At 40.6% G+C, this 288,358-nt stretch overlaps 2 protein-coding genes across 2 annotated transcripts; both read right to left on the bottom strand.

Moving 5' to 3' along the window:
* Positions 1-45,822: 45,822 nt before the first annotated feature.
* On the bottom strand, positions 45,823-75,775 carry MTNR1A (melatonin receptor 1A; the record flags this gene model as incomplete). Its single annotated transcript, XM_080797610.1, has 2 exons — positions 45,823-46,691; positions 75,550-75,775. 2 exons carry the CDS (start codon positions 75,773-75,775, stop codon positions 45,823-45,825), a joined length of 1,095 nt encoding a protein of 364 aa, XP_080653736.1.
* Positions 75,776-92,476: 16,701 nt separating this feature from the next.
* Positions 92,477-209,516, bottom strand: FAT1 (FAT atypical cadherin 1; the record flags this gene model as incomplete). Its single annotated transcript, XM_080795075.1, has 26 exons — positions 92,477-93,926; positions 99,245-99,382; positions 100,242-100,873; positions 102,360-102,470; positions 102,584-102,737; positions 104,216-104,678; positions 105,306-105,463; positions 107,178-107,309; positions 107,445-108,246; positions 108,693-108,890; positions 109,457-109,600; positions 111,770-111,907; positions 112,160-112,374; positions 113,967-114,356; positions 115,371-115,604; positions 116,435-116,588; positions 119,037-119,233; positions 119,812-123,879; positions 129,114-129,324; positions 129,450-129,725; positions 133,835-133,974; positions 136,152-136,362; positions 136,712-137,041; positions 140,127-140,188; positions 169,101-169,415; positions 206,252-209,516. The coding sequence occupies 26 exons, from the start codon at positions 209,514-209,516 to the stop codon at positions 93,298-93,300; spliced, it is 13,767 nt and encodes a 4,588-aa protein (XP_080651201.1). The 3' UTR covers positions 92,477-93,297.
* Between the last annotated feature and the right edge of the window lie 78,842 nt (positions 209,517-288,358).

The raw sequence follows: 288,358 nt of genomic DNA, 5'->3' as shown, positions 1-288,358 counted from the left end.
AACAAGAAAATAAAAGCTTTAAATGACACCCTGGACCAGACGGACTTCACAGATATATTCAGAACATTCCATCCCAAAGCAACAGAATATGTATTCTTCTCTAGTGCACATGGAATGTCCTCCAGAATAGATCATATCCTGGACCACAAATCAGGTCTCAGCTGGTAGCAAAATATTGAAATTATTTCCTACATACTTTCAGACCACAATGCTTTGAAACTCAAACTCAGTCACAAGAGGAAAGTTGAAAGAACTCAAATACATAGAGGCTAAAGAGCATCCTACTAAAGAAAGAGCACATCAACTAGGAAATTAGAGAAGGATTTTAAAAATTCAAGGAAACAAATAAAAAGTAAAGCAACAGTTCAAAATCTTTGGGACACAGCAAAGGTGGTCCTCAGAGCAAAGTATATAGCAACACAAGTATTTCTTAAGAAACAAGAAAGGTCTCAAATACACAACCTAATCCTATACCTAAAGGAGCTGGAGAAAGAACAGCAAAGAAAGCCTAAACGCAACAGGAGAAGAGAAATAATAAAGATCAGAACAGAAATCAATGAAATAGAAACCAAAAGAACAGTAGAACAGATCAACCAAACTGGAAGCTGGTTCTTTGAAAGAATTAATAAGATTGATAAACCCCTGGCCAGACTTATCAAAAAGAAAAGAGAAAGCACCCAAATAAATAAAATTATGAATGAAAGAGGAGAGATCACAATCAACACCAAAGAAATACAAACAATTATAAGAACATGTTATGAGCAACTAGATGCCAACAAACTAGACAATCTGGAAGAAATAGATGCATTCCTAGACTCATATAAACTACCAAACTGAACCAGGAAAACAAAGAAAACCTGAACAGACCCATAACCAGCAAAAAATTGGAACAGTGATCAAAAATCTTTCAACAGACAAGAACCCAGGGCTAGATAGCTTCCTAGGGGATTATTAACAAACATTTAAAGAATTAATACCTATTCTTCTGAAACTGTTACAAAAAACAGAAATGGAAAGAAAACTTCCAAACCCATTTTATGAGGCCAGCATTACCTTGATCCCAAAACCAGACAAAGTCCCCATCAAAAAGAATTACAGACCAATATCCCTGATAAACATGGATGCAAGAATTCTCACCAAAATACTAGCTAATAGGATCCAACAGGACATTAAAAGGATTATTCACCATGACCAAGTTGGATTTACTGGGCTGCAAGTTTGGTTCAACATCCACAAATCAATCAATGTGATACATTACATTAATAAAAGAAAGGACAAGAACCATATGGCACTCTCAATAGGATGCAGAAAAACATTTGACAAAGTACAGCATCCTTTCTTGATTAAAACTCTTTACAGTGTGGGGATAGAGGGTACATACCTCAATATCCTAAAAGCCATCTATGAAAAACCCACAGCGAATATCATTCTCAATGAGGAAAAACTGAGAGCTTTTCCTCTAAGATGGCAGGGATGTCCACTATCACCACTGTTGTTCAACATAGTGCTGGAAGTCCTAGCCTCAGCAATCAGACAACAAAAAGAAATAGAAGGCATCCGAATTGGGAAAGAGGAAATCAAACTCTCACTTTTGCTGATGATATGAAACTTTATGTGGAAAACCCAAAAGGTTCCACACCACAACTGCTAAAACTCATACAGGAATTCAGTAAAGTGGCAGGATATAAAATAAATGCACAGAAATCAGTCACATTTCCATACACCAACAACAAGACAGAAGAAAGGGAAATTAAAGAATCAATCCCATTTACAATTACACCAAAAATCGTAAGATACCTAAGAATAAATCTAACAAAGAGGCAAAGAATCTGTACTCAGAAACTATAGAATACTCATGATAGAAATTGAGGAAGACACAAAGAAATGGAAAAACATTCCATGCTCATGGATTAGAAGAACAAATATTGTCAAAATGTGTATGCTACCTAGAGTAATCGACACATTTATACGCAATTTGTATCAAAATACCATCAACTTTTTTCAAAGAAATGGAAAAATAATCCTAAAATTTGTATGGAACCAGAAAAGACCCCAAATAGCCAGAGGAATGTTGAAAAAGAAAACCAAAACTGGCAGCATCACAATTCGGGACTTCAAGCTCTATTACAAAGCTGAAATCATCAAGACAGTGTTGTACTGACATAAAAACAGACACATATATCAATGGAACAGAATAAAGAGCCCAGAAATGGACCCTCAACTCTATGGTCAACTAATCTGCAACAAAGCAGGAAAGAATGTCCAATGGAAAAAAGACAGTCTCTTCAACAAATGGTGTTGGGAAAATTGGACAGCCACATGGAGAATTATGAAACTGGACCATTTCCTTACACCACACACAAAAATAGACTCAAAATGGATGAAAGACCTAATTGAGACAGGAATGCATCAAAATCCTTGAGGAGAACACAGGCAGCAACCTCTCTGACCTTGGCCACAGCAACTTCTTGCTAAACACATCTCCAAAGTCAAGGGACACAAAGGAAAAAATGAACTGTTGGGACTTCATCAACATAAAAACCTTATTGCACAGCAAAGGAAAGGGTCGACAAAACCAAAACACAGCCAACAGAATGGGAGAAGATATTTGTGAATGACATAGCAGATAAAGGGCTAGTATCCCAAAATCTATAAAGAACTTAACAAACTCAACACCCAGAGAACAAACAATCCAATGAAGAAATGGGCAGAAGACATGAATAGACATTTATGCAAGGAAGACATCAAAATGGCCAACAGACATGACAAAGTGCTCACCATCACTCAGCATCAGGGAAATACAAACCATAATCTCAATGAGATACCACCTCACACCCGTCAGAATGGTTAAAATTAACAAGTCAGGAAACAACAGATGTTGGCAAGGTTGCAGAGAAAGGGGAACCCTCCTACACTGTTGGTGGGAATGCAAACTGGTGAAGCCACTCTGGAAAATAGTATAGAAGTTCCTCAGAAAGTTGAAAATAGAACTACTGTATGACCCAGCAATTGCACTACTGGGTATTTACCCCAAAGATATAAATGTAGTGATCCAAAGGGACACATGCACCCCAATGTTTATAACAGCAATGTCCACAGTAGCCAAACTATGGAAAGAGTCTAGATGTCCATCGACAGATGGATAGAGAAGATGCTGTACATATACGTCCAATAGAATATTATGCAGCCATAAAAAATGAAATCTTGCCTTTTGCAACGATGTGGTGGAAGTAGAGGATAGTATGTTCAACGAAATAAGTCAATCAGAGGAAGACAATCATTATATGATCTTGCTGATGTGTGGAACTTGAGAAACAGGCAGGGGTTTATGGGGGAAGAGAGGAAAAAATGAAATGGGATGAAACCAGAGAGGGAGACAAACCATAAGGAACTCTTAATCTCAAGAAACAAAATGAGGGTTGCTGGAGTCGAAGGGCTGGGAGGGAGAGGTGACTGGGTGATGGACATTGGGGAGGGTATATGCTATGGTGAGCACTATGAATTTTGTAAGACTGATGGATAACAGACCTGAACCACTGAAACAAATAATACATTCTATCTTAATAAAAAATTTAAAAAAAAGAAAAGTTTTTCTATTCCTTCACTTTCAGTCTATATGTACCTTAGCTCTATAGTGAGTCTCCTATAGGCAACATATAGCTGGGTCTTGTCTGTTTGAATTGATTCAGTCACCCTGTGTCTTTTGATAGGAACAGGTATGTTTTTATTGCCATTTTGTTCATTGTTTTGGGGTTTTGTTTTGTTTTAGTTCTTTTCTGTTCCTTCTTGTTCTCTTTCCTTGTGACTGATGACTTTCTTTAGTGTCATGCTTGACTACCTTTCTATTTATTTTCTTTGAGTCTTTCATAGGTTTTTGGCTTGTGGTTACCAAGAAGTTCATATACAACATCCTAACATATAGCATTCTGTATTAAGTTGATGGTCGCTTAAGTTTGAACATATTCTAGAAGAATGTCATTTTTATTCCTTTCTCTAAGTTCTATGTGTACATTGTCATCTTTTATATATTTTTATTTTGTGAGTGCTCTTAACTAATTTTTGTAGATGAAATTGATTTTATGACTTTTGCATTTTAACCTCCATACTGGTTTTATAAACAATTGTCCTACCTTTACTGTGTGTTTGCTTTTTTTTTTTTTAACCTGTGACATTTTTTCCTTTTATAATTTTTCTTACTGTAATTATGGCCTCTTTTGTTCCACTCAGTAAAGTCCTTTTAACATTTCCTGTAAGACTGGTTTAGTGGTGATAAACTCATTTAACTTTTGTTTAGCTGGGAAACTTTTTAACTGTACTTCAATTTTAAATGACAACCTTGCTGGATAAGGTATTGTCAATTGTAGATTTCTTCTTTTTAACGCAGTAAATATATCATTCTGCTGTCTTCTGGCCTCCAAATTTTCTGAAAAATCAGCTAATAACCTTATGGGGTTTCCCATCTATGTTAATAGTTGCTTCTCTCTTGTTGCTTTTAAAATTCTCTATTTTTAATCTTTGACATTTTAATCATTATGTCCATGATGTGGACCTCCTTAAGCTCATCTTGTTTGGAACTCTTGTGTTTTCTGAAACTGGATGTCTGTTTCCTTCTCCTAGATGACTGAAGTTTCAGCTACTATTTCTTCAAATTAGTTTTCTGCCCCCTTTTCTTTTCTCCTTAAGGAATCCTTGTAATGCAAATGTTTGTTTGGTTGATTTTGTCCAAGAGATCCCTTATCCTACCCTCATTATTTTAAATTCTTTTTTTCTTTTTGCTTTCAGCTGGGTTGCTTTCCATTACCCTGTCTTTCAGATCACTGATCTATTCTTTTGTATCCCCTAATCTGCTGTTGATTCCTTCCAGAGTATTTTTCATTCAGTTATAGTATTCTTCAAGTCTGATTGGTTCTCTTTTTTGTATCTCCTACTTCTTTATTGAAGTTTTCATTGAATTCATCCACTCTTCTCTCCAACTCTGTGAGCATCTTTAGGACTATTACTTTGGACTCTTTATTTGGCATATTCCTTACTCCATTTCATTTAGTTATTTTCCTGAGGTTTTGTTTTGTCCTGTTCTTTGATTTGTAGCATATTTATTTGTTATTTCTTTCATACTTCCCTCATTTTGCTTGGCTTTCTATGTTTGTTTCTAGGACTTAGCCAGAATAGCTACTTCTCCTAAACTTGAAGGAATAGTCTTAAGTATGGTCCTTCCCTGTGTGGACTATGTGTGCCTGGTGACCTTGGCTGACTTGTCTGGAATGGGCTGGCAGAGTACTTCATCCATGCTGGTTGGATGGCCAGAATTGAAATGGGCATAGGCCAGGGTGTTCCCAGGGTTCTCCACACAGCAAGTACCCTGGCAACTGGGTACAAGATGAAGTCGGTACAAGCTGACAGATTCTGGGGTTCTCTATGCTGAGAGTACCCTGGCACGACCAGGATGTGGGTACAGTCCAGGGGTTTCTGGGATGCTCCACACAGGGGTGTTCTGGCAGGGCATTTGTTGCTGTGGGAGGCACAGGCTTAGAGGTTCCAGGGCACTCTGTGCTGGGAGCCCTGGCAAGTCATCTGGAACTGAGTGGTGTAAGCCTGGTGTTTTCTGGGATGCTTTTGACTGTGTCATCTTAGCAAGATGGCTGGAGTTGTAATGAGTGCCGACCAGAGGTACTCAGTATGCATGTGCTGGGGCCACCTTTATGGGATGTCTAGAGCTCGTATGGGGTTAGGGTTCTGGAGCTTACCAAGACAGTAAGCTAGCTAGGACAGCTGGACCCTGTCCCCATCTGCACTATCACAGTGAATGTGGAAAATAAATCGTGGTGTTTGCTGGTGCCTCTGACACAAAGCAAGCTCTGGCATCTCCCCTGCTCTTTGGTGGAGTTCTAGGGCTGGATCTTTTATATTCTGTTTATCTTTTAAAACCATGGATTTTTTTTTTCTGTGTCCCTGCAGAGGTGAATCTGTTCATGACCCTCCATTACTCTCCCTCCCCATTGTAGTTCACAATGTTGGAAGTGGAGGTTCCCTTTGTTGCTATGTCTCTCTCTTACCATTTTCTCTCTGTGTGGTCTCTCTATCTGCTGTAGTGCAGAAGCCGTTCAGTTAGCCCTCAGTTCCTTTTTAGGAGGAATTGCTCTATAAACAGGTATAGATTTGGTGTGTCTATTTAATAGGTGAGTTCAGAGTCTTCCTATGTTGTCATCTTGGACCCTTCCTCTCCCAGTTTGCCTCTTTTTTGCGTCTCTTTTCTTCTGGTTCACACTAGAAGTGGAGATTCTGATTCACAAGCTAGATCTAGAGAGGATGTACTGGCTATAATTTTTGATTAAGCAAAACATAACCAGAAAAGTATTTTAGTTTCTACTCTTAAATTGTTTTTCTCAAACATATCAATACATTTTTTGGTTAAAGGATGCTATGGTAAAAATAATTCACTAACTATACAACTATATACTTTATAAAATCATTTTAGTTAGGGATACATAAGTAATACATAAGGAAACCTACTAGGATCTGTTATTTTTTGTTTTTTGTTTTCCAATTGCAGAACACTTCTGCCACCAAGTATGTGGGATTTTTTTTGCATTCCAACAGCTAATTTTTTTATCTCTGTACACCAACTGGGAATTTAATGTTTCAATTCAATTTTGACACTTTGTACCTGGAGTTAGGACAGATCACACAGTTTAAGAGCTCTGACCCACAAGACTTCCCCTACTTCACATATCCATTACAAGTCATGGGTTTCTCATACTTCTGACTACCAGCTATAAATTCGGGGTTCCCTCATGCCCATCATCCATTTCAATAATTTGCTAGAATTGCTGACAGGACTTAGGAACACAATTGATTACTATCACCAGTTTATTATAAAGTACACTTCTCAGGAACAGCCAAATGAAAAAAATTCATAGGGCAAGATATTGAGGGGGAGGGGCAGGGGTGTATGCATACAGATTTTCTTGCCTTCTCTGGATATGGCACACTCCCAGGATTTCCATGAGTTCACTTACCTGAAGACTTATTGTTGAATGTTTTTTATGGAAGTTTTATTACAATTGAAATTTCATTTCAATGATTAAGTCATTGACCATTGGTTGGAGGCTAGGGCTGAAATTTTTAATCCTTTAATCACACACTTGGTTCCTCTGGCAACCAGCTCCATTCTGAAGCTATCTAGGGGCCCATCAATGTCACCTCATTAGTATAAACTCAAGTCTCATTGAAAGGGTTGTTACACATAACAAAAGATACTCCTCTCACTCCTACCACGTAGGAAATTCTAAGGGTTTTAGGTGCTTTGTGCCAGGAGCTGGGGATGAAGACCAAGTATTTATTTTTTTATTATACCACTATATTTTAAACTAGTGAAGCTCAACCTATTCCCTTTAAAAAGTAGCAAACTGTAGAAGAATCTCTCAGATTCACCACTTACACCAAGCACCGATTCCCATGGTGGCTAGGGAGGTTGACAGGTCCATTTGGGCCGCCTTCAGTCTCCTGCAGGTATTAATCTCAAGAGCACCCCCCAGTAAACTTCCTGTACCCAGATACCTGTCTTTCCAAAGAATCTGTTGTGTATCTGGGTCCAAACTACTAAGTATAAAAATTAGTGAAGAGCAGTACATTGCTAAACTGAAGCATCTTTCAAATAAATGAGACTAAGGTGATAAACCCGAAAATGATTTTGTAATTGTCCTTAGAGTATGCATCCATTTTCTCCTTGTGATTTCATTTTCCATGTACAACATGTAACGGGTCCTCATTAATTAATTAGGAAGTGGAAAAACACCACTGCGCTAACACCAGGTGTTATTTTCATGGCCTCATGTGTCTTGCTCTCTTCCTCATTACTCTCTTCTCCTTAATGGTCTCCAGATGTTCATTTGACTAAGGTATGTGTTCTTTTTCCTCAGGGCCAAGTATTTCCAAGTTGCCTTTTAGATGTGTCTCATATGCATAAATGTTGAGTGCATATCAATATTAAAGTTAGAAGAACAGATAATATGACTGTTCCTATCATTTCATCTTTCCAAAGCTAACTTCATTTAACAGCAAACATTACTGGTCTCATAAGGTCTAGAAACAGTATATTGAATAAATAGCTTTTCTACATACCATGAACCATGGTAATAATACAAAATTATGACTAACCACTGGGAAAAATGAGAACTTAGTATAGAAAATAACAGGATATTTGAGAAAACATATGTAACTTTCTAGGCAAAAAAAAAAAAATACTAATAATGAAATATTTCCAACTAGAGGGTTAAAAAAATTACTTGATATTTGGCCTTATTAACTGAATTATAATTTATGAAAAAACAGAATCCAAATAAAAAGGTAATTCTAGAGATACTTCTTGAATCTCTGACTACCTTAAATGTAATACAGTGAGAACTGGAAATGAACTCTTTTACTGCATACTGTAGGTTAAGCTTAGTGAGGAACAACTTGGCCATGTGTTAAACAGTGAATGGAACCAGAACCACTGAGGAGTCTTAATATCCCAGAAAGACAGTGCCACCTACGAAGTATAGCTGCAGAAAGAAAGAAGGGAAAAAAAGAAAGAAAAAAAAAGAAGGAGTAGAGGGAAAAAAAGTTAAGAGAGAGAGGTGTAGAATAGAATTTGAATCTGATCAAGGTCCTAGATCTAGTTACTGATGGTAGAGGAAAATGACCACAGAGGAATATAATCAATAAAATCGAGAACTGAGGAATGCTACAGAATAAATCACTGGGTTTCTTCAACAAATGGTAAGAAAAAAGAGGGAAGGAAAACTCTTACAGATTATAGCTTTTTTAATTCAGTTCATATTATTACAGTTTTTTTAAAACTGTTACAGATTAAAGGGACTTGATACGTATCACGCACATGTGATATGTGGATCTTGTTTAGACCTTGATGCAAATAAACCAGATATAAAGCAAACATTTATAAGAACTGAAAAAATGTGAACCCTAACCAGATATTTGATTATATTAACATTATTATTGATTTTAGATATGCTAATAAAATTGCATTCATATTAATCCTTATGTTTTAGGAATATACACTGGCATATTTGTTAATAAATAATAACATATCTAGAATTTCCTCTTTAATAATTCAGGGGTGGGGGAGGAGTAAGGAAGAAATAGATGAAAGGGTGATCTCAGGATGGTAACTGTTGAAGCTGGGTGGTGGGTATATGGGAGTACATAAGAATATTCTTTCTTCAAAATTCCATGATGAATAGTTTTTTAAAACCTCTACAGGAATTAAAACAAACTAAAAGTTTTAGTTATAGTGAATTAAATAATTGAAGTCACATATAAAAATAGTCAGTTTTGGAATCTATGTATCTGACAAAATTTAAGGAAATTTAGAAATTGAATATAATTAACATTTAAATACATTCTTTTCTAATCTAGAATAATATTTAAAATCATTTTCTTACTGTGTTTTTCTAACCTAAGATGCTAATGAAAGCATTTTTTATGGTGTTTTTTATTGTTGTACTGTTATCCACCAGTAGAGGGAGTAAAAATTCACCTATAACAGTTCAAATCCCAAAAAGAAAATCAGAGAATGATAGGATTAAACAGGAATTTAAATGATGTAATTTTATAAATTAATCTGAGATCATACAGGTGAAGCAAATTTGTAGCAGTTACATGGCTGGTTAGGAGTGGGACCAGATGAAGAGTTTAAATCTCCTGGCTTCCAGGCCAAAGCTAACTTTCACTACAACTAAGTCTTATCCGTTGAATGAATACAATATTTCCTTCTTAGCCTGTGAGGTAGTCATTTGAAATGTTTCAGAAAGTCAATCTTAGTTTCTTATAAATAAAGTTGATGTAGTAGTCTCAAAGACGGGCTTTTTCTTTTCTATTTTAGTGTGTTCTGTACGTGTAATAATCAAACAAACAAGGCCATGCCAGGGAATTGATTGTAAGTAAACGTTGCTATTTGCTTACCAGTATGTGCTATACCTTTCCTACATTTGCAATATGCTGTTAGACCAATTTTTGTGTTTCTGATTAAATGTGCAAAGTGAAGGAAAATAATTACAGAAACCTTTTCAGCTCACTGAGATAATTTTTTAATCATAAATATAGAGGCAGATATTTATGTCCAGTCTGCACTTTATATTTAATCATACTTTTTTCTTTTTTTAATTGTACTTTTTTTTCTAAACCATGTAAGATTATCTGAAAATGCTTCTTCATGAAAAATTTTTAAATATTTAAAGGATCCAACTCACCTTATTAAATACATGGGAGGTGCTTGTCTAAGCACATTTTGGGGCCAAATAGTAAGAATGGTGGTAAAATTCCTGACCCTGAAACAAAATGTAGATCTAATCATCCATTAAAAGCTAATATCCAACCCTTCCATTCTTGGAACTGCTTCCCTGCTATGGCAACTACTGCTCAGGCCAGTTGTAGCATATTACTTCATGTTTAGGCTGTCAATGAGCCATTTTCCCCACGATGAAAAGTGTAGACATTAGCGGTGTGATTGGATGTCAAAACTAAGGTGTGTGTTAATAGTTCCTGAAGCACTGTCTGAATAAATTCACCATAATCTTAACGTACGCACTAAATAGATAAAACATTCTTTAAAAATGGAACGTATCTATTATTTTTCCTCTCAAAACAAGAAAACTTCAAACACTTCCCACTCATTTAAGATGATTTTGTATCTAGCTATGCTGAAATAATTGATGGCAAATTCCCAAATAGGGGAATGTTAATGTTCCTAACGTTAGTTGACCACATTAATATACTGAGCAACTAAGTGTGAATTTTTTTTATAAATGATTTTTTAAAAAGATTTTATTTATTTGACAGACAGAGATCACAAGTAGGCAGAGAGGCAGGCAGAGAGGGGTTGGGGTGGGGAGCAGGCTCCCTGCTGAACAGAGAGCCCGATGTGGGGCTCGATCCCAGGATTCTGAGATCATGACCTGAGCTGAAGGCAGAGGCTTAACCCACTGAGCCACCCTGGCAACCTCTAAGTGTGAATGTTAACAAAAGCCAAATTAATAGCTAAAGGGAGACAAACTTTCTCTTTGGGTCTTTTGAAAACACAAAAAAATATTCATGGAATAATTAAATTATTATACATGTGTAATTTTAACACATAAGGAATGATAATACCAAAATAGACTATAAATCAATGTTAAATTAAATTCATATTTAATTTAATTAATATTTCTGGGGCATCTGGGTGGCTCAGTCAGTTAAGTTGACTTTTGGGCTGTGAGATGGAGATCCACATGGGCTCTGCACTCAGCAGGAAGTCTGCATGAGATTCTCTCCCTCTTCTCTGCTTGCTTTCCCCCTGCTTGCTCTCCCTTGCTCTCACTCCATCTGTTTCTCAAATAAATAAATAAATCTTTCCTAAAAAATGTTCGTATTTCAAAAAAAAGTTCGCATTCCCGTGTAGAACATGAAATCCATTTAAAATACTTTATTATTGGGGCACCTGGGTGGCTCAGTTGGTTAAGCGTCTGCCTTCAGGTCAGGTCATGACCTCAGGGTCCTGGGATCAGGCCCTGTGTCAGGCTCCCTGCTCAGTGGGGAGTCTCCCTCTCCCTCTGTCCTTTCCCCTGCACATGCACACACTCTGTCTCTCAAATAGATAAATAAAATCTTTAAAAAATAAAATGCTTTATTATTTATTTATTTTAAAACATACATTTTAAAATGTATTTTGGATTTTACAAATTTTCTGAAAATGAATTTCAATGATTTTCTGAAACTGAAATGTTAGTTCGATGGTAATATGAACACAGTCCTACATAGATACTACCAGAAGCAAAGTTGTCTTAATTCACTTCAAGAACAATTAACATCATTATCAGTAATCTGTGCTAAACCTAAAGAACACCTTTAAACCAAACAGAACTAAACATTCTTTGATAATAGCAGAATGTTTATCTTCTACTTAATTGGATTATAATTCTCTTTCACTCGATAGAATTCTGATATCCTGCTTGAGTCCTAAAAATGGCCTGGCTTATTAAGCAATGGTGGGCATTTTGCCTGTAGCATCAGAATACTGTTTGAAATTTGGAGTCTCCCCCAAAATCTAGAGTAGAGAGAGGGAAAGAGTTAGGACAATTGATATTTTACTACTGGAGGTTAGAAAAAAAAAAAAAAAGGCATATTCATAGGGCTACCTGAGAAAATTGTAGCAAAGGAAGAGTATCAAAAAAAAAAAGGAAAGAAAGAGAGAGAGAGAAAGGAAGAAAGATGAAAGAAAGAAAAGCAGCCCAGAAAGTCTTGATTACTAGGGTTGAAAGATAAAATTCCAACTCCTTTATTTTTTAATACTCATAGTTTTACTTCCCACCTTCCACTAAGCAAAAGCAAAACCTGACAAGTTCCTTGGGCGCAGGACTGTTTATCCATATCTATAACTCTGTCTTTCTTTCCACAATTTCTATACCTGAACTGGGCGGACAGACCTGCTTTGTGTTCATTCTCATTTCTATTTCCTCTCCTTTTCCTGGCGCTCACAGGAATAAGAAGTGCTATTTTAGCCTCCAAGCCTGTGCTAGGTATTCTAATCCATTTTGAGTTTATTTTTTTATTTTTTTTAAATTTATTTATTTGTTAGAGAGAGAGAGAGCGAGCACAGGTCGACAGAGTGGTGGGCAGAGGCAGAGGGAGAAGCAGGCTCCCCACGGAGCAAGGAGCCCGATATGGGACTCGATCCCAGGACGCTTAACGCAGCCGCTTAACCAACTGAGCCACCCAGGCATCCTGAGTTTATTTTTATGTATGGTGAGAGAAAGTGGTACATTTTCATTCTTTTGCGTGTGACTGTCCAGTTTTCCCAGCACCATTTGTTGAAGAGACTGGGCTCTTCCATTCTATGTTCTTGATAATTTGGTCATACATTAATTGATCACATAAGTGTTGGTTTATTTCTAGGTTCCACTGATCTCTCTATTTTTATGCTGATAACATACCATTTTGATTACTGTAGCTTTGTAATAGCATTTGATGGCTTGAAATCAGGAAGTGTGATGTCTCCAGATTTGTTCTTTCTCAAGATGGTTTTTGTCCCATGCTGGGTATTCTGATCCATACTTTGGTAGTTATTAGGTGCTAGCTCAAAAATAAATGAATTATACTTAAATTCTCTCCTGCTAATTTTTTCATAGACATGGTTTTCTTGGTAAGAAAGACTGAGGGAAGGAAGGCAAGAGTTGTACTGTAAGCTTCACTTCAGAGTTCCTGGAATCCAGTAGACCCCAGTGCACCAGTAAAAGCCACATAATAGCTACATCTAGTCTACGAGAGAGTAGAGATGTGAAAGATGGTTGGGAAGCACCACTGTCGGCGAGTTCTTAGCTTTAGGGTGTCAAATGAGAAAATTAGAACAGTTTGGTCATGAGTTTTGATATCATTTTTTAAAAGATTTTATTTATTTACTTGAGAGAGAGCGTGGGAACAGGAGCAGAGGGAGAGGGATGAGCAGATTCCTCGCTGAGTGCAGAACTTGACATGGGGCGCGGTCTCATGACCTGAGCCAAAAATCAAGAGTTGGACCCTTAACTGACTGAGCCACCCAGGCACCCAAGTTCTGCGGTCTTTTATTCCATGGGAACACAATCCATGGAAAGAGAGCACTCTTCCCAAGGGATTTTGGCGAAGAAAAGCTTTTGTAGAAGCTTTAGAAATGGGAATGAAGAAACAGGGCATGATTGGCTGGAGTTGCATATCTGACCTTATTTAGAAAGATCAAGGAACAGGGAAGTGAATATAGAGCTCAGCATTGGCTTGGAGTTTGGGAATTGGTTGACCAGATAGAATGTTGCTGAGTGGAGTTTTTACAGAAACACAAAATTTCAGTTTGCTCACATGGCACCCTGCCAACAGGAGCAACTCCATCTTGAATCTAGAAATTTGTTTCCACCAGGGGCTAAAAGATTTTTTTAAAAGGAAGGCAGATATTTTAAAGAGAGCACACACAATGGAGAGCAACCATGCTGGTCACCCTTAGGGTTAGGTTAAACCTCTGAGCAGCTGTTTCCTCTGTAGGTCCATGCAAGCCTGTTCCTCCATTAGGAATGGCAAAGAAAGGCAATAGGATGAGGGAGAAGGGCAGAGACCTAGTAAGCACCCCACGGGCACCTGAGTGGCTCTTCCCTCCCTAGCTGACACTGAGCCAACATAACTCCATCAAGTCACAGGAGGGCTCAGAGGATCGTACAGAATCCACTCCTGTATGCATTTCTTCCATATTTTGTGGAAAGCTAAGCACCACCCTCTGTATTAGGATATAAGTATCCCTATTATCATTCCTTTATCTCCTGACAGTGACTTTTCTAACATCAGGGATTAAATAAACAATCTTCCCAACTGACTGACAGGGGCATCCAACCAGCAAGAGATTTTCCAAAAAGACTGAGGGAGGCAGAGCTGGCAGGAGGTGAATGTGTGAGAAGTAGGGGTGAGAGAGATAACGAGAGGGAACAAAGCATAGCTGTGGGCTTTCTCAAAATGTCCTCCACCTGACAGAATTGTGTCTCCCAGTTCCTGCAACCTGAGCTAAGCCTGAGCAGGATTATTTTTTTCTTTTTTCTTTTTTTTAAATTTCATTTTATTTTTTCAGTGTTCTAAGATTCATTGTTTGTGCACCACACCCAGTGCTCTATTCAATCTGTACCCTCCTTAATACCCACCACCAGGTTCTCCCACCATCCCCCCACTCCCCTCCCCTCCAAAACCCTCAGTTTGTTTTTCAGAGTCCACAGTCTCTCATGCTTTGTCTCCCCCTCCGATTTACTCCAATTCACTTTTCCTTTCTTTCTCCTAATGTCCTTCATGTTATTCCTTATGCTCCACAAGTAAATGAAACCTTATGATAATTGACTTTCTCTGCTTGACTTATTTCACTCAGCATAATCTCTTCCAGTCCCGTCCATGTCAATACGAAAGTTCAGTTTTCATCTTTTCTGATGGAGGCATAATATTCCATTGTATATATGGACCATATCCTCTTTATTCATTTGTCTGTTGAAGGGCATCTTGGCTCTTTCCACAGTTTGGCGACCGTGGCCATTGCTGCTATGAACATTGGGGTACATATGGCCCTTCTTTTCACTATATCTGTATCTTTGGGGTAAATACCCAGTAGTGCAATTGCTGGGTCATAGAGTAGCTTTATTTTAACGGGAGCCAAGGTTACTGTCACTTCCTAGAATGGTTTTGTGGCTCCCCCACCAACTCTAAGGCTATGCTGAACTCCCAGAAAGCATTCATCTGAGGAAGTGACTTACCTTTGGAGTTAAAACATGAGTGTTACCTGTGTCTGAAAAATTGCATTGCCAGAGAGAGATGAAAGAAAAGAGTGACAGAATTGTGACAACTTTCTTGAGCAGAAAATCTTGAGGAAAGGGAAAGCGATTTATGGAAGCTGTTATGAAGGGTTTTCTGTGTTCCTCTGTGAGAACCACATGCTGCTCTCCATTATTCCTCCAGGCTTCTGGAGTCACACTGATAATGCTTTGAATGCAGCGCCATGTAGAGACAAGTCACCAGGAAGCAGCATTATATAGATGAAATCACATTTAGAACCCCTCAGCTTTGCAGATCAATGGCCACCTTCACAGAGGAGGTGAGCAACATGACCTGCAGGGGGTCCACGTGTGCTGGCCCCTTTGTCACTCACACCTCACAGTGGGAACAACTGGACGCCAGTCCCCTCCAGCAACTGGGATTTCTGCCAATCTAGTAAAATCCAGCAAGGGCATGGGGTTCACCAAGGTCTCCTGGGACCTACATGCAAACTGGAAATGGCCAGGAGAGGCTTCCAGTGGGCTATGGGAGGTGAGAAAAGCAAAGATTCACATGCTTTCTAAGTAAAAGCAAGAAATCAGGATTTCTTTGATTTCCCACCAGTTTTCTATTCTAAAATAGAATAAAAGAGGACACTGATATATTAATTTTGCACCTCTCCCCTTTTCAAATGAAATAAAGAATATAAGGAAAGTCAGGGAACCACTCAAGACCTTTTAGCAAGTGAGGGTGGAGGGTCAACTACAAAGAAAGCAAATGAGACACAAAGTGTTAATTTTTGCCAAAACCATAAACAACCTTCCTATACCTCAGACCAAAGAGAAATTCTGTTTTCAGCATTGCCTCCCTGCAGGAAAGTTAGCTTTGGCTGGATTGAGTGAACAGAGAGAACATGGGGTCGAAAATTGATTGAACAGGAGCATGGTATCCAGAACAAAGAGAGTGTCCACAGGACTCACAGGCAGTGTGTGCTCAGGATCCCTAGAGGGGCTCTGGGCTCTCCGCGGGTGGTGATTTGGACAACTCACTTCTAAAAGTTGCTTTGAATTTTCAGCACAACTAAGATTAAAGAAAATATATATTTTTTAAATCCAAAGCACTGCTATGTACAGACATCCTTGTACAAATCAAAGATAACACGTTATTGCCAGCTATGGTTTATTCTAGGACAACAAGATTGGTTCAGCCTTTACGTGATGAACGTAGTTTGGCACATCATCCTAAGAAAAGATAAATCACATGATCTAAACAGATGCACAGATATAATTTGACACAATTCAAATCCATTTGTAATGAAAACTGTCAGTAAGTTAGAATGGAAGGGAACTGCTGACCTAATAAAAAGTCATTCATGAAGAGCTTCCCCCTTTCTCTTTAAGAGTGAAAGCTTGAATACTTTCCCTCCAAGAACAGGGACAGGACAGGAAGGTCGACTCCCTCACTTCTAGTTCATGGTGTATTTAAAGTCCTAACCAGCAAAAAGGGCAAGAGAGAGAGAAAAAAAGAAAGGGCATTCAGATTTGAAGAAATACAAACCTATGCTTATTACAATTGTTTACATTAATATTCCAAATAATTTTTAAATGTGATTGAAATAAGGGCATTTAGTAAACTTGCACAATCAAGATCAATATAAATCAAAAGTCTTTCTGATAGTGAATAACTAAAAATTCAAATAAAAAATACCATCTATACTAAAAATAAGTGTAATGTATAAATCTAACAAAATAAGTGCAAAATTGACACTAAAGATATAAAATGTTTTTTATTATTATTGAAGTATAGTTGACATACAATGGTATATTAGTTACAAGTGCACTGTGTATCAATTCCATAATTCTATACATTATCCAACGTCACCATGATAAGTGTGGTTAACATCTATCATCATATAACATTATTACAGTGTTATTAACTATATTTCCTATGCTGTACTTTTTATCTATGTAACTTATTCATTTTATTGGGAAAAGTTTTCAATTAGCAATAATCGCGCCTCGGATAAACCTCATTGGCTACGATACTGCCACTGCGCAAAGCTAACTTATTCATTTTATAACTGGAGTTTTTACCTCTTAATACCCTTTATCTATTTCACCCATCTACCCCACCTACCTCCCCTCTGGAAACCACCAGTTTGTTCTCTGTGTTTAAGAGTCTGTTTAGCTGTTCTTCATTTTTTGTTTTGTTTTGTTTTGTTTTTTAGATTCCACATAGAAGTGAAATATATAGTTTTTCTTTCTCTGACTTATTTCACTTAGTATAATACCCTTTAGGTCCATCCATGTTGTTGCAAATGGCAAGATCTTACTCTGTTTTATGGATGAACAATATTCTGTTGTATTTATATATATAACTTTGCTTTTTTATCCATTTATCTATTGGTGGACACTTAGGTTGCTTCCATACCTTGGCTATTATAAATAGTGCAACAATAAATCCTGTATATATCTTTTGAAATTAATGGTTTGGGTTTTTTTGGGTAAGTACCCAGTAGTGAAATTACCAGTTCATATGGTATTTTTATTTTAATTTTTTGAGAAACTTCTATACTGTTTTCCACAAGAGTTTTACCAGTTTACTTCCCTACCAACAGTGCATGAGGATTTCCCCTTTCTCCACATCCCTGCCAACACTTGTTATTTCTTGTCCTGTCTTTTTTATATTAGCCATTCTGACAGGTATGAAGTGATATCTCATTGTGCTTTTGATTTGCATTTCCCTGGGGATGAGTGATGTAAAGTATCTTGTCGTATGTGTGTTGGCCGTTTGCATGTCTTTCTTGGAAAAATGTCTATTCAGGTCCTCTGCCCATTTTAATCAGATTGTTTCTTTGGTGTTGATTTGTGTAAGTTCCTTTAATATTTTAGGTATTTAATCCATTATTGGATATATCACTTGAAAATATTTTCTCCCATTCCAGTGGTTGCCTTCTGTTGTTTTCGTGTAGCGTTACTAGTTTTATTTTTTTATTGTTTCTCTTGATTGAGGAGACATATCCACGAATACGTTGCTAAGGTCATTGTCTAAGTGATTACTGCCCTAGTTTTCTTTTAGGAGTTTTATGATTTGAGGTTTCACATTTAGCTCTTTAACCCATTTTGAGTTTATGCTGTGCATGGTGTAGAAAGTGGTCCAGTTTTATTCTTTTAAATGTAGCTGTTCTGTTTTCCCTGTACCACTTGTTGAAGAGACTGTCTTTTCCCAATTGCATATTCTTGCCTCCTTTGTTGTAGATTAATCAACCATATAAGTGTGGACTAATTTCTGGACTCACTATCCCGTTGAATTGATTTATATGTCTGTTTTTGTGCCAGTACCATACTGTTTTGATTACTATAGCTTTCTAGTAATCTTGAAATGTGGGTGTCTGATACCTCCAACTTTGTTGTTCTTTCTCAAGACAGCTTTGGCCATTCAAGGTCTTTTGCTGTTCCATATAAATTTTAGGATTATTTTTTCTACTCCTGTGAAAAATGCTGTTGACATTTTGATAAGGATCACATTAACTCTATGGATATTTTGATCAGTACAGACATTTTAATGATATTAATTCTTCAAGTTAATGAGCATGGGATATCTTTCTATTTGTATTGTCTTCAGTTTTTTTCATCAATGTCTTTTTCAGAGTATAAGCCTTTCACCTCCTTGTTTAAATTTATTCCTAGGTACTTTTTTTTGGGTGCAATTATAAATAAGATTATTCTTTTAATTCTTTTGCTACTTCATTAATAGGGTATAGAAATGCAACAGACTTCTGTATATTAATTTTTTTTTAAGATTTTATTTATTTATTTATTTAACAGACAGAGATCACAAGTAAGCAGAGAGGAAGAAGCAGGCTCCCTGCTGAGCAGAAAGCCCGATGCGGGGCTTGATCCCAGGACCCTGGGATCATGACCTGTGCCGTAGGCAGAGGCTTTAACCCACTGAGCCACCCAGGCGCCCCTTAATTTTGTAACCTACAGTTTTACTGAATTTATTTATTAGTTTTAACAGTTTTTTTGTAGAGTCTTTTTTCTATATATAGTATCAGGTTATCTGCAAATAATGACAGTTTTATTTCTTCCTTACCAATTTGGATGCATTTTATTTCTTTGTGTTTTCTAATTGCTGCAGCTAGGATTTGCATTAACAAGTAGAATGAAAGTGGTGAAAGAGGACATCCTTATTGTACAACTGATCTTAGAGGGAAAACTTTGAGTTTTTCACCATTGAGTATCTTGTTAGCTGTGCATTTTCATACATGATCTTTGTTAGGTTGAGCTATGTTCCCTCTACATCTACTTTGTTGAGCGTTCTTGTCATGAACAAATTTTGAATTTTGTCAAGTGCTTTTTCTATATCTATTGAGATGATCATATGGTTTTTATCCTTCCTCTGGTTAATGTGATATATCATGTTATCGATGTGCAAATATTGAATCCTTCCTGCATCCCTGAAATAAATACAACTTGTTTATGGTGAATGATACTTTTAATGTATTGAACTCAGTTTGCTAGTATTTTATGGACATTTTTTGAATTTATATTCTTCAGTAATATTGGCCTGTAGTTTTCTTTTTTGTAGTCTTTATCTGGTTTTGGTATCAGGGTAGTGCTGGTCTTGTAGAATGAATTTGGAAGTTTTTCTTCTTCTTCTACTTTTGGGAAAGTTTGAAAATAGGTATTAACTTTTCTTTAAATGTTCGGTAGAATTCGTCTGGTCATTTGGTAGAAGCCATCTGGTCCTGGACTTTCGTTGTTTGTGAGTTTTTGGATTACAAGTTTAATTTCATTAGTATTAATCAGTCTGGTCAATTTTCCATTTCTTCCACATTTTCTTTTGGAAGATTGTCTGTTTCTAGGAATTTGTCCATTTCTTCTAAGTTATCCCATTTCTTGGGCTTATATTTTTCTCTTATAATCTCTTGTATTTCTGTGGTGCTGGTCGTTATTTCTTCTCCTTCATTTCTAATTTTATTTGAGTTCCCTTTTTTTTTTTTTTCCATGATGAGGCTGGCTAAAGATTTATCGATTTTGGTTATCTTTTCAAAGAACTAGCTCCTGGTTCCTTTGATCTAATCTACTGTTTTGTTTAGTCTATTTTATTTCTATCCACTCTAATCATTATTTTCTTCTTCTAGTTTTGAGCTTTGTTCTTCTTTTTCTAACTTCTTTAGGGGTATGGTTGGGTGGTTTATTTGAGATTTTTGGTTTTTGGTATAGGCCTGTATCCCTACAAACTTCCCTCTTAGAACTGCCTTTGCTCTGTCCCCAAAAGTTTGGACCAAGGCATTTTCATTTAATTTGTCTCCATGTATTTTTTCCTATGTATTTTTAAATTTCCTATTTGATTATTTTGTTGGTACATTGATTCTTCAGTAGCATGTTAATTAGTCCCCATACGTTTGTGGGGTTTTTTCCAATTTTTTTCTTGTAGTTGATATCTAGTTTTATATTATTGTTGGAAAAGATGCTTGTTCGATATAATTTCAATCTTCTTTAATTTTTTTGTGACCTAACTTGAGTTCTGGAGAATGTTCCATGTTCACTTGAAAAGAACGTGAGTTCAGCTCTTTTTAGATGGAATGTTCTGAAAATATACTAAGTCCATCTGGCCTAATGTGTTTCCTTATTAATTTTATGCCTGGATGATCTACCTAATGATGGAAATAGGGTGTTAAACTCCCCTACTATTATTGTATTACTATCAGTCTCTCCCTTTTTATCCCTTTATCTGTTAATATTTGTTCAATGTATTTAGGTACTCTTATGTTGTGTGCATAGATACTTAAAGTTGTCATATCTTCTTGTTGGGTTGTTCTCTTTGTCATTATATAGTACCCTTTTTTGTCTCTTATGATATTCTTTGTTTTAAAGTCTATTTTGTGTAATAAAAGTATTGCTACCCTAGCTTTTTTTTTTTTCACCTCCTTTTGTATGGTAAACATTTTTCCATCCCTTCACTATCAGTCTGTCTTTTTAGGTCTGGATTGAGTATCTTGTAGGCAGCATATCAATGGGTCTTGTGGTGGTGGTGGTTTTTTAAACCTATTTCATAACCTGGTAACTTTTGATTGGAGCAATTAGTTCATTTACATTTAAAGTAATTGTTGATGGAGGTATGTGCTTACTGCCATGTTGTTACTTGTTTTATGGTTGTTTTGTAATTCTTCTCTGTTCCTTCCTTGTTCTCTTGCTCTTATTCCTTATGGTTTGATGTTTTTCTTTAGTGTTATGCTTGGATTCCTTTGTGTATCTATTACAGATTTTTGACTTGTAGTCACCATTGGATTTGTATATAACATCTTATGTATATAGTAGTCTATGGTAAGTTGATGGTTCCGTAAGTTCAAACACAGTCTGAAAGTACTAAGTTTTTACTCCCCCCCCCCATTTTATGTACATGATGTCATGTTTTAAATCTTTTTATTTTGTGTATCCCTTGACTAATTTTTATCAATATAATAGATTTTACTACCTTTGTGTTTTAACCTCCATACTGACTTTATAAGTAATTAATCTACTATCTTTGCTATATGTTTGCTTTTATCTTGGAAATTTTTTCCTTTCATACTTTTGGTTGTTTTCTTTGCATGTAAAGAATTTAACATGTATTATAAGGGTGGTTTTGTGATGATGAACTCCTTTAACTTTTGTTTGTCTGAAAATTTCTTTACCTCCCCATTCTATTATGAATGATAATCTTGCCAGGTAGAGTGTATTGTTATTTGAAGGGTTTCCTTTCAGCACTTTGAATATTTCATACCACTCCTTCTCATTTGCAGTTTCTGTTGAAAAATCAGCTGATCGTCTTACGAAGTTTTCCCTTTATGTAACTGTTTTCTTTTTTTCCTCCTGATTTTAAAATTAACTTCTTTTCAAGACATTCTGCCATTTTAGTTATTTTATGTCTTGATGTGGACCTCTTTGCATTCATCTTGTTAAGTAATTCTTTGTGTTTCCTGGACATGGCTGTCTGTTTCTTTCCCTATCTTGGAGAATTTTATAGCTATTGTTTCTTTAAATAACTTTTCTGGCCCCTCTCTGTCTGTTCTCTTACTGAGACCCCTTTAAGTTGAATATTATGCTTGCTGATGTCACAGAGTTTCTCTAACCTCTTTTCTTTTTTTATTAGTATTTGTTTGTTTAGCTCTTCAGCTTGACTGCTTTCCATTACCCTGTCTTCCAGATGGCTAATTCATTCTTCTTTATTCTCTAATCTGCTATTGATTTCCTATAGTATATTTTTCATTTCAGTTTTTTAAATTCCTCAACTCTAGTTCTTTTTTATATTTTCTATCTCTTTGTTGAAATTCTCACTGTTTCCATCCACTCTTTTCTCAAGCCCAGTGAATATCTTGATGATCATTACTTTGAATTCTGTATTAGGCACAATGCTTTTATCCATTTCATTTAGCTCTTTCACTATAATTTTATCTTGCTTTTTCATTTGGACCATATTCCTTTGTCTCCTTATTTTCTGTTTGTTTCTATGTATTAGATAGGTCAGCTACATTTTCTGCTGTTAAAACTAGTGGCCTTGTGTAGAAGAGGTCGTGCAGTGCCCTGTAGTGTAATCTCCCCTGGTCCCTGGAACCAGCTACCCTAGGGGAGTTCCCCTGTGAGCAGCATGCACCTCCTATTGTGGCTGAGCCACGATTGCCTTCAGCCCAGCTGACTATGATGACCTGATTCACCTGCTGTGGACATACCAGGCAGGGTTTGCTCCCAACACTATTGAGGCATGGCTGTGGCTGTGGCTGTTGAAGCTCATTGGTAGGCAGAGCCAATAATCAGCTTTGCTGACTGCAGTTTACCTCTCTGCCATGGCTGCAGGGCATGGAGGGCAGAGCTTACTTCCTGTGCAGCTAGCCAGAAAGGCCTGCTGGAGGAACTACTGGCATGCTGGTGTGAGGGTTTGTCTTCCCCACCTCCCCCACATAGGAGATACTTTCGACTGGTTCCTGCCAGGGCTCCCTACGAGATGTGGTGAAGCAGGAGCCACTTTGGAGGGACACCTGTCCAGGTTGGGTGGAGTGGGTCCACAGGGAAATGCCAGGACAGAGCATGTGATGCTAGCAAGGTAGGTGGAGAGTCTTAGCATCTGCTCCATCAAGCTTCCAGTCATCTAGGTAGGGAGAGAGAAAAAGAAATGGTATCTTCCCAGTCTTTTGTTCTCAGAGAAGTCTCTGACAGATCCTTGCCCTTCCAGCACGTGTTCGAGGATTAGTAAATAAATCTCCTCCACATATACACTGGGTGCTTTTCAAACCACTGCTTTTGTGCTGTGTCTCAGGCTGAGTTATTTAGTATTCTGGCTTTTTAAGGGTGGGTACTCAATTTCCTATTACCCTGTTGTTCTCCCAGAGCTAAGTCTCACTGTTTTTCAAAGCCAGACATGATGAAGACTCTGGTACAGGACACCAGTTCTAGGAGTATATAGCCTGGGGTCTAATCCTCTTCCCCATGCTTATGGTATCCCTCCCATTTATGGTTAGTCACTCTGTGCTTTTGGTTCCCAACTACCTCTGCCAATCTTACCCCTTTCATTGTGGCCTAATCTATGATGAGCTCTGGAAGGTCTACTCTGCTAGTCTTCAGATCTTTTTCAGAATTAGTTGTATAGATGTACCTCTTTTCTCCATGTGTCTGTGGGACAAGGTAAGCTCAGGACATTCCCACTCTGCCATCCTGCCTTAGTTTCACCATTATAAAACATTTTTGGTTGAAAATAAAGTAGACATAAATAAATGAAGAGCAATAGTATACTATGAATAAGAGGACTCAGTATTGTTAAACTTCTAATTCTCAAGTCAATCTATAAGTTGAATTGCAAATCCAGTCAAAATCTCAAGTAGGATTTTTTTTGGCTAGAAAATAGCAGGGGCGCCTGGGTGGCTCAGCGGGTTAAGCCTCTGCCTTGGCTCAGGTCATATCCCAGGGTCCTGGGATTGAGCCCCATATCAGTCTCTCTGCTAAGCAGGAAGCCTGCTTCTCCCTCTCTCTCTGCCTCTCTGCCTACTTCTGCCTACTTGTGATTTCTCTCTCTGTCAAAGAAATAAATAAATAATTTTTAAAAATTAAAAAAAAAAAAAGAAAATAGCAAACTGATCTAAAATTGATATAATCCTTATTTTGTGACATATCCAAAATGGAACTCAAAATGAATAATAGATCTAAATGTAATACCTAAAATTATAACCTTTGGAAGAAAATGTAAGAAAAGTCTCTGTGACTTATGTGAAGCCCATTGGAATGTAAAATAATGATAATTTTGGAAAACAGTTTAGGCAGTTTATTTAAGTAAAAAAAAAAAATTCCTATTTAAGTCAACTGTTCTTTTCCTGGGTGTTTCTATTCAAAGGAGCAAATAATTATATGTTTTATTACATTTAATATTATATATGCTGTATGTTTGCACTCTAGAATACAATTAAAGAGCAGAGAGGATATATAACAAAAATCAAAGATTGGCTATTTAGCACAAGAGGTCTTGCTTTCTGCCTGTCTCAGCTTTGACATAACTTCCTCACTAAGCTTAGACATTTCTAGCTTTTGATTTTAAGTGAGAGGCTTTCATCTCTAAAACAGGGCTCCACCTTATTCATTTTTACATTTTACATTTTACATTTTTACATTTTTACATATTCAGAAATGTATTTTATCCCAGAATTCTTCCAAGGAGGAAATATGAAGAGGTGGGGGACCTTGGGTGGTGATTTGGTTATGAGGTAGAGATCCCTCAGATTCATGCCCTTGTAAAAACATATAAAAGAACTTGAATTTTGTCTTTTTCTCTGCTGGCTAAAAAAATGTATTCCCGTTATTATGGCCTTGTAACAAATTATACCAAAACTCGAATGGTAAAATATGACAACAGGAATTTAGGTCAGATTTTTAGAGAGGACAAAGCTAGAATGGCTTGTCTTTGTTCCATGGTGTTTGTGGGTTCATCTGGAAGACACACAGGCTGGGGGCTGGAAACTTCCAAAGGCTCTTTATTCACATGTCTGGAGATTGATGCTGGGGGCCTAGTTGGGCTCCATTTGAGACTTTCCAAATGATCTCTCCACACAGTCTAGTTTGGATTTCCTCGCAACATGGTGGTGGGGTTCTCAGGATCAAGTTGAGAGAGTGTGAGAGAAAGATGGTATCATTACTTTTGTCAAAACAGTTGCAAAATCTTGGTCAGAGGAAGGAAAATAGACTGTTTCTTTTTCTTTAACTTCCCTTCACCTATCCACCCCTACCCCCCAATCCCCGGTAATCACCGGTTCCTTTTTCTCAGTATTTATGAGTCTATTTCTATTTGTTTGTTTTGGTTTGGTTTTTAGATTGCACATATAAGTGAAATCATTTGAAATTTGTCTTTCTCTGCTTGACTTACTCCACTTACCAAAATGCCCTCTAGGTCCATTAATGTTGTTGCGAATGGCATGATCTCATTCTTTTTAGAGATAACATTCCATTGTATATATATACACCACATCTTTAACTATTCTTCTATCAGTGGACACTTGGGCTGCTTCCAGATCTTCGCCATTGTAAATAATGCAGCAATATACATGGACATGTATCTTTTTGAATTAGTGTTTTCATTTTCTTTGGGTAACTAGCCAGTTGGGGAATTACTGGGTTATATGGTTTTTCTATTTTTAATTTTTTAAAGAAGCTCCATATTGTTTTCCATAGGCTACACCAATTGGTATCCTACCAACAGCCCATGAGGGTTCCCGTTCTCCACATCCTCACCAACAATTATTATTTCTTATCTTTTTAACGGTTAGCTATTCTAACCACTGTGAGGTAATAGCTCGTTGTGGTTTTGATTTGCATTTCCCTAATGACAGTGATGTTGAGCATCTTTTCATCTCCTTTGATTATCTGTATGTCTTCTTTGGAAAAATATCTATTCAGGTCCTCTGCCCATTTTTAAATCAGATTATTGTTATTGGTGTTGAGTTGTATGAATTCTTCATACATTTTGGGTATTAACCCCTTATAAGATATATCATTTGCAAATATCTTCTCTCATTTAGTGGATTGCCTTTTTGTTTCTTTTTTCTTTTCTTTTCTTTTTTCTTTTCTTTTTTTTTTTTTTTTTTTTTGGTTTATTGTTTCCTTTACTGTGTAGAAGCTTTTTAGTTTGATGTAGTAGGTTCTGCCTCTTAATGGGAATGAAAAAATTATGAAAGAACATGTAGGACTAGAATTCTTACTGTGATTTTTTTTGGGAAAATGCAACCTTACACATAATCCATTAACCAAGAGGATAGATAAAGACATTCGGGGACATGCAGGAATTTTGAAGGTTTAGCACAAATAGATATTCTCTAAAACATAATTTCAAAAAATCATTCATAGCAAAATACATGAATTAGGTCTAAGGAAAAAGAAGTTGGACGTTTAAAAGAAGGGGGAAGGTAAGTTTAAAAAAACAGTAAATGTACAGTAATGTCTAAATAACTGTTAAAACCAATAATCTGCAACTAAAATTCCAGATGATTTTAATGTAAACATGTTAGAGTTTTCCTTGATTGTTTTAACACTAATTTCAGATACTTATGGGAAAATAACATTAAACTATATGTTAGAAAATATAAGAGTGACTACTGGACAAACAACACAGCATCATAATACAACAATAACAGGAGAAGCAATGAAAATTGAATTAATCCGAATCAGTTAGAAAGGGATTTGGGGAGTGGAAACAAACATGATCACCCTGCTTGGAACATTGCTGCAGAAGCCATGCCATCTGTCAAGTAAGGTCTATGGGGACCCGCAGAGGTTCCTGAGCTGTGTTCAGCAGTGATAGTGGTGACAGGAAATACAGTCAGGAGGCTGGGTTTCTACACCACATACACAGTCTTCAGAATTCACAGGAATTACATTTGAAAGGTGCCCTGGCTGGCAGTGAAATAGCCTATTGACTACCCATAATATCATCACTGTGTTTATTGTCATTTGGATTTTAAGAAGAAATGCCATCCCTGAAAACCAGAAAACCAGGGGGAAAACACAACCAATTTCTGAAGACTATTATGAGAATGAGATGATGTCTAATTCACATAAGGAACGCATCGTGCTCAGAGAAGGAATATAATAAAAATACGCAAATTGTAGGGAAGAAAAGAAACAGGGTAAGTCAAAGGCATGGCAGAACAAGCTCAGATACTGGAGTGCTAATAATTTTAACATTGTTTACCTAAAATAACCTTACCTGTCTCCTGGGCTTTATGTTTAGGGTTTAACAACAAAAGACCATTTAGGTAGCTTTCTTTTTTCAAAGGTATCTAATTTTCTTTTTTCAGTTAGATTATTTATGGTCAATTTACTTTATTTCATAAAGGGCCCAGACTGCCTCTTGAAATTTAAGCTGTAGAAATAACTGCAGCTGGGTATTTTGATAAAGGACTGACTTTGAAAGCACTTAGGAAGTAAACCATATTGATTATTATGGGAAAATGTCCTGTTTGATATATATCCCAGAGAAAGCCAGGCTGACATTACTGTATTATGTTCTTTTAGAGAATGGCATAAGTTGAATTCCACAGAAAGAAAGGGAGAAAGGAAGAAAGAATATGTGACTATAAGGTGATAAACTTTTAACATTTCCTTTTGAGAACTATGTGCAGACCTCTATTAACCTGTAACCATCCACCTCATCTTCTCTCCTAACTCCCCATGTGAGCTATTCCAGGCTTTTTGCTGACCCACTATCCCATCAGCATATCACTAAGGCTCATCAGGCTCTCTTTTCCTCCTGAATTCTCTCCTAGTCCAGCTTATTCTTCAAGGACTAGTAAAAGCCTATCTCCTATATGAGTTTTTCCAGACCACTCAGGCTTTCTAACAATAAGGGACACTTGGCAAGCGCACTCATTTTGCATTTGTATGAATTTGCTAGGGCTTCCCTAACAAATAACACAAGCTGAGTGGCTTACACAACAGAAATTTATTTTCTCACAGCTCTGGAAGCTGGAAGTCCAAGAGTTAAGTGTCAGCAGGGTTGATATTATTCTGAAGCCTCTCTCATTGGCTTGCAGATGACCACCTTCTCACTGTGTCTCCATATAGCCTTCCCACTGTATGTCTGTGTTTTAATCTCCTTTTCTTAAGGACACCTAATCATATTGGATTGGGTCTCCCTCCCCCAACAACCCTCTTTTACCTTAATTATCTCTCTAAAGGCACTATCTCCAAATAAAGTTGCATTCTGAGATATCAGGGGTTAGGGCTCCAACATAACGAATTAGGGGAGACACAATTCAGCCCATAACAGTTCTTCACGACACCTTGCCATTTCACTGTGCTGTTTTGTGTGGCTCCTAAATGTTTGTTTTCTGTATGATCCTTAAGAAGATGCAAAGCTTGAAGGACTAATATCAAACATTTGTTTCATTTTACCGTTGGCAGCACTTTGCAGTAAGAAATGGACATCAGTGTTTTTGGAAAGAATGGTTGGAGTTTTGGCTAGTTCCAAATTATTCCTTCAAATACTTGTCAGCTTTGGTGATACTCTTCTTCTGTATTAATGTTGCCCCCTTTAGACCATTACTGACTCTGTGGGTGAGAATCATAGAATGGTGGAGGGGTGGGGAGGTAGCCAGAGCTTTATCTGGAGGATGCAGGAATGAAAGAGGACAGTGCACTCATAGAGTAAAGATGAACGTGTTTAGAACGGGTATATTTTTTGGTAGTGAAATCAGACTCACCAGTAATTATGTTCTCAATTAATTTTATCCTATCATATTCCCAAAAGTATCTAAAGAAGCTACCAAAGACAGCCAAGTTAATTTCTTAGAATGGAATTCCAAGATCTACAGGAGGTCTTTTTTAAGGTAAAGCTTTAAATGTTTATTTTTATTGTTTTTCTATAGTTTATTTCTGTTGGAAACTGAGGCCAGGAGACTTTAAGCAAAACCTTAACAATATTCTGTGGCTTATATAGTAGGGTTTGGGTGATGAGGGCCACTTAGATAGGTCAGGAGCTAAGAAAATTTGGTGGTAGGTGTTCTTACCACTCTCTTGGTCCCATTTTTCCATCTGACAAATTCCTATTCATTCTTCAGTCATCCAAAACCTTTAGTGCACCTCTGTGTGGATTGTAGTTTATTTAAAATCTGCAGCCCTTAGCAGATTATGAAATTCCAAGGGCAAGAACAGTCTTACTCATGGTCAAATGAACACAGCGGAATGATGGGACTCTGAAAAGGGTCAATGGATCAGTAAAAATAATTGATTAATGGTAGACTGCATGCTAGGGCAGAGCATCTCAACTGCTTAATCAGTTGCTGAATTATTTAAAATATAGAACCCTTTCCTTTTAGTTACTTGGACATATTTCTAGGTAATCTTAGATTGAGATCCCATTCTATCTAATAAAATATACTTCTTTCGATTTCATATTATATTTACTACTAATGCCACTAAATATTTTATTAATATTCCAAGAAAAGTTCAGTGCCTTTATACACCACCTTGTCACCTACGGGTCCTTCTCTCAAAGTGTGTAGAAGAATGCCTTCCTGTGGATCCTGCAGATACTCCAATTTTCCTGCAGAATAGGGGCAGGGACTCAGGAGTGTGACTGCTTAGTTTCCATCCCTGCCCCCATCACTTACTAGTTGTATGCCTCTGGTAAAATTACTTACACTTTCTGGCTCTCAACTTTTTCACATGTAAAATGAGGATAAAAATAGCCATCCATGCCTCTTAGATTTGCTGTGAGAATTAAGTGGCAGTAGACGGGACAGAGGCACCACTTTATAAGGTGATTATTTAAAATGCCTGGTACTCAGCAAGTCATACCAATCGTTTTGAGTGATTGGCTGTTTTGTCAGGGACCTTTTACATAGATGATAATCTATGTATACCCAAGCCTTAAGACTTTAGGCATCAGTTCCTCCTTGTTCCATGCCCAAAGAAGCCCTAACACTCTTTCTTCCCCAGAATCAGCTCTTGAGACCCTAAATTAAGTTGGACACCCACTCTACAAGTTCTCATTTCCTCATTCAGTATCCTTGTTTCCTATCCTGCTCTCTTTCCTTCTTATCTTCGTGGTTGTCTTGTTATGGAGCCTAGGAAGCCTTCTAGGATACAAAGGAGGTGTGAGGGGTGGGAAATAGGATAAAGATAAGAGCAGGGAAGTTTGCTTCAAAGTCCAGGAATTGCCAGGGGTCTCTTTAAGGCATTGCTCTTGCTTTTGATTCTCCCAGACTTAGGCCTGGGGTCTTACATCTATATTTTAACACTTCTTCTATATTAACCTGCCAAGAGACTCCTATCTGGATGATTTTTAAGGTAGAGCAGAGTCACCATTTTATGTCAAATCTCTAAAGGTATTTATCCTTACTTTTTTAAAAGGAGCTTTATTGGGTGGTGATGGTGGGGGGTGTGTGTGTGTGTGTGTGTGTGTGTGTGTGTGTGTGTAAATGGAATATTACACAGCCATAAAAAGGATGAGATCTTGCCACTGTGACAATATGGATGGATCTAGAAGGCATTATGCTAAGTGAAATCAGTCAGAGAAAGACAAATACTATGATTTCACTTAAATGTGGATCTTAAAAAAAACAACAAAGGAATAAACAAACAAAAAGCAGAATCAGTCCTATAAAAATAGAGCACAAACTGATGGTTGCTGGTCTGTGGGGGTGAGATGTACAAAAAGGGTGACAGGGAGTAGGAGATATAGGAATATAGTTATAGGAATATATGGTTATAGGAATAACTTAGAGGAATAAGTTACAGGAATGAAAGGCAGGGCATAGAGAATATAACTGATGATACTGTAGTAGCATCATATGGTGACAGATGGTAGCTACACTGTAGAGAGCATAGCGTAACACAGAGTTATTGAATCACTGAATTGTACGCTATTGTACATCTGAAACTCATATAACGTTGTATGTCAACTATATTCAAATTTTTAAAACATACTGAAAAGAAAAGGAGCTTTAGAACCTGGGACCTTGGAGGGGCCAACCAGTGCTAACTGAATAAATAATGGCCTATTTAATTAAAATAATAATTAAATTAAATTAATAAAAATTAATTTAATAAAATTAAAAAATAATAATGAAATTAAAATAATTTCATACAACATAAGTTCATTTAGATTTAAAATTTTTTAAGAAATAGTTTTTATAAAGAGAAAAATTGACTCAACATTTCCTAGCAGAAAAAAAATGCTTATATATTTTCAGTCCAGAAGAAAACATGATTTAAGTGCTAAAAACAATAATAATGATCCTTCATATATGAACCCTTTATAGTTTCAAGATGTTTTTTCATAGTTGCCCAAAATAACATTGAACACTCCTTACACAGACAAGGCAGCCATCACTCTTGACATTTTGCAGATGACACAACTCTAGCTTAAGTTTACAGAGAATTATATCCCAGGTCCTCTGACTCCTGATCCAGTGCTCTTTCCAATAAATCATACTCAAGTGAGAGAAAAAATGGAGTAAGATCAAGAAAAATCTCATTAATGGCATCACTCCCCTCAAAGGTGAGATCCTTAGAACCCAATATGTAAGTAGTCTACTGGCACACAGATGAGAAAGGGCTCTTCAGAAGGTCTTGAAAGAAACACCTTCCATTACACAGTTTCCTCCCACCTTAAAAAAACACAGGCTTCTAGTGACAATCATATCGTTGAAACATCTACCCTACTCCAATTGTCCATGGAAATTATAAGGTCATTAATGAACATTGTGAATATTATCAGAGATTGCTCGAGTTGCAAAGTAAGAAATCATGATGGGCTGCTTTGGGGGATGGTGGGGGGACTCTTTATGAAGAGTCATTATTTCAACAGAGTCTTTTCAGATAATACAAGACTTTAAAAGCCATGTGCGCTCATATTGGTGGGGGGAAAAAACCCAGATGAATAACAATCTAGGAAGAATGCAAGACAAGAAAATTTTCCTTTCTAAGAATTATTGATATATTTAAGAGCATCTTAGCTTTTAAATTAGGAAGTACAAAAATGTGTGATGTGGTTTAAAAAAAAATTATCTTTTGGAAACATCTTTATCTTTGCAACTAATGGAGCCTTTCTGAATATGGCCAGAGATGTATGTACTCAGACTTTTTATGTCATTTAATGTTTTTAAGCTGACTTTTAAAATAAACATAATAATCATATTGAGTTCAAAACCACAAATTCAGCAAAACCAGCCGAAACATGAATCGTGCATAACCAACCTAGATGCTAGAGATATAGAAGCAAATAAGATACTCTCTTTCCCTTCCTGGAATTTGCAGGATTTTAGAAAGAAGGCAGAAATAGAATAAGAAATTGGTGTCACTGATATTGGAGCTTGGTTAACAACCTGGAGAGTACAGGCTGCTATGGAAATCAAGGACGATTTCACAAGGAATAATGTCTAAGCTGAGAAACCCCCCTCCCCACAGGAGGGGTCTGATGACCTTTTGAAAACTGGTGACTTTCCTGTGATTATTCTTAATCTTAGCCCTTTATTTTCTTCCAGCTGTTAACAGTGTGTACTGGAAAGAGCAGGTGGGCAGGGGACAGGTCAGGAGATGGCATGGGCATGATGAGAAGCTATTTAATCAGGGTGAGGGATCCTGTACTTCACTTCCTTAAGATCAAGTACTTAGCCTGGTTTAAACAAATTTGGATACAGTTCTTTTTAAATATTGACATAGCTCTGTTTCTAAGAGCGTTTGTTTGTTTGTTGGAGTTATCCCTCTCTCCATACATTTGTAGAAATCAGTACACTCTATTAACAGTTTTGGTAGAAATGGGTCAGGGGGTTTTGATCGGTTTTGTCTCCAAAATAAGACATTTTTCACAGTTGTATGCCAAGGTAACACCGCTAAAACAAGGGGGTTTAATCTGCTGTCTTAACATAGCACAGTGACCTCTAACCTCTACGCAGAATGTCTTTACAAGCACCAAAAGAAGTTTCACAGTGAGTAATCAAAGAATCTACTCTTGGAAAATAGCCATTAATTTAGTTAGCATATTTTTAAAAATCAAGACTACAGGGGGTCTATACCATTTCTCCTTGCTCTATGATTTGTCTGGTATTTTAAGCATATCTAGGAATATTTTTTCCTCACAAAATTTTTTTTAAATTTTTAATGTTTTATTTTTTATTGTAGAAAAGTATAAAATTTTCCTTCTGAACCATTTTTAAGTATACAGTTGAGTGTTAAGTACGTTCACCTTGTCATGCCATTATTCTCCAGAACTTTCTGTCTGGCAAAACTGAAACTCTGTACCCATCCAGCAACTCCCTATTGCTCCTCCCTCACCCACTGCCAACTACCCTTCTGCTTTCTGTCTCTCTGAATTTGACTACTGTAGGTAGTTGTATAACTGGAATCCTATAATACTTATCTTTTTATGTCTGGCTCCTTTCACTTAGCTTAATGTCCTCAAGATTCATCGATGTTATAGCATGAGTCAGAATATCCTTCCTTCTTAAGGCTAAATTGCCGTTCCATTGTAGGTATAGAACACATTTTGTTTATCCATTCAAATGGATACTGGATTGCTTCCACCTTTTGGCTACTGTGAATAATGCTGTTGTGAACATGGGCATTTAATTATTTAGGACACCTACCCCAAAGTGGAATTGCTAGATCATATGGTAATTCTATTTTTAATTTTTTGAGGAACCACCGAACTGTTTTCCATTGCAAAATTTCCAAATAAAACTGTCAGTGAAAGTAGAGTTAATAAAAAGTATATGTATGTACATATTATATGCACAACTCTTTTTAATAATTCTATGGTCTCTAAATTATTCTGGAGGAATAATTAAATAAATTATATAAGACCTAAGCGATCATGTCTTTAGGGGGCACAGTCATTGAAGCAAATCTTATTTGAAAACAAAACAAAACAGAGTATATGGATTCCAAGAACGCTAAGATTCTCATGCAGATGAGTGGAACAGCAAAGGTGCCTGTTTGCTACACTGGGGGATTATACATGAGTGGGTTTCCTGGGAGATGGAGATTGGTGTGCAGGAAATCTTAAAGAAGTACAGTTAGAATCAATACCTCTGGGTAAATGAAAGAAGCAGTAATGTGCACTGAATTAAATTGCAGTGACATCACAACAAAGGCCTCGAACAACCCCGCGGATGGGGGTTGGATCCGTGACAGGCCTTTTGAATTGTCTCAAGTTGGCCGAAGCGACCCAGCCTCTGTACTCCAGCAGTCATAGGACTTGGGCTGTTCTTCGGGAAGAAAGCGTAATGACGGGTGAGGCACCTCTCCTTAGTCTATGGCATGGGCCCAAGAGAAAATCTGCTGAGAAGTGTTGGATGCTACACTGTAGTCTCCTGATGGCAAGGCTGCTGGGCCCACCTGACCTTAGGACTCAGTGAATCTCAGTTCTTGATGAGCAGTTCTGGGGGCCTTGTCTCTGGATGTTCCATGGCTCCATCGTTACTGGGGATTAGCACCATGCCAGGAGCTCTTTTGCAAAAAGTATATAGTTTTGCCCTGGAGATAGCATGGATATGCTCCAGACCTCAGGGGTCTAAATTGTAATTATCCTCCTGGGGCTGCCATAAACTACACACACACACACACACACACACACACACACACAGCTGTTTTTTCCACACCTGCAGTACTTCTGCCGTGGTGTCTGTCAGGTTGTATGACCCTCCCAGCCTGGACCTGCTGGACAGCCATTTTCTGCTCTGGAAACCACACCGAGCTGGCAGGCTTGTTTATCAGCTTGTGCGTGGGGTAGAGTAGAGTTCCCAAGTATAAAGTGAGCTGTCTCCAGAAGTTGGAGTTGTGTTTTCTTCTTAGTGGTGAGAATTGCAAAGTGTAAATGTGGCTTGTATTATTGAGGGGATGTCCCAGCATGTATCAGACCACTGGACCACTAAAACCTTCCCTTCTGTGGTCCTCTGGAGCATGTGGCTCTTGTCCCATGACCCAGTGTGCTTGCCGTTTTGTGCTTACTTGGTCCAATTAACGTAATACATCAACAGAGAAGATTTAGTAGACAGACGTGATGTTCTGTAGGATGTCCAAGTGATCCCAACCACCTAGACTATATTATGGGAGGGAGGGGAGATGATCCCTGGTTAACGCAACCTGTAAAACAGTTAATGCAAACTGTTTCTGGTCCTTTTTTATAGTAGGAATGGGGAAGATTGCATTGATTAGTTTAGTGGCGACTGACCAGGTACCTGAGCCATGTCACTCTGTTCCAACATGAGCACAGCTGGTTCACTGAGCTACAACTAGAGTTTGTGGTAGTCCATTGTCATCTCTTTGAACCTGGCTGGCTTTTTGAAGGGTCTGGCTGGTGAGTTTAGGAATACATTGTGCATTTCCTGCATCCTTTAGGTTTTTAAGGCTGGCTCTAATTTCTACTTTCTCCAGAGAGTTCCTGACTTAAGAGGATTCAACCTAAGATTTCTTGACTTTACAGGGGGGTTAAAATATTCAGTAGAAACTGTACTTCAATCTTTTGATCTTTACCCAGGCTCCCAACATGCCGTACAATCCTCACTCACGATGCTGAACAGCTGCTGTGAGCTGTGACTCCCAGTCAGCCACCCAGTCACAAGAGTCAACAACCAATGTCCGTACAACCATTCTACACCAATACAATCATTCTATTTTTTACTGTCAGTACAGTACTCAATAAATTACATGAGTTATTCAATACTTGATTATAAATAGACTTTTGTGAGATGATTTTGCCTGACAGCAGGCTAATGTAAGTGTTCTGAGCACGCCAAAGTTGGCTCTGCACTTACTATGCCTGACCTACTGACATCACAGATCACATGTTCAGTAGTAGGTATAGTAAATGCATTTTGGACTTGCTATTTTTTCAACTTATGGATTTTTTTGGATGTAACTCCATTGTAAGTTGAGGAGGATCTGTATTGTTTTGAATTAGTATTTTGGCTTAGGGGAGGAGGGTCATGGACTGTTTCAGAGTCTTCTGTTTTTCTTTTCCCACTATGCTAGCTCTTCTCACTGACCAAGGGACCAATGTTGGGTTTCTTGCAATTACAGAGTCTATCCATTCCAGGTGTATGAGCAGAACAGAAAGAAAGGACCACTTGGTGCCCTCCCCTATATGTTCACTCTAAGATGGAGCACTTACGACCCTCTGATGACACATATAAATGTCAGCTAGGACCCTGTATCCAGTTCTCCAAATGTCTGTATATTTCCTTTTCCCCAGTGCACCACTGAGGAAGTAAATAATTACGGGTCCCTTTGGGAAAAGAGTGGCAGAATCATTGCCATATGTATTTGCCAAGGTGTTTCATGTTTGCTCCTCCTGAGAATCAGAATCTCCTTTAGTCAGTGGGTTCAGAATCTGCGCATTGTAGTGTGGAAATTGAACATGGCTTTTTGTTGAGGCAGCTCCCCTTCATCCATCTTTAATTTCTTTTGATGTATAGATTGGCCAATACCTTAGGTCATTTTAAACAAATCCATTTGTTACAAGTGGTTGATAAATCTCTTAAGTCTCTCTTAATATTTAGGTTCACCCATACATTTTTTTTTTCTTTCAGTTACTTGCTAGAAATGGTATTTTCTTCTGTAAATTTTAGCGTAGTGTGAATTTTGCTGATTGCCTCCTGTGATGTTAGTATGTGCACCTGTTCCCTATAATTCCTGATAATTTCCAGTTACATCAGATTCACTTTTGAGTTTTAGAAGACAAGACTACTTCATAGGTGATATTGTGTACTTTATTTAGTTGTCTCTTTATGATGTTAGCTGCTGTACTACCTACTAATTATGTGTTACCATGCCCTTCCCATGACATGGCAAGCCCTTCGGAGAACAAATACAGTAGTATTCATCACTTTACCCCTACTATCTAGCATGGTTTCTCAAATACAATAGGTGCCCAATATTTCCTAAGTGTTTAGTGAATCTAGGAGCTCACAGTTCTGTTCAGCTCTAACTTTTTGTAGATCATTGGCAAGACAGTTAATTTTTAATGAATCTCATTTTCATTGTCTATAAAATGAAAGAATTGATTTAAACCTGGCCTCTAAGTTTCCTTCAATAATTATGTGAAATGGTCAAGAATATAAACTACCTTGCCCCACCAAAGGTTGTAAGAAGAAATAAAGGAACCCAGCCCATGCACACATACTAAGAAATACTGTTTTTCTGGTTTTCTCTTTTTAAAAAAAGCTTTTTACAGGAGTACATTTGCTAAGTAGTGCAACAAATTTGGAATAGAATATAATTTGTTGGTTGCATCTATCAAGCTGGGCCAAATAACATTCAATTAAATTAATCCCTTCTGTGGTGGGTAAGAATATACAAATACATGATCTGTGAACACATATGAATTAACAGTTTCACCGATGTATTCTGTTGCTTTTTTTGTTTCTCTCCACCATTTATTTCTACTCTAATCTTTATTAATTTCTTTCCTTCTGCTGGTCTTAGGTTCATTTGTTGTTCTTTTTCTAGCTCCTTTAGGTGCAAGGTTAGGTTGTTTGAGACTTTTCTTGCTTCTCGAGATAGGCCTGTATTACTAGTATACACTTGCCTATTAGAAACACTTTTACTGCATCCCAGAGGTTTTGAAATGTTGTGTTTTCATTTTCACTTTTTTCCATATACTTTTTAATTTCTTCTTTGATTTCCTCATTGACCCATTCATTGTTCAGTAGCACGTTATTTAACCCATGTATTTGTGGTCTCTACAGAATTTTTTCCTGTGAATGACTTCTTATTTCATAATTTTGTGGTCAGAAAAGATGTATTGTATAACTTGATCTTCTTGCATTCATTGACCTTTGCTTTTTGGGCTAATATATGACCTATTTTGGAAAATGTTCTATGTGCTTCTGGAAAGAATGCGCATTCTGCTGTTTTAGGATGGAATGCTCTGAATGTGTCTGTTAAATCCATCCATTTCAGTGTGCCATTCAAAGCCATCATTTCCTGGTTGATGTTCTGTTTGGATGATCTATCTACTGTTTGTTGATGTAATGATGTAGACGATGTAAGTGGGAGTGTTAAAGTTCCCTACTCTTATTGTGGTATTATCAATTAGTTCCTTTGGGTTTTTATTAACCATTGTATGCATCTAGGTGCTATTGTGTTGGGTATATAAATATTTATAATCATTATATATTCTTGTTGGATTGTCCTCTTTATTATTGTATAGTGTTCTTTGTCTCTTCTTACAGTCTTTGTTTCAAGGTGTATTTTGTCCAATATAAGTATTGCTACTCTGGCTTTCTTTCGACATCATTTGCATGACAGATGTTTCTCCATCCTTTCACTTTCAATCTGTAGTTGTCTTCAGGTCTAAAATGTGTCTTTTATATGCAGCATATAGATGGGTCTTACTTTATTATCATTCTTCAACCCTATGTCTTTTGATGGGAGTGTTTCATCCCTTTACATTCAAAGTAACTGTTGATAAATATGTACTTATTGCCATTTTCTTACTTGTTTTGTGGTTGTTTCTGAAGATTTTCTCTGATCCTTTCTTATCTTCCTCTCTTTCATGTTTTGTTGATTTTCTTGATTTATATATCTGGATTTCTTTCTCTTTATTCTACATAAATTTATTAGTGGGTTTGAAAGATGCTTACCATCTGTTTGTGTATAACCTCTTCTGCATATAACAGTCTATAGTAAGTTGATGGTGATTCAAGTTTGAGCCCATTCCTCCCTTCTCTCCTCCTCACATTTTAGGTATATGTCATCATATTTTATATCCTTTTTGGTGAGTTCCTTGACTAACTTTTACAGAAAAATTCATTTTTACTGCTTTTGTGTTCCCTATATTTATACTGTCACTTTTGGTCTCTCCTTTCCATTCAGAGCCCTATTTAATATTTCTTGCAGAGTTGGTTTAGTGCCCACAAACTCCTTTATCTTTTGTTTGGGAAACTATCTCTCCTTCTATTCTGAATGATTGCCTTCCTGGATAGAGTATTCTTGGCTATCGAGTCCTCCCACTCAGCATTTTTAATATATCACAGCACTGTCTTCTGGCTTGCCTAATTTCTGTTGAAAAATCTCCTGCTAGCCTTATGGGTTTTCCCTTGTAAGTTAAGGACTTCTTTCCCTTGTGTTAAGGAGTTCTTTTGCTGCTTTTAAATTTTTTTCTTTTTCACTGTATTTATAAATTTAATTACAATATGTTTTGTTGTCTGTCTGCTTTTATTGTTTTTGTTGATTGGTCTCTGTTCCTCCTGGATCTGGATGTCTGTTTCCTTCCACAGAGTAGGTAAGTTTTTAGTTATTTATTTCTTTGAATAAGTTTTCTGTCTCTCTCTTCTCTCTCTTCTTCTGGGACTCCTATACAGTGTAAGTTACTACATTTGATGGAGTCATTGAGTTCCCTAAGTCTATTCTCATTTTAAATAATTCTTCTTTCTCTTTTTGTTCCACTAATTACTTTCCATTACTCTGTCTTCTAAGTCACTAATTAGTTCCTCCGCTTCTTCCATCCTGCTGTCCATTCTATCAAGTTGTGTTTCTCATTTCACTTAGTGTATCCGTTGTCTCTACTATGTTACTAATTATCTATTTTAAAGGTCTCACTCATGTCTGCCGCTCTTTCCTCAAGTCCAGTGAGTATCCTCATGATCATTGTTTTAATGTCTTTATATATCAGGCATGTCCTTATATCTGTTCTGCTTAGATCTCTGGCCATGGCCTTGTCCTGTTCATTTAGGATAAACTTCTCTGTCTCCTCATTTTGTCTGCCTCTCTGTGTCTGTTTCTCTATGTTAAGAAAGTCAGTTGTGTCTTCTGCTCTTGAAAGTGGTAACTTTATGAAGAGGAGGTCCTAGTGTGCCCTGCAGTGCAGTGTCCCCTGTTCGCCACACTCTGGCCCTTCAAGAACATACTCTGTGTATGTTCTTTACATCGTGCTATTGTGTCTGGGTCACTTTTCCTTACTGTGCAGTTGTCTGCACTGACTCTCTGCCTGTCGTGGGCTGAGCTTGCTCTCCATTAGGGGACCCAAGCAGATGAGCTCTTGGGGGGCATGATAGTGGAGAACTTGGGAGCAGGGCAGTTAGTGTTAGCAAAATGCTGCTGGGCCATTATTCCTATGCCAGGTTCCTGGTGGCTGGTGGTTGCATGCCAGTGCAGCCAGGGGCATGCAGCTGAGCATAATATGATGGTTTGGCTCATATTTAACTGTTTTGAATTATCTAAACATTTATTCTCTAGCTCAGTGGTCACAGAGTCAGTGAGGATATTATAGCTTCTTGGCACCAATACTTGAGTCCTTAGAGATGGGTTGAACTCATTTTGGAAACAGAAAGTTCAATTCATTTTTCTGTTCCAAACAAAACTATTTTTCTACCCTATGTTAATTAAACCAGATATATTTGCATCACTCATAGAAAGTCACAGTTCTATCAGAAATTAGAGCACCTGATGAGCACAAGAAAAGATAGGATTGGTATCTAATATTTAAAAGCAACAATAATCAATTGGTTTTGAAGTGGGCATATTAACCATAGACTTTCTGTCACCAAAACACAGAAATGTGTCCTTGTAATAAACTGCTCCCTAGGGTCAGAGCATTATTACTAACAAGGTAGCACAACATCTAAATAATCTTTTATTCTTTAAAGCTGTGTACACTCTTCGTACTTTAAAAATCACCAACATTAAAGATAACACTAAAAACAGCCTATTGGCCAAAACACGCAATATGCACAAGTACACACAGACATCCATACATGAAAGTGTCCTCCCAAGTTAAACTCCCTAATGGTAAAAAATACTGCTAAGTAAATGCTTCTATTAATTTAAGATTTCTATTCTAGAGATAGTAAATATTATAAACATGATTAAGGCTTATGGATATATATATATTTTTTTATTTGACAGACAGAGACCGCAAGTAGGCAGAGAGGCAGGCAGAGAGAGAGGAGGAAGCAGGCTCCCCACCGGGCAGAGAGCCTGATGTGGGGCTCGATCCCAGGACCCTGGAATCATGACCTGAGCCGAAGGCAGAGGCTTTAACCCACGGAGCCACCCAGGCACCCCTGATTAAGGCTTATGATTCTAACATCATTGTATGTTCCTTTATTATTGATGTCCCATGGTTGAATTTAAATTTCTCTCTGCCACTTTAAAACAAGGTGATGCACACGTGACTCTATTATCCTTTGGTGGTAGACAAGCATGAGTTGACCCCATATCCAGTTAGAACATGTTCCAATGGGGCACCTGGATGGCTCATTCATTAAGTGTCTGCCTTCAGCTTAGGTCATGATCTCAGGGTCCTGGGATCAACCCTCTCATTGAGCTTCCTGCTGGGTGGGAAGCCTGCTTCTCCCTCTCCCCCTCTTCCTGCTTGTGTTCCCTCTCTTGCTGTGTCTCTCTCTGTCAAATAAATAAAATCTTAAAAAAAAAAAAAAAGAGACTATGTCCCCAGCCTTTTAAGAATTTGGCACAGCTAAGATCATACTTCTCTAAACATTATAATTACTGGACAATCTCCTGGTACCCATTTAGTATGTTACTGAATTTTTACCCTGTTTGTTATTGTTACATTATATGTACACTAAGATTTTGGTTAAATGTCCCACCATTTTGGCCTTTTCCTATATCTTACAAATCGAGTTTACATTCAGAGTTTGGTGTTCCAAAGACCTCAGCTAAAATAAGAACTCACTTATCAGCAACATAAATATTGAATATGATTAAAATCACTTTCTTTTCTTCTCTGGATTTTCACCAACACACAGTTTTAGGAGATTTACAGAAGTTGTGATCAATATGTGCCATTGTGGAGAACATAACACTTTTTGTACTGTACAAGATAATTTTTTAATGGAGATTATTTTTTAAGTGTCAAAGTAGGGAAAAGTAAAAAGTGGGGAAAGATAAATTATAAAAATTATTTTTAAAAAGAAAATACTGCTTATGCTCAGGCAATTCTTAAATATAATAATTTAGTAATTTAAACTGACTAGAAATATACCTATTTTATTCCAAATATGTTTTCTTATTCACAGTGAAATATTTAATGATGCATCAGAGACAGTCCAAAAAATGGTCAAAATTAGTATTCATTACATAACATTGAGGATGAATTTGTTTACGCAATGAGCAATTATGGATTTAATATCCAAGATTGATTATCCCTCATATTACTCCAGAATATTTAAAATAGGGTAGTTCTGCTTTGTGAGACAAAAAGTCATGTTTATACATGGAAATGATTCAAACATAAACATTTGGAAAGGAAATATACAATAGACAAACTAAAATTATTCCTCCCCCAATCTATTATTAGTTTTAAACAAATAAAATCACATTTTATGTGATTATGTAGCTTACATAATAAAGTATAGGCAGTATGTTCCAAACTAATCTGTTCCAACAGGTATAAAACATAAAATAACATATATTTAAAAGTGACATTATCTGGTGGCAAAAAAAAAAAAAAAAATCCTACATGATTTAAATTTTTCTTAAAAGAATACAATTGAGGCAGTCCTTCCAGTGGTAATATTCAAACGTTTTACTTAAATTAGGATGGTCAAATTCTTTGGTCTCTCCACTTCAACTGGATATTAGCGTAGGGACTTAAATTGCATAATGCTAACAATTGCATAGAATTCTAGCAATTGATTTTGGAAAAGACAATGATAAATGTTTTGCTATTCTTATTCCAAATCAAATGGCCTTGCGTAGATTTTGCCTATCCAGAATTTCAGATTTCCACTGAGTGCTTTGGAAAGAAAGGCGTTTCCCCCGATGTTATCATAGGTACTGTTTGCAGCCTTACAAAGCCTCCAGCCTATGCAGTGAAATCTAAGATACAGGCAAGTACAGATGTTCATAAAATTTGTAAAGGTGCCACTCAATATGTTATTTCTTTTCATTTCTTTCAAGATTGTATTTATTTATTTGACAGAGATCACAAGCATGCAGAACAGCAGGCAGAGAGAGAGGAGGGGAAGCAGGCTCCCTGCTAAGGAAAGCCCAATGTTGGGCTTGATCCCAGGATCCTGGGGTCATGACCTGAGCCAAAGGCAGAGGCTTAACCCACTGAGCCACCCAGGTGCCCCTATTTCTTCTCATTTCTAACCCTCACATCACCACTAGCACTCTGATAGACAGAGGGAAGGCTAAAAAATGATTACATTGGTAAATAAATAACTCTGATAAATTAAAGAGGTTTAATTTAACAGAGGTTTATAGCTGATTAACACAACACAGCAAATGTCATTGAATTTGTTTCCTTGAATAAGGCAGCACATGTTCGACCATGTTACCCACATACCAATTTGTACTAAGCAATGGTCATTTGACAAATAGTAATCTCATAGCCTTGAAAGAGTTAATATTCCATGGTACAAAACAGTTTGTCCACTGGAAAACCAGGTACAACTGATTACATATTTGAATTTGGGAAGGGAAAAAAACATATTTACCTAAGGACTTCCTACTTATTAATATTATAGTGAGGAAGCCAGCGATAATATGTTGAATGTTTATAAAACTTCTACAGTGATACTCTATTAGAGGAAATCTGAGAGTTTGTCTTTGGTCTTCATGAGTTGCTTTTTCATTGTCAATATTTTAACTAGATAGTATTCTGATATAGGGAAGAACAACATTTCAAGACTTTAAGTTACATATCTGATTTTAAGGTAAGATACTCTACTTGGCAGACAATTTTTAAAGGGCAGAGTTTCTATTAAGTATTTTCGCTATTGTATAAATTAAACAAAATTCTATAAAGAGCAAAGGAATATACAGTTAGCAACATAGTAGTTTATCCCCAGCATCAAAATAAAAGTATCCTGGGGCGCCTGGGTGGCTCAGTCAGTTAAGCGGCTGCCTTCAGCTCGGGTCATGATCTCGGGATCCTGGGATCGAGCCCCATATCCAGCTCCCTGCTCTGCGGAGAGCCTGCTTCTCCCTCTCATCTACCTGCCACTCTGCCTACTTGTGCTCTCTCTCTCTCTGACAAATAAAATCTTAAAATAAGTAAATAAATAAATAAAAGTATCCTGCATTTTAAAAAGTTTAGGTTAACATGGTAAATTTTTTAAGGTTCAGTTATCTGAAATTTGGAACATAGTTTTAAAAATTATCTGTACTATTTAGTGTTGGTTCTGACTAGAACATTTACACATAAATGACTTGATGGGCAAAGTTTTAGAGATAACTTACACACACACGCACGCGCACACATGCAGACCTTCCTCCCAGCCACAAACCATAATTTACTGTTTCCCAAATATGCTTGATGAAAACAGTTATCAGAGGAACCTTGTAAAACATATGGTAGAACTTTCCAAGGAGATTCTGATCATCTAGATATAGAGATATTCACAAATATATCCAGCTTACTTTCTACCTTGTATATATAGCTGCAAATCACCAACTCTTTCTACTCTGTAGTAGTTTTGTTGAAGAACTTGAAAACACAAGAAAACATGGCTCTAATTTCCTGCAAAGCATTCCAGTAACAAACTTGACAGTGGTCCTAAATAGCTTTTTGGAGTAAACCAGAGCCATAATTTCTGAAACCATAGTTTATGTGTGCACTTTTTCTTCTCCTAGACTTTTAGGATTATTAGGGCAATCAAATACTGAAATGAATTATTAAAGAATATTGCCTTGAAATATCTATAAAAGAAAAAGTATCTGGGTTACTTGCCCCACTAGATTATCAAGGACACATTCAGCATTGTATATAAGGATCTACAGCTCTTTGATTCTTTTAACCAAACTGATTAGATGACTTCATAAATTAACAGTTCACTTCAAAATGGTTTGTCAGTAACACAAATAATAATGATCTTCAGTGACAAAATAATAAAGCCAATGTCTAATAAAGTCAAATAGAGTTTTATGTTTCGCTATTGTTTTCAAATACTACGGTTATTGACATCCAAACAAGAGTTCCGTCATATACTTAGCTCTTTATCTAGTTGAACGTGCAACTTTTAGTATTAGTAGAGACCACATTCATGATCCTGACTGTAGTTACCCAATGCTACCGACTCCCAACTGAAAACTTTGTTATGGTTGTTGCTGTTATGTCAAGGTGTTCCCTGATTTATTTTCAGCCTTTCACTGTGTAAAGAATCAATCATCCCACTTTTCTCTTTTTGTTCCATTTGCTTGTTTATAACTATTATACATCATTTGTTTTCCAATGAGAAATCCTCAAAAAGTGGAGGAAAAAGCAATTCCTTTGGGATATTCATTTGCAATAAAAGTCTGCACACTCTTTCTCTACTTGAATACATTTAGCAGTTTTAATTAAAATTACCACCCCACCCTTGTCCCTGAATCGCATTCTCAAATTAACGTGTAGCTCTCTGTATGTTCTGAATTTCTTTTCATAAGCAGAATTAGAGACTTATTCAAAAGGCTGATAGCATATGAGCTCATAAACTAGAGGCAACCTCTTAGAAGTGTGTGTTTTCTCAACTATGCTGTGTTTCTAGGCATCTGTCAAGAAGGAAGCAAACGTGAAAATGAGTAAGACTTGGGCAGTGTGTATATCTTGCCAGTGGTGCTTTGTCTTTTAAACAGAGTCCACTTTTATTAGCTTATTGTTGGTCATTAATGGAGAGGGTTTGCACTTAACCCTATGTGCTGCATCATTCGAAATATCCACAAAGAATATTCTGGCTGTACACAGTGAAACTATAATCCTTCTGTATTCCTTTCTGAAATTTTGGTTCAGTAGCCCATATATGATTGCATTGAGGCAACTGTTGAAATATGCCATGTAGTAACTGGCCACAAAGAGCCACTCTGGTATCCGGGGCCCCATGCTGGCAGGGTCTGAAGCCACAGCAAGACCAATAAAGTTGAGAGGAGCCCAGCAAATGGCAAAAAGGACAAAAACCACAAACATGGTGACAAAATTCCTGAAGTCCTGTGGTTTCATTTTGGGTTTATTGTTGGGTTTCACCCTCTGTCTGACCTGAAGAACCAGGATCCATATTCTTAGGTAACAGAAGATGACTATAGTCATGGGAACTATGAAATGGAAAACCACCACAGCTATGGTGTATGCTGAACTGATAGACTGTGCAAAGGTGCAGGAGTAGACCCTTGGATCATATTGCAGGGTTCCGGTACGCAAGTTGGGCATGACCGCCACAAGTGTCAGCGTCCATATCAGGAACACGTAGCAGAGGGAATTCTTGTTACTGTACAGCTTGTCATACTTGAGACTATGGCAGATGTAGCAGTAACGGTTAACGGCAATTCCAGTGATATTGAAGACGGAGCCAATGACACTGAGGCCCATCAGGAAACCACTGATTTGGCAGTGCAGGTAGCCCAGGTTCCATCCGTTGTTAAATATAGATGTCAGCACCAAGGGGTAGGGGTAAACAGCCACCACCAGGTCTGCAACTGCAAGGCTCACCACGAATATATTTCCTAAAAGAGAAAGGTTTAGAAAGTACAGGTTACCCCCAGTTTTATATGCATTGAATTGGTTTTCTTTCACAGTTCTTATTTTTCTAAAGAGCTGTTTCTGCAACCCCATTAACCTGGCATCACAGCGACACCCATATTATAACTGAAATGGAAACCACTTTCATCAGGAAGCAAGCCCACTGTTGCCCTTGTCAAGTCAATTCCACTGTTCGCAAATTCCCGCATTCCCAAGACAAGGCTTATTTCATGTTCAAAACTGTTATTTTTCAAACTGTTTGGTTGCTGTTCTTGGACAGCAGTGAACCCTTGACCCTTGGTATAATAGTTAAGAAAAAAAGGTTTTTTTCATCAACTGTCTGGGTTAGAATATTGGCTTCACCCCCTCTTAGCTGTCTAACTGGGACAAGTTATATTATCTCACCAAATGTCAGTTTCCTCTTCTGTAAGATGGGGATAATGATAGTACCCTCTTCATGAGGCTATGATGAGGTCAAGTTGAGGCATTCCACATCAAATGCTGAGCAGTGTCTGTGATATGTGTTCAATGAATGTTGTTGGTGTTCTATAGTACTCTCACCTCAATCTAAAGGAAAAGGTAGAAATACTTCCAGATTTCATAGAGAACCTAAAGTATAAAAATTAAACCCTAAATATTTTCTATGTTAATATAATAACTCAACACATTTGAAAGCATAAAAACAAGGAACTCTAGTCAAATTTTGTAAGATCTCTGCAAGGATGTTCTTTGCTTTTGCAGCTCATTTGCCTTTGTTTCTTACTATTCCTTCTGCCTTCAATGGCTCTTCTCTCTTAATTTTTAAAATGCTACCCATTTTCCCAAATCCATCTTAAATGGAAATGCTCCAAGCCTTTACTTATTTGCCCAACTACAGGAAGACCTTCCTCCTTTGTAGGCTTCTAAATCACTTTATTTTATCACATTTAGTTGAGAGTAAGTTGTAATACATTCAATAAAACCTTATTAACTGCATTTAATAGGTACTGGCTAAACAGGAAGGAACAGCCAGGGATCCTATGATCCTCAAACTTAGAAAAACAAAATTAAAAGAGAGAGAAAGAAGTATAAGAGTATGTGTAGAAAAAGAGGCAGCAAGGAATGGGTGAGCTAGAAGAAGCAGGGAAGAACGTTCCAGGTGGAGAAACTATATATTTTGCCTTTTATTATATTTATTTGTAAACTTAAGTTTTCCTTTATTTCTATACCATAGTGCCCTAAGAGTGTGTCCTCCTTGTAATAGGATCTTGAATAGTAGTTCCCAGTTGAGACTTTTGCTCAACTGCTTGATGACAGATATTACAAAGTGATCTCCCAATATCTGAAATAAAACAGCCTTTGTATTTGAGGTTCCTATTTAATTAATTTTATTCCCTATCCCTCCAAAAATTGCAAAGAAGTGAAGTAAAAGAACAGCTTTGGCTAAAAAAAGGGAAGTTTTTGTCATAGAGGTAGGAATTTCAGATAAATTGCTGTAAAAACAATTTCTTTGAAAACTGGTTACATGAGTCCAAATTAAAGCAATAAAAACAAATTTATTTTTCCCCAAAGAACAATTTCAATCACCAGTGAAATATTTAAATTCCAAAGTGGGCTTGTTTTAATGAATTTTTAACTCAAAATGCATAATACTTTAAAAATATGTATAATATATGAAATTCAGCTACAAATTACCATCAGAGCAGCCCATTTTTACCCACAACATCACGATGACAAACTGACATAAATAGTTATTTTTAAAGAGCTTAAGTATAAGATAATAAACAATGTCCTAGATTTCTTTCATAGCTTTAATCCTCTGCTCCATTTAGTTTATAGCAATTATGCTTCTTTTTGTTCAAGTCATTACATTAATTAAATCATTAGTTTAGTTTTCTTTGAACTAATCCCCTTTTACAAGTGTCAGGAGAAAGAAAAATTAAGCCATAGACTGTACACAGACGTGGCTATCAGGTAGCTCAGCTGGAAGCTTTGTCATATCTGCTAGGGGTGTGTGTGTGTGTGGTGTGTGTGTGTGAGAGAGAGAGAGAGAGAGAGAGAGATGGGGAGGAAGAGGAGTGATAACAGTAATTAAATAACTTCATCCTGATTGTACACATTATAAGATCATCTCTTCCATCTCAGCTCTACATACCTCCAGAGAGACAGTGATCTATCCTTTTTGCAGACACCCGACACTCCCTACAACCAGCACAGCAGTGCATTCTGAAACTTAAAATAATTCCTGTTAATGGCTAGCAAATTGCTTTTCTGTTGGACTTACTTCCACTCCTTACTGCAGAGCAATTATGGACTCCTAGGATGTTAAGATCGAGAGGAATATTAGGAATATGGGTGATCACACAGGATAATTCCCACTTTTTAGACATGTGGAAAACAAACAGAGTTAATTTGGATGAAGTCATACAATTAATGCCAAGACAACAACAGTGCTGTTTATTTGTTATCGTTGCTCAGTGCATTCCCCTAAGGACGTTCCCCTAAGGCCAGAAATATGGGAGTACTGGGTACTGGGCCCTCGGGCCAGGCTTAGTGCTTCTTCAGGCACAATTCTAAAGAACCATCTTAGAATCAGAATGAGCGGAAGGGAAGGCAGTTCGAGGTCTCTCTACTGGTAACAAGAAGAACAGCCAACAGCCTTAAATAAGACCTTAAATTGTAAGGGAAATATGGCACAGATATGAATAAAATCAGTAACCAGACAACTGAAAAGTTGCCTCATCTAAACTGCTTACGTCAGAAGCACTTCCCTCTGGGAATGGCCAAAGCAAGGTGCCATTGCTTTTCTATTTATGTGTTTCTCTTCTTCTCACCATCTTCCCACACCTCAAGCTCTGAACTCCACAAGGGCAGTGCCCGTCTGAGATGTCTTTCTTCCCCTCCAGTAAGACCTGGCATCGAGTTATATCTCTAAACAAAATACAGAGTGCATTTATGTTGTATGGACTAAGCTGAAAGGACGTTTGAACGCAGGGTTCCAGGGTCATGTTCCCCAGTAGAGACGAGCTGTGCGAGATGTCAGAGGCCGAAGTGAATCTCCGCAGCCGGAAGCTCAGCGCACAGCCCCAGGCACAGTGGCGGCTCGGGCTCTTTGACTCCTGTAGGCTGGCCTGCAGTGATGGGGGGCAGGGAGGCTTGGGGGAGTGTGGCGTGCCCACAGCTCCTGCTCTGTCTCCGAGCTCCACACTGGCTCGGGGAAACTGAGAGACTGACAGGAGTTCCGTTCATCCTCCTGGGTTCTGGTCCTTCCTCCAAGGTTCTCCTTGCTTTCCCTCTTGACACCCATCTTTTCAGCTGCCTTATCTATGGACTTGAGACTTGTGATGGTTAATTTTATGTGTCAACATGACCAGGTGGTGGGGTGCTCAGAGAGTTGGCTAAAAATTACTTCTAGGTGTGTCTAGGAGTGTGTTTCCAGAGGAAATTAGCATTTGAATAGGCCTTGTAAAGTCGATGTCCTCTTCCTTGTGGGTGGGCATTATCCAACTCAGTAAGGGATCAAATAAAACAAAAAAATTGAAGGAAAGAGGAACTCACTCTCTCTGCCTGACTACTTGGGTTGGATACCAGTCTTTTCAGCCTGAGGTCTGGGACTGACACCATAGGTGCTCCTGGTCCCCAGGTCCTTGGACTCAGACCAGGATTACACCAGCTATCCTGGGTCTCTGACTTGTGCATGGTAGACTGGGGAACTTCTCAGCCTCCATAGTCAAGTGAGCCAATTCTTCATAATAAACATAGTAAGTCCCTTTTATATAGATATAAATATATAGGATATTATAGAATATATAAATATAATAGGTATATTAATATACTAATAGAATATATGACTCTGAATAGAATATATACTAATACACTAATAGAATATCTATATTCTATTCTCTCTGTATATGTTCTATTGTATGTATACTGCTAGTTATAGAACATGCTATTCTCTGAATGGAATATATACTAATATATTAATAGAATATAGATATACTCTTTGAGTTGTATTTCTCAGAAGACCCCTGGTTGATTCAAGGCCCCAGCACCAGACACAGAAGCAATAGCTTCAACTGAACTGTTTAATCAACTCCCATAATTGCTCTACTGATTTTGTTTCTCAAAATGATTAAACCCTGACTGATAGAGAATTTGGTACTAGAAGTAGACCAAGAACCTTAAAGAGGGTTTCTCTGTTAACTGGGTTAACTGGATTTGGTTCTCTAATAATACTGGTGGTTCATGGCATGCAGTGGAAAAAAAGTTACTTAAATTATCACCTCTACGCAACTTCTAAGGTGAAGAATAATTGGTGCATTGCCCTCCTGCCACTAAATACACACACACACACACACACACACACACACACACACATAATTTTGACATGTTACACCAATCCATTTACCAAGTAACCCAAAAAGCAGGCAGTTTTGACTGGAGCCCAGCACAAGAAAATACTCAAAAGCTGTTCTACCATTTAACTCATCTGATCCAATGGTGTTTGAATTGTTTGTGGCAGATCTAGAGGATATAAGGCTCCTTTAACAGACCTATAACTACAGACCCTTGGGATTTTGTAACATATCTTGGTTATCCTGTGTAGACTAGAATTCTCCTTTTGAGAAACGGATTTTGACTTGCTACTCAGGCTTAGCAGCATCTGAAAACTTAACCATGGGCCACCAAGTGTTGGTGTGATCTGAAAAATCTCTTATGGACTATGTATCGTCTGTCCCACTAGATCATAAAATTGGCATGCACAGCATCAGATACAAGTGGTGTAGACATATCTGGCTCAAGTAGGTATTGAGGGCACAAGAAATTGCATGAGCAAGTGTCCTAGATGGCCCACACTCCTGCCTCATTGCCTTCTTGCTCACAACCTGCACCTGTGGCCTCATGAAGATTCCCTTTTGGTCAGCTAATAAGGAAGAAAAAAGAAAACTTCTTGTATGCTTTATAGATGGGTTTTCATGAGAGGCTCTTGCTGTCCAAAATTGGATGTTGTAGCACTACAGGCCAAATCCAGGGGCAAGGATGAAGGAAAATCCTCCTAGTGCAAAGAACTTCGAGCAGAACTTCAAAGTGGTTGTTCATTTTGCCTAGACAGAGAGATGGTCACAGCTACATGTTTACAGTGATTCGCGGGCAGTGGCTGATGATACAGCTAGACAATCAGTGATTGGAAGGAACAGGTTTAGAAAACTGGTAACACAGGAACCTGGAGAAGGGGTAGGAGCACACACCTCTTGGAATGGGCACTGAGTATGAAGATACTTGTGCCCCTACAAACACTCACCAAAAACAATCTCAGCAGAAGAGGGTTTGTTCTTATTTTGTTTCATTTTGTTAGCAGAAGAGGTTCTTAATGACACAGCCTGTGGACATTAATCTTTCCTTGGCCATCACTGTCCCTGACAACAAGCTCAAAAAGTTATCATGCACCAGAAATAGAAGTTACAAATGGGCCCAGCCACATAGACTACTACTCATGAAAATGATCTGGTTATAGTCACTGCTGTCCTCCTGAATGCCCAAACTGTCAAGAACAGAGACCAACACTGATATCCTGCCATTCCCCGGAAATATCAGCCAGACGATGGTGGTAGATTGACTGCATTGGACCACTTCTGTCATCAAAGGTGGGGTACTTTGTTCTCAGTGGAATAGAAGCATATTCTGGGTATGGATTTGCCTTTCCTACCCTTAGTTATTCACCAATCAGATATCCATAGAATTCCAAAGTGACTTTGTCTTTGTTTATGATAAAAACCTTGCTTCTGACTGAGTAACTCAGTTTGTAGCAAAGGAAGCAAGGCATTGTGGTAGAATGGCTTATGAAGGTTTAGTTTCAGCATCAGCTGAATGAGCATAGGGTCATGTCACCCAGGGTGTAGTATGTGTTACACACCAAGGACTGGATTCATAGATCAGAAAATCAAGTGTGGAAATGGTCGTTTTTCCTCTCAGAATTATCCTAGTGACACTCTAGCAAAGCATTTGCTTCCTCTCTCCACAACTAGGTTCTGTCATTCTAAAGTCTTGGTTTCCAAGAGAGGAATGTTCTCTACCAAGAGATATAATAGTGGTTTCCTTAAACTGGAAGTTGAGACTGCCACCTGGCTACTTTGGACTCCTCATTCCAGGAAATCCATAGACAGTGGGGTCACTGTCCCAAGTGAGGTGACTGATGCTGATTATCAAGGGAAAATTGGGTTGTGACTACACAGTAGGAGCAAGGATGGATATGTTTGCAATGCAGGAGCTCCCTCCCCTGGAGTGCCTTGGTACCACCATGCCCTGTGATAAAACCCAATGGAAGGGGTGCCTGGGTGGCTCAGTGGGTTAAGCCTCTCCTTTCGGCTCAGGTCATGATCTCAGGGTCCTGGGGTCGAGCCCCGCATCAGGCTCTTTGCTCAGCGGGCAGCCTGCTTCCCCCGTGTTTTTGCCTGCCTCTCTGCCTACTTGTGATTGCTCTCTGTCAAATGAATAAATTTTAAAAATCTTAAAAAAAAAAAAAAAAGGAAAATGAAGCATCCCAATTCAAGCAGGAATGCCAATGTGCTGGAGCCTTAGGAAGGAAGGTTTGAGTCACCTGGACAGGCAAGAAATCTATCTCCCCATATAACATTATACAAAATTTGGGCCTTGAGTTTGTCTTCATCAACGTGTTTCTGTGGCTCTAGCTATCTTGTTCCTAATTTGGTAACAGTCGAATCTGTGTGATGATTTCACCTGAGGAGAATTCATTTCCTTGTGTGGACTCCCCTCAGAACTCTGGCTGGGGGTGCCCATTACCATGACAAGCTGGTCTCTGGGTTATTTCTCCCATCCTGTCTGTGTCATAGGCCTTTGAGTAGATGCTACCAGTACCTTTTCCAAGTACCTTCTGCCAGGCTGGTGCACTTACTCCTGAATTTTGGTGAGTGTTGGGTGCTTCCTTCTACTCACAGCTCCCTCCTCCAGGGAATTGCCCTCGGTTAAGTAGACAATGAGTGAAGAGTTGACAGTGGAGTATAAAAGCCCAGCCCCTTTGCCTTCAGCGGTTGCAACTTTGTGGTTGGATTTATACCTAGAGTCCCTGGCTTGTTGGATCTCGCCAAGTCTAGGCTTCACCTGAGATCCCATCCTTGCTTGACGCTTCCTCTGCCCTAGGCAGCTTCTCTTGTCCATTATAGGTTCCTCCTGAGAGCACTCCCTCAATAAAGCATGAGTAGCGAACCTGCCTGCTCCCTCTCGGATTCTGTTTGTAGGCAACCTCACGTGGACCTTCAGCTCTGTGATGGGGTTAGGTGGTTTTCTAAAGTCAGCCTCTTCTTAGAAAAAAAAAAAAAAAAGAAGAAGAAGAAGAAGAATTACTTACTATGCTATCTGACAGGAAAAAAACAAACAAACTAGCCATGTTGGGTTGAAATTCCAGACTTAAATCCTTTTTGATCTTGCTCTTTATTCTTTTCATCCTTGCTATGTGTATGTATGCTTCCAACATCAAAACAACATGAGACTCTGTGCATGTGCACAGAAGTCTGTCTCCCTCTAAGACCTCTAGAGGTCCAGGACTCTGAAAGCACAGTACCCAGCACATAGTAGGTGCTCAGGAACAGTTTGCTGAATGAACTAATGTACCTGTAAGTCTCTATACTCCACTCACACAAAGGTAGAAGTTAGTTGCTTTTTTGTTCTTATTTGCCAGGATGTTGGTTCTTCAACAAGCCAGTATTCATTCCTTCTTTCATTTTAGCCTGGACTTGAACTTGGAAAGCAAGATTAGAGACCTACTGAATTATTGTTCATGATTAAAAAAATAAAATCCTGGGATGCCTGGGTGGCTCAGTTGGTTAAGGGTCTGACTCTTGATTTCCAATCAGGTCATGATCTCAGTCATGAAATTGAGCCCTGCGTCAGGCTCCACACTGAGCGTGGAGCCTGCTTGGGATTCTCTCTCTCCCCGTCTTTCTCTGCTTCTCCTTCCACCCCACTTATGCATGCTCTCTCTCTCTTAAAAAAAAAAAAAATAGTAACAAAATAAATAAAATCCTGACTGTACCTGAACTGTGCCTAACATCAAACAGATAAAGATCAGTTTGAACAGAAAAAACTTTGGCTAGTCTTGAAAACATTTTTCATGTGTTTTACATAGCAAATCCACAGACTCGGATCTAAAAAAATTTTAGCTTAAAGAAGAATCTATTTATTTTGTACATCAGGACTCACAGGCAATGTCTTACATTCTTAAATTTCAAAGGACTATATTTGAGAAACTTGTCTTTGCAGATTGTTAGAGGCAATGCGGACCTTAAGTTTAGAAACCAACATATCTGCATTCAGATCCTGGCTCTGACACCTGTTAAATGACCTTGGGTAAGTCATAGCTCCCCAGAGACTTCATCTCTTAATATGTAATAAATCAAGATAATAAGGACCATGGTGAGAATTTGAGAGTACGTGGAACACCTCTGGCTTTGGATAAATACTCATTCCTTCTCTTCTGCCATGACGGAAAGCGCATGTCAGGTTTCACAGAAGGCTCCTCCCCTGGTCAGATAGCCCTTGCTGAGGCAACATGTCTGCAGGCAAGGACTCCTCCGCTAATCCTTGTCATCTTCCAGAGCTCTCCTTTGGCAAATAAGCCTCCTTCTGTCCTCCTGTCCTTCTGGCTATCAGCCCTTTCCTCTCCCTTCAAACAATCAGACAGGGCTGTCCCTCTGTTTCCTTCCCACCTATTTTAAATTCACCTTCCTGTAACATCTGGGTTCTACCCACACCACATTGCTGAAACTTCTGTCTGGTCATCGGTGGCATTCTTGCTGAGCCTTCTCTCAGCCTTCATCCTCCTTAAAGTCCTGAAACATAATATCCTGTGCATGTAACACCTGTCCACATACTCCCACCTTGTGTGAATAGTGGAAGATACTATCCTGTGGTACCTGACCACATCTAGGAACCTCGCTCTGTTGCCTCCTTCAACCCACTTGCCTCCTTGGCTCTTTGGTCTCTGTCTCACTTTGTCTTCCCTGTCCTACTCTTTAGCTTGGCTTAGCGGTGACTCCCTAATACTGTAAACATAGTTGGCTGATGTGTTGTCTTGACTGTTCTGGTACTGTAGCATGTATGCAATTAAAGAGACTAAGAAAACTTCAGTATATAAGAAACTAACACACATAACCCTCTCGCTCTAGTCCAGTTTTCAATCAATTTTTAAAAATGTGAAATCCTGCCAGGAATTCTCATTTTCTAAATCTGGTTACTCTTTTCTCATAAGGGTGGTTTAGGGGGATGTCTGTAATATGTAACCATCCACATGGCAGCCAGATTGATTCAGCCTTTCATCTGTAAGCTAAACACAAACTTCTGTTGTCATAGGGAGTTTGGGAAGATGGCAGAGTAGGAGGACCCTGAGCTCACCCTGCACCATGTTTGCAACTAGATACCATCCACATCCAAGTCAGTAAACCAGAGAGCGACCTCGAGACTGGCAGGACAAACTCCACAGCTAAAGATGGAGAAGCTGCATCTGAAAGGTGATAAAGGTCAGAAAGGCAGAGAGAGGCTACCTGCAGGAGGGAAGGAGCTGCACGTATGCAGAGGGCAGAGAAATGGGCCCTTGTGACAGGGAGCTCACATGGGGAAACCTAATCTCCATAAGGTTTGGTTTTAAAACCAAAGGGGTTGAAAATCATGAGTTTGTAAAACCAGTGAGACTTGGAGCCTGGGGCTTAAAAGTCACCTGACTCAGCACTGGGTGAGCCAGGAGGGCAAGTGATAACCAGGTGGCTGCCCTTAAAGAGACAGCAGCCCGTATGGAGAGGCAAAGTAACAACAGCAGCTTATGCAACACTGGAGGCAAACGGGAGACAGCTCTGTTCATAATGATTTTGGAGCATGTTGGGGGATGTCTTTGAAAACAAAGGAGCTGGAAGTTGCCATTTTCCTCCCTTGCCCACCAGCATAAACACAGAGTCTCTATCCAGCCAAGTTACCATTCAGAATAGTTCAGAATGTTCCCCAGGCAAACAAAAGCTCAAGACCACTGAACCGGTCCTGCATGAAGTATTAAAGGGTACTCTTTTAATGGAAAGGAGAGACCCAAAGTAATTATGTAAAGGTAGGAAACACAAAAGCAGTAAAAAAAGAATATTTCTGTAAAAAATCAGTCAAGAAACAATAATGTATACCTAAAATGTGGGGAGGAGAGGAGAAACAAATAAGTTCAAACTTAAATGACCATCAACTTAATATGGACTGTTATATGTGGAGGAGGTTATATACAAACCTAATGGTAACCATCTATCAAAAACCACTAATAAATATGCAATGAATAGAAGTAATCCAAATGCATCATTGAAGAAAATCAGCAAAACATAAAAGAGAGGAAGACAAGAAAGGAGCAGAGAAAATCTTCAGAAACAACCCCAAAACAAATAATAACATGGCAATAAATACATATCTACCAATGATTACTTTGCATGTAAATGGACTAAACACTCCTGTCAAAGGAGAGTGACAGAGTCACAGAATGGATAAAAAGAAAAACAATAACCATCTACATGCTGCCTATAAAAGACTTATTATAGACCTAAAGACACCTGCAGATTGAAAGTGAGGGGATAGAGAAACATCTATCAAGCAAATGGATACCAAAAGAAAGCCAGAGTAACAATACTTATATTGGACAAAATAGACTTTAAAGCAAAGACTTTCAGAAGAGAAAAAGAAGGAAACTATATAATAATAAAGAGGATAGACCAACAAGAAATGACAATTGTAAACATTTATGCACCCAACATAGAAGCACCTAAATACATAAAACAGTTAATGACAGACATCTAGGAATTAATCAGTAATAATACAATAATAGTAGGGGACTTTAACACCCTGTTTACATCAATGGACAGATCATCTAAACAGCATCAACAAGGAAATGGGTTTGGATGACACGCAGGGACAGATATGGATTTAGCAGTTATATTCAGAACATTCATCCTAAAACAGCAGAATACACATTCTTTTCAAGTGCGCATGGAACATTCTCCAAAATGGATCACATATTAGACCACAAAAGTAGTCTCACCAAATTCAAGAAGATCCAAGTCATACCATGCATCTTTTCTGACTGACCACAACGCAATGGAACTAGAAGTCAACCACCAGAAAAAATCCGGATAGACCACAAATGCATAGAGGTTAAATAACATGCTACTAAACAATGAATGGGTAACCTGGAAATAAAAGAAGAAATAAGAAAATACATGGAAACAAATGAAAATGAAAACGCAATGATCCAAAACCTCTGGGATGGAGCACATGCTGTTCTATGAGGGAAGTTGATAGCAATAGAAGTCCACCACAAGAAGCAAGAAAAATCACCAATAAACAACCTAACCTTGCACCTAAAGAAGATAGAAAAGAACAAACAAAACCTAAAGCCAGCAGAAGGAATGAAATAATAAAGACTAGAGTAGAAATCAAAGATACAGAAACAAACAAACAAACAAACAAAATACAGAAAAGATCAATGAAACCAAAAGATGGTTCTTTGAGAAATCAATAAAATTGATGTACCTCTAGCCAGACTTACCAAGAAAAACAGAGAGAGGACTCAAGGAAATAAAATCACAAATGAGAGAAGAGAAATAACAATCAACATGACAGACAATCACAAGAGAATATTCTGAAAAACTATATGCCAACAAATTGGACAACCTGGAAGAAATGGATAAATTCCTAGAAACATATAAACTCCTAAAACTGAAACAGGAAGAAATAGAAAATTTAAACAGACTGATACCCAGCAAAGAAATTGAGCTAGTAATAAAAAAAACTCCCCAAAAAACATAAGTCCAGGACCAGATGGCTTCATAGGCATATTCTATCAAACATTTAAAGAACAGTTCATACCTATTCCTATACTATTCTCCCCCCCCCCAAAAAAAAAGAAAGAAAAGGAAGGAAAACCTCCAACTTCTTTCTATGGGACCAGCATTGCTTTGATACCAAAACCAGATAAAGACACTACTAAGAAAGAAAACTATAGGCCAGTATCCATAATGAACATAGGTGTAAAAATTCTCCATAAAATACTAGTAAACTGAATCCAGTAGTACATTTAAAAAAAAAAAAACATCCACCACAATCAAGTGGAATTTATTCTTGGATTGCAAGGGTAGTTCAACATTCACAAATCAAACAACCTGATACATCCCATCAACAGGTAAAATGATAAGAACCATATGAGCATTACATTCGATGCAGAAAAATCACATGAGAAAGTTCAACATCAATTCATGATTAAAAAAAAAAAACCCTCAATGAAATAGGTTTAGAGAGAATACACCACAAGATGATAAAGTCCATCTATGAAAAACCCACAGTTAACATCATCCTTAATGGGGAAAAAGTGAGAGCTTTCCCCCTAAAGTCAGGAACAAGACAAGGATGTCCACTCTCACTTTTGTTCAACATGGTACCAGAAGTCCTAGCCACAGAAATCAGACAACAAAAAGAAATAAAAGGAACCTAGATTTAAAAAAAAAAAAAAAAAAGGAACCTAGATTGGTAAAGAAGAAGTAAAACATTCACTATTTCCAGATGACGTGATACTCTGCTTTAGAAATAAAAATATATTCACCCATCTGAATTCTACCCAAATACTAAATAACAAAGAATAGAGTTTCCCAGAATGTCATATTTAAAGCACAATGAACTTTAAGTTTAGCAGTCCTGTAATCCTTACAGTATTAGTAGTGTCCTAAATTAAAAAGTAAGGAAATTAAGCAAGTAATTTGCCCAAGGTCACACCCATTGGATGACAGAGCCAGAATTTTATACCAGGTCCATTGGTTCCAGAGCCCACACTATTCAAAGGGAACATATCACTCCCAAAACTTGAGTCTGTAATAGAACTAATTTTCTACAGATAGGAATGCTTTATATATAAAGTGTTGTATATAAAATAACTTTGTATATGTATTGTATTTATATGTATTGTATTTTATAACCAATATAAAACATAACCTGTTTTGTAAATAGGCTTTAAAAAAAATACTTATGTGGTAAGGGGCACCTGTGTGGCTCAGTCGTTTAAGCAACCAACTCTTGATTTTGGCTCAGGTCATGATCTCAGGGTTGTGAGATCAAGCCCTGTGTTGGGCTCCACTCTCAGAGGGGAGTCTGCTTAAATTTCTCTCTCCCTCTGCCTACCCCCAAAATAAATAAATAAATCTTAAAAAAAAAAAAAACAAAAACCAGTTTGTGTTGTAAAAGAATATAATACCTATACACATGGTCCAAAAATGAAAATAGCTCAAGATATTCCAAACACAAATATAAGAAATAATTAAAGGTAAACTAATAGGATGAATTAAATAACAAAGGTATACATGAAATTAAAATTATTTTTTAAAAATTTTTATTTAATTGACACACAGAGAGAGATCACTAGTAGGCAGAGAGGCAGGCGGCAGGGGTGGGCATGGGGTGGGGAAGCAGGCTCCCTGCTGAGCCAGAGAGCCCTATGCAGGGCTCGAACCCAGGACCCTGAGATCATGATCTGAGCCGAAGGCAGAGGCTTGACCCACTGAACCACCCAGGCGCCCCTTAAAATTATTTTTTAATTGGAAAATAAAACTCTTAAAAGTAAAAATTAAAATTTAAGCCAAATCTTAAAATAAGAATGAATTAGCTGGAATAGTGTTTGTCTTGCCACAGAACTCTGTCTCAGGCTCCAAAATCATACTAGACCTGGCACAGAGGAGATATCCAACAGACATTAAAAAAAAAAAAGAAGAGAAAGGAATTAATGCATGAAGGATAAAAGCACATTATCCTTTTCAAGATCACATAAGAAAAGAGTTTTATATTTTGAAGTGTGTTAAGAAAATTATAAAAGATATTTATCATCTTCCATTTAATAACTATGTGAGAAAATGTTTTAAAACTGAAATTAGCAGGCTGGTTGTCAAACCTCCAAGTGGTATTTTTCCAGGCTGAATTACTTCCTTCACAAGATACAAAGCCAATGTATTATTTGCCAGTAGCTATGCTTTGTCTCCATTATTGACAATTTTTTTGAAGTTCTCTCCTTGATTCTGCCCCATGTGTGAAGTAGCTTTCATATTTCCCTATTTTTTTTTTTACCTATTCTTTCACCTGATGTTAATACTAACATTTTATTTATGTATTTTATTTTTTTAAAGATTTTATTTATTTAACACACAGAGAAAGATCACAAGTAGTCAGAGAGGAAGGCACTGGGTGGGGGGGAGCAGGTTCCCTGCTGAGCAGAGAGCCTCGTGCGGAGCTTGATCCCAGGACCCTGAGATCATGACCTGAGTCAAAGGCAGATGCTCAACTGACTGAGCCACCCAGGCACCCCTCTTCATATATTTAAATTTGAATTTAAGCTACACTACAAATAACTTATTTTAAAATTATGTTATGTTAGTCCCCATAGTTTTTGATGCAGTATTCCAAGATTCACTGTTTGTGTATAACACCCAGTGCTCCATTCAATATGTGCCCTCCTTAATATCCATCACTGGGCTAACCAATCTCCCCCACCCCCCTCCCTTCTAAAACCCTCAGTTTGTTTCCCAGAGTCCATAGTCTCTCATGGTTCATCTCCTCCTCTGATTTCTCCCCCTTCATTTTTCCCTTCATTCTCTTAATGTCCTCCATGCTATTCCTTCTGTTCCATTAGTAAGTAAAACCACATGATAATTGACTTTCTCTGCTTGACTTATTTCACTCAGTATAATCTCCTTCAGTTCCATCCATGTTGATACAAATGCTAGGTATTCATCCTTTCTGATGACTGATTGTCATCAGTCATATGTATATATGGACTACATCTTCTTTATCCATTCATCTGTTGAAGGGTATCTCTGTTATTTGCACAGTATGGCTATTGTGGACATTGCTGCTATGAACCTTGGGGTGAATTTAGCCCTTCTTTTCACTACTCTATATCTTTGGGGTAAATACCCAGTAGTCCAATTGCAGGGTCATAGGGTCGCTCTCTTTTTAACTTCTTAAGGAATCTCCACACTGTTTTCCAAAGTGGCTGCACCAACTTGCATTCCCACCCACAGTGTAAAAGGGTTCTCCTTTCTCCACATCCTCTCCAACGTATGTTGTTTCTACCCTTGTCCATTTTTGCCATTCTAACTGGTGTAAGGTGGTAATCTCAGTGTGGTTTTGATTTGAATGTCCCTGATAGCTAATGATGATGAACATTTTTCCATGTGTCTGTTAGCCATTTGTATGTCTTCTTTGGAGAAGTGTCTTCACTTCCATTTTTTGACTCGATTATTTGTTTTTTTGGGTGTTGAGTTTGAGAAGTTCTTTATAGATCTTGGATATCAGCAAATATCTTCTCCCATTCCATGGGTTACCTCTTTGTTTTGTTGACTGTTTCCTTTGTTGTGCAGAAACTTCTTAAATTATTTCAATTTTTTTCATTTTTAATTGAAGTATAGTTGACATACAGTATTAGTTTCAGGCGCACAATGCAGTGATTCAGTTTTCACATATATCACAAAATGCTCACCAGGGTAAGTGTAGTTACCATCTGTAAGGCAGTGTCTTTTAAAACAACTCATGAGTACTTCATCTACCAACCAAGTTTTCAAATATATCTTGAAAAATTTTTCTGCTAAATAAGCATGTTTGTAGTCTTAAACCTTTGTATGCCATGTCTTATTTTTATTTGAAAAGAAAAGAATTTTAAGTGCCGTGATTGAAAGTAATCTCTTTGAAAGCAGGATCCATGTTTTACACAAGCTTAGTACGTTGTCTTGTATTTTGACAAACCAACAATAATTTGCTGACAATTTATATTCCATCTTATACTGTAGGTATACAATAAATATTTATTTAAATAAATATTCAACCAGTAAGCTCCAAAAGCACTCCAAGATCAAAGCAGGTAAGCATCCTTTTAAGCCAGAAGCTCCACAACTCAAATTCAACCTAAGTGGCCTGAAAAAATATTCAGCATGAAGATTTATTTGTTTTTCTTTTTCTTTTCACTTTTTCTAAGACTGCCTTCAATGTGATTGCCAAAGCGGGATAGCTCTGTAGAAGAATAAATCTTAGAGCACCTCAGCCAGAAAATCCAGAATTTTATTCCCCAATTGTAGCATCATTGAATTTCACTGAAATTTCTTGAGATGTCACATAGAGCTGTCACGTGTCAGATCAACTTGGTTAGGCAACCTATTTGAAAGGTGAGAAACTTAGGATGCTGTTTAAGGAAGTATCTTTAGACTCCTTAGGAGAGTCTAAAGTGGATGATAGGACAATGGATGATACTGGTGATACCATTTCTGAGCATGAACAACTGCCTCCTGAAAAGCAATTAATTGGGGCACCTGGGTGGCTGAGTCACTTGAGAGTTGGACTCTTGATTTCGGCTCAGGTCATGACCTCAGGGTCCTGGGATCGAGCCCTGTGTCAGGCTCCACACTCAGTGGGGCGTCTACTTGAGATTCTCTCCCCCCCCCGCCCCTCCCCCTGCCTGCTCACACATGCTCTCTCCCTCCCTTTCTCTAAATAAATAAATCTTTAAAAAAATAAAATAAAATCAGTTAATTGCCTCTGGTAGCTTAGAAAATCCTGAGAGTGTGTTTCATTTTTAGAAAATAGGGCATTTCTGCAAGCTAGGCAACTTAAAACTCCTTAGGAAAAGGAAGGAAAGTCAAGCTACCTTATAAAGACCTTAGTATTCACCTCAAATATTCCAATTATCCTTTTTTTTAAGGCTGCTGATAAAGAATGAGCAGAACAAGGTCCAGAGACTATAGATTTGAAATGATTTCCAAACCAGATATTTTTCAAAAGAGGTATTTTTTTTCAGTGGGAAGTGTAGCTGACACACAATGTTACATTAATTTCTGGTGTACAATATAGTGATTCAGCAGCTGTGTAAGTGATGCTGTGTTCACCGCAAGTGTAGCTCCCATTTCTCCCCATACACTGTTACAGTACCACTGACTACACTCCCTATGCTGTACCTTTCATTCCCGTGATCTATTCATTCCATAACTGGACTCCTGTACCTCTCACTCCCCTTAGCCATTTTGCCCATCCCCCATCCCCGTCCTCTCTGACAACCACCAGTTCTCTGTATTTATGGGTCTTTTCTGTTTTGTTTTGTTTAGATTCCACATAAGTGAAATCATATGATATTTGTCTTTAACTTATTCACTTAGCATAATATCCCCTAGGTCCACCTGTGTTGTCACAAGTGTCAAAATCTCATTCTTTTTTATGACTAATATTGCATTGTGTGTGTGTTTGTGTGTGTGTGTGTGTGTGTGTGTGTGTGTATCCAGATACACTACATATTCTTTATCCATGTATTTGTCAATGGACGCTTAGGTTGTTTCCACATCTCAGCTGTTGTAAATAATGCTGCAGTGAATATGGGGCATATATCTTTTCAGCTTGGTGTTTTTTGTTTCCTTTGGATAAATATTCTAGAAGTGGAATTGCTAGATCTTAGGATAGTTCTATTTTAAAGTTTCTGAGGAACATCCACACTGTTTTCCATAGTGGCTGCACCAGCTTACATTCCCACCAGCAGTGCACAAGGGTCCCCTTTTCTCCACATCCTTGCCAATACTTGTTATTCCTTCTTTTTGATAATAGCCATCCTAACAGGTGTGAGGTGATAGCTCGTTGTGGTTTTGATTTGCATTTTCCTGATGATGAGCGATGTTGAATATCTTTTCATGTGTCTTTTGGCCATCTGGATGTCTTCTTTGGAAAAATGTGTGTTCAGTCCGATCTTCTGTCCATTTTGTATTCAGATTGTTTTTTTATGTTGAGTTGTATAAGTTCTTTATATTTTTTGGATATTAACTCCTTTTTGGATGTATCATCTGCAAATAACTTCTTGCATTTGGTAGGTTGACTTGTAGATTTGTTGATGGTTTCCTTTTATGTGCAAAACTTTCTTATTTTGATATAGTCTCAATATTTCATTTTTGCTTTTGTTTCCTTTGCCTGAGGAGACAGTCCTAGAAAATGTTACCAAATGGCGAATATTAGAGAAATGACTGCCTGTGTTCTCGTCTAGGATTTTTATGGTTTCAGGTCTCACATTTAGGTCTCTAGTCCATTTTGAGTTTATTTTTGTATATGGTCTAAGAAAGTGGCCCAGTTTCATTCTTTTGCATGTAGCTCTCCAGTTTCCCAGCACCGTTTATTGGAGAGACTATCTTTTCTCCACTGTATATTCTTGCCTCCTTCGTCATAAATTAATTGATCATATAAGTGTGGGTTTATTTCTGAGCTCTCTATTCTGTTCCATTGATTTATGTGTCTATACTTTTCTGATTATTACAGCTATGTATTATATCTTGAAATCTGGGATTGTGATACTTCTAGCTTTGTTCTTTCTCAAGATTGCTTTGGCTTTCGGGACCTTTTGTGGTTCCATACATATTTCAGGATTATTTATTCTTATCTTGTGAAAAATACTATGGTGTTTTGCTAAGGATTGCATTGAATCTGTAGATTACCTTGGGTAGTATGGACAGCTTAGCAATATGAATCATGAGCATGGAATATCTTTCCATTTGTGTCACCTTCAACTTCTTTAATCAATATTTTACAGTTCTTGAAGTGTATTTCTTTCATCTCAGCTAAGTTTATTCCCAAGTATTTATTCTTTTTGGTGCAATTGTAACTAGACTTGTTTTTAATTCAGATATTTTTGGATATTTTCAAATCAGATATTTTTAAAAACAGAGCCATCAGATGTTAGTAAGAACTAAATACAGGAGGTTTAATTTAGAACATTTTATCTTTGGTTAACTTTCAGAATTAACAAAAGAAAAGTGATTTTGATAAGCTCCATCTTATCTGTGATTAATTTAATGCTAAAAACTGCTACTTCCTTATGAGATGAATCCTGGAGGATCCAAAGATCAGATCCAAATTTAGTCATGTAGCCCTCCAAATGAGTGATGTGTTTAGGAGTCTTAATCCACTGTCATGAGGTTTTGAAGCAATTCTGAGGATTGCTTTGGCAAATTTGGCTGAAATTTAGAGTTCATTAATAATATACTACACAGACCAGAAAAAAGGTCATGAAATTTTAAACTGTGGCTAAGAATGCAAGGGGGAAAAGTCAATAAAATGTCTTTAAAAATAAAAAATTGCCTGAATCAGGGGCGCCTGGGTGGCTCAGTGGGTTAAAGCCTCTGCCTTCAGCTCAGGTCATGGTCCCAGGGTCATGGGATCGAGCCCCACAACAGGCTCTCTGCTCATGCAGGGAGCCTGCTTCCTTCTCTCTCTCTGCCTGCCTCTCTGCTTACTTGTGATCTCTGTCAAATAAATAAATAAAATCTTAAAAAAAATTGCCTGAATCAATAATTTCGAATCCCAGAAAGAACTACAGGAGGAAAATGTCAACAGTACTGACAAGAACTCTGTCAGATTGAGGATTATATTAAACATTGATTTTGTTAGCTTGAAATCATTTTCCAAGTCTGTACATACAGTCAGGTCATAACTTTTTGAATGTCAACGTACTTGTCTGAGAAAGTTCTTGTAGCTTCCAGAGCTGATTCATTTTAAATTAGAGAACAGCTTGGATATTGAAATGATCAGCCTCTCAAAGGTTGGATATTAAAACAGTCTTGAGTCGCAGTTCTACTTGCTGTGGAGAGAAAATGTTTGTTATGAAAGGGAAAATTGTGACATCAGAGAATTTGTGTAATTTCCATAATGCTGCAAAAGATATTTAGATCCTAAATCTTTGGTTTCTGACTGATTTCACTTCTTACTGTTAATATTGTCCATTTACTTAAAAAAATTAAAAAATAACATAAGAGCTACTAATTATAGAATATATTAATAATAACATTATAATGCCATTATTTCTGTAGTATTTTACCACTTCCAAGTGATTGGTTGAAGGACAGGTGGATGGATGGGCAAAATCTTAATCTATCCTCCTAGCAACCCTGTGAGACGGGTACTCCACTGGACAGATGGAGAAACTAAGGCTTGGAGAGACTGAGTAACTAGACCCCACACATAGCACAAATAAAGGTATTGCAGATATGAAAGACTCATCCTGGGCTGATTTTAATTCCTGTGCTCCTTCCACCGCCACACTGGGTGGGTCCCTGGAATAAGAAGTACTGATCATTTATCTGTGAATTTGGGGTTTTAGTTTTTTTAATATACCTAAAGAGGTTTTTTAAGGATAAATAAAACAAAATGTTGGGAAAGTGCTTTGAAAACTGAGAATTGCCCTATGTGCATAAATACAAAGCACTAAACATTCCGAACAGGAAGTTATTTTTCTGCTTCATCTACAGAAATCAGATCAAAATAGCTGTCTGTGAAAAGTAAACCACAGACTACAATTTCACCAATTTCCTACTTTAGTTTTCTCAAGCTTGAGAATGTTTCAGACACAAATCAATAAATTTTTAAATAAAATTATAGGGTTGAAAAACTAAATTCCTTTAATAATTAGGGTTAGGTTGATAAGGATGCTATAAAATACTCATAATTTCAAGTGGAAATGTTCACCAAAAGATGACCAGGTTTTGTAAAATCAGTTATGGATGGACCAGAACAATAAAAAAAAGACTTAAGTTTTATCAAAAAAAGTTTAAGATTTTCAATCATTACAGCAGAGTGGATTGTTGGGGGAATATTGTCTGTTTCAATTGCCCATGTCCCAGAAGTTAGACTTTTTTTTTTAATTTTAATTTTAATTTTTTTAAAGATTTTATTTATTTGACAGACAGAGATCACAAGCAGGCAGAGAGGCAGGCAGGGAGAGAAGGAAGCAGGCTCCCCGCTGAGCAGAGAGCCCGATGCGGGGCTCAATCCCATCCCAGGACCCTGGGACCACGACCTGAGCCGAAGGCAGAGGCTTTAACCCACTAAGCCACCCAGGCGCCCTAAAGTTAGACCTTTGTTACAATTCTATTTACCTTATAGCTGATGTCCATGGATATTAAGTGAATCACAGGAAAACATCACTTTAAGTAAGAAGAGACTATAGGATGCAAAATGAATCTTTATGGAGAAAGATTTCTGAAAAGATAAACTGCCTCAGTAGGATTGTCCAAAATGCATTTTCTTTTTCTTTTGAGACTTGGGCAATTAGTGCATATACAGATATTTTGTTTTGTTTTATGTTTTTGGATGTAATGATCCCACAGAGCACTGGTTTTGAAATCACCAGTAAATCCTGTAACTAGCCACCTTTTGGACCTGGATAGAGACATCATGAGTTGATTTTGCAGGAGACATTGTCTGATTCTTTAATTTATAATGTGGTAAAGGGCTTATCTTCCATCCACTTTTGAACATGTAAGTGAGAGTGATGTGCTCACTCATGTGAACCCCCCTGTTCTTTAGATGTGTGTTACCACAAATGGAATGGCCAAGCTGGCTGCCAATTTAGGCTGTTCCTCCTGAGTGGTTACATTTTGAAGGGGTCACTGCAGACAGACCTAGAAGAATCTGACCCCAGGAACGCTCCGTGAGGAGGACTGTTCACTCGCGCACACCACACGTTAGCTCATCATCCGTGTCCCCAGCTCATCCTACCCAAACACACAAGAACCTGCCTAAGTCCCAGAGGACCAACCCATTGTTTCTGTGTAGTTCTCTTCCAAGAAGGGAGCAAGGGAGAGATCTATATGGGAAATTTCTAAAACTTGTGTACATGTCTTAGGAAATAAAACAGGGAAACCAGATGTCATACAGAGGTCTTTTTCTCTAGCAGATATACGACAAGTGACCCAGGTAGTTTAGGACAAGTGAGGCACACTTGTTTCCTAGGCCCTGCTAGGACACCGTTTCCTAGCTCTGTGGTGTCTGAAATCACCGCATGTGTCTGTCATTGTACCCACAGCTCTTATACTTCACAGGGAGTTTACTAACCCTGTAAACACAAGGATACCAGAATCAAAAAGGACTCACAGATTTTGTCCAACCCCATCATTTTACTGATGTGAAAGCAGTGCAGGGAAATTGGGGGATGATTTAGCTACAATTGTAAATCCATTCTGTAAAGAAAACCTAGGGTTCAGTTCCTGGAACTGTTCTCTTTGTAAGCTCCTCCTGGGCTCCCCTGTGGGATCTGATACGTTTGTCCCCAACACGGGAACACTCGACTGTGTGTGCATGCATGTACTTACACTTGTTTCCACCCCACCTCTGATGCTAAACCTACCGCTGTCATCATGACTTGCCCCTGAGCTCTGTCCCAACTTTTCTAAGTTAGGAAAGGAAACTTCCATCTGTCCCTTCCACACCACTCTTCCCCATTCCCACAGGATCCCAAGAGGGTCAGAACTTAGAACCTGCTTTCAGGAACTCGTGAATGTCAGATGACCCAGCAGTCTGGAGGACTATTTCAGCTGTGTTGTTGGTCTGAATGATTTTGTGGGCCAGCCCTGAAGCCAAATATCATATCATATATTCTTTTAAAACATTTATAAGTGAACTTCTAGAATATGTTTAAGTTCAGGACTGTCTTTTTTGCTGATGCACAACAGAGCCAGGAAATAGATACACATGTGACTTCTACTAAGGGATCAAACCTAATGATGGTGATTAAAAGGTACTGAAGAACAGGGAGTAAGAAATAACAGGGAAGAAAAAGAGAGAAGAAAGAAAGAGAGCAAAGAGAAAATGAAAGCCAGGAGACAGTGAACAGAATGGCCAAGGGCTCAGTCAAGGTAGCTAGGTCCCCTTCACTGGGACCCCACCTGGAGTACTGGTGGACTGATGGTGAGAGTGGCCACAGGTCACGGAGAAGGCAGTGAGCCTCAGCCTTCAGTATCTGAGCAAGGACTACAGAGAGAGAAAGAGCCAAGTTCAGTACAGACAACTATCTGCTTATGGAAAGTAATGGAGGAAAATGGACATTGGTGGTTTTCCGTACTTAGGCTAGGCATATGTTCTAGTTCAAGTGGTGAATAATAATAATACTGCCATCTATCAACAGCCTCATTTCATTTCTCTGAAGTGATGTCACATGTATATACATAAGGAGAAATACATTAAGCAGGATCTTTGTTTTATGCACTCGACTGTGTGTCTTTTGCCTCGGTTTAAAAAGTCTTTTTTCAGTAGGCTTGCATGCCTGAGACTGTAAGCATCTTAAAAACAGGCCTGGGGCATCCCGGGTTGAAACTCAGATCTCTGAGCCCTGAGTCCATGGCTTTTTGCAGCTTCTCTGAGTAGAAATGCAGAATGGAGAGAGAGAACACTCAGTGTAGACCTGAAGGAAACAAGTGCAAGCGTTCTTGCAGCCAACAAGAGTTACACTCAAGCCTGTGATGCAGAGCTGATGCTCCAGTCGTATAGCCATTCTGGGGAACTTCCTGATTTAAAAATAATAATAAACCCCTTTAGGCAGGTATCTTCCTAAAATCTTATGGCCCTGTTCTTTTTTTTTTTTTTTTAAAGATTTTATTCATTCATTTGACAGAGAGAAATCACAAGTAGGCAGAGAGGCAGGCAAAGAGAGAGCGAGAAGCAGGCCGCCCGCTGAACAGAGAGCCCGATGCAGGGCTCGATCCCATGAGATCATGACCTGAGCCGAAGGCAGAGGCTTAACCCGCTGAGCCACCCAGGCGCCCCCTATGGCCCTGTTCTTAAACAGAACACAGTGGATGTGACTGGACCTTTCCTTGAATGCTCAGGATCACGATTAATAAATACATTATTGGACTACTTGTTTTCAGGAGCAGTTAACGGTGAGCAGTTATTTGCTTTATGACTTGCCTCCCAAAGATTGTGCTTGTTTAGTTTTTCTTTTCTTTTTTTAAGATTTTATTTATTTATTTGACAGACGGAGATCACAAGTAGGCAGAGAAGAAGGCAGAGAGAGGTGGGGGAGGCAGGCTCCCTGCTGAGCAGAGAGCCTGATGCAGGGCTTGATTCCAGGACCCTGGGATCATGACCTGAGCCGAAGGCAGAGGCTTAACCCACTGAGCCACCCAGGCACCCCTGTGCTTGTTTAGTTTTTCAGACCAGCTTTTATTGAGTTTATTTCAACCCATGCTGTTTGCCGCATGTACTGTTCCTTTAAATGTATCAGTTATCCTCCTAATTTATGACATAGTCTGGACACTAACCTCTCTCTGTACGGTACTTGAAAAACAAATCAGCTCTGGGAGAAAGCCTGTTATTTTTGGTTATTTTCATTTTTATTTATTGGCTATAGTCTAGATAGGTTTGATTGCCAAATAACTGAATTTTGAATACGCAAGATATGACCATACTCTTGCTTAATTTTTTAAGTAAAAGTTTTCGTTAAGCATGATGTATATAGAAAAAAGTACACAGATCATAAGTCTACAGTTCAGTTGTTTTAAACAGATTTCAACCAAAGAAAATGTTCTTTGGAAATGTCTGGGTGGCTCGGTCAGTTAAGCATCTGACTCTTGATTTTGGTTCAGGTCATGATCTCAGGGTCCTGGTATGGGGGCCAAGGCCCAGCCTGACTTCAGGCTCCATGCTCAGTGGAGAATCTGCTTGAGATTCTCTCTTTCCCTCTTCCTCTGCCCTCCCCCCACCCCCCCCCACATGCACTCTGGCCCTCTAAATTAAAGTTGTTTTGGGGACAACTGTGTGGCTCAGTCGGTTAAGCATTTGCCTTCAGCTCATGTCATGATCCCAGGGTCCTTGCTCAGCGGGGAGCCTGCTTCTCCCTCTGCCTTCTTCTCCCCCTGCTTGTGTTCTCTCTCTCTGATAAATAAAATCCTAAAAAAAAAAAAAAAGTTGTTTTTAACATAGCTTTGTTAGATATACCTAGAAAAAAGAGGACATAACATTACCTACTTTGTCCTTTTCAAAGTACGCATCATTTTCCATATGCAAAGTATCCTTTCCCATATGAGTGAGGCTAAGAAATAGATATTTTCTGTATTTAACAGATGTGTAAAATAGAGGTTAGATAACTGATTTCTCAGATCACAGAGTAGAGAGCAAGGAGAGTAATCCTGGTGTGTCAGTGCAGGAATCTGCCCATTACTATTGCAATGAAATTTACTCAGAAGGAGCAAATAAGGTATTATCAATTCTAGTATCAAAATTTGGGCAGGAGGGAGCAGACATTCTGCCAGCGCCTAAGAGCGTGGTGGACATTTGAAGTCTCTGTCTGCTCTGACAGACCAGGGTCCCTGACATATAGCTGTTAAATATTATGAATTTCTTCTCTGGGAAGTCAAATGTCAACGTGCTCTCTTGGGGGCGGGGGGGATGGACATAAGTGACCCTGCCATTATGCCAGATCTCCAGAAGAAAGCTCAATGCTTAAGATGCCTTAGCATTCTTACTTCCTTATCTCATTTCTTCTATTCTCTTCTTTGCATCTTTTACCCTTAATGCCAACACAGTAATGTAACTGAAAGGGAAGCATTGAACAATCATAAGAACTTTGGATAAGCATCCCAAAACTCAGTGAAAATCAGCTATTTCTCCTCCCTGTTTCAAATTACCATCCATTCTAGAAGGCCTCACATGGTTTGAACTGGAACAGTGGTACATCTGAATAAAGAGTCCCAATTACATAAATATGAAAGTTCAAAAGCTTCACAAACTAAAACTCACTCCAAGTCTCCCCGTTAGCTACAGAAAGGCGTTTTATAGACTGCCCTGCTGAAAAATGCTTAGCACATGAACAGAATACAAAATACAAAGTTGCATGGAAGGAGCATTTCTTCTAGCTCGTTTCCATAAAACAGCAGAAGTAGAATTATTTCGGGCATGTGAATATTTTTCAGAGGAAAGTTCCTGCAAGCTTCAATCTTGCCAAGTGCTGCACTTGTTGCTACTAACAAAGCAGAATGAGCTCTAGGGGCAAGCTCTGTGAATTTTATGCCCCACTCCACCACTTAAAGGATGCCTTCAGTTCCTCCTTTGTAGAAGAGGCTAACAGTGGCATCTCTCACCAAAGAGCTTCCCTGAGAACTCAGTTCACATAACCTTCAGAGCTGTGTCTGGCCCACAGACAACTGCTTTTAGTGCCAGAAGGGAAAGAGACTCTTTTTTGTTTGTTTTCATAAGGGAACAAAGGAATGCAACAGACAGGTCAAAGCAAAAGTCCTATTATCAAACCCTTATCCAAGAAATCAAAATAATCAGTAATGCAACACAGAGATTATAAAGCAGATTAACCTGTCATAACAGAGTCAGCTTTCCCGAACCCCAGAGATAGAAGGGACAGTGGAGACTGGCACGAAATCAGTCACGATGAGAAAGCAGGCTTCGCCCACAGCTTCGCTCCTGGGGATGAGAGAGAGAATTCTTCTTTTTTTTTTTTTAAGATTTAATTTTTGAGTAATTTTTACACTCAGCATGGGGCTTGAACCCACAACCCCAAGATCAAGAGTCTCATGTTCCATCCATGGAGCTAGCCACGTGCCCCAAGACAGATAATTCTTCTTCCATGCTCCTAGCACTGTATTCTCCCCCCAATTCCCCACCCAATTTATTTAAATTAAACCAAAAGCAAAAATGACTCACCCATTTTTCTTATCCTCCTATCCCCCCCAACCCGCCCTCTGGCAACCATCAGTCTATATCTATGAGCTTGTTTATTTATTTATTTATTTATATATTTAAGATCTCACATCTAAGAGAGATCATGTGGTATTGGTCTTTCTCTGACTTAATTCACTTAGCGTAATACCCTAAAGGTTTATCCATGTTGTCACAAATGGCAAGATTTCATTCATCCATACAAATATATGTATGACTTCTTTATATATGTACTTGTGTGTGTGTGTGTGTGTGTGTGTGTGTGTGTGTGTGTACAATATTTTCTTTATCCATTCATCTGTTGTTGGACACTTAGGCTATTTCTGTATCTTGGCTATTGTAAATAATGCTACAATGAACATGGGGGTGCAGATACCTTTTTGAGTTAGTGTTCTTATTTTCTTTTAATAAATACCTAGAAGTGGACTTGCTGGAATACACGGCAGTCCTGTTTTTAATTTTTTGAGGAACCTCCATACTGTTCCACAGTGGCTGCCCCAGTCTGCATTTGAACAATTTACAGCAGTGCACGGGGTTCCCTTTTCTCTCCACATCCTCGCCAACACGTTATTTCTTCTTTTTGATAATAGCAATCTGGTGGGTGTGAGGTGATATCTTAGGGTTTTGATTTTCATTTCCCTGATGATAAGTAAGGTTGAGCATCTTGTTATGTACGTGTTGGCTATTCAGATGTCTTCTTTAAAAAAAAAAAAAAATTGTCTATTCGGGTGCACTGGGTAGCTCAGTTGGTTGAGTGGCCAAATCCTGATTTTGGCTCAGGTCCTGATATCAGGGTCCTGGGACTGAGCCCCCAAGTCCTCTGCACTCAGGCACAGAGTCTGCTCAAAGATTCTCTCTCCCTCTCCTGCTGCCCCCTCCCCCATTCAAGCTCGCTCGCTCACACTCTCTCTCTCTCTCTCTCTCTCTCTAAAACAAAAAAAGTAGCCTTCAGATCTTCTGCCCATTTTTAAATCAGATTTTTTTTCACTACTGAGATGTTTGACTTCTGTATATATTTTAAATATTAGCCCCTTATCAAATGTGATTTGCAAATATTTCCTCCCATTCAGCAGTTTGCCTTTTCATTTTGTTGATGGTTTCCTTTCCTGTGCAGAAACTTTTTACTTTGGTGTGGCTCCACTTCTTTATTTTTGCTTTTGTTGCTTTGGCTTTTGGTGTCAGGTTCAAAAACACATCATGTAGACTGTGTCAAGGAGCTTACTGCCTATGGTTCTTCAAAGAGCCTCTTTTTGAAAGCAGAATTCCTCTAGTTTAAGCCAATCATATATGAAATGAGGTTATTCAATGGACTAACTCAAATTCAGCTCATGGTATCAGGTGATAATCAAGTTACTTCTTAAACTACTCACTGTCCCAAGCATTAAAATGAAAAGGGGTCCCTCCCTGGAGAGAGCTAAAGAAAATCACAGCATTGATCAACTACTCTATTAGAGCATTTTTCCTTCCCCTCCCCCACCCACCTCCAAAAAGTCAGCTTCTAAATAAAGAAGTAGGCACTTAATCTAAAGATCTGAACATCCAGTGTCCTCTGGAAAATCATCCCTGGTCTTCCACCCAAGAGAAATCTTCATTTCATTGCTTGGAGGATTAAGCAAGATTAATTAACTCCAACACAAAATTAGCTCGAGTAGCATATTATATGTAAGTATACTCTTTACTGTACCATTTCCTGTTTTAAAATGGAAACTTGTTTAACTTGGAGAATAGGAATCATGTGTAGGAACCTTGGAAGTCTTTTTAAATTGCGTGCTAAAAACTGAAAACTACTCCTGACAACAAAACTAAAGTAAAGCTTCTCATTTCACAGGCTTATTATTTTCTCCTATTTTAACAAAGTTGGGGGGAAATTATCTGAAAAAACCAAGCAACTGATAAATTCATTGATCTGATTCGGCAGGACTTCAGGAGGAACTTTCTGCCTCCTGTATCTGATGTGTCTCAATCCAATAAACCTCAAAAATTGATCACTGTGCGGTGGGGCTTTCCCCCAAAGTAAAGAGAACCTGACTTTGGCAAAGTGTTCTACCCCTTAGGGACTTAAGATTTTTTGTTTCATTGTGAGGGGTGGGGAGGAGGGAGAGAAAGGAAAAAACAAAACAAAACAAATAAAACAAAAACTTACACAGGCAGGTTAAAGGAAAAGTAAATTGACGGGCTTCTCTCTCCAGTGGGAAAAAGAACTCAAGTCACCTTTTTTAGAAAAAGCTAATTGACCGCTGAGGAGGGGACTGTGTTCTGCAAAGTGGCCAGAAAGGGGAGAGCCGGCCGCCGGGTGGACGTAGGGGGCTGCCCGGCCCCGGGAGCCCCTACCTGCGTTCCTCAGCTTCTTGTTCCGATACACGGACAGGATGACCAGGAGGTTGCCCAGGACGTCCACCACGATGGTGAAGATGAGGATGAAGGCGAGGGTGCAGGCCACCCATGAGGGTCGCGGCCCTGCACCCTCCCCGCCTCCGGGCGCCCGCTGAGAGGCATTGAGCAGCCCGCTGCCATTGCCTTTCGGGGTCCCGCCCGGCGCTCCCCACAGCCCGGCCATCGCACCCTCCAAGTGCAGGGCCACCCACTCCACCACGGCTAATGGCTCCTCCCGGTGCCACTCCCCATCGCAAGTGCTCTTTCCCCACCGCCCCCTGGCTCCGCCAGCTCCCTGAAGCGGGACTCCGCACCTGCACCTGCACCTCCAGCCCCGCCCGGTGACACCTGGCATCCACCCGGAGGCTCCTAGGCCCCCGGGCTCCCGGTGTCATCCCCGCAGCCTGTGCAAACAGCGCCCCCGTGCGGCGTGCCTGCACCGCGCCGTCTGCGCTCTAACCAGGCCACGACCCCAGGGGAACTAGAGAGGGAAGAAACCAAGGAACTTTCTCAGTGAGGTATTGCACCATTCCTGGAACAGAAATCGCTTCCCCCGCTCCCCCCACACCCGCTCCCAACCCACAGAGTGAGGAGGCCGGCCAGAATTTTCGTATTCTTCCCCCAAAAGCTACTTTTCTTTTGATATTTCCTGAACACGGTCCTTAAAATTTTAGTATACCAACTATATTTCAATTAAAAATAAATTTTCCAATTTAAAAATTCCAAGTTCTTGTCCTCCACCTCTGTGCATGCCTCTGGTTGTTGGCCCAGGTAATCGGAAGGAGAACGAAGACACTTGAAATGTCGGCTTGAAATGACAGAATATTCCACTGAGAAGCTGTGATTCAAAGCATCTCTAAACTTTTAATTTCAATTTCAAATGTCAGTGGATTGAATAGTTTCAAAGTAGCCACAGTCTTGCTTCACACCCAACACAGGCGGCTACTCTCTGGCCGATTTCTTCCAGGAGCAGTACAGATCCCAGACACTTTTAGCCACCACACCCTGCTCACTCTCCCTGTAGACATCTCGGCTTATGTGGGGCCCGTACTCACCCTATAGTTCCTCCTCCCCTCCAATTTTTTTATGAACTGAAGATATTTTTCATATCAACACCAACACACTCGTCTGTTTGTAACAGTGTACATGTTAATCCAATGCATATATTCAGATAAATAAAAGACCCCATAAGATCAATTAAAAAAATTAGTACTTCTATATGCAAATTTGATATAAATGACACTCTTTGACTTTGGCATTTGTGAGTGGAAGATCTGTTTTTTTAGAGTCCCACTCTGGAGCTGAAGTTTATTTTACTTTTCATTTACAATGTAGTCTATTTTTTTTTTAAAATAATAGCTTTATAGAGATACATTTCACATGCCATACAATTCACCCATTGTTGAATTCAGAGTATGTGACCGTCATCATAATCAGTTTTAGAACATTTTCATTACCTCCCCTTCCTCCCGGCCAAATTCAGTCTCTACTGGCTATTACTCCCCAGCCCTCCCTGCCCTAGAAAACCATTTTCTGTCTCAGTAGACTTGCCTATTCTGGACACTGTATATAAATGGAACCCTGCAAAATATGCGGTACTTTGGGACAAGCGTCTTTCACTTAGCAAGATGTTTTCAAGGTTTGTGGACAGTGAAGCATCTGTTGGTACACCTTCTTGCTTATCGTCATGTGAGAATTCCATTGTATCGATATGGCACATTTGTTTATCCATCAGATGAGGGACATTTGGGTTCTTTCTACTTCTTCTACATCGAATGTTAGTTTTGCCATCTTGTGAACTTTATATGGTGGGGCATACATATGTAAATGTTTGCTTTTATGTCCAACTTCTTCTGTTCAATATTAAATTTGTGAGATTGGGGGTACCTGGCTGCCTCAGCAGAGCACGTGACTCTTGATTTGGAGGTTGTAAGTCCAGCCCTGTGTAGTCACCCTATAGCTCTTAAAAAGTTTCACTTGATCCCTGAAGGTGTCTAGGAAATCTGCAACCCCAGTATATAACTACCAGCCACCAGCTGCTGGAAATCATTCCAAAAGAATCTGAAGTGTGGCAAGCCGAGTAGAGTCTGGAACTTTTCAGTAAAGCAGCCAAAGACTGGTAGGATATGTACCAAGGAAATAAATAAATCCCCACCTATCTGAGGGTACTCCAACTTCCACTTTCCCTTTTAGATCTGTCCTGTATCCATGCCTGAGCAGCAAAGTCCTGGGTAAAATCAATTCCCTTGCATTCGTGAATATACTTGTTCAGGAAATTCTTTATGTACGTGGCTCTGTGCTCAAAACATAGTCCTTACCTTCCAAATGGCGGCGTGGTTTGGGGGTGCAGATGTGAGATGCGGAAGTGAAATGCAGAGTCCACAAAAAAGGAGAGCATGGAGGAAGGAATTTAGAAATGAACACATACATTAAATGATTGAATAAGAGGGTTTTTAATGAATAAACTTTACTTTTTAGAACAATTTTAGGCTTACAGCAAAATTGAGAGAAAGTACGTGGAGTTCCCATATATGCCCATCCCCACACCTGCGCAGTCTCCCCTACTAACTAGATCCCACACCACGGTGGTGCATCTGTTACCATCTGTGAACCCACACGATTCATCATTGTTGTCTGAAGTCATAGTTCACATCAGGGTTCATTATGGGTGTTCTACATTCTGTGGGTTTGGACAGGTGTATCGATGACATGTATCCACCGTCAAAATATGTCCACTGACTAAGAATCCTCTGTGTTCTGCCTGTTCTTCCCGCCCTCTCCTCATCCCTCAGAACCAATGACCTTTTTAGTGTCTCCATAGTTTTTGGCATTTCTTGAATGTCCTCTGGTAGGTATCACACAATATGGGGCCTTGTTAGTTTGGCTTCTTTCACTTAGTAATCTACTTTTGAGTTTCCTCAGTGCCTTTGCATGCCTTAATAGCTCATTCTTTTTAGTCCTGAAAAATATGCCATTGTCTGGATGTACAATAGTTTATTTATCTGTTCACCTAATGGAGAGCATCTTCATTGCTTCCAAGTGTTGGCAATGAAGAATGAAGCTGCTCTAAATATCCATTGTTGTGTGGCTATAAGTTTTCAGCTCCTTTGGGTAAATACCAAGGTGCACCATTGCCGGAGTGTATGTTAAGAGTATGTTTAGTTTTGTAAGAAACCACCAAACTGTCTTCCAAACTGGCTGTACCATTTTTGCACTCCCCCCCACCTCACCCCGAAGTGATAAATCCACATCTCCATCAGCATTTGGCATTGTCAGTGTTCCAGATTTGGACCATTCTAGCAGTAGCGGTATCTTATGTTGTTTTAATTTGCAGTTCCCAGTGATATATGATGTTGAAAATATTTTCATATGTTGACCTGTCATCTGTGTCTTTTTTGATGAGGTGTCTATTCTGGTCTTTTGCCCATTTTTTATAACACACTATTGGTTTTCTCACTGTTTTCAGTATTCTTTGTATATTTTAGGCAACAACCCTTGATCAGATGAGTCTTTTGCAAATATTTTCTTCCAGTCTGTGGCTTGGCTTCTCATTCTCTTCACGTAGTTGTTCACAGAGCAGAGATTTTTTTAATTTTAATAACATGTACCTTATCAATTATTTCTTTCATGGATTATGTCTTTGGTGTATCCAGAAGTCTTAGCATTTTGCATTTTACATTCAGATCTGTAATCCATTTGAGTTGATTTTGTAAAAGGCATGAAGTCTGTGTATTTGCAGGTGGAAAGACTATCTTTGTTCCACTATATCTTGCTTTTGCTCCTTCTCAAAGATCAGTTGACTGCATTTGTGGGTCTATTTCTGGGATCGCTGTTCTGTTCCATCGATGTACTTGTTCATTCTTTCACAAATACCACACTATCCTGATTACTGTAGCTCTATGGTGAGTCTTGAAGTCAGTACCATTCCTCTGACTTTGTTCTTCTCAGTTAATACTCAGTTGGCTTTTTATCTTTTGCCTCTCCATATAAATGTTAGAATTGATGTGTCCACAGATAGGAAAGAACTTACTGGGATTTTGATTCACATTGCGTTGAATCTGTAGATAAAAGTGGGAAACTGACATCTTAAAAATACTATTTTCTAATGTACAAACACAGACCATGTCTCCATCATTTTTAAAGTTCTCCTTGGATACCTCTCAGCAGAATTTTTAAAATTTTCTTATATAGATGTACATATTTTTTTTAGATTTGTACCTAAGGATTTCTTTTTTTAAGGGCATTAATGAAAATGGTAAAGTATTTTTTTAATTTCAAATTTTGCTTGTTCATTACTGGTTGTGGGAAAGCAGTCTAACCTTGGAGTCTGCAACCTTGTTATAGTCACTTATTAGTTCCAGGCATTTTTTCTGTGTGTGTATTCTTTTGAGTTTTCTAAATAGGTGATCATATCCTCTCTGAAAAGGACAGTTTTATGTCTTCCTTCCCAATTCATATACCTCTTATTTCCTTTTCTAAAGATTTTTTATTTATTTATTTTGATAGAGATCACAAGTAGGCAGAGAGGCAGGCAGAGAGAGAGGGGGAAGCAGGCTCCCTGCTGAGCAGAGAGTCTGATGTGGGACTCGATCCCAGGACCCCGAGATCATGACCTGAGCTGAAGGCAGAGGCTTTAACCCACTGAGCCACCCAGGCGCCCCCCCTTTTCTTATCTTACTGAATTAGCTATAATTTCCAGTATGATGTTGAAAAGCAGTGGTAAGAGGTCACATCCTTGCATTGTTCCTGATCATAGTGGAAAACTTTAGGCTTCTTACCATTAAGTATAACGTTAGCTATAGTTTTTTTGTAAATGTGCTTTATAAAGTAGAGAAAGTTCCCTCTATTCATAATTTACTGAGACTTTTTATCATTAATATGTATCGGATTTTGTCAGATTCTTTTTCTGCATCTATTGATATGATTAGTATTTTTTTTAGCTTGTTGATGTGGCAGACTACATTAATTGATTTTCAGATATTGAACCAGGCTAGTATACCTGGAATTTATTACATATATATGCTATAAATTACCCTCTAAGCACTCCTTTCAGCATATTTCACAAATTTTGATGTTTTCCTTTTCATTTACAATTATTTTTAATTGCTTTTAGGATTTCTTCTTTGACCCGTGTGCTATTTAGAAACGTACTGCTTAATCTCCAAGCATTTGGAGATTTTCCACCTATCTTTCAGTTATTAACATCTGGTTTAATTTCATTGTGGTCTGAGAGCAGATAATGTATGATTCCTATTCTTTTAAGTTTGTTAAGGTGTGTTTTATGACCTTGATTTAACTTAGTAAACTTTCCCCATGTACCTGAGAAGAATGTGTAATGTGCTCTTGTTGGATGTTGTAGTCTGTAGATGTCAGTTATATCTAGTTGATTAATTGTGCTCTTAAGTTCAATAATGTCCTCACTGTTTTTCTGCATGCTGGATCTGTCCATTTCCGATAGAAAAAATAATGTCTCCAACTCTAATAGTAGATTCATCTATTTCTCTAGTTTTGTCAGTTTATGCCTCATGTATTTTGAGACTCTGTTGTTGGGTGCATACATGTTAAGCATTGTTATTTCCTCTGGACAGTTGAAACCTTTATCATTACATAATGCCTCTCCTTACCCCTCAAAACTCTGAAGTCAGCTCTAAAATTAATACAGCTACTCCTGTTTCCTTTCATTAGTGTTAGCATGATGTATCTTTAACCCTTTAATTTTGATCTATATATGTCCTTATATTTAATGTGGGCTTTTTTTTTTATCCTCTCTGACAATCTCTTTTAAATGGTATATTTAAACCATATGTGTTCAAGGTAATTATTGATACAGTTGGATTAATGTCTTTCTATTTTTTTTGCATTTGTCCTTTGTTCTTACTTTGTCATTTGATCTTTTTTTCTGTCTTCTGTTTTAGTTGAACATTTTATATGATTTCATTTTCTCCTTTCTTAGTATCAATGCTGCTGCTGCTTTTTTTGTGTGTGTGTGGTTTTTCAAGAGTTTGCAATGTACATTTATAACTAATCCTTGGGGTGCCTGGGTGTCTCAGTAGGTTAAGCATCTGCATTCAGCTCAGGTCATGATCTCAGGGTCCTGAGATTCAGCCCCACGTCCAGCTCCCTGCTCAGTGGGGGTCTGCTGCTGCTTCTCCCTCTACCTCTTGTGCTTTCTCACTCTGTCTCTGTCTCAAATAAATAAAATCTTTAAGAAGAGTAACTAATCCAAGTCCACTTTCAAATAACGTGATACCTCTTCTGGGTAGTATAAGTACTTTATAATAAGAAAATATTTCTAATTTCTCTCTCCCATCCTTTGTATCATTGCTGTCATTCATTTCATTTAGATATAGGCATACGTAAGTGTATACGTGTACATAAACATGCATAATCAAATGCATTATTGCTCTTATTTTTTTGAGCAAACTGTAATCTGTTAGATGGATTAAGAATAAGAAAAAGAGGTTGTTATTTTACCTTTATTCATTCTTGGATACTCTTCTTTTCTTTGGGTAGATTCAGGTTTCTGACCTATATTATCCTTCTCTCTTAAGAATGTCTTTCAACTTTTCTTTTTTTTTTTTTTTTAAGATTTTATTTATTTATTTGACAGAGATCACAAGTAGGCAGAAAGGCAGGCAGAGAGAGAAGAAGGGAAGCAGGCTCCCCGCCGAGCAGAGAGCCCAATATGGGGCTCGATCCCAGGACCCTGAGATCATGACCTGAGCTGAAGGCAGAGGCTTTAACCCACTGAGCCACCCAGGCGCCCTATTCATGGCTTTTCTAATCTGAGTTTTAAAATATTCTGATCTGATAATTCCCGCATTCCTACTGTTCCTGACTGTTCCTGACTCTGTTTCTGATGCATCTTCTCTTCAAGCTGGATTTGCCTTTTAATATGCATTGTAATTTTTTGTTCCAAGGCGCGCATGATCTACTTTTATCCAATAGAGAAAAGGAACTGTGGTAAATATGCCTTTAGTAAAATAGCAGGAAGGTGTGGGGGGAGAGAAGTGTTCCATAGGTCTCTGATTAAGGCTGTTACGGAGCTGGTGCCCCTGAACTGTGAACTTCACTAATGCTTCTGTTTCCCCCACTTTTGTGGGACAGGATGGCTGGAAGGGATTGAGGACTTGTATTTCCTTCCCCCCACATAGAAGTCTAGAGCTGACTGAGTAGGGAATTTCTCTCCCCCGTCCCACTTAGGTTAGGCTTCAATAAACCCCCAGCAGCTTAGAATCTGGTCAAACAGTTTCTCCTGAGGGCAGATCTTGTTAAGAAGAATAGAATACTCTGGACTCTTTCAAAATGTTTTTTCCCCTCTGCCTGCTGGAAGCAGTAGAGAATTTTTCTGTGATACTCTCTGTGAAGTCCTAGAGGGGCTTCTCATGGTAAACTCACAGAAATGTGAGGGTCCTCTGTAATTGAGTCCTTCTAGAGTTTTTAACTCTCAGACTTGTCCACATTGAGCCTCTACTAATTCAGTTACAGTTCAGGTTTTCCTGTCACAACTGGTGGGATTCTGCTCTGCTGAGTTGTGATTCTCTGTATCTAATGTCTCTGTCTTCAGTTTTGGGGGCATTAGTGTGCCTGTGCCCTCACTTCTCTTATGGCTCTAGGAAGAGTTGCTGATTTCTCGTCTTGTTTAGATTTTTTACTTGCAGTTAGAATGGAGTGGTGACTTCTAAGGTCCTTTTACGCCAGGAATAAATAAGTATTTATAAAAATAGTTTATTATGGCCAAATGGGGTTAATTCCAGAAACCAAGGGTTTGTAGAGCATAAAATATATTAATATAAGTTACCGTATGTATAGATCAAAGGAGATAAACCACATGATCATATTTATACATGTTAAAATGGTACTTTATTTAATTTTCTTATTTTTTAAAGATTTTATATATTTATTTGACAGAAAGGAAGTACAAGCAGGGGGAGCAACAGGCAGAGGGAGAAGCAAGTAGAGGGAGGGGCAGGCTCCCGCCGAGCACGGAGCCTGATGCAGGACTCCATCTCAGGACTCCGGGATCATGACCTGAGCTGAAGGCAGCCACTTTAACTGACTGAGCCACCCAGGCACCCTAAAATGGTATTTTAGAATTCCCTATCCATTCCCAATTTTTAAAAGTTTCTATAACTTTATAAGAACAGAGTGAATACTATAAAGAATATTTCAAAATAATGTCTATCTTAAAAGAGAAATGCAAGAGTTATTTTCCTTTAAGTCAGAAAGAAGTAATGCCTGCTAACATCACACCTACTTAGCATTGTGCTAGGTGTTTCTTTCTTTTTTTTTTTTTTTAAAGATTTTTTTTTTATTTATTCATCTGACAGACAGAGATCGCAAGTAGGCAGAGAGGCAGGCAGAGAGAGAGGAGGAAGCAGGCTCCCCGCTGAGCAGAGAGCCCGATGCGGGGCTCGATACCAGAACCCTGGGATCATGACCTGAGCGAGAGGCAGAGGCTTTAACCCACTGAGCCACCCAGGTGCCCCTGTGCTAGGTGTTTCTGATAATGAAACGATATTAAAAGAGAAAAATGTAAAAATCAATATTTGCAGAAAGGAGTATATGTACTTTCTTAAATTCCAGGAAAAATGAGAGCACCTAATGAGAATGTCTGATACATAATAGCAATCAATGTAGAATTGCTAGAAACTGGCTTCATCAGCAATGTGCAGGGCAATGTGCAAAGAAATTTTTTTAAAAAATACCTCAAAACTTCACTGAGTATCTTGAAAGAAAACACAAAGGGAGAGACAAACCACGTTCCTGGATTGAAAGCTTGAAAATTAATTTCCCAAATACTTTTTGCCAGCCCTACAAAAATACCAATAGCAAAATTAAAAAAAAAAAATCATGAAGTTCCTTGAAAGAATGTGTAGAAAAAAGGATTTGAATAAATGAGGGGGAGAGGGTATTAGTTGCCAATATTAAACCATTCATTAAAAGTTACAATAACTGTGGGACACCCGGGGGGCATAGTGGGTTAAGCCTCTACCTTCGGCTCAAGTCATCATCTCAGGGTCCTGGGATCAAGCCCTGCATTGGGCTCTCTGCTCAGCAGGGAGCCTGCTTCCCCCTCTCTCTCTGCCTACTTGTGATCTCCCTGTCAAATAAATAAAATCTTTTAAAAAATTACAATAACTGAAATCATGTGAACATTATCAACAATTGAAGATAATACAAGATAAAGTTTTGATAAAGTTAACATTTCCCATCAGTGAGGGAGGGTTACATTATAAAAACAAAGATTTATTTAAAGAAAATGTAGGTAAAAAATATATATATAGGTTAAAAAATAAAATAAAATGTAGGTAAATACTTAATGTAACTTTGGTGTGAAAAGAACTCTGGCATGAAAAAGAAGATAGGACAGAAAGCACTCATAACCATAGAAGGAACAGTAGTAGCCACTGTACGCTGCACACTTAACACGTCCCAGTTCTGGGATAAGTATTCTCTGTGCATTCTCCCACGCAATCTGCTAGTGGTCCTAAAAGGTTGGGTATGGCTGGGAGTATTTTATGGATGAGAGACTGGTGGCTCTAGAAGGTCATGTGATGCACCAAAGGGCCACAGCAGGTAAGGGATAGAGGCAGGATTTGCACTGTGGCCCCTCGGGCTCCAAAGCAGCCACCCTTGTTACTGAGAGGTGGTGTTTCTCAGCCAGGATCGATTTGACTGCACAAAAGCTTAAGGTTCTTCCGTTTTTGTTTTTGTTTTTGTTTTTTTTAAAGTGCCATCAACGAGTAAAAGCCAGCTAGACCAGGGAAATGATTTGCAACCTATCATACAAACTATCAATGACCTTCATTATGTAGAGGATTTTTTTTCAAATAAGAAAAATGATAGAAATATATTTAAAGGACATAATTAGAGAATTAAAAACTAAAAACCTAGATGCAACTTCTCTTTGAGAAAACAAAAATCAAATGTTACCATTATAGTAGTTACCATTACAGTTACCAGCTATCACTTTTGAAAACATTAAGAGGAATGGTAGGTCCAAGTGTGAGGAATGGTAGGAATTAATGGAGGAATGGAGGAATTAAGAGGAATGGGGAGGAATGAGGAATGGAGGAATTAAGAGGAATGGTAGGTCCAAGTGTGATAAAAAAAATTATACATATTAAAATCTGAGAAAAAACATTCCTGTGCACTACATATAAGTCTTGAAACTGCATATTCATTTGACCCAATAATTCTGCTGGTAGAAAATAGTGTATGGACACATGGTTGTTCCTCACAGCATTGTCTGTAAGATTTAAAACCTAAACCTCCTATAATTGGGGTTTTGATAAATCAATATAATCAATAGGTGAATAGAGCAGCACAGATGGCTGTCTCCCACCGAGGGGGCGGCGGGGTGGGGGAGAGTGCGTATGGAAAACCCCACAGTCTTTCTGGCTGGGAATGAGGAAAGGGAACAGGAAAACCATGAATAGGCAAAGAATGGGAAATTCCCTAAGAGGAAAGAGCCAGAGGGGGGATTCCCCAGACTCTGACTGCCCCTGTCAGAAAGTGAGTGGTGTCTAAACCCACACATATAAGGAGCACACTCAAAGCAGTCCTATAGACAAGGGCTAACTCAGACTGGAGTGGCCACCCTTCGACGATGCTCTCTGCTCCTTGATCTCCTTGACCTTGGCCTTTCCAGCCTTGACCTTCCTAACCATTCTTTCCCTCAGCCAGGGCGTCTAATCTAGCCTCCAACCCATGAACTTTCTCTCATTCCTCAAACATCCTATTACCCACTTCCTGTTTTCCATTCGTTCCTTCTGCATGGAATGCTCCTTCCACACTCTTCTCTGGAATTGCTTTGCTTTCCCCATAAGTTAGGCCCCACATCTTGCTTATCCTTTCTTCCTTTGTGCTCCTGCAGATCACAGTATGCGCTTTATCCTAATACTTACAAGCCACAATGTACCTGTTTTCTTTTTTTTTTTTTTTTAAGATTTTATTTATTTATTTGACAGAGATCACAAGTAGGCAGAGAGACAGGCAGAGAGAAAGGAGGAAGCAGACTTCCCGCCGAGCGGAGAGCCCGACATGGGGCTCGATCCCAGGACCCTGGGATCATGACCAGAGCCGAAGGCAGAGGCTTTAACCCACTGAGCCACCCAGGCGCCCCTGTACCTGTTTTCTTGCTGGAGTCCCACCACAAGGCTGGGAAGCTGGGCTGGGGGCTTGTTCTTAGTTGCGTCCCCAGGACTGAGCATAGCATCTGGGCTACAGTAGACAGCAACAATTTTTTGTTGAATAAAATGAGAGAATAAATGATTCCATTATTGCCTGCTGGCTTTAAGCTGATGTAATTTCCATGAAATTATGTCTTTCATCATATTTGGAAACTTCTAATTTATCAGAAAAAACATTGCTATTTGTCAGACTAATGGATTTTTAATGCATTTGTCACCCTCAAGTCATGAGACATTTTCTCTATGTTTCTCCCATTAATAACAAGGAGAAGTATATTTTTTCAAAGAATTTTTATGTTGCATTATAATAGAGAAGTTAATATGGATTTTATTTGCTGGCCTGCTTTAAGAAGAACATTATAGTTAGGTACTCTAGAAGTTGTAAAACAACACAAGAATTTAAATTTTATTTAGAGTATATATATTTTCACTAAATGTAAATGTATCCTAATTTCAAGAGCTAAATATACCATTAAAGAAATACTTTTTTTTTTACCATTACTTTATATAATTTACAAAGTTTCATTTCATACTAAGATGAGAAATATTGCTTGCAGAAGAAAATATAGTTGAAGTTTTCATGGTGATATATGTACAAATACACTACAGAATCATAACTACATGCACCGTGGCAGGGGTTATAAAATATATGTGCCCATGATTTCGACTGGAAATCAGTGAAGTAAAGGGACAGGTACGTGCTTGTATGAGAACAGATCACCTGGAATTGGAATTGGCGAGTGAGAGGCTGGTTTGGCCCGAAAGTCCTAAGACTTCCCTCCTGACTCGGCCCCATGTGTGGACCCCAGGGGTAGCAATGGTCTGAGGCACCACACTTTTGTGTTTCTTGGGTCGTTGGGAGGCACGCTGAGAAGGCAGAAAAATGCCAGTCAATTCATGATCAAGTTCCAAAGTGTGTATTATAACATTTCCAGTAGCAGGGATGAAGGGGAAAACTGCATAGAACTAAAAATGACTGCTATTTCAGCATTGACATAGTCTAGAGCGCTTTAGGAGTTGGGAGAAAGAGGGTTCAACTTCATGGTTCAGTTTTTATTCAATATATATGGCTGCATGGAACACAACCCTTGACCACACTGAAATTTGTTTTTCCTCAAAGGCTACACGACTGCTCATTAGCAAGTTTTGCCCACTTTTATGTGTGCAGGGTATAGCAAAGGGTAGGCTAGACCAGTATTTGTTAATGCAACCCAGAGGATAATTTGAACTGAATGAATGAATACATGGAAGGAAGGAAGGAAGGAAGGATGGACGGATGGACGTACGGATGGAAACAAGAGACAGAGTGTGAGGAGGGGCACCTGAGCCTCAGGAGCACTACTATCCCAGGTGAACGGAGAGGATACTTTTATTTTGTTAAATGAAGCAGGTGGAAAAATAAGACACAGGGTAGCAAGCTGTAAATGTGACCCCAAACACTCATCTCATTACTAAGAGTGGGGACTGTCTTGCCCATCCTTCACCGAATGGCAAACATGATGCTTCTGGCCTTCACTGACTAGAGCAGATACTCAGAAACAACTTCTGGATGAATGTGCAGCAAAATTGGCATTTTTTTTTAAAGATTTTATTTATTTATTTGACAGAGATCACAAGTAGGCAGAGAGGCAGGCAGAGAGAGAGAGGGAAGCAGTCTCCCTGCTGAGCAGAGAGCCCAATGCAGAACTCGATCCCAGGACCCTGAGATCATGACCTGAGACGAAGGCAGAGGCTTTAACCCACTGAGCCACCCAGGCACCCAAAACTGGCATCTTGAGACTTTATCTGGCCCCACATCGTCCAGTCTCCAACGTGGAATGCACTGACTTCATAGAAAACAACGAAGATGCAAATGGCCCAAACTCTTTTGAATTCGAGGTCATTAGTCAAATCTAAACTGGGTTAGGAAGCTTCTTTGAGTTAGAGCATGTTCTATAAAGGCACTAAGTCAACGAAACTTTCAGGGATGCCTGGGTGGCTCAGTTAGTTAAGCATCTCGATTTGGGCTCAAGTTCTCAGGGTTGTGAGCTTGAACCGGCGTGAGGCTCTGGGCTGGGCATGGATTCTTTCTCCTCCTCTCCTTCTGACCGCCCCCCCCCCCCATGAAACTTCCATATGATACATCTTAAAAATAAACTATTAAAATACCTGTTTGAAGACTGGGGTGGCAGTGAGGGAGGAAAGAGTACAGCAGCGAAAGCATTTGGTGAACATCTACTTTGTGCCAGAATGCTGGTGAGGAACTCTGCATGTGCAGGCCGGTTCGCTTCAGTGATGCTTCAGAGAGAAGGCTGGGGGATGGAGCTTTGAGACCAGAGTCAGGGCTCTGGATTTCAGTCCCAACACTGACCTGTGGAGGGACCTTCAGAAAATTATCTCGTGTCGGGGTTTCCTGATCTGGAAAGTGGGAATGCTAAAGGGGAGTGGGGTGGTCACTGGATAGATTCAAAGAGTTACTAATTGCAGAATGGAATGTAAGCAGGTCTCCTAAGGACCCTCATTTAGATCACTGGTTTGATTCTGCGGAGCTCCTGTGTGGCACTTACGGGTCACACCTCCTTTTCAAAGGAAGCACCTAAATACAAGTTGGTTCTTCATCATACAGCTAATGAGCAGCAGGACGCAGCTTTGAACTTTGAGGTCTGTGGCTCAAAAGCCAGCAGTTTCCACCTGCTGATGCCGGAAGGCACGGGAGTTTGCAAGTGTACCCCAAGGAACCAGGGTTTTAAAAAGGAGCCCTCCTGCAAAGAGAGTTAAACCGAACCCGAAACTATGCAGAGCTACCTAAGCAGGGGTGCGGACTGCGGTCTGAGCCCGTCCTGGAATGCCCTGCTTCCCCGAGGCAGGGCATTCGGGGAAGGGGGGCACCTGCCGGGTGGGGTAGCAGGTCTTGGTGAGGAGGGTGGGCTCTGCCCTCAGACCCCCCAGGCTGAATGGGGCTTTACCGCTTGCCAGCTTCGCGGCAGACAAATGTCTGTTTCTCTTACATAAACTGTAAACAATGACAAGAGATGAGATCCTCCCTCCGTGCCTCCACATGGGGGTTGTAAGGGTTATGTAGCCATAGTTCTTTAAAGTATGGTGCTGACATAGGTGTTCGCTGCTGCTCTTAATCCAGTAAAGAAGAAACCGAGCTCTGACACTCATTAGGAGGGTAGCTCCAGAACCCCAGTGTGACTCAAAACTATGGCGCAGAAATTAAAGGTCAGAGCAGTTTCCAATGACTGGAGTGTATTTTTAAATCTTTTTCAAAACTTTTTAAATCTTGTGAAATTCCCCATTAGAAGTAAAAACTTAGCATTTGAGGTCATTATTAAAAACAATCTCAATCCAGTAAGAGCTTTTTAGTTGGAGAACCTTTGTGCATTTTACACATGTGGTTTAAAGAAATTTTAGTGAGGTCTACAATTAAAATTTTATTTTGTTCCACCCTATCTTAAAGCCTCTATTGAAAGTATACTTACCCTTGAAAGAAGAGAAAAAGACTCATTTAGGGTAATTAGTTACAAACGCAAATCACAAGAGCATCATTGAAAAATGTTTGCCATCCTCATTTGCAGGGGCTAATATCCCATATCTGGCAAGGAGGCGGGGCTGTGCTTCTCAGTCTCTGACAGGCCTGAAGAGGCTGACAGAGCATCGGGGTAGATGAGGGTTTGTTCCTCTTCCTATATTCTTCCCGTGTCCTAAACTGTTAGGTGGTACTTACAAACATTACAGTTAATTGAAGCAACCATCGTTAGACATTATGAGAATTTCTTTCTACTCCTTGAGACAACTGGGTAACCGCTCTGGTTTAGAACCACTGAGCGTCTCCTAGAGATGCTCATAGCTCTTTGTAAGATCTATAGGGTCCAAGGACATCTGCATTCAAACGTTACACATTTTCTGTGTCTAGCATCCTTTGAAAACCTAGCCTCTTCTAGGGCCACACTTTCTGACAGCACGGGGACAAGTGCATTCATTCCCTAAGTGTTCACATAAGCAGAGGTTTTCTTGGAGGAAAAAAAAATACTTGTCATTCTTTCCAAGTGGCTCATTCTGTTTGCAGTAGAGGCAGTGAACTGCTGTGAGGAAATGAAATTCTGACAAATAACTTGCTCTCAGCTGGTGCACTAATTGAAATTGAACCTAATGCTTCCGATGAAGAGTGATCAGAAAGTCCACGCCAGTCTGCAAAACAGAACGAGCAGCCCACGTTGACCTTCAGAAGGTTACAGAGCAGAGTCAGTGGGCTGGGAGGAGGTGGAGGTTGCCAGCGGAGGGGACCCCGGAACTGGAGGAAGTCTGGGGGTGGTGGATGGGCGTTGGGGTAGTTTTCCAGGTCTGACAGATTATAAACCTAACTGCTAAATTTCTATGAAGTCACTGAAAACTCAATAGGAATTCAAGCTAATTTTGTGAAGATGATCTAGTTCCTGACTACTTTATATTTCACAGAAACCAACTCACAGGAGGAGGAGACAGAGCAGGATTTCCCAGAGTTCTACCAAAGCTTCCTTGCATCCAGACGCTGACTGCGCAGCCCTCGGGGCAGCGGGGAGGAGACTGGGCATCACCCCATGCAGCGTGCACCTGTGGTTTTCAGCAGCCTCCCCACCCCGCCACACCACCGTGTATATGCCGTGACAGGGAGCGGGCAAGGTAGGGGTTTTTGTCTTTTTGTGAACAATCACATACAGTAGGTGACCAAAAAATATCTTTTGGATAAATTAATGAAATAGCTTCAGGTTTTGAAAAGTAAAAGAAAAATTAAGGCGACTGTTTCAGAAAAAGGGAAAGTAGCAAAGTAAATGGAAATAAACATCACGTACTACACTTGGTGCAGCAGTGAGTATTACCACCACCAAAACAGTGTGAACCCTGTATGTGCATTAATCCAGAAGGTAGGGTTTAACTACATGGAGGTGGGTTAGTAGTTACAAGGCCTTCCTTGAACATCACGCTGCATTAATACGCAATTCCTAAAAAAATTAGTGACCCCAGAAGCAATATAGAGACCTAAACATATGAACAGAGAAACAGGAAACTGCTCAGAGTTGCACCTGGATACAGCAGAAGGTATGAGGGTGCTGTGTTTCCGTTATCAGAGCCAGCTCTGATGTTTAGACTATGCATCTGATCTCCTCTGATAAAGCAAAGGCAGCATTTACTTCACTTACTTAAAGGAAGAAAGTAGCTTTCTGAAGTTCTGAGAGCGCCTGAATCTGTCTTGCATCTCACAGGACACAGGGCGGATAATAAGGACCTGTTGGGTAGGTGGATTTCCCTGTATCCACGTGGCAAATAGCTTCTTGGTTTCAGACTAAATATACAAGTAGGTGTTCCTCGATTACAGAAGATAAAATGCTTTATACTTTGTTTTTGGTAAAGTCAGAGGTGAAGACCATAGAAGCCTTTAAATGATACCCAACAAATACTGAGAAAATGTATAAAGGAAAGTTTTCTTGAAGTTTTAGTTGGAAAACACAGATAAGAGCAGGGTCTTGGGCTTACACCTGGAACTCTGAGCAGCCTCAAGTAGCCGTGCACTGCCACCTAGTGGCTACATCTGTAAGTACCACCTGGTTTGGCATCTAGGCCCTTAACATCGAAGGCCCCAAAAACCTAATGTCTCTACACCCATCCAGCAGTGTCAACTCTTTAACTAAATCCTAAACAAGGGTCTAAACACAGGAAAAACAGGCAGTAACGCTAAAGTATTTTATTAATAATTTATTGTCAGTAAGAAAGACTGGCTAATGGTAGTTTTCAGTAAAAACCTTTACATGACCGTTGCATCACAAATATACAGACACTATAAAAACGGTGTAGTGATGGTTTTGGTTCTAAACAGGTAAGGAGAAGGTCCCCATTACACTTTCCAGTAATGAAAAATGTTTATAATTCTAAAATACAGTAACTCATTTAAGACATGTCCATGTGGAAGATCTTTCCTCCTCCTATGTACAGCTAGAAATCAAAGACTATGTTGAAATGTCTTAATGAAATGTACTTCAGTGGAAGAGGACATATAATGAAACCCTGGTTATATTAAAAAATCAGGGTGCTAGGTAATGACGCTAACACCACCAAATTTCGGTCAAAAACAAATGCACCAAGAATCTTGAAAAACCTAGTTAAAACTATGAGAAATCAAATCTGTACATAAAATTTACAAAAAAAAGAAAAAATAATCAAATCTATATAAATACATGAATCATGCTAACAAGGTGATAGGACTGATTTTTCGTTTCATTACTTTAACAGACACATGTAAATGCAGACAGAGGTTCGGAAATGGCACGGCCAAAGGAAACCTCCTCCCGTTACAGTAGGTTCGGACACCGGAAATGGCTAACCTGTCCAGAGGTGCGTGACTCAGTGCAGCCATGCCCATGGTAGCTCACCCAAAAAGAAGAGAAGGAAAGAAAAGCGCTGAAGCACTGCTGCGGAGAATGATGCAGAAGATCACGTACAGAACCAGCTCCAGGTTCGTTCGGGTCCAGGCACTTTGGGGGGAGGCTGAGCGTCACACCTGCGTGTGTTGCTGCGCATCCAGCGGGGGGACCGTCACCTCCTCGAAGTGACCGTCCTCCCCACTCTCGTAGTCACTCATCATGACCTCCGACTCTACGTCACAGCACGCCGACACGTCAGAGCAGGAGGCCGTGGAGGCGTACACGGACAGGGGCATGGTTTCTGCGGGAGGGGCTTCAAAGTTTCTGGGGTACCCTGGAGGGTAGGGGGCATAGGGTTCTCTGCATGGACTGTTCTCGCTGGCGCCTGGTTTTTGAGGTTCAGACATATCGACGGGGTAGAAATTGGGCAGATACTGATTCAAGTGGAACCTCTGCCGGTTTCTTGAGGAGGAGCCCAGACTGCCTGCGGCGGGCATGTCTCTGGGAGGGTGTATGGACTCGAACTGGTCGCTGAATTCCGGAGGCAAGGGCGGCAGTTCGTCAGGTGCGGGGAAGTCTTCCGGTGGCGGTGGGAAATCGCTCTCGATGTCGTAGCCTCCGGGGTAATAGTCTGTGTCGATGGCATTTGGATCTGCTGAGTAGAGTGGGGTCTGCTCGTCAATGACCTCGTAATTGGGAAATTCTTGTATATCTGGCAGAGGAACGCTCGGCATCCAATCCGACGTATCCCAGTGATAGCCTTGGCAGGAAAGAGAACAGATTTCAGTGTCTTTCCTCCCCGCTGTCTGGGCCAGTGCACAAAGTGTAGAACAAGCGCAAAGGCTTCCCACGGGTTCCTCCCTGCTCTCTTCTCAATGCTTTGAGGGCCCCCCTCACCCTGACGAAGTTTTGACAACCTCTCTGAGCCGGGCTCTAGTTCCAAAAGGGGGACCTACAGTTTCATGTAGGCGCTTAACTTTCAAGGAAAGCAAACAAGTCTGAACAGAAGCAGGGTGCCGGCCTCTGAAGGATGGGTACTTTCCAACAAGCGCTTCCCATCTGCCCTTCAGGACCCACTGCTCTATCTGAAGGGGATCCGTTCAGGCTCAGGACGCAGCAACATGCTAACATTACAAAATAAAATTCCTTTATAGACATTAATAAAGGTACGTACAAAGCATGCTTCCAAATCAAGCAAAATGCAACCCAAAACTGAAAAACAGCATAAGTTTGGATCGATTACAACAACCAGTTTTTGTTACTTTCACAAGGACAAAGAATCATTTTGGACTATATTTTTTTTTAGGAACCTCCCGATATGGGGATGCTCCCCCCACCCCGGAGATTACGGAACTCCTCGGACACGCAGGCGAGGCGACGGGTTTAGAATGCAGCACACACAGCTCTGGACTCAGTTACTGCGGCATCCACGGAGCGGACAAGTGAAGCAGGGCAGCCGTGGGGGCAAACCTTTACCAATTTTTTTTAGTGAGTATCAATGAACAACTGGCATGCATAAGTCACCTCTTGATTTGCTGAGGTCGGGAGCAGCCAAAGACTCTTTTGGTGGCAGAGTAGAGAGAAAAGAAAATATTTATAATTAAAACAGAAAGATGGCTGGAAAGGCAATCACGGTCAGTACATAATACAATGCCCACTGTTTTTCAAGGCCCAGTCAGCCATGGACCAGCCTCTGAGCCGTGCTCCCTAGAAGGTCCAAATGGCTGAGAAATGCATGTGGCACAAATGAAATGGGGCAGGGGAGGAGAGGAAAAGATGGGGGTGATGAGCTCTGCCAGGGAACTCAACATGAGTTTACGTTCTTTTTCTTTTTTCTGGCTATCTGAACCTGAACACGCACCCAATTTGGTTAGGAAGAGTCTATAAGCTCCAATAAACACGTAAATTGAGAGGGAACTTAAAAGACACCTTCGTGATACTGAACGGTATTGATGACACAATCCAAATACATCCAAAGTTATGTAAGACACACACTTCACAGCACAGTACTGCCCTCAAATGTACGTTACATTCAGACAAATTCACCACTGTAGGGACTCGTGAATGGACAGAAGAAACTCTCGACAAACCCTGCCCATTCTGGACCCGACTCGATGTTCCCACCGTTCCCTTCTCCCCAGAGAAAGCATGGACTGTGCTGACTCCCGACCACACCCCAGAGCTGCGAAGCCACGCGCTCCTCCCCGACTCCCATTTCATACACAGAACTCTAGCACCGAGGCCGAGGCCGAGGGCCACATAAGGAGATGTAAATCCCACTTCAGTCAGGGCCACTGCCCTGGGCAGGTGGGTTCTTATCTTTCAAAGGGGAGTGGAAATCCCTTTACTAGAAGGATTAAATCAGATAATGTAGGTCGAGCCCGTAGCTATTGTCATGATTCTTATTCTTGGAAAGTAGTAATCACAGTGGAAATAGGGTCACTTCAGAGCTTTTCTGAACAAAACCTGCTTTCCATGCATTGTACAATTGTTCCCGAAAAGCCATGTAATAAATAAATAAATTTGGAGCAAAGAGGACCTGACTGGTGGTTCTCTTCTAGGAATTTAAAGCTAAAAGTGAACCGACCATGGTGACGCTAAAAAATAAGCCAGTATTTAGTCAATGTGTAGCTACAGAATTGTTTCTAAAGTCTACAAAAATGTAATTTCTTGAAGAGAGGACTGACAACCTGTTACTCCAGAGACACTAGATTCTTAAAATTCAAACAAGCAGTCAACTTTAAATACAGTTTCTATTACTTTTCAATGAAGGAGAGCCCATGAAAGGATGGTTTTAAGTTCTGCTTTCTAAAATTCCATCAATATTTATAACTAAAATCCACTAGACAAGATACAGATCACTTTACCATTGCCCAAGACACAGTACTTGTTCTTGGGAAATTACAACCTTCCACCTGGCCTGCCCTATCCTGAAACCATCCTCTCAACTCAATCTTGAAAACACACCTGTTTTCCCAAAGACGATCCCCTAAGGGTAATGCACTCTTGATTGTGTAGAGAAAGGCAAATTCTAAGCCCTCCCAGAGATGGGATTTACAATTTAAAAGCTACTAGGCTGTGCAATTTACATGTGATTACTCCAACTTCAGTGCATTGATAAAGGGCTTATTTAATTTAAAGTAACGTTAGGTGCTGATCAATGCCCTTTCAGAGAATTTTAAACAGAGATAAAGCTTCATATTAATTTTCACTACACCATATAATGAAAATAATTACTTTCTGCCATGTTCTATCATTATCCTTAATCACACTCAGGTAATTATAAAAGCTGTGTGTTAGTGTTATTCCTATGAAGAAGACTGAAAAAAAGAAATGTTCAGCTAGAATGTAACTACTAAGCTTCTTAATGCCATGTCATGTAAAGCCAAGCCATCAAGATCCCACAGGTCAGTTCTGCTGTCTATATAAATTCACCACGAGTGGCAAAGAGTGACAAAGACGTAACATTACGTAAGAATATTTCTGCAACATACCTGGATTACGAATATACATACACACCATGCACAAAAGTACCCAACCCCCTCAAAACCACAAACTTTTTTTTTTTTTTTATACACTACAACAGGCAAAAGCACAGGATTCTCTGTAGCAGGGACTATAAACACAAACACACAGCACACGTATTGTGACTATACCTTCTTCATTCACCGTGTCAACGACAGCGTTGACAAGGTGGATTACAGTCACTATGGAAGCTTGTAAAAAGGTACAAAAGGAGTAAATTAGGAAAATCTTCAGTTAGAAAATAGTGCATGAAATAGGATTTCTTTATATAATTTCTACCTCCTAATTTAAAAATGTGAAAACTTTAACACGTAATATAATTATGCATGACCCCTATACTCTGTATACTATGTATCTTAGATATTTTTCTAATCAAGCTATATGCAGTCGCTATCAAAGGGATAAAGTAAGCATACTATACTGTAATTTAAGACATATTTTAGCTCTAAGTTTTCTCACTTACAGATCTAGTCATGACAAAACAATCCTTACTTAAACATCTCATGGGCAAAAGACTTCACATTTAAACAGTAAAGTGCTGGCTAAGCCAATTTTCTGGGTTTATTTAATGAATTTGTACCTTCCAAGAAAAATTTAGTATTACATAATAAGATAAAATATGTAATATAAATACAAAACTGGCTTTAATTCCGTTCTATGTACTCCCAACTACAAATTTCTTATCTTTTTTTTGCAGACGGGCTAACAGCTGGGGAGCTAACATACCAACAGAGAAATACAGACTGTCTGCCTGGCTGTTTCCTAGGTAAATTCCCTTTTATTTGTAGATCAGATTGTTTTAAACCATCTATGCCAAGATAAACATGTGTGCATGTGGTAAGCTGAACAATGGCCCTCCAAGATGTCCACATCTAATCCTGGGAGACGGTGAATATGTTACCATCCCTGGCAAAGGGACTGACTTCGCTGGTATGATTAAAGGTCTGGAGATGGGGAGATTTTCCTAAATGGTCTCTAGTGGGTGGAGGGAGCGAGGACTACAGAAGAATGGCCAAGGAGAGAGGCAATGCTCTCTTTCCAAGGAGACCGGCTTCTAGACGCTGGGAAAGGTCAGGGAGCAGGTTCTCCTCTAGAGGGGGCAGAAACACAGCGGCCCTGCCAACACTTCCATGTGAGCCCACTGACCTACGGTGGGATTTCTAAACTACAGAACTGTAAGATGATATATTTTACCTTGTGTTAAGCCACCACCTTCGTGGTGATCTGTTACAAAAGCCTCAGAAAACTAAAAATATAATTTAAGTCCACGTTCTTTATCCAGACTGACTGATAAAAATTAAAATACAAACACTCCTGGATGTTTTCTTTCTCATACTAAATTTTCCAGCAATTAACTTTTGTAACTGATGGACCACAGTTTATTAAAAGCAGTTAGCAGTATTAAGAAGAATGATGTTCTAAGAAAAACACTGACAAGATTCTGAAATTTATTTATGAAGAGCATTTGAGGAACCAAAATAAAAATTACATAAACTGGCAACACTAACGTTTTAAATTAAACCTAATGGAAGAAAGAATTCGTTTTGTTGGTTTAATAAGCAAAGCTACGCTCATAGACTCCATCGCTAAGTAATAAATAATAAACATAGGTGAACTCTGACCTGACACATAAGATGCTTGAAATCAGAAATGAATGGAGTAAATTTGTGGCCATCTTTACTTTGGAAAAAGACTGAAATATATTATGAACTATTACTCTGGGTTTAGAAATTAATAATAATGGGTTAATTCCACCAAATATTTGAAATGGCTAAACACATTACATTTTTACGCAAAAAAATTAGTTAAACTTACTAATTCCGAGCTGCAAAAATTTCCACTAACAACTATTTTATTACTGAATATTGACCATTTTCTCTATTGCTATGTATTATCATGGCAAAGCTGGTTACTGACGCAGTTTACCTAGAGAAATCAGATCAACAGAACTGGCATCAAAGATCCCATTGTCAAAAACTTTCTTCATTAGAAATATAATCAGACTTACTAGCAGTCTCTTAAACTGTGCTCTCAGTCAGTACGCTCTGATCCAAATAGGAGCTGGGGCCGCAGGGGAGTTGGGGGAAGAGACAAATAAAACCTTGTAACAGTGAAGGAGCTCCCGGAGCTGAACATTCCGACTACCACATCGCCTCCCAGGGGTGCAGCAGCAGGAGGGTGGATGGGGGGTTGTGGTCAAGAAAGCTGCTGCAAGCATTTTTTTTTTAAACCCCACAAAACCTCTAGAACTTACTATTGTGGAAAAAAAAAAAAAAAACCAATCAGAAAAAATCTTTCAGTTAAGTATATTTTCTTCCCTATTTCCGACAGGTTGCTGCAGTTCAAAGACCTATCCCATTAGGAACGCCTGAAATATTCTCCCCGCTGCAGATGCTCATGCAAGCTGTACAAGGGGCTGTCTACTGGTGGTCCCGAGTGGGACGTGAACACTCGGAGCCTCCACAAGGGCCCCGGGCACACCCACGACACTCCACACGCAACGCCATGCCCACAGCATGGCAAGCAAGCCTGTGCTTCAAACTCTTTACTCACCATTGTCATCGCAGGACTCAGACTGGAAGGAGCTGAGGGACTGCACCTCTGACAGGCTCTCCCGGGCGCTGTATGGATGCGAAGGCTTTTCCTCCAGGGGTTTCTTGGACAGACAGGGATCGAGGTCCACGACTTTAGCTAAAAGGAAGAGAGGACAATGGTCAGCTCCAGGACGGTGAGGCCTCTGCTTGGCTCGCTGCCGTGTCCTCACACAGGGCAAGCACACCTGAACACTGCCTGAGACTGACGGACTACAGGAACAACTGGAAGGAAACGGGGGAAGTGAATGAAAAACAAACCAAAAACCTCCAAACCTGCAAGTATTCTTGCAGAACAGAAAAAGTCTCCATAAACCCCACCAGTGGAGATCACGAGACAGTATGGGGAATTAAAACTTCCTCTTAAAAAGACACATGCAGCCATTTTTAAAGCATCAAATGATACAGACTGCTGTTATAAATACTATGCTTCTCTTTTTAAAACATCCATCATACAGGGGTGCCTGGGTGGCTCAGTGGGTTAAAGCTTCTGCCTTTGGCTCAGGTCATGATCCCAGGGTCCTGGGATCAAGCCCCGCATCGGGCTCTCTGCTCCGCGTGGAGCCTGCTTCCCTTCCTCTCTCTCTCTGCCTGCCTCTCTGTCTACTTATGGTCTCTGTCTGTCAAATAAATAATCTTAAAAAAAAATCCATCATACAAATACTCTTCCTAATTTGTCCTAATAAGCCCCCCAAATCCTGAGAGCCCATCTCCATCCCAGAAAGAGATGCTCTCTCCTGAACATTAGTGTGAGGTCCTCGATTGACAGACCATCACCACCACGGCTCTCGGCCACAACAAGCATCTCACACCACACCCCCAGGTCTCGGAGCCCGAGCGCAGTGATCCCCGCTGTGGGCTCCACCACGTGACTGGGCCCACCAGCTGCTCTGGCAGAAGGTACAAGGTCATGGTTCAGCTCAGTGACATTTGACGCAGGTGCAAAGAGCCACGCTTACTGTCGTAGTCGAAGTCCCAGCTGGGCTTCTGTATGGAGTCACTGTCCGACGGGGAGTTTGAGGGCGGCGGGGGTGGCAAGTTTGGAGCCACGCTGCATACGGCCACGGCTTTCCGGTGTCCGTGCACAGCCTCGGGGTTAAAGGTGCTGAACTCTGGATGCTCCGGGATGGCAGATCCTTCAAAGGAATTGCGGTCCAGGTTGTTCCTAGAGTCGCTTGGAATGCTTGGAGTGTAGGAGATAGGACGGACAGGCACCTGGGGTGGTATGTCTGAGTAAATGTTCTTATTGAGCTTGGCATCAAAATACGGTCTTTGCAAGAAAGCGGCGCTGGGGCCCAGGTGCTTGTCTTCGGGTTCGGCCTGGTGTTTCTTCTTCCGACTGATTATCTTGCGGCAGAGGACAAACAGCCCCACTAGCAGGAAGATCCCCGTAATAAAGACAAGAATGCCTATCCCCTCGGCCAGGCCGATGTTCCACGGAGTGGACACGTACTGATTGGGCGTGGCGTCCTCACAGTGTCGGCCCCTGTACTCACGGCTGCAGTTGCAGTGGTAGGAGCCGTGCGTGTTCTCACACAGCGCCCCGTTGCGACAGGGGCTGGCGGCACACTCGTCAACGTCACTCTGACACCTGCCAAGAACGAGGACAGACACTTGCCACACACGTCTCAATAGGCCAGCCCCCCTAGTTCCCAGAGCCCAGGGACTGAACAAAAAGCAGGGTGAGTAACCGCCAAAAAAACGCTACCAACAAGTTATTACAACCAAAAAAACCCTCATGGAGTAATTAGTCACGTGAGTCTACACTGGGTACCTCGGGGAGAGATGCACGACATCACGCCGTATTTAACTTTTTTTTAGGATGCCACAGATGATTAAACCAAACCCACGGGCTAAGCATTCAGTCTGTGTCTCATTCTCGTTGTTCAGAATGCACACTGGATAAATGGTATGCTGGAAACTGTTCTAAAAGGCTAGCTTAAATTTCTAAAATCCTCCTGTTTAGAAATAGGACGGTTGCATAAACATGCGAAAATTTAGAAATCTTTCATTTTAGAACATTTCTCCTGCTGAAAACCTCCCACAGCCCCTCACCTGACCAAACACTCCCAGGCTGCTCCACCCCCTCTGCCTTTCCAAGCGGGGGCCTGCGCTGATGTGCCCGACACTTCTCAAAGCCTCCCCACTTTAATAAAATATACCTACTGCCCTTCCCTGTACTCAACTGCCAGTCAACAGTTGAGACATTTTTGTCAAATATATTCTCAACTGACTGGAATTAGAAAAGTCAGTTTAGGGACTAAGACCCCGGGGTGCCTGGGTGGCTCAGTTGTTAAGTGTCTGCCTTCAGCTCAGGGTCATGATCCCAGGGTCCTGGGATCAAGCCCCGCTTCAGGCTCTCTGCTCAGTGGGAAGTCTGCTTCTCCCTCTCCCACTCCCCCTGCTTGTGTTCCCGCTCTCAGTCAAATAAAATCTTAAAAAGGAACTAAGACCATGTGACTGATGGCAAAACTCACTACTCCAACCACCGCTGAAGCAGAAGCGTAGGCAGATACCCACAGGTAGCTCGCCCTCACAGCCTGCCCACAGGATGGACGGGCCACACCTCAGTGAGGCGGGAGGCACTGACAGACAATGTGCAGTTACTTGGTAAACCGAACAGTGAAAGGGCATCCGGGAACTAAAATGCCCGCCTCTTCCAAGGTGTACCACGAGCCCCTCTGTGCCCCATTTTCCTCCCCCAGAAAACAGCTGCTAGATACTAGATAAGTGTGAGTGATGACGTATTCTGAAGAGAGGTCACTGCCGTCCCACTGAAAAGACAGGTAACAACTCCAGGTGCGTCTGCCGTAACAGAACTATCGCTCCCCACACGCGCCCTGCCTGTGAGCACCTTGTGGGTAAGGATCTCTCAAGTACGGAGGTGGGCGTTTTCAAGCACGACGCTGCAGTTACCTGCTCCGTATTTTAAGGAGTGAAAGGATAACAGCTGCAAAGAGCTAAGGGGGTGGGACGTGAGATTCTAAAGCAGTGTTGCCCCAAACGAACAGAGTTCTGCTGCGTCTGCGAATGGACGTGACGAGACGGAAACACAGGTGCTAGAAGAAGCCAGTTACCTTTCTCCCCTAAAACCCGAATCACACTGGCAGACAGCACCATCCAAACTGTCAAAGCACGTGCCCCCGTTTTTGCAGGGCTCATCCTTGCAGTAGGGGCTAAGCTGGCACCTGCGGGAGGAGAGGAACAGAGGCATCAGTGTCACACTTGTACTGCAAAGGACAACACAATAGGGAACAAAAGGAGGCATTTCCAGAACTTTCACCCCGAGAGCTACACTGACCTCTGACCGGTGTATAAGCCTCTGCACTGACACACAAAGTCCCCGTTGTCCACGATGCACGTGCCACCGTAAAGGCACGGGTTGGAGGAGCACGGGTTAACACTCAGCTCACAGGACGCCCCTATGTACAGGGCACTGCATTTGCAGTAATAACCTGCAGGCGCAAGAGGGAAAAAAAGCTTATTCAATAACTCAAAAAATCTATCTTAGTATAATACTGGTTTTTACTTTTAAGAGAAGCCCTTGTTAACAACCGTGAGACCCGCAGAAGTTCGTACAATTCCCATTCTCTCTGGGTACAGTGTCGTCTGTACCAACAAGATCTCACTTCCACTGTTGGTAAAACCAAACTAGAAGAGCTGCAGAGAGAACCCATAATTAGCTTCAGTTAATCAGAACTTGCGGGCCAAGCACAGACAGCAAGGAAAAAGTCCCTTCTTTGAGTGACCATGCGGACTGAGAGCACTTACGACCCAACACATCCCCTTTTATTCGAGCTCCCAAACTTTTAAAGGCTGCGGTAACAACATGAAAGCACTCAGGAGACTATGAACTACCATCGGGGAAGGGGACTGTCACATGTGTCCAAACGAGCATAAAGAATGTCAGATTTCTTGCTAAGACTGTGACATGGGACAGCTTGTGTGGTAGACTTTTTCCAACTGTCCCTGGGGCAGGACTGCACTTCCCCGCTGCCTCTGAAGGCAGGCACGGCTGTGAGAGCTTCTCTAGCCAAAGACGCGGTACTCTGAGCTAGAAGCTTTATGAGACTGTGTGTGGCACCACGCTCTCATCCTCCTGCTGCTATAGGGATCACAGTAGCACATTTCAAGAAAATGCTTCTTTCAGTCCTATCCTGGAGTCAACGAGGACGGTGTCCCTGCTGACCTGATGTGGACGTGGAACGTGAGCACAGGATAAACCTTCACGTGGCGTCCTTTCGTGGGGATAACCTGGCCTGTTCTGTGCACAGGGTATGCACAAACATGTCCCCAAAATAACACAAACCCAAATCCTCTGAAATCCCACTGACGCGCCATTCTCATTTTTGCTCCGTTCATCACACACAGCTCTACTGATCAGGCACTGTGACTGTCCTGTCCTTTCACAGCATCTATTACTGGGAAAGGAACAAAAGGGGCCAGGTTAACAAACGCCACGGAGTACTCTACTACTCTGAGGCTTCGGGACAGGACTGGTTACACTCCAAGAGGGTTCGAGGCATTCTGGAAAACCAAACCCCATCTGCAGCAAGACTAGCAGTCCCTAGATGCTGAGCCACCAGACCTAAGGGGGCCCTCCGGAAGGACAGAGTGCACAGTTCTGAGTCCCGGTGGGTCAGCACCAATGTGACTGGAAGGAGACTGTGCAAAATAAACACCACAGGGAAGAAGAGGGCAGTCAGCCGTGGTTCACCAGTGGTGCCTGGTGCGGAACGAAGAGGAGGTTCCGAGCCTGACTGGGGGGGAACAAATCCTGAGTCCAGCCCTGCTCTGGTTTCCCTCAGTTCCGACACTGACTGTAGGATCCGACACCATCGCTCACGTGGGAAGGGGAAACAGAAAGACCTGAGGCTCTTCCCAAGGGTCTCCACGTGCAGCGCTCTGAAGATGACTAGCACGCGAGGCCTACCTCCAGCAGGAGACGGGTGGCAAACGCCTCCATTCTGGCAAGGGCTGCTGGAGCAGTCTTCAGTAGCTGTTAGCAAGCACCCAGGAGAGACGTCCACCCATTCTTCAATGTGTGCATAGCTTCTCGGTTTGTTATTCAGAGGGAGCTCCTGCCCGTTCAAATAGATGGAGTCCATACAGCCACGGAAACCGTTCCCGACTTGGGGGCTTCTCCCGTGCCTGGTGCCTTGCTGACGGATGTGGCCACCAAAAAACACATGGTTATCCAGGTTTAGGGTTTTCAGGGTCCCGGGGGCTGTGCCTGATGCAGTATGAACTTGGTCTAGAACCAACCTAGCATAGTTTCCGTTCACTTCTAGAGACACGGCATGCCACAGCCCATCGTTGACTTGAATGCTCTGAACAGACACGATGCCAGGACCACTTCCACAGTCGAACTTGTACTGCAGCCTTCCATTATGAATCTGTGACAAAGATAATTACCATTCACATTACTCTTGCAGGATCGTCCACAAGGAACTCTGATCAAACATCCAAAGGAGAGGTACGTTTAGTGACTGAAGTGAGTGAGACTGCCTTTAAGCACTGCAGAACACACGCTTGTCTCATCAGTGCACGGAGAATAAAAATGAACCTAACACAAGTTCAAGTGCCAAGTGCACCTCCGAAAAGCATCATGGAAATCACCCACAATTAACTGTTAACCGAATAACAACCAAAAATAGCATCAGGTAAAATCAAAAGTGAATCATGCATTAAAAAAAAGAAAAAAAGATGATTAGCACTTTTAAGCAGTTATGAATGCTCTCTATAAACTGTCTCTATAACAGTAGTAAGATGTCATACCACTGAGAGTTTGAATGTTAACTGTCACATGACCTAAAGACGCTGTGAGAAACAGAAGTCAATCTCTATATTATGGCAGAGCAAAAAGAGCTTTTTAGCCCCAAAGTCGAAAACTTAAAGAGGTATCGAGGAACTATTTAAGTGTGGAATAAGACCATTTCCCTTAATTTTTTTTTCCAAAAATGGACAACATGAACATAAAATGGAATTTCATATTTTTAAAGTCTTCAGGTACAAAAACGTACCTCTAAGATGCTGTAGTCGGTCCCGCGGGCGTACATCACGACCGCGTGAGCGGAGTATGTTCTGAGCCTCATGGTCAGCTTCATCTCCAGTCTGTTTTCATTTTCCATTAGACGGTATTTCACAAAGCTGTTTCCAGTAAATGTGACCGATGAACTCCCTGAATCATGAAGAGGAAAACATGAATCAGAACCAAGTTGAAACATATTTATAAAAGTGAGATTTCCCCCTAACACTGATCCAAGTTTTTATCTAAGGTTACAACATTATAAAATTCAATTCAATGGAAAATGTTTATTTGCTTTAATAAAAAGCATAGCATAACTGGATTTTCTTTAGGAAGAGAACCGGACTATTATATCAGAGAGAAACGAATTCTAAAACAACGAAAGATCTAAATATAAAAAGGTTCAATACAAATTATTAGAAGACAATTGAGGAAAATATTCACACAGCCTCAGGTGGTCTGGGGAAACTCTTCAAGCAAAGTATAATCCCCAGTCTCCAAAAAGGATGAACATCACTCTGCAGAGGTAGAAATGGTTATGTAAAATTACACAGAACCGACAAAAATTTAATTTCAAAATGACAAGAGACACTGTAAACAAATCAAAACACCAGTAATAGATAGTGGGATGGAGGTAACATTCACGCTCACAGCGTACGGAATGTTCTACACACTGAAACAAGACACAAATAACCCCGACAGGCGAGTAAAGAATACGAACAGGCCATCCAAGAGAGGAAATGCTAGTGGAATAAATAAAACTTTCACAGGAAGCTGGAGCAATGCAAACTAAAATAACTCGTTACCATTTCATGCCCACTGGATGGGGGAATTTGTTTTTTAATTGAAAACCTTATACTGGCAAGAGAATGGGCAGTGAGACAGTCACAAAGGACTGTAAGTAAGGAACTGGTATAACTTTCTGGGAAACTAATATAATGGTAATATTTAAAAATTAAAAGCGCAGTTAATCTTTGACGTAGTAAATCCTAGTTTTAGAACACACCAATAAAGGCTCTATGTATAAAGTACTTTTTTAAAAATTAAAGTACAATTAACATATAATGTTGTATTAGTTTCAGAACTACAACAGAATGACTTGATAATTCTGTCCATTCCTCAGTGCGTCACCATGATTAAGTGTAGAAAAGGATTCGTTTTTAACATGAGAAAATATCTTCACAACCTCAAGCTCATTTATAATTAAGGACAAAGCTGACAAAAAACGATACAGCCCCTCAGAAGCATTAGGTTTATGGGCATGGACTTGGGAAGGTGCCTACAACATATGTTAAGCCACAGAAAACCAAGCAGTAGACTGTGAGAGGTGGTGACTCCAGTTTTTCTTTTTTTTTCAGTAAAGAGAATGTGGGGAAAACCACTCTTGAGTATGTACATGTGGGACTGTTATGTTGGCATGAGCACAATCAGAGAGAAGGAAGAGCATCACTAGTAACTCAGCGATGAGCTGTTACACATAGAGAACGGAGAAGTGACTACCGCTCTCGATTCATTTGTAAGCCTGACCTGTTATAATCAATGAGCTTTACATCTGTCAACTCCAATAAAGAGAGTGATGGCAAGAAAAAGTAACTTCTGGGGCGCCTGGGTGGCTCAGTGGGTTAAAGCCTCTGCCTTCGGCTCAGGTCATGATCCCAGGGTCCTGGGATCGAGCCCCGCATCGGGCTCTCTGCTCAGCAGAGAGCCTGCTTCCTCCTCTCTCTCTCTCTCTCTGCCTGCCTCTCTGCCTACTTGCGATCTCTGTCTGTCAAATAAATAAATAAAATCTTTAAAAAAAAAAAAAAAAAAAGAAAAAAAGAAAAAGTAACTTCTATAAAAGAAGCATACTTCATCACTGAACTCTTACCTGGGCACGGACCAAACTTGCCACCCGGGCAGACGCAGGAGTATCTGTTGTCTCCTGGATCAGGGACACAATCAGATCCCTCAGGGCACGCACTGTCTTCACATCCATGACGGACAAGTGGGCATTTTCCCTCTTTGTTTAAAAAACAGAGGGGGAGGGGAAGCTCATTAACAGGAATTTCAGGAAAATGGTCATTACTGTGTACACTTCAAAGGCTGCCCATGGGATGATCTGTACCCCCCGCTGTCAGGGACTTGTATGTGTTACCTGTGCAGAGACACATGGCTGTTCGGTGGTGGCGCGGGGTCACAAAACTCAGTCTGGCCGTGCTATGCGTTGACATGACGTTTTCATCCATGGTCACCTTCTCGTCACAGAATTTCCATGGGCAATCCAGTCCTGCACAGAGCTTCTGGAATACATCCAGTATCTTGACACCAATGATTTCCTCAATATCCGTCACGGAAGAATTAATCTTGTGCAGGAGCTGCTTGGTTGAAATGGGGGCGCTACCCGATTTCTCCACGAAAAGCAGGACATCCAGATGTGGAGGAGGCTCAGAGGGCTGCAAACTGACCATCTGTACGTCGTTCCTCCTCACCCCCAAGATGTTCCGCAAAGCCCGCTGGAAGTTGCGCCAGTAGTCCCCAACAAATTCTTCCGGAGTGAGATTGGCGAAGCGAAGCGTGATGCTGTGGTTCAGCATCTCCTGTGTCACCTGCCGGATGTGCACAGTGATGTCTGCCACCGTCGTAAATCTCCCGTCGGTGACGCTGACGTTGAGGAGGTACTGCCCCACGTCCAGCTTTTTGTGGGCTATCAGCTTACCGCCGGTGCTGGAAACAGAGAAGAGTTTGTCCATTTGGGGATCCAGACTGTAGGTTAAAGTGTCATACACGTCTTGGTCTGTGGCGTGAATCTTCCCAATGACGCCACCTGAGTATTCCTCTCCAAAAGCCGTAATGAAAATCTCTAGTGGTAAGATTGCAGGCGGATAGACGCTCTCCTCAATGACCCTGATGTCAACATACGTCAAAGATGACAACGGAGGCTTTCCATTATCTGCCACCTGTGAGAAAATTGAAACAAAAACACTTTTGTCTTTGTCTACACTTTCTTACTGAAATATATTTACACTGTTCATGTTTCAAAAAATTACCAATGACTAGATACTTATTTCTCTATATAAGCCGCCTATCTAGGAAAAGGATAAATATTTCTTCACAGCCTTTTTGCTAACTCATAAGGAAGCTTAGCTCCGTCAAGGTCTATGATGAAGTAACCAAATGAATAAATGAGACCCCCTCAGTGTGCACTGGGATCAAAACAAAGGTATGGCAAAGAAGCCCCAAAACAAACAAAAAACCCCACAATTCTACTCATTTTGTTTCCTCATGAAACGTAAGCTGTTCACACACAAGGAGACAGCTTCCAAAGGAGCACTCCTCTAGGAGGAGAATGTGGGACTGTTATGTTAGCATGAGCCCACATACAGAATCAGAAAGACCTTCATACCTGAATGTGCAGGAGGTAATGATCTTTCTCCTTCCTCTTTATGGCAGCAGACGTCAGCAGGACCCCTTGCTGGTTCACTTCGAAGGCCCCGTCCTCATTCCCACTCACGACAGTAAAGAAGAAGGGCGGGCCATTATGCGAGGAGTCCCTGTCGGTCACAACCAGCTGCAGCACGCTGAAACCCACTGGCTTATTTTCCTGCAGGATACAAGAACCAAAACACACAACTTTCAATAAGACCGAATCTATGTGGTAAGAGACACAGGCAGGTTTTCTGTAACGTGAAGTAAACAGAACACGAAGCGTTGCTGTGTCCCACCGGACAGGAGGACAGAGAAGACGGGGTGGGGGGTGGGCAGTGATGTGGAGGGGGAGGGGCAAAGGGAGCAGTGGGGGCTTGGGGAGGGCACAGGTGAGAGGAAAGGATGCATGGGGAGGAGTGCGAGGGGGATGGAGTCGGGGAGGAGGAAAAGGGAAGACGTGGATGTGAGTCTCTGACGCCTCTCCATACAGGTCAGCAGAAAAGATCAAGGATCCAGCCAGTGAGAATGTCTTAAAAAGCAAAGCACAAAAAGAAGAGAGAAAAGCTTAGCTCTATCTTGAAAATGCTCATTTTGTAGTACTGACAGATGGATTTTACTCTCCCTGTTTTTCTAAAAAGTAGTTTTTGGAAAAGAAAGCTATTTCCAACAAACTGAGGCCAAAAGAAGAGCTCATTTCCAAAGGCAGGTGTTCGACGAGCCCTCTAGCATCCCCGAGATTACCTGGATGATGACACTGTAGTTTTCCTTGGAGAAGACCGGGGCGTTGTCGTTGACATCTGACACATCGATGTTCACAGTGGTCGTGTTGATCCGGGGCGGAGTGCCGTTGTCAGACGCCTGAACCGTCAGTGTGTAACCTGAAATCTGTTCAGACACAAGACAAAGAGAACACATGTCCACTTCACAAGGCCCAAACACAGGGTTTCATCAGACGCGGACTGGCAGCCTGGAAGGGCAGACCTGAGTAACCGGCCTCACGTGCCGTGTCTCGTATGCGGGCAATTCTCCGAACGACGACAAGCACGCGGCAAATACCCACACATTGGAATGTGTGCGCTCAACAGAAGCGACCACTGGTGGTTAGAGTCTCTGGTGCACTCTAGACATTCTCATTCCATGAAAGCATTCCCACTTTAATAAATAACAGATTAATGGAACGTGTAATAGAGAAGTAATATAATGAGAAAAACGTAACAGAGCTCGAAGGCAGTTGCACTCATAGTAAGAGGGATGGCAGCTTTCTCTAAGGCCCAAATGGGACTGTCTGCCGGAAGCCGAGGGAAGCCATCTTCTGGTCCCGAGGGTTTCCTCATCTTCAACACCTCAGGACACCCCAGATCACCCTCCCCCATGCCTTTTACACTCAGATTACAGTCCCCTGTCCAAATCCCTTAGGGTGAGTTCTTCGTGACCCCCTCCCTACAAGGGAAACCACGTCAAGTGAAGTGGATTCCGTTCGAGGGCAGGCCCCTGTGAAGCTGTCTTCCAGAGGAAGAGGTGGGAGATGCCAGAAAGTGGGCTAAACCCCAGAGTATGTTCTGCAGAATAGGAGTCCTGCAGGGTGCCCCAACAGAAAAGGGCAAACGGCCTGGGACACACCACATGCCACTGTCCTGGACATCAGTGTGTTAAAGGAATGGACAGGCGCGTCAGTCACAAACACTCAAATCTGTTCAGCCAGCAGCACGGTGACCGTAAGCCTAACAGTTGGGTTTCCTAAGCTCTTGCAAAGTCCCTGCTCAACAGTAACAGGTCGCAAAAGGAATGAAAGAACTGAGATTTGAACGAGGTAGCTCATCACGGTATTCCCAGATCCCTCTCATCTTAGCTCTACCTGTGAGTGTTCTGAAACTATACTCCACGGTCACCAATGTCCTTTTAATGCACTTCTGGACTTTGTGACCTCTCCAGGCAGCTCCCTGAGTGTGTGAGTGGAGGGACAGAGGGACGGAGGTACAGCACGGCTTTCCTCTCTCGGGTTGCTCATATTAACTCACTACCTCAAGCTGCCTCTATCATCCTCTCCAGAGGCCCGAGCCATACCTGTATTTTCAGCTTTCACATTTCTTAAGTTTGAGTAAAATCTCCAAATACTGGATGAAAATTTCTCCTTACATAAGCCACTGTCCTCCAAAACTTGACACCTCAAACCCCATAGGCCACTGCCTCTCCCAGGGCAGAGTCAATGGCCTCACGATGCCCTGGCTCTTAGAGGGCAGTCCCCAGTCCCAGAGAGCGGACGACAGCCGCCATCTCGGACGCCGCTGCTTCCCACACTGAGTGGTGCAGATTCGGATTTCTCCCTCACGGAGTCTCCACGTTTGTCTTCTCACTCGCTCGTCACGGCACCTGCCAACCGGGCTCCTGTTGCCTCATGGTACAGTAATGGGGGCTGGTCTGCCTGCCTTGCTGGAGGCTCACAGGCTGACCACCACTCACACCTACCGTGACACTCACCTTCCCACCGGTCTCCTTGGAGAATTACACCCGGGCTCGTAACTGCTCACTAACCCCCGCTGCTTGCAGCATCCAGTCTGAGCCTCGGATGTGTTCCTCGCACACCATTCTACCGTGTCCCTCACTTCTTGGTAGGATTCCTCTACTCCAATACAACCCAATACAGTCACCTAAATACATACACACATCCTCCTGTCCCCATGCCTCTGCTGACGAAGCTCCTCACGGGGCCTCCCCTTCTCTCAACGACCATGGTTTTCTGAGTCTCTGCCATTATTGAAAACCTAGTGACTAGCTCCATGAAGTGTCTCCAAACAATGGAGCCAAGAGTAGTTTCTTCCTGAAGATAAACCTTTATTATTCAAACTTCTATCTGTATGAAACACATCTCTTACACTCCTAAGATTTCCCTACTGGAATTGCTTTTCAAGTGTTTGTATCTTGCTTGTCAGTGCCTGAACAAGGCTGGTTCTACCCTTCCCATACTCCCCATCACGTGATAGACGTGAGCACAAGGAACTTGTATGTACTGATTTGGTGATTTGTAAACAATTTAAACCAAACTTTTGCACGTACTGTTTCCCGGTCCAGAAGCTTGGTCACTTTCACTTCTCCCCTGGTAGGGTCGATTGTAAACGGACTTCCTTGGTTACCATCTATAATCGAATAGCGGATGTGGCTGTTTGAAGGTCCATCGGCGTCATCAGCCATAACCTAGAAAACATCAGACTCCTGCTTAGGAGACAGCTAAAGAAGGGGCAGGAGTCTACTAAGCCCATTTCTGATATCAACAGCTAGCTGTTATAAAGCAGTAATTTACAACACACTTAGTAACTGACTGGGATAACAAAAGACATTTCCACATCTTCCAATTATTTTCGAGTAAGGCCACAACAAAAACTCCATTGATCCTCCGAAATTCCCTGCAAAGATCCAGAAGAAGAACACGGTAGAGAAGAGACACACCGTGATGACGGACTGCTCGAGAAGGGCGTCCTCACTGATCACTGCCGTGTAGGTGTCTTGGCTGAACACAGGGGAGTTGTCATTGATATCAGTTACATTAATGTTCACAGTTGCAACATCACTTAAGGAAGGCGTGCCTCCGTCCGTGGCCTCGACAGTCAGGTAATATTCATGAGAGCTTTCATAATCCAGATTCTCAATGATAAATATGGCCCCTAGATGGAAAAGCAAAACGACTTTCAGGACTTTTAAGTGCTACCACTTCCTCCCACGGTGACGGGAACACACTTATACACAAACCATTTCTGCCCCAAAAGTTTGCTTATCATTTATGTAGGTTTTCTAGTATCTTAACTCAGCAATGACAAATTATGAATCTGCCCACTCATGGATGCTCATTTATTTCTCTGTGATATTTAAATTGCTTCCCTAGTCAACACTACCCACATCCCACTAGAAAAAGTGATTATATCTCTTCTCTCTTCCAAAACAGTTTACTACAGACATCCCTCTAATAACATAAAAAGGAAACAGAAGAATTCTACTCTCCGACTTTTATTGTCCTTTTCCTTCTCATAGATGTTTTTCTTTTAAAGAAATGTACATCTTTTTTTTTTAATCTCCAGAATAACTATTCACATTCTGTCACTAAAAAAAAATCACTTTTTAACAATTCCTTTAACACCCCCCTTCTTTAGGGTGCCTGGGTGGCTCAGTTGGTTAAGCGGGGCTGCCTTTGGCTCAGGTCATGATCCCAGAGTCCCGGGATTGAGTTACTACGCATCAGGCTCCTGGCTCCACGGGGAGTCTGCTTCTCCCTCTGACCTTCTCCCCTCTCACGCTCTCAAATAAATAAAAATCTTTAAAAAAAAACAAAACACAAACAACACCCTTCTTTATAGTCCATCCTATGAAGGAGCCCTAAAAACACTAATTCTATGATATGCATTAAAAATATGTTTTTAGGGTGCCTGGGTGGCTCAGTGGGTTAAGCCTTTGCCTTCGGCTCAGGTCATGATCTCAGGGTCCTGGGATCGAGCCCCACATCGGGCTCTCTGCTCAGTGGGGAGCCCCCTCTCTCTCTGCCTGCCTCTCTGCCTGCCTACTTGTGATCTCTGTCAAATAAATAAATAAAATCTTTAAAAAAAAATGTTTTTAAACAGCATCATCACACTTCTACTCTTCATCTCAAACAGTCACACACAATTAAATGCGGTTTGAAAGGAGCGACTTTTTACAAGGTTTGAAGACTTAACAGCAGTTTCAGACCACGGTTAACAAGACAACAAAAGTGTTTATGCAGCAAGAGTCAGTTACTCGCTGCTTCGACTCTTGACCTTGCCAATAGCCGCCACTCAGTTTGATTCAAAGGACTTCGGCTATTCTATATAACTAGCATAATGAAAACATCTATTTTAATGAATTATCAGATGCCCCCTGTGGAAACTAAGATCAAAGAGGTCGAAACCACTGTTTTGCATAAGAAGCTACTTTCACGTGAGCTCACTATGGGAGAGAGCAAGGGACTATGACGCAAGGTCCTCTTCTATCTTCTACTCTTTATCTTTACTAATTGCCTACATCTGCCATCGTGACTGAATCACTAGAGTGTGATTCTTTAATTTCCCACTTAAAGGTCTAAACCACTCTGAATCCCACTTAAAGTAACAACACAAAGAAAACTTAAGTTTTATCTTTTCAGAGTAGCCACGGCTGATTTCTGATCTCTTTGTAGCAGGTAAAGTGCTGGGGGAGCTAGCCTTTGGGGCAGAATGAAGGGCCTCCTCTCATTCACAGGGTAGGTTACCTGTTTTAGAATCTATGCTGAATTTTCCATGTTCATTTCCACTTATTATCGAGTAGGTGATTTCTGCATTTGCTTCAATATCCCGGCTGGCCGCATACACCTGAAGAACTTCTGTTCCAATGAGAATGTCCTCAGACACGGTGGCACCGTATTCACGGTATTCAAACACAGGCGGGTTGTCATTTATGTCCAAAACCGACACAACGACAGTGCCCGTTGTGGTCAACCTCCTTGGCAAACCTTGATCCGTGGCTTTCAAAGTCAGGGTGTACACAGCCTGCTGTTCTCTATCCAAGGGCTTTTCTAACTGAATGATTCCAGATAATTCATTAATGGAGAACTGTCCATCAGCCGAGTCGATCAGTGAGTAGGAGATCTTCTGATTCAGTCCTGGTGATACATGACCATAGGTCAGACTTTTGAGAAATTTAAATTATTTTTTGAGAGAACATGTAGCATATTTTTAAAAGGGAAAACGCTAATACACATTACTTAGACATTCTTATGACTATCACCTTTAAAAAGCAAACGTTTTCATTAACAATTTACTAACTTAAACATGATTTCATAGTGATCTGGCTTTTTAAGATGATGCTCTATAGGAATGTACGCTAGAACACTCAGCAGCGCTTTTAAAATGAAGTCAAAGATCTGAGAAGCAACATTTTTGTTACTGCTCTAATTCTTCAGTACTAGTACGACTTAAGAAATTATTTTTATTCTCTGCTATGCAAATGTTATAAACGTGTCCTAGAGGATTATACTCTCCATAAAATTATGAAAGGTCTGTTGAACTATACCAATGTAACATTTGCTTCTGTTTTGTTTCCACATTAACATCTCTATGGTACTAATGGTTTAGTTACAACATAACACTTCACTTCATTAATTCAAATGGATACGAAGATCAGTTAATATAGTCACTAACCCTAATTTTAGGGACACCACAGATGTCCCACAATAGTTAAGTACATTGGGCACAATTTGGGGACTTCAAATATTCATTAAAAAATGAATTCATGGGGCGCCTGGGTGGCTCAGCGGGTTAAGCCTCTGCCTTCAGCTCAGGTCGTGATCCCACGGTCCTGGGATTGAGCCCCACATCGGGCTCTCTGCTCGCCGAGGAGCCTGCTTCCTCCTCTCTCTCTGCCTGCCTCTCTGCCTGCCTGTGATCTCTCTCTCTGTCAAATAAATAAATAAAATCTTAAAAAAAAAAAAAAGAATTCATTATTCTAAAGATTCCATTCCACTTTTAATGCTGAGAAATTAAATAATACAACAAGTTATTCGATATGCCTAAGGTAAGGTTAAGTTAAAGAGGCTGAATTTGGGATGTGTTTTGGACAGAGGTCCCTGCAATCCTTGAGCACGTCTTAAAGACAAAAAGCATCACCTAGACAGTACCTGCGTCCGCGTCCGTGGCCTGCACCCTGGTCAGCAGCGTCCCAGGCTCTGTGTTCTCAAACACAGTGATGGCGTATGGGTCAGCGGAGAACTCGGGGGCATTATCGTTCACGTCTTCTAATGTGAGCACAAGATTAGCCTGACAAAATCTGCCCCCTCCGTCTGTGGCCTTGACCAGGAGGTTATAAATTGCTTGCTCCTCACGATCAAGAGGGGCTAATGTTTTCAGTTCACCTAAAAACAAACAAAAGTAAACGGACTCACTTGAAATGCTAAGATGCGAACTGCAAATGCACATCTTACCATTTCTTCCCCTTTTCTCTTACGATGACAGAACTGGGGAGATGACAGAACTGGGGAGGCACAGTGGTATCAGTGACAGGAGTCAACAGCTGCAGGAGCCCGGGGAGAGCTAGGTTTCCAGACCCTGCCGGCTGCCAGCTCTTCAACTCAAAGATTTCGAGGCCAGGGGCTCTCGGATTATATATAATGTCATAAAAACAGAAGAAAAAAAAAAGCACTACTTAATTTACCAAATCTAAAATATTTTTAAATTGACTCATAGCTTCATATGTTTACAATTAGTTCTGGGGCTGGGGAAGCTGCCAGAAAACTTTAATTTTAACCAAATACAAATTATAAGGGGGAAAATAGTTTTAAAGATTCAAATACAAATACAGTACTACTAATCATTTTGAGGAGTATGCTAAATAATTTATGCCCATGAATTGAAGAAAACAAACTATATACAAAATAGATAGAGCAGAACCTTTGAGAGATACTTAAATTTTGAACTATTTTTTTAAAAAAGAAGTTGATACTAATCTCAATTTTAAATCCTTGGTTCAAGTAGGTGATGTTGTTGGTAATTTTTTTTAATCTCACCCCAAGTTTTACACAGCAAATTGCCGTGTAGATTTCGTGTAGATGCCAATTTTGTAGTATCAGAGTACATTTTATAGGAACAGAACATAATTTCAAATTTTACATGGGACCTAAAACCACCCACATATATGAGATGACTTTATTGGAACATAGTTAATTTTGCAAAGCCCCGTCTTTACCTGTGTCTGGATTTAGTTTGAATTTTTCTGCGCCTGGACCAAACAACGTGTAAGTAATTTCTGCGTTGGAGCGGATGTCTGCATCTGTAGCAGACACCTGCAGGATCAGCTTCCCAGGAAAGGCGTCTTCCGGAATTGTGTCCGAGTATAAAGTCTACAATGATTTTAAGTAAAGTCGTGAACATAAAACATGAAGGGTTAACATGACTGCCAAGGGAATAATGGAAAAAAAATCATTTAACTTTGGTCACAGAAAACATGGGACATGACGGAATTTAAAATCCAAGGAGCTTTGAAAACTATTTTTGTTTTAAAACAAAACAGAGTCGTGTAAAAAGTAACTCCTCTCTCTCACTGAGAGGGTCTAACCTGACATTTACCCACAGAAATCTGAATACTTGACATCTCTGAGCTGGGTTCATGTTCAACTTAAGTTCTTGTAAGAAAACACAAGTAGTATTCCATATTTATCCAAAAACTGGACAGTAAATGCCTGTTACATCATGTCTACTTCTTTTCAATACAGGAAATTCATTAGTTGCAATTGTTCCCAACACATGACCAGCTATAATTGCAGTTGAGACACCAGTGATCCCCATGTCACGAGAGAAAACAGAGAATCCCCAAGGTCCCGGGGGGAGGGGGGTCTCTGAGGCGCTTCTCCTCCACCCCTCCCTTCCCAGCTGACCGAACTCTAACATAATGAACGGTTAGTTCCACTTCCAACTAATCAGAAACTTCTGCCATAAACCAAAACATAAGACAAACAGGTTAAGATTTTGCTGACTTTTCTCTCTTAATGTGAGCTCAGTTTTAGGTAAACGACATTTTATGGCTCATGAAACAGGATCTTTTGCAATACTGATGATTTCAAATGATCTAATGTCCTAATTTTATTATTCCCAAAGATGACAAGGCATTGTATCCAAATTACATGCCAAGTATTTAAAAAAAAAAAAAAAGAGGCAAGCAAGAAAAACACAGTTATTTTGTGTAAGACACACAGACATCCTCCACTCCTCCGCCACCAACCCACACACAAAAAAAACGCTGCTGCCAAAAAGTCTGCATGTGGATTGAACTCTTCATTCCTCTGGAGCTCCCTTCCCTCCTGACGGCACTGTACTTTCTGGAGAATGGCTCTGTCCTCTTCCACTGCTGCGACACTGCCCCAGCTCCTCTGTCCCTCTTCAAGACCACTGTCCCTCACGCCCCTAGCCTTCCCTTTATCTACTACTCTTCATCCTTCCTTGGACTCCCCTCTCTCTTCACTGGCCAAATCTGTGCGTGTCTTCACACACACCCTCTCTGCAGCCCGGCATCCATCCACATCAGGACACAGAGCCCATGGTCTCCAAGCCAGTCTCCGAATCCCAAAGTCCCGTTCCACATCTCCCTCATCTGCTTGGCCGCCAAACCTCCACTCACTGTCCTGCCTCCTAAAAATCCTCTCCTCCTGCGCGCTCAGTAACACTGCTCTGGTATGGTCTCCTCCACCAGCCTCTGCTTCCTCCTCCCCTCTCCCCAGGAAATACCCCTGCGGACTCTCTGTCGCTTTTTGTTACTATCCTCTCAAGTGGATTCCAGTGTCAGTTCACGGTAGAAACTGCCAAGTTTACATGTGTCCCGAGTCCGCATCTTCAGTCTTGCCGTCTCTCTCAACGTCTACAAAACCTACTCCAGAGTGTCCCGTTACCTCACACCAAGTCTGACCTGGACACAACACGCCTCCTCTTAGACCAACGCCACCCTATGCTGTATCTTTGGTCTCTCTCCCTCTTCTTGTAGCAAACAGCAGAGTCATCCCTCATTCGACACATCTGCCTTGCTGTCCCACGCGGGCAGCACCAAGGACACCAGCCTGTCCTTTCTTTCTCTCCGCCCCCTCTGCCTACCCTCCCACCCGTGCTCTCACATTATCACCTACATGCACCTGATCCCAACAAACTCATCTTCTTTAAGGAATTCTTCCTTCACGTCATCGCCACCTCCCAAGTACAAACGGAGGCTGAGTCCCAATCCCCTTGCTTATCTGAGCACCACGTCCCCAAGGCTGAGCTGCTGCTCCTTCCCCAGCTACAGGGAGCACGGCCGCTCCAGGCCTCCCCCACGGCCCCGGACGGGAGCAGCTCCTCTCTGGTGTATCTGTTCTCCTAAGTCAATGGGCTCTACCACTGTAGGAAAACCCTCATTTACCTCTTCGTTTCTCAGCTATGTGCGAGAGCAGGTGCCACCCAAAAGCAACTTGTGAAAGCAAAATGGAGCTTTACAGATGAACTACTGCTTGGGTGTCTCCCCAGGATAATCGCATTCCTCAAGAAAGGGAATGAAAATTTCTCAGAGCTTGTTTAGAGTTAAACTGTAATCCTGCCCACGATTTACAGTGTTTTTGAATGAGATTTTTAAACGACTTAGCATTTCCCGAAATAGTTCCAGAGCCACTCCAACTCCTGCTTCACTGCTCACTCACCTCCGCTTAAACAGTAAGAGATTATAATTTGAAACACATCTGAATCACACCCAGCATCCCATGACAGTCCTACTCAGAGGGTAAACAAGGAATCATAATATAGAAATTCATAATATAGAAAGAACAGCCCACCTTTTCACAGACTGGACTGTTGTCATTTGCATCAAGAACTTTCACTTCAACTATGGCTTTGGATGAGAAGGTCCCATCAGTTGCTGTGATGGTCAGAAGATAATTGTCCCTTTTTTCCCTGTCTAGAGGTTTCTTCACATAGACCTTCCATTCATTCTGTATGTTTTCAATAGCAAACTGTCCCAAAGGATCTCCTCCTATTAAATCAATGGAAGAAAAGGACAGTCAAGTTTATTAAAATAAGGAAAGATCTAAGTAACAGGAGGAAGAAACTGCTCAAAATAGATATAATGTTATACATTATAACAAGAATTTTTACATTTTTATAAGAATTTTACATTTTTATAAGAATTATTAAAAAAAAAACTATTACATTTAAATTTGGTATATTAGGTTTCCGACTTACCACCCCTCTCCCCAAATCAAGGCATTAAAATGTGTACTGAAACACAGTATTAAGCTAAGTAAAATGTAAAGCCCACTAAACAATACTTCAGCCTATGTTGAAACTATAGTTAATTATAATGTATTTGTCATATGCTAATTCAACAGAATGAATCATAAAAATCAAAAACGGTCAAATGGAACAAGTGTTCACTTTCCTCAGGCAGAGAACTTGAAATGTAGCTTAACAGATGTTATTTCTACTTATTTCAGATATAACGTTACTAAAATCATCCCCTTAACTCCCCATTTTCCCAAAACATGCACTTCAAAATGTATACCTCTAGCACAATTTATTTTTAACTTACACCCCCGCATTTAAATATTTTACCTGTGATGTAATATGTAACTTGTCTGTTAATCTCCTCAGAATCGGCATCCGTGGTACTTAAGATGGCGATGACACCGCCTGGGGGATCATCTTCACTCACAGTCCCCTTATAAATCTCTGCCGTGAACCGCGGGGGGCTGTCGTTGACGTCAGTAACTGTAACATCCACAATGGCGGTGGAGGACAGCTGAACCTTCTCACCGTGATCTGAGGCAACCACCTGAATCTGGTAATTGTCTCTCTTCTCATGGTCAAGTTCCTTCAGGGTTGTAATCCAGCCTGTCTCCACATTAATGGCAAAAGATTCGATGACTTCTACACTTTGTGACTGATCTAGACTGTACATGACTTGGCCGTTGGTTCCCGAATCGAGATCAGATGCCCGGATCTGGATGACTCTACTTCCCCCTGGCAGGTTTTCAACAATAAATGCCTCGTATGGGTTCGACTCTAACACAGGGCTGTTATCATTGGCATCTTTCACTTGGATGCTGACATCCACAGAAGCCACCACTTCGTAGTCCTCATGAGTGCACTTGGCAAGTACAGAAAACTGGTACCACTTAGTTGTCTCATGATCAAGACTCTTCTCCAGTTTCAGTCTACCACTCTGCCTGTCGATCACAAAGAACTCATCCCTGTTACTTTCAGGAGTATTCCCTTTGATTAGGCTATAAAGAATGGTCCCACTATGTTCTGCTCGGATGAGATCGATCTCTGTCCCAATAGGCATGTCTTCTGAAACCGTGTAGGTATAAAATGGCTCTGAAAATTTTGGAAGTTGTATTTCCGGTGGAAGTATTTTCACATAGACGGGGACAACAGATTCTCTGGATGGAGACCCACTATCCACAGCTCTCACGAAGAAAGTGAAGAACTCATTTTCCAAGCCAATTAAGCTTTCTTTTGTCATTATTACACCAGACAGTTTGTTAATTTCCAAATTCTCTTTGACACTTTCAGAATCTGCTTCAATGGCATAGGTGACATCAGCATTGGATCCCTCATCAGCATCACTTGCAAGAACTTTAATGACTGATGTCCCTTTGGGAGCACTGGAGCCAATGTCCACTTCATACCTGGTTGCTCGAAACTGGGGTGCATTGTCATTGTCATCTGTAAGGATGACGTTAATGGTGCAGAAGGCAACCTTTCCTCCAGCATCTTTAGCCATTAAACGAACCGAGATCACTTTCTCCGCTGGGGTTTCTCGATCAAGTTTCTCCAGAGTAAATATCTGTCCTCTCTCATTTGTGTAAAACCTGTCTTTGGCAAAGTCATTGACAATATGGTAAGTAATGTGACCATAAATACCAGAATCCCCATCGGTTGCTTTGACCTCAATCACCAGGGTGTGTAAGGGAGCATTTTCAGCTAACTCCACTTCATATTCGCTCTGAAGGAAAACAGGGCTGTGCAGATTGCCTCCAATTACAGTTATGTGAACCTGAGCTGAACCCCTAAAAACTCCATCGGAAACAGAAACATTAAGATTGTAAAACGGCTTCAAGGTGTGCCGGCGCAGGTTTGAGAGTGTGATAATCCCTGTCTCACTGTCCATGACAAAATTCTTCTGGTCGTTGCCAGACAGAATGGAATAGTCCAACTTGTCTACATCTGAACTGTCTGCATCATAGGCTTTGACACAGGTCACGAAATGCCCATGGCTGGCATGCTCGCTAATTCTGGCTTCATAAATCTGCTGGTCAAACAGCGGTGGATTATCGTTGAGGTCTGTGACCTCCACGGTGACGATCACATCACTGCTCAGGGGGGGCATGCCACTATCCACAGCCCTTACAAAAATCCTGTGCTGCTGGAACTGCTCATAATCCAAAGTCCTGATGAGCGAAATGAGGCCAGTGCTGCTGTCAATGTGGAAATGATCGTGGCTTTTGCTGTGATTCCCAAACATGTGGTAGGAAATTCCTCTGTTGGGTTCGGAATCCAAATCGGTTGCTCTGACTTGAATGACAGACGTGCCGATGACGGACGCCTCAGACAGCGTTGTGGCATAGGCCTGTTGACCAAAGACAGGAGCGTTATCATTGATGTCTTCCACAATAATGTCGACAAACACCTCGGCATGGGCGCCGGTCAGGGAGTCGGTTGCTCGGATGCTCAGCTTATACGCTGGGTGTGACTCGAAGTCCAGAGGAGCTACGACATTTAGGACCCCAGTGTTGAAATTAATGGTAAACTGGCCGAAGGGATCTCCATCGGTGATGCTGTAGAACACCTTCAAGCCTTCTGGACTGTTGGCTTGTACGTGGACGACCGGACTGTGCAGCTGGATGTTCTCCGGCACCTCGGCGCTGTAGAAGGGCTTCTCAAACACAGGCATGGCTTTATTCATAACAGTGATGGGCACAATCACTTCAGCGGAAAAGGCTGGGCTCCCTCCATCTTTTGCAACCACTGTGATGAGGTATTCTTTATTTAAAGTGTCAGGTTCAAATTGCTTTTTCAGTGAAATTTCGCCTGAGGATCCAATCTGAAAATGCTCGTGGTGCTCCTTCAGGTAGTAATTCACCTCCCCATTTCTGCCACTGTCTCGGTCCACGGCAGTAACGTAGCGAATCACGTGGCCCACCACGGTGTCCACTTTGACAACGGCATAGTAAGGTAGGTTGACAAACACTGGTGCATTGTCGTTCTGGTCTTCTATGGTGACCTTGATGACGACATGGGCCACTGCCGAAGGCTTCTGTTCTTGGGTCACTTCTACCACCACATCAAATGCCTCTTGCTGTTCGCGATCGAATGGTATGCCCGTGGTTGACAGCACACCTGAAGTCCGGCTTATCTTAAATCTGCGGTCTGGGTTGAGGATCTGATAAAACAAGGGCTCATTGATTGGGTTCCCAATGGCAGTAATGACAGCTAACGTTCTGGCTTCAGTGGAATTCTCTTTCACTACTGCGGAGTAGAAATCCTGGGTAAACTTTAGTTGGCTTTCTTTGCTTTCTTTCACATTAATTTTCACAGAGGTAAAGCTTACAAATCTGCCATCAGACGCTCTCACGGTTAACTCATACCGGCTCCTTAACTGAGTTGTGTTCTGTACAGTTATAGTCCCTGTCTGGTGGTCCATATAAAACTTCTCCCCAATGTTGCCTTCAGTGATGGAATACATCAACTGTGAGAATGCACTTGAATCGGCATCTGTGGCATTTACTGTGATGACTTTGACTCCTCTGTATGTTGGCAGCAAGAGAGATGCTTCATATAATGATTTGGAGAACACAGGAGGGCAATCATTAATGTCGATTACACGGATGGTCACGTTAGCCGCATACGCAGCAAATAAACGTGGTGTACCCATGTCGTGCACTTGTACGGTAAAGTGGAAAGTACTTGTTTCTTCATAGTCCAAACTCAGCACAGTATGAATAGCACCAGTGCTAGAATCAATAGCAAAGTATTTGTGTACAGATGGTTCAACAATGTGATAAACAAGCAAAGCATTGGATTCTTTATCAGCATCGGTTGCTCGAATCACTAACGGGATGTTCTTGTCAGTTAGCACCACACTGTTGATTGAAGCTGATTCGCTAATGAGTCCCATATACTCTGCCTGCATAAAGACGGGCAAGTTGTCATTTTCATCCTGCAGGTGCACCAGAACAGTTGTGTTAGTAGACAAACCAGCCATGTTAGTTCCTTGGATGATTAATGTGTAAATGGGCAAAGTTTCAAAATCCAGGGCTTTCTGAGTGATGATACTTCCAGAGTGTGGATTGATATCAAAAGCATCAGCTACATTTCCATCTTTTATTTCATACACCACCGATGACTGACTGTGGGCTGTAACCATTCCGACGAAACTCCCAATGCTGATAGTTTCACTGATTTCCACAGAATATTCTTTTGATGTAAACTTAGGAGAGGCATTGTCCGCAATCGTGACAAAGATACGCACAGAAGTTATTTCACTCATCGGTGGATTGCCTTGATCTGTAGCTTTTACCATTAAGTCATATTCCACTTGGCTGTTTCGATCTAACTCTTTGGCAGTTTTTATAGAGCCCAAGATGGGATCAATTGTGAAAGAATTTCCAATATTTCCTGGGGGGGGGGGTGGAAAAAAAAACATGTTAGAGAAAAATATAAGGACCAATACAAGTCACAGTTGAAGATACAGAAACAAAGCTATCTTCAGAAGTGATATTCTAAAATGAAACAGAAATTCGGGGGTTATCAACATTTGAATGGAACTCATTTCATTTTTAGCCACCTATAATATGGCAGATTTTTCCGAGTTTTGTCCATAAAGTATGAAAAGCAAGAAACAGAAGAAAGATTACTCTATAACCTAAAGCCAGAACTCACTTGCTATTGGTTGAGCCAGATACTTGTGGAATGTATGGTTATCCTTTTGTAAGGTAAGGTAAGAATTTTCCACCAGTCCTGGAAAAACCCTTTGGAATATACTTCTGATTTCAGCATTTATCGCCTCTTAAGTTCTCAAGATTCTTATTCATTATGAAAGGGAAGACGTCAATTCACTAAGAAACTTTAACAAGCTTCAAGAGAGTTGTCCCTTATTTTAAATATTCAGGGAATTGATGAGTGAGCTTGTGTATAATCTGCCCCACTATGCAGGCTTCAAAGATTTCAGTCACACTCCCTTCTTAATCTTTTTCGGGTGAATCTGCCCTCTGTGTCCCTGGTTCTCTCTACTGGGGGTGATCTCGCCTAGATGGACAGGCAGCCACGTCTCGACACATTTTTGATTATCACTACCTAGAGTGTGCTGCTAACACCTGCTGAGTAGAGACCAGGGATGCTGTTAAACATCCTACAATGCATGGACAGCCCCCATAAGAAAGGATTTTTTGCTCCCAAGTATCAGTAGTGCTCAGAGAACGAACCCCCACCCCTCAGAACAGACTGTGTTCCTTGCTTCTCTTTGGACCTTTTCCAGCTATACTGTATACATATGTTTAGCTTCAAATGCAATTCCATAACAGTTACCGGTTTTGTATCATCACCAAAATCCTTCTGGAGACAGCAGCAGTTTACAGAAGTTTAGCAGTTTACCTCTGGATAGATTCAGGCAGTGCTGTGGGGTCCTCAGATTCGATCCATCCACCCACACTTCATCCGTTTTCTGTTTCACACCAGAGTCCACAATCCATTATCCTAGCCACAGAACTGCATTTATTTTCCCCAAATGAACTATTACACTTCCCCACAACAAAGCTGACTTGCCCCTTAACGCTGTTTTAAGTTCTGTTTTCCTCTAGGTTTGCAACCATGTGGGGTACACTTCAGAGGCCAGAACGACTTACCACGTGATGTGCAAACCAGGAGACTGACCGAGTACCCCTTTCCCCACATCACTGCTAGTCAACACTTCCTCTATAGCCTTCATTTCCTTCTTTTAATATGTTTTCCAAAAATCCATGATACCATTTTTTCTGAGGCCAGATCCAGTCTGGTTTTCATTAAGCCTGCCTGGGTCTGCGTCTAGGCACCACAGTCTGCAACACAGCAGAGGCCCGGGCTGTCTCAGGCCCCCAAGTTCCAAGCTGAACCCTCATACACAAATGGGGTCACACTGCCTCTACCACACCTCACAGACCCCTAATTTCTTCCTATCTGCATTTATGAGTCAACAATCCCAGATTCTCACATTGTGCTTTAGCCAGTCACTGGAACTCCAAGGACCTCTTTCCTCCCACGTGGGCATCACCCCATCTTTCAAAACCATGACCGGTTGCCTGGGACTGGTAGGGTGACCATGAAAACCTGTGGACAATGGTCTTCACCCACACCCCTCAGGCTATCCTATGTCTATACTAATAGCAGCCGACCTACCACAGTTTATATTCAATCATCTCATCCCTTTCTCTTATTTTATAGTGAAACCTTAAAGCTTCAAACACGCAAGGCCTTCCAGAGCGGAATGAATACAATCTACCTGCGCTAAAGCAAGCTGGTGGCGTTAGAACTCGCTAACCTTCCCCACAAAGTACTCGTTGCCCTCCAGCCATGCTGGCTCCTCACTCCTCAATCGGGAAAGCACATGCTCATTGCAGCATGACGGTATTTGGGGGTCTTTTCTGGAACTGTCTTCCCTACCTGTTCTCATTGCTTCTTCATTCATTCATTCATTCAGGTTTTACCCAAATGTTCCTCTGCTTAGAGAATGTGATGGTGAAGACTTCCTTTACCTCCCTAATCAGAACGGCTGTTTCTGCCCCCATACCCACCTCTTTTCTTTATAGCACATATTGCAACCTTCTTATCCATTCTCCCTCTAGAACACAAGTCCCCATTTAAGCATGGCTTGTTTTACTCACTATTTATCATCTGTGCTTAGAAAAATGCCTGACACATAGGAGACACTCAGTGTTGAATTTGTTGTATGGAAAGATAATAAGGCACTATTTTTATCTGATTTTGTTTTTCTGCGTTTTACTTCTATCATCACCAGCAACCATTTGTTAGATTAAGCACTACAGTTGAAAGTATTAACAAAAGAAATGTCTACTAATCGGGAATTCCTGAGAAATTTTTACCAGCATGTAAAATTCAGGAACATTACTACCTAGAGTATTATCTTAACAAGAGGCTAGACAGGAACCCAGGTAGCCAATTAGCAGACAGCTCCTACATACATCTCCACTGCGGCAGAACTCCTCAGATTTGCAGATGGGCAAGCAACACGTTCCTGTGGCAGAACACGAAGGGCCGCTGAGTGACTTACGCATACCCCTGTCTGACCTAGTAACAGCTACACACATCAGATACTGAGACACACACGCAGTATTTGTGAGGGAACTCACAGGGCAAGCAGCAGAGTCTACCAGCTTGGGGGCTTAGGCGTTCACTTTAGCTGGAGATACTGGTGATTTCTAAATAGCCTTAGATTGTTCTGTTTGAAGAAGGCGATTATCCAAACATGTGAATCTGTACTCATTAGCAAGGACTGTATTACACACATACACCCCAAAGGGCATGTCAGAGCTGTGTGCAGAAATCCATTTCTCCCCGCTGGGCACACTCTGCGGACGTTCAGTAAAGTGCTGCCTGCCTGACCACTGGTGGCCTTGAGTGGGAAATCTCAAGTTTCTATTGCAATTATATTTAACCTAAGTTTGGGGAAGGAAATCAATTCTAGTTAATAAGTTCAATTACTGACTGTCTTTTATTTCCAGGCATTGTGACAGTTTTGAAGTTACAATAATCTACTTAAAAAAAAAAAAAAAAAAAAGAAAACACCAAACAATCCAGAGTATGGCCCTGATTGTCTCTAAACACACAAGTCAATTGTTACGGAAAATATCCTTTAATTAATTCTTTTCCCTAAAGAATCCTAATCAGACCAAACTCTTTGCTCAATAAATTGCTGCTAATTAAACATGCAGTGTTACAGACTGAATCTATAACTAGTTTTCTGAACTTTATGAAATGTAATCTGACATAAATGAGAAGCAGGTGAATATAAGTAACTTAAATGAAAGGAGGTACAACCATTTTACATATCCTATTATTCCAACAGATTCACATACACACACTTCTGCATTTTAATGGTAGGTGCTGCCTACAAACGCTTTTTGTATTACCGAATCTATAAAGATTATCTTCTTAGGAGTCCAAATTCTGTACTGAAATAGGCCCTTGGTATCATCTATTCTTTGAGGGGAGATAGAGTTCCATTCTTAGAATACCAAATTACTAATCCCATCAGTCATTACAAGCATTTCAAGAATGCACATGCCTTCAGTCAGGCACCAACAATCATATTTTAACCACCCAGTTGTTGAAAATTATGTGAAAGCTAAGGGAAAAGTTTAACATTTTCTCCTACACAAACCCAGGCAGTTTGTCTATGAGAAAATTATTTTGCTGAACTGCTCAGGCATGCACAAATGGAATGCACTGTTTTTTTTAACAGCTAAATTTCTGAACCAGTGCAAAAACCTGCATCTTTGTTCAAGGCGCTAACTATACTACATTTGAATCCTGAATCCAGGGGAGTACAGAAAATCTTATTTGTGTAATTGACTAAATTTGGTTGTTTTCAGTGAAACAAATGAGGCTTCAAATGTATTAAGAAATAAAAATAGTTTAGTCACATAAAACACATCGATTGTTTTTTTTAATTACTCTCCATGCTCAGGTTTTGACTATATGACCTAGAACTGATGCCTCTACCAATTCTAATGTCTAGGAAAGGCACAATTTTTAAATATGCAGAGGAACGGACTTACGCAAATCAAGTTAAGTGCATGATATTCTAAAATCATTGTAAAGACAAAAGAATGAGAGAGACTATATTCTTTGTACTAACGATTACCTTGAGAAACATGGAAAAATGGAAGCAGGCTTCTTGATCCTTAATCATATACTCACTGCATGTGGCACGAGTAGGGAAGGTCCCCAAACAAAAGGAATTCTGACTGTACAAATCATATGCTCTAAAGCAGATCCCTATTTCAATCAGAAGCTTCCTTTCTGCATGAACATATACAACTGGGGACCAATGATGGCCTCTACCTACATCACACTCCTAGCATGGCACTTGACACAGAAAACAGGCTTCATCAGTCCATAGAATGAGTAGAGGAAAGACTATGAATAGCATCATAAAAGAAAAGAGAGAACAAAACATTTTACTTTGATCTTCTTTGTAGCTACCAGCACGACTCTGGATCTCCTACCCGATCATATGAAGAAGAAATGTTCCAGGCCTTCCTTGCCCAACTCGCCAGAAGACTCGTTGGGCTTTTCAACATCTCCAGTCCAAATCACAACCCTGGGGGCCTACATAACAACCCAATTCCAGGAATGAAACTCAACTGTTAAAGATTCAGGAGGGTGAAAGGGGCAAGAAGCTAAACCTGGAAGGGCTGCAGAGGCACGACACCCAGCACTCTTGTCGTGGAAATTCCTACTATGCCCAAGAGAAAATGCTCTGACTAAAAGTGAAATCACTGAGGCCAATGGTTTCTTAAGACTGTTTCACAGTTAACAAGTATTATGAAGGAAAATGTTGTATGGTTAAAAAAAATTGTGGAAATACTGAATTGAATCAAATACAGTTTTCTTCACTCCGGAACTTCTCAGAGCCTTGAACTATGCTAATAATGTGAATCTTTTTATTTAACGTAAGACTTTTTGCTTTCTATTGAGTTAAAAGCTTAAAAAAAAGTCTTCTTTCTCCTAACATGAAAAATGGTAGCTAAAGATTAATTTAAGCAATTTTCACGGCGACACACAAATGTTTCTACACATAGAACTAGTTTTAGAAATAAATGTACTTTTTAATCTACTGAGTGCTCCAAAAATACCTGATTCGATCGAATACAGCACTTCAGCATTCTTCCCTTTGTCCTTGTCCAGAGCTGTAACCTGCAGCACAACTGAGCCGACAGCCGCTGATTCATAAACCCGCCCTTCATAGGAGGAACTCGTGAACCAGGGGGCGTGGTCGTTTGTGTCACTGACATTAACGACAATCCGTGCAAAGTTCCGCTTTACAGGGACATCTTGATCCCGCACCTGAAAGAATCAATAGGTTATCAGTGCTGTCCGAGGTTTCCCGGTCATTGATTAAAGATCACTCGGAAAGACATGAAACCCTTCAGAAGACAAACCATGGCCAACGAATGAGCAGAAAGCCATACCATGACTGTAAGAACGTGCTGGTGGATGGCTTCATGATCGAGTGTTTCAGAAGTCGAGAGAGAGCCCGTTGCAGGGTCAAGACGAAATTTCTTGAGACTCAGTGGATCGATGCTGCTCTGCAGAGTATAGATCAACTTGTTTTTCTCATCCTTATCCATTGCACTGATTTGCAAAATTTCTGTTCCTGGCACTGTGTCTTCGGGAATAACAACTTCATACTTTGATGTAGAAAACTGAGGACGGTGGTCATTTGTATCTATTACTTTGATGAATACCTATTAAGGACATAAAGACTCACATTACTTAACTGTGATATTTTATTATTCACAGAATTAAGGGGAAACATGAGATGCACATTGAAAAAAACAATTTTTTAGCAAAATGAAACAATGAGAAATAAAAGAAACAAAAATCTAGAATAAAAAAAAATCTTTAAAATTTTCCATTGATATATTACCCAGATCAGTAAGATAATGAAGACCTTTCTAATTTCTTGAAACTAAATTTGGAAGGCAAATGTAACATCTTTCACACACTTCTTTCTGATGCACACTTCATTTCTCTCAGGTCTCCACAGGAGAGAGATTTCTAGAGCACTCATGTCAGGATAACAGAGAATTTACTTCAGCAAGATTTACAGAAGATAATTTCCTCTATGAGATCTGAATCTGCAACTACCAAGCAAACGAGGTGACTATGGTATTAGATAAATACCGTATTTAAATTTCTTGTTCTACTTGTTGAGACTCCAAATTCTTACCAATAAATTAGAAATGTGCTTTAAAAATCTTTACTACATTTTTACAATCACAAAACCTACATATAAATAGTAAATCCATTCATTTCCTAAAAGCACGTTAAATACACTAAAGCTAAGCTCTCTTAAATACGTCAACATAGAATAACAACCTTAAATGGGGGAAAAAAGCCAATATTGAAAAAAACTCAGCTGAGTTTAAAAAAATATGTATTTTTTTACTTTAACACTAAGAGGATTAATTTTCAGACTGAAAAGACGTGTGTGGAGATAAGGCATAGTAGAAATCACTACTGACTACAAAGATGGTTTATGGTTACAAACAAGAAATGTGAACTTCGTTGGCATGTGTGGAATAAAGAGGTTCGCTAGCCCTAACGGCCCAGGAGGCTGCAGTGTCAGGAATGCACAGGTGAAGCTATAATCCACCCCAGTGCAGGCATACGAGCTGCAGGTCTTTCCATGACGATTACACCAGTGTTCTCATAAAACACTACAACATCAGTGATGGATTTGTAACATTAAACTTTATATATGTATTAAATGCATTTGCTAAACCAAAGAAAGGTTTTATGTGGAAGTTACATAAACATTTAAAACCATAGACCATTTTTAAAGGTTGACGATGATCCACAAGTGATGGTTTTATAATTTTTCTAAGTTCAATCATTATATATTCATTTCCACTGTACATTTACATAGTACTTTTCTAATGGAGTGTTGGGTAGAGGTAGTTGATTCCTGCTCTCAAGTCAATTAGTCACAACTCAGTAGGAACAAGGAAGGTAAAAACAACCAATTCTGATACAGCGATTCAAAGGAAGCACATTCACAGAGCCCTTATCTGCGCAGCACGCACCCCCACGTTACTGGGGAGCAAGTACAATGAACATACAGCAGTCCCTGCCCTCGGGAAGCTCTCAGGCTCGGCCAGTGAGGTCTTACACACGCTGAGCACGATGAGGCTGCAAATATTACCAAGCGAGTTATCAAGGAAGCCTTTAGGAGTCCTGAGATGGCGAGGGACGTTCTGAAAGCTTTTATGGAGAAGGTAAGGCTTTGCTTGCATAGGTCTTATGTTGGTAATCAGTATCTACTAGGATGGGGGTCAGGGGGAGACCTTGGTCAGAGACAGGAAGGCAAGAAGTGGCATCAAACACCCTATCTCCTCAAGACTAGAGAGAAGGACTTGGAACTAAGGGATGGTAAGCGAGCGGGGAGAAGGTGGCGTCCAGTGCACAGAACCTGGACTCTCAGGCAGAGGCTGGAGAGCTACAGCTCGTGTACACCCTAACTAGCTGATCAGAGGAAATTCACCTTTACTGCCTCTTCCCAACCCGGCAGACCCCTGCGGTAGTGGGCACAGCCAGGTGAACCCCAGGGACAGAGAATGGAGACAGGGAGGGGACCGAAGTGTCCAGCAGCGAGTGCAAACCAGTGTGGCTGCGACCTCACTTACCCCTCAGAGGGCTCTGTGAGGACAAAATCACTATGCCCCTTTCCCGGTGACAAATGGAAGCCAAGAGGGTTACAGCCACTTGCCCAGGGACAGGGTAAGAGGCAGAGCCAACATTCAAACCAATCGACCTGTGCATAATGCTGATGCTCGAGAGAAACCAGAAGGAAACATGAAAGCAAAGTTGTTTCAAAGAAAAAAAAAAAAAGCCATAACTGGATTTGGTAAGTGACCTTGAGATAGGGGTAAAGTGAAGCGACTTGAATTGATATTGGTCAGATCCCAAGGGGCAAACAGCAGGACAGGAACGCAAGGAGCAGTGCTGTTTCAACAGAGCACTGGGACGCCCCTACCTCCCCCTCTGCTGATGCACCGTGGCTCATGCGACAGTGCTCCCCAAACCTCCGACCTGCATGCAGCGACGTCCGCCCTGTTGCTTCCCGAGTTTTATCTACAAGCCCAAATCCACCCTGTCCTACCGTTCCTTAGCAATCCAGTTCTGCTCCGTTCTCATCCCTGTTCGTATCACCCTGTCCTCTGGCCCATGTGGAAACTGAAACCTAATTACTGACTGCCCCCTTTGTCCTGTACCTTCACAGGGGTGTCTGGGCTCTGGGACCACATCTTTGAGACTCTGACTCTCCTTCCCTGCCAGCAAATCATGAGGATATTATCAAGATCCCCTGAAAATAACTCAAAAGAAGTTATAAGGTATAAAGGCAGCACTACAACGTAAGATATTTGTGTCGCTGGGAAGACTGCAATTTATTTCCTGGGTTTTACAGTAAATTTTAGTCAATCGACTTCACATTTCATATGAAGTTTTTAATGGTACTCGCTAAAAACTGTAATTATTTGGGAAGGGGCATACTGCTACTTATTCATTTATGTCATAAGCAATAAATGCTACAGGTAAATAGATTGTCTTCATTAATGAGAATGGTTGGCACGGATGGCCACTGCTACTGCTTCTTAAGTTCCTTTTGCTGGATTTCCGCTTAGATTATTTGAACTGGTCCACGTACAGTTATACTCTTTAAACCTTTCAAAATTCATCCTGTTAAATTTATTACAACTCCAACTCCATGTTTTTCTTCTCGTTTTCATGCTCTAAAGTCTAATTTCTATAATGAGAACAGTTACTGACAGAAATGAAATTTTAATACTGTACTAAAACTTTTACATGACAATCTCAAAATGACCCCAAAGCATGGTACATATGTCAATTTTAAATACACTAAAAATCACAACCACGTGGAGAAAGGAAGAAGGTCTTTTTCATAACTGGCTCTGTATCATCTACTCATTTATTAATTAAAAATACATCACAGACTTTTATTCTTCAGCGCAACTAAATGATTTAACAGATGATCTCTCTCATTTGAGATTTAAATTAGTATCATCTAAAGATAAAAAACTGGAATTCGGAAGCATTTTCTCTCCTAATATTTAATTTCTTCCTTTGTCTTTTAGGACACAGCAGATATATATGTAAATCTTAGCTTCCACCATCCTAAGGTGAGCTCAATGAGGGTAGGACTGTTTCCCAGTATTCAGTTTCTTGAACAGTACCTGCCACAACTAATGTTCAACAAAGTCTCACAGAGCCCACACTAAGAATCAAAGAGAATTTAAGGTATAGGATTTTAACATTTAAATTTGAAATCACAGTAATCTGGCCATCTCTTTAATCACCATGTAGGAACAAATAAAGATGTTAAAGGGATTACGAGAACAATTCTATCAACCATTTTATACAACCCTCATTAAAATAGCCAAAAGGGGAAAAAATTTTAAAAAGTGATTTAAAACATGATTAATCACTTTAATGAGCTTTAATGAAAATGACTTGGACACATTCATCCTCAAGAGCGATACAATTTATACTAATGCTGTTCAAAGTCAGTATAAAATTGAAAGATCTTGATAATCAAAAGCGGGTGATTGTTTCTAAGTCTTCTTTGAGAATTTCCAAAACTGGTTAATTACAGGCCAAACCTACATTTTCCTTCCCTAAATACAAATCCTGGTGTGCATCTACGTAAGCCCTATTAACATAGCAGCTGTGCTTGGGAGCCTGCGAGGGCAGAATCACGTTGCCTGCGCACCCTAAAATCAGAAGGTCATTTTCAGTCCACCTCTGACGAACACATCATCGGTGATTCACTTACCTGTGTGAGGATAGCGGTGGTTCCGTCTGTAGCTTCAACTGTGAGGTTATAGCTTGATTTCTGTTCCGCATCAAGAGGTTTGGCAACAATGATGGTCCCAGTGCCCTTGTCCACATCAAAGTGGCTGTCGTAGTTGCCACCTAGTTTAAGTTAGGACATACAGAAAAGTATGAAAACCTCTCACTTCTTTTGTGGCTTTCTAATTCCTCATGACAGGGGGGGGGAAAACCCACTTCTGATATACTGCTCAAGGTGATTCCAAGGAGCTTTCATTTTGGAAGACAAGAAAAGAAGGGCCAATTAGAAAGACAGTGCCTACTAACGCAAACTTGAGCCCTAACTGTCAAGGGAAGCTACTGAGAGGAAAGCAAGAAAGCAACTCTGAAGGCGGAAAAACATTGCTAATATTGCCAATGAGTTACTTTGCATTTGCTTCTTCGGGGGTTCTGGATAGGTCTTTAATTTATGTATCCCAGTAGCTATATATCAAACATCCTTTGCGAAACAGAGTCAGCCATTCAAATGCTTAATTACTCAAAAAAGATTCGTGACGCCTGAAGCATACTGCCCTAAAAGTTAACTATTAAAAACAAATGTTAACTGAGAAAAATCGTGGCAGTTAACATCAATTAGTTCTGCCTCTTATATACTTAAAAAGACATTTTCCCCATTGTTGCCAAACACAAAGCTTAATGAATCAAAAGTTTCTGTGCTGCTGACATCAAATGCATTCCCAGTTATGTTCTAGGTAGAACTCTTCCCACATCCACTGAACTGGAGATACTCTTATCAATGAAGTGATATGGAATGAAAATAAAGTCTTAATGTCATGATGAGGTTCTACTACTAAATCTTACCAAAAAGTAAAACGACACACACATTAAAACAAACCAAAAAACATCAGTGAAATCTAAAACTAAGGATGATTTGGGGATGTCTTAGAAGTCAGCATGATGTGTGCAACTAGAAAGGGTGACCATGGGCGCACCATGAAAACAAGGGGCAATGGAAAACAGTCACTGGAAATAAAAGAGGTTTTAAAAACTGATGCTTTTCTTTTAGATCTCATAATCTGAGGCAAATTATGGGATCTCAGCAGATACCTTCTGCTGTACAGTTCGGGTCACAAGTCATCTGAAAGATGGAAAACACTTCTCTAGCGAGTGTGTCTCCTGGCACAGCCACAAAGAAGCAAGCAAGCATGGAAGGCAAGCACAGAACAAGGAAGAGCGTCAATCAGACCAGTTCCAACGGCGGTCAGCGTTACACACAGCCCAGCAGGGGCCTGGCTCGTCTGGAAGTGTGACAGGAGTTAACAGGAAGCCAACAAATGACTCTGATTGCAGTTCACTGTGAAAATCATGTTTCTTCTTTAAAACTAAAAGTAAGGGTTTCGGAGGTGTGGATGACCTCAACGATTTCATACAACGCCCGGAGCTGGGGACGCAGCCGAACCGCGTGCTGAGGGAAATGAAGAGGTGAAGCCTGCGCCGCCCACGTCACAGCCGCCTCACACGCTGACACGACATTTCGTGGGAGGGTGGCTATGGGCTGAAAAAGGGAAGCAGGGATCCGCAGGACCAACTAGAGAGGAGTCACAACCCATACTTATGCTTTTAAAGATCCTGATGATTAACATAACACGAGGAAATACCACTAAAAAAACAAAGATGTCAAAGTTTAAGGTGAATTTCTTTTTTAAGTACGAGAGAGTAAGGGAATACGTTCTATGTCTAAACTCAATTAAATGAAAAACAAAAAACTCATGTAGGCATATAATCTTTATTACAGGGTCAATGAACCTCCTGAACCCTGCTTCCCACATTCCCAAAATGTGGTAAATAAAATACAGAAGGCCACAGATGGCACTCTCATTTTTAAGTTATACAATTAAATTTGTAACATTATTCCCTATAAAATACTGACATGTGACAGTCACAGTTATTTTAAGCATTCAAACCATATTCGCTAAAAATAGCGATGTGCCATATGTTATGTAACAAGAAGGAAAATTAAAAAGTTGTGCTTTTGGACCACAACACTCAGGTTTCTAACTCCTTTATGCACTTCTGAAAACCTTATTTTAACATTAAGGGTATGGTACATGCATGGCAGCAATTTTAAACAAGTTCAGTACATGGCTGGGTGTTATAAAACCTTTTGCAATCAAAATACTACAATTTAAGACAAATTCTCCACTTCTAAGTCTCACTTAAAAATTTTAAATTCAGAGATATATAAAAAAATCAGAAAACCAAAGATAGGTTCTCCTCAGTGTAACCTACGCAAGGACAATAAAACTCTGAGGAAGACTCACCAATGATGTCAAACCAAAGAGGCGTGCCAGGAGGCTCCACAGAGATCACGCCAATCATGTGAGCCACCGGATCGCTTTCCATGACAGTGAAGGAAAAAAATGGTTCTTCAAATGAAATAGGCTCCACTGATGGCTTGGGTTTGGAGATCCATTCAATATGGAGTCGAGTGGTTGATGACTTTTGGGGGCGACCATTATCAACGGCCTTAATCTATAAAATATAAGCAGAGGGGATGAAGGGAGCAAATTAGAAGTTACATCCCACAACCAAAGCACAGACTGGTTTGGTCTCAAACTGAGCCAATTTCAAACACTTCATTTCTGTATTTGTATATTCCCCGTGTATAAGCCTTTATTAAAAAGAGTGACCTCTTCATGCCACACTCAACATACATAGTAACTGGAGTGATGGCTGAGAAGGGAAACCCAAAGCAACATTTCCTGACAGGACACACACACTGAGGCCCCTTCTTGAAGAGAGAGGAAGTTTTCAGAGAAGTGACATTAAGACCAGATGAACAAAAGTACGTGAGAAATTCAAAGATGAGATCCTAACTCACTGAAAGAATATCATATTCTCCAGCTCCAGAAAACTTCTTGGATGAAACCACTCCGGTTTTGGGCTCAATAAAAAATTTGCCATGTTCATTTCCATCTTCAATGCTGTAAGAGATTTCCGCATTGGGACCTTCGTCTTTGTCTGTCGCTATAACACGATAAATGGGCTCCCGCTTGGCGTTTCTTTCTCGTTCTGGTCTTTCCCGCTCTGGGAGCCTGATTTTGTAGAACTTTTGCAGGAACTGAGGTTTGTTGTCATTTTCATCAAGGATTTTCACAATCACTCTTGCAATGGTGGATTTGGGGGGGGTACCGTTGTCAGTCACAGTAACCTGTTTTTGAAAGGTAACAGATCAACAGATGTTTTTAAAATATAACTATAAAAAAAGTGGTTCTCTTCCTAATTAATGATAAGCCACATATGCACAGACCTGCAGAGTTCACACACACTACGACGCACACCATGTTCTCTCCTTTGACAAGAGCCCTGTGAGGAGGCAAGATGATGATGTGTGTCCTGTTCCAAACAGGGACAGGGGGAGCGACAAGGGCCCAGAAATAGGCTCTTCCCTTCCCACACCACCTCTCCCTGCACTACTGTACCAATAACACGAACGTTGCCAAAATGGTAAGCTATCAAAAACAGCTTATTTTATTTTTTTTTAAGCAACTTATTTTTAAGCCAAGAAGAGATACATGAAGATTTTGCCTTTAAAGAGAGTCCGGTGACAAATAACATACACTCTATGCACTTAAAAATCAAATCTCCACATACTGCATTAAAACCCTTCATTTTTAGGCCTCAACAATAAAGCAAGCTAAATATTCAATTTAAAATATATGTGAAGGAGCATGCCTTTTAATTAATACTAGCTGTCATCATTTTGTTCTGTTTGACTCTTTTCTTGTTCAGAAGTCCTCCACGTTTAGGACAGCAGATATAAAAATTTCCATTCAGACCCACTTATTAAGTAAGATTTCAGTAAGAGAAATGTGAAGTAATGGTCATTCTCATTATTCATGTATTCAGCTGAGGAATAAAAAATCGGAGTCTTCCCCCCCAATCAAATGTCCACTTTTACTTTGCTGTGGACATTAAAAGCAATGACCTTAGGAATAGCTATTTTTCCCTCACCACATCCTCCAAAAATAATGGTTGAAATACTAAAAATATTAAAGTATACTGAAGTTTTCTGTGGAACTGTTTTGTTTTGTTTTTTAAAAAGCTTGGTGAATATAAATCCTGTTGTTTATAGAAGTGTGAATATATCCTGATGGTACTTGCCAAGAATATTTAAGGATATATTTAAGGAGTTGCTTAAAGTACATGATTTATGATCCCACACTCTAAAAATATAACAAAATGTACACTTACTATTAATTTTAATCTCTCAAAACACTCCCTTTTGATCAGTTCTCATATGGTCTTTAGGGACAAGAGAGAAATCAAAGAGAAATATAAGCAGGCACTATGTTTGTGGTAATCATACCAAAATGTTAAGGCTGGGTTCAATAATCAAAAGCCAGTAACACAGTTTTTAACATGGGATTGGGAAAAAAAAACTCTTCTTTAAGATAGTCAAATCAATGCCAGTGTTGGCCCTCAAATCCACCACCAAAAAGCATTACAGAAAACATACAGGGTATGTAGGTCACAAACCATTACAAAGGCTTATTTCCCATCAACATCTTCATATTATCTACAAAGTCCTAAGTATCTTGTACTTGCTCCCATCCAGCCTTGGACTTTACTATAAAAAGGTGGCTTTGGAGGGAGGCACACGACGGACAGGTGTTCACTGCAGTTCTAACCAGGGTGCGGCCGCAGCAAGATGTGAGTGCCTGGGACCTGCCACCCCGGAAAGCACGACACCTGCTTCCTTTCTTAGGGAACCATAGTCTCCCGTCAAACACTGTAGGGACCGAATCAAAATTCTGAACTCTGCTCTAACAGAAGGAAAATGAATCTAAGGGAACTATACGACCTAAGACTAACACTCAGATGTAACACATGAAGAGATTTAACGAACTATAGGGGCACCTGGGGGGCGCACTCAGTTAAGCATCCGACTCTTGATTTCAGCTCCGGTCACGATCTGGGGGTCCTGGGATTGAGCTCCATGTGGGGCTCTGGGCTCAGCAGGGAGTCTGCTTGAAGATTCTCTCTCCCTCCGCCCCTCCCACTGCTCGCATGCTCTGTCTCTCCCACTCTTGCTCTCAAAATAAATTTTAAAAATCTTAAAAAAAAATAAAAACAATTACTAACTGTAATGGTGGCTGTGAAACCACCTTTTCTAGACAGGATATTCACAAGCACACACACACACACTACAGAGCTATAAAAAGTAAGTATTTTCCTGACAAAGAAATTTGGCCAAGGATGAAATGAAATTAAGCAGGCAGCATTATGAATAGCAATAATATAAAATGGGGGAGCTAAGTATTAATAAAAATAATCAGCCACCATTCAGGACTTTCCCAAGCACTCGCACTGGAAGAATGGAGGACTCGTGTGGGTATCTCACAGGTCAACAAGCACTTGGTCTTCTCCGGCTCCAACGACGAACATTGGCTTTAACGTGTGGTAGTGGTTACCACACGAAACCTCTACGTGTGGTAGAAAGTCAACAGAGGTTACGTGTCTGCTCTGCTCAGTTTCCCTCTCCAAGGGAAACTCTCCCAACTGCCTCTTCTCAGCCTCTTCCTGACCTGGAGACCCTGGCACCCAGCAATCACCTGTGGCCTGACCTCCACATGACCCTCTACCTTCCTCCTCCTATCTCTGCTCCTGCAAGGTGCCTACCATCCACCAGCATAGCAGTGCACGACAAGCCGCATTTCTTTCAGGGACCAGACATTTTAAATTACCCATGAAAACAAGAAGCCTGTCAGAAGAGATCATTTTAGAAAAGCACACATCAGTCTTTAATCTTTTATTTCAGAAATGTTTAAAAATCACCAACTTTCTCCAGTTCAGTTTAAAATGCAAAAACAATGCAATTATTTGAGAACAACACAAAAACCAGAAACTAACCACAGTTAAATAAGATCAATTAATATCATAAAAATATCCTGAAAACAGAATACTAAGGAAAAAGATGTAGAAGGCATAAAGAAAAAAATATGTCTTATGTAAATGAAAAGGCAATGTAAATACTATTGTTTCCAGTTTGTTTGCTCTGTATGTGCGCACAAAAATTTGAAAAGAACTTACACAGTGATCTTGTTTTGGGGAGAGAGGGATTTAAGGGGACATGAACTACACTAAAAAATGTTTCCTTTCCCCTTTCCTTTCCTTTTTAGTAATGACCAGGAGCTAATATAACAAAATCATAACACTTATGAATATTAATGTGAACAAGAATGCTTTCCCGTATTTCCAAATCTCTTAAATAATTAAAATAAAGAAATGCTTACTTCTAATATATGTTCATCTTGCTGCTCTCGGTCTAGTTTCCTTGATGTCGTTGTGATAAGACCTATAAAATGAAAACAGTTCATTAATCCTTACAGATAAAACCAATTACAAAATACTGTCATTGAAACCACACTGAGTGTAAAAGTCTGAGCAAATCTTTGGATTCCGAAGGGGAAAAAAATGATTAATCCAGGTTCAATTATTTTACTTACAAACAACACACTTTCTCATTTTAATGATTCTTCAACAGTGGATAAATGACAGAAGGATGAAGAAAATGGCAAAATTAAAATCAGTTACATTTTTTTGTTTGTTCAGTGGTTTGAATAGACATTTTATCAGTAGAGATTTTTAAAAACTAAGATGAAGTTATCCAGGATTTCAAACTCCTCTAACTGCCGCAGTGATGATTAAGAACTAACAGAAAAATCTTCCATAACTGTATTAAATAGGACCACTGGAAAATCTAATGTTGACTACGATTTATTATCTTTGAATCATTTACCCTCAGAAGTGAAGAACAGTTATAAAAGTAATGTAATTTTCCAGGAAATACTGTTCAAGTATCAATTTCCAGTGAAAGAAAAAACATAAGTGATCCTCAAAGAAACCCTATATTCTTTATTTCTTTGATCTTTCTATCAAACTAGAAAATCTATAGTTTCAACCTCTCTCTAGAACTTTAATCAAAGTTGGCTGAACTGTCAACACACATTGGATCGTGGAAGACCATTAAAACTGATTAAATATATTCTGTACTTCACCAAACACAAACAAAATTCCCAACCGCTAAAATATCTGCTACAGCCTGTGTTGAATGACTCTGATGTCGATCTGAAGCTCAGGTGAAACCTTACATAGCAAGACAACTGCCAAGAACCCTTCTCCTGCCCAGCTTTTTGTGTCCCCCTACCCACCACAGGGAAATACTTCAAAAAATTTATATTTAAGAACAGACTTTATCGCTATAATTGATTTACCGCTATTAACCTAATTTCACACAACTACCAATTAAAGGCTATTCAAAATGCTTCTCTAAAATTTGTAAGATTTGTAAATTTCATGTAATTTGAAGTTTTTTTTTTTTTCCTCAAATAGTTAGGAAGGATCTCAATCAACATTATCTTCCCCACAATTCAACGAAGGAATGCGCTCCTGTTAATAAGAACAAAAGACTATATTGTAGACTAGAATCAGGGGGTGTTTCCCAAACCATACTTCTAGATTAAAAGGGGTTCCAGGAAATGCTTTACAGTGCTTAATGGTGTAAAAACGCTGCTTAATGTGGCATGGGTTTGATTTTTCATTAGTCAAAAACCTTTTAAAATTAATCCCTCTTTTTTCCTATCAAAAGTTTACAGTTTCTGATTGTAATTTTACATAGTTCAAGAAGGACAGGAAATCACTGTGATTAGTCCCATCTAATTGTCCTAGTGTGCCCTTCAGAGAGTTGTTATCAGTGGTGACATTGCAAGGGCAACACCTTAGCACTGTCACAGCGGAAGAGTATCCTGCTTCCGTAGAACATAATCATTCCTTGCGTGAATATCTGTTAGCAAATAAGCTTCCACAGCAAATAAATAACTCCGTTAGCAAATAACATTCGCTACTGTCCAGTTTCCTGACAGCACACGAGACAGCTCACAAAGGATGTGCCTGCCTCCCTGCTACTAATTCAACAAAGACAAAAAGCAAACCTAGGTTTGTTACTTGCGCTCTCCACATGTTTCAAATGAATTCTCCTTTGTTAAAGCAAATGGAACATTAATTTCATTCGAGTACAATGAATTCTAATGTTCCTTTTTTCTTAGCCTGGTTACTGCTAGCCAGTCCTTCGCCTCTTAGCTTGGACTTCTGATGCCTGCCCTGACAGGTGTAGCCTGGGGTCCTGCTGCGGAGTTCGGGACTCTGAGGTTTGCTCCACCATAACTCACCCCCCAGTACTACAGGCACTCATCTCACGGTCTTCAAGAGGACAGAGACTCTGCCTTCCTTGTACAACTTGGTTATCCTGCTCTACTTCCATTGGCCTAAAAAACATAGGTAAATGTGTGAATACATGAGTACCTTAAACCCATAAAACAGCGGCATTAACAATAGGTATCTGAGTGACACAGATGCCTAAACTACACGTGGAAATAATGACACACATTTATGGTTTATACGTGCGCCAGCAGAAGACCACATTACATGCATCTGGAGACAGGGTGTGCCAGGCAGGCCCTGTGACAGCAGCGGACACGGAGAGACACAGGTCCCAAGTGCAGGAGAGCGGCCGGAGGCGGACAGATTCAGGTTACACCACAAGAGGGTGGGAAGAGAGAAAGAGAATGGGGGCCAATCTTACCAAAGCAGGGGCCGCCATGTTCAGAAGCCATGAAGAAGACGAGGAAGAGTTTGGCTCAAAGAAAACCACGTGTCCCAGACGCCCGAGGCAGAGGATTTGAGGAAGTCCCTTCTCCAGGTACACCCGAGACGCTTACAAGAGAAGCTGCAACAAGAGTCAGGGAGGCAGGAAGGAAGGAGACCAGGGAAGGTCCTTACGAAGAGGAAACTGTCCTCTCACATGGAGCGATGTTCTGAGTGAGCACAAAACAGGAGGGAAGATGAAGATCTAGACCCGAGCGAACCAGTCCGGGAGCCACCGGCCTTGTGTGGCAACTGTAAGTTAAGTTCCATATAAAGTAGTTCATGAAAACAAGACATTTCAGACTTACAAGATGACCTTTCTTTCTAGATTCACAGCACTCCTGCCGAAAGAAATCCTACCAAAAGCGCCTCAGTGCTTTCTTTTCCTAATACCACCCACCTGGGGTGGGGTGGGGTGGGGGGGCTGTGCTTGGGGAGAGGGATGGCGGCAAGAGGTGCTGCGCCCCCTAAGAGAAGGGGAAAGTTCAGGCTTCTTGTGGAATTTGCAGACAAGATGAACCCTGGCGAGAAAACAGTTTCCTAATGAAGCAGGACAAGGTAAGGAAAACTGCAGATAGTCCCGGGAGGTACCCTTTACCTCACAGCGGTGGACAAAACCTGGAGCTACCCAAATACACCGCGGTCTGACCACACCGACTCGGAGGGGGAATTCCTCATGCATCTCATCACGCTCACTCTCCCCGGAATCCTGTACCTCTCAGCCCTGCCAATCCTTCTGCCCGGCCTACTCGACAAACACCTGTATCAAAAGATGGACCCAAAGTGTACTTTTCCTACATACCCAGGACGTGTTATTAACCCTGTAGGTATTAAACAGCCTAATAAGTATATCCATTTCTTTCATTTTAAACAGTTGTGCTCATCTGTAATGTTTATTACAAAATCCCAGGAGGACATATATTTAACAGAAACAGCACGATTATAGAAACAGCAGGATACCTCAGAGCTAGAGAGAAACCTTCAAGATTATCGAGCTCAGCTGCCTGAGCCCAAGAGAAGTGAAACTGTCTCAAGGCCACCAGCAAGTCATTATCAGAGCCAGGATTAGAGCTTAGTTTTCCTGAGGCCCAGATGAGAGTGTTTGGGATTTCTTTTCTTCCCCATCACTCTACACTGCATAATTTCCTGCACTTTGGTATTTCAAGTCTCCACAAACTCTGAACTCTGACTTATATACAGTTTAACACCACACACACACACACCCCCCAGCAAGAGTTAATCATTATTCATTTAGTAGGTCAAAAAAGCAAGTGAGAAAGTAAAACAGAGTGGACAAAAGCAAGAAAAAGTGTATGTAGGTGCTTGCCTTTTGTAATTCTATGCCTTATCTTTTCTGCACAGCACTATTAAATTAAAAATGGAAATGAAAAGAGAGAAAGTTTCTCTCCTTGGCGTAGAAAAACATCTCACTATGCACACCAATACTATTATAAATATATGTGAACTGAGTTAGCAACTACATTATATTCTCACCCAGTAGCAGCTACCAATTTACCCCACATATGTAGGTAAAACTAAGAAACCAACCTTTCCTGTGTTTGAGAATCATTAAAAAAAACTCTTAATAGGGGCACTGGGTGGCTCAGTGGGTTAAAGCCTCTGCCTTCAGCTCAGGTCATGATCTCAGGGTCCTGGAATCGAGCCCCACATGGGGATCTCTGCTCAGCAGGGAGCCTGCTTCCTCCTCTCTCTCTCTCTGCCTGCCTCTCTGCCTACTTGTGATCTCTATCTGTCAAATAAATAAATAAAATCTTAAAAAAAAAACAAAAACACGAAAAACTCTTCATAGCTTTCTAAGGCCATATTAGAATTTAGAGGAGAATCCATTTAAGAAAAGAATGTTAGATTAACTGTTTCACTATAAAACTTTATTCTTTGACATTTCTTTACATCAATACCAAAAACCACCTCCAAACTTCCCAAAGAGATCAAACGGGCGTTGCAAAGCAGGTAGCACAGGAAAGCGAGCATCAGAGGATCAGCAGGTGAGGATCCCTTGAGATAGTCCACAACAGCGGAGCTGTGTTTCGGTATCCCGTCAAGTGTTCTGCGTGCTGCACTAAGAATGCAGACATGATTAAGACAGAGTCTTGTTTCCAAGAAACAAGGGTGAAGGCAAAGGCCACATTCAGGAAACAGTACGGAAGTTAGACTAGAGTGTAGGGTTCATATAGCACACAGGTGAGAGCTCTGTATTCCAAGAAAGCTTGAACTTGGCAGGATGATGAGACACCTATCGTCTAGCCATCTACTGTTCCAGCAGACGACCAGCGCACTGCCCAACACGCAAGTGAGGCCATCCAGGACCCGCCAGCCTCAGAGCCAGCCAGCCAGGGGACCACCATTGCATGAAAGATCCGTCAAGCCTGGAGAAACCAGAACCACCCAGCAGAATCCTCCACTCAAGGTGCTTGTTTTTAAGCCACTAAATTCTGGGACAGTTTGCTACACAGCAAGAGCCAAATCATGCATCCAATGACCTCATCTCTAATTGTTATCTGACTTACTACACGCCAAGGTATTGTGCTAGGAGATTTAAGTCCATTACCTCATTTAATCCTGATGTATATAAATGGTGGTACCTGTATCATAAAAAGTAAATTCTAACACCTTTACAGGCTCAGAGAGATGAAATTGCTTACTCAAGGTCTTTCAACAAGGAGGGGAGTTGGGAATTCAATACTCCCAGGGCATCAGAGTCTGAAGTCTATAGTAAGAATGAGAGAAGAATGTGGGGAGGGACTGAAAGATTTGGGTCTATAAAAAAACGGTCTGATACGGCAGGGCTGCAGATATAACTAGACAACAGCTAGAGAAGGAGGGGAAAAATATTTCAGAATAGGATTAAGGTCCAACCACAATGAAACAGCAAATACTGGTGATCAGTAATAGGAGTTTTTGGAGAAACAAAATGGGGGGGTGGTGGGAGGGAAGAGTCTTGGTTTCAGAGGCAAAGAAGTATGGCCTTGAGTTCACCTTGCTTGGCAGGAAATTTACTTTGAACCATTTTCCAATTACTCTACTTGAGAATAAGCAGAGGAAGGGGAAAGATCAAGGAAGGGGGGAAAAGTCTACTCACCTAATTCACTCTTCCCATTACTCTGATTGTTTTCCTCTAACCCCTGTAACTATTTTGGCTTTTGCATCCTTTTGCTCATTTTATAATAGTGCATGAACTATAGCAACATATATTGTAGAAAAACACGTGTCCAGCAGAACTTTCTGTGATAAATGCTTCAATGTGCACTGTCCACTATGACAGCCCCCAGCATATGTGGCCATTAAGCACTGGAAATGTGGCTGAATTTTTAAGTTAACTTAAATCATTTAAATAGTCACAAGTCATTTCTGCTCTTTTAGGGAAGATCCAATTTTCAAAGGATCCCTGTCAAAACCAAAAAATGACACCTACATACTCAAAATCTTTTTCTGTGGTTAGAATCTGAAGCAGTCTTTCAATGGCAAATATATATTTGCTATCAAAATCTACGTTCTCTAAATATCTGTCTGAAAGAGTGAAAATCAAACATGTCCAAGATTCGGACATGTTGCTGGCTCCACAATGCTCCCTTCCCCACATCTTGTCCCTTTCACCCAGTGTCCTTTCTCACTGGGCTCAGGTGGGGACGAAGAAACCTGGTCCTTGCTGGTAGTTTACAGCCTCACTTAAACACCTAAAAATCAAGAACCTCTGTGATTAAAGATTTTGGGGAGGGGAAAAAAAAATCAATATTCTACCAACCTATATTTTTGGTTTCTGATGGTTTCTAAGAACTAAAAATTAACCAAGGACACGTGTGTTTATGAACAGTGATGATGATGTCATAGGCTTATGAACTGAAAGTCACCCACTTGTTCAGTCCATTTTAAGTTATTCAACCTATTTTTTCAGAATGTCGTCCTCCAACATGGCACTCCAAGACACACATGTAAAAGCCTAGAACAAGGCCCACATCCTCAAAGGTGTGCAATTCATTTAAGGAAATAGCTCTCAGACCTAAAAGGTATAGACAACTATTAAACTATGGTCTCGGGGCACCTGGGTGGCTCAGTGGGTTAAAGCCTCTGTTTTCAACTCAGGTCATGATTCCAGGGTCCTGGGATTGAGCTCCACATCGGGCTCTCTGCTCAGTGGCAAGCCTGCTTCCTCCTCTCTCCTTCTCTGCCTGCCTCTCTGCCTACTTGTGATCTCTGTCTGTCAAATAAATAAATAAAATCTTTAAAAAAAGAAACCACTATGGTCTCATAGCTCACTTTTTAGGCAATGCTAATGGTGTGCTTTTGAGGATCCCACTCTGGGCTAAGCATTTTATAGAGGTGAATAATCACAGCAACCCCACAGGGGAGCTACTAACAGACTATCTTAAGGTATTTTAAGCTTTTGAGGGGGTAAAGTCACAAGACTAGTAAGCAGGCAAAGCAAAGATGTGACCCTAAGTCCATATGACCCCAGAGCCCAAACTCTTGGCTCACACAAATAACTCTCGAATGTGTAGATCATAATTACATATTTAATATGTATAATGACCCAACCACAAAATTATTCAGTGAACACACAGGAGTTTCCTACATTATCTAGGGTTACCTCTAAGCAGCCAGTCTAGTGGATGTCCTCAAGACTCCGTATCCTTTCCACAATGCTTTACTAATCACAGGTCTATTGTGAGTAGCCCTTGACTGTAGGCCCGCAATTTAGGTCTATTATTTTCAACCGTTTTCCCCACTGATTTTGCTGAAACACTTTAATATATATTCTGTTCTTTACTAAGTTTAAGAACTTTAATTGTGGCGTATTTGGTGGTAAAACAAGTATTTAGTTTAAGACTTAGGCATCTTCAGTGAGGACAAGGTGATTTCTCATGGAGTTGTTAGGATCTGGAAATGGGATTGCTACCTTTCTACTTTCAATCCCTACCTTAGCAAGGATTGCTCCCAGGACATTCAATGTGCTTTAATAATCAGCAACAATATGGACAATTACAATAAAACCATAATACCCCAGTGAGTAGGCAATAAAAACAACATCGCTCAAGCAAGTGTTAGACAAATGTTAAAAAAACTAAAAGGGTAATATATGTATCTATGATATGTAATGTGTGTACACACCTTCATAAAAGGCTAAACCTCAAATTACTAGTGGGTGACCTCTGAGAAATGGAATGAGAGAGCTAAAGGAAGAGGAGAAGAAAAGGTACTTTCATGTTTTACTCAATACAGTTCTTTACTGGAAATCTTTTATTTTTAACAAGTACATTGTTTAAAGAAATTTAAACATGAAAATAGTTTAAAAATCAGTGTGAAAAGACGAAAGTGTTTATTGGTTGAAAACTAATCTTAGGCTGGAAGGACTTAAATAAAGGATTTTCTTTTTAAATCTGGAGTCTCTAGCCATATATATAATAAAAAATTAAGACTTAGAAATATGATAGTAGTATATCTTTTACCATTTTTTTCAATACTTCTTTTCATACAGAGAGGGGAGAGGCCAGAGGGTAGAGGGACAGAGAGAATCTCAAGCAGCCTCCACACCCAGTGAGGAGCCTGATGCATCGGGCTTAATCCCGTGACTCATGAGATCATGACCTGAGCCGAAACAGAGTCGGAGGCTCAAGCCACTGTGCCAACATGCCCCTCTAACATGTTTTTTAATAAAAACTTAATGAAGTATGTCACATGTTCTAAAAGGGTACTCTTACTGTAAAAACTAAGCTTGCTAGAGCCAAAGAGTGTTTTAAAAGGAACAGGAAGCAGGCCCTCAGTTCTGGCAGGAACCTCCTAAACCACTCTGAGAGCCACACATGAGCTAAGTCTTCTTTTTAATTAATATATAAAATATGCAATATAATATTGTGTATCAGTTGTATCTTTATTATTTTTCGTATTCTTTCCTCCTCCATAGTAAAACAGTGAAATACAAAAATGCCTAAATATTTTTCAGTAACCCTATTAATAAATACTACCTTAATGCCTATAAAATGTAAAGTCCTAATTAGAAAGTTGTTTCAACTAAAAACCAAGACAGAAAAAAACCTTTTATTCTGAATAAACCAAAACAATTTCTTGCTGCATTCCACCCTTCTCACCTTTTTAATCTTCCTGGCTGCTCTTTTAAGAGTTCATTAAACAAGCACCACAAGCCTCAGGGTACCATGAGAATAATTAAGAAAAAAATGTTTCAAAAACCATTTACCCAGTAAAATATTCTTTGTCAGAAAAAATTTACCTGTGCTTTCCCTACATTTGCCATAATGATCCTTTCCAGTTTAGCCATAATGACCTCTTATTCCTCTGACATATATTATAGGTTAAGAAAAAAACAAAACAAAACAGTAAAATGCCTACTACCAGGAAAAATTAACATTAACTTTACAAAATAAATAGAGAAGATATGAGAGGTCAGAAGTTAAACAAAAGCATTTCAGAACTTTATGGGGTATGTATTTTAAATTCTGGGCTCCTGAATGATTTTTCTTTTTCTTTTTTAAACGTCCATGATGCACTACAGCCTGCTCTAAGTTCATTAAGCTACTAAAGAACTATAAGGACTAATCACACATATGGAACATCAGGGAGGAAACACAATTAGTACTTACTTTCATTTTTAAAATGAAGTATTAAAGCCAGCCAACAGTGAGACAGGGAAGCAGAAGATAGTAACCGTATAATGCCATGTAGCACACGCCTGTCACTCAGTAAACGGTTTCCCATGGGACACTGTATCTGACAGATCTGTTCCCGACCAGCTTTAGGAAAATGTGGAAATGTGGGTGCCTGGGTGGCTCAGTGAGTTAAGCATCTGCCTTTAGCTCAGATCATGATCCTAGGGTCCTGGGATTGAGTCCTGCACTGGGCTCTGTGCTCAGGGGAGTCTGCTTCTCTCTCTCCCTCCTGCTTGTGCTGTGTCTAATAAATTAAAAAAAAGAAAAAAGAAAATGAAAATGTTCTCAGGTAAAGGCTGATGAATGCCATTTACAAAGATCCCAGCTTGAGTCCTGAGGACTACCATGCGGTAGACAGAGGGAGAGAACCTAGACCAAAGACAGCATTTCTCTGTTCAAAACTTCAAAGACTCTCCTTCCAACAGGTGAAATGAAAATCGTATGAATTCCACCATTTTTTAAATCTTTGTCAACTGTAAAGTGAATCTTAAGCAGGAACCACAGGTACCATGTGTGGTTCTAGGACTGGATATAGGAAATGAATATGGGTTGGTCCTGGCCCTCAAGCCCTAAGCTAAGACTGAATGTCCACCCAAAACAGGAAGACAAGCACTCATGCTGACAAGGCAGAGAGGACTTAGAAAGACAGGCAAGGAAGCTGGGCCTCTCTACCCCAGCTCCTTTCTAAAAATACAGATCACCTCCCAGGCCAAGAGAGAACTTTCCATTTTTCCTAGACTTATCACTCAACATCCATCCCCTTGGAGCGTCAGACTATGAGCTCAGAGGCACTCTGAAGGACCGCACCGTCTTTATTTAGGTGGTGTTCGAAGAACATGTGTAACCGCAGCCTGTCGAGAGCCCCTCCGGCAGCTGTGGCCATCTGAGCGGCTACTGTTCATCACTGCGGTCCTGGTGCCGGCAGGATTAGGCTCAGAGCCAGAAATGGAATTCTATTCATAGGCTGTCAAGGCTGCAAAGGCCCTCGGTGCTCACTCAACTCAAGTTTTCAGAGTCCCAGGGAAAACCCTTATAAAATGAATCAAACGACCAATCTAAAGTCACATACAGGCAATGGCCGGCTAGGAATTTATACCCTGACGTCTCCAAGACGTCTCTGCTGGCTTTAATGTTTTTACTGGCTGTTTCTCGTTGAAACCTCATGGTATTAAAACCTAAGGTAAACACAAGATCAAAAGCCCAATGCTATTCATTGGGAATTGCCCTTGACGTTCCTGTGAATGTCAGATACAGCAGAGGTAGAGAGGGAAAGCAGCTCACTTCATAAGGCTCACATCACATTGACAAAAAAAGTCATGGAAATGGAAAATCTTCAAATACTGGTCTGCAACACATGGAGAAAAATCAAACAAACAAACCAACCAGAATACCCCTTAATAAAATTTATCCTAATGGGGCGCCTGGGTGGCTCAGTGCGTTAAGCCTCTGCCTTCGGCTCAGGTCATGATCCCAGGGTCCTGGGATCGAACCCCAAATCGGGCTCTCTGCTCAGTGGGGAGCCTGCTCCCTGCCCCCCCGCCTGCCTCTCTGCCTACTTGTGATCTGTCAAATAAATAAAATCTTTAAAAAAATAAAAAATTAAAAAAAAACTTATCCTAAGGACTTAAGATTAACAGATTTTAGGAAGAAAAGCGTATCTACTTCAACATGTGCAAAAAAGGCACTGAATACAACTTTACTTCAGACTCTTTTTTCATTTCACTGTAAAACAAAAAAAAATAATCTGGAGAAACAAGTAAGAAAAAAAATCTAAAGATTCTTCTTTAAAATATCTGCTCCTTTGGCAAACGACTACAAATAGGTAAACTTTTTCCCCCTCCTTAAATGAATTCCTGCTTTTGTAAAGTGACTGGCCCTTTATTTCCTTCCTTTGTGGCTATCAAATGGTACCGGAAACCCTTGGAAGTTGTTTGCAGCTGTAGCTACTTCCTATTGCACTTTGTTCAGCCTCCTGTTCCAGCCACAATAAAACGCCATTGGCTTTGAGAAGAAGAAGAAAAAAACAAAACGAAACAGTGGCCATGTGCTATTGGACTAAAACACAGATGAGTACCCAGCTTACCTGCAAACCTGGGAGTCATAGAATTTCAAGTCTTTAGCACATGTTAGGGATTACTACACATGAACTACACACACACACAGGCATATACATGTACCTAATCTATATAAACAGCACCAAATCTACCTGTAATCAAATAAATATGTCTCATCCTGAATTTAAAATAATTCTACGTTAAATAGTCCATCCTACATATAAATAAATGAATGAAAAACAGGGCCTTGCATAAAGCTGTCCTCTACAAAGCACAAGCCGTCATCTGGTACTTGGGGCCATGAATATCTTAACTCAGAATGAGGGAAAGGGAACAAAAACGGAGGAAGTAGTCAAGATTTGATACGTGAACATAACAGTCAACAGTGAGAGCTGGAATTTCAAGCTCTCAAGTATTTCTAACAGGACACACCAGCATCAAAAAAAAAAAAAAAAAAAGTGTGAAAATCACAAAACTTGGAAATATTTTCTAATGAGAAATAGTTTTCTTTTTTCACAGAGGAGATCTTATAATCTGTCATCAACTTGCTAAATCTTACCTGAGACTTTGACAGTGATAACAAATATCCTAACTACTATTCTTTGAAGAACAATTTTAATAACACAGAGAAGAAAAACAAAGATTCTGTTTTGTAAGTATTCACCACTTAGCAATGGGAAAGATTCTCAAGTTTTACTTGATCAAATAGTCTACCCCTGAGAAACAAATCAACAACTTAACTAGTCCAATTAGTAAATACATCAACGTATTAGGAGTCAGAGAACTACCTCAACCAGTTTTTGTTCGGCTTGCAAGCTAAGAATGGCTTCTACCATTCTTAAAGGGTTGGAGAAGGAAAAAGAACCCACAAGAAGAATATACTGAGACACATGAAAAATACATGAAACTCTAATTTCAATGTCCATAAATAAAGTTTTATTGGAACACAGCCGTGCCCATTCATTTCCATTCTGTCTATGGCTGCTTTCACTCAGTGACAGACTGGATGGTCCACAAAGCCTAAAATATTTACTCCCTCGCCCTTTACAGAAAAAGTTTAACATCCCCTGCAATACATGGTTAATGAAACTAAGTTTAAACATCTAGTGTTATTTAGAAACTTCATGCCTTCCAGTCTAAAAATATTACAGAAGTAAGATTAGCCTCAAAACCAACCATTATGTCATGCAGGAATTCCTCAATACAAAGAACAGAGAAGGTACAGAAAAACTGGCTCCAAAGCACATTTACATCCCAAACCCCAGGCCACAGCAAGTGAACGAGTGAACATGGGAGGGACTGTGCTCCCAGAAGCAGCAGTTAGGGAAGATGTGCCTTTCTGGCGTCAACCCCCAGGTGTCTTTACCTCTCTGAAGTCATGGAACAATGTGTGAAATGGGAAAAATACAAATGGGAAAGGCAGCCGACTCTTGGTACTGTTTGCACTCTCTGGCCGTCTCACAGGGCTCCTTCTCAAGAAGTATGTGAGGCTCCCTGTAACCTATAAAGCACAACGCACCTAATACATAATGAGCTACACTTGTCACTGGCCCCTCTGACTTCTAACAAAAGTTTTGTCCCGGCTTGATCTAAAAGTGAGGTCAAGGGGTGGTGGCAGGGTGGAAGAGGGGTCCAGGAAAGATCAGAGAACAGCACAGAAGGGGGCAGAAGAAGGGAAGCCACGGTTTGCTGGTTACTCTTTGGCGGTCTTTTTCAAGTTCAAAGCTAAAAGGCAACAGGCATGAGAGAGCCTGATGGAAATCAGCCCAAAGAGAGAGAAGCAGCAGGACTTACAAGATTCAAACTGTGGTATGTGCTCCAGATCCAATAATGAGACGAGATCAGTCTCCAAAAGACCTGAGATTTTAGCTCTACAGAGTTGATAAAGGAAACACTAAGAAAATAGCTGAAAGCCTCAAACTCTTTTTTAAACCATTTAAAATTCCAAACAGATCCAACACCTGTCAAAGAGCCTAAACCCTTTTATTATGCACATGTAGACACACAGAAATCACATATGCTCACATGCATATATTAAAAAATAATGCTGCTAGTTTTACTTAACAAACATTTCTGATGCATTTATTTTTAACCATAAAAATTGTTTTCAGTTTATTTGTTCCCAACAGGAAGACGCACATCAGCAGATGAGAAGATCTAAAAAACATATTTACTATAGAGCATAAAACCACTGGATCAGCAAAATGGGTGTTGAAATTGATGTGGATATGCACGTATATTCCTGTAACAATGTGGCAAAGTCCATCCATAAATAAAACCACTTTCCTAAAGCACAGCATCACCTACTACAGATTAAGAGAAAAACCCAAGATGAATATCACTATGTGTCTTATGCTGGTACCTGTTTAGAAAAAGGAGAAAAAAATAATAGGACTTCTTGCTTGTATAGGAGGGAAAGAAACTCCAAACACTAGTTTCCTCTAGGTGTTTCAAAATGTAGATTTTATCATTCAAGTATGATGAGGCCAACAAGTCAAGAGACCACGGTCACTGAAGAGGTCATCTGTTACAATTCCCAGAGAGGGGACACACCAAGCCACACCATACCACAGGGCAGGCCCCCAGGGACCCACCACATGGGCCAGGAGGAAGAAGGAAGGAGGAGAAAGTGTGGGCAAGAGATTCTGTTGTGGGTTCCACAAAATAAACAAAGCAGCACAAGCAGGTCAACTGGCTAGTTTCAATTATTTCAGTGGGCTCTGGAGCAGAGAGGGCTGCCTGGTACCTGAGCCTGGGAGATGAAGGCAGGTGAGAGAAAAGGGCTCGGATGCATAGCAGCTCTGTGAAGAAGTGATTCCAAGCAGGGTTCTGGATGGGCTACTGTGCATATGAAAAGTGGATCCTCTGCTTTCTCTAAAGCTGGCTAGTCCATGAGGGAGTCTCTGCCCAGGTCAGGGGGGCCCTAGACATAAGAGCATCAAGGATACAGAAAATACGACATAGTTAACATACTAATAAAGGAAACAGAATGTCTACGGAACTTAAAAGGAACAAAAATTTTCACTGGATTTTTTTGGGTACCTTCTGAATTTTGTACTCTGAATGCATTACCCATTTCTAACCAGTAATTTAGGAAGTAGGTTATACACACACAGGCATGCATGCAAGCACAGACACTCAAACACACATCTGCTTTCCATTCTTAGTAAACAGAACACAGTGAGAACGACTGGTACCAGCCAGAACTTGAGAATCACCATTCTGGGCATTAGATACAATACTGTGATGCAATTTTGTGGACCGAAGTGTACAGTGATCTGTATCTCTACAAACTCTAGAAACATACCTCAAATGTTGCTAAGTTTCTGCTTAAGATAAATCTAGAAACTCAATTTTCACTCCTTAAAACACACACACACACACACACACAAAGACTAAGAAGACTCATACTACTTATTACATGAGATTTAATTTAAAGGTACAGACATATTTATGGCAGTTCTAAATTAAGTAAGCCTTTTTTTCCCCCCCAGTTAAAAAAAAACAGTTAAACTTACGCTTCCAGCCAGGGGATCAGATTTACCCTCCACCAGGAAATAAACAAACAAAACGGACAATAAATGAAGTAAAGGTTTATGGGAACACCAGGTATCAGACAAAGACAGCAAGCCATCCCTGAGATGGGAAACAAATGAGGCAAGACCTACAAATATTCCAGCTTACAGCCTCAAGACAGTTTCTAGACAACTGTCCATTCCCAGGTGAAAGGGACGAGAAACGGGGGTACAGGTCCGCAGGAAGACTTACTCTCAAATGTTCCCGGTAGCTTTATTTGTAGCAGCCATAAAGTGCAAGAACACAAATGCCCATCAACAGGTGACTGGATAAATTATAGTGTGTCTCTGCAAAGGATATTCAGCAATAAAAAGGAATGTACTTTTGGTACTCACTCCCACATGCATGAATCTCAAAGTAAATATGCTAAATGCAAGACACTTTACTAAGAAAAGGGAGTACACATTCTCTGAGTCTATTTACCTAAAGTTTTAGGAAATGCACATTCATACACAGTGACCCAAAGCAGATGAGCGGTTGCACAGGGAGGAGGCGAGGTTGGGGCGAGGGTTATAGAAAGATACAAGGAGGTCAGGGAATCTTCTGGAAGAGTCAGACACATTCACTGCTTGCGTGTGGGAATGGTTTCATAGTTGTATTGCTATGCCAAAACTTATCAAATGGTTGACTTTTTTTTTTTTTTTTTTTTTTTTTTTTTTTTAATTTTTTTATTTTAATAAACATATAATGTATTTTTATCCCCAGGGGTACAGGTCTGTGAATCGTCTGGTTTACACATTTCACAGCACTCATCATAGCACATACCCTCCCCAATGTCCATTTCCCCACCACCCTCTCCCATCCCCCTTCCCCCCCGCAACCCTCAGTCTGTTTCTTGAGATTGAGTCTTTTATGGTTTGTCTCCCTCCCAATCCCATCTTTTCATTTTTTCTTTTCCTACCTCCCCCCAAACCCCCCCACCTTGCATCTCCACTTCCTCATATCAAAGAGATCATATGATAGTTGTCTTTCTCCGATTGACTTATTTCGCTAAGCATGATACCCTCTAGTTCCATCCACGTCGTCGCAAATGGCAAGATTTCATGTCTTTTGATGGCTGCATAGTATTCCATTGTGTATATATACCACATCTTCTTTATCCATTCATCTGTTGATGGACATCTAGGCGCTTTCCACAGTTTGGCTATTGTGGACATTGCTGCTATAAACATTCGGGTGCACGTGCCCCTTCGGAGCACCACGTTTGTATCTTTAGGATATATACCCAGGAGTGCAATTGCTGGGTCGTAGGGTAGCTCTATTTTCAGTTTTTTGAGGAACCTCCACACTGTTTTCCAGAGTGGTTGCACCAGCTTGCATTCCCACCAACAGTGTAGGAGGGTTCCCCTCTCTCCGCATCCTCGCCAGCATCTGTCATTTCTTGACTTGTTAATTTTAGCCATTCTGACTGGTGTGAGGTGGTATCTCATTGTGGTTTTGATTTGTATTTCCCTGATGCCGAGTGATGTGGAGCATTTTTTCATGTGTCTGTTGGCCATCTGGATGTCTTCCTTGCAGAAATGTCTGTTCATGTCCTCTGCCCATTTCTTGACTGGATTATTTGTTCTTTGGGTATTGAGTTTGATAAGCTCTTTATAGATTTTGGATACGAGCCCTTTATCTGATATGTCGTTTGCAAATATCTTCTCCCATTCTGTCAGTTGTCTTTTGGTTTTGTTAACTGTTTCCTTTGCTGTGCAAAAGCTTTTGATCTTGATGAAATCCCAATAGTTCATTTTTGCCCTTGCTTCTGTTGCCTTTGGCGATGTTCCTAGGAAGAAGTTGCTGCGGTGGAGGTCAAAGAGGTTGCTGCCTGCATTGTCCTCAAGGATTTTGATAGATTCCTTTCGCACATTGAGGTCCTTCATCCACTTTGAGTCTATTTTCGTGTGTGGTGTAAGGAAATAGTCCAATTTCATTTTTCTGCATGTGGCTGTCCAATTTTCCCAGCACCATTTGTTGAAGAGGCTGTCTTTTTTCCATTGGATATTCTTTCCTGCTTTGTCGAAGATTAGTTGACCATAGAGTTGAGGGTCTATTTCTGGGCTCTCTATTCTGTTCCATTGGTCTATATGTCTGTTTTTGTGCCAGTACCATACTGTCTTGATGATGACAGCTTTGTAATAGAGCTTGAAGTCTGGAATTGTGATACCACCGACTTTGGCTTTCTTTTTCAATATTCCTTTGGCTATTCGAGGTCTTTTCTGGTTCCATATAAATTTTAGGATTATTTGTTCTATTTCTTTAAAAAAAATGGATGGGATTTTGATAGGGATTGCATTAAATGTGTAGATTGCTTTAGGTAAAATAGACATTTTCACAATATTTGTTCTTCCAATCCATGAGCATGGAATATTTTTCCATTTCTTTGTGTCTTCCTCAATTTCTTTCATGAGTACTTTATAGTTTTCTGAGTATAGATTCTTTGCCTCTTTGGTTAGATTTATTCCTAGGTATCTTATGGTTTTGGGTACGAGTGTAAATGGGACTGACTCCTCAATTTCTCTTTCTTCTGTCTTGTTGTTAGTGTAAAGAAATGCGACTGATTTCTGTGCATTGACTTTATATCCTGACACTTTACTGAATTCCTGTATAAGTTCTAGCAGTTTTGGAGTGGAGCCTTTTGGGTTTTCCACATATAGTATCATATCATCTGCAAAGAGTGATAGTTTGACTTCTTCTTTGCCGATTTGGATGCCTTTAATTTCTTTTTGTTGTCTGATTGCTGAGGCTAGGACTTCTAGGACTATATTGAACAGCAGTGGTGATAACGGACATCCCTGCCGTGTTCCTGACCTTAGCGGAAAAGCTTTCAGTTTTTCTCCATTGAGAATGATATTTGCGGTGGGTTTTTCATAGATGGCTTTGATAATGTTGAGGTATGTGCCTTCTATCCCTACACTTTGAAGAGTTTTAATCAGGAAGGGATGCTGCACTTTGTCAAACGCTTTTTCAGCATCTATTGAGAGTATCATATGGTTCTTACTCTTTCTTTTATTAATGTATTGTATCACATTGATGGATTTGCGGATGTTGAACCAACCTTGCAGCCCTGGAATAAATCCCACTTGGTCGTGGTGAATAATCCTTTTAATGTACTGTTGGATCCTATTGGCCAGTATTTTGGTGAGAATTTTCGCATCTGTGTTCATCAAGGATATTGGTCTGTAATTCTCTTTTTTGGTGGGATCCTTGTCTGGTTTTGGGATCAAGGTGATGCTGGCCTCATAGAATGAGTTTGGAAGTTTTCCTTCCATTTCTATTTTTTGGAACAGTTTCAGGAGAATAGGAATTAATTCTTCTTTAAATGTTTGGTAGAATTCCCCTGGGAAGCCGTCTGGTCCTGGACTTTTGTTTGTTTGGAGATTTTTGATGACTGTTTCAATCTCCTTACTGGTTATGGGTCTGTTCAGGTTATCTATTTCTTCCTGGTTCAGTTGTGGTAGTTTATACATCTCTAGAAATGTATCCATTTCTTCCAGGTTGTCAAATTTGTTGCCATAGAGTTGCTCATAGTATGTTCTTATAATTGTTTGTATTTCTTTGGTGTTGGTTGTGATCTCTCCTCTTTCATTCATGATTTTATTTATTTGCGTCCTTTCTCTTTTCTTTTTGATAAGTCTGGCCAGGGGCTTATCAATCTTATTAATTCTTTCAAAGAACCAGCTCCTAGTTTTGTTGATTTGTTCTATTGTTTTTTTAGTTTCTATTTCATTGATTTCTGCTCTGATCTTTATGATTTCTCTTCTCCTGCTGGGTTTAGGCTTTCTTTGTTGTTCTCTCTCCAGCTCCTTTAGGTGTAGGGTTAGGTTGTGTATTTGAGACCTTTCTTGTTTCTTGAGAAAGGCTTGCACTGCTATATATTTTCCTCTCAGGACTGCCTTTGTTGTGTCCCACAGATTTTGAACTGTTGTGTTTTCATTATCATTTGTTTCCATGAATTTTTTCAATTCTTCTTTAATTTCCTGGTTGACCCATTCATTTTTTAGAAGGATGCTGTTTAGTCTCCATGTATTTGCATTCTTTCCAAATTTCCTCTTGTGATTGAGTTCGAGCTTCAGAGCACTGTGGTCTGAAAATATGCAGGGAATGATCTCGATCTTTTGGTACCGATTGAGACCTGATTTATGACCCAGGATGTGGTCTATTCTGGAGAATGTTCCATGTGCACTAGAGAAGAATGTATATTCTGTTGCTTTGGGATGGAATGTTCTGAATATATCTGTGATGTCCATCTGGTCCAGTGTGTCATTTAAGGCCTTTATTTCCTTGTTGATCTTTTGCTTAGATGATCTGTCCATTTCAGTGAGGGGAGTGTTAAAGTCCCCTGCTATTATTGTATTACTGTCGATGTATTTCTTTGATTTTGTTATGAATTGGTTTATATAGTTGGCTGCTCCCATGTTAGGGGCATAGATATTTAAGATTGTTAGATCTTCTTGTTGGACAGACCCTTTGAGTATGATATAGTGTCCTTCCTCATCTCTTATTATAGTCTTTGGCTTAAAATCTAATTGATCTGATATAAGGATTGCCACCCCAGCTTTCTTCTGATGTCCATTAGCATGGTACATTGTTTTCCACCCCCTCACCTTAAATCTGGAGGTGTCTTCGGGTCTAAAATGAGTTTCTTGCAGGCAGCATATGGATGGGTTTTGTTTTTTTATCCATTCTGATACCCTGTGTCTTTTGATTGGGGCATTGAGCCCATTAACATTCAGGGTAACTATTGAGAGATATGAATTTAGTGCCATTGTATTGCCTGTAAGATGATTGTTACTGTATATTGTTTCTGTTTCTTTCTGATCTACTACTTTTAGGGTCTCTCTTTGCTTAGAGGACCCCTTTCAATATTTCCTGTAGAGCTGGTTTGGTGTTTGCAAATTCTTTCAGCTTTTGTTTGTCCTGGAAGCTCTTTATCTCTCCTTCTATTTTCAATGATAGCCTAGCCGGATATAGTATTCTTGGCTGCATGTTTTTCTCGTTTAGTGCTCTGAATATATCATGCCAGTTCTTTCTGGCCTGCCAGGTCTCTGTGGATAGGTCCGCTGCCAATCTAATGTTTTTACCCTTGTATGTTACAGACTTCTTTTCCCGGGCTGCTTTCAGGATTTTCTCTTTGTCGCTAAGACTTGTAAATTTTACTATCAGGTGACGAGGTGTGGACCTATTTTTATTGATTTTGAGGGGCGTTCTTAGCATCTCCTGGATTTTGATGTTTGTTCCCTTTGCCATATTAGGGAAATTCTCTCCAATAATTGTCTCCAATATACCTTCTGCTCCCCTCTCTCTTTCTTCTTCTTCTGGAATCCCAATTATTCTAATGTTGTGTCGTCTTATGGTGTCACTTATCTCTCGAATCCTCTCCTCGTGTTCCAGTAGTTGTTTGTCTCTCTTTTGCTCAGCTTCTTTATTCTCTGTCATTTGGTCTTCTATGTCACTAATTCTTTCTTCTGCCTCATTTATCCTGGCAGTGAGAGCTTCCATTTTTGATTGCACCTCATGAATAGCTTTTTTGATTTCAACTTGGTTAGATTTTAGTTCTTTTATTTCTCCAGAAAGGGCTTTTATCTCTCCGGAGAGGGTTTCTCTAATATCTTCTATGCCTTTTTCGAGCCCGGCTAGAACCTTGAGAATTGTCATTCTGAACTCTAGATCTGTCATGCTACCTATGTCTGTATTGATTAGGTCTCCAGCCTTCGGTACGGCCTCTTGTTCTTTTTTTTGAGGTGAGTTTTTCCGCCTTGTCATTTTGTCCAGGTAGGATTTGCTTTCTCCTGCTGTGGAATTCCGCTGTTCTTGGTGACTGAAGTTGGTTTTGGATGGTTTCTTGTTGATCTTCTGGGGGAGGGGCCTGTTGTAGTGATTCTCAAGTGTCTTTGCCGCAGGCGGAATTGCACCGCCCTTGCCAGGGGCCGGGCTAAGTAATCCGCTCGGGTTCGCTTTCGGGAGCTTTTGTTCCCTGAGCGCTTTCCGTAGAGTTCCGGAGGACGGGAATGAAGATGGCGGCCTCCCAATCTCTCGGCCCAGAGGAGCCGAGAGCTTGGGGTTCCGCTCCTCAGTGCGCTCTCAGAGCAAAGCGCCCAATAGCCCCGCCTCCCTGGCTTGCGGTCGCGCCTCGAGGAAAGCAGTCAATTGTTGGAGCTGGAGAAAAGCGCCGGGTCGCTTTTGTCTCCGTGGCCTCCGGCCGCGCTCCGAGCCCACCCAGCCTGCGACCGCACAAGGTAACCCCGGGCTTAGAGCTCACTCCTCGGCTTTGTCGCTATAGCCGGCTTCCCCGCTCTAATACCTGCGAGCTCTGCGGCACTCAGACACCCCCAGTCCTTCTGTGACCCCGCGGGTCCTGGGGTTATGCTGACCCCGCCTGGGTTTCCCCCCAGTTTAGCCTCTGGAGCGATGTCTCCCAGTGGAGCCGACTTTTAAAAGTCCCGGTTTTGTGCTCCGTCGCTCCGCCGCTTGCCGGGTGCCGGCCCCTCCCCCCGGGGTCTATCTTCCCGTCGCTTTGGATTCACTTCTCCGCAGGTCCTACCTTTCAGAAAGTGATCGATTTTCTGTTTCTGGGATTGTTGCTCTTCTTCTCTTCGATTTCCTGTTGGATTTATAGGTGTTCACAATGGTTAGATAAGCTATCTAGCTGATCTCCTGCTACCCGATGTCGTCTCAGCCTGCTACTTCTCCGCCATCTTGACTCCTCAAATGGTTGACTTTAAATGTGTGTCAGTTAGACTTCAGTATAACTTTTTAAAAATAACAGCACTTCTTGCTTCGCATCCAAAACTTGAAAATACCAAATACACAGATGAGAGAATATAACTCTGGTCTTTTCTAAAGCACGCCCATGCACAAAAGTAATACTTCAAAATTATCTGCCGATTATGAAAGTAGCCTATCACTCCTCAGAAGTAAAATTGTTAACACTGAATATAAAGACATTTTGCTCAGTTGGTTTCAGTTTCCTGAGGCTACTTGTAAATCATGAAACCTGCGAGGTGCACACTAGTTCCTTTTGTTCAGGACCCCCTTCTTCATTGTCCTTGACACAAGAAGACGTGAGGGGTCTGCAGGAGCTAGGGCTGCCGAGGCTCAGACAATCTAACATTCTCTGCTCTTGTCTGTCTCCCACAAGCAACGGCAGGATTTATGTTAAAAGAAGCAAATTTAACAAAGACTCTTGAAGACAGAGAACTGATGGTTGCCAGAGGAAAGGTGGGGGTCAATTTGGGGATAGGGGGAAAAAAAAGTGAATTTACCCTGAAATTGGTCATACTCAAACAAAACATGTTACAAAAATTCATGGTGTCAAAGAAGTGTGTGTGTCAGAAAAGGAAAATAGAGCAAGTCTCTTCTGCTTATTCACCCTGGGAAAGAAAAGCTCTGCCCTCCTACTTAACATAAGAACCATCCGAGATGGGACGCCTGGGTGGCTCAGTTGGTTAAGCCGTTGCCTTTGGCTCAGGTCATAATCCCAGGATCCTGGGATCGAGTCCCATGTGGGGCTCCTTGCTCATCGGGGAGCCTGCTTCTCTCTCTGCCTCTGCCTGCTTGTGCTTTCTCTCTCTCTCTCTCTGACAAATAAATAAATATATAAAATCTTTAAAAAAAAAAAAAAAAAAAAAAGAACCATCCGAGATACAGAAGACAGTTCCTGGCACCATAATCAAGTGCACACACACACACACGAAAAAAAGAACCAACAACTTTGGAAGGTTAAAAAAAAAAAAAATTCAAAAATGTTCATTCAAACATGCTGTTTGAACCTAAAATTCAGAGTATCAAATCCAGTCCTAGAAAGGGTTTTTTTGTTTGTTTTGCTTTTCAAAAAAATATTTTGTCCTACTCTGACAAAAGGAGAAAAAAAAGCACTGCGGACACATTTCCTTCCTCTCCAAAATGAGTTGGTGAGGTCATCTGATTCAGATGTTATCAAAAGTTCCGAGGAATTACAGCCACATTCTTGAAAATAGGTCATTATTTATAAAAATAGCATAAATACTGGGATGCCTGGGTGGCCCAGTTGGTTAAGCATCTGCTTTTGGCTCAGGTCATGACCCCAGGGTCCTGGGATCGAGTCCTGCATTGGGCTCTCTGCTCAGCAGGCTGTCTGCTTCTCCCTCTGCCTGCAGTTCCCCCTGCTGGTGCTCTCTCATTCTAACAAATAAATAAATAAAATCTTAAAAGAAATTTAAAAAAAAAAAACAAAAAACCATACATATTGTCTTTGAGCCGTTCTTCTGGTTTGGAAGGTTTTCCAGCACACGCAGCCATTCTCCCACACACTGCTCTAACTTCATCGCGTGGCTGCTAATCATTATCACCATCAAAGTGTCCCCCACCAGGACAAGCACCCCATACCTCTTCTCCAGCCACCCACTTCCCCATCTTCAAAACCAGCCCAGTAACCTGTTCAGGAGGCCTCATCCTCCTAACTACACTCACCCCATCAGTCTGTTTCTCACCTCCTCCGGAGGTGTCCATCTGAGCTCAGGGCCACACTACCCCGGACCCCACAGGTTCCCCTTTGCCATTTCACTCACTCATGCAGATGAACTTTCAAAGCATCTCTTAACGTGCTGTATACAGAAGAGAGGCTCCGGAAGGACTCCAGGGAAAAACAAATGACTTGAATGACAATGAATTTAGGCTTTTTCTAGTCTGTTGCACATTCTGATACATCACCAGGGTCCTAAACTGATGTTTACCACTAAGGAGCAAGTAGATTCATTTTATTCCACCAAGTGTATTTATCCTGGATCAACCTACCAAAACCCTGATTATCTTATGCAGTGAACAGAGCAAATGTAGCCTGTGCAAATGGAAGGGGCGGAGGCCTCTCTCCCATAAATGATTCTGAGTGGTCTGCACTGTGTGTAGACGTCCCTCAACAGGCGTGCAAAAGCTCATCACTAATCACAAGACGGAAGGACCTGGAAGCCAGTTTTCCCCACGATCCCAGAGGTGAGAGCCTCACTGCTGCCCAGATCTCTGGATTTCCAGCCCAGTGATTTTCTCACTCAGCCATTAATTATTAAGGAACATGATTTAGGGTCTCCAGGTGGTGTTATGGTCGGTAAATCATGGGAACTTCATTCTACTAGACTCTTTCATCAGCTTCCACAATCTGGCCTCCAATAATACCGATCTACCCATTAAAAACAGGTCTGCTCTGAACGTTTTGAGCAAGATGTATACTTTGAAGCATTGCAGTTTGGGCCCTAAGGATCAGGCTCAAAGCTTCTGCTGAGTTGGGAGAACAGAGTCATCTGGAGACAGGCCTTGTAAAGTTTTATTTAACCTTTAGTAATGTCTGAGCTAAAATACACTTATTTCCTGATCTTTAGAGACTTAACTCAACTTGTGAAATGGTTAGACTCCTTTACTAACCATACAGTTTGTAATATACTTCACAACAAAAACATCCTTGTGTTCTAACTACAGTTATTCCCCACTATTATCTATCTTCAACTCATAAAGAAGTCAAGTCTCCTTGTAACCCTGACTTTGTCCTGCCGTGCCGACAGCGGGATGCACAGCTTCCCACCCACGGGCTCTGGAGCAAGCCGTGGACTCCTGGAAGGGGTCTATTCTCCCTGAAGATCAAGAAGTCTCTGCAGACAGCCCGCCTAAGAGCTGTCAGGAATGAGAGCCGTAAGAGGAAGCCGCAATGCCACATTAATCCCATTTCCGCGAGACACACCCGCAGAGCAGTGGGGTGGTCATTTCAGAGGCCCAGAGAGAAGCAAGGTTTCGAGGCTGCCCCACGGCAGCTCTAACCGACACCAGTTCTTTCAGTGTCTTTCTTCCTTCTCCTTAATTACACGCTGTGCCCAGACCAGAGTCCTGGCTCAGAGATTCACAAAGACATTACTGCTCGTTTGTTTGCCTGTCTCTGCCCAGAGGACTCACCCTAATCTAAGAGAGAGAGAAAGAAGAAAAGAGGAAAGCATTTTAAAGTTGAATTCATCGAACAACTGTAAAATCAGGGGTAGTTCTATTCCTGAATCATCGCCTCAAGGGTTTAACTTCTAGATTTCTTGTCTCCCAGTTTGACTCCAAAGTCCTGTGAAATTTTTATAAACTTACCTTTCTTCTTTGATGCTTCATAGTGCCTTCTAATTTTTTGGCTTCATTTTCTTTCATTTTACTTCACCAAAATGAAGCTGAACTTGGTTACCACTTGTGCGGTAAAAACCAGTATGCAACTAGGCCGCTTCAACAAGCCTCTGGTGAATCATTTACAGATGTCAATTCCAGTCTCCACGTCCCTGTATAATCTCTGAATTCCAGCCCTTCTTCCCGGGCTCAGGCTCCTGCACCCTCCTCCCAGCGCTTCCAAACAACTCTCAGATCCCCCTTCTCTCTTCTGTAATTAAATTCGTAGACGGCTCAATTATTCTTTTTAATTTATTTTTCCGTCTTCATTCTGTTCCATCATGGTAAGTGTACTCTTTAATCCCTGTCACCTGCTTCACACATTCCCCACCCCCCCCACCCTCACCTCCCCTCTAGGAACCATCAGTTTGTTCTCTATAATTAAAAGTCTGTTTCTTGGTTTATCTCTCTCTCGCTCTTTTATTTCTTCTTTGCTCATTTATTTTTTTCCCTTTAAGTTCCTCATACGAGATAGTACAGTATTTGTCTTTATCTGTCAGACTTACTATATATACTCTCTAGCTCCATCCATGTTGTTGCATATGGCAAGATTTTTTTTTTAATAGTTGAATAATATTCCTGTGTGTGTGTGTATACACATCACTTCTTCATCCGCTTGCCTATGGATGAACAACTGAGTGGATTCTGTTGTTCGGCTATTGTAAATAATGCTGCTGTAAACATCGGGATGCAGGTTTCCCTCTGAATTAGTGTTTTTGTATTTTTTGGATAATACCCAGTAGTGCAATTGCTGGATCATAGGGCAGTTCTATTTTTTTAACTTTTATTTTTAAAGATTTTATTTTCTGAGAGAGAAAAAGAGCACACAAGCAGGTGTGTGTGTGGGGGGGGAGCAGGTAGAGGGTGAGGCAGGCTCCCTGCTGAGCAAGGAAGCCTGAGCAACACTGATCCCAGGACTATGGAATCATGACCTGAGTGGAAGGCAGATGCCCAACTGACGGAGCCATCCAGGTGTCCCTGTTTTTTTGTTTTTGTTTTTTAACTTTTTGAGGAACCTCCATACTGTTTTCTAGAGTGGGTGCACACTTTGCATTCCCACCAACAGTGCGGGAGGCTTTCTTTTTCTCCACATCCCCACCAACACCTGTTGTTTCCTGTTTAGCCAATCTGACAGGTGTGAGGTGAGGTCTCATTGTAGTTTTGAACTGTATCTACCTCATGAGGAGTGAGGTTGACCATCTATCTTTTCATGGGTCTGTTGGCCATCTGGATGTCTTCTTTGGAGAAATGTCTGTTCATGTCTTCTGCTCATTTTTAAACTGTATTACTTGTTTTGGGAATTTTGGATACTAGCCCTTTATCAGATATGTCATTCGTAGAGATCTGCTCCTATTCTGTAGGTTGCCTTTTCGTTTGGTTTCCTTTGCTGTGCAAATGCTTTCTATTTGATGCAGTCCCAACAGATTAGTTTTGCTTTTATTTCCCTTGCCTCGGGAGACATATCTAGAAAAAAGTTGCTATGGCCAATGTCAAAGAGGATACTGCCTGTGTTCTCCTCTAGGACTTTTATGGTTTCAGGTCTCACATTTAGGTCTTTCATCCATTTTGAATTTATTTTTGTCTGTGCTGTAAGCAAGTGGTCCAGTTTCATTCTTCTGTGTGTGGCTGTCCAGATTCCCAACCCCATTTTTTGAACAGACTGTCTTTTCTCCACTGGGTGTTCTTTTCTGCTTTGTCAAAGATTAATTGATCATACAGTTGTGGGTTTATCTCTAGGTTTTCTATTCTGCTCCACTGATGCATGTGTCTGTTTTTGTGCCAGTACCATACTGTTTTGATGACTACAGCTTTGTAATAGAACTGAAGTCTGGAATTGTGATGCCTCCAGCTTTCCTTTTCTTTTTCAAGATTGCTTTTCCTATTTGGGGTCATCTGTTTCCATATAAATTTTAGGATAGTTTGTACTACTTCTATGATAAATGCTGTTGGTATTTTGAAAGGGACTGCATTAAATGTGCAGACTGGTTTGGGTAATATAGACATTTTAACAATATTTGTTCTTCCCATTCATGATCATAGAATATCTTTCCATTTCTTTGTGTCGTCTTCAATTTCTTTCATTAGTTTTTTATAGTTTTCAGAGTATAGGTCTTTTACCTCTTTGATTAGATTTATCCCTAGGTATCCTATTATTTTGAGTGCCATTGTAAACAGGATTGTTTTCTTATTTTTTTTTCTTTCTGCTGCTTCCTTATTGGTGTATAGAAATGCAACAGATTCTGTACACTGATTTTGTACCTTGTGACTTTGCTAAATTCATTTACTAGTTCTAGCAGTTTTCTGGGGGAATCTTTAGGTTTTTCCATATATGTCATCAACAAATAACGAGAGTTTTACTTTTTTGTACCAATCTGGATGCCTTGTATTATCCCTTTTGTTATCTGATTGCTGTGGCTAGGACTTCCAGTACTATGTTGAATAGACATGGTGAAAGTGGACATCCCTGTCTTGTTCCTGACCTTAGTAGGGGAAAAGCTCTTACTTTTTCACCATTAAAAATGATATAAGCTTTCATATAAGGCCTTTATTATGTTGAGGGATGTTCCCTCAAAACTTTGGTTGTTTTTTTTTTTTTAACTTTGCAGGTTTTTTAATTATGAACGGATATTGTACTTTGTCAGCTCAATCATTCTTAAATCATTTTTTATAACTTTTTAGAAAGAGTGTGCATGCATGCATAGTGGGGAAGGGCAGAAAGAGAATCTCAAGCAGACTCCATGCAAAAGTAAATCTCATACATTCAAGATAAATCTTGTACTTAAGTTTACTTTCAACAGTCAGGACAGACTCTACGAATGACAAGAGGTTTAAAAAAAATCAACATTTTAACTTTTTTTTTTTTAAGAGAAAAAACATACACACTGATTTCTACCTGGTATCTTTTTACAGTAGCTTTGGTACAGAGATACTAACCTCAAGCTTCTTTCTACCTCAAGAATTGCTTTGAGTTTGACAAAGAACATTACAAAGAAAAGGTGGGGGGGGGGGCGGGGGGCAGCAAAGACTGGTAAGGAAGTAGAGAATACCTCCTTAATTCTGATTTTTGTATATTAGTTCCTTAATGTATGAAACAGACATCCCAGTAACTAAACAGGCCAACTCCCCTAGAATTAGGAAAAAGACAGAATTAGCGAAGACATGACCGGGGAATGTATGTGCATCTCAGTCAATCTCCCTCTTCAGAATTTTCTGTTAACCAGATTCTACTGAAAAGTACCGCATCACTGAAACATCCCTATGTTCATAGGCCAGTGATCTATCTGATAAGTTTTCTTTCCTACAAATAAACTGTCCTCTCAATGTCACATGGCGATTCTGCCTTAACTGTGATCAAGAAATCAAAGAGTATGATACAAATGGTAGCTACATGGAAGCCGTGTGTGGGGAGCGGGGTGGTGAGAGAGAGAGAGAAATGAAGTAAGATCGGAGGAAAAAAATCAGAGGTGCTGTCAAATGTAAAAGAACAAAGATTAAAAGTTGATAAGGATTTTGGAAGAGGATTTTGCAGTCAAGGAACTTATAAGCACTTATAAGCAGGGGGTCAGACCCTGGGGAAACAAGGAAAACTTGATGTGTCAGTTCAAGAAAGTAACTGTTCCCAATGTGAAAACTGTTTAATCTTGATCCCCTCCAGGCCACAGAGTCACAGCACTGCTTTATGAAAAAATGCTAAAACCACACAGAAAAATACTATGAATTGTGAAATAAATGCCTTTGATAATTCTTCATAAAAAGCAGACTTCAGAAAACTGGAATACTTAGCAGCAGTAAAATTTGCAGGGAGTTTAAGACAGATCACTAATTTAGGAGCTATTATTGAAATACTGTATTTGTTTTTTTCACCTTAAGTGAAATTCTACTAATGAGCAAAGCCATCAAGTAAGCTCTATAAAGACAACTTCAAAGGGGGTAAAGAAAAACATTTGGACTTAATTCTCATCTGGAAATAAAGCCTTGTTCTGAATAACTCAAGAGGGAAATGATTTATCAAAATAAAGAAAAGTGGTAAATTTAGAAAATTCTTAACCTCCCCGTATCAAGAAGAGTAAGCATGAACATTTCACACAATACCATTGCCACATACCTGTTTTAGGATGTATTGAAAAAAATCCTTGTGGATTTCCACTCGTAATTTTGTACATCAGCTTGTCATTAGAGCTAGAATCTGGATCAAATGCCTCTATTTGGACCACAGATACATCCTTGGGAGAATTTTCTATTACTTCTGGATAATAAACAGGCTCTGACGTCTGTGGTGCGTTGTCATTGACATCCTCAACCTCTATGTAGATCTCGATGAACGATGAGAGAGGCACGACACCCCGATCCGCTGCATAGACAGTGAGCCAGTAGTGGGAGGTGGACTCCCGGTCCAGTCGCTCTGAAGTCTCTATGACACCTGTGAAGAAAGAAGATGACATGTCAACAACAATGGACCCAGGGTCAACCCAAATAACAACTTTCATTTCTCAAGGGCTTATGTGTCACTTACAGCTGAGAGACCTTGGACAAGTTGCCTAACATCTCTGTGCCTCTGTTTCTTCCTATAAGATGGAACGTACGTTCACAGGTTGATTAAACGAGCGAACAGACACATTAACAATCAGAAGAGCGCTCAGCACATAGTATCGGCTGTAAAAGTGTTCGTCGTTATTAGCGTTAGGGGTCAGGCGCTATGCAGAACACTCTACAAAGAATGTGTCATTTAAGTCTCAAAACAAAGCAGTCAGATGGACACTAAGAGATCAGCTAATGGCCCGATACTCTGTGCCTCTGAAGATGAAATGTATGACCACTTGAGATTTGTAGGTTTTCCTGGAGGTCCATCAGGGACCTCTAAATCAAAAAGCCGTGGCCCCGATTAGAGTCCCCACGGCCTAGCAGCCCCTGCTTTCCACATTGCACTCCCATGACCGCTGCTAGAGTTTAGATACAGAGGCTGCAGCAATACTGCTCCACACACGGCAGTCTGGTATACACACCCTGCAGAGCACGGCACCTCAAAGTCCAGAATAAAGGTTTGCTCAAGTCTCTTGTGCACAGAATGAAACCCTTTAATCCCCTTAGGCTAATGGCAAGACAACCAGTGTGCTAAATAAAGTCTCCCAGGACAAAGTAAGATCCCCAAGGGCAGAGGCCACATCCTTCTTGAGTACCAGGATAGCACCTGACCCAGGGCCAATAATATTAAATGAACAAATATGAACAGATGCCTTAACTCAAGTTGGTACAGAAAGTCCCTCCACTGGGACCCAAACTACAACACATTTCCTACTAAGTTAACCAGTAAAAGGTGAATTACGGGATTACGAAGAAGTGGGTTAACGTGTCTATCATGTTCTGGCCCAGCCACTAAAACCAGTCAAAACCTTACTTCATCCCAGGATTAACCACTTCTCAGGGTGATGATAAAATGAAAATATCCATTACTCTTAGGCAAATCCCACCTTTTTATTCAATAGTGTGATCCTGTCCTTTGGCTTTCCCAAAATATGTCCCTGTATTTTTTTCCTTGTGCATTAATCATTCTGAATGAATGTTACTTTTGGGGTTTCAACACTATGGTCCAGGTTGGACTTTGGAAATCCCACAACTCTAGCATTACAGGTTTCCCACTTAATGCAAAATAGTACAGGAAAAAGAACAAACGTCAATTTAATCTGCACTGACAAATGAAACAGTATTTATCTCAACCAAACATAAATCTGTATTTGTTACTTTTTGATCACTGCATAAATGTAAATCTTTGCTTATGTGAAGTAATTAACATCTCAAAAACTCATTTGTTTTGAATGTCATATCATTATATCGAACACTTCCCAAAGGTTTATAAGTTATAAATACCAAACTTAACTAAATATTAAAACATGAAATAAATGATCATGAAATGAGTACTGCTATTCAGAAAGCATACTTAGTTACAACTGTTTCATTAAGTCTTAGCAAATGCTCAAAATGGATCTGTAATATTCCTAGAAATTATGAACAAAGCCTCACAACTCTTAAATAAAAAGGAGCTAACTGGTTTCCCCGTGCAACAGAGGTAATGGCCAGAAAAGCTCAACATGTTTTCCTTTTTGTCTGTTCCAAACATAGTCTATGCATACCCAATCTGTTCACTAAATTAGTAAAGTTCTACTTGTCTTTAGCCTGAAAGAAGAGCGTCCTTAGTGACCAAGGAAAAATAATCTCCAGTTTCTCCTTTCATCGGCCCCATCAGTGGATACACAGAAGTCAGGGAATAACAGAACGCTCTCTCTACTAGGATTGCGTATTAATAAATGAGTGTGCATATGTTCCTCTGTGTTCTGCCATTAAAATGGAACATAATTCATTTGACAGGAGAAGTGTTAGCGAATCTCAGGAAGACAGCTACATGGTGCCTGTATTCACTTCTTTCTGGTTCTAATACTCAAATCATTCATGCTGCTACTGACTTTTAAAAATTGTGTCTCTCTAAATGCGATCTGTAGGCATTTAATGACAATGATAATTACAGAAACAAGTCTGCTCAGTGCTTACTATATGCCAGGCCCTATGATAATGGTCCCACACATACCACCTTATTTAGCCGTTATAGCCAACCTGACTACACATGTGGCCTTATTATGCCCACACCATAGATGAAAACCTCAGATTAAGAAATGAGGACCTTTCCCAGAGTCATAATAAATGTCAGAGCCAGAGTTCAAACTCCACGAATCTCTAACGTTAGTGCCATCAGTCTGTGGTAGTTTGACAAAGTGTAGTAAACAAAATTTAATGTGAAAACTCTAAAAAGACAAAAGTGAAACCTCTTATTCATTTTTTTACACACACATCAGGATTCAGAAGAACTCTTTTAAATGTCCATTCGCATATAATAGCTTTCTCCAGTTTCGAGGTAGAAGGAAAAAACAGAAAAAATATATTTGCATTTTATAAATAAGTATATAATATAAAATGCAAATACAACGTTTAAATCACAGACAAAAGTAGGTATTTCTTTTCCATCAGGTTCTGCTTCGGGTCTAGTCTGTGAGCACCCAGACTGTAGTGTTCCAAGATGCCTTCTGCTGGGAGCTACCCTTCTCTCCCCTCTTGCCTGGCAACTAGAGGACCAATGATCCCCTTCTTTGCATGACCTCCTAGCCACCATTAGGAGGGGAAGTTTCCAAGTCTCAGGTAACTTCCAGGTATTACTAAACATTAAAAGTTGGAGAGAAGGGGGCCTAGGTGGCTCAGTCAGTGAAGCATCTGCCTTCCCCTCAGGTCATGATCCCGGGGTCCTGGGATCGAGCCCTGCACCAGGCTCCCTGCTCAGCTGGGAGCCTGTTTCTCCCTCTCCCTCTCCTACTTCCCCCTGCTTGTGCTCACTCACTGTCAAATAAACAAATGGAATATTTTCAAAAAGAAAGAAAAGAAACAGCCCTGGTCAAGGGTTTCGAGGTAGAAGTGGGATCTGAGATGATCCGACTGCAGAACTCAGGGTCTTCACCGCAGGCTATACTGTCATGATCAGGCCCAGTGTCACGGTCACAACCCCACAGCACCAAGGACACTGGTGGCCACCAGGAGAGGCTACAAGTTTTCAATTGCTTAAGTAAGGGTCCTCCCCACACTTAAAGGATATTCAAAGAGAGAAGATTCAAGGACTCCACTTGGTCAACAGACTTTCAGGGGCAGTGCCTAAGTACTATTCTAACCGCTGATTCGAATTCTAAGCACTATTTTAAAAAGCAGAAAGTAGGTGGGAAAAGACTACATGTGTGCAAAGCTATTTTATGTTCTGCCTTCATCCGTCTGCTCAGTCGCGAGATGCATCCACGGAAGTCTCCCAGGCAGGAACTTGTGGAGCAGGCATAAAGCACCGCAATGAGTTCCACCGGGAACCTAGGAAGAACGGACCACACTGGTCGAGGACCGGCTAGAAGCCATCTATATAATGCAGCAAGAAAGACGGAGCAGCAGATCTAGCCTTGGCGACCTCAAAAATCAACAATGGTAGACCAGCAACCCCTCAGCAATCCAAGAGTGCAACTCCCTTGTTTTTACAGAAAGGTGGAAGGATTTGCCACGTGCAGGAAGCTGAGCAGGTAAAGAGTTTAGAATCCAGAATGAGGCACCACCTCGGTCAGTGGCTCGTCAGAACTGATCATTCTTTACAGGGGTCCTGGCCTCTGAGATGATGACCCTCAGACCCACTGTCAGGAAGTCTGACCACAAGCAGGGTCCACTCTCCCAGTCACTGTGTCCACCGTCCTACCCATGCTCCCAGTCCTTCCGGGAACACAATCATTATGGACACACGGATGTCTTCTGCAACCTTCACTCATTCACAAAAGAGAAATCTTCAAAATTCCACACGGGGACTTCTAGTTAGTTCCTTTGACACTGGTAAGCAGCAACTAAGGTTCCCAGCCAGCCGAGGAAATGAATCTACGGTTTATTCTCAAAAACACCTCACTCCTCCTTCTCCCATGACCCAGCTTCCCATAACCACTTCCAATAACCAGCTTCCAATAACCACTGATTCCGCACTACATTACAAATTCCCTTTTCCTGAAACAATTCGCTAAGGAATCATCAACAATTACAAATATTCAAACTCCAGTGTTTAAGGTAGTTCTCATTAACATACCACAATACTACCGTACTTTTGGGCACATACAGACACCGGCACACAAACTCTTCCCTGTGGTCTTCCTCGTGTCTTCACACTTCTTCCCTTCTTTCTGCCATCTCTCCTCCTATTTTTTGATTCCGCTTTCAATTCCTGAGAGAGCAACAATGGCATGCAACTAGATGTAAACCCAGGCTGTTAGAGTGAGAGATGGGAGCCCAGACCTTCCCCAGCAGTCCCTCCAGCCAGAGGAGGAGTGACCAGTGCTCCAAGAGAAAGTAACAGTGAGAAAGGCAACATGAGAACGACACCTTTCTACTAATCATGAGGTTCTGGTACACGAGCAGTAGGTGAAGTAGGGGTACTGCTTTGGGATTCTGGGATGTATATTTTGAGCATGGAGACAAGTTTAGACAAGCCTGTTATATGCAACACTCAGCAATGTTACAAGGAATCATTCCTTTGCTTTAATGAAACATGACAGAGGCAATAAATGACTTGGCTTCCAACCTCAAGAGTACAATGAAGACATTTTCAAGAAAGGTTGTTAATAAGCTGAAAAATTAGAAAGAAGCCGGAAATCTGGAGCTATTGAAGTAAAAATATTTATCATTCCAAACATACTCTCCAGGATTTCAAAGCCACCACCAGATGTCACTATGGAAACTGACTTTAAATGTGCATACAGTGGAACAGCTAGACTGAAAGGGGAAATAAATACAAGGTAATTGTTCAAAGAGCTTGACCAGTGTGGCTGAAAATGGAGCTCACAGCAAAAGGTCTTTCTGGAAGATCCATGCCTGACCATAAATAATAATTAGACACTGATGCTGTCTTTCCATAGCCTGATCATTCCAAGGTCACAGGGTACAGTATCAGTTGCTCAAGTAAATGACCCAAAAGTAGAGAAAGGTTTCCAAGAATAAGTAATTCCTACTATCCACCACTGATGGCTAATGATGTTAACCCAAATATCGTCCTTGAATAGCAAAGGCCAGCATGTCCTCCACCTGACACAGGTGGATCAGAATGCTTTCGATACAGTCATTTTTAAGGCAAAAGTAAAATTATATGTAGCCATTATATTGCCAAAAGCATTTTAACTAACTCAAATATCCATGGCCACAGAACATCTTTCTTTCTGGAATTTTCCTATTTTCTTTGTTCAACAGGTCTTGGCCCCTCATCAAGCCCCAGTGCCAGAGGTTTCAACAAAACCTTGCTGCTATTTCAGATTCTTCAGCAACTCCAGCTCAAAAATACTTATCAGCAGTGGCCTGGCAACATAAATTTGCAAACTTTACTCTCCTTTCTGGTAATCATGCCACATGCATTTATTTATTTATTTATTTATTTATTTATTAAGCTTTTCTGGAACCAAACTTAGGACCGCCTCTTTAGTCAATCACAAGAAAAACTTAAACATGAAAAATAACTTTGTATAATATTTTTCCTACAGGGAACAAACAACTGAATACTCCTTCCTCTAATTCTGTAGTCTAATACACAGAATAACTCTTCTGGAGTTAAATGTTTTCCCAAATATAAAAACAATACTTAATCTAAAAAATTTTTTTTCAACAATATACACTTTAAAAGAACAGATACCTTCTACACACTGGAGATGCAGTATCTGTCTGTAATTAATCCATAAATAGTTACCCAATTTTTTCCTGCTAATTAGGGAAAAAAACAGAAGTCCCACAGTTGTCACATTCAATATTAATGTGCTATGAAATCAATTTTAAAAAGTAGACTATAAGCTCCCTCTTAAAATGCAAACCCTCAAGGGCAGACATGTTTTGTTTAGGGCATGGTAACTGTGGGAGCTTGTTAAGCATGTGTTGTTGATAAAAGGATGTCCATCACCAACCAGGTAATTCTAAGAAACAGTCACAGCCAAGAAGGAGTCTAGGAGGTAGGACTCAATGTAATGGAGCAGGCTGCATAAGATCCTGGACCAGAAAAAGAACATTAGGAAAAAGCTAAGGAAATCTGAATGAACTATGGGCTCAATGAAGTACTGATAAGAATATATCAATGTGTGTTCATTAATTATAACAAACAGACATACTAATGTATGATGTTACTAGGGTGAACTGTATGTGACATAGGGGCACTATAGGAACCCTGTACTCTGTACTATCCATTCAATTTTCCTGTAAACCTATTTGTTTCCTTCTTTAAGTGATAAAATTGTTCTGAATTTGTTTTTATCTGATTTTCATTAAGTACTAAATTTTATATACGTAAAATTATACATAAACTGTATTTTACAATTTGTAAATTTAAATTTTTATATATATATATAAGATATATATATATGTAAATCAATTTTTTTTTTAAAGTAAGCTCTACACCCAACATGGGGCCTGAACTCACAACCCCGAGATTAAGAGTTACAAGCTCTACTCCATGCTTTTGGTAATAAAAAGAAAGGTCAAAATAAGTAAGATGAATCAACTACACAGCACCCCTCATGGGCCAAGCAAACTGCTGGGCAGTATATGGGCACACTACTCAGTTCAACAGATAGCTCTTTGCCCTCTTACAGCTAAAGACCGAGTAAGTCATGTTGTAAACTTCTTTCTCCAGTTTAACTAAAGACATGGTACTGATTATTACCATGACCTGATCTTTCAAAACCAATGACTTGCTGTGTCATTTGATGGGAAGCCGCTCGTAAGTGGAAACACAGCAAGTTCCACGAAATGTTACTGATGCTGCTGATACTGTTATTACCAAAAATACATATCTAGAGCTCATGATATGCCAAATACTAAACACTTCTCATATAGGAATTAATTTAATCTTTCCAGCAACTCTAAGAAGTGAGGTAATATGACCAACCATATTTCACAAGGGAGGAAACAGTGTCAACAACTTGCCCAAAGTCACCGTTTGTTCATGATGAACTGGGATTCAATCCCAAAGATGGGCTTCAGAGAATCACGCTATAGCACCTCCCAGTCTCCGGCTGTGTCCTCTAATTAGAGAGAAGCATGAAAGCAACTGAACACAGCCTGCAGTTTCCAGAGAAAAACTCCTGGCTACAGTGGAATGTAAAAAATGTAATGACCAGATGGAAAAAATTGTTTTTGCTGTCTTCATGGCATTTGGGGATCTAGGTAAAGTATCTGACGCTACAGAAACCTTGTTGTTCTGTACTATTAAGATATTAAGCACATTTTATAGTTTCAGGAGAAAAAGGAAACCATTTTAATACATAATAGTATATATATGGATAAAGCTTTAAAAAAAAAAAAAAAGATATGTATGGGGTTCCTTGGGTGCCTCAGCCGGTTAAGCGTCTGCTTTCAGCTCAGGTCATGATCCGGGAGTCCTGGGATTAAGGCCCATATCAGGTTCCCTGCTCAGCCGAGAGCCTGCTTCTCCCTCTCACCACTGCTTGTGCTTACTCTCTCTCAAATAAAATCTTAAAAAAAAAAAAAAAAAAAGTTGTATATATTCATTACATAGAAAAATGTCAGTAATATACAAGTTAAGAAAACAAATGAAAAACCTTTATAAAAGTATATAAAGTATTACTTTGGTTTTGTTTAGTTCTGTTCTAAGAATAAAAACCACACAAACACATAATTACATGTGCGGGGGTGAGGGGAGGCATACAAATAAATAAGATGATGGAGGGACAATTAAGAAAATCAACCCGCGAACCAATTTTTTTAATCTTTAAATTTCTTTAACAATGAATTTTAAGCCCTATTTAAAATGCACATGATAAAAAAACAAACCGTTAAGTACCAGCAGTCCTTTAAAAGTTTTGCTAGTATAACTTTCACATTTTATTTTCCCTTTCTATTTTTAGATATACACTTTCTTTCCAAGTATTTATCTGTTCCATTTAATATAAACAGATGTGTAACAATGGACAGTGTGATAGCAGCAACAACTAAAATTCTAAAGTATTTATATGTGAAACGACTGTATTACAAAGTTTAAGGTCTAGGAAATTCTGTAATTATACTGCCCAGAGTTAGGTCATAAATTAATGATTAAAGGGAAAGTTTTTTATGCCGTAACTGCCAATCTGTTTTTTCATTATTTAAACTGCCTATTTAAATCATCTTAATTAAAATGTAGATCTACCAACTCTTTCAATTAAAATTGTTGCAATAACTTTAAAATTAGCTGAGGAAGCTTTCTGACTTGCAAACTTACTAAAACATATTAATTAAGTTCATAATCAGATTTTAAGCATCATGTTTCAAGTCCAGGGATTTCTTCAGCTTTGCAGAGAGTCATTCCCATGGCAAGCTCTGCTAAACCATGTTTTCATGCCTTGTTGAGAAATGATTCCAAGTTCTGATTTCCAAGTCAGAATCATTAATATTGTTAATGAGGGCTTTCATAGATAAGCTCTCTTTAAGAGGATCATCCTTAGATATCAAAAGTAACATCTGAATACACATTAACTGGATAAAACTACATACATAAAACAGCCTCTGGAGGCATTAAAATTCAAAGGATATATTTCACATACTTATGGCAATGTTTCTAATAGTTTGCTGTGTATGTTAGATGCTGTACCAGTTCAATGTTGATTATTTTTTCCACATTATATTTACTGGATGCACATTGAGCAAATGCTATATGCCATATCATTTAAGATTTTATTTATTTGGGTGGGGGGGAGGGGGAGTAGGGGGAAAGGCAGAGAGAGAGAGAGAAAATCCCAAGCAGACTTTGTACTGAGCGTGGAACCCAACCTGGGGCTCTTTCCCAGGACCCTGCGATCATGACCTGAGCTGAAATCAAGAGTCGGACACTTAACCTACTGAGCCATACAGGTGCTCCTAACCATATTATTTAATCTTTACAATTACTCTGAAGCTTGGTCGTCTTTCCTCATGTTCCAGATGCAGGCGTTTTGAGCTGAAAAGTCACTCGTCCAAAGTTGTTTATTCACCATCATAACAGGAATGCATTAATCAATGAATTAATAAGTGAATTCCCTTACCAGTTACCTATCCTATCACAGCACTTATATTCAATAACTTGTTTAAGCCTCAAAAGTTAAATTGCCTTAAATTACTCAACTAGCTGCAGAGAAGAAAGAATCCAAAATGTGGCCTACTAGCTCCAGAGCCCAAACTCCTAGGCACCAGGGTGCTTTCCTCGACTTTTCTTATTCCTGTGGGGTAGCAGAGCTGTGACTCAACTGGAAGGTCTGACTCTCAAGCCTTGGCTCTTTTCTTGTAAGCCTGTGTAGGTGATCTTCATTAATCCATCACTATCATCGAAAAGAAAAATTAACACATAACAGAAGTTTACCAGCATTTGCCCATGGAAGAAGAAGAACAGGACTTAAAGTATAAACCCAACTAAATGTGGGCCAAACAGATCCCTACACAAAGTGTAAGAATCTCATCTGACTACGTTTAGGTTAAAAAAGGAAAAAGGACATGAAATAGAATTCAACACTGTTCCAGATTCAGAAAGTTACTAAACACAGTTGACCTCTGAACAACATGGGTTTGAAACGCACAGCTCCCCACTTACAAGTGGTTCTTTTTCAACAAATGTGCTATAGTGCTGTAAATCTATATTCTCCTCCTTAAGATTTTCTTAACATTTTCTTTTCTCTAGGTTACTTTACTGTAAGAAAGCCATATATAATACGTGTAGCACACAAAGTATGTGTTAAATGGATTATGTTACTGGTAAATCTTCTGGTCAACAATACACTATTAGTAGTTAAGCTCTGGGGGAGGCAGGTTATATGCAATTTTCAACTGTCAGGAGGCTGGGGATGGCAGCACTCCTAAGCCCCACATTGTTCAGGGGTGAACTGTGTTCTTCCTATCATCTTGCCACATAAAAATTCAGACTGAATTTATATTACATGAAATCTAATAGGTGGTATATAAGGTGTTATATAATGCTGAAGATCACTGTGAGATCATAATTGAACTGTGAATGCAGTTAATAACTTTAAAATACTGAGTGGTGGGTGGTAGATCTAAAATGCTAAAGGTTAAGCCATCTATGTAAGTTTGGTATCAGATAAAAACTGGTATTTTAAGGAATACCCCTCTTCGGAAAAGAAATCTCAGTGGCTTTTTAATCTATCCCAAAATGTAAGTAAAAAATTTTTTTAAAAACTGTATCTTATAATACCCTCTTCATTAAAAAGGACTTTTATGTTGCTTATAGTGGTCTAGATCTTCCTAGAGATTAATGTTGAAATTGGCATTACTGACTGACACTTTCTTTAATTCATTCAACAAACAGAGTTCCTACATTTTTTTAAACCTGCGTGTATAAAGGATGAATCCAAAGTGTCCTCAACAGAACTTAAGAAATGTCAGCAATGCAAAAGCAACCTTTCAGAGTCAAGAGTGACAGACAGGTTTCCATAAGCCAGTGGAACAACTGCCCGAAACATTTGTATTGCAAAGTATGTTTTAGCTTGAAAAAGACAAGGCGCTATTCAACGATTAAAATGTCAGTTGCAAGGACGAAGCCTCATGCCAAACTCCTTCCAGCACTCCCTGGCTAAAGAAGGAAAGGAATGAGCTCCCGCTGCTACCATCGAGGATTACGCCGGCCACTATATAAACACAGCTCTTTCCAAAAGAGACAGTTGTCTCCCAAGTCCTAGAATGCACCAGGCTGGTAGAAGAGCAAGTTTTCCTTTTTCTAACATTTGTTTAGGCTTCCTATAAAACAGATTCTAAACACAGAAAACTGCACCTATTTCTTTTTCTTAAAATAAAACCTAAGACCCACATGTGGCTCAGCTCTGCCCAAAGGTAGATAGGTTTCACATGAACTAAACACCAGCTGAAGCAAATACAAATCTCCCCTCCCTTTCCTACCCATTCCAAAGTCACATTTTCCCTCACTTTCGATAAAAAAAGAAAAAAAAGTTCTGTATTAAATTCTATTTTAACTCCAAAGTAGTTTTTAAATTTTAAAAATCTAAATTATTTTACAAATTTAAAAGGTGCAATTTAGAGGCAATATTCAGCTACTTTAAATATTCACTCTGCTGCCAAACCCAGTACCTGGAAGAACTCAGAAACTCACGTTATGCCTCAATTTCCTCACATTTAAAAATGATGAAAACAAGATGTATTATAAGATGTATTATAAGGACAAAGGGATTAGCATAAAAATAAAGGTAATTAGTACTAATAACCTATTGTGATGCTTGAGAAACTAGAGCAAAGTCAAGATTGAAGACAACTCTTACCAGAAGTGTAACACTTAATTCCTAACCTCTGTCCTACAAGGATGCTACTATCAGTCCAGGGAGTAACAGAAACTACATTATGACAAAGTAATATTTGGAACAGAACTATCAGAATCACTTAAGAACCAGTTGACCAAAATACTCCTAAGTGTTCTGAACTGAATCCTGCAGGACCAAAGAAATTTAGACCACTGTGGCAACACTTTCAACAGACATAAATAATTTCCACTGATGGTATAAAAAATACATTATGTGTGCACACCATGCATCAATGCATTTCCTGAAGCAGTCTTTGAGATCTGTTATTAACTCTCCCCCAAGCCCCAATAAAGTACAGAATGACTTTTATAAGACACTATTAAGTCCCAATTTCAAATATGGCATGATAGTCAAAACTAGGAAGAATCAAATTAGAAATGTCTGGAGCAAAGAAAGTACATTTCTGTCTTTGCTCCACATACTATCTCCTTCCCCACTTATTTTCATCAAATTCTGATCAAATTTCAGGAAGGTTCCAGTAGTCGTTACAGATTTATGAGTTAAAACTAACCAAGTTCAACAGACGTCACTGCTAGAATGTACCGTGATCACTAAAAAAATTTTATTTGAAGCATAAACCTTTTATCTATGTAACAGTTAACCCTTAGTGACCATATGTGGGAAATTATTAGCATCATATGGAGATGAGACACATCTGAGTGCCCCCGTAACTAAGACCTGGGAAGAAAAACCCAAGACCCCACTGAGGTACAAGAATATGAATCATATACTTCTCAAGATTTCTCTCAAAAAATCATAAATGTTTTTAACTCAAAGTGTTTTATGACCTGTATGTGCAAAGACTTTTTTTTTAATTAAAAAAAAATATGCTTCTGAGAGAAAAGAACTGGCTTTTAATGATTTCCTTTATACATAGTTAAAAACAGCACTCTCATCCAAGGGTTTTTATCCAAAAGAAAAAAAAAGTCTATTACCAAAGGGGAAAATTGGTTTGGCAAACCATCAGAACTGACAGGCGTGGAAAGAAAAAGAAAGACTTTTCCTTGCTTTCTGCTTGTTACTAGAATGATTACCTGCTATCACAGGGGTCCCCAAGGAGCCAAGTGTAAAGCCTGGACTGGGAAATAAAATGAGCAAGAGGGCTTGTAGGACAGTAAGACATCAGCGACTGGGGGGGGGGGGGTGGAGAAGAGGAGCATCTACCACAAAATTGGAGGGAGACAAGCTGCTGGTACCCCTCCCCTATAAGGCAGGGCTACTCCCTTCCCTGGGACTGACTGCCCTGGACGCCCCACCATTCACCTTCAGTTGCAGACCACGGGCCTCTGCATGACCGGGCTCTTGCCTTTCTCACCTACCTCATCTCAGCTTCTAGCCACACAGGTCTGTTCATATTTTGGGGGCTGCTCTTCCCTAGGATCAAAAATTGCCCTAAAAGGCTGACTCTCCACTCTCCACCCTGTCATTCAAGTCCCAGCTCACACTGCCTCCCCAGAAGTCCTTCTCTGACAAGTCTGGTTCAAAGAAGGTCTCATCAGCAGCCAACAGAAAACCACCATCATGCTGCCCTGTTTAATGTTCTCCATGGCACTTGTAAGCTGAATGTGTGTGTCTGCATCTTCTTCGGCATGTGTTTAATTAGCGGTCTCCTCTCTCTAGGAAGCCAGCCCCACGGAGTCCACAGGATTATGTGTGTACCTTGTATGGTGCAGAAACCCCAGCACCCACACACCGGTGTGTGGAAGGCAGTCACTAAATGGTCACTGGCAAAACAATAAAAAATAAACATGAATAAAGAAATGGTTTTCAGCAAGTGAATGAACGAATGAATTCACCATTCCTTTCTCCCAAAGCTTCACTTACAAAGGCCACTGGTGACTTCCCCAAAGTCCTCATCCTTTGGGGAGCCAAGCAGGATCTGAGAGTGCTGGCGCACAGACTCTGGGGTCACAAAGACGGTCCTCCCCCTCCTCTTCTCCATCCCCTCATTCTTATTTCCCCACAACCTCCTGCCAGGCTTCTACGAGAGTCCAATAAACTGGTTCTTCTCCCTAACAAGATCACAGATCCACCAAAGATCATAAGGGCTTGTTATCTGGTTCCTCATTCTCTCTGCTCACCCTTTAGAGTTATTAATCCTGCTAACAATCAGAGAGTCCCTCTGAAGATGGTCATATTCCCGCAGTAACACCCAAAATCTTCACTGAAAAAATTTTTAATATAATTTAAATACAACTTAACAAAATATTGCATATAGAATTTAATAACTGTATTTTCCTGTTGTTTTCAAGAGTTACAGCACAGTAAAATGACCATTTAATTAATTCCACTAAGCTAACACACAAGCATTCCATAATTCACTTAAGCAAATAACTGAATAAGTAATTGAATAAGCAAATTAATAGTTTAGTAAAATACTGATATATACTTACCTACTTAAGAAAATAAGTAAAATTAATCATATTTGTATTTAAAAATGTATTAAATCTAGGGGTACCCGGGCGGCTCAGTCAGCTAACAGGTCATGATCCTAGAGTTGAGCCCTGTGTAGGGCTGCTTCCTGTTCACCTGGAGCCTGCTTCTCCCTCTGCCCCTTCCAACCTCCCCCACCCTCCGCACCTGTGGCCTCTCTTGTGTGTGTTTTTTTCTTGCTCTCAAATAAAATCCTTAAGGAAAAAAAAAAAAAATGAATGCATTAAATCTATAAGAAAGTCTTCATTCTGTACAGCCTTATCTACTCCACTCAGGTCATTAGAACCATGGTATTTGACAATAATAAAATAGATCATCTCCTTAAAAAAAAAAAAAGAATTTTTAAAAGACGTTTTTAATTACATTTTTTTTTAAAGTCTGAGATCTGGACTGAACCCCCTCTCCAATTACACTCTCCCCACCCGAGATGGGAGGTTCCACCACACAGCGTATTCAGTGCTTTGTGCTGGACACTGGAATGAGTCTATAGAAAGGCCAGAGTGTTTTTGCAAACTTCCTGCTGATGCTCATACAGGACTCACTGACTACTGTTAACTGTGCTTTGTCCCGAGAAAAACGTGCCTGCCCTCCACACCTGAACATTCCAATGCACAGAACATAGAACTGACACTTGGCCTCTTTCCAACAGGATGAAATAACTATGAAACTTCTTAGGAAACTTTGAATAATTACCATGTATTTTCCAGAGTAATCAATATTTCTTTTCACAAGTCAATGACTGTATGTTAATCATCAGTTTGGGGTTAGCAAGGGGAAAAATAAATAAATAACACAGGTCCCTTTATCCCACCACTATTAATCCCTTCACCCCACCAGTATTAACTGCAGCAGGTGCCACTTTCAGATACATAATTTAAATAGGGTAACAAAACAAAAATGTAGCAAATCTAAACTTACAGGGTAACCCTCCAGATAGTGTAACATAGTAAACATAAAAGGTGCCGGTTTTCATTTACCATTCTGTGTTCAGTTGGACTAAATGAAAATGTTAATCTCTTATTGTTTTTGGCAACTTCCTTTATGTCCAAAAATCAAGTCATGAATTTCAGGAATTCAGCAAGCAAAGCGCCATCTGTGCATAAAACATTGTATCTAAAAAGAAGAAAAATCAACCAGTGTCCTAATCCCTTGGGGAAAAAATATAGACAGGCAAAGTCTCAAAACCAAAATGACTGAGAAGTAACCAAGAAGCATACACTCTTCTCATCTGGCCTGTGATTCACCTCACCTTTCTTTCAGTCCTGGAAGGGCATTCCAAGGGCATCACCCTTAGATGAAACAAAGCATTCCAAAAAGGCATGGGCATTCACATGAAGCACTTTTCACAGGGACAGCAAGAACAAGTCTTACATTTCATGAATGAATAAGCTGTAATGAAGCATTTCTGTCTGTCCTTAAATAAAATTTCAAATAGCTGATGGTGCGTGGAATGGCAATCAGAGAGCGTTAAATGACCACGACGATGAGAAAACTAATAGGAAAGCCAAACTTCCCTATGTTTTAGTTAGAACATAAATTATATGAAGACCTAGAATTTTACTTCAATTGAAAACTCTTCATTGAGATGTTCTTAAAATCACAGATTGACAACCAACAACAAACCAACAAACAAACAGTTAAAAACATTTTTTTAAAAAATATATAGTCCTTACCTGAGGAATAACGAGACTCTCTCAAGCAAGAGGTCTGGGGTTGCTTGAGAGCATCTCGTTATTCCTCAGGTAAAGACTATATATTTAAAAAAAAGGGTTTTTAACTTCAGTTAACTTTGCCTTTGAATACATCTCAGAGGTTCTTTTAACTTTCTGAAGGATTTAGCCAGTCATTTCCAACCTGAATAATGCTTTCTATATATGGGATTCTGTAATTAACACAGATCTCTGATTTCCATAAAGCCAACCTACATTTGGTTACTTTAAAAAACAGGGAAATTTTTGTTAACTTCTGCAAGAAACTACTTTACTCCCTCCAACCTAGGTAAGAAGCATGGCGCTCTCTCCTAAAAAAGAACACAATGGCAGACCCTGTTCTGTCTGGAGGTAGGCTTCACCATCAACACATCCAAGTTCACCGTGTGTATTTGTAGACAGGGGTCCATTTCTAAGCAACCAGGCTGGAGGAATCTGCTGCTATAAGGAAATCTACTTCCCTTAGTTAAACAGTCTAATTGTAATGTCACAAAAAACCAAAATTAATCAAATCCCTACTCTAAATTCTTTGACTCTCTGACTCACTTTTAACAATCCCTAAAGCTTGAATTCAAATATGTACAGGAAGTAAGCATTGGAAGCATTGGGGAAAAAAAAAGCCCTAAAGAGCTGTAATCAACCAACTGTTCCATTAAAACAGACAACCACTGTCTGGTTTAGAAAAATAATGGATTTCTTACTTCCAGATGATTAAAGATGCATCCATTCAGTACAGCCGCCTTTAGAATGAGTCCCCCAAGGCAAGTAAGGCAGAAAGTTTGTGTACCATAATTATTTGTGAATTTTCTTCCCCACCCAAATTTGGAAGAAACCATGTAGAGATTTTTTTGTCTCCATACCTCCTCCCACCTTCATCATTTTACCAGTAAATTGGACTCTAAAATTTCAGTTTTTGTAAATTACTGCAATTATACGTATGCAATATGAAGCAAACAAAAATAAAATATTAGTGGATTTCTGAATGAGGATTCTTTTTTCCCAAGGGCTCAATAAAATTACCTCAGTATATTGAAATCAATGTATTAACCTCATAATATCTGGGCCTATATTACAATTTTAATATTTAACTCTTAGATTCATTGCCTAAATCATCAAAACTTTTTTTTTTTTTTTTTTTAGCTGTTATTTGCCCAATTACGTTTTGAACAGAAACCTGTGTGTTTTACCTGCTTCACACTCTTTCCTGGGTCCTTCCCTTAATAGCTGTCAAGAATTGCTTGTTGCCCGATAAAAGATCTTTGATAATTTGTTCTGAAATCATCCCATGAATAAGATAATTTGTCTCAATTCAATCACTGTGCTGCTGAGTACATATATTAGCTATGGACTTGGGTCATATCAATTCACAAGGACCACTCAGGGAAGAAAAAGAGAAGAAATTGTATTCTTGGTTGTAACAGTAAAAATTACTTTTTAAAATTACTTTACTCTAGTTGCCATGCTCATTATATTTTAGTTTCACATGTACAACAGTGACTTGATAATTTCTATGCTTACCACACTAAGTGCAGTCACTGTCACCATTCAACATTATTGCAATATCACTTGACTATATTCCTTATGCTGCGCTTTTCATCTCCATGACTGATTTTATAACTGGACTTGTGTACCTCTTTACCTCATTTTCAATCCCATTTATTATTTGGAAACCCTCACAGCAACTCAAATTAGAAATTCATACTAAACAGAGGCTTTTATAAACAGTAGCTAATCGAGTAAAATAAAAAGCCTCCATTTTTAGAGGTCTTCCCCAAAGGACCTTCCTCTGGCACACAGGAGACACCTATTTTTTTTTTTTTTTTAAAGACAAGTTAAAGAAATAAGCCTTACGAGGTCACTGGGGACAAAAATCAAAAAAAAGCTAGGCAAATCAGAATATGGTCTCAAAAAGTTGGTTTATAAAAAAATAAGAATTTTCAAACACATAACCAGACACATAACTAATAACCACCATTTCAATTATGACAGTTCCCTGAATGAAGCAAGTTTTTTCACCAAAAATACTGGCCCCTTTCTGGTTTCTTATTTTTAAATCTAAACAATGTCAGCAAGAATGCAGAGAGATGAATATTCTCAAACTGCTAATGAGAGTTTTGCTTCTGGATGAAAATGCAGCAATTTGTTTTGTATCAGAAAGCTTTTTAAATTTTTATTTTCTCTGACCTGTTAATTCTGCTTCCTGAAATTTATGTGAGGGCAAAACAGAAACACACCAACAAGGAAACAATTTAAATGTTCTAGATTGGGTGTTATTATAGATAATAAAGTTTTTCTCTCTGATGACATTCCATATAATCAAGAATCACGTTCTGTAAGAATACTTAAGAATCCTAAAAAGCTGTGGATATGTTAAAAGGACGTCAACATTATATGTGCACCGTGTATTTCCTTTTTTTTTTAATCTAGTATCTGGAGCTGTAGAGGGGGGTGTGTGTGTGTGTGTGTACAGTACACACAATTTAACAAAACTTCTAGGGTGCTCTGAACAGTAGAATTTTAAGAAGTTTCTTCCTTTTTATAATAGTCTACATTTTCCCAGACTTCTACAGTGGTGATATATTGTTTTATTGGAAAATAAAGCTCCTTTTAGAATGTGGGTTAGGTCTCTGCCCATTTTGCCCAAGTGCCTGAACAGAAAATCAACTCTTCAAAGAAAAAAAAGTCAACATTATATAATCATTTTCAAACTCCCCTTCCATGACCTTTCATGGGACTTCTAAAGCTAACAGACTCCCCAGCAGGAAAGAAAGCTGCTGCGGAAGGGATGCACCCACAGAGACAGGGCAGGGCACGCAGTCAGTGGCTTTGGCAACAATTTCCTTTTATTATTCCTTCGCTCCCAAGTGCTTTTCAATTCCAGGAGAAGCCTGAGGAAGTTAATAGGTCCTTAATACGTGCTCTGCTGCCCGAACGGATTCCTGTTCACAAGGTAATAGTTGCGACCCCCACGGGGCCCTTTCACACGGGCTTTAGCAAATCCCCCCCGCAGTGAGGCGGCCCCAGGGCATCTCTGTTTTCCACAGACCAGGCTGTGACCTAATCAATGGGGTCCCCAGCAAGACAATCCCTACATTCAACAGTTCTGAAGAAACGAATGGGGATGGGGAAAAAGTTCAGGCTTTACCGAGGAATGCTATTTACCTGTCACAGTGATGGTTCACCCAACAGGGGTTTAAGGGGAAAAAAAAGGAAGAAAGAAAGAAAAAAAAGAAAAAACCTCCAGGCGTTTCAGCAGATTTCTGGCCAGCAGCACAAAATAAACATATTTACTTAAGCTTCATTCACAACTTCTGATGTGAAACTGTGGAAGCCCAAATGGAAACAGGTAGATATGTGATCTCCAAGGGCAGGAGTGCGAGGACATAGTAGATTTTAACAGTCTGTGTCCATTAAAATGCCAATAAAAACAGTCATGACTAGAATAAATACGACTGCAAAAGTCATCTCGGTGTGCACGTCCCAAAATTTACACAGAAAATTCCAAAATCTAAAAATTTGACTTTTTAACTCAGAAAAGGACAACATCAAAACAACACAAAGAGCAAGTTTACGTAAGAGGGACTTCTCTTGACTGCCCATATTTCCAAAGAGAAGTATAAAAAATAAGGGCTTTGAATTACTTATACAGGTTAACAATTCTGTAAACCCTCAAGAACTTATTTGTTAATGACTGAAGGCTGCTTTCACTTGGAAATGGCAGGCTGCATCTAATCAATTCTTTTGGAAAATAACTGCAAATCTGTCTTGAGACATCATACTTTCAGAGAAAGATTTATATCTCATAGGTCAAATCAAATTAGATTTTCTACCAACCCCAAATATGCCTGCAAAAAAGCAATATGAATGGGCAAATTAAATAACAGATGTGTATCCTGGAAAAAAAAAAGGCACTTGATTCACTCAGAATTTTATAAAAGCTATCACTGGACAATTTTTAATTGAAAACAAAATTCTAATTTGAAATTAACTATTGGGTTGTTTTCCGACATCCATTAACACAAAGCAAGAGAGAGCCCGAGTCAAATGATTGCAAAATGAGTTTCCATCTGCCTCTGACACTAGTTTAACATCATAAGAATTGCTTTACTGTAATATTTTAAAAGCCATGCCAGGATCTAGGCCATCAGCTTCTTTGACAAAGAAATTTTCTGCAACACCAGCATAATGCTTTCTAACATCCTCAGTGAATGCCATTAGAAGAGGGTATCTGCCTCCCACCAGCACTGAACTCAACATGCAAAATCACTTAACCCTTTCCACCTCCCCATCCCGCAAGGGCATACCAGCCAGTCTCGCCAGAAGGGACAGACCACGGGGGCCACCACCTCACCCAGGTGACTGAACCTCGCTTTACAACCACAAATATTCTTTAAAGTGGCTGAATTCTACACAGATCTCTAAACCTCTGCTGTGGTAATGGACACTGGAAATGGGGCTAGTCCAAATTGAGAGGTGTTCCTAAATGCAAGATACACACTGATTTAAAGATGTCACGTGAATACAAGAATGTAAAAGATCTCATTAGTATTTTTCTATGTTGATTTCAGATTGAAATGACCCTCTTCCATCTGCTGGATTAAATAAAATTTATTAATAAAATTAACTTCATCTGTTTCTTCTTTAGTGTGGCGACTAGAATATTTAAAATTACATATGTGGACGGTATTACTGAGCAGTGCTGCTTTAACTTGTTAGCACAACTCATTTGGAGATTTGAAAAATAAAAAGCAAAAGTAAACACTGGCAGAATTTATACAATTGTGCTAATATAAACTGAAAATCAGCTCACGTTTTCACATGGATACTCGTATCTAACTAACTTCCAATAAACGGTTATATGGTATATTCTGGGACAGGAAGTGTTTTGTTGTGTTTCTTTTCATGTATACAGGTTGTACGGTTTAGGTACCTATAATTCAGGATCATCTCTAATTCCAAAACAGAATTTATGACTATCACTCTCTAATATCACTGGTCTTCTGTAGACCATATTCAAGATTTACTATTTATTAAAGTATCAAATTTTAGGTCAGCACCTCTAGATTAGGTTTCTCATGAAACCTATATTTCTGTTATAGAACCTCTATTTCATCCCATGAAAGAATTTTACTCTTTTAAGATTTATTTGAGAGAGCATGCGCACACAGCAGGGAGGGAGAGAATCTTTAAGCAGACTCCTAAGCCCCAGGCAGAGCTCAATCAGGATCCTGACATCATGACCTGAGCAGAAACCAAGAGCTGGTCTCTTAACTGACTGAGCCACCCAGGCAACCCCCCATGAGAGAGTTTATTAGAAACTTGACCGTTTCAGTAACGATCACTGAACTCTCTTAAGCAGTAAACAACGGCAAACACTTACGCTTTACTGAGGTCGATTGTTTTTCTCATCTCTAACAATGATTTTTACTTGCTTGTTTTTCTAATGTCTTTGAGGTAAAAAAAAATAATAATAATAATACTAACTGGGGTTTCTTTATATCTTCTCTAAATGAACCTTGTGAAAAATACAAGTTTCCTTTTCCATATACAGGTCAATGTGTTCAAAGACATTAACTCTTCCAAAATTCCCAGACAGAAACATTAGAATATTTAGTGCATCGGTATAATTAGGAATTTCTGTTTCAAATCCTGTGATTTCTATTTCAACTCATCACGGAGCCTTATTTCCTATTTATTCTGTTGCAAATATGTCCCCTAACAAATCTCATACAAGCCAAACTTAACATAACAGTAAGCAGCACTACAAGGCCTCTTTATTTTTAATACATTGCCATTGAAGCTGAAACTCAGCAGAGGCAACAGGGATGTGTTTGAAGCCCAAAGACACCCAAGCAACGCTGGTGTTCTCCCCTCTATTCCTGTTTCTATCTTCACCTTCATGTTCCCCAAATCTTCCACCTCCTTCTCATGCGATTTCCCCCACATCTTTCCTCCTCTAAGAAAAAGCAATAAAAGAGTGAAATAATTTGTGACAAATTAATTAGCAAGAAAGCTGGTGCTAATAAGCAAAAACGGGATCCAGTAGCAGAAAGCCATGGTGGAGAACTCCCTGCTGCCTTCTACTCCTCAACCCACCCCTTCCTTCCACATTAAAATGCAGTTCAAGAACTGGGATCCTCCCAGGGGGCAAGAAACTTAAGAACTCTTTGTGATAGAAACTGAAATAGAGAAGGAAGAGAGGGCTACTATCTAGGTATCTTCAGACCTCATGCAATCCTCCTGGTATCTCTTAAAGGTCTAGCTTAAGTAGAAACGTATTAAAAATAACTTGAAAAAGTACTTTAATACTACTAAATGTTTTAACAGCATTAAGAATCTGAATATACAGCTGAGTAAGGTATAAATTTAAGACACCAGATATTTTCCCAATTTTCAAAAGCTTTTAAATTCTTGTGCACATTTTATATCCAGAAGGAATGCCCTCATCAAAGGGGAAAAAAATCAGATAAAGAGTCTCTATAGTAGACTAAAAAATGAACCCCAAACTTTGCAACTCCTCCCATCAAGACAGGCAGCTTATTTTCTTACCTGCTGAATCACCTTATGTGGACGATAGGATGGGGGAAAGGAGTATGTAGGAGTTCTGAACCTAGGCCATGAGATCTAGCTACTTCTCTCGTCCAGCTCTTGGAAGCCTGACATCCAGGCTAGGCAGCTGAACGATGACAGACACAGGCCCCAGGAGCCCCTGCCTGCAGCCAACATCCAGCCAACTCCCAGAAGCCAAGCCACCAAGCTTATCAGCAAGGGACCTTATGGGAGCAAATCCAGCTGAAACTAGCAAAGGACAAACCCAGCGTGGGTCCAGCCCAAATTGCCAACCAAATGAACTGTAACTCAAATAAATGGTGGCTGTTTAAAGCTGCTACATTTTAGGGCAGTTTATTTCCCAAAAAAGGCTAAATAATACAATTCTCTATAATTTCCTCCACAGTGCTTATTATCAGCCCATATATAAAAAAAAGTTACAACTGAGCTTTGGACATCTCTGCACTTGACCTACCATGTTTTCTAATCTCCCTCATCTGATCTAGAACCTAGCCATCATCTCCCCATTTGTGTAATTCTCACCTGTTCTCAGGTGTCCAATGTGCCTCCTCAAACAGATCTCTACCCAAATATGCAGAAAGAACTTCCACAAAGGTTTTCAGACCTTCCTTTAGTCATCCAAGGAATTCTTTATAAATTAGAAAAACAGAATTAACCTAAGAAGCTACTGCTGTCTATTCACATGGATGAAAGGTTCACAGAATTAGAGGCCGGGGTAACAAAGGCAGACCAAGGCCAAGCGAGAGTTTTTTAAAAAATTTGCTATTCAGATGCATTACTTTATGTGAGAAAAATATTTTTAGTTTTCGCATACTTTATTCTCCTTCAAACAGCCTCATCACTGGATTTCCCTTAATTCAACTAGGCTTTAAAAGAAGGGTCTGCTTATCAGTAAATAGCACCCCATCAGCAGAAACAACCAAAGACTTAAAATAAACACAAATAGCTTTTTAAAAGGTTACATTTATACCTGCTCAATTTAATCCAGGAAACGGACAGTTTCAAAGACTCTGTGAATCTCTAGAGGTAATTACTTCTTTGAAGCTTTTGGGAATTCACCAATAGTGATAATAACAAAAATAGATCCTACTAATCTGAGAGTCTTTCAAAAGCTGAAAATTTTGCCATATAATGTATAATGTAAATGGATATTCATCTTTTATACTTAGAAGTAGGGGAGACTGGGTGACTCAGGTGGTTGGGCAGCTGCCTTTGGCTCAGGTCACGATCCCAGGGTTGTGGGACTGAGTCCCACATCAGGCACCCTGCTCAGCCAGGAGTCTGCTTCTCCTATTTTCTTTACTGCTGAATCACCTTATGCAGATGACAACAAGCTTATCAGCAAGGGACCCTCCCCTCCCTGCCTGTTCTGGCAAGTGCACCTGCCCGCTCTATCTCTCAAATAAGTGGATAAATAAAATCTTATAAAAAAAAAAGGGAAGTAGTATTTTCCATTCCAGGGGATGCTAGAGGCAATAGCCCACTCCACAGCCCAAGAAAACAGCAAGGCCTCACCCACTATTATGCACCTGAAAAGTCACAGATTTTAAGATTTCTAACTCTAGGCTTTGGTACTCAATCTGACATATTAAGTTGTTTCCTCACAGAATGAAATATAAACAAAAGGAAACTGCACTGCTACTGAAGTGTTATGGATGTGTTGTAATTTTCTTGTTTTTAACTACTTCAGAGGTACAGAATGAGAGGGTATTTGAAAGGAAGAGCAGTTTGAACTGCATTGAAAGAACAGGCAGTCCTCAGGCACGTACAACACTTCCACTGGATACAGAAAGGAAATTCTAATTGGGAGTAGAGAACAAATTTAAAACGTCTTTCCCAGTAATAGTTACTTATGGGTTTCCTTTTAATATCCTGGAATAATCGAACTCACGTTCAAACTGGACCCATTCGTCAAGTGCTAGCTGGGGGCCTCCCACACACGTGCCAGGAACAGTTCCAGGCACCAGCAATCTAGAGCCGAACAAAACAAAGTGCCTACCTATGCTCCTAAGGCTTAGATTGTGGAAGAAAATGACCAAAGCAGATTTTTAATATGCTAAGATCACTCTTGACAAAGCAGATTTTTAATATGCTAAGATCACTCTTGACATACATGTAAAACACCACTGAAAAAATTATGAGCCTTAATTTATAAAACTTTATATTCTGTAGATGTGATGATCCTTAGTTTGACTTATTTCAAAATTCAACAGCACTGAGCTAATTAAAACCAAACATGGGTATTATTCATGTTCATGCTTTCCTAATCAATCAGCTTTCATCTTCTACATGAGGCTCACACACTATCAAAAAAAGATACTTCTGAAAAAGAAAAAAAAAGTATTTAGATCAAGCCTTTAAAAGAAACTGAGTTCTATTCTGACGCTTCACCCAACTAACTCAGTATTACACAACAAATTCATCTTTTCTCCATTAAAAATGTAAACACCTTCAGCTGAGCAACAGATCAAAAGAACAACATTATGTGACAAACTTTTCCTGGGTTTATCAAAAGATGAACATCACTGAGTAAGCATTTACTAAATACCAGCTTTGTGCCTAGCACTATCAGAAGACAAAGAAAGATGTCTGGGACTGCCTGATGTCAAGCAGCTTTAAGAGTAAAGGTACAAATAAAAATATTAAGAACTAAAAGCAAATGAATTTCAGAGGAACTTTTAACTAAGAATGTACAGTGGGACTGCTTTAAACACTTTAAAGTTAACCCAACTTTAAAGTCATTTTCCAAAGAGCTGTTCTTGCTTTCAACTAACCAAATGTCTTCAACTTACGAAAAAGAAAACATAACTTCCTGAAAGATTCCAGAATAACTGTTTACAAAGACTCAACTCCATGGGTCAAAAAACATACTGACTTGAAGGGATATGAGTACAATTCGCAGATCAGAACATTTTGCCACATATACATTTATTCCATCTGTCACTGTAAAGTTGTTCACCGCTCCTTTTACAATAGGAGAAAACCTCCTTTTCATTATGAGAAGAGCAACTGTTAACAATAGGCATTATTTTTCATTTTTTTCTTTTGTACGGAATAAGGGACTCTTGACACAAAACTAAAATGGTTTATTAATTCCCAAATGCTCTGATTTTTTAAGCCCATTTAAATAAAATCCAGTCTGTGAAGAAAGTTAACGTTATGATTAGAAGTCTGACAGATTATTCTACCTTAATAAATAAAAGCATGCTAGCAGAGCAGCAGAGGGTTTCCATGGTAAACTGCCAACACAAGAGATCAGATCCTGGCCTAGAGGGCTGCTTCACTTAAAAATAGATGTATTGTTAAAAAAAAAAGATATATTGTGTATTGTGTGTACTCCAATTATTTTACTATAATTGTCTTGTCACTTACACAGGAGACCAGGCTGATGACACAGGTTTGTAAAGAACTACAGGCCACTGCATCATTTGGAGGCGACAGAGTGTTCTGAATCATCTCAAGCACACACACAAGTATACAGGAAACTGGCTGCTACTCATCTACCGTACACTGGATCTACCTTATTTATAAAATAGCAATGACACCTACTGTGTAATAAGCACATGTTAGACTAAGAGCCATGAAGTGTATACAAATAGGTGCAGGCTGTTGAGCCTTGAATTTTCAAACGCATGTCACTATGACAGTCACTGTCGTCATCACCACTACCATTACCATCACCACCACCATCACCACCATCACCACCTCCATCACCACCACCATCACCACCACCATCACCACCACACCATCACCACCACCACCACCACCATTCTCCTTGCTATCTGATTCTCCTTCAGGAGAACTCATGAGGACTGGCAGCCCTGGAACTCCCAGAACAGAGAGATAAAAAACCAGAAATCCCGGGACATGAAGATTCAGCTCTTCACAAGCCTCCCGCTACAACAACCTAATTGCAGTCTCTGAAGACAGAATGTACAGTTTTCCACAGATTTTCGGAGGTTTCTGTGATGTCAAAACTATTAGGAACCAGTGCCTGGAAGTCTAGAAATGGACAGGAGGTAGGGGAAAGGTTTCCCTCAACCTTATGTGTACCATCATTAATATGGTACAATCGGTTTGTTTGTTGTGCAAACAAGGGCTACACATGGCCCTGTCGGCCACTGTGCTTAGGAGAGGCTAGAAAAGGAGACAAGACTACTCTGTCCTTGAGTTCTGGGACACAGACAAGAAAGAGATAAACAACACCCTGACATGTGACAGAAGAACATACAGAAAGTGCTCCTGGAACAAAGCAGACTACCTGTTCCAAGAGAGGCAACAATGGCTTGAGAGGCCGACCTAACCAATGCTTACTGGGTGCCTCTTTTATGAGTCTAGTGGTTAACGACTTAGCATCCACACACACAAGAAGCTCACAATTTAGGGGAAAAAGGACAAATACACATTCAAACAAGAGTGATACTTACAGTAATATATATATAAAAAAAAAAGACATACAGAAAAAGAAGAAAAATGAGCTCCCTAAGAAGGAGAAGGCTTGTCAGGAGAGATTTATTATGCAGTCAGGGTTAATAAGAGCCCATCTAGTGGTCAATGTGTCACCCAAAGGCAAGGAGATAGGACACAATGGGGCAGAGCAGGGCGGGGAGGGCCTGGCCCTGTTAGGCTGAAGCACAGGGGGACGGATGGAGCGAAGGAGAGAACAAGAGACTAGTGGGAGAGGGAGGCATGTCAGCGCACACTAAAAACTTTGGGCTTTATGTAAGGGAGACACCAAATGGTTTTTAGAAAGATCTGATGAGAGACAGAAGGCCCCTGTTTCAAGAATCAGGACTGTATGACCACAATACCCTCAAAGCCCACTTCAAACCACATCGATCTTTATTATACCACTTTCTCTCTCTCTCTCTCTCTCTCTCTCTCACACACACACACACACTGCAAAATTCAATGGCACGAGGTCAGTATGTACCATCATCCCCATCGCTCATCGTATCTTTAGAATTTCATACAGGCCCTACATGAACACAGCATATTACTGTCTAATTTTACTCACGAATTATTGGGATGATCTAGGGAGATAACTTAGTAAAAGAACTTGAAAACAGTGCTGGTTCACAACAGGCATCCAATTAATGTGACCTATCATTATATACAGATGATGATAAAAAAAAGCTCGGGCACCTGGGTGGCTCAGTTGAGTAAGCCACTGCCTTTGGTTCAGGTCATGATCCTAGCGTCCCAGGATCGAGTACCACATCAGGCCCCCTGCTCAGTGGGGAGTCTGCTTCTCTCTCTGACCCGCTCCCCTCTCAAGCACTCTCTCTCTCTCTCAAATAAATAAAATCTTTAAAAAAAGAAAAAGTTCATCAGCAATCAAAAGATAATATGGTTAAATAACCACAAATGAGAAAGAATTCTTAAGAAACTACGGAAACTGCTGGGTAACTTTTTTCAAAAAAAGAAAAAAAAATCATTGAGGCTGAAACTAAAAAGATGACAATCCTGACGAATCTCTTCGGACAGGTCAGATCACTCAGCCACGCAGAGGCCCTGCCATGCAGCGGGTTCCACACCCTCCTCAGGTTTTCCCGGAGCGGCCACCGTGTCGCTGGCAAGGCAACTTCACCGAGCAGGCTGCCCCAGCAAGTGCACGTGTGAAGAGTTCCCTGGACCTCCTGTCACTGCCGTTACACTGGGGACCTGCCAATTCAGCAAGTACAGGCATGTGCCTGCGAAGAGGAAGCTTTCCGAGTCCATTTATTCCCGGGAACAAAGACATGAAAGACTACGCTTCGTGGCAGGCTGTCTCGGGCAGGATACACTATTTATAACCAACACTGCTTGACTTTTTAAAAAAAGTGCCATGAAGGTAGCTGCAAAACAACAGTGTACAACATACAAGCAAACAGATAATAAAATCTTGACAAATCCAGCCTTACAAATGAAAATAACCCACAAACTGGGACGCCTGGGTGGCTCAGTCAGTTAAGCCGCTGCCTTCGGCTCAGGTCATGATCCCAGGGTCCTGGGATCAAGTCCTGCATTGGGCTCCCACATCGGGCTCCTTGTCCAGCAGGAACCTGCTTCTCTCTCTGCCTCTGCCTGCCACTCTACCTGCTTATGCTCTCTCTCTGACAAATAAATAAATTTTTAAAAAATCTTAAAAAAAAAATAACACAAAACCAAAACAACAGGAACTCAATGGTTAAAAACCAAAATCCAACAAGGGACAAAACACTAAAATGTTTTAAGATCCACTCAATTTTCGTAATTGGGCAAGGTAGGCAATAGGAGGAAAACAAACAAACAAACAAACAAAAAACCAGGCCAGATATTAGCCGAGCATTAGATGTCTATACACAGAGGCCACTCATCAAGTTATGAACACTCAAGTCTTCAGCAAGTCTTGGAACATAAAATGGTCCCTTGCCAAGAGGGCTGAGAAGGAGAACAAGTTCACTGGCACAAACCAGATGGCCAGTGAGGACAGATGCTGAAGCCAAGACCTGCAATGAGGACACAGCCAGAAAACAAGGACTATCAGGACTGTGATTCAGTGGGGAAGTGGGGGACTGTTAAGTTAACGTCAGCTATTCATTCAGTGGGTTAAAATTAGTTTTAAAGGTTAGCCAGGACCCTAACAACCATCTAAAACATTGTTTCAATGAGAAAAAGTTCCAATTAACATCCTGTACAGTTCACACCAGCAGCATTTTTATTTATGAGATGACTGGACCTTCACAATTACAAACCGGTCCGACTTCACTAGTGAAAACTCACTGTCTGTACTCAGCACGATTCCCCCCACTACTAACCACTTCACTGGAATAATCTTAAATTGCTTAAATGCCACCCTACATATTTCTAAAATCCTGTTCACTTCAATGCTAAAGACTAACACATCACCTTGAGAAGAGATGATGGAAGAAGACTACTGGAGTCAATACTCCTTCAAGACCAAGTCTCAAACCTAGGATTCAGGTCTCCAGCCAGCTCCACTCAACCCAGTTCAGCCCAAAATCCCACTCCACTAGTTTTCGGGGGCAAGTAGGTGGCTCAGTAGGTCTATTAAGGGTCTGCCTTCCACTCAGGTCATGATCTCAGGGTCCTGGGATCGAGCCCCACATCAGGCTCCCTGCCTCTCCCTATGCCCCTCCCACTGTGCTCTCATAAATAAATCTTCAACTAGTGGTTTTCAAATGGGCTCCCTGAGGGCATCTCCAGATCACTCTGTAAAGGGTGAGAGGCAATGTAGTATAGTGTTGGGAGGCCAGCTGGTTCTGCCACTTAGTACCCAAGTGGTCCTGAGCAAGTGACTTCGCTTCTCTATGAATGTCCCCTCACCAATAACACGGGGATAGCTATCTATCTGGTAGTTGTGACAACTAAATTAATGGAAACACACAGAGTGCTTGGAACAGCCGCCAGTGGTGACAGTGTCTGTGGTTTATTCTAGGACGCCCTTCATCCTTACCATCATCATCACCGAAAGCACAGAGCATATTTTTAGTTGTTTCTATTCCATCCTGGATCTGGCCCCTACACATCCTTTAGGATTATATAAAGGCAATGCAGAGCTCCCCCACATTCTGCAGAATACCACCTGTATCTCAGCCCCGAGAGATTTACAACCCAACTCCTCCCCCAACCAGTACTCAATCAGGGCCTCAAGCACCAACTTTACAAGTAACTAAAGAGAAGCAGATCCTGTTTTCTCTTAAAACAAAATGAACTTCTGGGGTGCCTGGGTGGCTCAGTGGGTTAAAGCCTCTGCCTTCGGCTCGGGTCGTGATCCCAGGGTCCTGGGATCAAGCCCCGCATCGGGCTCTCAGCTCGGCGGGAGGCCTGCTTCCTCCTCTCTCTCTGCCTGCCTCTCTGCCTACTTGTGATCTCTCTCTGTCATATAAATAAATAAAATCTTAAAAAAAAAAAAGAGTTTAAAAGCAAAATGACCTTCTTTTGGATTCCTAATTAGATTCTATTTTCACCTTAACATCCCCCAGCTTCAGAGGAGGCACCTACCCCTGACAGAAATGACATGCCCTCCCTGCCTGAACTCAGACAGACAGACACACACATGCACACACGCACGCGTGCGTGCACTGACTGTTACTCCTAAACCTAGCAACAGCACATTATCATCACATAATTTCTGCCAAGCCCTGATTTTCAATCTCACTGTGGCTAAGAAGTCGGTTTCTTTTCTGTTCAACTTCCCGAGAAAGAGAACAAAAAGAACAGGACAGGAGATGCCCACACCAAAGCCCCTCCAGCAACAAATCTGTGGACTCCCTCACGCGGCCTCCCCCAGTCTCTATTCCAGTCCCTGCCAGACACTCTAGACGCAGCTCCAGCAGCAGAACGGGTCCCTCCACAGACAGCACACTCCTCAGGACCACCCAGCTGTTAGCCATTCTTACAGACTTTTTGGTCCCAACACTTGAGGTCATTAATATCATTCTTTGCATTTTATGTCCTGTCATGCCAGCAGGCCCTAGGAAAAAACCCTGGCTGTATGCATGATACCCTACTTTGAGTTAGGAAAGTGTTTTGTTTTGTTTTAACTGGAGTAATTAAGATAATTAAAATATTCAGACTTCTGCCAGATCAGAAAGAAGCCCCGGAAACATTTGCCCTCTCACTGAGGTCAACAATAAGGTTAGCCTGGATTGAGGGGCGCCTGGGTGGCTCAGTGGGTTGAGCCTCTGCCTTGGGCTCAGGTCATGATCCCAGGGTCCTGCAATCGGGCCCCCGCATCGGGCTCTCTGCTCAGTGGGGGGCCTGCTTCTCCCTCTCTCTGCCTGCCTCTCTGCCTATTTGTGATCTCTCTGTCAAATAAATAAATAAATCTTAAAAAAAAAAAAAAAGTTAGCCTGGATTGAAATTCCCTTCTGGTCCCACTATACAAATCTGTTCATTCTGTGTCCCCTAACCAAGGAGAGCCAGGAGCCAGTCCCTAGATGGGTAATCCAGGAACCGAGCAGTAACACTCCCTCATGGTGTGAATGCAACCATGGACTCTCGTGCCTATTTTCCCTCCCATACTTCATGAATGGTGATTTATCTTGTTGCAACAGCTGTACTTCCATATTAATTCTTCCCAAGTCTTTTCACCGAAACATAAATTTCAATTCTGAAACCACAACTGAGATTCTAAGAGCAACACGGTATTAGTAAATTTAGAAATTTGTTAAGTTTAGAAAATTGCTCTTATCTTAATGAAAAACATGGTCTCCCCAAATAAGTAGAGAAGTAGAAGTGGAAAAGGGCAACCCTCTTACTGGGCTGCATTATACTAACAGCCACAAACTGTACCAAAGTACTCTAGACCAATGAAAACATACTTAAGCCATCTCATAATAATACATACATCAGGGGACTAGACCCCAATTACCAACAATTAAAAAAAAAAAAAATCTTTTGGCCAAGCATGTTTCTAGACATTACCTTAGGTTAAAGGCTAATAAGAAGCTGCACCTTTTTACTGATGCTCAAGTAATAATTAACTTGATGTGTACCTATCGGCCAAGAACACTAAGCTGAATTTATTCCCTAAGTCTGCAAGAGGGATCCTCCAGATTCTGTTCTGCTCAAGTCTAAAGCTGACAACAAAGCAACTGGGCACATACTTGAACTGAAAATGGGGGTGAATGATGAGAAGCAAAAAGTCAGACAAATAAAAATCTAAATATGAAATTACACATGCTTCAGAGATCTTCCACTAACATTTGTTAAATCTGGTTTATGACCAGCCCTGTAGGTTTTTCAGGAGACAAAAGGGAGGAGGTGATTTTAAGAAGAGCCCTGGAGATTGGCTCTCTAACAAGACCTATTTCCCAAATTGTTTTTCACCGAACCTCTAAACCCAAAAGAGACGAGCCATCATGTGGGCACAGATTTGTCAGACAGTTCACCAACATCCAGAGGCCAATCCAGGGAAAGCATGGGACACAGTGAGACATTCTCAGAGGAGTCAAATGACAATCACCCCCACGCCGGGATTCCATTTACCTCCTTGCAAAGCAATTAGCAAAATATGTACAAAATGCAGAGCTAACAGGGCTGTACATTTGCCTACATATTTTAGGTAGTTCATAGAATTTCTAGTTTAAAAAAAAATAACTAAAAAACTACTTTTCAGGGGACGTTTCAAATTTAAGTACTTTTTTAAAGAACAGGACCATAAAAATAGTAAGAACTAAATTCAGATTGCTAATTATATTCTCTGTTCTATGAAAAGAATGCAAATGATACACCTATTTGACAATGCTGAAATAGGTACAATACCCAGAAAACTTACTTATATTACTCAACCCACACTATTGTTCAAAGTTAAGTCAAAGGCAAAAAGCAAACAGTTAAGTGGGCAAGTTCATGGTCCTGCACAGGCCCTTTCTTGGCAATTAGCCCAGTACAACATGTTACACTAAAAAACAAAGTAACAGCGTGAAAGACACAGGCAATGAACAGCATCTGAAGTTCTAGAAAGGTGCTATTAAAGCTGACCTGAGCCAGGCCATCTTCAACTCGTGCTGAATTTAGTCAACTCATGCTGACTTCATGTCCTATGGGCCCCCCCGCCTGTGTTCCTGATTTTCTACTTTTCTTCATCTGATGGGTACCTCTCCACACTTTTGACCTGCACTAGGAATTCGTTAGACAAACCCCTCAAAGAGAACATACCTAATTTTACTATTTCTACTGCACCAAACATATTGACTTTTCCTGAAAGAATTCTGTACCATGACAACAACTGTCTTGCCAAGAATCTCTAAAATAACTTGGGCTGATAATTCTATTGCCAAAAACACATCTTACAATGTGTAACAGGCCAATGTGTAAATACTACTAGATAATTTTGATTCAATTCCAGAAAAACAGATAAACATTAATCTACTGTGTTATTAAGTACTTTTTTCTGTAAAGTCCAAGACTACACAACAGATGACCAAGAAATTTCCAACTTTGCACCTTCAAATCTCAGTATTTATAGAGATACTCAACAGTTTCTTACACACTCACCCTACTGCCCAGTCTCACTTCTTCCCCTCATCCCCCTCTAAGTACCACCAGGAAGCTCTGACACTGCCATTCAGCTCTGAAAACCACTATAGATTTCAGAACACGGACCTATTTGGTTGGTTGTTTCCCCTTTTTTCCTGGTAGTAAGTATATCCCAATCTCTTAAATTTATAGGCAAAAAAAAATACTCATTTCTAAATGAGTCTTTAAAAAGCAACAAAAGTTGTGCCTGGGCAGCTCAGTGGGTTAAGTGGCTAACTCTCGACTCCAGCTTGGGGAGCCCCACACCAGGCTCTGTGCTGAGCATGGAGCCCACTTGAGGTTCTCTCTCCCTTGCCCCTGCTCATATGTGCTTTCGATCTCTTTTAAAAATAATACATACAAACATAAAAAGCAACAATAAAAATACTCTTTCCCCTTGAAAGAAAAACCCAAAAGGCGTGCTCACATAATTTAAGTCATCAGGTAATGTAGAGTAAGACTATGGTTCTATTTTCTGTCTCAACTTTAACTTGTACCAATTCTTTTTAGGCTTTCAAGAGCGAAAAGGAAAAAAGGAAAAAAAAAAAAAAGGTAGGAATAATGATCCTTAGGAAATTCACAAACATTGTTTCAGCTGCAGTTCTTAAATTTTGGATATTCTTGCATGTTGACCCTGTACCTGAAAATTCAAATTAATATTGGACAGTATGACTATATGTAAATATATATATACATATATATATGTATATATATATATAAAAATTTCTCTTCAGGTGAGTGACTAAAAGAAAACAGCATAAGCAACAGCAGTCAGTTAAACTATTATTTAAAAATCTGGCTCTAGCAGCCATCTTGTGTCCCCAGGGGTAAGCACCTCATCTCAGCTGGGCCACTGGAGACCCACGCTGAGCACCAACCCTACTCCCCTGTCTCTATGTCATCCTCCCGACCCTGTCCCAATGTCATCCCTCCGACCCTGCCCCTGCAGTCCCACCTCCGCTCCAACAGGATGAGAGACGTGATGGTGAACCAGGAGAAGCTTGCCAAACAGTGAACACAAATGCACATCGGGGGGAGAAGACATGCTCGTCAAAAGAAGGTGTTTCACAGAACAGCTACAGCAGATGATAAAAAACTTCCATTCTGCTTGAAGAAGTTAGAGGGAAACATGATCTCCAGTATGAAAGGAGTGACTGTGCTCAGAAACCAAGGAGCAGGGATGCGGCTGGCCACTGTTGCTGTGCAGGCCTCCCCTGCAGAAAACACTCGTGGTGACCACACCGAGACACAGCCAAGACAGAAACACTACCCGACATCTCAAAGCAACTAGGTGCAGATGGTCTGACCAGTCCAAGACGACAGGCTGCCGCTCTGCCCAAACAACCTGAGGATGGCAAAGCCCCCCTTACTGCTGGAGACCAGGGTAATGGGGACATTCCAGATCGTGTGCCAGTTAAGAACAAAGCAAAGTGAAAGGAGTCAACTTCTAAAGAAGACAGAACCTGAAGAAGTTACTGGAAATGGCTATCTTGTATGAGCACTCCTTCTTAAAATGTGGTTCTGGGGTCCGATAAAATCTAGAGCCCCAATATTTTTAAGTCCAAGCCCCGTGGACACTGCAGCTCTTTTCAGTTTTTGCTTAGACACAATTCATTCTTTGCAGCTAATTATGCTGAAGAAGCTGGGAATAATGTTTGAAACAAGGCTAATAAAATTCTTTGCCCAGTATACAGTTTTATTTTTTAGGCCATGGACACTAATTTGTACATGAAAGCAAAGTGGTTTACCGAAAGCTAATCATGGCCCCATCATACAGCTGACAATCTCATGAAATTTGATTAAAGATTATAAACAGCAGTATAATATAAAAAAAATAAAAATGTGGTATTTTATACATTACACTGAAATTAAAAAGTAAAAAAAAAGAAAATCTCTAGAAACTAAAAGAATAAGTAAAAAATGAAAAATAAATAAAAATCTGGTATTTTAGATGAGTGGCATATAATCCATAGATACATCTAACACAGGTGAGTGGTATATAACTCATTAGAAAAGAATCCCTTTAATAAACAAAGGTACATTAAAATATAATAGCCTCTAAAATAACTGATTTCTAGTATAATTACATGCTTCCTGTACTTTATACATATTAGATGTACACATGGTTGGTGGGGTAGGTGTTAAGAAAAGAATTTACTTGTGGTATTACTGAATATAAACTTAAATTTTCAACATATTAAGAAAAGCATCTTTTTTAGAATGGATATATTCACAAAGGAAACATCAAGGAGATTAATAAACTGAATTCCATCTAGGGCAGTTCACCTAGCACTGTGATTACTACCCAGTTTCCTTCTATTTCCACTATCATTCTCAGAGGGCAGGACGTTCAAAGCCAAAATAATCATTAATTTACTCATATGTTTGTTTAACATTTAATGAGCAGTTTCTACATGCCTGGTACTTCTTGCTAGGGCTAAGGACAGAAAATACAGGCGCTAAAAGCCTCTCCTGGAAGGTGGTATGGGGCTGACTGTGTCCCCCAAAATTCATGCGTTCAAGTCCCAATTCCCAGTACCTCAGAACGTGATTTGGAGATAAGAACTTAAAAGAGAGAAATAAAATGAGGTCATCAGGGTGGTCCCTAATCCAATGGAACTGGTGTCCTTATATGATATCAGGACCCAGACAGAGGGTGTGAAGACAGAGGGAGAAGGCAAGCCAAGGAGAAAAGACTCCAAGAAAACCATGCCCACACCTCCAACTCCGACTTCTAGCCTCCCGAACTGTGACAACACCAATGTCTGTGGTTTAAGTCACCCCATCTGTGCACTCTGCTACGGCAGCCCTCTCCATCAGGGAGATGGACCTGTAACTCCAGTGTCTGTGAAAAGCAGCTACATTAGAGATCTGCACAAAGTACGAAACAATAAACACTCTAGCCTAAACTGGATGTCTTGGAAATTCTGGTTTTAGGCTCTTACTTCAGGTGGAAGAGTCCCATAACAAAGCATTCCTACCATCTCTAAGACCCAGGAACAGACTCTAACACATGCTGGGCAGACTTCACACGTTATTGCACTTTATCGCCCATTCATCTTGCAGCCATTTTGAGTGTCCCCATCTCAGAGAAGACGTCCGTTTCAGTAAGATAACTAACTTGTCAAGATCACCCTGAAAAGAGCCAAGTTCCCTCCATGGGACACAGCCTTGCCTGCTTCTGATCCTCAAACAAAACCTGGGGTACACCTCTCAGAGATTATTGTACCCCTGGGAGACAACGCAGTGCACAGAGAGCCCATGACGTGGGCTGCTATCCTTAGGAGGTCCTCCAGGTAGCACGAGGGGCTGTTCTAAATCTGCGAAGAGTCTGAAAGGGTTTCTCGAAGTTACAGCAAAACCACAATCATGCCTCTGATAATACAGAGCACAAATTAAAAGATCAGTATCAGTGGTGATGATGACAATTTTCTCCTGTTTTTTTTGTTTTGTTTTGTTTCATTTTTTTGTTTGACTCATTTTATGCCAAGTCATTCAGGTTCCTTAATTCCAAACTCGTTGCTTACTACACACAGAGACACCTATAAAAGGACAAAAAGCATGCAATGTGTACCCTGACAGTGGTCAATGGTAAAGCAGCTAGCACTGGGCAGAAATTTCCTTTAGGAAAACCAGAGTAGTAAGGACATATTTACCTGTTTCTTCATCTATTTTGAAAACACCAACACCGGAACCATCTCTAATGGAATAGCGGATCTCTCCGTCTCGTCCTGTGTCCTCATCATGAGCAGATACTGTCAATATGGAGGAGCCAATCGGGACATCTTCTTTCACGACACCCTTTTCCACGAAGCTGGAAAACACTGGTGGGTGTAAGTTCTCGTTCACATCAATGACCTCCACTTCAACATAGCAAGTGGAAGACAGAGAAACTGGCTTCCCTTTGTCTTTGGCCCTCACGGTGAGATTATACACTTGCTTCTTCTCAAAGTCCAAATGGTGTGCAATTCTGACTGCTCCGCTGAGTTTATCCACATCAAAGTGTTCTTCTCCATGGTCCAGAAGACTGTATCTCACTTGGCTAGACTGGCCTAAGTCAGGATCATAGGCCTCCAACCACATGATTATGGTTCCTTCTGGAAGGTCCTCTCGAACTTTCACACGGTAATTAGGGGGGATGAATCTAGGTGGGTTGTCATTAACATCCTCTAATGATACCTTCAAAAGCACAGTGGAAAGCAACTGAGGCTCTTCTTGGGCTTGATCCCTGGCCTCAATCTTTAAGTAATGTACATGCTGTACTTCTCGATCCAAAGGGTACACGATTTTAACAACTCCAGTCATGCTGTCAATGGAAAATTTATCTGTGTCTGTAAGAATAGAGTAGGTCACATGTCCATTGGGCCCTAAATCTTTATCCGTGGCTTCAACCTGGATGATTTCACTATTCAGCTCTTTGTCTTCGCTCACTTCAACAAAATAGCTCTCCTGCAAAAACTCTGGGGGATTATCATTGGCATCCAGAACTCTGATGTCTAGGAGACGCCAAGCGGCCTTCTGTGGTATACCAAGGTCAGAGACTGTAATGTTCAGGGTGTACTTGTCTGTTGTTTCACGGTCAAGTGGTGATAAAATTTTTAGCATTCCAGTTTCCATGTCAATAATGAAGCAACTATCCTCATTTCCTCCAGAAATAGCATAGACCAGTTTTCCATTGAAGCCAGTGTCAAGGTCAGTAGCATTCATGAAAATTACGTTGGAACCCACCGGATGGTTTTCTTTTACATCAATGCCAGTTGGAAGGGTACTTCTGAACCGAGGTGCATGCGCATTGACAGAGTGGGAATCAAAGAAAATATCCTCGACCTCTCCCTGACTGTGTAACTTATTTGCCTGCAGGAGCTTCTCTGCCAGCATTTTGGCAACGCCGGTCTCTTCACACTGCAAGTGCACTGGCTTGCGCCTGGCAGCCACGGTTAGGTTGATGTATAACGGGGTGGCGAAATTTTCTCCATCTGTAGCTGTGATTCTCAGGCTCTGAAAGGACACCCTGGTCCCTACGCCATCCAGGAGCGACTGCTTCAGGGACAACACCCCAGAGTTGGGGTTTAAGCTAAACAGATCCAGTTCATTTCCGGCTTCAATCTGGTATTGGACCAACTGAAGTTCGTCGGCATCGATGGCGGAGACGGTGGTTATCTGCTCCCCGACACCTAGATCCCTGGGAATCGTCCCCTCACAGTTGATTTTCTCAAACAAGGGTGTGTTGTCATTCAAGTTATTCAGAGTCACTGTGGCAAGGACTTCAACTTCCCGGCGGTACGGCAAGCCCCAGTCTGATGCACGGATCCTCAGAGTATAAACTCGAGGCATCAGCTCATAGTCCAAGTCTTCTGAAGTGCTCACAGCACCAGTGAAATGGTTAATGACAAACGGCACGTGATTTAAGTTTGCAATGCTGTAGGTCACATACCCGTTCTCACCCTCGTCAGGGTCTGCCGCACTCACGCTCAAGACCGTCGTCCCAATGGGCACATTCTCATCAAAAGAGGCTTTGTAAGCAGTCTGGGTAAATTCAGGGGGATTGCTATTCGCACTTAAGACTTTAACCAAGACTCTGGCGGAGGCTCTTCTGTCACTTGTTGTTACCTCGAGTTCAAAATGGGACGCCTGCTGTCTTTTAATTGGTTCTAAAATGGAAATGAGACCAGTGTTGTGATTTAAACTGAATTTAGCTTTTCCGGGTGTACTTTTAAAAACATACCTCAAATGAGAGTAACTAGGCGTGACTTTCACCATGACCACAGGTGTATTGGAAGGAGCAAATTCACTGATCTCTGCTCTATAAACATCTTTTTCAAACTTGACCGGACCAGCTTTGAACTGCGGAGAAGTCACACGAATGACTTTTACGGAAGAGAACTGGGGAGGAGTCCCTTTATCTTTAGCCTGTAGTGTCAGATTATAGCCAAAAGGATGACTGTCCCAGTCGATGGCACCCACTGCTTTGACTTTATATTCTTTGCTCCCCGGGGAGGACCTCACCGTTCTAAACTGTTGAAGGAGGTCGCCGGCCACGATGCTTAAGGAAGCTATTTCCCCGTTGGGACCCTGATCGCAGTCCTCCACGGTTACGATGGCGTACGTTGGGTCCTTGTCCAGCTCTGACGGGGACAGTGTCACCGCAGTTATGACAGGAGCACACCCGTTGGCCTGCTCCACGTGGACGGTCAGCTTGGCCATGCTGCTGATACCACTGCTTCCGTACAGTTTCATCCCACGGTCCACAGCAAGAATCTCCATTTCATAAAGCCTGGTCTCCGCATAATCGAGTCTACCAGTTAAAACTACCACACCGCTGGTTGGGTGAATTGCAAACATGTCTGTTCGGTCTTTGAAACTGTAGTAAAACTCTCCATTGGTTCCTATGTCTGCATCCGTGGCGCTGACTCTTGCAATGCTGGTCCTTATAGCTGTGTTTTCAGGCAAGGAAACACTATACGAGGTGGGTGAGAAGAGAGGTCTCAAGTCATTTGTATCCAGCACTTGCACCCTGACCTTTGCTCGGGCTTCAGCGTTAGTATTTTTTTCAACAGCTTTGACTATCAGGGTGTAATGGTCTTTCACTTCTCTATTCAGAATAGCTGTATTTCCTCCTTTGGTCCTTATTCTTAAGAAGCAAAAGTCCCCAAGAATGTACTCTTCAGCTTTGAAAAGGTTCTCGTTGTCTCCAGAGACAATTTTGTACCGTAACTCCCACGATGGATTTGTAAGGTAAATACCCATCTTCACAGGATGCCCCACATAGGTTTTTGCTGCGGAGTTCTCGTGCACCGTGACATTGTACTGGAAATGCGTAAACTGGAGAGGCATCTGGGCAAGTGTTTGGCTTCCGCCACCATCTTCAAAATGCTGGAGGAGGAGGAGAAGAAGCGGAAGCAAGACCAGGGGTCTCCCCATCGCTTAGCCCTCAGGAACCTAAAACAGAACAAAGAAGAATCAAGACCTCAAAGAAATGAAACAAATAATGTAAATTTGTTCTGTTAGTTTGTCTGGGACCTTACATCTTAATAAAGTATTGTACATCTGTATGAAATGTAAATAAATGTAATAGTTATTAGTTATTAGGTTTTTCCCTGTTTTCCAGGTATCAACACTTCTAACATGTCTGGAATTACTAGGTTTAGGAGAATCTTTTTCTCATACTTTGATGACTCAAGTTAAAGAATCGTAAGGCGCGTCAAAGACTGCCAACTGTTAAGAACTAAGTTGTATTCTTTTTTTTTTTTTTTAAGAACTAAGTTGTATTCTTATATTTAAATCTTCAAGACAAATATAGCCAATTGTTAACAAAGGGAGACATCAAACATTTTTTAGCTTTACTCATACACAATAAGTTTAATGCCCCAAAGCTCACAAATTTAATGCCACTATAGTACCCTAAGCTCAAGAAGCTTTGAACAATTAATTTAGAACAAAAACTCTAAAAGGTGGTTTCCTATGACCTCCCATAATGACATAATATAATCTCCTTTCAAAATTTATCCTGAAATTATTTCTTTATAAGAGTAATTAAGTTCACTCCCTACAAAATTTAAGGGCTTATTGTCTTGTTTAGCACTACATAACTACTTAAGGGTATTAAAATAATTATAAAATAATTACATCATTTTGATACTGAGGTCACTTCTAAAACAACATGAGTCAAAAAAAGAGTCCACTTACAAATGGGAAACCAGTAGCTTAATGTCAAAGAGAACTTTTCCTAGGTCAGCAAAGCAAATTTCATCAACCACGTCAATGTTTTCTCACCACTGCTGTCAACAACCAGTGTTCACTACTGAATACAAGACATGCACATACGCACACAGCTAAAGCATCTAAGCTAAACACATGGAGAGGGCCCAGTCAAGGCAGCAAGATGGCGGGCGCTGTAGGAAGGTCAGAGGGTGACATGGAAGGCAAGGGGGCATCTGAGACAGGACATGCCTTTAACGCAAGAAGGTGGGAAGGCAGAAAGGCCTCTGGGCTAACCTACTGGGTGAGCAGAACAATTATTTTCAGACCGACTGCTCCTCTACATGCCAACAAATTCACCTTGCAAATCAAGGGAGCCTCACAAAACATCCCAGTACTCAGCAGAGGGCAGGACTGCACCTTGGCGAAATAACTCTCAGATGAAGAGTCACGGAATGGGAGCCCCACCCAAAGGTGAAAGCGGCAGCAGACTGGAGTGTGAGTTCAAAGGCCAGCTGAAATTAGCACGGCGCCATTAATTTACAGCATCTTAATTGTACCACTGCCAACTTTGCCCCATTAGTCACTTTAGGAGGAGGAAAAAAAGAAGCCCTGATATGTGCAAAACAGTAAGAAGCTTCACTGATACTGAATTACGCTGCTGCTGGGCAACCCACCTTGTTCTTTAGCTATCCTGCCATATCCTCGGCCAATAAAGTCAGGAGATTACATAGATTTTTGGCTTCCAGGAGAACAATCATCATTTAAACAAAGTATGAAAACGATTTTTTCCCCAATCTCTTCAACAGGTCAACAGGTCAACAGGTCAACCTGTTGTCAATTAGACAACAGGTCTAATATCCAGGGAAATTTTAATTATGTAATGATCCAATGATTTTATCAAAACAAGGGAAAACTTCAACTTAATCTACAGGTATTGGGAATCTGCTATCATGTAAAGTACGTGGAACTGAAGGTCATTTCCTGATCCTGAGGCATTTACAAACTAGGAATAATATGTGTGTGTGCGGGTGTGTGTGTATATATGTGTATATAAATATATGTATAGAAAATGCTTTTGAAAACACTTAAAAAGCTGATGTTTAACAAGCACTGTCTTTTGTTATACAAGATCTATTACTGCTATCTACTTTACAACAAGGTATTATGGCGGATTCTACTGTAAACAATTATTTTTGCTATATTCTACATATAAAATATTATACAGCCATTGAAAGGAGTAAGACAGCACTCTACATGTTGCTCTGTGGAGACCGTCCAGATATATTAACTGGCAAAATGAAACTGACCCCATTTATGTTTTAAAAAGGGACAGGAGATGAATTGTGTGCGTAAGACATGAATGCGCTGAAAAATGAACAGAAAAATTCTGGACAGATAAAAAATAAACTGTCAAAAGTGGTAACTTCTGGAGAATGGGCAGCTGAGGGGGAATGTTCACGCTCCACTTTCACTCTTCTATCTGAATTTTTTAGCACAGGTCCATGGTATCTGTATCAATCATTCACTCCCCTCACCCAATTATTTGATTCATTCAGCAACTATGTAATGAACACCTGCTATGGGCTAGGAGTAGTTCTAGATGTTGGGGATACAAAAGTGAGCCAAACTGGCCACAAAGACTCATGGAAGACACATTTCCTGGTGAGAAACAAGCAGAGAGTGTATCACATGCTGATGAGGAGGCAGTTAAGCAGGAAAACAAAGAAGGGGAAGCAACTGTGGTCAGGAACCTGAAGGGAAAGAGAAAACCCTAAAAATTCGAAAGGCCCAGGATACATTTTAGGATGTTTAGTATTATCCTGGTCTCTACCCGACTAAAAGCCTGTTGGATCTCGTCCACTTCACTCCACACTCCCCCATCCGAAAAAAGTTTCTAGACACTGCCAATGTTCCTTGGGGCTCCAAATCACCTCCAGCAGAGAAGCAGGAGTTAGAGAAACACCAGAGACCACTGAGACTGGGGCACATTGGTTGGGGGTTGGGCAGTAAGGGAGATTTTTTTTTCCTATGAATTTTTAATTTTAGAAGCATTTTTAGATTTGCAGAAAAGTTACAAAGATAGTTTGCCCTATTGTTAACATCTCACATTATTATGGTACACTAGTCACAACTAGTGAACTAGTACTGATACACTGTTATTAGCCAGTTAGAAAACTACTGCAGTAATAGAAGTGACAGGCCTTGGTGGCTTAGCCTAGAAATGCTAATACTGGAGGTGGGGAGCAGCAGTTAAATTCTGGATGAATAGGAGGGACAGGGTGGGGGGGAGGGAGCAAGAGGAGAGAGAGGGGACAAAGGAGACAGGTACCAAGATTCCAAGGACTGGGTGCTGAGCATGGAGAAAGGAGCTGCCAGGCACTCCGAGAGAAACAGGATCTAGTGATTAAGATCAGGAGTTCAGTCCTGGAAAGTTAAAGTGGAAATGCCCACCGTTACCCAACTAATGATTTCAAGTGAGCAGGGAGATGTGTGGGCGAGGTCCAGCCTGGAGACAAAAATTTGAGAGTTGCCTGAAAATACAGAAGATGCTATTTAAAACCAAAAACTGAATCAGATCACCCAGGGAGAGAGCACAGATGGGGAGGCAAAGAAAACCAAGCCCTGATGCTCCCCAAGATGTGGAGGACAGAGGAGAAGAACCAGCACAGGAGACAGGCCACAGTCACTGACGCAGAAGCAGGAAACGGTGGCATGGTAAAGACAGGACAGGTCCAACAATCTCTGAAGAGCTGAAGTCCAACATCAGAACTTGGAAATGACCCAGAAACACTGGCTGGCCCCACGCTGCTGCCTGACCCCAGACGCCTTCTCAGCCAGTAACCCCCACCCAAGGGGAGACCCAACACATCACTTCACTGATTCTGTCCTCCCTCCACTGCAGCTCAGCCACTCGGGCTCTGCCCGCACCACTCCACTCTCACAGCACCCTTCCCGAGCCTGGACCACCTTCCTCAACCCACCCACCAGCTCTCCTCAGGGACACCTTAAAGCCGAGGACACCTGATGGACCACACCCATCACAGAAACCTTTCCACCCCCGGAACTGACTCTCGACTCTGGCAGACCTGGCTGACAGAATGCCGCTGTGATTACTATCAATTGTTAGAGGCAATCCTTTGGATCAGGAGAAGAAAAAATCCATTTTTAAGTACTCCTACTTACTGTTAACCTTTAGTAATGTAACCCAGAACTGTGAACTCAGGTTCTGCTAGAAAATGCCACCACCCAAGAAATGGTGGCCATTCCTCTGCGCCAAACAAACCACAAGGTTGAAGGGGAAAAGAGAAAAAAAAAAAAAAACAACAAAAACCCATAAAGATACTAGTATCATTTTATCTGAAAACTACATTACCTAGAGTTCAGGCTCATGAAAGCTACAATGATTTTAGCTGAAAACAACATTTTGATATTTGGAAGGTGATCATACTCCTTGAACTCACAGTAAGTTAGCAGTTCTGCTATACATTTTCCAAAGTGAAAACCAAGAGTGTTTACTTAGTTCAGCCCTTACAGAAAAGGACCTCAGGTCCACAGCTGAAAAATCTTTAGCACAGATTTCTGAAAATCCATAAATAAGAGAGAAAGATAATTTTTCTAGTAGAAATCAGATATTAAAATGCTCATATTTCTTCATTCAGGAGACCTTCACGTCAAGTATTCTGAGTCAATGACTGTGACCGCACATTCTTCACAAAACAGAACACAGCCCGGGCGCTGAGAACGTAACTGCATCAATTCAAATACTTGGGTCTAAGCTGAAGATTCAGGCCTGTTTCGTATGCTCCTGAGACAGGATTAGGGGGGATGCAGCACTACACATACATAAATTCTATAAAATGCTGTACATTTATTATTTAAAGGTCCCAATTCTTAATAGCCTGTTAGTCCTCCACGCCATAGGGAAACAGTATCAATTCCACGCGTGGTGACGAAAATACATAAAAATATTCACACGAAGAACTCTGTGTTCTCCCTCCGCGTGCTCTCTCCCACACACTCCCATTTTGTATCAGCAGCAGTAAGAGTGTCACTGGAGTTGAACTTATTAACAGAAATTCAGAGCTTAATGCTCAGTTTGAATAGTGTCACATTTTTAAAGTATTTTTGAAGATGTCTAAACTGCAGGGAAGATACCTACATTTTCAAAGAAAAATGTCACAAAAATGTCAAAGAAAACATGAAATGTAAGTGACTCTTGTTTTTTAAAAATATAGTATATTAAATAAACGTTTAATGGCCTCTAAAATCACTTAAGAATCAGAAAAAAGACTGTATCCTACTAAGGAAATCTGTTAATACAGCTATGACCAATTCGCAGCTTCATAACATAGACAAGAGAAAAAAAAATCATTTCCCTAATAAATTATAATAGCCATGAACAGGACTCTTAAAAGTTTTTATTGTTACACTGAAAAAATTAATGGGTAGGTCTTCTTTATTTTCTGGGTGCATACCAGATTTTTTTAAGTCTTGTTAAGGCATCCGTCAGTAAAAATAGGAGTGGAGAGCCCAGCTATGATGCAGAACGGAAGAGCAGCCTTAGGCTTGGTATGTATCACTTAACTGCTTCTAGTAATTCTGCATGTTGTTAGTTCTGATTGGAGCTGCAGTAAGCCTGATTACTCTCGCAAAGACATGACTGAGATATTGTCTTTAAACGATCAACAACTGATTTCAATCTACCTCTGAGCAGTCTCCAAACTACTAATACTGACAGGTTAGAACTCCACGTCTCTCCCCTCAGCACCTCAGAACTCTTCTTCAGGACTTTAAACCTTAAGAAAGTTAGAGACCTCCTAATGTTTAAGTAGCCTCCATATAAAATCTGCTACGTGATTTACCTCCCATATGAATCTATAAGTCATGTCTGTGGGTATCTCAAGAGGATGGTCTCTGGCTGTTCCTAGCTACTGTGACATAAAAGAAGTCAGGAGAACGCTGGGGGCATACACATTTCTGGCTGGGCTAGGGATGCCTCGCTTTTCACTTCTCTCCTCTTTTTACAGACAAGACGTGACCACTACCTGTTACTCACCTCCAACCACTTTCTCCTCACCCACGCTCCAGGGCAAATGTTGCTCAGAGAGGCTCCATAAACATAGTTTACCCCCCGTGATTTAAGATCATCTCACCTAATGTATTTTTTTCTGCAAACAGGAATCACTTAAATGTCACGTAGCCAGTAATTAACACCGGCCACTTCCTTTACTACCAAATTAGTAAAGTTTTACTACTGGCCAAATAATAATTATAGTTATTTTCAGGTGTATGTACAGGTATTTCACTAAATAGATCAGGAATGTGAATAGTTCCCTGTATGGTAAGAAAATGCAAAGTCTGCGGGGGAGAGTCCCTCCTCTTCTTCTCCTTAAAATGCTCTCTTCCCTTAGTCTCCCTTTTTCCCACCTCTTAGCAAAGATGGGATCCACCCCAGCTACAAATAAAGACACCCTGTGAGGCCAAAAAATTCTGCCTTTTCTGAAGCTCTTCTCTAAATCATCACTCCCTCTCAAGCATCACACTCAAATGAGTGCCCCTCTCAAAAGGCCCCTTTGTGTACACACACACACACACACACACACACACACCCCTTCGTCCCTTCTGGAAAAAAAACTTCATTCAAACCTTCCCGTCCTTCAAACTCACACCTTAGGTTTTGCTTTCTTGTTCAGGCAAAGTTCTAAAACTGTATGGGCTCTGGGCTACTTTGACTTCTGCCTCCTGTAAAGAAGACCATTTCTCCCCCTCGATGGCTCTCCGGGGCCTCCCAAACAGCTTCTCCTGGTGTCACAAGCCAATGGCAAATCAGATGTCCTTTTCTCAGCACTCCCTGACACAAGGTCATACTACTCACACCCTCCCCAATACCGCTGTGTCCTTTATGCGTCACAGACTACCTAAAACATGGCAATCCACAGCACAACACGTGAATGATGAATGACACTAAGTTTTCCTGATTCTCTTCAACACTCTTTTGCCTTCAAGTCTGTCATGACGAACTTGTCCTTCCGACTGCTGACACATGCACAAGGTATCATCCTCAAAGACCTCACCTACTACCTCACTTTGGAATCCCACATTCCAGCCTTACCTCCCTTAAGAGCGGGAACACCTTCCTGAGATACCATCAGACCTGCGGGGACCCAGCCTTTCACCCACTCCCAATTGCAAAACACCAGCTATTGCGCTCCATTATTCCACTGCACTATTTCTATGCCATTGAAGAGTTTCACCACTTCCCAAACCACAGATCACTCGGGCTTGCAACCTAAGAAATCAAGTAAGAAAAAACGGGCTGGCAGAGATAAAAACTGTGATCTTGCCCAGGCTTTGTCCCTAACCAATTCTGTGGATTGAAGGAAATTACCTAATCCTTGGATTCCATTTCTTTATTCGCAAAGCTAGAGATCGTACTAAAATCTTTACAGCCTCCTCCCTCCAGGGAGATACTTCTCTCCTCCCCACCCTGCCCCCACCACTTCCCTCTGTCTCGCTAGCATGTTCTCTTTCTCTCTCTCTTACACACACACACCCCTTTTATTTCTAACTACCAAACCTTCCTATCTAAAGTTATCGAGACTGGACTTTTCCCCCTCAATTTCTGAAAATTGTTCCCTTTCTATTTCTGCTGCTGCCTCCTAGTTCTTGTATTTGCTCAGGCACAGTATTTCCTAGCTTCCCAGTATTCCGACTTTCTGGCCTCCATGCTACTTGGCCTATCAACCACAATCTCACAAAAACTTCTTTGCGACATTAGTCCCTAGTCTGCGAATACTCAGTGTTTCCCCTTAGCCTGCTTATTAAGTGTATTCTTCTTGGCCTTGTAGTAAAGACCTCTGATAACTTTACTTCTACCCAGTTTACTAATTGAATCTCTAATTAGCTTACTTTCTATTTCAAACCAAAAAGGCTTACTTCCCTCAGGCTGGGAACAACCAAGCTGTCCAGAGCACATGACACCACCTGGTGGTGAGGGTTCTAAACTTAAAAAATCTCCACTCCCACCTTCTTATAAAAGATAAGCTAAACATTGTTTTATTCTGCCCTTTACTCCTCACATTTAGTTACTGTCACCTGTCTTCTAAATTTCTTTCTTTCCTTCCCTTTTAACGCCTGCCCCATAAAAAACTATCCCTCCTGTCTATAAAGCAATGTAAGCCCAAGTCATGGATTTTCTATTTTCTCCTTGTGCTAAAAAAAAGAAAAAAAAAGTATAAGTCATAAGTCATATAAAAACGGGATCGAAGAGACATCTATAATCCACCAACCCTTTTCCTAACAATAACAAATCATGTCACAACTAGGGTTTCTAAGATCTGCTTTGCACATGTCATTTCGGGTCCTTGCATTATTCCCTTCTGATTCACTCTTCCCCCACAACTCACCCTAATAATCAACCTCTCCGTCCCTGCCCAGCTCACCGAGATGCTCGGATGAACTACTGTGTTTTTATCACAGTGGATATAAACAACTGCTTATTTGTCCTTCTCCCCCACAGGACTGTAAGCTCTGTGAGGGCAGAAAATGTGATCTGTTCACCCTGTATCCTGTGTTTGGCTCAGTGTTTGGCCCAGAGAAGATCCACAGTTGCTGAGTTCATGAATGCATGGAGACTGGGAGGCAGGGGTCAAGTAGGGGACGGGAGGGAAGGAGGGATAACATGGGAAAATGCACATCCATCCTTCTGAAAATCCTGGTGCAACCACCACCAGGCCAGTAACAGTGCAGATGGCTGCCCTAGAGATGGCTCTGATTTCTAGCAGCTGAGAAAGAGGTCACCACCCACCTCAGAATGCTTCCAAACCTGCTATAGCAGATGCTAGATCAGTTTCTGCGATGCAGAGCTTATTCTGAAGCTCTCTGCTTGAATAGTCTATGAAGGGTAAGGCTCCAATTCTGCCTCATTTTCCTAAATAATTCGCAAAAAAACATCCAGCCATAGATACTTATCCACACATAAAATAAATCTTTGGGATTAAGCAAAAATTTGGGAATATATTTAAATCTGGACTTAAAGGTAAGTTTTTCTTAAAAAGTTTAAAATGTGAAATATACAGATTCTTCCTCTGACGGACTACATTTGAAATCAGAAGACAAAACAGCAATGTACAGATCTTAAACGAATAACCTGGATCACTCATTTCAAAAACTCCTTTTCAGTGCCTAAGGATAAACTAACACTTGCAAATTGACCAATTAAGTGAGACAAAAAAAAAAGTTTGGCTTCATCATTTATACAATTGGTCAAAAGAAAGCTTACCTACTGCAATTTCCCACTCATAAAGATTAAACAGACACCTAGCCTTATGGCTTCCTGCTATTAAGTCAGGTCCTTTAGGCCACAAATTAGACCACTGAGACAACATTTAATGCAACAATAATGCACTAATTTGATTCAGTTTACTGAGTCTATGTAAAATCAGCCAAACTGGGGTGGAAAACAGGTGGTGGCAGACTTGACAGTGAGGTTAAATGACCGGTAAGATCCCTTTCACCTCTAACATTCAAAGAAACAACTGCTTCAGCGGTGGCTCAAAAGCTAAGTCTACAGAGATACACAAGAGAGGCAGGGGAGCTGGGGACGGAAAACAGTATTAGTTTACACATAATTTTCAGATTCCCCTTTGGCACTTGTCCACAACATGGATTAAATGATCTATTAACATGATGATAACCCACTGGGGGAACTTCTAATGACTAATTAAAAGATACAAGGAATATACAGGTGGCCTGAATGCTTTTATTAAGTCCTCTAACAATCCTGCTTCCGCTCAGAATGATAAAAGAATGTGGCTCATTTAAGATGTTCCTTTTTTAAGAAATGGGTACACAAACGCATACTTTATTCAAATCAAACCTTACACTGAGCTTGTTAAATGCCATGTTTAGCTTAACTTAGAGTTATGTCAACTGTTGTTTTTTTAAAAAGTATGCAATACTTTAAATATTTTTAAATCCATCTTAAGGTTTAATAGTACAAAAAGGACAGAGGAATAATAATTCTAGTTGTGGAACCAGAGCCGTTCTTTTAAAACCCAAAGATAAAGCCAAATATATTTCATGTATATTAACCTATACAACTGCAGAAACACATTTTCATGAACAACTGTAACAACTGGACATGATGGACAACAACCACAACTCTAAAAATATGGAAAAAATACTACCATAACCTAGTTTTAACACGTGCATGTATCTCCAACTATGGAACCCAAGTCTGAACGTACCAAGCCTTAAGAAGCTGCCTTTATTAAAGATAAACAAATGAAGATCATTTGCCTTTTAAATTTTTTCCGATTTTAATATTCACTGTAAATATCTAATAAAAAAGGAAAATAAAACCCACTCTACCAAGCACCAGAGTGGTTTAACAAAAGCCACTTAATGAAACCGTAGTTCAAACACATGCAAAAAAAAAAAAAAGCTTCAGTGCATTAAAAAATATTTGAGTTTACTCTCCTAAAACATACAATTGCGTCCTTGTTTTCAAAGCTCTGCAACTCACATCACTGGGAACAAAAAATCTCACGGAGACAACAAAGTTAGCTTCCTAGAAGAAAGCACTGCGAGTAAGAGAAAGCAGTGAAGAATGAGAATCCCTTCTTAAAAACAAAACAAAACAAAACAACAACACACACAAAAAAAACAAGTTTCTCTTCTAGGGGGGAAAAAAAAAACCCCCAAACTAAGAAGCAGCACGGTTTTGCAAAGGTTTATTAGCCCTCGCAAGTTATCTATCGCACCAATTCTATCTACTCTGAATCAGTTAGTACTTAAAACCCTCAGGGCAGCGATCCCTCGGGGCACAAAACATCTGAGAGAACTCCGGGACTCCATTTCAAAGATCCCATCTCTTTGGCTGCCGGCCTCTCCTTTCATCTCACCTACGCCGGGACTCTTATAAATTGGAAGAATTAACCTAGGGGCGAGATCAGTTAAGTCATTAGCAGGCGCGAGAGTTACCGGGGAGAGCGCGCGGGGCGCGGCGGTGAAGTTTCCGAGCTCCGGGGCGCAGCGGAAGTCCTCGCCCTCCTGCCGCCCGGTAGCCCCGCGCCGCGGCCGCCGCTTTGATTTCCAGCAATGGCTCCAGGACCGGACCCGCGCAGCCCCGGGCCGCCGCCGCCACAGCCCGCAATCGGCTCGCAGCGGCACTCGGGTAGGTAATTACCATTCGGCGCACGTTGCAAATTATCCCCCTCCCACCCCTCCGCCCCCACGTCCTCCCCGCCGCCGGAATCCCGAGCCGGTCCCGAACTTTCCAGGCCGGCAGGCGCCGCGGCACTGTACCACCTTCCAGCCGAGCTTGCTTTCATCCCATCTCCCAGAGCACCGGCCCGAGCGCCGTCCTGGGCTGGACAGCGAGGGAAAAGCACCCAGGGAGCCTAACGTCCGCCACCCCGAAGCAGCAAGTTGCATGCCTCCTGGGCGCAGACGGCTCCGCCCCGGCCGCGCACTGGCAGCCACGGCGCCTCGCTGCGCCCCCCGTTCAGCCGGCCCTCCAGCCCCAACTTCGTTCTATCAAACTTACAGCAAAGTTGGCCCCAAGTGGCTGCGGCACTCTCGGGGACGCGCGCCTCTTCGCCTCAGCGCGCCCCCGAGTGGGGGCCGGGTCCTCCGGGGGCTTCACTGGACGGGCGGGTCCGCATGGTGACGGCGGCCCTCCCTCGCTCCCCGCGCGCCCCGCTCCGAGGCCGCTGCTCGCCGTCCGCGCACCCGCTGCGCGGCCGCCCTGCTCGGCACCGGCGCCTCACGCGCCCGGCGCCGAATATATCCCTCCGCCCGCAGCCACGCCCGCGAGCGCCGGCGCTCGTTTCTCCCGCGCGGAAACTCGATCTGACTTTCCCTGGCGGCCAGACTCTGAGGTCGCGGGTCCCGAGCAGCGACTCCCTGCCGCGGGTCAGTGATCCCCTGCCGCTAGAGCGGCTCACTCCTCCGAGGAGACCAGCGAGTGCCCAGGGTGCTCTTGCGATACTCCGAGGAACGGTGTGGGGCTTGTTGTAGTGCGGCCGTTAGTTACGGCTAGTACACAGATTTGTGCAGGGAATTAGTATGGAATATTTCCTGCTAGGAAAGGGGAAACAGTTTAGTTTAAAAAAAAAAAAAAAAAAGCCAGCTAAGGCTAATAAAGCTTCCCCCGGCTCCCCTTAGATTCTCTAGAACCTTCGGAGAATTCCTAAATCTGCATTTGAAAGCCGCTGTTCTGGGTCTCCAATTGCTCGGTGGAATAAAATCTTCCAAAAGGTCTCAAAAGGAATGCAGTCGGATCGGATCTACTTCCTTCTTCGGTCTACACGAAGATCCAGGGAAAATGAAAGCGCTTCCTCCGCCACTTCATGGTACAGAGCTAGTTAAATAACCTCCCCGACCCGGGTTACGAACCCCAACGCCGGCCTCTTCCGGCAGACACCCCAGACTCCCACGTCTGCGGGACAAAAGGCTGCTGTGTCGCCTCGTGCGCCTTCCCAGCCGGCAAGTCCACCGCACAAACTGTGAACCCAGCCTAACGTGGAACTACAAGTTCCCTAGGGAGAAGGGGAAGCCCCGGGCGCTGGACGCCTCACTCGGGGAAGCCCCCCTCCAACCCAAGCCCGAGCGGGCGGTCCGGGGACTGTGGGCCCATCCTCAGCGCCGGCAAACCTCCAGACGCAGGCTCCGCAGAAGCCCGGCGTGCCCCTGAGCGTTGGAAAACAGCCCAGAGAAGAGGGCGGACATGACCTCGGAAAGTTTGTGGGACTCGAACATTTAACACTGTGAAGACAAAGAGATCTGATTTCCCCGGAACCGGTGGAGGGGGCTGCTGGGGGAGCTGCGAGGCAGATGCGGGCGGGAAGGTCTAGGGTTAAAGAGAGAAATTCCTTGGTTCAAAGTTAATGCAGTCTTTTTTTAAACCACCCCAAAGAATGTGCTTGAAAAAATAAAGGTGTCCAGCAGGTTATGGCTGGGAAGGAAAGATAATGCCTGCAGAATGAATGTGCTGATCCGTAGCACTAAGAGTATGTGGCGTATTCCCTGCGCAGTATTTGGAATACACGTAAATCCACACACCCAGCAAACACCATCCTCCAAACCCTTGGCCATGGCCATAAATGCGCAAAGTGCTCCTGGAGTTACAGGTCAATTGTATACTTCGAACACGTAGAACATAGGTCACCTGATCTCCAAGCTCTACCGGCTTGCGCCCCTTGCTGAATTCTAACTCTCAACAAATCAGTCACACAAGAACGCCAACAGTTTGCTGGCGGAGGGAGGTAGAGTTGGAAGGGAAAGAATAGTAAAAAGTAAAAAGACATCATCCCGTAACATAAAATCACAAGATGTCTTAAATGGCACAAAAGAAGTCCTGAAAAAAACTACCATTCATTAGTAAGTAAAAACCCTCACTCGAGCTAAAAACATCTGCTTGGGAATCCCGATTTTCCAGGCTCACTGCGAAACCTAACTGCCTGGAAGAAGTTGCACTTTTTCGCCACAGGAACAGCCGAGAGCCAGAGATGGAGATTTCCGACCCTGGCGCTGCTGCGTTTTTCTGCTCTTTTAACCCTAACGAAATAGTGATGCCTCTCAGCCACCATCGAATTACCTTCACAAGAAAGAAAAATGTAGTTCAAGCTCCACGTTTGTCCTTTCGGTCGTTGGCCCTCCCTAACCCTGTCCCCAAAGGCTTTTGGAAATTAGGGGAATAGGGGACGGTTCCAGAAAAAAACGCTTTCCTCCGGTACGGCCTCTCCAACCAGTCCACCCAAGCTAGTATTTGAAAATTAGATAGCGAACGGGCCGGGGCGGGTGGTGAGTGAAGGCTGGGAGCTCACGCCCACGTCCCTGGAGCGCCCAGCAGGTCCAAGTTCTCGGTCCGCGCGGAACCCAGTAGGGATCGCGCGCCTTGCCGGGTGCCCGGACTAGAGGGCGCTGCGCCACTGCAGATAGCGCGGCCCCAAGTTGCGCCCTCCCTGGGCACCATTTCTATAATAAGTTACATTCAAAATAATGCACAAACAGTATAGCTTTTCAAGTTCTTTTGAACAGTGCTATGCATGTATTTTATGAATTCCAAAACCTGTGCAGACTGATCTTTCCATTCCCGAGCCATGTACAACCAGAGGGGTGTGCAGCTCGCTAGGAAGAGAGCCTGTAGGATGCACACGCTTCCGTGCACTAGCTCAGAGCAAACACCCCCACGTAATTTCATTTACGTTTTAAACTTAAATACAAAAGGCTTACACTAAACGAAGAACTCACCAGTCCAGCCGCTCGAGTCCTTGGGTGCTGGTTTTAAAGTCCTCGGCAGCTCCGTAATCCCCACGCAATTTGGATATTTGTTAAAAGCCGTATGTGAAGTACCAACTTTGCCTCCCTCCGATCTTCAACATGTCCCCAAAGAGAGTGCGATCCGCCCGCGCTGCCGGGACCCAGGTGGCCACATCTCCGGAGGCTCCCGTCCTGGGTGGAAAGTTGAGCACTAAGAGGAGGCGAAATGAGAGTGCGCGAGGGCTACGGAACAGGGCCGAGGAGAAGCCAAGTTTGTCAGGACATGTCCAGGCAGCAAGCCGCCCGAGTTTAGGAGTTGCGGCCGGGAACTGCGGCGGATCACTGCCTTTTCCCCCACTCCCTCCCTCTTGGAGAAGGTGGGGGAGGGGAGGTGACGTCAGCGCCCCGCCTCGCCCCCCGCCCCGCGGCGCGGACGGGATTCTCCTGCGGGGTCCGCCTCCCCGACAGTAGCTACGAGCGAGCACCGGGCTGGGGAGGCCTCCCCTGCCGCAGCGCTGTGTACCCAGAAGCGCGTATCCCTCTCCACCGTGCGGCGTCTCCTCCGCTCCGCCGAGCGCTGGCGTTCCTCGCACTCAACACCGGAGCGGCCCCGGAGCCCCGCGGCGCGCACCTCTCCGGTGTTCTTTCTTGCAAGCCCCCTCCCGCAGCGTTTTCCCACGCGTCGAACTGCAGGTGATGCTCTTCCTCTTCAGCAGCTGAAATTCGTCGCGACGTGTCGCCTGCCGGGTTTTTGCAGGGCGGAAGCAAGCACAGTCTCTGCAGACTGGCCTGGACGACTTGTACTTTGTAGCCCTCCAACTTCTGGATGTGATGTATTTTAAATAATTCTTGTGCTCTAGCGCTGTTTGTGGTCTTTGTGTTGAAAATCACAGAGCCATATTTTAATTTTCAAATGCTTTCCAAACGCGCCTACGTTTTTACACGGTACTCCGAAACGTAGAAGGTTCCGAGAGGTGTGGGGAAGAGATGGAGGAGGAGCCAATTTTTAATGTGTCTTACAAACCATACATAGTGATAGGGGCCAAGACACAAATCAGTCGTCTACTCCTAATGTAGACTAAGACAAATGCAAACACTATTGAAATTCAATTTATAAATGAACGCGTCGTTTTTATGTAGGCGTCCAGACTCCAGGAAAAATATCTACTGTGGAGTGTGTGTGTGTGTGTGTGTGTGTGTGTGTGTGTGTTTTAATGCCGCTAAAGTACCAAAATAAAATCAGGAGAGATCAGCGTGAAATTCCCAGGGAGCCATTTCTGTGAGTTGACACTGTCCACAGAAGGTTGGCATTAAAATTCAGAGAACCCTGGAAAGGGCGAGGACGCTGGGAGCGGGTTCTATCAGTATATTTGCAGCCATTGATGTAAATCTGGTCTGTTTAGCTGGTCGTTCTCCTTGCTGGGTAAAGAGCAAAACCCTGAGGACACAGGAAACAAGGCAAGGAGTTAAACAGTTACCAGACAAGGAAGATTAAATGTTGGAGTAGTGTGTATGAGGAAGTCGTGTAACCTCTCTAAATTTCAGTTTCCTCATCTGTGATAAGGAATCATATTTATTTCAAACGGTAAAAATGCATTCGTGTATTTATCCATTCAAAAAAAAAATTACTGAATGCCATGTATTTGCCAGGGAGATAACATTCATTCATGCCGGCAACACTTTCACTGAGCATCATCTAAAATGTCTAGGAAGCACACCAGCTGTCAGTCAGTAGCCCTTTTCTTACCCTCCCTATCCTTTGCAGTGGGTCACCTTTCTCATTTCTAAAATTCGGAAGAGTAAAAGGGAGGTTATCACAAGTAATTCAAGATAGGTTTTGATTTAGAAGGGAGGAGAGGGCAGTGAGGAGCTAGGAGACAGAGAATTTTGGGAAAGGACCTTAGGGGCCTCTGCAGACCAGAGGGCAGCCGGAAGGTGCAAGATTCCTGAGGAGGGAGGGGGCAATCAAAAGAAAGACTGGTTTGGGAGGCCAGCCTGTCAGTGCTGAGGACACACTTCTCACGCTTCACTATTTCAAGTACACAGGCTCACTCCTTTTATGTTAATAGTTGAAGTTAGAAATTGACCACATAGTACAAGTTCTTATTAATGAGGCACATACATTTTTCCCATGATGCTGCTGTGCAAGTCAATTTGATCTTTAGAGTTACCATAGGTAAATCAAAGTATTTACATTTTTTTTTAAAAAAAGAAAAAAACACAAAAGGAACTTATCTAGAATTGATGGTACCAACCAAAATAGCTATTTTTAAAAACAAAGAGAGAGGGGCAGAAAACTCTTAACAACCTCCAGACCTGCGTGCTCTGATACCATAGGTATTATTAGGTAGATACTAGCCACAAGTGGTTGTTTAAATTAATTTAAAATTCAGTTATTTTTGTCTCACTGGATACATTTCAAGTATATGATGTCAGCTTGTGGCTAGTGGCTACCTATTGTTCAGGGCCGATGAAAGAATATTTTTGTCATGACAGAGAATTCTATTGGACAGCATTATTACAGACTTTGCTGTTGTTTTTGGAACGCTACATCAAGTATTATAGTTTTTCATGCACCCAATATTGAGTCACTTCCAAAGTAAAATAAAAACAAAAACAAATAAAAAAAAAAAACCAACCAGAATTATAGAAGGATTCACTCATTCTGCAAATATTTATCAAGTACCCACAAAATGCTATGAGAAATTATAAAGGGCTCAAATTTTAATGAGTTAGAGATGTTTAGTGATTAAGAAATATTAACACGGCCTAACATGGACTTTTAGTTGTTTGCTTTCATTGCCAAATACTAAAACCAGAGAAAATCACTAAACTTAAAGCAGAAAAGAATTCTAAGACACTTCTAGGTCTAGTCCTAGGATTAAATAATTCTAAGTAGTCTGACTGACTTCTCTATTCCTTGTCCCTGCTCTCACATCTATCCACCTGAGCTCCCTTTCTGCCGACACTTCTGGACACCCTCTTCCGCCCTCTCAGCTTCCCCAGCTTTGGAATTATTTTACTCTTTGCATTCAAATACAGCTCTCCTCTGGGATCTGCTTGTACTCTCCAAGGGGTCCATTAGAACGGACAACTACTAGATCTGATAAGAATCAGTAGTGGTTAACTAGGGGTGTGAATATGTTAATATTCTTAGTCCCTTCCAAGTGCCTTGTATCAAGGGCTTTCTTAAAGCTAAAACTTAATGGCAAAATGTTATTCTAATGGTGAAATTCCAGATGCCATGGCCAGTTGGGCAAATATTTGGCGGCATTACAGATCACTTACGGGATGGCTATTAAAAAAAAGTGTACCTTCATTTTAGGAATAAATACATAGTAGAATAGGCTGGTTGTGAACATTCTGTCCCTACAAAAATAAAATCAACATCCCCAAGTGGTTTGGAAAGGGATCTTGCTGGATAAATAGAATTCTTACGATGTTTACTCAGCTCAGTGACTGAAGGATCCCAAGTCTACCTTTTTGAACAGTAAGCAATGAATCTTTTCAGAAAATGTTAAAACACTTTCTCCATAAAGGTAAGGGAAAGGGAAAGAACACTGCACTCAAGGTCAGTAGATCTGGTTTGAGTCTAGTCTTTGCCAAAAAATCTAATTCTTGGTTATTACTGAATTTGAGAGTCTCACTTTCCTTTACAAAGATGCATTTCTAAGAACACCAAAAAAACCCCAAACAAACAATAAAAAACACCAAAAACCAAAAACTCCCTTGACAGTTGTGAGATACTAATAAACAGTGTTGATAATGACTATAATATCAGTATTCTCCTCAAATTTCTCACCCTGTCACTCCATTCCAGCTATGAGGCTTTGTAGACCCAGTAGTAAAAAGTAACCTTGATTTGGGACGCCTGGGTGGCTCAGTTGGTTAAGCGGCTGCCTTCAGCTCAGGTCATGATCCCGGGGTCCTGGGATTGAGTCCTGCATCGGGCTCCTTGCTTGGTGGGGAGCCTGCTTCTCTCTCTCCCTCTGCCTGCTTGTGCCCTCTCTCTGTCAAATAAATAAATAAAATCTTAAAAAAAAAAAAATAAAGTAACCTTGATTTGAAGCCAATTGTGCCCCAGACTCTGCTTCATAAAGTCTTTATGAAGCCATAAAGACTTCTTCATATGTATCATCTCCTGTAATTCTTAGGAAATTCTACATTTCCTAGTAATTAATACCCTATTACCTTGTTCCAGATGAGAAACTAAAGTTTAGGTAGATTAGGTAATACTCTTTATCAATTTAATACACTAATTCATATACCCTTTACCTCGTTTGAGCCCTTTATGAACCAAGGTGGTTGTTACGGTTTGAGAAGCAACCTAAGAGAAGCACAAAAATCTATCAAATGACGGCTGGAGGAAGCTGTTCCTTTGTAGCAGCTACATGGAGTATGGAGAAGAAATTGTTTAAAAGCGGGTCCTTTGGGGCACCTGGGTGGCTCAGATGGTTAAGTGTCTTCTCTGGTAGTGATCTCCACGTCCTGGGATGGAGCCCCACTGGGGTCCCAGTTCAGCGGGGACTCTGCTTCTCCCTCTCCCCCTGCTCATGCTCTCTCTCTCTCTCTCTCTGTATCTCTCTTTCTCAAATGAATAAATGAAACCTTTAAAGAATAATAATAAAATAAAAGTGAGATCACAGAATGAGAGCATCACTGATGGGCTTTAGGAGTATCTCTATGTAATACACTCATTACTTGCTTGGCTTTCCTAAGCAATAATGTGTAAAAAGCCTCTTCTCTTCTCCTCTGTTTGGCTTTCCTATTTTCTAGATAGATATACATATTCTTAAACATATTTTGATTCAAAATCATTGTCTGGCTCTTAACTTGTTTAGTCTGAACAGCAGAAAAATACACGCCAATGGTTCTCAATGACTTCTGGCAAGGACTATCTCACAGAACTTCCTGATCAGCATTTCAGTTTATACTTCACTTTTCCTTTTCCTGATCCGCAACCACAAGTGTGTCCTTTCTTTCTTTCTTTTTTACTTTCCTATATGACAATGTGGGAAATTCCATCTACAGATACTTGTGGACCATTACGATCCCATCACCTTTTCCTGGTAGAATTTTTTTGGTCATAAAAGCTAATATGAGACTAAAAGGATCCCATTTCGGAAATGGGAATTGTAATAGTCCCCCAAAATCCTTTCTCTAAAAAATGATCTATCTAAGCCCAAGGGGTAGTTCTGTAGCCTTGGTCATGGGTATGTGGACCAACCGCAGCCAATGAGATATTAGAGAAAGTTTGCCAGAGGCTTCTGGAAAAAAAAAAAAAAATGTTCTACCTCCTAAGAAAGATCCAAAAGAGACATTATGTCTTTCTTTGGACAATGTCAGATTAGAAATTCATGCCTGGGACTATTATAGTTATCCTACTTGCTGAGGATGAGACCTAAACCACGGAAGGCAAATAAAGTTCTCAATGACATTGAATCAACCATCTTTAAAGGCCATCTTAACTCAAGATTTCTTTAATGGGAGATCATAAATTTCCATCTTATTTAATCTGGATTGTGTCAGGATTTGGGGTGCTTGCACCTGACATCATCTCCCACAGCTAGATAATCCTCTTTAAAATATAGTAGGAATTGTTTGGAAAAAATAAGTGGATGTCCCTCCCCAACTCATTGATCATTAAGAATTCAGCCTGACTCTAATGACAAGATGGAAGGACATCTGGAGATTTTTCCTTAATGGTGAGAAAGAAGTTTTTAGATACAAAATGATTCAGTCTTGCATACTGTCCGTTTTTCAACCATGAGGAAGATGAATATAAGGATATGAAATTTTATCTATTCAACTAAAACTTTTTCCTTCATTCCTACTGTTCTTTCCTTGCAAGTGCCAAAATCTTTTTAGCGTATTTCCCAATATCTTTGTAATGAACACCCAGAAGTAATTTCTTGGAGTCTACAGTGAATGTTAACCAAACTAGGATTTAAAATAATTATCAGAGGATAAAACAGTCAGCTGTATTGCCCACTAGCAGTAAATCCATGACATTTGGAATTTGTATCTATTTGTTCCTCCGATTGCCTATGCCCCGATGCCAAGCCCCAAAATGAAATCAGTTTATATTCACCATGGCCCACTCTGTCCACACTTTGCCCTTTATTGAAATGGAATCATTAAAAAAAATTTTTTTTAATTAATATGTGCTATGGTTGAAGATACAGTGATCTTTAAATCAGCTTTATTGTTTTATATGTGTAGGAAAGGAGATAGTCTGCCTTCGCCCCTTTCCTAAGCAGCAATGTGTAAAAAAGCCTCTTCTCTTCTCTGTAAGTAGACAAATAACAAAGCAATCTTTGTAAGGTAAGGGGAGTGAGAGAGGAATCTGGCCAAATGAATGGGGCAGGATTCTTGCTGAAGGCAGCCAAGATGTGATCCAATATTACCTGGGAGATGGTGGGGATGACGACATTTGATCACATAGCCAAGGTGGGGGATTCTGACTAAGCCAACTTAACAGATTTCTTGCTACAACTGAGTGTTGCTGGCCTGACAAGGACAGATATCAAGGTCAAAGCCTAGAGGGCTTAAAGAAGCCTTTCTAGAGTTTGGCCCAGGAGAGTCTTTGTCAGTAGCAGGCTCCTTCTGTTCTTTCTACTCTCCTGTAATCATTTTTCCTGAATCAAGCAAAGAAAAGGAGAGGAATAACTGTTAGTAATCGAGCCTCTAAGACCTTCTGAATCTCAGCTGTAATGTTTGCAGGTTAACATTATTAGTCTGTGTCACTGGTTTATAAAAATGCCAGACTGTTCGAAGAGGTTGAGATAGTGCCTAAACGTATGAAAGCAAAGTACTGGAGAAGAAAGGAGTTAAAAGTCAAAGGATATAAGGGAGAATTTTGCCTCTAACATTTACTGGCAAGATACTAAGCTTCATAAATAGCCATATGATTTGCTGGACTACAAGATGGGCCCCTATGATCTCCATTCTTTCACTTTTTTGTGCGTGTTATCTCCTCCCACATCTTGCCAACCAGGGTCTGTGACCGTAGAAAAAGCCTTCGTGATGGTATGTCACCTTTGAGATTAGGTTATAAAAGACAATGAGCTCTATTTGTCTCTCTTTTTCATTATTTGCTCTGGGGCAAGCTCCAAACCCCCATAGTGAAGAACTGAAGGCTTTTTCCAACAACCACGATTCCAACCAACCTGGAACCAACCAACTTGGAACGCCAAAGCTGAGGTTGATCCACCAGCCCCAGTCAAACCTTCAGAGGCGTGCAGCCCCTGGAGACAGCTTGATTGCAGACTCATGATTGACCCTGAGCTAGAGCACCCAATGAAGCTGCTCCCAGACTCCTACTCCACAGAAACGATGTGAGATAATAAATGTTTGTTATTTTAAAGTGCTGTGTTAGGGGGACTTTGTTGCTCAGCAACGGGTAAAGAAATTTGGAAAAATGCCTTCCTACCAAGAACACAGTGAGGACTCAGTATTATCATGGATGAGAAAACCTTAAAGTATACGTGTATGTTAGAGCCATACAAATACAATGGGAGAACATGTCTAGAACACCACTATCCAAAAGAACTTTATGTGTAGGTAGGAATGTTCAATCTCTGCCGTTCTGTATGTGCTGAGCACTTGACATATGGCTAGTGCAAAATGAGGGATTGGATTTTTTATTTTATTTAATTTTGAATCATTTAAATTTAAATAGTCATAGGTGGCTAATGGCTACCATTTTGGACAGAACAGGTCTAGAGGTTTCTAATCCAACAAATGACAATTCTTTTTTTTTTTTTTTAAGATTTTATTTATTTATTTATTTATTTGACAGACAGAGATCATAAGTAGGCAGAGAGAGAGAGAAGGAAGCAGGCTCCCTGCTGAGCAGAGAGCCCAATGTGGGGCTCAATCTCAGGACCCTGGGATCATGATCTGAGCCTAAGACAGAGGCTTTAACCCACTGAGCCACCCAGGTGCCCCAGCAACAAATGACTATTCTAAAAAAGAGTCAAAAAGAACCCAGCATATAAAATTCACAAGCACGCTATCTTTACCAGTTATGACTTTCTAAGAAAAGACATGTTTTTAAGAAGTTCAGAAATTATGGGTTGAGTTTAAGTAATATTTCCTTCCTTGCAGGAAAAGAAATCATGCATTTTGTAAAACTGGGTTTTTTGAGACCTCAGATAGATTTCTCTTTGTGTGTATGTATGCAATTTATTAAACATGAAATTATCGAATCAATGGACTGGCTCACACAACTGGCTAATTTGTGTGGTCGATTGAAAAGGCATGCAATGAACCAAATGTGCCCACTGTTACCTTAACTACACAGGGCACTGCTGATTCATCTACCTGATGGGTGAGGAAGAGTTAATGACCTGAGTGTTTCTTGGCACCACTTTATTTAGTGAGGTCGTTTGGTAATTATGAGACTCCAAATGCCAAAACAACTACTGTAAGTTACTTGCAATGATAGTTAAATCTAACTAGAGATAGACTTAAGTGTATACAAGATCGTATTAGTTGAGGCTTGTAGGACGCCATGCATGTTATGTTGTTAGCAGGGCAGGAATGTTCATCTGGATTTTCTTATTCTTTCTAAATGACCTATGTTGAATTGTGCTCTGTAATAAAGCTGATGTCATTTAAATGTTGACTGTATCCTTAACATAAAATCCCTTCTCATGTCAGATCATGCCTTATAGCCTCAAGCTTGCAGTCCACTGCTACTCCTGACACTGACACAGGATGAAGGCGAGTGGTTATCCCCCTCCACGGAGAAAAGTAAAATTAGATTCTTAGCTCAAACTACGCACAAAAGCTTTCCCTTGATGAATTAAAAATGTAAGGCTCTAAGGCCAACTAAAAATATTTAGAAGAAAATATAAGAAAAAAAATTATTTGGGACTATGAAAGGATTTACTAGATAAGACAGACGATGTTCTAACCATGAAAGAAAAGACTGAAAAGTTCAATTCATAAAAATTAAGAACCTCTGTTTATCAAAAGACATCACTTTACTTATTTATCTATTTATTTAAATTTATGTGTTTATAGAGAGAGACTACTAGCAGGAGGGGCACAAGGATAGGGAGAGAAAATCTCAAGCAGACTCCATGCAGAGCACAAAGCCCAACTCTGGGCTTAATCTCATGACCCTGAGATCATAACCTGAGCTGGAACCAAGAGTCTGACGCTTAACTGACTACATCACCCAGGCACCCCAAAAGATATCATTTTATTATCTACTTATTTATTTTTAAGGATTTTATTGATTTATTGGGGGGGGCATGAATGGGGGAGGGGAAGAAGGAGAGGGACAAGCAGACTTCCTGCTGAGCGGGGAGCCCCACATGTGGCTCTACCCCAAGACCGGGAGATCATGACCTGAGATGAAGTCAGATGCTCAACGAACTGAGCCACTGAGGTGCCCCCAAAGACATCATTTTAAAAAGTGTAAATGCAATCCACGGGTTGGGATAATGTTCATTAAATAGATATAATTAGCAAAAAAATAGTATTTTTACTATAAAGAAGTCCTACAAATCAAAAACAAAAAGACTCAATAGAAAAATAGAAAAGATTCAATAGAATAATGGGGAAGATCATAAACCTGTAATTTGGAAGAAGACATGAATGATGATTATACATGTAGTGGGTTAAATTGTGGCTTGCAAAATATCTTTCCATGTCTGGTGTGCCTGGATGGCTCAGTGGGTTAAGCCTCTGCCTTCGGCTCAGGTCATGATCTCAGGGTCCTGGGATCAAGCCCCGAATCAAGCCCTGCATCAGGCTCTCTGCTTGGCGGGGAGCCTGCTTCCCCATCTCTATTTGCTTGCCTCTCTGCCTACTTGTGATCTCTCTCTCTGTCAAATAAATACAAAAAATCTTAAAAAAAAAATCTTTCTATGTCCTAATCCCTAAAACCCGTGAATGTGACCTTTTTGGAAAAAGAGTTTTTGCCGATATAATGAAATTAAGAATCTTGATCCTTTCAATCATCCTTGATTATTCAGGTGAGCCTAAATCCAGTGGCCAGTGAGAGACACGTGGAGCTAAAGACCACAGGAAGGCAAAGGCAGAGATTGGGTCCATGCAGCCACAAACCAAGGAACGCCTGGTGCTACCAGAAACTGGAAGGTGCAAAGAAGAATCCTTCCTGAGAGTCATCAGAAGGAGCACAACTCGACCGACACCTTGATTTTGGACTTCTGGCCTCCAGAACCATGGAAGAATACATTTTTGTTGTTTCAAGTCACCCAGTAATGGTAATTTGTAAAAGACAGCCCTCAGAAACTAATACGGTGCATAAGAAGAGAAACTTGCTAGAGAAGTTATTAGAGAAATATAAGTTAAGAGAAATAAGTTAAGAGAAATATAGTTATTAGAGAAATATAAGTTAAGTCCTCAGTGTAATACCCTTATAGACAAACCATATCGGCAAAAATTAAGACGTCTGATCGTATCCAAGGTGATGAAGCTATGGTTCAACAGGAACTCTCATACGATACTGGTAGGATTCTAAATTGGTGCATGTATGTTGCAGAACAATTGGGTCTTGCCTTGTGAAGATGAATCTACACATATCCTGCTAATTAAGCTATTCCACCACTAGGTTTAACACACCCCAGAGGCACTCTAAAACACACACCCAAGAGATACGTATAAGAAAATTTTCAGCAGTTTTTTTTTTTTTTAAAGATTTCATATTTAAACAATCTCTACACCCCACATGGGGCTCAAACTCACAACCCTGAGATCAAGAGTCGAAGGGTCCATCAAATAAGCCTGCCAGGTGCCCCCCAAAATTTATCAGTTTTTTTCATACTGACAAAAAACTGGAAACCGTACACACAACAAGAGTATGCAACATGCTAATGAAAAAATAATTTGCAGCATGTTCACAGGGATTTTCACAGGGAAAAATGAATGTGCTATTGTTACATGTAACAATATTTATTGTAATAACATGAATGATTTTTAAGGTGTATGGAGGGAGAAATAGAAATTGCAGAAAATTTGTTCAAAATCCAGCAAAGCTAAAAAATATGTTGCTTATGAAAACATGTGTAAGATACCATATTTGTTTTTAAAAATGTTCATGGCTACTTGAGAGAAGGCTGGTGGATGAGATGGGGAGATACATTCTGGTACAGAATATTTGAGACCTGAGATGGAGGAATGAGTTCCCAGATGATTATATTTGTTCTGTGTTTATTAACTTAAACATTTTATGTAAGCTTTTCTTAAAGATATATTACTATTAAAAATACGTAATACCGGGGCGCCTGGGTGGTTCAGTGGGTTAAAGCCTCTGCCTTCGGCTCGGGTCATGATCTCAGGGTCCTGGGATCGAGCCCCTCGTCAGGCTCTCTGCTCGGCGGGGAGCCTGCTTCCTCCTCTCTCTCTGCCTGCCTCTCCTCCTACTTGTGAGCTTTGTCTGCCAAATAAATAAATAAAATATTTTAAAAAAATACCCAATACCAAAATGAAATGAGCAAAGGAAAATGCTATAATATTCAGTGCTACATAGAGAGCATCTGTAACCCAAAGCCATCAGCACGTCTGTTGAATACCTTTTGACAGGTATTTGGAGAAATGGAAGGTTAGCAAGAATGAGTATAACCTCAAATTTAGAAATGGAGAGAAATAAAATGACCCTGTGCACATGTGTTGAAGTGAGAAGAGGCTATCAGAGTAGGTAGTAGGGAAATGGGCCATATCTTAGAAGAAGGCAGACAGGACGACCTAGATAAAAGTCTGACCCATCACAAAAAGCTTTCCTAGACACTAAAAATCTTAAAAGTCAGCTTTGAGTAAAGATGAATTAGTGGGATCAAGAGGCCAAAGCTACCAGTTACTCTTAGGGAAAAAACAAACAAAGTTGCAGAATATACAGCTAGGATACCTACCTTGGTCTTCTAGCCAGAGTACAGTTGTAACCTCGTAAGTTGACCTTGTGTCAGCTGTTTTAAATGAGTGTGTGTGAAGATGAGCAGAGTTCAGTTTTTTAACCTGTGTGCTTAGGTCTTTGGTACAAAACCTCAGGGCCTAACAAGCTTTGCACGTTCACTTATTGGCTGTAGGGAATTATCTTATTTGAAGTGTGCCATCTGTTTCCAGTTGGGACCCTAACTGATACAAGCAGGTCTATTAATTATCTCTCTCAAACCAGCTGTTGGCAACCCTGGGAGTGGTTTCCTGGCAGCTATTACCATACACCATTTGCCTATATTCTTTGTAAACAAAGGTGTCGGTATAGAGCAGTGATTCTCAAAGTGTAGTCTCCTACCAGCAGCACCAACATTACCAGGGAATTTGTTAGAAATGTAAAGTGTGGCTGCACCCAAGACCTACTGAGTCCAGACCTCTGGTAGTGGGCCAAGCAATCTGCTTTAATAAACCTTTCAGGTGATTCCAATATGTGTTAAAGCATGCGAACCATGAACCTACGGGAATCACAACGGATACAGCAGCATCCTGCAGCCAATAGCAACGGAACGTCTATTTTTAAAATAAAAGCTGTATATGTCTACAACATGATGCTTCGATATACATGCACATAGAAAAAGGATTACTAAAGTCAAACCAGTCAACATACCCAGCTCCTCGGGGCGCCTGGGTGGTTCAGTGGCTTAAATGTCTGCCTTAGGCTCAGGTCATGATCCTGGGGTACAGGGATGGAGCACTGCGTGGGTCCCTGCTCCATGGGGAGTCTGCTTCTACCTCTCCTTCTGCTCTCCCCCACCCCCCTCAAGCTCACTCTTTTGCACTCTCTGTCTCTCTCAAATAAAATCTTAAAAAGAAAAAAAAATAGCTATCTCCTCACATAATTATTTTTTGTGTGTGTGCGTGCTAAGAGCACCTTCTGAGATCTACTGTCTGAGCAGATCTCTGCTGTACAATACAGTACTATTAGCTGTAGTCATCCTGGTGTACATTAGATATCTAGAATTTATTCATCCCACAAACTTAAACTTTGTACCCTTTGACTAATATCTCCCCATTTCCTCATCTCCCCACCCCTGTTAACTATTATTCTACTCTGCTTCTATAATTTTGACTTTTTGTAGATCCCACACCTAAGTGAGATCATACAGTATTTTTCTTTCTGTGTCTGGCTTATTTCACTCAGCATAATATCTTCCAGATTCATCCGTGTTGTTGCAAATGGCAGGATCTCCTTTTTAAAGGCTGAATAATATTCCTATATATGTAAACCACCATTTCTTTATCCATTTATCTACCCATCAATGGAGACTAAAGCTGTTCCATATCTTGGCTGTTGCAAATAATGTTGCAGTAAACACGGGCATGCAGATATCCCTTCAAGGTATTGGTTTAATTTCCTTTGGCTATCTGCCTAGAAGAGGGATTGCTGAATCATATGGTGGTTCTATTTTTAATTTTTATGGAGAGAAACCTCCATACTGTTTTCCATAGTGGATGTACCAATTTACATTCCCACCAACAGTGACCAAGGGCTCCTCTTTTTCTCCACATCCTCACTTCACTTCATTTATCTTCTGTCTTTTTGATAACGACCATCCAAACAAGTAGGAAGTGATCTCTCATTGTGGTTTTGATTTGCATTTCCCTGGTGATGAGTGATGTTGAACATCTTTTCATGTGTCTGCTGGCCATCTGGATGTCTTCTTTGAAAAAATGTCTATTCAAGTCCTGTCCACATTTTTTAACCATCTTATTCTTATTATCATTATTATTCTGGCTATTCAGTTGTATGAGTTCCTTATATATTTTGGATACTAACCCCTTTTCAGATATATGGCTGGCAAATATCTTCTCCCATTCTTTAAGCTGCCTTTTCATTTTGTTGTTTTCTTTGACATGCAGAAGCTTTCTAGTTTGACATAGCCTCTGTTTATTTTTGCTTTTATGTTGCTTTTGTTGCTTGTACTCTTCATATCCAAAAAATCATAGATAAGAATGTCAAGGAGTTTCCCCTGTATATTACAAGGAGTTTGACCCATTACGGGTCTTATGTTTAAGTGTTCAACCCATCTGGAGTACATTTTTGTGTTTGATATAAGATCTAATTTCATTCTTTTGCTCATGGATATTTAGTTTTCTCAGCACCATTTACTGAAGAGACTCTCTTTTAAACCCCACTGTATATTTTAGATGTCCGTGTTGAAAATTGGTTAACACTGGGGCACCTGGCTGGGTCAATCGAGCACACGACTCTTGATCTCAGGGCTGTGGGCTCGAGCCCCATGTTGGCTATGGAGATCGCTTAAAAATAAAATTAATAGGGGCGCCTGGGTGGCTCAGTGGGTTAGGCCGCTGCCTTCGGCTCGGGTCATGATCTCAGGGTCCTGGGATCGGGTCCCGCATCGGGCTCTCTGCTCAGCGGGGAGCCTGCTTCCCTCTCTCTCTCTGCCTACCTCTCTGCTACTTGTGATCTCTGTCAAATAAACAAATAAAATCTTAAAAAAAATAAATAAAATAAAATTAATAAAAAAGAGCTAACACTGTGTGCTTGGGTTTATTTCTGGGCTTTCTATTCTTTTCCATTGGTCTGTTTTTGTGCAAGTACCATAGTGTTTTGATTACTATTAATTTGTAATATAATATAGCCTGAAGGGAGGAGGGAAGGGGGATGTTCCTAGAAAACAGGAAGACAAGAGTCAGGTTTAGCCACCTTGAGAAAGAAGTGACTGGCCTTGGAAGGACACAGGCAACCCAAGGTAACCACACAGGAAGGGAAACAGGGGAACAAGTACCCTGACTTCACAGCCTCCCTCCCCTAATTTCCATCTGAGCTCCTCGGATGGAAACCAAAGAGCAAAGAAGGCCATTGATATAATCCACAAGGCCCAATCTCCAAGACCGAGAGCCAAGTGTAGAAGGGTAGCAGGTAGAGGGGCAAGTGAAAGACATGAGGTTCCTGCCAACTCACGTCCTCTATTTAGCAGCCCTAACTGCAAGTGAAAGTTGACGGTGAGATGATGGGACCAGAGACAGGCAACACACGTTCGGGGTTCTTGTCCCAATTTTCTGCCATCATGTCAGGAAACAACACAGTCTGAGTCTGGCCGACCGACATTTATGGAATTCTCCAACACTGCAGAGATAGAAGAGGTTAGAAGGAAAGCTTTGACACCAGGAGAAAAACATTCCCTCTAGATTACTTTAATGTGGGGTGAGTCTCAGGGGATCATTACTCCATCGTGCTCAGTGACTCAAGGCTATTCTGACAATGTCCTAAATAGATTACTTTATTGGAGATGAATGAAGAAGGATCCTCTTGAAGAGAGTTGTGTTAATGGGATCATCCTCTAATTCTACAGCTCATACCGTCCCCAAATTTCATAGTGAGTGGGAAAAACAAAACAAAACAATTTCAGTGTGTGATAATTACTCTCCTTGAAATAACAGGGCAGAGGCAGGCCAGAGTCTAGTAGCTCCAGCTCAAGGAAGAACTTGGTAGTTTATTTGATGTTTACTATTTTTTTTTTAAGATTTTATTTCTTTACTTGAGATAGAGAGGGTGGAGGGAGGAGCAGAGGGAGAGGGACCGAAGCAGGCTTTCCACTGAGCAGGGAGCCCAATGCGGGGCTCTATTCCAAGACCCTGGGATCATGACCTGAACTGAAGCAGACCCTTAACCAACTGAGCCACCTAGGTGCCCTGGATATTTACTATGTTAATTTTATGAATTGGTTATGACTAAATATAAAGCTGTGACAATGGAGAGAAAAATGCCTCTTATCTTACAGCAGGATTTACCACTGGAGAGGGGCCTTCCAGGGACCTCAGCTCCCCCTTCTACATTCCAGTACGTCGTGGAGAAGCGACAAGCCAACAGTGTAAGTGGATGACATCATTGTGTCTGGGAGACCATTATGAGAGCTCAAAGAATGGTTCTCTAAAGCCCTATACATCTTAGATAATAACTAGAAATGATCCTTTGAAAAAGTAGTTTTGTCATGACCTCATAAATCACTTATAGCCTAATATTCCAAGATTGCTACCAGTACCACCTGGTCAGCTCCGAGGAAGTATGATCTTTTAGGGGTTCAATATTTAATGTTTACTGCACAGTGCATAGCACCTATGCAGAAAACCTATCAAAAACCTCATTGCTCAATCTTTAGTTTGATGAAAGTTACTAGTTATTCATTTTTAACATTTCTTGATTTTTTTATTTTTGGAAAGCCTCCTTAATCATGTCATTTAATGACTCTCTGAGGTAAAGTGCATTTTGATTAAATAGTCTGCCATAAAATGCGTTTACATTGTGCTTCATTTGGCACTGACTCCCTGATATCATATTGCTTGGATATGAAATGAAAGGTTCTGGAAATGAATTGAATACTTTGACTACAGAAGCTAAAGTAACTGGCTTACCTCTGTTTTTTTATTTTTCTTTTTTGAGCTTGTACATTTGTCATCTGTGGTCTGTTTATTTTTACTGTGAAGAGACAACGAAGATATAGGTTTCTAAATTTTGTCTGGAATAAAGGAGAGATATATAATATATATATAAAGATATTTACATATCATATATGTGGTTATATATTAAAAATTATATATTATAATATATATCATTATATATTAACTATATATTTTAAATTATATATCTATTTAAAGATGTAAGTTATATCTTATACAATGATATAAAGATTGTATTGTATATTTTGCATATATATTTATAAAGATACCCATTTCCCCAGAAATGTTCTACTTCTGAAATGTCTTGTTTAAGTAAAAATGTATATAATACTATGTGTATGTATTTTGGACAGGTTTAGCTATGGGAATGTATTCTGGACTACCTTCAGGTCCGGATACTTCCTATTGAATAGTGATTTTTTAACAGTATTTTTTAATAGTGCTTTTATTTTAGTGCATGTTTTAAAAATACTAAGTGTATCTGTTAAGAGTGCTAACTTTTTGGTAGACTTTAGTCTACCAATTCAAGTAAACCCATTTCTGAAAATATCCAGGATGCCCTGAAACTCTTTCTTTGTAAACTTAATGTTCTTTGGAAATGGACGAAAAGCTCGTTTTTGAAGTCCATTATAAAGGCAACTTCTATTCGGTATTGCATTTTATTTTAACCCTTTAATCTGCCCAACTTCAGTTCCACAACTCGCCATGGGAAGCAAGAGTCTTATTAATAACAGCCGTGTTTAAATTGCTGAGTATCCGCTTTCCCGGTGCCGTCCCAGATAGGCCTCGTGCAGAGGACACAGTGACTCTGATCGTTGATACTTCTTGAGAAAGGACAAGGTAGACACACCATCCAGGAGGGTGGCCACGAATCCTTGGCTTTTTTCATTAAGGAGCTTTTTCACAGCAAATTATGCTACTGTGATCATTATCTTGGCATGCCGCCCTAATTCACTCTTGGACAAGATTTCATAGCCGAATGTAGAGAGCTAATTTGAATGTTTTTCATTCAACTTTAAAAAGTGGTGAATGTTTTTACACATTTTATGAACTTACCTACCAACTACCTTTATTTTAGGCTCAGATTTGACCCTTTGGTTGGCTATACTTATGCTGCACTTTCCATGTGCGAAAACTCCTTTTTTAACGCATCTACCCAGTCATTATTCTTTGAAAGTTCATGGAAAAATTGTTTTTGCTTAAGTATACAAGTGATACAGAGGAAAGAACATGGGATTTAGGCTGCCGCTTGTAACGTGAGACAAGTTATTTCACGGCTCGGAGCCTTAGTTTTCCTATCTAAACACTTATATGATAATATTTAGCCAATAGATTATTGAAATAACATGTGTAAGTACCTGAAAAAGTCTGAAACATAGCATGTCCTCAAATATAGGTTTCCACTTTCTCCCTTTTAAAATGTATTTGTTATCTATTAACTGTTGTAAAATGTATTCAAATTCTATTTATTTGAGCAATAACCTAAAAGTCTTTTTTATATCTTTAAAAAGCATAGATTAGAAAATTGTTATATAGGGAATTTTATCTCCTAGCATAATACAACTCTTCATGCTGAACTCTAATACGCTTTCTTCCAAAGATTTGGGTCTTTAAACTATCTTTAGCCCTGTTATCAGTATTTCAGATAGGGCCATTTGGATGCAAATTAGCCAGAAAATGAACTCTGGTAGAAGTATTCATTTAGAGACCAATATTGTAGTACTCTGATCCAAAGAACTTCCTCACAAAATGGGATCACACAAAGGTCAGTTGTAATAAAACAAAAGCATAAATCAAAGTAGAACCTTCCTATAAATCAACAGCAATACACTCCGTTATGACATCAATCAAGATTATTTATAAATATGTCGATAAATAGTGTACCATCTCTTGGTTTCTCTTCATGTTTCATCGTTTATACAATTTGAATACTTGTTAATGTAACCCATAACGTGAAAGAGAATCCCATTGTTTAATAAACACCCATCCATTCACCTACCCTAAGGAAATTAAAGAGAAACTCCTCTATGAATTTAATTACTGGTAATTCTTTATTGTTCTGTGCTGGGGGTTCTCAAACATTATCAGGCATCAGAGCCAGGACGAGCTGATCTAAACACAGATTGCCAAACCGCACCCTCAGATCTTCCATTCAGTAGGTGGGGTCCGGGCCTGAGAATCTGCATTTCCAGCCGGTTGTGGGGAGTGTGGAGGCCGCTCTTGCTCAGGCTGGGAGGGCAGGAAAGGGAGTGCGCATGCTCAGAGAGGGGAGGGAGCCCCGCCCCTTGTTTTCCTCTTCCTTTTCTTTTCTTTTTTTTTTTTTTTAAGATTTTATGTATTTATTTGACAGACAGAGATCACAAGAAGGCAGAGAGGCAGGCAGAGAGAGAGGGGGAAGCAGGCTCCCTGCTGAGCGGAGAGCCTGATGCGGGGCTCGATCTCAGGACCCTGAGATCATGACCTGAGCTGAAGGCAGAGGCTTAACCCACTGAGCCACCAAGGCGCCCCTTCTCTTCCTTTTCTGCGGTCTCTCTTGCCCCGGTCTTAAAACGGAGCTGGAGCCAGACCGCTGTCCCACTGATAGAAAAATAAGTGTTTTGTGTTACGAGCCTCTGAGATTTGGGGGTTGTTATCCCAACAAAACCCGACCAATACATACCCGTTTGTTGTGGCGTTGTTTTAACAGGGGCATTTGGAAATGGTCTAACGATTCTTTAAAAAGAATAAATAAATTGTAGAATATTCAGAGTGGAGTAAAAGTTAAATTGAATGAACAATCGCCTTCTCTACAAATATATAAACCTTAAAAACAAGGTTAAAAAAAAAAAGCCACCCTGCACAAAGCTACATACAGCATAATATAATTTATAGAAATTTTAGAAAATGCCAAATAGGATTCCATGTTCCTTATAGATATATCTGTAGTGAAACTAGTGTAAGGTGACTAGAATAATAAATTCCAAATTCAGAAAATTGGTTACTTCTCAGAGAAGAGTGAATAGAAAGATATTGAGGGGTAAAGAATAGAGAGCTTCTCCTAGATCTATAAAGTTTTGTTCCTCAAAAAAAAAAAAAAGGGCAGAATAAATGTCAAATATAGCAGATACACTGTCCTACCTGCTTTGCTTTATGATTGGAGTTGTTCGGCACAACAAAAAGTATCTTTTAAAGAAAAGTGCTTCCCTTAGTGCTGTTTTATTGACAGCTCCTTGGGTCCAGCAGCTCTAGGCGTGTGGTTGATGAGTGAGGCTGGGATTTTGAGATTCTCAGATTAAAAAACCGACACAATAGAAATAAGCGATTCAGACTATTTGCAGGTTGGGCCTCGTATGTTAAACATGGACAGATACCAAGCCGTGGAGTGTCAATAAGCATTCAGGACCTGTTATTTCCTTTTTCTTGAATGCCGTTTCACTTGCTTGGTTGGAAAATTTGATTTGATTTGAGTTCAGTAGAAATGCTCAGCTAGGCTTTGAGAGATTGCATTGGAAGCCCAATTTCCCCTCATTTTGTTTTAAGTGAAGACAAGAAAAGAGAACTACTGGGGTGGGTGTGATTATTTCTCACCCACTCCTTCAGCCAGTCCTTCCCTTCCCTTCAGGAGGAAGGGGGTATAGCGTTGCCTTCAAAACCCTGCAGCATGGGCGACTGGGTGGCTCAGTGGGTTAAGGCCTCTGCCTTCAGCTTGGGTCATGATCCCAGGGTCCTGGTATCAAGTCCAGCATCAGGGTCTCTGCTCAGTGGGGAGCCTACTTCCCTGCCTCTCTGCCTACTTGTGATCTCTGTCAAATAAATAAATAAAATCTTAAAAACAAACAAACAAACAAAAACACCCTACAGCATGTCAGAATAATCCGGAGAGCTCCCGGGAAGCACAATTTTCCAGGCCCCACCTCGGATCCTACCAAATCTGGATTTTCCAAATATAAGGCAGAGAATCTTTATTTTTTTCTTTCTTTCTTTTTTAAAGCTTCCTACAATTACTGTTACCGTCAAAGGATCACAATCCCCCAAGTCTCTACCAACTGAGAGTTTCTCTTCTGGATTTGCTCCTCACTGCTGGATGCTGTCCATTTTATCTGTTGTATAAAGCAGTAAGCAGGTGTTAAAAACAGAGCAAACCAGGAAATGCAAAACTAGTAACAAAAGTAATAACATTATATAAAAATTGATTTGCACAAGTATTATAAACTTATAAGGGAGGAGAGCAACCCAGTTACAGAGTTACCCTACTGAGCCTTGCATTTTGAGTTTCATTTACAAGTTGTCATGTATAAAAGATTTCCTCACAGCTGTGCTAAGAGTATTTGTGTTCCCTGGGTGTGAATGCCTTGTACCCAAAGTATGCACCACAACTCCGACTCAAGGTGTGGGATATGGAGATGCAAAGCCTGGCAGAACATTATTTTGGCAACTGGTATCTTTCAAACTGAAATATTGCAATGATAACATTTTACTGGTTTTCTTTTAAAGATCCCTGTGCTCTTAGCTGACAATGCTTTGCTGGCATTTATTAAAATATTAATATGTTTTTATCATTCAAACCTCTATGCTAACTCTTACTTGATGTGTGTAAGTGTTGCAACCCAGGGAAGCAAGCATAAAAATAAAACAAAGAAGCAGCAGAAAAAAGAGGGAAGTAAATACAAGATAGTATATCGCCAATTAGCCTCAGTTCTACTAGAAAACACAGCTGGTTGTCTGGTCATGAGGGATGGCTTCTGAGAGGTCATATGGAACTATTGCATCTTGGAACAATGTCAATGAGGAAGAAGGGTAAGGAATTTGCCAACTCCTTCCCTTCTCCCTTCTTGGGTTGGTCAGAGTTCCCCTGAGTTCCCGGTTCTCTTACCAAGGCCCTTCAAGGAGCCTGGGTAGCAGAGCCGCAGGGCACAAGGCAAACTCGTGAGCAGGTGCAGTTTACCACACCACTGTGTGAAGCCAGCAGCCTCGAGGCCCGCTAAGTGAGCAGAGGCACTTGAGTGATGACCGAGAAAGTCCAGGTGGGAGGGTAGAGGCATGCGGTCCGAGGCATGAGGTGAGGCGCTGTGGGGTCGTGCCCCGAGTGACTTGGAGGACTGGAAGCAGCTGCTGCAGCGAGCCCAGCTAGGCAGTGACAGGCCTCCACCACGCAGCTGGTGATGAAACTCACCGCAGCTGTCCTCACCGGAGCCTCTCGGTGCTTTAACGCTGGCTTGGCCTTCTTGGACCGTCTTCAGTAGCACTGAGCCAAAACCTCACAGCCGAGCAAATCCAGGGAGGCACATAAGCGGGGTCTGCTACACCAGATCTGCAGGGCCGGCAGCAGAGAAAATGATTCTGGGGCATCTTGTGTCAGAAAGGAAGGAGGCTGCCACAGCCAGGTCTTGCCAAAAGGACACAGGGGCCAACTGGAGAGAGTCTTTTGGCCAAAGACATGATAGTTTCAGCAGCAAAAAGAAGAGCAATGGATTGCAACACATCGAGTATATAAAATAAAAATTCCTAAGTTAATAGTGATACTCCAAAAAAATTAATTGTGGTTACTAGAGGCAGGGGTGGGGGGTGGTGGGAGTGGGTGAGGTTGGTCAAAGGTAAAACCACAGTTGTGAGATAAATAAGAACTGGGGACATAAGAAACAACGTGACTACAGTTAATGCTGCTATGTAGTACAGCTGAAAGTTGTTGAGAAGGTAGATCCTAAAAGCTCTCATCACAAGAAGAAAAAATTTGTAAATATGTTAGGTAATGAGTTTGGATGAGAGTTACTGTGATAAATGCATGTCATTTTGCAATACAAGCCTGTCAAGTCATTATGCTGTACATTTCAAATTTATTCGTGCAATATGTCACTTATGTCTCAATAAAACCGAAAATAAATAAGGGAATTCATTAACTAATAACTAAAATGCAAAAGAAATAATAGAATTTGAGAATGTTCATTTCACAAACTTTAATAAAACAATGGATCTAGGCAGTAAAAAACACGGGCTCCTGAAATCATTAGGTAGAAACTTAAAGAGAAAACTTTATAAGGGACGGAGCAGCCTGATAATATCTGAACCCACAGATCAGTCTTATCACTAAAAGTGGAACAGAACAGGGGGTGCCTGGGTGGCTCAGTGGGTTAAAGCCTCTGCCTTCAGCTCAGGTCATGATCCCAGGGTCCTGGGATCGAGCCCCGCATTGGGCTGTCTGCTCAGCAGGAAGCCTGCTTCCACCTCTCTCTCTGCCTGCCTCTCTGCCTATCTGTGATTTCTGTCTGTCAAATAAATAAATAAAAAATCTTAAAAAAAAAAAAAAAGGAACAGAACAGACAACCAGATATTAAGTATCTCCTATGTAGTATTTGTGTCTCAAAAATTGAACCTGAATCTAATTAAGCATTTTGATCCACCAATTTATAAGAAACATGAGGAAAAGAGGAACATATAAACTGATACTTTGAGGATGAAATCTGCCAAATTGAGAATAAGGGAAATCTTCAAAGATAGAAAAACCCATTTTTCAACAAACAAATGGCATAAAGACAATGAGAGTGGGGACAGGAAGACAGTACATATCTAAAGAGGCTTAGAAAACATGTCAACCAAATACCATCTTAGGATCTTATTTGGATTTTGATCCCAACAAACCAACTTTAAAATACATCTTAAAAAAAATCTGGGAAAATCGAACACAAACTGGGTGTTGGATGATATTAAGACTTTGCTGATAATTTGTCAAGTGTGAGCATGAAACTATGATTATGTTTTTTGGTTTTTTTTTTTGTTTTTTAGAAAGTCCTTATCTGCTAGGGATATGTAACTACCTCTGTGGGTGAAATGATATGGTGACTGGAATTTGCTTTTAAAAAATTCAGAAGAGGGCAAAAAGAAATGGGGAAAGATAAATAAGAAAATATGGACAAAATGTGACTGCCTTGTTGAACCAAGGTGGGAACACAGGGCATTCATTCTATTGCAGTCTCTCCTTTTGTGCACGTTTGTAAATGTCTATAATAAAAGGCTAAAAAATTAAAATACATGAACAAGTTCTTTTTAAACAAACATAAAGACTCCCCAGTTGATTCCAATGAGCCAGCCAGCTTTGGGAATCATTTGGGTAGAGAGGGCCTTGGAAGGAAGGAGAGGCAGGCGTAGAGAAGCTGAAACAGCACCCCTCTCCCCCTGCCACTGTCCCCAGGTGCTTGCCCACTTCCTGTGACAGCTCTCCTGGGGTCGGGCAGCAGGTCATTCTCAAGGACTCACAATCTCAGTGATGAGAAGACAGTGCAAAAGAATTCAAGATGTTTGATGGGAGAGCTAGTGGTTCTATTAAAATTCCTTCTCAGATATAAAAAAAAAAGATTAATGGGTGTTCATATTTAGCTCCTACTTCCATGAGAAAGCCTGTGGAAAAGCGTCTATGGTAACTAATCTGGAAAATAAATCAAATTAGTCACTGTTGAGGCTGGCATTATGATCCAAAATAAGATATATTTTGTTGTTGTTGTTGTTGAGTGGCTTAGCTTGAGGGTAGAAGTTTATGGTGGGTTTTTATGACACAAAATTTACTATTTATTATTTCAGAGTTTGTTTAGTTCATACTCTAGTATAATTCTATGGAAATAGCCCTGAACTGGATGTCTTGAGACCCAAGTTTTGATTCTGGATTTTGCCCTGACAAGCTTGTGACTTTCTTCAGTTTACTCTCTCTGAGGCTTAATTTTCTCATTTCTAAACCAAAGAGGTCTGGGGTCCTTCCAAGCTTTAAAATTCAATTTGTGAATAAATTCCTCATTCCTCAAGGAATCTATTTTGTAGAAATGCTCTTATTGTATCTTACCAATGATGATTTGTATTGAGTGCAAAATTTTTATAATGGTTAGAGAAATCCAATTTCCCTAATGTTTCATTTCTCATATTCATTCCTCATATAATTGAATTAAGTTTTCTTTAAGGTTGGGAATTTAGATTATTTACAGTTTGTTTTCACACCTAATACCAATTTTAACATTCTTATGTAGACCTTAGATGTTTTCTTAGAAAATAATTTTATCCTGGAATTGTCGGGTCAAAGTATGTGAATATTTTCAAGAGCTTCTCACTACTAATCTGTAAAAAAGAGGAGATTTCACAAAATCATTACCAATGCTTACCATTATCATTTTAAAAGTTTTTCTTCCGGGGCGCCTGGGTGGCTCAGTGGGTTAAGCCTCAGCCTCTGGCTCAGGTCATGATCTCAGGGTCCTGGAATCAAGCCCTGCGTCGGGCTTTCTGCTCAGCGGGGAGCCTGCTTCCCCTCTCTCTCTTCCTGTCTCTCTGCTTACTTGTGTTCTCTCTCGCAGTCAAATAAATAAATTAAAAAAAATCTTTAAAAGAAAAAGTTTTTCTTCCTCTAAAAGCAATTAAAAGTTCTAATAAAATCTAGCTTAAAAAAATGTACTCATTCCTTTGCATGCACTGTTTCATTTACTCCTAACAACAAACTTATACCACAAGTAGTTTTATTATTTGTACTCGACAGATGTAGAAATAGAATTAAAGAGAATAAAAATCTGATAAAACAGATTCTCAATAGATGCTGAACAATGAAAGTTTAGGGGTGCTCCAATTTTTATTCTCACAGAAATATCCAGTCATTGACTTTTCATGCATGGTAGTGCTCATTTTTAGTAGTTGAGACTCAAAGGATTAGACATTTGAAGTCTTTTGAAGCTCTGAAACATTAAAAAAATTGGATTTCTCTAACCATTATAAAAATTTTGCATCTCAATACGAACCCTCATTTGTAAGACACAATAAGAGCATTTCACAAAATAGATTCTTTCCATCTGGATTTGTGTGCACACATGTGTACAAAAGTAAATGTCTTAAAATTTCAGGGGAATCAAGTGAATCAATAGTATGTATTAGGTCTAAGATGTCTTAAAAAATAAGTGAAAGTTCTCTAAATTTAAAAAGATGAAACTCATTCATGTAACAAGTATTTAGTACGCATTTACTATGGGCCTCTTTATTCCAAGTGACTCTGAACCTTTAGTGTGTCTCAAGAGCTACCTGGACAAGAGCGGGGTCAACTCTCATGGAGGCGCCGTGGGATAGAGCCTGGGGTCCAGGTTCATTGTCCTTTAGACCACACACAATGCATTTTAGCCCTGTGAGGCACATCCCGGCATCCACAAGAAAGTTTGAAATGCCAGACCATTTGTGGTCTAGAACAGAACCTTGCACATAATACAGGTATGCCGTGAGTCAACACTGAATTAAAGATAACATGAAGATTTGCTTCTTGAGGAAAAAATCGGCCAAATCAAAGGCCATTCTAGCAGGTGGGATTTCAGATGGCAATATATAAATCATGTTATTATCATAAGGGCAATGCATATCTGGTTCTTTGTGGCTTTTCTTGTGCCAAACCAAACCTGCGCTGTTCTAAAGATTTGATTTTCTCAGTGACAATGAGAGTAAAGATACTTGTTTCTCACTTTATACACTTTTTTTTTTTTTTGGTTTCTGTTAACAATCATGGATGAGCATCGACTGTGACTATTTTTTTTTAAGAAAGTATCAGTGACTGGCTGCATGAGCTGATTTCTAGAGATGATTGCTTTTTTTTTGTTTTTTAAGGTTTTACTTATTTATTTGACAGAGAGGGTGAAAACAGGGGGAATGACAGGCAGAGGGGAGAAGGGAGAAGCAGGCTCCCCACTGAGCAGGAAGCCCAAAGTAAAGCTCGATTCCAGGACCCTGGGATCATGACCCAAGCCAAAGGCAGCCGCTTAACCCACTGAGCCATCCAGACACAGCAACAGATGATGGCTTTCTAGGCAGCTTTCACACAGCCACCCCTATGGCTAGCACCAGGTGCACCCGGAGTAAAAGAAACAGTGTCTCTAATCTTGAGGAAGTCACCACCTCACTGACATCCAGTCCCCTGTGGATGAGCCACAATGAGAAGACGCTTTTTGCAACTTTTTATTTCATGCTTGTGAAAGCACTTTGGTTCTGTTATCTCCTTTGATTTTTAATGTCAATTCTTTTTTCTTTAAAGATTTTGTTTACTTATTTATTTGTCAGGGAGAGAGAGAGAGAGAGCGAGCGAGCGAGCGAGCACAAGTAGGGGGAGTGGCAGGCAGAGGGAGAAGCAGGCTCCTCACTGAGCAAGGAGCCTGATGTGGGACTTGATCTCAGGACCGTGGGATCATGACCCAGGCTGAAGGTAGACACTTAACCGACTGAGCCACCCAGGTTTCCCCTTAATGTCAATTCTTGAATGACACTTGCAGGCAAGCATCAGCTGAAATCTTATGTGGAAGATGGTCCAACCTCATTTTTTTTTGTGATAGCATTTTCCTGCAGAGAATTAACGTCACAGAAGGAATAGAGGAACACAGTGAAGGCGGCACTGGCTTACACATTATGTGAGCAGTGTACAGTTACAACACTGACATTGTTGGCTAAAAAAATCCTGAAATCCTTGGTGGGGGAGACTTCTTTCATGCTAATGTCACCTATTAAGCTCTTGGATTCCCTGGTGAACCGGAGGGGAACTTTGAGGGCTGTTAAATTGACAGGCGTGCTACTCTGTTTTAAGTTGTATGACCAAGAAAATTATAAGTCTTTACAAAACCAGTTTTCTAATTTACAGTGTATTTTAATAAGCATAATTCAGTTATTTAACTCCCAGTAACACAGAACAGAAAGTAACACTGTAGGTGGCTGATTAATAATTTGTCTATCTTTAGTAACTAACCATGTCACCATGAGAAGATGTTCTGAAAGAAACAGCATATTCAAAACAGACTTCCTAGGCTATGTCATTTCTTTGGGATAGTTCATTTTTCAAAGTGTTTATATGAAAGCTTTAAAAAATGTGCTACCTATCCCAATAGTATTTGTACTACACATTTAATGCAATTTATATAAATGGTTAAGGATGGAAAATTATCGACTCAACAACTGTTTAAGGAAATTTCTTTCCTGTTATCATCTGCTATATTGATAGTTTCTTCCTATACAGTTTCTTCCAAAGCATATTAAAGTCTGAATGTCTTTTTGAACATTGTTTAGATCTTCAGACTTTAATATGCTTTGGAAGAAACTATATAGGCCCAGGTCATTTCCTTCTAAACTTCTCAAAGTTATTCCAGATTTTCCATTGAGTTAGCAATAAACAAGTTATTATTTTGTCCTGTGCCATCATGTCTGCCTAATTGATGTGTTCCCAACCCCTCACAAGTTGCTGGGTACATCAAATCTTTTTTCCGGTGATACATACTATTTAGTAGAAGGTTTGATCTTTCTTAAAGGAAGCAACCCCAGTCAGTATCATCACTAAGATGATTTAGGTAAACTTATTGACAAGAAAGACCATATTTTATAAATATTTATAAAATATTCCAAATATTTAACCACTGATAAGTCTAGGATACTGACCAATCAGAATAGACCTGAGCCATAAAGGTGAACAAGGTCCAGCAGGGCCCTTTAGCGACAGATGTGAACCCTTTGGTTGTGGGATCCTAAGAAGGTGGGAGGAGTAAGCCAAGCGAGAGGCAGAGGAGGGAGGGGAAACTCGTAGAGGGGGCTCGTAACAGCGACTACACACCAAGGATCTGAATGTTTGACATTTTGGGACCAATGATTTCTTTGTTTTTGGGAGCTGTGCTGTGCGTTGTAGAAGGCATAACTGTGTCTCTGGTTTCTATCCACTAGGTTCCATTGTCACTTCGCCCTCAGCCGTGACAACCAGAAGTATCTTCAGATATTGTCAAACATCTCCCGGGAGGCAAAATCACCCTAGCTGAAAACCACTGTTTTTTATGCCATCTAGTATAGAAATATTTTAATATATTAAAAACTGTTACACTCACAGCGTCACCCACAGTGTCTTGAACCGTTGCCTGCCTTGTGGTGCTTAACAGAGATTTGATGAACAGACAGATGACTCATGCGAGTAGTTAAACCAGTGGGTATAACCTTAGAGGAAAGGTCGACTTACAGGTTGTCTCTTGTGCTTTGAGTGCGGGTACATCTTGATTTATGACTAAACAGGTGTTCAGGGAGACCCTTCAACATGGTGACCACAGCATTTGACACTGGGGAGGCTTCTGGAGCGTGAGGCTGGGGTGCGCTGTCTGCAATTCTTCTCCCTCTGTACACTCTGGTTTCTTTCTCCCGCCGTCCTGGTTGTCACTGACGCGCAGATAGAGTCTACATGTGTACCTCTATGCCTCATCCTCTTTCTGAACGTAAGCAGCATTTCTTCCGGCCCTGTGCGTATTAGACCCTCCACATGAAACCTAGACAACTGACCTCAGATTTTGCCTCCCTTCCCTGTATCTATACAAACTCCATGTCCTGCTTTGCTTAAATGAATTAATTAGGTCATTATTGCCTCCCTCAGGGGGTGATTTAGAGAGAACACACTCTCTCTCTCACAACTCCTACCTGCAAACGATAATCACCAAGTCCACTAAACCCACCAAACAGCCTGGATTTTCTTCTCTTCTCTTATTCGCTGCCCATTTGAGTTAGTTCACGTCTCTCCGGACTGGTCTTGCAGGCTCTGGTGCGTTCTCTCTCAAATTCAAGCTTCACACTGCCTCTGGTGTCATCTCTCTAAATGGCAACTTAAGGCCAATTAAAATGCTTCTGTTTTCTAAAGGATAACATCGCGAAGCTCTTCAGCACAGCTCTCTAGACCTGGCCTATGCTGTCTCAGAGCTTCCGACGTGGCCTTTCCTGCTCTTCAAATCTGAGCAGCTGTCAATTCGCTGCGACTCTAGGGTCCACTTCTTCCTTTGATCTGCAATGTCCTCTTGACCCTTTGTCACCAAACCAACTCCAAATCCTTTAGTTCAGGTGACACCTCTTCTGGGCAGTCTTTCTTGAATTGCTTATCCTGGACTCAGAGGCTCTTTGGTTTACTGTATTCTGAGGCCTCCTAAATTGTAGCATTATCATCCTGGGTTGAAATAATCTGTTTAACTATTACATGGTTTATCACTCGGGCTGAGACTATGTCTTATGCATCTTTATATCCTTAGTTGCTGCCAAAGGGGCTTAAGAAATGCTTCTGGTATGATTTCAATGCCGGAAGAAAGAAAAAAGCTAGATAAACAGAAAAAAAAAAAGACTGGAAGAATACCCACGTAACAATGCTAAACTCTATACTTTGGACATTTTATTGGAACTTCCTCCCACCTTGGCCAAAAGAAGTGTCAGTGTGAGGCTAATGCACATTACCACATGACACACAGAAAACACAGTCGCTTTGCAAACCTGGGGAAGGCTGGAAAGAAATTAGGTGAAGGGGGAGAAAGGGAAGAAGGAAACAGCAGCAATAATAAAGCATAAACTTTGTTAATCGTATCACAGTAAATCCAAACCTATAACCCTACTTCTAGCGAGAAAAATTTAAAAAGCAGAATGCAAGTCCAACTATAAGAGTTCTGTTCACTTCCTTCATAAATTGTGAACAATGCCCACCCTTCCTTTCTCACCATCCTGCACGCCCCCCTCCCCAGATCAACCTTACTGAAATAAAAATTAAGTTTTGTGATTTTTTTTCCTGCTGTTTTCAAGGACTCAAGCTCAATTGAGGACATAAGGCTAGCAGATGGCATAGTTTTAAAGAAGTTATAATATTTGGGTTGAAATTCCCTACTCTGTTAATTATGGCCCTGAAGACTTCTTGTCACAAAAGCAAAATTTTACAACCCCTTGACATTAAGAATGTCGATACTCAGGCCCTAGTGCAGCTGCCTGTGCATGAGGCCAACAGATGGGTGTAGCGTTTTTAAAGAAATAAAAGGCCGCGTTGCTAAGGTTTAAATTCTCTAATCCAGTCACCGAGGCTCTGTTAGCTCACTGCATGAAAAGAGGTCTGCTGCTTCCTCATGTGAAGAACCTACTGGCTCTTTGGGGCCTTTCCTGCCCCAGCCCAGCTTCCTACTTGGAGCCACTGGGAGAAGAAGGTTAAGAAGCCATAACAAACTCAATTAGTGTATCATGGAAGACATTCCTGCGGTTGGCTCATTACCATGAGCCCACCCTCACCTGGCGCTCGTCTGGAGGAACACTTAGGAATGGGGATAAAGGCAACAATGTGGAAACCCCACACATTACCATATTTCCACATTGTTTCTAGAACATGGCATTACATTTGCAACTCAATGGGGATCTATTTATAGTCCACCAGCAAACAACAAGATCAGCTCCGCAGACCCTTTTATTCACAACAGCCTCATAGGAGATACATTTCAGTGCAGTCCATGTGCAAGTTGACTAAGCTTGAGAAATATCACAAAATATGGGATGATGAATATAGAATCAAAATGTCTGCCACCTAAAGGAAGCCCAACTAAATCACCAGAGAAGCCAAGTTTTTGCTTCAGCAACATGGTGTGGTAGATAAAGCCCACCTTGTCAACCGGTCTGGCCTCAGATCAGATCGGGGTTCTGGCACATACCAGCGTGTGATTTTAAGGGAATCACTCCATCTCCTGACCCCTGGGGTTTATTCATATGTAACACTGGAGAAATCATACCTCCCTGGCAGATCTTGCTGGGCTTGAAAATTTGAGTTTAAGGTATTATTGCTCATTAGCTGGGGCTTCTTCTTAATGAAGATTCAATTTGTTCACCAGAGGTTCACACCCCGTCTTTCAAAGGCCCAATGTGTGGCCCTAAGGCCTTACCGCAACTTTTGCTTCACATCTCCTCTTCCTTGGCTTTGGACCAGAAACAGTCATTTTACTGTTCTGTTTCACCCCTGGTTCTGTAGGCTGGGGTATGGTACGCTCTTCTGCACTAGAGGGATGTTTTGGATGTGACCATCTATTTTTATTTTCTGTTTTGAAGGAAGTGACAAGTATCCAAGGTATGAATTTTACTTATTTAGAAGAAGATAATGTTTCCTCGCCCAACACACTGATACTACATTTTGAAGGGATGAAACAACAAGTGTTGGTGAGGACGTGGAGGAAAAGGAACCCTCAGGCCTTACTGGTGGGAATGCAAACTGGTACAGCCACGGTGGAAAAAATATACGGAGGTTCCTCAAAAAGTTAAAAATAGAACTAGCTTATGATCTAGGAATTGCATACTGGGTATTGATCCAAAGGATATAAAAAGACTAATTAGAAGGGACATATGCAACCCTACATTTATAGCAGCATCATTTACAACAACCAAATTATGGAAGCAGCCCAAGCATCCAGTGACAGATGAATGAATAAAGAGGATAATGGAATATTATTCAGCCATAAAAAAGAATGAAATCTTGCCATTTGCAACAATATGGATGGAGCTAGAGAGGATAATGCTAAGCAAAATAACTCAATCAGAGAAACACAGATACTACATGATTTCATTCATATGTGGAAATTAAGAGACAAAACAAATGAACAAAAAGAGAAAGAGAAAGAAACAAATCAAGAAATAGACTCTTAACTATAGAGAACAAACTGATCGTTGCCAGAGGGGAGGTGGGTGGGGACACGGGGGAAATAGGTGATAGGGATTAAGGAGTGCACTTGTCTTAAGGAGCACTGGGTATTGTATGGAAGTGGTCAATCACTCTATTGTACAGCTAAAACACACTATGTTGACTATACTGGAATGAAACTAAAAACATTTAAAACATTTTTTATGGAATGAAAAAACTAGCTATGAAAGAAGTCTGAAAACATTAAAAGCCACAGGTATTCTTGGGATAAGTATGAAATATTAATGAATTAAATAAAAAATTAAACAATAAATTAAATATTAAGAATATTAATTGAACATTGCATGGATATTAACTGGGACTCTCACACATATTGACGGAAGAACCTCCTCATGGCAGACATACCAATACTGGACTGCCTGCCAAGTGGTTCCAACATTTGTGGGTGGCCAAATGCAGTTTGCTTTAGTTAATGAGGTGAAGTACAGTGTGGGGGTGGGGGGGAGAAGAATTAGGGAAATCCTTTGTTCTTACTGATTCTAGAAGAACAAGCTGCAGCAAGCCCCATTTGTTCTTTCCAAGAGTAAGTTTATACTTGAGTAGGGTTGAGAGAGAATCGATTTCTATTAGTCACCCAATGAGGGGAGGCTGTGGGATTGACTCTGGAGGCTTGGTTTAAGGAAGAGGGTTCAGAAACCTCATTTCTGTTGACTTTTGTGGACTGATTACCAGCAAGATCTGCTCTCCAGACACAGTTGCCCTCTCCCTGTGGAATTACTGGAACTCATCCCTCTTGTATCCATTTTGTCCCTAGAGGATGGAAAACCAAATGCAATTCTCTTCACTTACACACAAATCTAATTTAATCTTGGCTTTATACCTCAGCATCTTCTCATTCCTATTCCACCAAATCTGCTCTCAAGGTCTAACGCTTGAACATCCTTAACGAAGACACACTGGTCTTTGGGCCCCCAGCCATTATTACTAATTGTTACTCACCTATTACCCCCTCTGGGTTGCATTTCTCCTCCTCTGTCACCCCTTAGTCCCAGAGCACCTGTTCTCCACTGCCAGTTTCTGGAAACATTCTGAGCTCAGCAGTGCATAATTTAATTTGAATTTTAAAGTTAGAAGGGATCAGAGGCACTTGAATACCATGCACGGGGCCTTTTTGCGAAAGGGAAGGCTCTCCCCTCTGTTAATGGAATGTTAGGCATTAGCAAGCTGTATGGAAAGGTTTTTATATTGGGGTGGTGGGAAAGAGTGGGTGAGAAAATGGGATCTCCTGACTAATGAAGTGACTGAACACGGATTTAGTAAACATTGGGATGCATGGTTTGATGAACACAATTATTTTGAAAAGACAGTAGGATCGGACTTAGCCTTTCCGAATGATCTTCTGGGAAAATTCAGAATGGGGAATGAATGGCATGCAATATGCCCTGACTTGTTCTATCAAAAAGATACCATCACCGACGATGTAAATTCCTCCTTCCCTAAATTTACATCTGTTTTCTTTCTCCCCATCTTTCCTTGTCTTCAAAATCCTCCATTTAGAACCAAACCCCAGGCTTGAAATGTTTTTTTCTTAGTTGTACAGAGAAAAGTTTGTTCTGAATTTGATGCAGTGACCTCTGTATGTGCTACCTTTATTCAGTCACGTACTGGGTGTTCCAAGAAAGAGCTTTCTTTGAGATCTCTACATGAAATCGATCGTAAAAATATCAAGTGTTCTATTGAGGCTCATTCCCCGTGGGTGTGGCCTTGCCAGTTCCAGCAAGTATCAAAGATAAATAAAGATCTGCTTCCCTAACTGTCCTTTCACACGAGGAGGCAATAAGAGAAGCAGCAACAGTATTAACTAAATAATAAATTGTTGCTCGCTGAAGGCCTCCCAGGTGCCAGGCACTGTTCTAAGCACTTTCTGTGAATAAATGCATTTACTCTGCATGACGATCCTATGGGAAGGTACTCGTTCGTTACTCCTAAGGGACAACACTGAGGCCTGTGCCAATTGTCCACTTGTCTAAAGAGGTGGCAGGTTATGTGTTGTGCCTTTGGCCTAGCTCAAGAATAGTTCCCTGGCAAACAAGTGCCAACACCATCCCCTACAGGGATCCCCTACCAGAGGGTGACCCGGAGGCCTGAGGCCAACGTGGATTTGCAGACAATTTAATTTAATCCTCTTCATGGTTACTGAACACATCTTTTTTCCTAAGAAGAACAATGGAGTAAAGGAACTAAATGAGGGAAGTTAAATCAGATCCAAACATCTCACAAAATAATTAAATACTGAACATGACCTATTGAAGGCCAAATATGTCCATAATTAATACTAAATGAATGTCTGCAACACATTTCTAAAGTATGCTTTGTTTTACTAGCCACCGTAATTGGATTCAATTCAGTGATTCACTTAACTTTTTCCTTAAAGAATGGAATTGATGTGTTGAGGAATTGATGTGTGTTCTAATGATTGTTTTTGCTCAGCCTCTTGCTATTAAAAACCAAGTTATGGAACAAAATATTTAGTAAAGAGCACGTCCTACAGATTTTATCATAAATTGAACCCACTCCATTTCCCTATGCACTCGTACCCTGTGCTGCTATAGAAAGTCTGTGTTTTGACCTTGGGAAATCTGGCCTCCACTTGCATAACTCTGCTCAGTAGGAGGGGGCAGCCTTGGTTGGTGACGGCTGAAGTCCCTGCATGTTGGGCTGACTCAGATGAGTGAACAGGTACAGGTGGAATTCGGAATTATGGGTTGAAGTGAGCAAGGATTTGTTAAAGACTTTAAAGCTTTGAAGCTGAAGATTGGGCCTTCTCTTATCACAGCTGAAGAATGAAATTCTCTTAGCAAAAACACATATGAGTGATAAGATAATTTAGGTTGACATTTCCCACTAGCCTTACCTTCTACCTTTGAAGTTTGAAAAGCAAAGAAAAACCGGCCAATTGTGAATCATGACTTAAGTATTCATGAGGTATATGGTATATGTCAAAGAAAGGGATCAAAAATGTTTGATGTAGGGGTGCCTGGGTGGCTCAGTCAGTTAAGCGTCTGCGTTTGGCTCAGGTCATGATCTCAAGGTCCTAGTATCGAGTCCTGCATTGGGCTTCTTGCTCAACAGGGAGCCTGCTTCTCCCTCTCCCTCTGCTGTTCCCTCTGCTTGTGCTCTCTCTCTCTCTGTCAACTAATAAATAAAACCTTAAAAAATTAAAAAAAAATAAAAATGTTTGCTGTATTCTGCCTGAGAGACAAATATTACTTTGGGGTATATTAATTAACAGGCAGCAGTCCTATGTTCTAGGCTATGGAAAGCAAAGGATGAAAGTAAGTATCGTCTCTTACAGACTGAGCAATGCTTTGGGATAGGCATTTGTACTCCTCTGCCAAGGAGGGGGCTGCCAAATGTTGTATGAAACCTAAAAAGATGCTGGTGGGTTACCAACCTTTGCCTTTTCTGAATTTTCCTCAACATCTGGAACATTTACCAGGGTATAGTTTCTCTTTGCAGGTGAACTTGAAATTCCCACTGTTCAAGTTTAGGCCAATGGAGATAAATCAGAACCCACTTTGAAAAGAACAGGAATATGGCTCAAAATACTATCCCGATAAGCACCCACTGATACGTCAGCCTGGATTCTGACTGTCAGATCACCGGCTGAGATCCCCACACCCAGTGCCGCAGGGGAGGGACCTCTCAGAGAAAGCTGGGCTCATGCTGCAGGGAGCCCGGGGGCAGGGCATCTCACCCCACTGTCTCAGCATCGCTGTGAGGTAGTGCTGTCACCGTGGGCCTAGAAGGCACAACACTGACCCAAAGAGGATTATTCCTGAGCCTTAAGATCTAATGGAATTTACCTTGTTTGGGATCCATCTCCCTTGTTCTGTTTCCCCCTTTGAAATGGGAATGTCTGTCCTATACCTACCCCATCTTTGTATTTTGGGGGCACGTGATTTGTCCGCTTTCATAGGTTCACAGCTGGAGAGGAACTTTGCCTCAAGGATCCTTTCTCAAGTCTCCTCCATATGTGACTCAGATGATATGTAAACGAGGCTTTGGATCCTAGGCTTAAAGGGGCTCCTGGAATGAGTTAAGTCTTCTGGGGCTTTTGGGATGAAATGAGTGCATTTCACGTGAGAGGACATGAATTTGGGAAGAGCAGGGGCTGAATTCTATGCACTGAATTGTGCCCCCCCCCATATTCATGTGTCGAATCCCTAATTCCCAATGTGATGATATTTGGAGATGGGACATTTGGAAGGGAATGAAGTTTAGATGCGGTCATGAGATTGGAGCCCTGATAAGAAGAGACATCAGGGGACTTGCTTCCCGTCATTTTCTCCCCACCATCTGCCAGGACATTGGTCTTGCATTTCCCAGCCTCCAGCGCTGTGAGAAAAAAGTATTGCTTAAGCCACCCAGCCTATGGCGATTGTTTATAGCATCCAGAGCTGACTAAGACAGCAGGCTTCCTAGCTTTAGGCCTTAAAGACACGGGATCGTGTTAGCATTTTAAACCTAATAATTATGACTATAATAGTAATGGCCAACATTAACTGGGTGCTTACTGCATTCCAGGTGGGAGTGTAGCTGTGGGAAAGTCTCTAGACCTGGACTTGGTGGAGCCTTCCTGCAAGGACTCTGGGAGACATGGAAATGGGGCCATCTATAGGAAGCAAGGTGTTGAACTGTGATTTCAGCTGCGTCACAATTTTCATAGGGTAGGGATAGATTGTACTGTGCTTCAGAAGAAAAGAAAAAAGTTTTGAGATCCAAAATAATTACATGTTGACTTAATCACTAATCTTGATGACAATTTCATTTAAACTATGTGATTTCCATTTCGGGTATGATAAAAATGAAGTAGGTCTCCCTGCATGACTTGTGAATAATAAGCTTTTGAGTACCAATAATTTGACAGCAATGGGCTGAACAGAATAAGCGTTTTGATCTCTAATCAGAGAAATGAACACCTGGGAGAATAAGAATAGAAAGTCGTTGTAGGATCCACGTTTCCAGAGAACGTAACTGTTCAGGAGGAAGAGAAAAACCAACCTAAAAATTGCTACAAATCAGTGTTTGTTTGGTAGATACAGAATTGCTTTAGAATTCCTAGCCTTTAATTTTCTATTTTCTATAAAAAGTGTTATTTTTAAAGCAAACAATGGAAAAAAGAGAAAAGTTGGGAAATTTTCAACCCAGGCAGAGGGGAAGCAAGCATCCTTTGTTTTGCTGTAATGTTTTAAAACCACCTGGATATATTCTCCAAATAAAGGAGAAGTAGAGAGGGTGATAGTAAGAAAACATAAATCAACCCTGAAGTATGTAATTATTGTGAAGTATGACTTTCCCTTAAAACTTCGCTGAAAAAAATATAAGAAATAGTAAATACTCCTAAATTATTTATGCTCTCCTAATATGCTCTGACTTTCCATCTCTGCTTTTAGAAACTTTGGTTTTATACTGTTTGTTTTTATTTACTGGATGATGGGATAATGAGCACTATCATCATTGCACAAGTGACTTAGACTCTTCTAAGCTCTCCATCGGTGACCAGGGCACGCTTCAACATTTTTAAGAAAGGCTCAGTGGATAAAGTTGTAAGTGCTAAGCATCCTGGATGCCTAGGACTTCAACACCCCCGAGCATGCCCGGCTCCCAACACGTGTGGATTTCTGAGGGCTTTTTAGCAGGGGTTGGTGGTAATTGTTGCCTCTGTCAACTCTGTGAGTTTGTGTGGGGCTAGTCTGGCCGCAGCTTTGCCTCAAACCTCCCGTCCAGCCCAAGGAGTGGGACTGGGGCCTCCAGAAAAGAAGTCTGTGAAGGAGGGTTGTGCTGCGTGGTGCTGAGGCATATTTGAGTTCCAGCCCATGTCATCACGTATAAATTAAGACGGCTAGCCATTTCCACTCTCTGGTATGGTTTTTTTTTTTGTTTTGTTTTGTTTTTTGTTTTTTCCTTTTAAGAAGGAGAAACTATTTTTGAGCTTTTATGTAGCTGGTGCAGATTTGTTCTAAAAAATGTAGCACATTAGATGCAGTCATTTCATCCTGCTATTAATGATTAGGATGAATCACTACATGATTGACAGAACTCCATAGCCTGTTTTTTCATTCTGAGACCGTCAGGGTTAACTCGGCCTAATCATGTTTGTTTTCTGCACCATCACGGTCTGGTTGGCCCTTTGTCCTCTCCTGTTCTCCTGTTCTGTTCTGTTCTTTTTGGTGTGCTTGGGCGTGCTTGTGGCGCGGGCTGTGAGGCTCAGGACTGCACTCCTTCCCTTCACGCTCAGTGTCCCTGCTCCCTGCGGAATGACAGGCCTTCAATTGCGCCCTCTACGTGCCCTCGCTCTCTTTGCCCCTACCAGAGTCTTAATGGGAAGTGGCTTCAAATCCCTGCATTCAAGTTCATTGAAAGCTTTGTTTCTCTTGTGTAATCAAAGCATTCAGTCTCTCATTGATCAATCTACAGACCAACCAAGCGACTGAGAAAAAAAAATTCATCTTCGTTCTCAAAGGTTCACAGTGTTTGGAAACTACTGAACAGGTGGTAGACAGTTTCACTAACAAAAGGCAGAGCACCTGCCTAGGGTTGGGGATGGCGGAGGATAAGGATATGTTAAGGCCACCCCGGGCCCCCCCTCCAGCTGAAGAGAAGCCAGAAAGCACACAGACCCCTGATCAGTAAATGATGGGGACACTAGCATTTACCTTCTCAGGGACCAGATCATGTTAGGAGCCCTTGGTTAAGATCCCTTATCTGTTTTTAACTGGTTACCATCTTGATTCTCATTCCTGCCCCCACCCCTGTGGAAAGAGACTGGAGTGCACTCACTGATATGATCTAAATAGATCCTTTCATCTAGATGGGAAGAAGCTATTAAAACATATCCATAAAAGCACTGGATTCAGAAAAATCAAGGGTGTAGTACACTCTGTGATACGGGGAATTTTGACCTTGGAAATTGTCCTATTGTTCACCTAATTATTTGGGGATACTTTATGTTATTTTTAATATTTTATTTATCATTTGAGAGAAAGAGAGAGTATGTGTGCACAAGTAGGGGGAGGAGCTGAAGCAGACTACCCCCCTAAGTGGGAAGCCCGATGTGGGGCTCCATCTCAGGACCCTCAGATGTGGGGCTCGATCCCAGGATCCAGGATCATGACCTGAACCAAAGGTAGCCAATTAACTGACTGAACCACCCAGTGCTCCTGTTTTGGGATATTTTAAAGACTAGTCCTATTGTGAATTGACTTTGACCGTTAAATGGCACAATTAAAAGTAGACAACCAGAGATAATTCAATACCTTTAGCTTTGGCCCCTAACCAGGAAAATTACTTACTGCCTCATGATTTCTACCATGGTTTTGTTGTTTTTGTTAAGGAGCCTGTGGGAAGTGTATTAACGTAGGTTATCTCATTGAATCAATCCCAATATTATTATGAGATGGATATTATTTATCACTGTTTTCAAATGTGGCACCTGAGAAGACAACTTAAACTTCGTCTCGCATAAAGCCATGCTTCTTCCATTACTGCAAACACTCCTGTCTTGAAATGGGAGGAGAGCATAAGGAAGAGATCCACAGACATTTAATTTCTTTCTTTAAAATTATCCCACTGCTTGTTTCAGTTTGGTTCCACCTGCAGGACAATGTGCTTTGCTACCCGCGTTATGTTCCTCCTTCCCACGGCAGAGCCACGGCTCGGAGCGCATCCTAGCTCTAACAATGTCTCTGTTGTATTAATATTACTATTTTCAATCTCAGATTTGCACCATTTTAGTGGATGTTGGTCCACAGAACCTGACTCCTAAAATGAACTACTTGGAAAACCTATGGTCCTTTTAAAGAAGTGCACACCCTAAAATAAGTAGATGGGAAGTTAGTTAAATGGCAACTTAAACAATACTGTTTAATGGGATTCATGTAGCAGAAAGTTCCTCATTCCCTAAACATTTGTTCTCTCCTTAATAATAATCCAGTTTTCCTACATGCAGGGTTGCAAAGCTGGAGGCCGCATGTCACGTCCTCATGGCAACTAGGTTTGGTCATGTGACTAAGTTCTCACTGGTGGAACTTGAGTGGAAGTCATATGGACCACTGCTCTATCCCTTCTCCAAAAAGGAATCGCTTGCCCTCCATTTCTGCTCTCCTTCTTTCCTGAACGCTGGACTGTGGATGTGGCATTGATTCAAAGGCAGGCGAGGTAATGCCCTGAGGCAGCTGTTCTCAATCTGTTGTCTTCAGACCTCTAGGGATCCCGGAGACATTTTCAGTGGGTCCACACTGCCAAAACTCTTTCAGTAATAATACTAGGATGCTGTTTGCCTTATCCGCTTATCCACAGAAGAAAAATGACAGTTTCATTAAAAATACCCTTGATGAAGCAGTCACACACAGCAGTGAATATTGTTAAATCAAGGACCTTGAGTTCATGAGTTAAGTTTAATAGTATGTGTGAGGAAATGAAAGGTATGCCCAACACACCTGTGAATGCTGGGGTAGGATCGTCTTGAAGCAAATCACTTCTGCAACTGTTGAGTTGAGAATTGAACCGTTCACTTTTTTTCCCTAATGTCACACCATTTTTACTTGGAAAAACAACTGGCAGACAAACCATGGTTATTCAGACTTGGGTACTTGGCAGACATTTTCTTAAAAATGAATGAAGGAAGCTTATTGCTTCAAGAAAAAACAACTGACAGTGTTTGTTGCCAGAGATAAGATTCAAGTTTTAAAGGAAAAAAAAAAGGGAGTTGGAAAAGTTATATCTGCCTCTGTAATAACTTCCTAATGTTTAAAGAGTTTTCTAATGAGATTTGGTTGTGATATTCATAAATGTTGTTTAATGTTGTGTAATAAAGTGTTCTAATAGTCAAAAGATATGCACAATTCAGTGAACTGATATTTGCCAAATGATGAATTTATGATGTTATGAAATCATTCATGTGGAAAAATATCGAAGTGAAAGCTGGAACAGTGGATTCTCATGTGACAAGAGTATGAAAACTACATTAATACTGTTTTGGGCTCCACATTGCAGCCAACCTTTAATAAAATACCACTTGTCAAGTTGTGGTGTAGTATTAAATAAACCTACCCGTAATTATTTGAGAGGTCTTTTTTTTTTTTTTAAAGATTTTATTTATTTATTTGACAGACAGAGATCGCAAGTAGGCAGAGAGGCAGGCAGAGAGAGAGGAGGAAGCAGGCTCCCTGCTGAGCAGAGAGCCCAATATGGGGCTCGATCCCAGGACCCTGGGATCATGACCCGAGCTGAAGGCAGAGGCTTTAACCCACTGAGCCACCCAGGTGCCCCTTGAGAGGTCTTTTAAAATGTTCCTCCTTTTTACAGTTATAGGACTGTGAAAATGGATTTTTTTCACAGACTTCACCCAACATAACACATTACAACAGACTGAGTGCCGAAGCAGATATGAGAATCCAGTAGGTTTCTGCTAAGCAGATCTTTCATCGAAGAGATTGGCAAAATGTAAAATAATGTTATTCTTCTCACTCAACCTTACTTTGAGTTTTGGAAAATACACTTATTTTTCATTAAAATCTATCTTATTTATGTTAAAAATGATGATGTCAATGTCTGTGGTAAGCAGAATCATGGCGGCCTGAAGATAGCTACACCGTAATCGCTGGAACGTGTACGTAGGTTCCTTTAGAGCCGACTTTACAGATGTGATTGAATTAAGGATCTTGAGATTGGGAGAGGCTGTGGTTATATGGATGGGCACCACATAATCACTGGGTACTTACATGAGGGAGACAGGAGGGCCAGGAGCAAGAAAAGGAGATGTAATGAAGGAACTGGAGATTGCAGTGATGTACCTGGTAAATGGAGGAAAAGCCATCATCCACTTGATGCAGGCAGCCTCTGAAGCTGCAAAAGGCAAGGGGACGGATTCTCCTTGGAAGCTTCCAGAAGTAATGCTCCCCAGCCAAGATGTCCATTTCACTCATGGCTTCCAGAACTATAAGAAAGTAAACATATTGTTTTAAGTCCCAACTTTGCCTTAATTTGTTATAGCAGAAATAGGAAAAGAATATAATGTTATTTTTCAAAGAATGAAATAAATACTTAAAACATTTCTTAGTTTTCATTTTGCAGGCGCTAAATACTGATAGATATGATGCATAGAAACAAAAGCTCTTTGGAGTCCCAGGAATTTTCCAAAAGTGTAAAGCATTCTGAGGACAAAAGTTTGGGGAATTGTTGTCCTAAGAAATGGCAGAGCGCCAAGATGGAAGAAATATGAATCCCTGAATGAATTTGCAAGCTCAGCTGGCTTGCCAGCTTGGACTATCGGCCCGTCTCTGGATTGCTATTTGTGTAAGAGATAAACTATCTTAGTTAAATTACTGCCTTTGGGGTCTCTGAGTAACAGCAATCCAGCTGATATTTCAATAACTAAAGTTTTCCTCTAAACGCAGAATCCCATTTAAAAACCAATTATAATTGATTTCACAAAGATTTTTAATTTTTATCTGATCTTTAATTTAAAAAATGGCCCAAATAAAATGAGAGATAGTTTTAGAAAAATTTATCCTTTCCCTATTAAAATCTGTTTCTTGCTAATACTGAGAAATTATTTTCTCAGTTTTAGAGGAAAAAAAGAAGTCTTTAATATGATTTTCCTAATCCTTAGAATGAGATGAGAACTTCTACCAGCAATTATTGGTATGATCCCTTGCTGTTGAGTTTTTCGTTCATTCTTGCTATTCTTTGGAACTATCAGCAAACTAAAGTCATTTTGAGAAATTAAAATAATGATGCTTATAATTTTGCCTCTGAAAGTGTCTTGATTTTTTTTTTAAATTTCTAATCACCTGACAAGGCAGGTTGGGAAGATGTTATTAACACGTGGCAAGTGAGGATAGGATAGGAATGCAGAAAAAGTAAGAGACTTGAGTCAAATGACAGAAGTATCTCACAGCAGAGCCATCCAAAAACCAATTTTATGCAGATGTACTAAAAGAGCACAGTTTTGTTGATAACATACAACTGGGTATTTTCAGAATATTTGGTAGGTTATTAACTGGTAACTGTTTGAATTAGAAATAGCTGGTTTCCAAATAGCTTTTTAAATGTGGAACCCCATCTTATCAAAATTCCATAGGCAGTGAATATAGGTAATAACCATTAGAATAACAATTTAAGCACAGTAACAAATATTACCACAGTATCCTCAATTGTGTTGTTTACCTAAGAAAAGGCTTGAGGTCCAGAAGCTTTAAGTGAATAACACGAAACCCAAAAAAGTTACATCAATAAAGTAAAAATAAGCTAGAAGACTTAGTTAGAAAGACCACCAAGTCTGTATATATAAAAGGAAGCAGTGAGAGTAGACAAGATGTCCTATCACAGAACATAACTTTGTGAGAAAAAGCTAAGGTATTCAAAACAACAACGTCAGAACAAACTTGCATATATTCACATGGCACGTGACATTATGATTATTTTCTTCTGACAGAAATAAATTATATAAATAGGATCAAAAGGAGTATGTAGCTTTGATCTCATTTCTAATTAATTTCACCCAGAGAATTTTCAGATCACGTAAGTGTGGGATAGTAAGTGTTACTTATGTAAATAATTAATAAGCATCTATGATCTATTGGGCTTTTATCTGTCCTTCCAAAGGGGAAAGTTAGCTACAGTGCAGCCAGTAAGAAATAAACTCATCATTTAACTCTCTTCTCTAGGCTTATTTCTTTACAACTTGGAGAAATTTCCTCAGAAGCAAAGCCATTTCCATAATCTTGTTTAGAAGAGCATTTTCTAGAGCACAAGCTACAACTAAGTGTTCCTTTCTAAACATAAGAGAGGCAAGGAATTTTTGTTTGCCACCAACATCTGAGCTCTTCTTTTTCCTTAGAGATAGAATCATAGCTAGCTTGTCACTGCCCAGCAAGGGACATCATTTTCTAAGCCCCCAACAATGAGGTATGTCCATGGGACCATCGGATGTAGCAAAGGAATGTGAATGGAAGTGAGTCTTTACCACCGACTAATTTCCTAAAGAGGACATTTTTGTTCCTGGAGAGCTGTTGATGCCACCTTGAAAACCATGTGTTAAAGATGGCAAGGCTGTGGACACCTTGGGTCCCTGAAAGACTGTGCGGAACCTCCCTCTGACAAAGAACACTCACCTCACACTAACGAGAAAGAGAAATAAGCTTCTTTGTCGCTTAAGCCCCTTGCTAAGGCACTGCTGAAGAAATTAAATGGAATCAGATGGATTTTAAATTCTTTCTAATCCTTAGCTATACTTTATAAGCTCTAATCAGTCTAATTCTGCTTCTGTGAAACACGTGAAATAGACCTATAGAATTGGGTCTTGGTGATTTTCACTATTTGGTGTCGATTGTTTTGGGAGGGCAAGAATAAAAATTGGAGCCCTTCTTTTTTTTAAAAAATAGGCTCCAAGCTGGACTTCAACTCACGACCACGAGATCAAGACCTGAGCTGAGATCAGGAGTTGAACGCTTAACTGACTGAGTCACCCAAGCATCCCTGGAGCCATTCTTCATACAGCTTCAAATTCTCTCCACTTCAAGATTTCTCTGTTGGAGCCCCTGGGTGGCTCAGTCATTGGGCGTCTGCCTTCGGCTTGGATCATGATCCCAGGCTTCTGGGATCGAGTCCCGCATCAGGCTCCCTGCTCCATGGGAGGCCTGCTTCTCCCTCTCTCACTCCCCCTGCTTGTGTTCCCTCTCTCGCTGTGTCTTTCTCTGTCAAGTAAATAAATTTTTTTTTTAAGTTGTCTCTCTTTATATATGCCCTCTTTCTATATTCTTTTCACTGAAAATCTTTATCTAATGCCCTTCAAGCACTGGCTCATATTTTTCTCCCTCTGTCTTGGTTATCATATTTTTTATCATATTTTTTTTCCTTTGGTCTTTTCCTCTATGCACTGAGATATACTTGTGTCTTCCATATACTATAAAGCATTTTCTTTAGGTTGTAACTCTATTTCAAGTTATCACCTTATCTTTTTCTGTTCCTCTACTTTCTCCTTTTGTCCCACAATGTCTTTCTCAAAATTCCTTAAGGAATATATAACCCACTGTGCCCCACTTTCATATGATTAGTTTTCCATTATGTTCTTCTTTTTTTTTTTTTTAAAGATTATTTATTTATTTATTTGACAGACAGAGATCACAAGTAGGCAGAGAGGCAGGCAGGGGGTGGGGGGGAAGCAGGCTCCCCGCTGAGCAGAGTGAGCAGAGAGCCCGACGACACAGGGCTCGATCCCAGGACCCTGAGATCATGACCTGAGCCGAAGGCAGAGGCTTTAACCCACTGAGCCACCCAGGTGTCCCGTTCCATTACATTCTTATACAAAAACTTCTTTCTTTACTCACTACACATGAATCCAATTTTCTTTGTTAATGTTATTCTTTCTAAGGATGCGTACAATACTGACTGATATTATCTTTTTATTCTACTTCTTTGACCACTCCTCTGAAATTTCTACTTTGTCTCATCTCCACCAGGTTCAGCAAGTGTCTGTAACTCCTAAAACCTGTCCTTTAACTTCTCTTTCTCCCTCTTGACTATCATCTACCACCATGGATTGTCTTATGGGGGTAAACCTCCATCTATTATACATTGGTTTTGTACATTTATGTGGATGACTTACCAGCAACTCAAGCTCAACATTCCCCAAAGAGTAATCACCTTCCCTCTTACTCCTGATGTCTACATTTCTGCTCATGGTTACATTGCCTATCCCATACTCAGGCTTGAAATGTCACAATACATTTTTAACAAGTCTCTCCCTTTTCATTCCCAACATTTAGCTATCTGCTGTGTCTTTAGTCTTGTCTTTTTGTTTCTATTTTTGAAATAATCTTCCTGTTCATTCCTTTGTTGACCTGCCCCACTAATACTCTAATACAGGTTCAAATTCTTATTTTTCCTAGGCTTTTGCAATATTCTCATCTCTAAACCTTTTGTCCTTCTGTCTCATTCATATGTCACTGTTACAGTAATTTTCTTGGTGTGCAAAACTCAGCATATCATTTTTCTCAAAAAAAATCTCTACTAGCTCCCCATTGCTTATTTTTTATTTAACAACTTAATTAACATATTAAATGTATTATTAAATGAAGTGAAGATTTTTGTTGCATTACAAGATCCTTTGCATTCTGATTTTAAGGCACCTTCTAATCCTACTTTGTACAAGATGTAACCCATAAGCCAGACAAACTGATCTCTCAATCTCTCCCTGGTATGTCCTGCCCTTTCCCACCTCTGTGGCTTTCCTTATGTAATTCTCTTTCCTGGAATGCTACTGGCCTTGTCTACATTGGACAAATTCTTACTCCATCTTCAGGCTCAGCTTTAATGCTACCTCTATCAACAGAGGAAATAGTACCCTTGTCTAAACACTATAGGAAACTATTCTCATGTCACCCTTTGATGCTGGTGGAGCTCTTGTCATTTGGGGCAGGAGAAATAAGACGATAAATGAAGTGTAACAACAGCTTCAGTTTCGGCTCATCCACTGGGCGAGCAGGTTATTTTACCTCCCAAGTCCATTTTCCCATCTATGAAAGACAGATAAAAATATCTATTCTACTTCAGGATTTCTCAGAGGATCATATTAGACCATGTATGGAATAGAATTTGGCAAATTATTAAAACCTTATAAACATTACTTGTTAATATTATGATTATCTATTATTAGAATCTAACTTCTCCAAATATTTTTAAGCTTCTCAGAAATAGGATTAATGTGTCGCCTCTTTCTTCTCCCCTGATATAACTGCCAGGGTGAACTTGTACATAAAATTTGCTTAATAGGTTATTTGTTGAACAGCAACAACAATAAAAACAAACCTAGAATTAAAAGGAGAACTGAAAATTAATGTAAAACATTCAAATGGTCTGCCTATATAATAAAAACTCTACACCTGATCGTGATGACACAAAGTTTTTTATTTGACAAGTCATGTTATTTATATTGCTTAAGATTCAAAAGGACTATCTATACACATTAGTCTACAAAATAAGGAAAAGAAGTAGACACAAGTGTACTTCTCAAATATTAAAATACCCCTAAATACTTTAGAATGATTTTCCTCATCTCTAAAACAAAACAAAACAAAAGAAAAAAAAAACAAACAAAAAACAAAAAACAAAACCCAAAGATTTAATGTAGGTAGAAATGCCACAAACGAACATGCCAATTTCTTTAGAACATTAGGTGGATGGTAGTCATTATTTGCAGGCAAATCTGTGCAAGTGAAATCATCAGGCAAGAATTTGTTGATATCACACAGTGATTTGTATAAATCAAAACAAGAAAATCTCTGCTCAGACAATAAATTCCTCTGGAGGTTGATTAGAAAAAGAAAATTTTTAAAGAGGATTAGAAGATAATTTTCAGCAGGAGGCCCATAACATATAAAAACATAGTCATTAGCATTCTCTGGGGATGAATAAGAGTTAGACAAACTAGAAGAAACAAGGCATTCTGATCTCTGCTAAAGGGCTTCAAAATTAAGAGCCAGAACCATCTTATTGGAGATGGAGTGCTTTGTGTATAATTGTCTTACCAATAGATTTATGTCAAAGAAAACAATGAATAGATTCATATATCCTCAAATGAGAAAAAAAAAATGTATTTTTGTCCACATGAGCATATATTATTATAAGCAACTTAGAACTTTCACTACTTTATTTTTCTAACAAAAAGAACTGTGTCTAACACTTGAAACTGAGGCTAGATGGATGACTATTGACTTAATACATAAGTCTTTCAGATGGCGGTAAGATTGGCATTCTCCCACACTTCTCACTCACCCCTACCCCTTAGTCTTCCTTCCCCGATGGACAAAAGATGTTCAAAGCAGACACCCACAGACTCCCCTTTGTGCACCCATCAGGAATGTTGTTTATGAAAACCTCACCTGCTCCTTGGGTCTGGGTGAGGTTGCTCCAATGTGCAGGGCCCCCTGTACTCCTTGAACGTTCTTCCGGTGTTCTGTACCAGGCGTGGAATTCTCTGGAATCGCTTCTGTGAACTGCTGTTAACAAGGTCCCTGCATTATTCCCCTGGGCGTTTCTCTAATTTTATCCTCCAGATTCGCAGCACCAAAAATGCAGATGAAAAAGAACAGCTGGACCTTCCCCAGTGGTTCCAAAAGAGGTGCCTTGCAACAGATTTTCAAGGCAAAATGTTGACATACGTTGACATAACCATTGTTCAAAATACAGTGAAAGGAGGTTAGAGGAAAAGATGTGAACATGACTCTGGAATCCACATAGAAAGGAGTTTTGGTTGTTGTCTTTTTATACATGCAGACTGCTAATGTAGGTGCATCTCACGCACCCCTCCCTGGGCACGAGGGAGCCAGCATGGGCTCACTGCCCCCACCCGGGGACATTACTCTGCTGTTAGATTCTCACTTGCTCTCTGAGCAACTCTACTTCTCTATCATGTGTCTCTAGGCGCCCAGTCCCCCGATGTGTGGCTATACCTTATGTTTGGAAGTGCCGAGGTGAGGAGTGGCAGTTTCCTTAAGCAATACTGAATGTAATTCTCCAGGTTCCGAGCAAATGACAAACCTAAATGCTCAGTGGGCACAGGCTGTGCTGGTGAGCGTGATTTGGCCTTAAACCACCAGTGCGTCCCTCTCTTTTCCCTTCCTAGACTTGTTTGAGGACTTCTTTTTCTTTCTTTCTTTCTTCTTTGGCTTGGTGATGTTGTGAGCTCCCTAACTGCACGTCGTATCCCAGATCCCATGCAAGGCTGCCTCCGGGTTCGGACCTCTGTCACATACTCATTTGGTCATTTATGCCTCTGCTCCAATATTTGGTGGAAACTTCATTCACGAACAGAAATACAGTATTTCATGTCATTCAGAAGAATGCTTTCGGCACATTTAGACTCAAAATAACATTATACTTGGAGAAAAATGTGTACATAGGTACCCACAGACCCCTGAAACATTTCATATATTTTAATACAAGCTTCTTTATTTTCTGGCTTTGAAGTTAATATATTCCAATTCTTGGGGGATAAAAAAAATGTGGCAGGGTCATTCCTGATGTTCCATTTGGAAACTTTTCTCCACTTAATGTCCTGGCTCGGATCTGTCAGTCATTCATTTCTTTGTTCAACAAGTGTGTGTTTTTCTACTGCCTAGTAAGGGGCAAATACTAGACCCTTGCAGGTTTGGGGACCAGGGGTTTGGCCTCGGAGTGAGAAGCCGTGGCCTTTAAGACATTAGCTGTGCTGTGGGGGACTCATAACTTAAGAGAACTTAAGAGAGCAAAGAGATGGACATGTAAATAATTAATTTTGCCTCAACTCATTAAGTGTTGCAATAAAAGTAGATATAAAGTCCTGAGGCAGTAATTACCAGGGACTGTGTCTCAAGGAAGCAGGAAATGCCTCAGAGACTAGCCTCATAATTATGATGCTTCTGCTGTACTTTGTACCATTGTTTAAGATTTATGCCCAATCTAAAACCATATGACCTATTCTTTTTACTTGCTTGTGGTTCTTCTTGGGGAAGATGATGAAGGGAAGGAAGTAGAAATTACTTCAGCTACCTTTCTGCCCCAGGACAGCAGCCCTGACTTATTTTTGTAAACTTTCTGATGACATGTCCTGCACAAGAGAAATTTTATGCCTGGGGAGGTGGTTGGAGATGAGGCCCAAGGTTCAGTGTGGGGATCCTGGATCCCTCCCCATGTGCCAAGGGTTGTCCTGGGGAAACATCTAAGGAAGTAGAGAAGATAACATGTTCTTTGAAGGCAGAGAACGTTCACCTGGTAAATCCCTTTATTACTCCCTTTAGGACTCGGTTGTGTGTCTGCTGTCTCTCTCAGGTGACTGCAGGTCACTCTCTCAGAGTGACAACAGGTGGGCTGTCCTCTTGGTGGAATCAGAAACTTGCAAACAGGTATCATTCATCTTTTATGGGAGTCTCTGGGGTTTTTGTTTTTTTGTTTTTGGTTTTTGGTTTTTGTTTGTTGTTGTTGTTTTTAGCATTTCTTAGGCTCTGATGTTTCCTGAAGTAGTCTTTTCAAACTAGTCTGCCTATCCAGACATATCTTACACGAGGCTTCAGACACTGCAGTGCACACGAAGGCAATCTGTCCATTGGTGAATCCTGAAGGATTCAATCCATCAGTATTATCTTTTGCTGAAGAGATCCCTCTTTGACACCAGCATAAACTACCCATATTTCGGGTGGTAAGATAGAAATATCATTTTGCAAACAAATTCTAGAAAGACTCTTTCTTCTCTTGTCTCCCTTCTGATCAGAATGTGGTCACACATCTGCTAGCCAGGCCCCAGGGCTTTTTATTCACTCTCTTAAGTGATTTCCGGGGCAAAGCACAGGGATGAATTTTTCTTGCGTTTGCTTCTCAGCAATTTTTACACCTTTCCTAGCTTGCTGGGATTTTTTTCCCTCTGGAAGATTAAAAGGTTTGTTTTCCCCTATAGAGGACAAGTGTTTATCTTTTTTTTCCCTTTTTTTTTAGCCTTCCATTTGTCATTCAATACATTTTCAATCTTTCCTCCATCATTCCAAACTGTTTATTTTCCCCCCAATAGAAGAGAAATGCCATTCCCTGCTGGTCTTGTTGAAGCCTGTCCCTCTTCCTGCTCACAGTACCTCAATTGTTACGAGAGGTTTGCGTTCCTACATGTCTTTTTTGAGTCACAGACCGCAGTATTTAACTCGGGAAGATCACTGCTGTCGCTGTGCAGGAAATGGAGAACATTAGTGAAATTCCTTTCATTAAAAGAGCACATAAAAAAGGAACAGCATATCATTTTCATTTAATTATCTGAACACAGAGATTGTTCACTTACCAAAGCCAAACAGAAGGCCTTTCAAAAAACTGTTGTTTCCATGAACCTGTACTTGATTTCCTTCGGCTCATGTATGACATCTCAAGTTAGAATGGGTTGGCTGTCAACTTGCTGATCTATTTTGCATTGTCTTGGTGCTTTTTAGTTATTGGCTCAAAATATCTTTTTTTTTTTTTAAAGACTTTATTTATTTATTTGACAGACAGAGATCACAGGTAGGCAGAGAGGCAGGCATAGAGAGAGGAGGAAGCAGGCTCTCTGCTGAGCAGAGACCCCTGATGTGGGGCTCGATCCCAGGACCCTGAGATCATGACCTGAGCCGAAGGCAGAGGCTTAACCCACTGAGCCACCCAGGCACCCCTGGCTCAAAATATCTTTTACTCCTTACATATTTTGAAAATTTTCAAGGTAGACTTAGCATCGAAATACTAGAAAACTCTGTATCCATTTCTTTTCTCTCTGTATTCCATCACTTTGTTGTCTGTCCACCGTTTCAGTGACATGTTTCAAAGGAAGTTTAATGGGCATTTAATTTCCTATCTTAGATGTTCAGGATTAACTCTGTAATGATAATTAATTTTGGTCTTTTTTATCTGCATTTTTAAATTGTGTTATGTTAGTCACCATACAGCACATCGTTAGGTTTTGATATAGTAATTAAAGTAACCTGCTAAGAAACATACTGCAGGAGATACTACTGTGTTGTTTTTACCTTTTCCTCCTTCTATTTACTATGATACACATTACATGTGGTGATACACAAAGCGGCTAGTTGGAGGTCAGTCCCTATTACTTCCATGGATGGTGCCAGAGGTTGGCAACTGTCACAGAGTATTTCCATTTCCACCAACACTTCCAGCCACAACTCTGAGTTGCTTTCCGGTAGCAGGTTTCAATGTAGTTACATATCTGTGTTTCAGTTAGTAAAAATGATATCACTCCTCCGCTGACGGTGCCAGTATGGCAAATGTTTCGAATGTAAAGGAGATGAAAAATTATGTTTAAAGATCCTCGGAGAGCTGTTTTGTGTGAAAGGAAGGAAATAGCTCTGTTTATGGTCAACACAGATTCTGGGATAGAGTGCTTCCTCATTTCAGACTGGATTTTGACACCCCCTTCTCTCTCATTATCTCCAGTTTGTTTCCCTTTCCCCATGAATATTTATCTGGGGTCCTGTCCTATTCTCTGAAGCTCCAGGTAAGCACATTATAACTAGATTACTTGATAAGCTAACTTCATTGTTAATATTAATGACTCAGCTTGTTTCCCATACAATGTCTGCCTTAAAAAAAAAAAAAAAAAAGATTTAGGGGCCCCTGGGTGGCTCAGTAGGTTAAACGTCTGCCTTCAGCTCAGGTCATGATCTCAGGGGCCTGGGATCGAACCCCACATCAGGCTCTCTGCTCAGCGGGGAGCCTGCTTCCCCCTCTTTCTCTCTCAGCCTGCCTCTCTGCCTGCTTGTGATCTCTCTCTGTCAAATAAATAAATGAAATCTTTAAAAAAAAAAAAGATTTATTTATTTGAGAGCAAGAGAAAAAGAGAGAGTGTGTGTGCATTTGTAGGGAGGGGCAGAGAGAGAATCTTTAAGCAGATTTGCTGCTGAGCGTGGAGCCTGATGCAGGGCTCAATCCCACAACCCTGGATTTAATCCCACAACTCTGAGTTCATAACCCTGAGGTCACCACTTAAGTGGAAACGAAGAGTATGATGCTTAACCAACTGAGGCCCCCAAGTGCCTCACAATATCTGCCTTGATTCAGGGTTTCAAATCAGAGGAATGATCAATAAGAGAGTATCAGACACACTTATCTAGGTATTCCTATTTAATTATTTGCAGGATCTTTAAAACTTTAAAAGGAATAAGTGATTCAGCATTGGAAGAAACTCCTTCCCACTATTTCTAGGGACTGCCACAGTCTAGAGTGTGGCCGTCTTATTCACCCACATTTATTCACCCCAGAGTTTTTGCTTCTACTTTGTGTCTAGTACTTTATGAGTTATAGAGCAATGAATAAGGCGATAAGCTCAAAAAAGTGAGGTTTTCCACCCTCATATGTCAGAGGCCAGAGGTATCATCGAGAACTCAAGCTCTTTTTACCCTCCCGTTCTATCATCACAATGTGAGTTTCTTCCTCATGATCCTAAAATGTTGGGATGTCTTCCATTCAGACATCATGGGTCCAAGGAGAAAGGAAAGGGAAAGACAGAGGCGGAGGGCAAAAGGCAAAGGTACCTGCCAGTTGAGTCTTTCTCTTTAAAAAATCATTTTTGTAAGTCCTACTAGGAGACTTTCAATGGCCTCTTAGGACCAGAACTAAACCTCATGACCTCTGCTGCACAGAAAGTGAACATTTGGGCTGGTCACCTTGTTGCCCGAACACCATCTAGGTTCTGTTATTATGAAATATGGGGAGAGTGAATTCCACATAAGAAAGTAGCCATGTTACCACAGGAACCTAAACAGCTTGAGAGCTTGGGAAGGCCAGTCTTACAAGCAGTAGTATCACAAATACTACATGAAGAAGTGGCCAGACCAAAGCAAGAGTGAAGTTCAAGCTGAAAGAACAATCTGGAATGAAGGTTAAGTACTAGGATGGCTTGGAGCTTGGTACCTCAAAGAGTATAAAGAAAAAGACATTGAAAATAATGCTGGTGGCAAGAGAGGAGCATAACTCTCTATTAAGACTAGTAGGAGAAACAAAGTTCTCCTTTCAAGCAGCATTAGAACTTTTAGAGTTGAATCTGTGAGCACTGGAAAGTACTAACGTATTTTAATGAAGAATTGGCTTCATGAGTTTTGCATTTTTCAGAACACTTTGGATTTTTCTAATGGTGACTAATGAGGACAGAAGGGAATATGAAGCACCAGTCTTCCTCAACAGAGGAAAGAGCTGGTGTTAGCCTGGACTAAGCTAGAAGCCCGGAAATGGGAGAGTGGTAGAATCCTTTAGAATGACAGGACTTGGTGACTCCTTTGGTATGGTGTGTAAGAGACAGAGGGGACTTGTGAGAAAGAATGAAGAGCCCAGGACAATGCTTAGGTTGTTGACCCAGCAACAGAGTGATGGTGATGTGTGCTGAGCTGGGGAATGAAGCCTTTGGCGGAGGGTAGACAACTATGAGTTCCATCTTAAATGCTGGTGCTTGAGGTATCTGCTGAGTATTCAAGGGGAGTTCTTTAATGTACAGATGGACGTTATGGTCTAGAACTCAAGACAGAGCTCCAAACTCAGGTTAGAATATTTTGGATATAAAGATTATAACTGAAGCCATGGGAACGGATGAGATTGTTCTAGAAGAGTGGGTTGAGTGAGAAGCTCAAGACAGAACTCCTTGGAGTTTGGATGGAGGAAGCATTAAAGAAGGTGGCTGGAGGGACTGTGGTAAGTTGAAAAGGCAACTCCAAAAGGAGGACAGAGGTGTGAGAGAGTTTCCAAATGGATAATGTAACAGCATCTTGTTCTGATGCTGCAGGAATTTCAGGAATCAGCCAGCACTATGGACCTAGCCAAGTAGAGAAATCTGCCGCACTTGGGCTAACTCAGGCAGCATTCAGGCCAACACACTTTGTGCTTATCCAAGTAGAACACTGAAGACAGCAAGTGCATTTACATATCTCCAAGTTCCATCACTAAGGAGAGAGGTTCCTCAGGGAAGCTGTGAAGGACTTGAGCAAAGATCATGTCTCCTGCCTTTGGTCTGCTCTTCCTCTTTCCTTAGCTCCGGTGGCCTCCCTGCTCCCCTTCCAGCTCCTATTTTGTGTTTAGCTACAGAAATTTCTCTCAATTAAAATAAGACAGGCTCTAATTACAGTTATTTACTCTTTGTAGAAAGTGTGTTTATGCCAACATGTTATTTTCTAGGCTTAAAAAAAAAAAACCTTAAATTCTAATTGAACAATAAGATTTATTTTATTTTAAATCTGTAAATGAGAACTGCAGATTATTAGGATGGTGGAAGCTTAGAAAACAATCTTTCAAAGAATGCTCAGGTGATCAGGTAAGAACATTTGATAAATGTTCCCTCCCCTTCCTCAGTCTCCCCACTTGCCTAAAGAGGATGATCTCTGCATACAGGTCCTGGGGGTTTAGTGCTAAAGGCTCGGGACATGTCTGCCAGCTTTGGCTATATTTTTAAGCTATCCCTATAGGCTGTTCCCTCCTTGCTTCTCCACTCTGGTCTTACCACCCTGCCTCCATCCCTCTGCCTCAAGATTCCCTGATGCCCAGAGACCATTCTCTTGGGGTCCATCTCCTCTTTCTACTCTGTTGGCCACTGGCCAGGATTTCGCACCCTCCAAGCCGGGAGACTGGACTACTGCCCAAAGGGTGTGTCAGTTGTGTGTGACAGAGAGAGAGACATTGGCTGGGGACTTACAGCCCTTTATAAAACACAAAGAATCTCAGCTGGGTTGGGGGGGGGCTTTAGATATGACACCCCATGTGGAGAGTTGTAATTTCAGTTACTGAGAAATTACATTGGAAGATTTTGCCTATTTAAATTTGGATAATTTGTGTGTGTATGTGTGTGAGTGGGGAAAATGGGAGCTAGGATGGGGTGAATGGGACTGGCTGGTGCCAGGTTGACCAAGCTAAATAAAAAAATACACAGTTTCAGATTTTACATATTAGACTCAGGTTTCAGACATTGGAATAAGGGAGGAAATGCCTAAAACTCTGGTTCATGTTAAATTTTAATTTTTGTCATTAATGTGAACCCTTTTTATGCCTAATAATTATATAGTATAAAAAGAAGGCATATCCTATTGTATAGACAAGGATATATAAGCATATTTGACATATATGAATTGAATACACATGCATATATACATCTTTGGCCAGTTAAGAAATTCTGTATCAGCTGTCCCCTTCTCTTTATTTCATCAGCAATTTCCTTGAGCCACATCATTTTTAAATAGCTGACTTCTATGGCATTATATATGGAAGGCTCCAGAGCAAATGTTCTACCCCCTAATAATAGGTCCATAATCATAGAGTTGCATTATTAAAATGCTGCTCTTTTTTTTAAACAAAATTGCTTGAAAACCAATATAATAAAATTCCTTGTTGTCACCTCAAACAACCTAAATGAGAAATAATTAACAATGTAGAAGGAATGCAGAGGAATTTCCCTCTCTTCTACAGAATGGTGGCCATGGAGGGGACCATCTTTACTTTTCCTGAAAGCCAGTCTTTCAATGGCATTCACCTGTGATGATAAATTTCAGGCTTACACCAACAAAGAGAGTAGAGAGAAAAAAATGAAACCCTTTGCCAGAGCTAGGCTGGGCAGCTGTTATTTTTTTGTTAGGGATATTAGAGTTTAAAGAAAGTGCTCCTTAAGGAATGGAAAGCTTCTATGTACAATCTTTACAGAAGAAAGTCCTATGGAAAAACCTACTGGTAGAATCCTATAAATATACGTATGTAGAAACGGATGAGGAGGACCTATGACCTAATATAGCTTCACAAGCCAACAGAGTGCAAAATCATCCCACCTTCTTCCATTTTCCTTTCAAAAGTCATTTATTTCTATGTTTGTCTTTTCAAATAATGCCATGACAGGTCCTGACCTTGAATCTCTCAACCTGAGATCTGCAACTTCTCTCCTGGACGGGCTGCTTCTCTTCATTCCCATGGGGCCCAGAACGAACGCTTCGGCCTGTTGAACCTCTGGTGCTTTCAGAATGTGCAGATTTCCAACTCCCTGTCCAGCATTCTGATTTCACAGCTCTGAGATGAACACAGGGCTGCATGTTTAACAAACAAATCAGTGAATTTTCACACAGGGGGTTTAGGGAATCCCACCAAGTAAACACTGCCCCAGGGCTAAGCTTGTTATTAATTAGTTATTGTCAACTAAAAACATTTCTTCAGATGAGAAACAAAACCCAAACTTAAAGCTTCAGGGAAAATTGCAAATTGACAATTATTTTCTTGAGTATTGTTTTGACCCCAAATTTCAAGACCACCATTCCAGATAGTATTATTCTCATAGACTAATCAAACATTGAAGTTCTTTGTTTCACTTTGAAAGAATTTTTAGAAAGGTTAATTATCCACAGGCGAGACCTGGAATTTCTGTAGATTCAGTTTGTGCCTTTTTGCTCTAGCTCCAAACCCAACACACACAAGTGATGTTCGGAATTCCGTCTCTGAAATTCCACAACCTCTTGGCAGCAGGTGCCCTTAATTATTTACTGAGGCTGAGTTCCTAAAAGTGGAATTTCTGGATCAGAAGCTAATGTTTAATCTAAAGGCTTTGTATGTATAGCCAGGTCAGAATATGAAGAAGTAATCATCACAATGAAATCAAACATATGAATGCTTACAATGTGCTAGGTGCTGCATTTGAATCTTTACTATGACATTAAAATTTAATTTTACCATCATAGCCATTTTAAAGATAGTTTAAAAAAAAAAAACGAGGCCTAAAGGACTAAAAAAATTGGCCAATTTCACATATGCAGGAAGTAAGAAAACCAGAACTGGGACTTAGGTCTTCCTGAGTCCAAACTCTGGTTGCTAACCATTAGGCAATGCTGCCTTTTGAAAGATCGTGCCAATGGACACTCACACTAGAAGTGTATGAGAATTCCTATTTCCCTATACCCTAGTCAGCTTTGGATATTACTTTTCTATTTAAATTGCCAGTTCAGTGGGAACAATTACCGGTTTAAGGAATGAACTATTTTTTTTAATAGTAGTTCTAGAATTCAAGTTATACCCATATACAGAGACTAATTCCTCCCCCTCGAATTTCCTACTGTGCAGTTGCCCCAGGAGGCCAGATGCTAGTCTTCAAATACTTGGTGGTAAAATGGTTCTCAGACCCTTTCTGAGGCCATGTTTAGTTGAACTAAGTGCCATGGTGGGACTGGGAGTGATGGTGATGTGCCTGTCACTGATTATGTGACTTTAATTGAAGAATGGTGATTGGTTTTACTATAATCTATTTACATATGACTTCTGAGCTCAATTTCTCCGCACACGGATTTGATAGTGTTTTGAATCTTTGAGTACATAATAAATAAGACAATTCAAAAGAAAACAAAAGGACTAATTTTAGTTAAATGAAAAGTGGAAATAAATATAGCAGGTGCAGGGTTATGATAGAAGCCAAGTTCTAAATTTAGCTGAGTTCTTGACAAAGGAAACATAAAATGTTCTGTAGTTCCCATTGGCCTTTCCAAATGGAAGCACACAGGTTTTTCTGGAGAGCAAGCTTTCTGGCTCTAAAATAAAGCCTATGACATAAGTGTCCTTTGGTGGCACAGTGGGTTAAATGTCCTACTCTTGGTTTTTGTCTCAGGCCCTGATCAAGTTGTCAGATCGAGCCCTGTGTGGGGTTCCGTGCTTACAGTCTGCTTGGAGTTTCTCTCTCCCTCTCCTACTGCCCCTCCCCTGCATGTGCATGCACACTCATGCTTTGTCAAATAAATGAATCATTAAAAAAAATAAAAATAAAGGATACTAGATAAAATAATGGATGATGGCTTCAGGCAACAGTGTTGTAACAAAAAATCTTCAAAGGAGTACTTTTCATATGTGATGCAAACTAGATGCACTTTTTAATAAAACCATACTTGTCAAAATTGTCTTCTAAAAGTTTAAGAAAATGGGGTGACAACCTACTGCAAGTGGGAAATAATGACCCCAATGACTCAATTTCTACATGATTTAGTATTATCGGTTTTCTGATGCATGAACGTATAGTATTTCACAGTCTAAGCTCTTGTTGGTTATTGAGTAAGACACTGAAAATTATCTTAATATGGGCCATTCATGCTTCAAAACATATTAACTCTGGAAGCTTTTAGATGTACCTGAGTGTTGAAAATTCACAGCTTTTTCTCTAATCACAACAAGCTTGTAACTTCTGTATGGAATCCCTCCAAAAAAGCCCTTGCCATGCAGAGCTATTCTTGGGGACAATACAACAGAATTATATTATCTAGGCATAGGTCTAAGGTTATTTATATTTTTCCAAAGCCTAAATTTGTTATTAACACAGTCAGAATTAGAGTGCTGGCAGTCACCATTTTAGCTAATTTCCAAAGTGGTTTAAGCATGATTATTTTGAAGAATCAGGCATACCTTCCTTAAAATATAAGGTTGAAAACTTTTGACCTAGTATTTCTACTTTGGGATATTCATTCGATTCAAAATGTGGGGAAAATTTTGATTTTTAGTAGTGCTATATGGAACATGAGACATCATGAGCCCTGAATGTCCTCCTGATGGCATGGAAACATTTTTAATATGGTACTCTGGAGTACTTAGCTCTTGCTTATGGTTTAGAGAATGCTTCGAGTAGAAGCACCTTGAGGAAGGTAATTTTGTGTGTTTTGTTCTTTCCCATATCCCCGGTCAGAAGTGCTCATTATGCTTTCATGTGCACTCAATAAATATTTGCAGGATGAATGTGTATTTAGTCATTTATTAACTAAGTCTTAGTCAGCTAAACTTAAGTAAGTACCTGGCATTGTTCTAAGTACTTTAGACATATTAACTCTTCCAATTCTCACAACAAAACCATGAGGTAGTTATAACTATTGTCTTCATTTTACAAATAAGGACAGAGTGACCCATGCAGTTAGAGAACATGTTCGGGGTTACAGAGCTGTAAGTGTTTCAGCTGGCATTAGAACTCATGCGATTCATTTCCACTGTCCATGTTCTTAACAACTATTGCCTGGTTTAATGATGTATATTAAAACGGTAGTTTGAAAGAAGGGACAACTATTCTAATCTTTTAATTTGGCTTGTTGGGTGGACTGTAAAATATCCCTCCTTATCAGAACAAATGACAAGATTCCTTCTCTATGTCCAATGTATGGCTGGTCATGAAGCACCAGAGAATGATTTTAAAAAGCTGAGTTGGCAGACACCTGTGTGGCTCAGTCAGTTAAGCATCTGCTTTTGGCTCAGGTCATGATCCCAGGATCCTGGGATTGAGTCCCACATTGGGCTCCCTGCTTAGTGGAGAGCTTGCTTCTCTCTCTCCCTCTGTCCACCCCACCCACCCAGCCCCTGCTCTCTTGCACTCTGTCTCTTTCTCTCTCTCAAATAAATAAAAATAAAGTAAAAAAAAAAAAAAAAGCTGAGTTGGTTAGCTGAAACTGTTTGAAATAATATGTTAATATAATCTATTTACACAATTCCTCTTTCACAGTTGCCTGGAGGTAAAAACAAGGTTACTACAGTAGAAGCAAAATAGAGTTTCACTGACACCCTAGGCTTCCTCCACGGAAATCCCAACCAGCTCAAATTCTACCCTCAAATAGTTTTGAGATTCCTTTGGGGATGTTTTGGTGAAATACCATGATTTGCTCTAATTTTTTTTTCTGGACGATTCTTCCTCTTTGTTTTGATTAATTCTGCTAAGGGGGTATGCCTGAGTGGTCCTTTCTAAGGGTCTCTGACTAAAAAGCTTCTCCTGGATTTCCTGGCACTGGTGGGGCCAGCTGCCTCCTTCAGTTCACTGAGTTCTCAATTCTGACACTCTAAGATGAGCCACACTCTTACAAAAATATTAAAATAGTATTGTCTAGTAGTGATTTTGTTCTTAAAGGGATTGTAATTTATGGCTCTTTTGGATTTCATTCAGTTTTCTTGCAGCTCCTCTTCCTAGAACGTAAGCCTGGTGCCCCTGTACTCAAGAACATGTAAGAGACAGAAACCATCTTGTGCTCAGAATCACCTCTACAATGCACTCTGCTGTTCTTTCACTAAACATGTGTATCCTAATGTCCCCCTTAAGATGAATATATTTCGGAGCGCCTAGGTGGCTCAGTGGGTTAAAGCCTCTGCCTTCGGCTCAGGTCATGATCCCAGGGTCTTGGGATCGAGCCCCGCATCAGTCTCTCTGATCAGCGGGGAGCCTGCTTCCCCTTCTCTCTCTGCCTGTCTCTCTGCCTACTTGTGATCTCTGTCTGTCAAATAAATAAATAAAATCTTAAAAAAAAAATAAGATGAATATATTTCAAGGAATCTCCCTGCCTGTTATTTAAATAGAGCCCTGCCAGGTTGACCTGACTAGTCTTCCAGATATGCCCAGACATGTCGAATACTAGGTTTAACACAACTCTGGTTCAAACTGGATTTCATACTCACTAAGATAAAAATGACTACATTTTGCAGATAGTCTTGTTAGATTATTCCTGGTGGTGTCCCCTTCAACTTGAAATAGAGGTAAAGTTTGCCCTCCAGAAAGTTAAGCTGTAAGATCAATTCCTTAACTGATCATCTTGCATCATAGGAGAAGGGACAGTGACTTTGGGGTCTGTAAGACTGTAACTAGGTTAAGGGTGTTAGCATATCTAAGGGAAGAGTAGCAAAGATAATGACCCAAGAGAGGCTGGGCACGATGGGAAAGCTAGAAAAATGAAAGTTGAACAAGCAGATGATGGCAGAGCCACGGCCACTCTCAGAGGGAGAATGTACTTCAACTATTTCTATGCTAATCATAAGGACATTCCTAATAGAACAAGTTGCAAAATGTCCTTCTGTACAGACTATTTGAATTCCATTGGCAACACCATCCTACTTGCAAGAATGATGAATCGGATTATCATGCCTAATGCCATGAAATATTTAATTCAGTTACTTTCCCTTGTTCTGATTCATGTACTTTAATATTACAACTCTTCCTACTGCGACTACTACTGATTCTTTTGAATGCTTAATGTTTGACAGCATTCAAGTACTTTTCTCATTTAATCTTCTGATCATCCCTATGAAGAAGGTGACGATCATTGTCCTAAAGAACTGGGTGAAGAAACTGAGGTTTTAAGGTGTGAGTACAGATTTGTCTGACTAGGTTCAGTCTTTACCCTGAGATTTGACTTCAACAGGTGTCTGCCGTAGGAAAATAAGGGAAGACCAATGGGGCATTAATTATTTGTCTTATATAATAACTAAATTCTCCTTTGAGGACCAAGTGAATTACAAGCACCAAGCATCAAACACCGTGTATTCTCATTTAGGCCAAATACTTGCCTGCATTTTCAAAACATAAGATTTTATTTCCTTTTAACAAAATTGGATTTTTTTTTAGTCACAAGTTTTGTTTCTCAGATGTTATTTATTGTTTTAATAATGGTAGAAAAATGTACAGAGTATAAAATAATCCAAAGCGATTTACTATTGAAATTGTACCAATGGATCTAGGATTTATTGTTTTCATCCCCTAAAGTCCACATTTTTCTATTCTTTGGCTTATGGTTCCTTTCTGCCTCCACACACTTCATGATTATTTTGCTTTTAGTTCCTGTACAAGGTTAAAATTGATTTTTCAGAACTTCCAATAACAATTTATAAAGGCTATAACCCCAACGGTGGCATTTCCAGGCGAAGTGCTTAGCTTATATCTGTTAATTTAATATCACAAACTTCTTTCTTTAGCACAATAATTTATTTCTTAACAGAGGATGTGTGAAGGACAAAAAGTGGGCTAAGTTAAATGGTACTACTTCTGCCAAAGTGTTCTTGAGACACTGACATTATATATGGAATGTAATAGCTACGATCATTAACTCAGAAGAGCTTTGATGTGAAGGTAGACCTCTCACTAGTACAGACTTCACATTTACACCATGCTCCTTCTCCAAAATTCAGAATTCTTCATGGAATTCCATATCCACAGTTTACAAACAATAGTGTTAGTAAACAATAGCGTTTAACAATATAACAATAGCGTTTTAGATTTGCTCTTTCATATGCGATACACGACCTCGGAGCACATGACTTGTAAATTTTTAGTGTTTCTTTGGTCCTCTTTTTCTTTGAGGTCATTGGGCTATGCTCACTGTCCTTAGTTTAACATCTTGAAAGGCTCCATACAGACTGAACTGCTTTTCTAATCCTGTCTATTGCTCAATACTGGTATAATGAAAGGCGTTAGGAAAACCCAGTGCAAGAAGAGTCTTATCTATAGATTCCCAGTGTTTTTCTCCTTTCTTTCTTTTTTTACATTTTTTGAAAAGACTTACTTATTTATTTTAGAGAGAGCAGGGGGAGGGGCACAGGGAGAGGGAGAGAGAATCTTAAGCCAACTCTGCCCTGAGCATGGAGCTAAGATGGGGCTTGATCTTATGACCCTGAGACCAGGATCTGAGCCGAAACCAAGAGTGAGTTGCTTAACTAACTGTGCCATCCAGGCAGCGCCACATTTGTGTGTGTGTGTATATATACATATGTACATTTAACATATAATGTATTATTTGTTTCAGGGGTACAGGTCTGTGATTCATCAGTCTTAGAGAATTCACAGCACTCACCACAACACATACCCTCCCCAATGTCCATCACTCTGCGCCCCATTTCTCCAGCCCGCCTCCCCTCCAGCAACCCTCAGTTTGTTTCCTGAGGTTAAGAGTCTCTGATGCTTTGTCTCCCTCTCTGGTTTCGTCCTGTTTCGTTTTTCCCTCCCTTCCCCTATGATCCTCTGTCTTGTTTCTCAAATTCCTCTTATCAGTGAGATTATATGATAATTGTCTTTCTCTGACTGACTTGTTTTGCTTAGCCTAATACCCTCTAGTTCAATCCACATCTAAATGGCAAGATTTCGTTTTCTTGATGGCTGCATAATATCCCATTGTATATATATACACCACATTTTCTTTATCCATTCATCTGTTGATGGACATCTAGGCTCTGTCCATGGTGTGGCTATTTCAGACATTGCTGCTATAAACATTGGGGTACATGTGCCCCTTTGGGTCACTACATTTGTATCTTTAGGGTAAATACCCAGTAGTACAATTGTTGGGTCGTAGGGTAGCTCTAGATTCAACTCTTTGAGGAATCCCCATACTGTCTTCTAGAGTGGCTGTACCAGCTTGCATTTCCACCAACAGTGTAGGAGGGTTCCCCTTTCTCCACTCCTCACCAACACCGGTCCTTTCCTGATTTGTTAATTTTAGCCATTCTGACTGGTGCAAGGTGGTATCTATGGTTTTGATTTGTATTTCCCTGATGCCAAGTGATGTTGAGCACTTTCTCACATGTCTGTTGGCCATTTGGATGTCTTCTTTGTAGAAATGTCTGTTCAGGTCTTCTGCCCATTTCTTGATTGGATTATTTGTTCTTTGGGTGTTGAGTTTGATAAGATTCCCAATGTTTTTCAATCATGCTGTACCACCAATTTTTTTTTTTTTCCCCTTTTGGCATGTTGTTGTTCATATAGGGTAATAATTTTTTTTCAATTTTTTAAAAAGATTTTATTTATTTATTTGACAGAGAGATCACAAGTAGGCAGAGAGGCAGGCAGAGAGAGAGGGGAAGCAGGATCCCTGCTGAGCAGAAAGCCCAATGTGGGACTCAATCCCAGGACCCTGGGATCATGACCTGAGCTGAAGGCAGAGGCTTTAACCCACTGAGCCACCCAGGCACTCCCCCAATAATTGTTCTTATGATCAACTAATATGATGGCTTAGAAACATTGCAGCAATGACCAATATTAAAGTAGTTTTTGGACTTAAATCCTAAGGGAAAATTTCTGAACTCCATGGCAGTGTTGTTAAAAGATATTCATAATCATGCTTTTCTTTTTTCTTTTCTTTTTTTTCTTTCTTTCTCTTTCTTTCTTTCTATCTGTCTTTCTTTCTTTCTAAAAGATTGCTCTGAGTATTGTTTCAGTGTGAGTACTGGTTTGAAGTCATTGTAGGTCAGGACTCACTGTGGTATTCACAATGCCTAGGACCTGGCCCTTGCTGTCCTGTGACATGGTAGGTTTTGAAGGAATATCAGCTGTAGGTAGACTGGGGTTCACCTGAAAACAAGATCACTGATGTTCTAGAATCAAGTATTATATAGTGCCAGCACTTTTCCTCCTGAATGTATCTTAGAAAGGCCATATTAAAATCTTTATTAGGAGCCTCTCAAAGAAGGCTATAGCATTATTAAGCCCCAAAGACATTAGGTCTGTTTTATTATTTGCCAAGAATATGAGCAACATTCTAAAATAAATATTACAATATGCTCAGAAATTTTTGCAAGTCTTCTGAACTTTAAGCTAAGTGTGAGGGTTTTATGAAAGCTTAGTGAGTTGGCTGTGTTAGCTATCTAGCCTGGAGCAATGGAGAGACACGTAAATAAGAAACTAACTCTTAATTCTAGGGAA

This window comes from Martes martes, assembly GCF_963455335.1.
Source record: "Martes martes genome assembly, chromosome: 2".
Taxonomy (NCBI): domain Eukaryota; kingdom Metazoa; phylum Chordata; class Mammalia; order Carnivora; family Mustelidae; genus Martes; species Martes martes.
Note: the sequence above shows the minus strand (reverse complement) of the source record. Positions and strands in the feature narration are given on the sequence as shown.